Source organism: Opisthocomus hoazin, chromosome 2 (genome assembly GCF_030867145.1).
Source record: "Opisthocomus hoazin isolate bOpiHoa1 chromosome 2, bOpiHoa1.hap1, whole genome shotgun sequence".
In the NCBI taxonomy this organism is placed as follows: Eukaryota; Metazoa; Chordata; class Aves; order Opisthocomiformes; family Opisthocomidae; genus Opisthocomus; species Opisthocomus hoazin.
The window spans coordinates 47,168,766-47,457,123 of record NC_134415.1 but is presented as its reverse complement, the minus strand read 5'-3'; the positions used below and the strand labels follow the sequence as shown (position 1 = coordinate 47,457,123).

Here is a 288,358-nt window from a genome sequence, read left to right as displayed (position 1 = left end):
TGTGTGTGTGTGTTGTGTTAACCGATTGGTGGAGAAGTTGAGAAGTTATTTTATTGTAACATGAGCTTCGGAGGGAGGTGATCCCCTCACAAGGAAACAATTAATTGAATTATGATATGTTGTTAGAATTGATGCGGTTTTGTGGACAATTAAAAAGTATAGGAGATGAAAAGTTTAACGCGGTATTGAAAAAAGAAAAAAAACAAAAAAAAAACCGAAAGGAAAACCCCTCTGGATTTTCCGAAGGGTTGTGTAAAGTGATTAGAACAGAAAGGTATCAAGTTACAAGCTGCTTTGCTAGCTGCTGCTCTAAATGAAGAAAGAAAAGAAAAAAAAGCAAAGTTCTTAGAAGTTAAGCAACAGAAAAACGAAATGAAAAAGGGGGGAAACAAGGTAACTTTTTACAGTATGGACTACTAGTGGAGTGTGAATCAGAATACAATACTCCTGTGTTACCAGTAAAAAAAAAAAAAAGCAAAAACAGGTGGAACTTACTGGGTAGTACAGGATTTAAGAGAAGTGAATAATATTGTTAGGGGCATACACCCTGTGGTAGCAAGTATGGTTTACAGTATTGGATTTAAATGATGCATTTTTCTGTCTGCCTTTAGCCAAAGAAAGTCTGAATTTATTTGCATTTGAGTGGGAAAATCCTACCACGGGTAAAAAAACCCCAGCTTGCCTGGACAGTGTTACCCCAAGGTTTTAAGCATAGCAAAGCGATCTTTGGAAATCAACTAACACGAGAACTTGAAGCATGGAACCCGCCCTCCAGAGATGGAACCCTTTTACAGTATGTAGATGACATTAATAGCAACTGAAACAAAACCTGACTGTATACAGTAGACTATCAGTTTGTTAAAGTTTTTGAGATTAAATGGGTATCAAGTCTCTCAACAGAAAACTCAGATGGTGCGGCAACGGGTAACCTACCTTGGATGCAAGCTGTCTGGACAAAGAGAACTAGGAACAGAACAGAATGAAGCCATCTGCAGGACTCCCCTCCGTCAGACGGTAAAAGAGCTCAGGACCTTTCTGGGACTGACAGCGGGTCAATCTCTGAACTATCGGTACATGATTGCTTAGAAACCATAGAGACTGTGTACTCCAGCAGACCAGATCTGAAAGAGGAACCCCTGGAAGATGCACAGGACTCCTGGTTCACGGATGGAAGCAGCATTGTCGGACAAGGTATTCGAAAGGCCAGGTATGCGGTGACAACAGCAGCCGAAGTAGTTTGTTCTCAATCACTACCTGCTAGAACATCAGCTCAAAAGGCTGAAACTATTGCCCTAACTAGGGCTCTGGAGTTAACAAAAGGAAAAAGATAAATATATGGACAGATTCCAAATATGCCTTTGGAGTTGTCCACACTCATGGGACAATTTGGAAGGAGCGAGGACTACTAACTGCACAAGGGAAGCACATTATATATGCTGAGGAAATCCTTCGACTATTAGAAGCTGTTCAACTACCAGCAAAAGTTGCCATCATGCACTGCCGAGGACACCTGAAGGGTAACACTGACCAGGAAAGAGGTAACAGGTTGGCTGACTCTGAAGCTAAACAGGCAGCAGAGAGAATGTAAGAGATTTTAGCCTTAATTCCAGATTATAGAAATAGAAACCTGAGTGACCAAGAAAATGTTGAGTATTCTAAAGCTGATGAAGAATTAATAGAGGGATTAGGGGGCCAAGTTCCATCCCAGGGTGGGCCTACTTAAGTGATGGCAGAATTATAATCCCTGCTAAACAGATATGGGGGGTGGTTAAAGAAGAACACAATAGGACACACTGGAGAGCGGACTCCCTGTACAAATTTTTAAATCAGAAATTAATAGGGAAAAATTTGTATACTACAGTCCGACAAGTAACCCAACAGTGTGAAACATGTTTAAAAATAACCCCAATACAGGTAACCGGGTACAATTAGGAAGTATTGGGAAGGGAAGTATACCGGGACAACATTGGCAAATTGATTTCTCTGAACTTCCAAGAAAAGGAGGGTACAGGTACTTATTAGTACTCATGGATACTTTTTCAGGTTGGCCAGAAGCATTCCCTTGTAGAACAAATAAAGCAAGGGAAGTAACTAAGGTATTATTAAATGAAATAATACCTCGATTTGGGGTACCGACAATTATCTCCTCAGATAGGGGGACGCATTTTTGTGCAGAAGTAGTGCAACAGGTCAGCAAACTGTTAGGAATCAATTGGCAGTTACATACGCCCTACAGACCACAAGCCAGTGGGCAAGTAGAAAAGATGCAAAAATATGCCAAAAAGCAAATCTATATTGGTACCAAGCATTGCCTATTGCACTACTTCGGATACGTGTAAAACCTAGGGCCAAAGAAAATTTGAGCCCTTTTGAGATACTATATGGGAGACCATATCAGGCTAAATATCAGGGGGAAGATTTGAACCAGTTGGGAAATCAGTATCTACAGAATTATGTTATATCCTTAGGAAAACAATTAGAAAGGATTAGTAAAAATGTTTTGGGTACCAGGGCTAAAGGGGTAGATCACTCGATCCATCCATTTAGCCCTGGAGATTGGGTTTATGTTAAGAATTTTTCAGGTGATCCACTGAGAGAGAAGTGGAATGGACCTTACCAGGTATTGCTGACCACCTTCACTGCAATCAAGATTAGAGAACAACCGGCCTGGATCCATTATTCCCGAGTGAAGAAGGCTCCTAAACCAGGATGGATGGTCGAAAAGGGTGGCGGTTTGAAACTATGATTGCGGCGGTAACTTTGTTAAACCTAGGCTTTTTAAGATACTGCGATCATGACAACTCGAACTACATGACTGGACCAAGATGTGACCTACAGATATTAGATAACAACACCCAGATATTGGTCAGCAATAATAGCTGCCTATGGAAAGCAAGATCCAACACTTGTTCGTGCTGACCCCCTTCCATACACACAAAAATTGTACTTGCAGAGATGGGTGGAATGATTATTTGATCAACAAAACTACAGTAGAAGTAGGAACTTGGGATTTGAAAGGGACATGCGTGATATATATAGATTTTTGTAACAGAACCCAATTAGAAACCTATAGCCCCTCGAACTGGGATTATTTCAGGAATGTACCAATTGGCTGGGTAAACCACGGAACATTTTGCAGAGCTAATCTCATAGCCACTGACGGGGCCCTGTAAATTACACAACACGTATTGGTGGCTATGTGGGGATGGCATTAGCAGAAAGCGACTCCCTGCGGGTTGGAAGGGAATGTGTACCATAGGTCATCTAGTCAGCCAGGACCGAATATATAATCGGTCCCAAATACCTAAAGGCATATTGAGAACATCATGGAGACAAGCCAAACGGGAAGACAACACACTTGTAAGTAGGGGAACAAAATTTAACCTCTTGGCTCCCCAATTTAGAGTGGTTGAAACAATTGTTCATGGGAATGATCACACTGGTCGTTTTAGGAATACTTGTTTGCATGTCTCTCAAATGTCTCCTTTGGTGTTGTCAGGATTCAGCTGAGACACACAGTGATTGGAAAAAGGAATAAGATTAGGCACCAAATAGAATTATTTGAAAATAATACCTACAAAATAGAATAGTGAGGATTCATAGCTTTCTAGCTACAAATCCTCAAAAGAAAAGGAGGGATTGATAACTGTAAATGTAACAAATGTAACATGTAGGGGATGTTATCACTTCAGGTGGTCAGAAACAAGTCTTGGTACTTTGTGAATAATTCGGACGGTTGCAAAACAAGGGAGTCCTGAATAATCCCTTTAGGCGCCTGGGCCTTGGGAGAACAGGTATGCAAACTACAGAGATAAGGAGGCTGCAGGATAATCTGAAGACCCCTGCCGAGAGACGCCAAACAAACATGTGCGATGGACATTACCATATATTAATGAATTCTCGGAAAAGCCATTACTATGATAAACATTTCTTGGAAATGTAATGAATATGTATGTTAACATAGCATAAATACCTAGTAACTGTGTCTCTTCGGTGCACACGTTTGGAGGAGAGATCCCCCGTGTGCCCGGCGCCGCAATAAAGAATACCTGCTTAATAGTCTGCCGACTATTGAGTCTTCAATTCTGGCTTTTCACGGCATCATAATCCACTTTTCCTGTTCTTTAAAAAAAATAAACTTTTCTTTTCTTAAAAGAAAGAAACAAGCAATCTAAACACTCTTCATATTAAAAATTGGGAAGTAGCAATGATTTTTTTTTTCCCCCTCCTTTGACATGGTTTCCTTCTCTGGCCTCACTTCTCCAAAGACTTACGGCATGCTTAGTTTACAGGTAGCTGCCCTGAAGATCTGCTCCCCAGCATAAGACGTAAGCCCTGACAGCTGCAGCTGTATATCTGAGATCAATCCAGGAGTCGGCTGGGACTTTTTCTGCTCTGTAGGAAAACCACAGCTACGTCTCCCTGCAAGCCTAACCCAGATAGCCTGCAAAGACCTGAGCTAGAAGGTAACAGGAAGAAATCCAAGAAAAAAATTGCTATTAACTGTTTATACTAATTTTTGAGTATTACCCTTCCAAAAAAAATTCTTCCTTTCTATGACTAGTCATGAAATGAATTATAGAGAAAACTGATGCTGCAGGTGCATTAATCTGGTAAACCATTCCCGTATGGAAGAGTACATTCAATCCCATTGTTTATAACAACATTTACATAGGTGCCCTCCTCACAGCTGGGGCCTTGGGGCCTGATGGTGATGGCAGCTGCCCCCCCCCCCCCCCCCCGCCCTTATGTTACATTTGGGGAATAAAGTGAAATGCATGTTATTAAATGAATGTTACTGCAGTATAAAATCCTACCAAGTTTTATGTATGTCTGTATGTAAAAACAGGTGTGTGTGAGATAGAGAGATACGTGTTTATAAATTACACACACTATGAAAAATACTTACGGATTATATTACAACTATATACATTCATTAGAAACTGATCAACCCCTGTCAAGGAGACATTGCAGCAGCCAGTATCAGTTCTTCAGCATCCAGGAAATGAATGCTATTTTGTGCCTGAAGAGAAGCAAAATCTTCTCAGTATTCCCTTGCTTCTTGAAATTGCTTGTAGTAGTCTTCGTCTGAAGGGTTTTCTGTACACTTCTGCCCATTGTTTGGAGGCCGTGCTTCATTGTATCGGCTCCAGTCACCTTTGCATATAATCCAAGGCAGAATGTCCACTTTGTAATGGAGTTCTGCTGAGAATTCAATGCTGATCAGGTTTGGTGTACCTGCCCCTTTCCCTCTGGTAATCAGCTGCATATTATCATCATAGCAGCAGTGCTGTGCTGCAAGCGTTGTGCTTTCCAAAGAGAGCATGGAGCGGATGCAGTACCGTGCAGTGGGTTTATAGATCTCCAGTTTTTCCTTTGGACCACTTGCATCTTTCCAGCGAAAGTTTTTCCTCTTAATTCGATCATAGATTTCAGCAGTGCTGTATGCAACTTCTCTGGGGTAGGAGCATGGGCAGCTGGGAAGATCATTGACCACTTTGTGCATATATTTCTTCAAGAACTCACTTTTGCAGCTCATCCATCTTTCACAGCTATCAGTATCTGTTTAAGGGCAGGAAATGGAAACTTAAGATACATTATGCAGCATCCCAGTTCGTATGATCAGTGATAACAAGTGAGTAAAGCATAACTGTTCAGCACCAGTGCTTTGTTTAAGAAAGAATGGGCAGTCAAAGGTTGCCTCCCTGCCTGCAATGTGTTAATGTGCTGTCTTGTCAGATAAAGAAATAACACGTGGGACTGGCTTTAGGGCCTCAGGCAGTGCTAGACTGAATTATAGTGCAGCACCACGCCAGTGAGAATCTGTGACATTTCTTCTACCTGGCAAATTCCAATTAAGTTGCCAGTAACCTCATGCAGCACAGGAGACACAATCACGGGTTTACAAGTGACAGAACTGAAATAGGGAAATCACGGTGATTTGATGCCAGTCTCCAGTTTAAATCCCTAGTCCACACACTCACCTTGTAAGAACAGCAGATTCAGAGGTTGAAGGATGAAGTTTTTCATGGTGCTAGAAATACCAAGATGGCAAGCAAGGCCTGGATTGCCTTTTCTGAAGTTGATTATTAAGCCCTGATTCAGTCTTTCTTTTAACAAATACTTTTTTTTCTATTTGATCTCTATCTTCCCAAAGGGGTAGTTCAAACATGGAGACTGACATCTTAGCTGGTAAATGCAGCCAAAAGTGATTCAGATTCTGAAAGGGCATATGTGACATCATATCAGAGTGTCTGTACATTAGGAAGATTTAACAGCACCAGAACCATGACTTATAGCTGGGATTAAAGAGATTTATAGACTAGTAGCATATTTAATACTGGCACTTCATTATTTTGCAAGAGTCTTGGGAGAATCCAGTTAAACGTCTCCTACCTAAAACATTATTTAAGGTGTCTGTATCATGCTAGGGCTTTCAGAAAAACCCTGCACATCTTGCTCCACACTTACTTAACAGGACTCTGGAGTAAGGCAAAGACTGGGACCTAAAATTCTTACAGCAAACATTCTTGCAAAATATTTACTTAGTGATCTATGTCCTGTTTTTCTATCTCCTTAAAGAGTCCTGGGTGTCATTAACTATTGTGCTTTACCACCATAGGAGGGAGGTGCTGGATTACATTATTTATCCAATTAGTCCAGCATCCAGTGTCTAAGAGTGGCCACACTACAGTTTCACTGAAGGGCACACAGTTGTAAAAGCTATGCATGCTCATAAAAGTCACTGTCATTTTTTTTAACGTGACAACTGTACCTAGAATGCTTTCATAGTATCTTCCATTCGAGGCTATTTCAACAAAATGCTGAACAGTGTTTGATTTTTTTCCCTCCACTAGTATGGAGCCTTACAGATCTTTTCTGAACTAGGACAGAGAACCACCATTTTATAATGAAAGAAGCACAGAACTTTGCTAAGACTTAAGAGAAGAAATATTCTATGACAGAAGCAAGCTAAGGTTCAGATTGTAAACTTAAGCAAGATAATAAATGGCCACCATTACTGACATTTTTAATGGTAAACTCAAAATTTTGGTGCTGCAGCAAGAGTCAAAACAGGAATATCTAAAGAAGTCTCTTATCTATTACTGAAAGATTGACTAGGCTGCTTACCAACTTCAAACAGTTTGGTGGCGTTGAAATCTTCACTTCCTGCAAGTAAGCTCACTTCTGTGGCAGCTGTCCGGAAGGTATCTTCGATCCCTAAGACAAACACATGTCAGTGGTGGTGGTGTTTTCCTATTAAAACAATGCAATCAGCTGCCTCCCTGCCATCCCCCCATTCCCCAGTTCTGCAAGGTACTTTTGTTTGTCAGGGAAGTAATGTGAAGTTGCAGCTGGAGGGAGTGTTCATTTAAAAGTATAATGACCAAGGAGTCTGTGGTGTTAGGAAGGCAAAGCATTAACTTAGCCCAAAGGTCAAAAGTTTTCAAGTTTTAGAGCTCCTCCTGTTCTCAATGCAAGGCTTGCCAGCATCTCCCAGTAATTCAGGTAGGAGCTTTGCACACACTTCACCAACAGCCACCTGGTCAGCTTTATGTGACCGGCATCTTCTCCAGAGTATGTATCACAAGCGACTGACAAGGTAAAAACAAGTGTTCTAATGGAAGCTCTAAAGCCCTGGGTCTAAATGGTGATGTCTAAAGGAGACAGCCTTTGTGTTGCTTTCTAAAACAGAGCGACATGCCTGAAGACAGGTGACTAAATTCATATCCGTGTGTGAGCAACCATTTTTCAGGAAGCACGAGAAAGAATGATGCTATTACAAGAAGACTGGTGCTTGTTGGTCTCTCCCAGTGCTAGGGAGTTGAAAGGTGTGAGTAGGCGAGAGACAAATAGCCTCTCCAACCAGTCCCATCCCCAATCACCTATAGCAATGAAGTAAAATATCAGGATCTTCCAACAAGCTCCAGTTAAGTGTTTGCTATCAGCAGAGCAAAACACGGATTGCCAGAAAACATATTAATCGATCTTGCCAAAGTAAACATCCTTTCATGGCTGCTCTAGTTTGGCCTACCTACTAGCCTAATGTTTCCCTAATATTTCTGTGCCATGTAGCCTTAAAACAAATGTCTCTTCAAAGAAGCTTTTGAACAGGTTTGGGGTTTTATTTAACCCTCTCCATTGAATTAAAGGCCTCCAAAGAGCACAGAAAGCTCTTTAATATGTGATAACTACACAGTTAATAATGAAGTCTGTTCACCATCCAGCCTCTTGCCAATGAACTTTCTCCTGATCTCCTGAACTGGGGCAGGAGTGGCTTGCAAAGCTTCAAAACAGCCTCAGGCCACTTTTCAATAAAATTATCATAGGGTTTTGCCCGAACTCCAACAGTAGATGTTGAATAACCAAGAACCCATTACAAGGCAGTAATTCACTGCTGGAATGATAAAGAGCAGAAGCTGAGCTTTGCCCTTGTGATTTTGAAAATGTCAGCACAGCCTTAAAGAGTGAATATATTTTGCTTACTGATCATTGGGGGTCTGTTACATGACATACTATATTCTTTCAAGTTTGCCACATTTGATGCTAGCTGGTAATAAATACTGGGAGCTACATGCTTTCTTCTGGAATTAACCCCTTAGCATTGAGGTTTTAGGATGTATGAGAACATCCAGAAACATTTTTCTACTGGACTGCCCAGCAGCCATTACTTTGCAATGGATGCACGCATCTGTCTGCGAGTGAGAAACTTCTCTCCAGCTCGCTCACTAGGGCTCCTAAGTCTTGACTCTTGCACTGATGACATTGCACTTCCCATCAAAACCACCTGTCCTCAGGTTTAAGAATTTCTGCCTTTACGAGTCACTAAGGAAACTCAATGAAATGCATGTATTTTTACTTCTCTCCGATCTTGGGAAGTAATGAAATTGCACATATCCCATGCGTTTTAGCAACTACTGCATCACTGCATTACAAACTTGCCTAAAGCCAAACACACAGCAGCATTTAAAGAACATCATGGGAAAGTCTTCCATATCAGCTTTAAATTCTTATGACGTAGGTTTCAGTGCTCAGCCTGCTTTCACCAAAGCGAAAACTGCATGATGGTAAGGACACCTCTGTTACTGGCATTTGAATGTCAATGCCTGTAGACGGGCAGGAGCTGAGGTAAGGCTCCTTGGCCGTATTTTCTAAATACATTCAGGCCAAAACTGTACATTCCTTCATCCCATTGTGCACAGTTGTTGCAGGACCAAACTTGCTATTTTATAATTCTCCAATTATCGAGCAACATGTAATGAAACAGAGATGACGTTTCCACCTTAAAACTGACTTTCTAGGACAGAATATTTTGTAGCTTAATGCCCAATGAAGCCAAAAATCTCTGGAGAGAAACGCAAAGTAGGTATTTAAAGTATTTTTTTCATATTAATACACATGGAGTCTTAAAGCCACTCTGTATACATTAGGCACAGAACTCAAAAGCCATATAACTAGGGGGGAGCTACTTGTTCAGGACATAGGCATGTCCATTCACTGCACAGCAAAATATGAGCTCACTGAGGTAACAGTCAGCACAGCTGTTTTGAAATTCTAAAATTAATACAAATTTGTTTCAAGACAGTGGATTACACCCTTTGGAATGCAAAGCGTACTGTGCACAAAAATGACCGCCGTAACCTAAAAAAAGCCTGTATTTGTCTTTCAAGTCCCAAGGGATAGTAGACTGCATCTAGCAGCATATTATTACTAGCGAAGAACCTGCCATTTCAAAAATGGCCTTGAAAACCAGTGTGTCTCTTCCCACTGAAACGCCTACCTAGCCAGGGAACAAACAGGCCCTGGGCTTTGTGTGCAGGAGGGCTCTCCTCCCTGGCCTCGAGCACCTCTCCCCACTCCCCTCTGGAGCAGACCACGCGAACAGGATCACACCTGGGCAGCTGGGCCTGTCGCAGGTCCGTGACTCAGTGGCGGTGCAGGCATACCCGCAGGACCGCGTCCGCTTCTGATTGCCGCTCCCACAGGTGACACTACAGAGGGACCACGGGCTCCAGTCTCCTTCACCATCAATATAATCTGTGTGACAAAGATGAGGAAGGAAATGAAGAAACAAAACTACTATTACCCAAAACTACTTTGTGGTGTTTTTTATTAAGAAGGCAACCAAGAATGGAATCCAGATGTCTCTACCTGAAGCCTGGGCTAAATGCCAGGCATAAGCCTGCTGTTTAAATGGTTTTCACACTTGATGCTCTTCAGGGAAATGCGTGCAACATTATTTGAAAAAATATTTCCTTTCTCTTTTGACCTTTTGGCAGCTGAGAATCCTCAGCTGCAAAGCTGGGTCATGAACTAACAGTACACATCTATCCACATAATTTACCTGTATATAGGAATACATTTTCCGACCACAGACTAATCAGGCACAGGATGAATGAAGTTTTCTTTTTCTTCTTTTCAAAACACACAGCAAGAGCACAATATTCATTTAATTAATTTTTAGGACATGATGAATGTTGGAATATGGGAGGCTGAGGGTCATGTGTGAAAACTGCAATTTTGTTTTTCAGTCCCTTGGACACAAAACAGGCATTACAGGAACACTGTCGTGAATATAGTGAACCGCATATGCATCTTGGACCCAGAACAACATGCAATTTGTAGTGTTTCATGTGAATTATGAAATAACATCAAATCTGACTGTTTGCTAGCAGGAACCTTCTGAAAATGAAATACGACTTTATTCTCTTCTAGTAGACAGCCAAGGGCAAACGATACCAAGTCTGCACCACCGTGCCTTGGTGCCACTCTAAGTATCTAAACCCCTTAGAACCAGCCTCCTTTGTTTGCCGAGGCACATCTCACCTTTTGGAGGCCACCAAATGGAGTCCATGAAGCAATTCCAATTTTCTTGCCTCCCCAGCTGAGTGTTATCTCTCACTAGGGAAAGTCTGGCTTAATGGATTTCTCTGCAATCTACAGGAGATGTTTAACTGATCCTGTGATCATAACTTGCAGGATTTGCTCCCCTGGGTTAAACCAGCACTGGTCGCAAAGCAAAATTGGGTTTAGGGACTCTGAGTCAGCCCTGCTCTACAGCTATAGGTTGAACATGTGTGTACAGGCAAGACACAGGGACAGATCCCTGCCTGCACTGGCCTCTGTGCTACACATGATTCCCCCTCACTGCCATGATGTCTGTGGGCTTCCTGAGCTGGTTAGTAGAACACGTAACTTGATTTGTACCATATGTAATGACTGATGACAACTCTGTGGGGTGCTGTTAAACATTTATTGCCAGGAGTATGGGAAGGTTATATATCTCACTCGTAGCAAGCTGTCTAGATGCAAGTTCCTTGTGGCAGGGACCTTGTGTGCTTTTCCTCCTTTTCTTACACTGCTGACGATTGGGAAGCCACCACACTTGAATCAGGTGTCCGTGGTGTGATGTGGGTGGGAACACTGCTACCGTCTGCATGCAAAGACCCACGATTTTGGGATTTGCCAGCATGCGGACACTCCAGCAGTCTGAAGAGGCATAAGACATCTTAGACAAATGTGATCTGCCCTCTCTCCCTGGCCCTGCTCTCCTTCCCAGCTCTTTTCCAACTCTGAATTTTTTTCTCCATGTGGCTGGCAAGGAAGCGGGAGGGTGAGCAGGTGCAATGCTTGTCAAAGAGCCCCATGTGGGAGGGCCAGGAAGGGCAGGCACAGCCTGTGGTGCTTTTTGGCAGGGGCAGGATGAGGGAGATAGAGCCATGTAACGTGTGAATAGGTCAATGGGAGGAACTAGCATACAGGCAGGATCTACTGCTACATCCTCCTGGCCAAGGCCAATGGCACACAATGTTTTAGGTTAGTCAGAGGGCCAGGAGTCTTTTCCAATTAGTAGCGTGCTCTGCTGTACAGCAAAGAGCTCTAGGATAATTTTTAGGCCTACCTACCTAGTTTTTATACTGCACTATGAAACTCACAGTATCTACTATTAGATATATCACATTAGATTTTCAGCTGGAGCTCAACGTATTCTTCCTATTTTTTTATCTGTAATTTTAATTATTTTTTTCTACCACAATTATTTGTGAAAGCAATTTTATTTTACCTAAATGAATGACTACCTAATACATGAATTCTTGGCAATAAAGTGTACCCACAAACAAATGCAGGTGTAAAAAGAAGGAACAGACTTTAATCTTCTGGCCACAAAATTTAATACATATGTATGTATTTAAACACACCTTTCCACAAAAAGTGTCTCTCGATTGTTCAGGCTCTAGGACTTAAAGTTAACCAAAACAGGGGAAAAATAAGACTGAATCAGTGCACAAGAACCACTCTGCAGTATCTAGGGAATGCAACACATGTGCCAGGGTAAAAGTACTGTGACTCTGAAACCCCGCTGTAACTAAAAATCTTCTGTATTTACATACAACGTTAATCTGAGAGGCTCTGAGCTACCTGTGAGCACATACTAGTTCACCTCCCTTGAGTCATTCCCGTGTGGATAGTTACAGCCTGCTGGGGCAGTGAATAACTGTAGCTCCTCTCTGTTTCTAGTTTTCGCAACTGTTTCATACAACAAGCTGAAAACAATTGTTTTTGCCATGACACATCTGGAAGACAATTACACACACAAATACACAATGTTCCTGCTGCATATGCCACTCCCCACACATGCACCAACATAATTCATCTTATTTGTGTATCCACCAAATACTACCACGTTTTAGATCTTTCTCATTTATCCAATAATTACATTTTGGTTCCCAAACCACCGCACGATTCTAAATTTGTACTTATCCTTACTCTAAAAATAAATATGAAACCTTGTTTCCTTTGCTTTTAAAAAAAGTACACTTAGGACTAAAAAAAGGTCCTCTTATGGGATAACTGGTATGATTTTCAAGATTACAGACTTACTAGTGGAATGCAGCTACCACAGTACAGCTTGTGCATCTGCACAGATTTGTATTTGAAAGCTGATGAACAAAAGCCACATGTTGAAAAACTCTGTTTCGCTTGGCCTACTTTCAGCGATGCCTCACCATTCTCATTTCCCCCAAACTCGTTTTTACAATCCCAAGATGCCCATAAGAGGCCTGGAACGCAAACTTACCATACTCTGGCTGCTCCTTGGACTTAAATGTCCGGTGACTGGGTGCATGACTATCCCACCCACCAAGAGGGTTTAGGAAGTTGCTGTCCTCCGTAGTGCTGTCATACTTATAGTCCTGGTCACCGCTGCTCATGCGAGTCAAGGTGGAGGACCTCTGCCACCAGTTTCTCCAGTCAGGTGATGAGACTGGCCAGCTAGGCTTGCTGCTTTCTTTCTGCAGATCCTTGTCTGTCTCACTGTCAGGGCCATCCACCACTTCAATGGTAACCTATGGGATTCAAAATACACCAGCCTGTCCGTCAGTATCTCCTAGTCAGTGGGAAACTTTCTGTATAGCAAATACAAACGACCAGTGTTGCCTTGCAAAGGGGCTGTGTAATACTGTAGGGTTCGCATGTTGTACACCATATGCGGATTACTGAGCCCAGAGATATGCAGCAGCTGAGTGATTCCTTCTGCTACCTCTGCTGAATCAGACCTTGGAACAAAGGCTAGGAAAAATCCCACACAAAATAATAACCCATGCTGTGCCTAAAACCTTTGCAAAAGAATTTTCTGCCTTATGGGGAAAAGATGTTTAGACCCGAACATATATGACCAGGAAAAAGAAAACCAAATCCATTACTCTACGCTGAGGCTGAATTTGAGGCAATCATGAAGCATACTAGCATGCAAAGCCTGTTCCAAGGACTTCAGTGGACTCAAGTCAGTCCATGAGTGGGAAGACACAGAACCCAGGGTCCCTTCCAGGCTGGCACCTACCTTGTCCTCTAGCGGCAGCTCAGCCTACCCCCTCGCACGGCCTCCCTGTAGCACCAGTGCTTCCATCACACAACGTTGAGGGCTGTCACCCTTACGTGAAACTACACTATGCAGTGATGAGAGCCAGCAGCTTTCAGCCATCACTAAGTCACTTGCTGCTAAGCCCTCTGAAGCAGATCCGCTTTCTGTGCTGCAGAGTATAGTGATACACAACCCGTTTACGGTTTCTACAGAACCCCAGAGCCAAGATTCAAAGTTTGCTGCCCAATTCCCATTCCCCATGAATGTAAATATAATTCTGGATAGGAACAACCCTTGATTACTCCTTTTCTGTGCTGAACAATGTGTAATTATGAAACACTTGGATAAATACTGTGCGTGCATATAGGTGCCTATTTAGGTAGAAATAGGAACTAGCCTTCAGAAACCTTGGCTCTATCAGTCATGCAAGCATAGCATTGCCACAGATAAATCATAAAATGCTCTGATGCTTCATGCTAACATGGTTCAGTGATTACATTGGATTGGCTAAACAGAAAAAGGAAAGGAGAGGAGAGGAGAGGAGGGGAGGGGAGGGGAGGGGAGGGGAGAGGAGAGGAGAGGAGAGGAGAGGAGAGGAGAGGAGAGGAGAGGAGAGGAGAGGAGAGGAGAGGAGAGGAGAGGAGAGGAGAGGAGAGGAGAGGAGAGGAGAGGAGAGGAGAGGAGAGGAGGAGAGGAGGAGAGGAGGAATATTTTCAGTTGGAAGGGACGTACAACAATCATCTAGTCCAGCTGCCTGACCACTTCAGGGCTGACCACAAGTTAAAGAAATGATACTGAAGTGAGTATCAGATATACCTACAATATTTAATAGGTATGGAGGTATTCTTCATGCTGTATAGATTTACAAAGCAGTCTTTCAACACAGTACTCCATGAAAATAGGGTTGTGTAAAACCAGGAAAAACAGAATAATGTACTATTATGCTAAAAGTAATTTACATGGCTCTATGGATTTGCATTTTGGATAAAAGCTTTAGTTTTATATGATTGTTATTAGTCAAATCACAAGATACACACAAGAAAAAGAAAGAAAAGAGGGTCTGTGTTTCTTCAGTTACCTGTGATCCAGAGTAGTGTGATATAGGAAGCAAAACAGAATCGCTGCCATGGCTTTGTAGCTGCAGACACAGCTGCCCAAAGACAATGCCCACATATCCTTTTTTGGAGAAAGGAGATTTTGCATCTATTTCATGCTTTGCATTTGACCACAGACCAAACCACTGAAATGAAACAACTTTGAGGCTACTAAGAAGCTCCGCTGGGAGAAAGAGCAAGAGCAAGGGAAAGTGCAGTTGTCAGCCTAACAACATCTCTACAGAAGAGATATGTTACTCCCAGACTAAATATGGAATTGGAATGATTACTTCATTAAACCTCAGTTTCTACAGACCAAAAGTTAAAATGGATTTCATAAGTTTGAAAACACCAAGTTAGTGATTCAAAATTGTTGCATCCATCCAAGTAAAACAGAGTTTTCACAGCAAGTGAAAGGAAATAGTGATACTGAGCGGCTAACACTGTGCACTGCTGGCCAGCTGCAGGGCTTTAGTACTGCCCCTGTGATAATTAGTATGACTCTAGTACTTTAGCGGCAAGTATTTTTAAGATCATATTAACTTTGTAAGCAATGACTCAGCAAGGTGGGGAACAAAAACATCTCTCATAAAAAAAGACAGGAAGCACTTGATAATCGTTCCATTTGCTCTGGTGATCTGTAGTTACACGATAGTGAGTCAGAATGAACTGGCATTATTTCCGCCAGGTACAGTCTGAAGAACCATAGGGATTTGATTTAAAATACCTATTCAGGATGCCAAGTCAGTTTAAGCAGAAGAGGGTTTGTAGGGACAGAGAAGCTTCTCTTGGGGTATCTGCTACACTGGGGAAGAGATACAGGTGTAATGTACAAACTTGCAGGTTCATGAGACCTCATCAGACCTGCAACAGCACTGCTACTAACTTACTTTCAAGACGTGCCTGTGCAATCAGATATCCCACTTCAGCCTGTGTTTGCTACCAAGGAGGCTTATTACAAAGCCCTTTAAAATGAGTTTTGCAACACATAAGAACTTACCCTGCAACAAAAACCTACTTAGATCTGTCTTAGAGCTAGCTAACATGGAGCGAACTGGGAAGCCACAACCCATCAGGATGACCCAGTGCCCTGCATAGGCACGCTTGTCAGCAGCAGGCAAAATCACATGGTGTTTCTTTCAGTGATACCTGGGCAGGGGGGAAGGAGTTCTTCCAGTCAGTCTCTCTCCTCTCTAGCACGGCTGTAACTCACTTGGCAGTACTACGGTGCTTTGCCATCCACGAGCCAGATAAGAAGTTGAGGCCTGAGACCTTATTCCAGCTATTAATCCCTTTGTCTTAATGAGAAGAGAGGTCTGGGGAGAGGCAGCACCAAGAGAGATCCACCCCAGTGTAAGCAGGATTTTTTAAATAGCCTATTTAAAAAGAAAACATAGCAAAAGCAAAATCCAATGTGGTAGTTTGACATACGCCTATATCCCTTACTTCCCTGTTTTGATTACCAAGTTGTTTATTTCACATGCGGCATAAAAAAACACAGAGTGAAAGAAATTCTATAAAGAATCCTGGGATTATTTGAACTGCCACTCTTGGATGTTAAAAAAGACGACTTGAGTTCACTCTGTTTCTGTTTGTTTTCAGGAACTCAGCTATGCTCTGCCCAGCCTCTAATGCACCTTCCAGAGGCAGGGAGGAAATCTGTGAGTAATCCTAGTAATTCCTCCATGGTATGACCCAAAAGTTAGGGCAGAGGTGTGAGAAGGGGATGCCGCTTCGGGTGAGCAATTGCTCCCCTATCCCAGTCTAAAATGTTGGAAAATCAGCATTCACTGAATTTTTCCCCATACTTAAAGATAGCCTTAACAACATTAGCCCAGGACCACAAAAATACAAATACATATACATGCCACACAAACATGTGTCTTGTTTGATCGGTTTCTATACTGGGGATTGTTTATAAAAAGGAAAAAAGAAACACGATCTAGAACTACAGTCATTAAAAATGGGCATTTAAAGCAGCTCTGGAAAAGCTTTCATGCTCTGTGACTACTCCAACAAAAAAACATTCTCTCAAAAATTAAAAAATAGACCTAGTTTAGTATTTCTATCTTGGATAATATTTTAAAGACTTAATTTTCTCTGATTTCTTCTTCCAGTGATTATCAAAACTATACAGATTATTTGTTTGTCAGGCTTCCCAAAATGTCTGTGGTAACATGGTTCTTGTATAAATCCACAATCATCTCCAGAAGTATTCAAACCTAAAGCGAAACCACTTCTTCTATGGTTGTATGAGCTACAAATAAGGATGTTCCTCTAAAAATTGTGATAAATAATTGGCACAGGTACATTAAAACATCAGACTTGCAGTCAATTTCTAATGAAACAAATGTATCAAGCACAGATGTCTTCAGACACCGACATCCAATTTTCTCCTGGCCAAAAATATACAGAAGATAAATATTATTCCTGCCTGTTGGAGTGCACAAGAAGTTCTGTGTACTTCGTCCTGTTTACCGAGACAGTGTTTCTGAATTCACTTTAATGGTGTAAACATTGCCCTAAGCAACTGGAAGACTGTGTTTCAGGAAGAACTACGTTTGCAATATTGTGCAAGCAGTGGATTCTATGACATTTCTATCCTCTGTTCCCTTCATGCAACCGATGCAACTTTTCAATGCAAAACTTTCCATTCCATAAAGGTGGGTAAGATCAAGTCAGCAATGAGGTAACTATAATAGCAGAATAGAACTGAGATGTTGAAATGGTAAATTTAGGTTTATACCACATAACAGCTTCAGTTAAAATTATATAAGTAGGGACACCAATTTACTTCTGGTTATGTCATGACAGCTCACTTAGAACTGTTTTCTGGACTTGATGAAAAGGACCCTCAAAATTTTCTGGGAGCAAAGAAGACAATGTGACTCGAAACTTGAAATTCATATTTAATGATGTCAATCCTATTTGCACTCTCTGATGGGCCCAACTGAACACCAGAATTAAAAGTCTGGTCCAAAACCCAGCTCTGAGTTTTGCACTCTGCAGTGAGCTCGTTACACCATAACATTAAGAAATCTGCACAGAGCTGGTAACAGCTCTGGTATTGGAAGTGGGTTAACCATGGCCCTCTGGCACCCTGCTGTGCCTAGATTAGTCTCTCCAGCTTGCTAAAAGGACTAGCTAGTTCCTGGCAAGGCTATATTGTGCTTCCAGTACTGCAGCTTTGCTACTACCTTAAACTATTAAGCCTTGCAGGTATTACAAGACATAAGCGCTACTGGAGCCCTCCAATTCTTACTGTACTAAATTAGAGATGCAATGTACCAGCCAGAGCTCGATATTACAGACATCACTGATTCTTTTGTGATGGTACCAAGAGCGTGTTGTTTTCCAGTGCAGTGAAACCAGCAGCTTCAAATGACAAATATAAATGCCACCTATAAAATGCTATAAAATGTGTTAAAAGTGACATATGATATAGACGGAGATGAGGGAAATGGGTATGGATGAACCCAGAGACGAGTTGGTTTGAACTCTGTGGTTCTTTTTTAAAAGCAGATCATACAGCCCTGTTTCTTCTGTAGTTGCGTATGTTACTAGAGTGGGGGGTTCTGTGTAGATTTTTTTTACGAGAAGATAAAAACTGAATAGATATCAAAGAGCATAAATAAAGCTAACACAGTAGCACTGGAGTGGCACGACTAATAGATATGGTCTGCAGGTCTCATGCAAAATGATAAAGACAACACATCACCAAGCAGGCAGCATTACTTGATGGCTTAAAATCACTCCTATCAATTATTACCAATCCTATGACTCACATGGAACACACTAATTAAAGCAGATTTAATGATACACTATTTTACTTGAGTTTTCCAGGGTACATCAACATGTTTTTTAGGACAGGAATCCCATCCAACTGCACACAGTTTCTGCTTGGAACTTATCTCCTCATCCAAAATGTTTCACATATCCATTGCAACTGGAACTCACCCAGCTGTGTTTCAGGTATACTGGTTGTGAAGCTTGATCAAGATTCAAGTTCTCTGAAGAGCATCGATATCAACAACATGCCCTTGCCTGACCAGCAGTGAGGAGTCTTCCCTTTTCTGCTCATTTGTCATGGTGTCGAGCACTGCTAGGAAAGCAGCAAAGCAGTGGGACAACAGAGAGCAGCACACTACCTGTTACAGTACACAAGCCTTGGAAACCAGGAATAAAAAGAACAGGGCAGGAGCAAGAGCAAAAGTTCAATTGCAGGTTGAAGCATCTGGCTGCAGAGAAGAGCCGAGAGGTTGTAGAAGGCTGGCTGGAACAGATGAGAAAAACCCATCAGAAATGGAAGGTAAGCAGGTTCCTATACACCTCCCATGTGGTGTCATTCTGTTACTCACAAGTAAGAACAATTCTGTCTTGCTCTGAATAATAACTCTGCTCAATTACAAGGTCTGCATAGACATCCCTTGGCTAGTTCATCAAACGAGCACAAACCTACATGAAAGGGATTTTCCACATGTGAGAGGAAATCCAGAGAAAATGTGTGATTGGTTTTTGTAATCACCTTCTCTTCCAGAAGTCTTCCAGGCATTGACAGAATAGTCAAAATGATTAAAAAAAGGAAATAAAGAACCCCCCAATCAAACAGCCAGCCTTTGCTCAACGGCAACTACTGCAGTTACTCTCATGTACCAGTGCGGAAGCAATGCTAAAGCATAAACAGCCACTCGAAATGATGGGAGATTTTACAAGGCTAGAATGCCACAGAAAGACCAGTAAGTATCGTCCTGGTTTGCCATGCAAAGAGTCAAACTGCATTTGGATTGCTGCAGCCCCAACTGTTGTTTCTGAGGTTTCTCTAGAAGACAGTCCACTACACTTATATTTGATTATCACCTGACAAATACAGTAATACCTGGGGACATGTTCATTTTCTGAATTCCTCTGATGGTGTTCTGATATCCACAACTTCCTCCCTGAAAGAGCATACAACCAGAGCATGATACAGCAATTGCCTTCTCACTGGAGACCAGACAAGGAATGGCCATAAAGAGAACTCACTGGATTATCTTTGCAACCTGCTTTTTCAGGCTGAGTTTTATGTCTGTTTATTAGGTTTTTAAAATTTACATGTATAATTTCCCTTAAAAATGTTATTCTTGGTTTATGCAGGTTTGTACCAGCAGCCTTTTTTCTCCTTTCCAACCTCACTGTTCCAGGAGGACTTTTAAATTAACACCCCCCAGGACTGTAACGTAGAGCCTGAAGCCATTGTGCAAATCCAAAAATGAGCATCGATTCTGCTCTCACCTACCGAACAGTTGACGAGAAATTTGCAAGTCCACAAGTGTCGTTATTTCTATTCAGGTCAGTACAGTACTGTTTAACAAGCAAGAATTCACTATAATCCTGTTTTTCCCAAAAGAGTAGGCCACCTTTTACAACTTCTAGGCAAAGAAATAAACTTTCATTGACTCTGTAATGAATTAATGGGAGTTTTATCTGCATGAGGCCTGACCTGCTGCAGGACTGTCAACCAGTAACTTAAAGAAGCTTTGTGTATCTGTATTTATGCACCTAAGTAAGCAGACTAAATATTATGCAGAACTTCTGGAGTCTGTTTCTAAAAGAGATGATCCTTGTGCGCAAGATGCACAAGGCAGAAGGATTGCACAGGCAATCCTCTGGCATTAATGTTGCCCAGTGTTTTCCAGTTTACAGGACCAGGCTCCCCAGTTCCAGAGCTCAGCAAAACTGCTGACATAGTCAGCTGACACATTTCAAAGATCAGGTGGTGAAACAAGAGGTCATAGCAGAAGCAGTTACTATAAAGACAAGCCAGGGAAATGTTTCCATCTCATTTATCTATTCCCTGCGTCTAAACATTAAATGCTGTTACCGATCAGAGAAGGTTTTAATTTCCTTCTGTCCTCCTCTGCAGTTTACCTACTGTTCAAACAATGATGTTACGCCATTTACCTAATGCCACAATCTGAGGCCCCTATAGCTTCGCTGCCTTCCCCTCCTAAGGCTTTCTGGAAGGCTTCTCCTAGGGTGAGGCATGTGTACAGTCACCACATGGAACACGTTTACTACCTTGGCCCGTCAAGTACTGGACCCACACTTGATGCAAATCTGCTAGGCTTCTTAACATTGCAAGCCGTCTATGCCATAATGGAGTGTCCACGTGGAGACAGCTTCTTCTCGCCCAGTCATGTTGGTCTCTCACTATTATACCTTTATGTACGTACTTCTTAGACATATCAAAAGGATGGTAATTACGTGGGCTGGGGGACTGTATAAAGCCAGGAATTCATTTAACCAGAAAACCAGTTCTATTAGTGTTCTGTTTTTATGAGCACATCTTAGGCAGAGCAACATTTCAATTTATTGTTTTGGTTAGAAAAGACTGCTTATTAATGCCAATTTTGCTTCAAGGCTCTGAATTAAAAACAAATCACTCATTTTTTCCTCTTTCTAATCCTTGAAGTTTCAAGATGCAAGTGGCTTATAAGAAGCCATTCCAAACCCAAGAACAGTTTGAGGAATAACATATAACAAAGTTTCTCGCAGACAACTTTTTTTACTCCAGGCAGCTGCTGCAGAAATTAACTTTAAATCTTGGTTTCATACAGAGGATCACATTTTGAGCTGAAACTTAAAAGACTTGTTCTCTTATAATCTTTGGGGATGGCTGCATTTTATAATAGCATACCAAGAGAGAACCGGCTCACAAACAAATGTTGCAACAGAGAATTGAAAACAGAACTTAAAATATCCTTTTAATATCACCGAAGATAACATGTTTCAAAATGGCAATAGCAAAGATGGTTTTAGTATCATAAATAGGTCTACACTGATACCCACACTTCTGGAATTAACACTATTCAAAAAGAAATTCAGAAAAAAAAATGAAATCTGTGCATTCACGTAAGACAAAAAGTATATTATATATTATATATTTTATATATAATGTTACATTACATTACATTACATTATATTACATTACTTTACATTATATTATATTCATTCCTTCTTGGTGCTATTGGTAGAGTGACAGGGTGTTCTGACTGCATGTCATGGAAGCCAGGCTGAAAGTTATCTTGGTTCAGTAAAAAAATTTTGTGCAGCTCATAAAAAAATCATACATTAACATAAATTTGTACCTGAATATTGGGATTCTGCCCATTGATCTCTGCTTTTGACAGGTCAGGGAAGTTTGGGAGATCCAGGAGGAAAGATCTGGGTCCATCTCTTTGCAAGGACGTATGCCCGATTTCTTGCCTGAATCGCTGTTTAGGGAACGGCTGGTGGGCAGCCTGGAGATCAGGGTATTCTCTTCTGTCCTCGGGATTCAGGGTGAAGCTGTTGTCTTCAGGAGCATGGTCATCCGCAGTGACTGTGTTCTGGGGGGAAAAAGCAACGCACTATAACAACAACTGGCAGAGCACGCAGTCCTGCCAGTGCCCCGGTCTCCAGCTCGCTGCCAATGATGGCTGCAGAGTGCACACAGAAACCCTTTCAGCACACAGACCCATGGCTCATTACCGCAACACACATGATTTACAACTAGTATTTTCTAGGGTGCTCACAAGTTTGGCACCTGACTCTCACTGAAATACACTTGGTTCCAGTGGTGCAAGTCTGTAACCATCTGACACAACATAAAGCTTGGGTGCTTAGCTCTATCAAGTTCCCGTGACATTCCAGTCCTGCAGTGAACACCTACTTGCATTGACACAAGCATCTAACTCAAAGCAAATCTGGAAACAAAGCTCTGAAGAAAGGTCTGGCAAATGAAATTATACTACATTAAACATGTCCCTAAAATGGTGAAAGGTATCTTTACTATAAATTGATATAGTTTGCTTTGCTCCAAAGTGGAGTGAAAACAATGACTGCTAAGTTCATATTGAAATTTATGGTATCAAAAGATCCTACTGCTGAACTTGCAACCTCCCCCTCTCTCTCCTCAGCCTGCAAAAACTTCCATCTTGTCATCTGTTTTCCTCACCCAGTTTCTCTGGTCTTGAACATCTGAACCTTCCTTCCTCTGGGATCTCATTTTCATGTTTGCCTAATGGTGGGATTGAATTTCACCAAGTTGTGGGTCAGCGGTTAATGTTTTTGTTATTGTTGAGCGTACTTTCGGGTTTTGTAGTACACTACAGCAGGCTGCCCTCAAACCAGTAGCACTGCTGCCACTGCCTTTGACCCTCACCAAAGAGATACATTTAGTATCAAAACACTGGCTCCCCGGGGCTAGGACTGTTCCGGGGACTCGGGCGGGGTGGGGATAAAAAGGCAGAGAAGTCCAACCTTCTTACGGCTACCAAAAAAAAAAAAATGCATGGAGCAGATTCGGTGCAGGTTTTGCTTTTGACTCAGCTGAAAAATTTTAGGCTTGAGGTCTCAGTATGACTGCCTGGAGAGCTTTTATTTTCTGTTCATAAAGAGACAGCAAGCATGGAGAGGGTAAATGTTAAAGACCTATCTTTTAAAACAAGCACAATTAAAGTGGAATGGCCACATGGGGTTCTGGCTCTACTGAAGCATATTTTTGCCAGCATTTCTGGTTAAACGCAATCTCCGTCCAGCTCTCCTGGCTCAAATTAAGCTAGCATACCTTTTGTTAAGCTCTCAGATAGATAACAGTTCCAATGCCTTTTATTTCGTGTTTATTTGCTTAGAAGGTTCTAAATTGACCTTTTTAGAGATTTTACAATACAATCTGTACACATTACAGGAAATATCCAGTGAGTTAAATAAACCAAGATTTAAGAGTTAATCTGGGACTATGTGAAATTGTCTCAAGCAAAAACTAAGGTGGTTCTCCTCTTCCCTGCTTGCCGCACTGCATTTATAAAGAGCAAAATCAGATTTAGCAGAATTAATGTTGTCTTGCTATTTTCATGATCAGAGTGGTTACACTCTGAAAGCGCTGAAAGGGTACTGTTATACATCTATCTATAGCACAGATGCAAGAAGTTCATTCTGAATGAGTGTACATGTGTAGTGCTAAAATGTACGTGCTCCTGACTGTATTGCTTGAAGCCTAAAACAAGAATGCTTCTCTCTGTTGAAGGCCAGGTAGGACTTTCAGGTGCCTTTGGTGGGCCACCCGTTAACAAACACCTTATTCAATTTAAAGCAGAAAGCAAACAACACAGGAGCAAGCTCTGGGAAACAAAATTTAGGGCCACTTAGCCAACTTTAGGTTCCTTACCCATAGGCTAGTGTTTCAAATTAACACTTCTCAAACAGAAATTAACTGCAAATTTCTTGGTGTATGAGGATTAAATAGCTTTTCAGGCATGTCTGACTAACAAGGTGTAATTGTGCTGTTATTAAATTACTTCAGAGAGGAACCAAAAAAATGTGGGACTTAACTACTTTTTTTCTGGGGTATCATGCCCATAATCTTACCTTTATTAAAAATAAAGTGAGATTTTATTAAAAAGTAATAAAATTCTCACATACAATTTCACACTTTCCCTATCAGCTTGCCACTTCAGGAGCATCCTGATTCTCCACATTAACACACCACACAGCTAGAGCTGGCCAAGGACCTGAGAGACCTACATTTAATTCTCTGATAAAACTCGCTGTGTGATCTTGGCAGGTCATGGTTGGTCTGTGCCTCGGTGGGGATAACTGCACTTCCCTTCCTCACTGTGATGTTTGCGCGGAGCTCAGCAACTACAATAATAGGGGCTATATAAAAACTTTTTAATAGTGTCAGACAGATGGAATATCACATGGAGTTAGTTAGAAAATTGTCATGGTGAAATAATGACATCAGGCTGATCGGGCCCACTACCAAGCTGCTTGGGGCAGGGACTGTCATTAATTACAGACTGAATGAGTTGGGGTTAACGTTAAAAAGAAAAATGGAGGGGGGGCCATGATAACTGCCCTATACCAAAGGCTGTTGCGGCGCAGAGGGAGATGGACCGCTCTGCATGCTCGACATGACCAGAAGACCCCGATTCAGCACTAGGTACACAGTTCTAATGGCAATGACAGCCAAGCTCAAAAGCAGAATTCGGGGGGGTACATGTGGAGTTTGTCTTTGAGAGCAGCGTTGACTAACGCCTGGCAGGAATAACACAGGTTAAACAGTGTGTCCTCTGCCTAAACCGCAGTGCTACCTCTTGCAGTCCCTTTCATGCTAGGACAAGCCCACACTGTGCCTCCTCGGGGCTTCTGTGTCATATTGCAACACAAGCAAACACAAAGGCTCAATATGCATCATCAGTTATCTGCTCATATTACCATGAGCAAAAGACCATTTGTTTCCAGTTACTAAAATGAACAGAAAGCTATTTTTTTAGGGAGATAATTCTTGCTGTAGTGTTTAAGCTGATCTGCAGTATTATTAGAAATGTGTATTTCTCGTAAAAAGACAAAAGAGGCCACCATCAACAAAAAGTGAGATTGAACTGCATGTGAAGAGAAGAATATGGGCTCACTCTGTTCTACTGCATTAACTCAGGCAAAGGGTCTTCCAAGGCCAATCTAGCAGGAAAAAGTGTGTCCTTATTGCAATGCCAGCATTCTTTCTGAGGAAAACAGGGTTGTGTTCCAAAGCTAACAGATGAAATTTAATTTCTTTTGGTGTTTGTGTGGGAATATTCTTCTTTTCTTATTCCTACAGAATTTCACATTTTTGTACACGATTTATTTTTAGGTGTACACAATTTATATTCCTGATTGCTTTTGGGAAAACAGTGCTACTTGCCTTCCTTTAAAAGCTATGTCACTTCATTCTGAGCTACTGACTCAGTTTCTTTGAAGTTATGACATTTCTAATTCAGGCACATTGGTTTCTTACTCAAATGATGCATCTGTTCTAAATATTTTAAGATAAATCACTTTTTTTCTTTCATTTAGCAGGATTAACAACTTTTAAACTTTCCCTTAAGATGATTTTTGAGGGGTTACTCATGCGTGCTGTGAGCTACAGTTTTGCTGCCCCATGGGATCAGATATTTATAGAAGTTCCTAATAGAAAACCAGCTTAGGATTTCTGAGTGTTTTAAGTGTGGTCAGTATATAACCGCAGGAACACTGTGTGACAAGGCGCTGAAATAAACCCGAGAGAATCTGCCATATTGTTTGTATTACAGAATAACACACCTTGCCACACTCACCACTGAAAAAGGGAGGGCAATAGTCCAGTGCATATCAATGTCTTTGTATCTGTCTATAAATGAGGGAAGAAGAGCCATTATTTTGTGAGGATAACTTTAAATGCTGGTGATCCAAGTGCGACTTGCACCATCGCAAGGTTTAAGGCACCAAGAGACAACCCTGCATGCAGGAAAAATTTCCTACCTGATAGTGCAGTTTAACTTTTCAATAATCAAATGGGTATTTTAACTCCCTGAGTTGCCTTCCTATTTTGTTTCTCCCTCTGTCACATTAGACATTAGCTGCAGGGAAGTGTACCATTTTGCTTTCCCACTGAGAAATTAAACAGAAATGGGAACTTGTAAAAATATCAAACTAGGGAAAAAATGAGAATTTCTCTGCATTTTTAGCAGGTGAGGAATCCATCTCCCTCCTCTCTCCCTTATTTTAATACCATTTCCAGTTCTGGGAGAACAACCAAGACAGAAAATAAGTGAGGAATGCCTGGAGCTACAGAAAATATTCTGGAGGAGCTGCTCTTTCTCTGTCCTTCATACTACTTACCTTCCTTCATTCCTTCCCCACTTGCCAAACTAAGGGCACATTTGCAAGCACTGCTAATTAGGGAGCTGGAAGAATTTGGGAAAACTGATGCAACTTATATCCCTAACAGGTCACAGACAGCAAGGGAATCTATTACTAAATGCCTGCTGCACCTACATTGCTTTTTTATTTCTTGTATACTCCTTTGAAATATCTTGTAAAATGATCTTGACAAGAGGTCTTGAATTGAAAACCAACAGTCTGTCAATGCACTTTCATGATGCACCTGTACAGCATCTTCAACCACCAGGAACAAGGAACGTTTATTTGTTAGGAAACTTCACAGACGCTATAAAAGATTATATTGCTATCAGAGACAAAATGAGGCCTGGGGCCTTCACAGAAAACCATTATAGCCATTAGGACTGGTTTCATTTCCCACCTGCCTAAACAGATTGTTTTGATTTTGAAGGCTGTCATGTGTTTCCAGGTTAGCGCTAAATGATTACTTTAAAATTAACCAGTCTGGGGAGGCTGACTAACACACCCGGGATACTACACGAGACTTTCACCTCTGTAGATCCAAGATTTGTAATGAACTTGGGTGATCTAATTCCCAGGTTTTAATATTATTTTTCTATCATGAGTATAAACAGTACAGGACCTAGCAGAAAGAGGTATGAGGACAGTGTTAGATAAGCAGACACTGAAGACAGCAGCTGAAAAGCATTATCAGAGATATACCGAGAAAACTTTCCTTTATGATTAATGACACATACAGTCCAGGCAGTCAGAATACCCTTGTTCTGTTCTTAGCTCTGTCTTGGCTTTCTCATTTAACAGGCAAATCACCTGGGTTCATATTTAATTTCTGTGTGACTATCTGAAAGCATGCGGTGGTACTGAGCCTCACAGCTCCAGTTCGCTCCAAGGAGTCAGTGATGGTCTGCATCTCCAGAAGCAGTCAGACCAGAGGGGTGTCACATCAACCACTCGGCTACTGAGACTCTCATTTTTTCTTAAAATGTGCTTGTCCTTCATGTTCACATATATCAATGAAGTGACAGGCCTTACTTATCTTTAGAAAGCCACACAAATTAATTGTTGCAATAATTAATAGCATGTTTTAGATAATCACTATTCATAAATCACTTAAAATGGACTACACTGGCTTGCATGTACACAATTGTTTTCACTACGGGGCTCCAAAATATAGGATCTGCTTTAAACATTGTGTAAATAGAAGATGAATCACTGATTAGTTGGCAATCAAAAATTTATAACAGTAGAGTTCTGCTTATCAGGGCCTATTTTTCAATAATTCTCTATTTAGTCCAGCAAAATTAGTAAAATGACATTGAATCCAGTTCTTTCTAACTTGCAGTACAACTGCATGCGTGACTGTGACTCCGCAAAGTCATTCCACAGGGCACTGCTATGGGACACATTATCTTCAGGGCTGTACAACTCTTGAAGTGACTGTGTTTCTGTGGGGAACAGGATGGAGTTGTGAATACCATTGCAATTAGGACAGCAGCAATTCAGAGTAGACATGCCGATCTGCAGTCACTGTTGGAGCAAAGGTCTTCTATAGACAGCTTAAATGTCGGGTGCCAGTGGCAGCACCGTTAGGCAGCGAGGTGTTTGGGATGCCCAAGTATATACCCAGCCCACCACAGCTGATTTTTCTGCCGTATGCTGAAATAGCTCTCACGAGCGGCGTACAGCAGAAGCAGAATCGCAAAGCAGCTGGGCACATTTGTATTAGAATCACAGCTTTTGAATTTTCGTTTTTTTACACTAAAAACTTCTAGCCCTCATAGCTCCACAGAAAATCTTGAGAACTGAACACATAGCCAGAACTTATGCTACAACTGCGGAGATCCTAGGGCAGTAGTGTTGAGGCCCCCTTCACATCTAAGGTCTAGTAAGTCTGAGACAACTCTTTCAAGGCACATGGCCAACACTACGACAGAACCCTCTGCAGTGGAGGAACAGGCCTTGTTGAACCATCTGAACAGATACAACCTGAGTGCCAGAGCAGCCCCACCACCATTCCTCCCCTACTGAGTCTGTTTATTCACTTACAGTCACCAAGCTTTGCTCCATCCTTCATTCAGTCTGTAGCTGGGACACTTTCTTTTCTCTCACCAACCTCTCTGTGTCTTCCCCACTGTTGGTAAAGAGTGGGTCCACATCTGAACTGCTCTGGCAGACAGTATTTTTTCCTCAGACCTTAAGGAGAAAACCAACCCTATTATACTCAGATCTGGCAACCTTTTGCTACATGTTGTGGATACACATTTCACAGCACAGGTATTTTTTATTCTCTGTTGTTTGCTTATATTTCGTGTTTTCCTTCAGCTGAAAAATAGAAACACTATGGTTCAGCTTCAAGGTGAAGAACTGCCAGTTTGTATAAACACTTCGATAATAAAAAGGACTTGGCGGTAATTACAGCTCAATGACTGCTAGAAAAAAATAGAGGCCCTTTAGCAAATTTTCTAACGTAGTACACACCGGTGCTTTGTTCTTCAGTAGATACTCAGCCATCCATGGGATGGCCAAACGCACAGAACTAAAATTGTGTAGGGCTTGGACAGATGTTCAGTGCTAAGTTTTGCTTGTAGTTAACGGATATTTTCAGCTACCTAAGCTGGTGATAAACATTTAGTTGTTCTTTATGACTCTGAAGATCTTCCCTGTAATCACTGCCTGGCTGGAGTTCTCCATACAGGACACACTGATTTAGCTGTTGAACAGGCAAATGTACAACTGAAGAATAGCTCAACTATTCCACTCCAATAATCTGTGGTGCCAAAATGCAAATTCTTTGAAAGTTCAGATTCTTTTCAGGCTTTATTAAATACTTGCATAAAGTCAGTAGTATAAAATCCATTTATACCATGACTAAATTTAATCGAATGGGTCCAATCTCACGCATCATTTGACATTTGCATCATAATTTACACATAGGGTTCCAACAGAATGGGAAAATCTGCCTTAAGCTGCAATCAAACCCGCAAAAGTAAACAAAATCCAGAGTATTAATACTTCTTGTACACAACTTTTTGGTCAGGCTTTGCAGGCCAGCACACACAGTGTCAATGAAAGAGAACAAACATACATCTGAAATTATTTTAATGGGGTTTAAACTAGGTCCTTTTGCAAGTTTATTCCACTAAATCACTGTGGATAAGATTTCACTAGGTGAACCAGCTTTAATAAAAGCAGTTTTCATCCCTCCCTAGCCAAAAGAGTAACCTTACTTGAAACTTTTTTAATTTCCAAAGTTGCCTTCAGCTGTTAAGTTTCCAAGAAACAGCTATTCCCAGCCTCTGTGTCTCCCTCTCATATGCCACTGAATATCCACCCTATGCTTTCAAAAGTGTCTATGACTCTGTGTTAGCTGGCAGATGTTTTTAGAGACTAGAAAGTGTTTAGTCCCTGTGGACTAAAAGTTACATGATGACTTCATCACATAAGCAAAAGCTAATAACAGGCAAGCAAGAAAGCAGACAAGTGTTATATTCCAAAAACATGATGTTTCCTGTGCTTCTGGCAATACTACTTCTGTGCCTGAAAAAAGGCAAATCACTTGAGTCTTGATGCTCAAAACATACGCACCATCGAATCACTGCGAGACAATTTACTTGACCCTCCCTTAGCTGCCTTCCCCACCAATACTAGTTTTTCTTTTGATGGAAGTTAGAGGGTGAAGGCAGAGGAAAGGCAGTGTTTGCTCACATTCAATATCTATGCACCAACTATATGCCTCACAACACTCTCTGGAAGGGGCTGTTACTACACCCATGAGTTTACAGCAAAACAGCAGCAGAAATCTGAGCAGCTGCCTCAGGACTGCGCACCTCTGCTCCTGCAGTGAAGTATTCTTTCAAGGCCAAGTGTACCTCATTTAGAAAACTTTGGAGACTGATACATGAGCAACTGGAATTCATTAGCATAAATGGCATCTGTACACACAGTGTAATAATTGTCTTATTGTTGTACCAAGACATCAGCAGTGGACATTATGCCCTCTCTCTACATCTGTGTGAACTGCCTAATGCCAGAACAAGAGAAAGAAACAAGAGGAAACCGATACACAAGAGAAAGGCCTCCCTCCAGTGACATTATGGGGAAGAAGAGCAAGTTAGGAGACACACAGGGCACCATGACAAGACAATGTGAAGACCCTTCTCCTTTTAAGAAGGGAGAGAGAAAGGATTTGCCCTGGAGAGAAGAGTAGGCTTTTTGTATTATGAATTCTATGCATGTATATATAAATTTTCTTAGAACAGTAAGGGAGGGGGGCTATTTCCTAGAGCTGATTAAAGAAGCATGACTCGATTTTCAATTTCAAACGACTCGGGGGGCATTCCAATTGACTGCAGACAGGAAATGAATACCATACATGCACTGAGCAAGGCAGATGCTTTTGAATTTGACACTTACGTGAAAAGAAAACATCTTCATTTCTGTCTCCCCTCCGCCCCATGATCACTAGCTAGTTCTGAGCTATTTTTAGGATAAATGGTTTTATTTTTCAAACTTGTTATAACCTTAGCATGTGCCTGAAGCCACCCAGACGCCACTGACAATAAACTGTATGGAGCAGGCCAAATGCATATTTAGATTAGTCCCAGCAGCAAGGTAGAAGAGGAAAGATAAGAAGTTCAGGTTCGAGATATCCTAAACTCCTCTGTTAAGCAACAGAGATGGGAACCTAGCTGATATGCCATATCCCAGGGAGGAAGAGCTGCCTCTGTACAGAGAGAGATTCCAAAGCATATACAGCAGATGCACTGCAGAGCAGGTTGGAAGAGCATTTCATGGTAGGCTGTGGCACAGAACTCACTTTCAGCTACTTACCTGTGCTGAAGAGATAAATATACATCCTCATATGGCTTTACAAGTAAACCACAATAATTGTCATGGGAGTGTTCTGGGGTTTATAACCTGACTGCAATGTAATTGTGGCTCCTTTTGTCAATGGCAGCAGTACATATTGGAGAACTGGCATATACAGCTCTTCCCCCACCCCCCCCATCCCCACTTAGTCCATCAGAGTGTAAACACATGATTTCGGCTGCAAACTCCTCTTATATTTTGTTGTGGGAAGATTTAAATAGGATAAAGGAAAAAAAAAAAATCAGAGAGGTGGTATTAATCTGGCTTTTACTCTTATGTTATGCAAATAATTAGTTCATTTTATTTTGATGTTAAGAAGATTAAAAAATGATCCTCTTAGGAGAGACACAGGAGAAGAAAGAGGGATGGGTAGGTGAGAAAGGCAGCTCTGATTTACATTATTCAAAAAGTCATGAATGCTAGATCAAAGAAGAGCAAGAATCAAATTCACTGCCACTGAAGGATTTCAGCAGGTTTTTCAGCGCTATTGATCCCTCAAGGGCAAACTCTTTTACACACTAGGTGACGCCTCTAACTAGCCAGAACTCCCACCTAATACTGGCTAAGCCTCACAGAGTTTGCTCGCATCAGCTGACATACTAGGGGAAAGCAGAGACAGCTAAGACGCTGCTGTACCTGGGCCTGATGAAGGAGACATACAGCAGAGCACAGAAACAGCATGTGTGCATTCTCTGCACCAGACATTGCCTTTTTAATAGCCATCATGGTAGATGTTAAATAAAAGAACAGATTCCTGACTGAAGAGCTATGTGTTTGGTGACCAGTGGTATCGTGGAGTGCTTTGTCCAAGGACAGAATGAAGTCACCCTGGTGAGAGCCCTGGGCAGGGTTTGTTTGCTCAGCACTGACTTGCTGACAAATATAAAAATCACCTCGTATTTTGCTGTGCGATGAAGGTGGTATATGACATCTAAGGAGCTACTGCAGCTCCACTGGCAAGCAGTGACTAGTTCACCAGTTTGGACTCACAGGTCTAATCTGAACACCCAGAAGGCACAGGATCCCACCCTAAATCAAGTCCTGAACTGTCAAATGCAATACAGATTGGCATCTTTCTTCCTCTCTTCCCTTCCCTGGGTCAGGTGTCTTTGGAGTCTGGTGGAGAAGCTTCCAGGTGTTCTGCCTTGTTGAGATACTTCAGGATCACGCCTTAAGCAAGAGCCACTGGAACTGGATGCAGTAAAGCAATTTAATTTGGTGCATCCCCAGATGGTCTCCTAATAGCTGCCTCTGGGCTTCTGATACAGCTCCATTTGCACCGGGCTCATTGCTGCTGCTGCCATCAGCACGTCGCTGGGAACACTCCATTCATCCTGCCTTCCACATCGACTGTGTTACGCACATAGCTACAACAGTGCATTACAGATTTTGCAGCTCTTTCCAAGCTCTGCTCACAGTTCACAGTCTATCTACTCCCATCAGCACTTAGTGCAACTTGATACCTTGCACATTTTCATGAAATGGATGATCCTTTTCCTTCTGTATGTTTTGATCAAGAGCAAGAGCTACGGCTGCTACCATTTAAATGCATATCAAAAGCTCCAGGACTCTATCAGGCTAAATAGCTCATTTGAAACCTTTGGCGCTATTGTTCCAGTACGCCTGAAGACACAGCCATAGTGTGGCTGCCCAGGTTCCCTTTTGATATATATTTTCACAAATGTTAGACATATACATATCAACCCCTCTATTCTTTTCTAATAAAAGCTTGGGCTCTAAAGCACTAGATGAGGAATAGATACCTTACTGGCCAGCTGCAGCAAGCCTTTCATAAATAACACAACAATCAACCTCTGTAAAGGAAAATGATACTCCAGAAGCTCTGCCCTGACATGTATCTGTTTTCCTACTGTAGGAAGGAACAAGATAGGACAAGTTAAATGCTGAAAGCCTAAACAAACAGTGAATTAAGAAGAGATGGACAAATTGTAAACCCCTGCAAATGTTAAGATTGCTACACTCTTCTGCAGACCCTTGAGTCTCTACTGCAAATCTCCAATAGACATGGACTTTGCTCTATAAAAATCATGATGAATGCAGACTTGTTTTTATATTACGGAGGTCCTAATCCTCCTCCTCCTCTGCCTGTGCTCTATTGTTACAACATCAAAGACCAACTGCTGGCCGAGATACAGTCAATATGAAAAGGGCGACCAGCAAATTTACTGCTTGACTTCATTCCCTTTAAATGGAATAGGCACCATAGCCCTTTTTCAAAGTCCAATCACAGACATATATCTTTTTTATTAGACATCATGTACAATAAAGTGAAGCTGTAACTTGGAAAAAAAATAGAACACCTTAAAAAAATCCCATGAGGTGAACATTCCTTTATAAAAATATCACTGTGGTTACATGTTTTGAAAAACTCCGGGTACTCTGCAGTGCAAAAAGCATGGACTGGCTAGGTTACAGTTTAGCTAAGATGCATACCCATGCCTAATATCTAGTTGGCTTAAAAAAATCCAACTAATAAAAGTGATATATTTAAGCAGAATGCCAGTGCCATTCAAATAGACTGAAATGTCAGCACTCATGTCACAAGAATCATTAACTGCTTTGTTATAGCCTGTTCTGTGCAGTGAGCCTTTACAGACTTCTGCAGTCCAGAGAATCTTAAAATCAGCGGCACAAAATGCCAATACATACACTGCATCTTAACTCCAGTCTGATTACTGAGGTAATTTCAAGAGACGCTTTCAGATTAGGGCTATATCTGTAGACATTAAAGCAAGGACAGTTTTATAGCTGTTGTGTTGCTAAATAGATGCTGAATAACTTCTTACTATGAAATTAAAAAGTGTCTAAGCAACTCATATGATGTAGGAGGTAAGTATATTGGGGTATTACAGAATCCATGTTGGTTAGCTATGGTTTTTATTTTTTAATGAATTATATGTCAGTATAGTGAGAAGTTTTTGATTTAAACAATTTAAAATATTGATCCTTTTTGTTTCTTTGGGTAATTTGTGCAGACACCAGTAAATATCTGATTACTAATGTTACATCTAGATCAAGTTCATATTGATTTTAAAATCCTGCACCCATCTATGTGGCAGATAAAACCAAGCAAATTTATGTTTGTTACACCTATAGTAATCTTAGGCAGCTGGTTCCAGTGAGGTAATCTTGTTTTCCTCATGGCAAAATCTGCTGCTATTCGGTTACTTCTAAGGCAAGAAAGATACCAAAGCTACATGACCAATTTTTGAAGCACTAGCTTCAAAATATAGCTGCCTTATTATTGATCCTCTTTGCTGCTCTTTCCATTACATTACAGTTTGTTGTCAGTCACCTCCTCCTTCCGTTGCAGACCTAGAGCTCCACTTCCTACTCAGCATTCCCAGGTATGTACAAGAAAAGGTGTTTCAATGACAGTGTTCATACTGAACACCCAACTCAACGGGAATGGAAAGGCAAGACACCTAAAGGAAGCCTTCTGGAAGTTAAAGCTCGCCCATGGATAAAAATGACTCAGTAACTTCCTTAGCAAGTGAGGAATCCACTTTTTTTAGAGCAGTACTGTAAGCAGCAGTGGAAAAAGATGGGGCACATTATTTGGATGGTTTTTATAGATACTTACACTGTACTCACAATGGTATTGTCACACGTACTGATCTCAATGGTCATGCAGGCAAAGAGGAAATTTCGATCTTTCCAAGGAAGAAGAGCTACTGTGGAACAAAGCAGTCAGTGCATATGAAACTAACAGTGAAACATAATGGATGGAAATGAATTCATGCAATCTGAGGAAAGCCACACACCAAAGCGCAGCTTGTCATTGTGGATGGAGGTCCAGATTATGTGTGTTATGAGCATATCAGTTCTGTACAAAAACTGAGCCGTGAAAGATTCAAATCCAAGAGGAACTCTGGCTGGGTCTGCAGCAGACACAAGTCATTGACTCGTTTTCCTTGGTAAAAGTTATGAGAGTGAGGTCAATCTAAACACACTGAAAATGTAGGTCTAGCATGGAGGTGTAAAAGCCAAGGATGTCTGAATTTCTCCTGCCTTTCAACATGACTCCACCAAGAGTGCCGAGAGAACGATTTAATCTCTAATTTTCCTCTCTCATCTTTATGAGCAACTCTGTAAGATTAAAAGCACCCAAACAGCCATTACTCGACAAGAGCTTAGAGGTGAACAGCTTCAGGCCTGCTTTCATTCTGCTGACAGCTAAAAGGGAGGTATAAAAAAAAATATGACCCACTGCTATGAGTTCTCAAAGCACTGAAAAACAAGGGCAAAAGGATAAAGGAACTGCTTACCAGTACCACCCACACCAGTTCATCTGACCAAGTATTATACTGCCACACAACTGACCGCTGTGGCAAGCCATCACTTATTACAATAACAAGTTACATTTTACTTTGTTTTCTTTCTTTTTCTGGTATTTCAAATTGACAGTATATGGAAATACCAACACTGGAAACATTCTGCTCTTACTGATGTATCAGTGAGCTCACTACTGTGTTTCTTGGAAATGTTACTCATCTCTGTGCTTTGGACTATGAATTTAGCCTGGCATTTTCCATCTTCAAAACTTGTAAGATCGGTATCCTGGAGGCACAATAGTATTAAAGTGCAACAGTAATCACTGCATCATTTAATGTTTCCTTTTGCAACTTACTAAAGCACTTTGTATTTTTCTGCTCTAAGTTATCACTTCATTATTCATTTGTGACAGTGCTTACAGCCTCCATTCAGGCCTGGAGACCTATTACACTACACATCACACACAACACCACCACCACAATGGAATCTCAACCTCAAAGAGCTTGGGTTGAGATTAACAAAGTAAAATAAAAAATAAAACGCATCCGTGACCTAGCTCTACTACCACTGAAAAATAATGCTTTAAAAAAAGTCATCTTTTATGGAGACTATCACTCAGCCAATTCAAAGATCTTTTAAGTAGTGTAGTCTTAAAGCAGACAGCAAGATAAGAATTGTAACAAAAACAAGTCTAAACAACACTGTGAACAGAACAAATATGGCACAACTCGGTACCACTGCATTTGTTTGCGGGGAAGACTGGCAGAACACGCAGAAGAGCGGAAAGCAACCAACTCAGACAATTAAACCTGCCAAAGCTGGTAAATCTTGTCTATTGCTATACTTTCAGGATACAAGCACAAAGAAAAACTACATTGTTTCCTTAAAAAACACAAAATGAAAAATTGAAGCATCTAAATTGTCTGCATATGTATTTTAAGTATGAGTGCATTTCAAGATTTTAAAATGATGACTCAGAAGAATGTAAGAACAAAAAAAGTACAGCAAAATAATTTCCTACGATTACTTGCATTCTGTGCACTTTTACATACGGATGACTGGGTTTTCAGAAGTCGTGACTATGTCTGTCACATGTTATTTTATGAAGCTTTTCAAACATGACTAGTACATTTATGTATGAGTTTGGCAGGCAAAGATAGCATAGTCTGCATCATTATCACTACTACTGTCTTCTGCACTTCACTTCCTATAAAGTTTTCAGATGCTGTGACACAACACAGCCGGAGTTCTCACCTAATCAGTAATGCCTTCTTTGTTCCTTGTTTTCTTTGAAGATGTTTTCCATCACTTTGGAACAATAAGGCAGTGATTATTAATATACAGATGTAGCAGATATGAGCAGAGACAAAAGAACAACAGCTGAATTCAAAACATGGTTCCCAATTTACATTTCATGTAACCTGGATTGGTTAAACAGATGTCTCCCCAGCAAAAGAATTCCACAGCAGAGCAAGGTGTCACAAAGCTTAGTATGCTGAAGTCCTAGGGCTGGGTTACCTATTAGCAGGTCATAACACATATGTTAAAATCACCAGGGAGTACACAGTGACTAGGTCCAGATACTAAAACGATTATGAAATTTTTGGGATCATAAAGACCAACAGCAGAGCTTCAACTCTTGGCCTCCTGTTTTTGTGGACAGCTGGCATTCAGAAAGCACAGAGTGGGGAATTGTGACTGAACCTAAGGGCTGATAAGTGAAGCTGGAGGAGTGAAGGAGAGATTTTTGTGCCTATCAGATAACAGGGAGGGCTCAGTAGCAGTGTGATTGTATTGCTGTTATACTGCTGTTACAGCTGTGACAGACTAGCCGTGTCCTTCCTGTGTAGAACGAAACTTCTCTTTACATGATCAATGAAGACTGCAAAATAAAAGCTGCTCCAGAACAAGTGCCGATTGTCCACATTAGATGAACCAACATGAGAAGTACTAATCCATCTTCTTCCAGGATTGTTATGTACCCACGCCTTGTCTCTCTACTCTCATTGTCACCACGGGTGATCATTACTGCCCTAGAGGGTGATCATTACTGCCCTAGATCTTCTCAGGAACCAGACTCAAACCTACCACTGTGTCAGAAACACATTAGCAGGCTTCCCTTTAACCACTCTCCCCCTACACACAGCCCCACAGGTAAGGATGGGCTGTGAGAAGTGAAAGGCAAAAGCAAGAATGTCTATGGGGCCTCTGCCCCAGAATCATAGTGGTCACTGTGATTCGTGTCTGCCTCCAGCCCATGGGAACAGACACAAAGCCACCATGATGGCCCAGAACGAATTTAGAATTACATACACTGTTTTCTTCACACAAATACCCCAATACTATAAAGAGCTGGAAAATGATCCTAAATCTTGCTCAAAACAGAAATAAAGTACTCCAACAGACTCTTCTGTAGAAGGCATCCCGAAAAAACTGCTTCGAGCTGTAGATGCAGAGGCAGAATTGAGAGGTACCCTGTGACTTAATGCCAGGTATTTATCAGTGATGGTCCAAGGTGAGCAGTACAGCGATTGTTCACTGTTGAACCGAAGTCTAGCAAAATATACCTCATCCAAACATCTTGATCAAATCTAATGTAGGAAGTTACATTCGTACCTGCCTAACATTGCTCCTTGCAGCCATAACTAAATATAACTTGGATCCCTGTTCTAAATTATTGCAGTAGTCTTAGATACTAAAAAGCTTGCCACATCCTACCCCGAAGGTGTGGCAGCTCTTTTCCACCACGGAAGCTTTAGTTTGCTTGGAAATGAATCGAAATGACAGGTACGAAGAGAAGCTTAATTAATACATTCTGGCATTTTCCTGGAGCCAGGTTTGGAAGGTGGAAGAATCTCTCCTGGGAGCCACGACAACTGCAAATGCTTGACTCAGAACAGCGGTCTCACTCCTTCACCCTTTTTTCCTGTTTTATCCTTTGCTTCCATGCACGCAGCAGCAGCACACGTAAAGCTAATGACCCTTCCTTCCCCCTAGATCCCAGAACAAGCCATAGCGCACTAGCAAAACCACTAAAGAGCACACATAATCCTCTCCCTTGGGAGATGAGAGAATGAAGTGCACATGGTGTAAGTCATTCGTAAAGCTTAGTGCATAACTGGAAGAACATACGCTAATGGTAAGGGTGACCTTTAGCTAACAACCTATACAGCAAAGCCTGTTGAGAACAGGCAGGTTTTACAATCACTGTCGAAAAGCACGAAACAGCATCCTCTGATGACTAACAACCTCACCAAAAGAGACTTTGGTTTTCAGAGAATAAGCCTGCTTCATTCACAAGCCACCTGCTCTGAAAGTTATTTGTGTAATGTATAAACTGCTCTTAAGGCAGGAAAGGATTTAATGCTCGTATTAAATACATGATGTACATCCACTTATTGCCATCTTACATAGACTAAGGACAGCCTGGAAAACAGTGAATGCAAAACATTGAATCGACAGTTTTTCAAAGATGACTTAGACTATTAGTTCCTATTAGAACTAAGCAAATGTAAAGATCCAGAGCTTGAGTAAGCTTTAAAACCTCAGTCTAAAATTCTCACAAAGTAAACAGCTTGAGTCCTACTTAAACTGAGAAAGCAAGAAAGCTGAAATAGGCTACTGTACCTGACTGGAGATCATTTTGCAACTTGCCTAAATGCAGCACAAGGGGCAGCAAGAACACACAAACCTTAAACAGACTGAAATGCACCTGAGCAAAGGTACCAGACAGCACACCATTTCTGAACTTCTCATCATGTTGAGATGTGGATCTTAGGAGAAAATTAAGAGCTCAGCTCTGTAAAGGACTCCTCACATGGCTTGGAGAGTGACTCTTGTGCAACTGTTTATAAGCAGCAGAACGTGTTTCTTCTGGTAGGGCTCAGAGAACATTTCTGACATGCTGTAATTGCTTGCATGCTTACTGAGGAGGGGGGCTAGCACAGGAGCAAGGAGATTAAAAGTAAAAAGCTGTTTACAGCACTGTGCTTCTTTTCAAATTACATTCTCCTATATGGCTCCAGCTTTATGCACAACTACTGAGTTTCACGCTAACGTAATACTGCTGCAAGTACCGCAGTGGAGAATCTGACTTCATGTGCTATGGCATATATTGTTGGTGGCTCTGTTACTACATTTTACAAGCTCATTTTTCTTGGTGTGGGAATGCTGTTTTTCTTGGTGTGCAAGGCCTGCTATGGAAAAATTAGAAGTGACGAGAATAAACTCCTTGATGAAATATTTTCTCTCAGAATGAAAGCACAGATTTTAGGGCATCGTAAAATACTACAAACATCTTTCAAAATTTATGTTCAAGCCTTGCCTTAATTTTAGAACTACATGAAAAAGATAAAAACATACCCAAGCAGCATTTTCCTATCTCTTAATATAGCTTCACTTACTCTTATTCAGAAGCAAAAGTTTGTACTCATTTATTTCATAAATGTACTCCACAGTAGTTTCTGGATGCTAATTACATTATTCCTAAGAGAGTTCTCATCATAAAAAAAACCCAAAATCTCCCCCCTCCCCACTTCTTTTTTTCTTTGGTAGAGATAGAAGCAGGGAACAAAATCTGACTGAGAAACAAAAGGCTGATTACCTCTCAAAACTCAAAACTGCAAGATATTTTACAAGTCCGAATTTGGATTTCCTATTTCGCGTTAGTTTACCACAAACCAATTCTAACAGCAGCATCAAACGGCAGCAATGCAGAGGTCCAGTGCCTATTTCTGCAGCAGTGAAGCGAGGAAGCCTGTGCCTCTCACCCATCCCGAAGAGGACCAGCAGACTACACCAGGATTTTCTCCTCACTACTGCTCCACTACAGCCAGTCACAGCGGCATGACACCATCCCAGACATCTGGGAACTCTAAGAAACACACATCACACAGGGAAAGGCACCAAAAGTAAACATAAGGGGGAGGAAGAAATAACTTGTTTAATTTTAGGAAAGAAGTTTTTTTCTGGATTTCTTTCATCTATCAGTCTATTAATTGCAGAGGTTAACATAATTGAAAGACCAAAAGAAACCAAAACCTATCCGCCAAAATGCTTCTTTTGAAGGACCAAGGGATTGGAGAGAGAGAAGCTCCTTCCTCCCTTAACAAATCAGACTTCAAATGCATACAAGTCTCTATTTTAGACTATTTACATCTCCAACAATATTTCAAGATCACTAAGGATTCCTCCTGAATTCATTTGATGTAAAAATGCTCACGGATGTGCTAAGTTTTGGGGGGTTGGGTTGTTTGGGGTTTTTTTTTTGAATCAGGACTAACACTTCAGATTTTCTTTCAGACAGGCAGGACCAAGTTCTGACTGCTTCATTTGTGCAAACAGACCGCCTAAGTCCTAAAATACCATACCCAGTATTTGATAACAGCCAGTTTGTTTTCATACAAATGTGTCTTGTCAAAATACATCTATAAACAGTTGCTGCAAAGATTACTCATTCCTGGATTTGCCACAACATGCGCAACAGACTCGTCAAATGAAACTTCATCAAATGAAACACTGACCTAATCACTTCTCACAATCTTTTCTCTCTATAGACCTACCAAGACAGAAAAATCAATAGGGTTTTTTTTTTTTTCAGTATAAGCAATAGCAACCCGAGAGTTTTCTGTTTGCTTATAACAACAAATCTAGGTTTGTGCAGTTTTGCTTTCCACATTGATTTTTAACCTGGGAATGCAATGCACTAGGATTTTGCATTTTGCTTCAGTATGTGCCACAGTAACAGCACAAGAAACCTCAAAATCTGAAGATCCCAGGTGCAAACTTGCCATCGAGATCTACATTGTGATGCTCTGAATGGAAGCACTAGCCTCCCAGAGTACAATTTTCTAGAGCAGTTTACAGTATTTTCCAGCTAGCAACAGAACCCATGAGAGTTCTATAACGAAAAAATTGATAGACTTCCGTCTGTTTAACTGATTGCTCTAATCAATATACTTTCATCCTGTAATGTCTTGTACAGACACCCTCTCTCAAATACGTAACTGCTGAATCAATTCAGCTGGGAAGCACATCAAAATTTCAATTCTATAAATGGCAAAACATGATGAAAATACGAACTGCTAAAGCTATCATGACGCTTAAAGGCACAGAGTTTTATTATTTGTAAAAAAATCACCAGACAGAAAAAATCCTTGAAGTGAACAATCAACAGATTTTCACAAGACAGCCAACTACAATCATCATACTCTAGGACAATTATCTGAAGATGACTTTCCTCTTGTTTCACCCTAACCTTGCAAAAGCGCTCTAAAAAGCTCCTCTGGGAAATGGCATCACCCAGAGTTCCCACTTGCCCAGATGTTTCCCTCATTATGTTACAAGCCTGTCAAGAGAAGGCAAATTCAGGGTTATTCTAATGATAGCCAACACCTCATAAAAAAACTCTCCAAATTTACTTTGCCAGGGAACATCATTTTAAAAGGCATTTCAAGTGTCCATGAGGAAAGAAGGCATCATTTATAAAACATTATTACCAGAAATCTTGAAGATATTAAATAAAACATCCTGGAATGTCAAGCTGGTGATAAAACTGCAGCTCAAAGAGAGACAGCGTCGTGGGGCCTTACCCAAAGCATGTGGCCGAGCACTCCCAAGCAGGACTCCCACCAAGTTCAACAGGAGGTTTTCTGAGTTAAGAGGACCTGATTCCAGTTTGTGACTGGGACGTTGAGTCTGCAGATCTGGGTTCCCTCCCGCAGCTAGTGGTTTCACCTTGTGGACCACCAGCTGGTGATCCCATGCAAACAGAGTGACTGTTACAGCCTCCACTCTCCTTGTTTTCTCTCATGCTTCATCGAAATGTGCTCTGCTGGTACTACGGTTCTTTCCAAGAGGATAAAGGGTTTACACAAATTTATGGTGGTAACAATGATACATTTTCTGTCAGTTCATTGCATGATTTGGCGGTTGATTTAGGGGAAAAAAGCTGGTCAGGGCACACGCAACTGACCAGAGCGACAAGCTCTGCCTGGGGATTTTGATGATTTGGCAGCTTTTATCACTGTCTCCAACCACTTCAAATGAATGGCAACATGCGGCACTGAATAAAAAAGAACCACCTGCAAAAATCAGGAAACGGAACAAAAAAAGTCCTTTACCTCCGCTGAACATAATTCACCGGTGGTTTTACGGGATCAGAAGGTGGGAATAGACTGTGACCTTCACAGTCACAAACATCTGCCGCCCTGCTTCTCGGCTATTTGAGGACTGAAAACGTCTGCCTGCCGCTGGACCCTTTCCGAGGAGAGCCCTGCATTTCGTCCCCATTATGTCCCAACATCACACACCACTTCGGTCCCCTCTCACCCCAGAGAACGCCGCGTCCCCAGACGGAAGGCCCCGGGCGGGACACGCCGCGTCCCACAGGCCCGGCCTGCCTGCACCCCCGGCCGGGCCGCACGGGCGCTCCCCAGGTGAGATGGCCGCCACCCGCCGTGCGCCAGCAACGCGCGCGGGAGCCGCCGCGACGCCCCCGGCACGGCGACAAAACGCGGCGCGGACCGCGGCTCTGCCTCTTCCCGCCTCCGTCCCCTGCAGGAGCGCGAAGCCGAGGCGGGAAGGAGGCGCCCCCGGGCGCCTGGCGAGGAGGGCCCTCGGGCGGGCGCGCACCCGGCGGCAGGTGCACGGCGCCGGCTCCCGTCAGCCCGGCCACTCCCGGCCTCCCGGCCCGGGGCCGCGCCGCAGCCCTCGGCTCGGGAGAGGCAGGTGGAGACCGGAGGGGGGTGGAGGGGGGCATGGGGCGGGGCGACACTCACCTGCCGCTGGCTGTGGTTGCCGGCGCCCGCGGGGGCCTGGGGCTCGCCGCCGCCGCGCAGGACGGTGATGTGCAAGGTGAGCAGGAGGAGCCCCAGCAGCAGCAGCAGCTCGGCCGCCAGCCGCACCATCCTCTTGAGCCGGGCGGCTTTAGGGCCCCGCGGCGGCGGCCGTGGAGGAGGCGGAGGAGAAGGAGGAGCCGCGCCCGCCGCCGCCGGGGCCGCCGCCGCCGCCGGAACGGCCCCGGCCCCGGGGCCGGCCGCAGCAGCAGCGGGGCGGGCGGCGGGCGCGGGGCAGCGGCGGCAGCAGCAGCAGCAGCAGCAGCAGCAGCGGGGGCCGCCACACCACGGCGGAGCCACGTCGGGGCGGGACGCCGCGGCGGCGGCGAGAATTCTGGCGCTGCCCGGCTGCAGCGGGGGGCGGCAGGTAGCCGCGACGGGGCCGCGGGCCGGCGGCGTCTCCGCGGGCAGCCCTGCAACCCAGAGTCACCGCGGGCCGTCGGACCGAGGGAGGGAGGGAGCGGGCGGGCCGAGCCCCCGCCGCCTCGGGGAGCCGCGGGCCGGCGGAGAGCAGCCCGGCTCGGCTGCGGGGAGACGCTGCGAGGACGCGGGGAGGGGGGAGCCAGGAGCGTGTGTGCGAGCGAGACGGAGAAGGGAGGGAGAGGCGGGGGGGTTGGGGACGACTCTCACATGGCGGCGGAGCTGGGACGCTCCGAGGGGAGGAGAGAGCTTGGGGCTATCGCCTCCCTCCTCGCGAGGGGATAGGGGTGGCCCCTGGACCAGCTCCCCCCCCCGCCGTGTCCTCGCCCGCCCCGCGGCTCTCCCCTCCCTTCCCGACGCCCGTCGAGGCGTCGCCGTGGCCTGCCTGAGGGAGCGGGGCCGCACCGCGACCCCCGCCCGCCGCCCCCGCCGGCTCCCAGCCCTCGACGGGACAGCTGCGAGTTCCCCGTGGGGGAAGAGGGGCAGATCGCTGCTAATCCCCCGACCCCCCCTTCCTCCTCCTCTGCCCCCAGGCTCGGCCGTGGGGAAGGGGTGGGGGGGGGGAAGCGGAGGGCGAGGGGCTGCAAAAAGCCTCAGCTGCCTGTCCTCCCTGGGAGCTGGATACCTGGCTCCATCTGTCCTCTCTCTTCCCTCCAGTGGCCCTGGGGCTGGTAGCGGCAGCTCCGCACCCTCTCCTGCCACCGTGCGTGCGTGTCTGCGGGCGGCTGGCTCTCCTCCTGGCCCCTGCTCCCACGCCAGCTTCCTCGCCCCCTCGCTCTGTGTCGGGAGAGGTGCGTGTCGGATGCTTTTATACTGCCCTGCCTCCCTCCCCTGCTGTCCTCCCCCCGCTCTCCCTTCTCCGTCTCTCCAGCTCCTGCTGCAGCCTAGCGACCCCCCCGCCCCCTGCTCCCCTCCTCCTTGTGCCGACCTGCCCCTCTGCACGCCCCGGTTCGCCAGAGCACCCCCCCCCGCCGCGGCCCCCGGCCCCGGCCGCACCTTGCCCGGTGGCTCCCGCCGCTGCTCGCCGGGGACGGAGCTGTGCGGGGGGGTCGCGTCCCCTCGGCTGGTCCGTGCATCCCCGGCAGGGACAGGGGCTTGGGGCGCCTCGCTGCCGTTGGAAAAATCTTGCTGTCTCGGGCGGGAGGCCCCCAGAGTCAAAAATTTGAAAATATGTGAAAATGAGGGTTGGAGTATCACCTGCTGTAAAGTAGTATCTTTGCTTCCAGTCTGATGGAGCCAAACCGCTTTCTGAGTGCTGAAGATGCAGCTCAGTGGGACAACAAGCGCAGCTCAAATAGACTTGAAACATAAAGTCATCTAACAAAACCCAGGAGTTTCGGCATCTTTGTCATCGTTCTTCCACAATTGGGAATGCTATGTGTAAAAATGAGGATACAAGCTATCACGGCCTGTGTGACAGTTGAGAGGCTGAACTGGTATAAAAATGTCTAAGTGTGAAAACTGGGGAAAAAGCGTTCCCCGTCTGAAACATTTTCAGTCTGAGACTAAAGTCCTCAGCAGGGTTCCTGCGATGTAAAGATGAGATGGGCTTCCAGCGTGCGGTGCCATCGTGGGAGCCTCTGCCTGTGGTGTGCCTGACCTGGGAAACTAGCAGATTTGGGGTGCGAGGATAGTTGGAGGTCATGGGAGGTTTCTTGCGGGCCTTGGTGCACCTGAAGGCTGCGGTCACGGAGGAGTCAGAATGATGTCTTGCACCCTTCTAGTCAGATAGGTTTCCCTTCCAATGATAACCGCTGTAAATGATTAGCCATCAGGCAGGAATATGGTTAAAATAATTGCACTGGAGTATTGTTAAAGATGAGACCAAAAGCCAAAACCTTCAGATTTAAGGATTTTAACCTGCAAACGTGTTCTGTGTTAGCACTGCAGGAGGACTGATGGGCGCAGATGATTGTGGAGGGCAGGGACTGCCACGGGGCTGCCCTGAGCGTGGTGCAGCGAGGTGCAACCCCTTCATCTCGTGAAATCACTCATTGATCAATACCCAACATCACACCGATGCTCTTGGTTGTGTGGCAAATTAGACAGAGCCATTCAGTATTACATAAAGCCATTAACAGCCTGTGGGACTGTCACGTGGTTTTTAAAAAATGTGGGTGTTTTTTTTGTTTTTTTTTAACCAAAACATTCCTTGGGCTAATCAAAGTATTGAGAAGATAAAAACACTGATGTATTTCAGCTGTCATCGCTCGGCCTGGGCTCTCCTCCTGCCGCCGTTGCCGTGATCGTGGCAGCCAGCCCCAGGCAGGCACACCAACGGCAGCGAACACAAAGCCGGGCGGCTGAGGAGGCAGGGTCAGGGAGATGGGCAGCAAAGAGGCAGGACAACTGTCCTCTGGGTTGCCAAAGTCTGACCCTACCTAGTGGCTCTCAGAGGATCTTGGCTGTTGAAGAAAAGTGGAAACTTGGCACGTGAGTTCTGTATTTCAGAGCTTAATAGTACAAATGGACAGCCAGAGTGAGACCGAAGGCTCGTAATGCAAAACAGCCCAAGTGACAGCCTGGTGAAAAACACACACATGGATCTGCCGCTGAGCTCTGGGTAGTGTGAGTTCTCCCTTGCCTTATGAAAGAGACTGAACCAGAACACATCTTTAACCCAGATGAGATGGGCCCGTGCTGGTGCGCATTTCCTCGTGGGACATGAAGTTTTATGCATTAAGCTGTTGTGTAAAGACAGTGAGGGACAGAGCGATGCTACTATTAGCGGTGAGCGGATGGCAGCGAGCAACTGAAGCCTCTTCCCACTTTAAAGTCAGCATAAAAGCGGCACTTGGGTATGGTAACACTGCCTGCGTGGCTGCGCTGGAGGCAGCTGGAGAGGAGACTCTGCGCACGCGTGTGCCGTAGATGCCAATTTCAATTCACAAACACTCTTAAATCAGCAGATGACTTCATCGATGGATCCAGATGGCTCAATCGTGACCTACAGGGGAGATGGACTTAAAAGCAAAGGGAAAAGTTCTCTTTTCCCAGCTAGGTGAACGCTTACTCCAGCAGCTACCATCTAGTCCCTGGAAAATAAAGGCAGGGTTCTCCTGGGGTAGGAGATCTGTCGGTGGCCTGAGGGGGATGCTGCTTCTGGGATGTGGTTATGGGCAGCTAGCAGAGAGGTGAATCAGCAAGTGGGTCGGATGCTGGTGCTGGGGTAAGGGAGGTGTGTTCCTTTGATAGCTCCTTCCCTGTGAAGGTTCACAGCTCACACCTCGCCCCTCCACCCCCAGCTTCTACCTTCTGTTTTTCTTCCCTTCAATAATAAAGGCGGACTCAGCTCCTATGCACTCCCAGCCCCTTGCCAGCGGCAGGGGAAACACACTGAGCTCAAGCTCTTCAAAAGAGGCTTAAATTCACACGTTTTATGCAGCGTTTGTGATACGACAAGCACACTGCACGGTCAGGTAGCACAGCTCATATGATGTGTGAGGAGTCAGTAGGCCATGGTAGCTCGTCATCTGATGTCCTGCCTTTCTCGAGCCCCACGCATCCTGCTTTCTTCATTGAACAGCTTCAAAGAGGGGATCATGGCTGTCCATGTCACAGTCTCCATCATGTGGTGAGGTCTGCCTCCTGGGGAGGTGTTTCAGGGATCTGTTGGCTCCAGTCGTGGTGCTGCCACGGTCTCATTTATGCCAGCCTGTCAACAAAAATGCACAACAGTTATCCAAGGCCACCATGCCACCTTCAGTGCTCAAGGCCAAAAAATTATGTTTGGGGCTGAATTTGCAATGTCCTCCCTGGCATGCCCTGCTGTTGGTGTTCCTGTCTCCTGTTGTGGCCATCTTGGTTGACCACACCACGTGCTAACGCTATAATGTCACCATGCAGACACCTACACTTCGTGTTACAAGTCCTGAAAAATGAAGCATTGCCTAATTGAGACACAGCACTTTACAGAGTCTGTGTGGTTCTAGTGACTGAAGTTAGTAGTACGTCAATAGTACCTGCTCAAGTGTGAAAAATCCTCATTTTGGACAAGTGCCGCCAGGTGACATCCTTCAAGGCCAGTGCGAGAACTGCTTGGTGAGGGAGGGGGGAGAAAAAAATACAATATAATATATGATGTACAATATAATATATGATATGATGTAACATAACATAACATAACATAACATAACATAACATAACATAACATAACATAACATAACATAACATAACATAACATAACATAACACAAGTCAGCGAGGAGGATGTAGAGGTGGGAGCAATAAGTTAACTGGTGTGAGTGCCACTGAGTTTTGTGCCAGAGCTCCATGGCTCACTTGGGTCTTACACCCCAGCTGTCCCAACGGTTGAAAGATGTTAGTGCTTACCTGCTTGTCCATGTTACCCCTTTATTGTCAGCAATGGTATTGCTCCAGGACTGTGGAGGCATCCTGTCTGCAAGACTGATAGCTTTTCTGAGGAGTGTGGCTGGTAGAGCCCTGTCTGCCCTCCTCAGCTTACTCGTGCCTGCGCCCACTCCCAGGATGCCGTTGTTTTATCTTTAAGCCTGGGGGTAGCTTTAAAATTATCTGGAATGAAAACCTGGCTCCAACTGAAGTCATTGGCAAAGCTCCCATTGACTTCAGAGGAGCCAGGATTTCACCCTAAGATGCTTTGTAGATTATTGGTGAAAGGAAAGCATACGTCTGGCTTCTCGAGGGTTATTATTGTTGGTGGTGACCTCTGCTCTTGCAAGCATTGAGCAAGGCTGGGTTGAGACAGATGGCTAAAGCTTTCTCTGCCTCTTCCCCTGCTTCCTTGCAGAGGCTTTGCTTTATGGCTCATCATCTTGGATGCTGCTTATCAAGGAATACCTTCCTGTCGCCTGCCGGTGGAATTTAATGCCTGTTTGCCCACATTCCCCTTCCCCCAACGCCAGCAGATCAGCAGATAGGAGACAGAATGGCTGATGAGCTTCTAGCTCCAACCTCTTAGCTATAAGCTGCAAAGGAAACACAAGAGTCTTCTCTAAAAATAAAGAAAACAAGGTAAAGAAAAAAAGAATAACCTTCCTCTGCAGGCCATCTAAGTCTTTCTGTGACGTGTGGTTCCTTTATCTCAATAAATTACAATTTGAATAGTAACCACTGTCTTTTTAAAAGAACTGATTAGCTCAGAGTTCTCCACTGTCCTGCTTCTCCTAGACCGGTGCTTTCCTTCCCGTCTACATATTTTGCCACCAGCTGGACCTAACGACTGGGTCAAGATTTCTGAATTTTGCAGCGCCTTTTGTGACAGACTGGGAATTCAGTGGCCACTTTATTAAAACTTGAAGCGAAGGTGGAAATGTATGATGAGTAGTCTGAATTATGGAATACAGGAATGGAGAAAACAGTCCAGCCCAGTTCCCGCCTGTTATTTATTTATTTTTAATACTGAATTCTGTTTATTTTACACTCCCCTACATTTTCACTTTTCAATATTCTGTACATTTTTGTACTGATGATGTAAAACTGCACTGTAGCATTTGCCAAGATGCGGCAGCACAGGACTGTGGAAATCAGGACACTGGGCAACATGTTTCAAAAGTGCCCAAAAAGCCTAAATTCTGCTTTCATAAGAGCTTACCATGAGGCAATTTTTGGCTCTTTAGAGAAATACACCAAAACTAGCAAACCCCTTTCCTCTGAATACAGTTTTATCGCTGCAGAAGTGCCCGGGTTGTTTTAGACGAGACCAGTGCTGCAAATGGGGTAAAGGCTCAGACACCTGATTGAGTTACCTTGGTTCAGTGAGTCACAACACGTCAGCTGAGACAAGCACTTTCCTGGTGGTTTTCCTGGCTGTGGTGCCAGCCATGAGACAGAGCTGGAGCCCTGGCCCAGAGCAGGGAGGCAGCCAGCAGTGAGTTATTAAATTGGCTCATCCTTTAAATTGGCTCAGCCAAATGTATCATTAAATTTAAATTATTACATATGGTAATAAATAATGTGGTAGCTCACCCTCTGCATACCTACGCAGGCTGGCTGTGGGTACATGGCAGTGGGTAGTGCAGAGAAGGAGCTCTACATGAACACGTCTGGTGGGAGCTAAGAGCAGAGTGAGAAGGTGGCCCTGGCCCAGCTGATCAGTGAAAAAGTTGTAAATCAGCATAATGGGTTGTGTGACTGAGGCTTGAGTTGGCTGATCAGTTCTGACAAGTCTTGTCCTATATTCAGAAGCATAGCAGATGAGCATTCCTTCCAGACTCAAAAAAATAAAGAAATAAACAGAGCGATTCACACCTTCCACACCTAAGGTTTTCAACCCTCCACTTCCCCAGGGAAAATGTCATATTACTGGTTTGCAATTGGCTTTTTTCCAAGACTACTTTTGTGACTCTGGAGATCAGGAACTTGATTTAAAAAAAAAAAAAATTGGAAGCCAGCTGAGTGGCTGAAGGACAGCTCTGCACAAGGGAAGGGAAAGGATGATTTCACAGCAAATGCTGTGATGGTGGGTGAGATGAAGGGCTGACTGTCTCCTAAAAAAAGAGCTTGGCTGTCTCCATTGCACGGAAGCTTTCATTCCCACAGGGAAGGTAAAGAAAATACAGCTCATCTCTTGCTGGCTTCAGGTGATGCGTCACCTGGCTTCACTTAGGTGATTTAGTACTGCTGGAGCACAGCCTGTGCAAGGTGACTCAGACTCCTGCTAGCGTGCTGCTGCACTGGCACAGGTAAGGATCTCCCTAGCCTAGTTATGCCTCTTGGACAGGGGCTTCAGGGGTGTTATTTAATTGTTCTTACTAAACCAGTTCCTCTACTGGATGGCCGATTCTCTGGATTTCCTAGTATCTTTGCACAGTGCTTTGTCGAGTCAAAATTATGCCACATCAATTAAACATTCAGTTTCGAAAACCGTGTATTCTGATGCCTGTAATACTAGTGTGTTGAATTTACACTGAGGTTTCTCAGTTCAGTTTTGAGCCATTGCTTGAGGAGCTAAGTAGTATTAGTGATAAATATCATCTTCTTTTCCATAATGGAACCTCCAGTGAATGTTTCCAGATAAATACTTCACACCAAAATGCCACGGTCCTGTCATTACAGAGAGACTTTGTTCAACAAAGGTGGCAGAAACACAAAGAGTGAGGGCAGGTTTTTTCCATGCCATTCACCTCTTTCTCTGTGGCCTATTACTACCCCAATTCTGAGCCTGATAACAAACGCTGTATTCCCTGCAGTGATGTCTGAATGATCTGCAGCAGTCTTTTAAATCATGTATGTTTTCTGAGATGCAGGAAAAAAGCTCTTACAGGAAGTAAATCTCTCTTCTGTAGGGATTGTGACAGCATGCTCAGTGAAGGCGTATCTGTCACACAGCCATTTGGCATGCTGTAAGGCAACAGTGGGAATAGGCTTATAGTTATTACTGCAGGTGCAGAAATCATTTATGCTAGCGTGTGTCCCTTCTCCTAGAGATTTTTATTGAGTTGCTGAGGTCTCAGATTCATTTGTGCTGAACTAAGGATGGACAGTTGGATTAGATGTTCCTTCCACCTGTGTTGAAGCACAGGCTGGTTTTTGTGTCCTCTCTTAGTGCAGCTTTTAACATAGCGGTGCCCATGTTTGCAATACCCTAGCACCTACAAAGATAATCGTAAGAGCAAACAGTGATAGAGTCCCTGGTGAATGTCCCAGGCAGTAGTGGACAGGAATAATTTGAAATGTACCTTTAAAGGAGGCTGATCTTATGTCAAATAAAGTAATGGAGAATGAAAACAGAGAATCTGGGGCCTCTCATCTAAAGTATTTAATTCTAAGAAAAAAATTCTCTGCTACTCAACTTCAAGCACTCTGTCTGGCAAACAAATGTGCACATCACTGATGCTCTCAAGTGTAGTTTGGATAGCAACAGCTTCACCTGCTGTCCACAGTGGGATGGTAAAAGTCTCAGTGGATCTAGAGGAGATGGTCAGAGCACAGGGCTAAGCTGGAGAAAGGTGCTCAGAGAGCCTCTGCAGCAGACCTGATGCCCGGTGCATGCCAGTGAAGAGAGAGGAGAGAGCACCCATCAATCCCTGGGGAATAGACACGAATGTCTCTCCTGGTTCTGCCAGAGGCAGCAGTTTTGGAGAAATTGCTCCGGTTGGCTGGAGACACGGGGCTGGGCTAGCTGGAGGCTCCCCTTTGCACAGCTACAGCAGGTTTACAGCAGTGCTCAGCGCTTGCGAGAGAGGGAGGGAGAACAGTTTGACTGTGCAACACTGGTACACGCGACCAAGGAAATCACTACAGCTCAAAGTACGTGTTTATTCAAGGCAGCTGACCTGTCTGTAGGATATTTTCGCTCCTCCAGTACCCTGAATACAACGGCAAATATGAAACAAAACGGCATGGAAGAGCAATACCTGGAGCTCCACCTTGCTGCCCGAGACAGTTATTTTCTGCTAATCTACTACTGAGATTTTTCTTCTTTGTTTATCAATAACATGCTGGTGCAGTAAGAGTAGTCTTCAGGAGGTGATGCAACCCTACACAAATCCTCATGGGACACTTTAGAAAGATTGGTACAAAAAAGGGGCAAGTGCCACTGAATAACAACACAGCCCCATGTGATCAAGCTCAGACTTTACCTTTCCATTGCGCTGGCTATAACCATTGTTCATTTTATGCAGTTATATCACATAACAGTTCAGACATTTCCAGTGCATTTTCTTCTGCATAGTGTTGTTCTCTTAAAACATGGGATGTGTGGGCTTATTGCGGCTATTGAAGCTGCTGCTGGTGATTTTTTTTTTCTGGATAGTCTACCAGTCTGATCAAATGGCAGGGCATTTGGGCCAGCCTCTTGCAGTTTTAGTTCCAGACGCACCTCTTCATGGGGTTAAAACTTCTGAGGCTGTTTCTAGCACTAGATCCACAAAGCAGGTGGTTGAGAAGATTATTGGCTCAAGAAAATAGAAAATTTGTGGCTGGGCCCATTATAAAAGGAAATTATTTTCAATGATTTCCAAATAAATGAAGTTCAGTGCAGGCAGGATCAGACCCTTGTGTATGAAGAGGGTTTTTACTGTATATGGAGACACTAGAGAGATCTTTTTTAAACAAGAAAGAACTTCAAACAGAATGAGAAATGGGGAGCGGGAAGCAAATTAACCCTTTTTTTGACTTCTGGCACTTAGCCTCAAGTAGCTTTTTAGTAGAACCCTGGGGGAGTCCCTCGGTAAAATACTACAATTTACAAGTGGGTTTAACTGCAACATGTTGCTTTTCAACCACAGACAGACAGGAAAAGATCCAATTGACACCTACTTCAGACAACAAATGGGACACAAAAGATCAAACTCATTTCAAAGGGTCTATTTGTTTGTCTCTTGTCGTGGATTAAACCAGGGGGCCACTATTTCAGCATGGATTCTGCTTCCATTCCAGTCAATGGAAAAAAAGTCTATTTGTGTGAATAATGCAGAACCAGCCCTTGGCGAGGAAACGCGTTTGTTGCTGCTGAAGTTTCACTGACAGTTCTGTAGTAAGTGAGGATATAGTACTTCTGAAATGCTCGATTTGCAAGCCAGATGTTTGAAATATGAATATTCACACTTGCAGTACTTTAAACAGACCGATGAAAGTTTACTGAAAAACAACTGGGAATACAAGAATTTTTTTAAGAATGCAAAGTACCACAGTGCTTTTTAAAAATAGGTTTTCATTTATTTGATTCAAGTCTAACTCAATTTAGAAAATTCTTCCTGTCTAAAGCAATTTCTGTGTGTGTGTGTAAGAACAGAGAAAAACTGCTGAAATTATGCTTTTTAGAAATTCAAACCAAACAAAAAAAAATTACTACCTCATTGCCAGTAGTTTCGTTAAGGGACATAAGGAGATGCTGAAGCAAACACTCCAAATCACCAATATGCTTAAACAAACCCGCTGCACCCAAACTCTTACAGGGCTCCCCTAAACACACGCATGCCTAATAAACTCTTTGCCCTTTTTGTTTTGGGCCCAGCAGTTGTGGTCCCTGGGTGTGGGTGAGGCCGTGAGCAGCTCAGCTGCAACCCAGCTCTGCTTGCCCAATTGAAAAAAAAAAAGCCTGACACGAACATTTTGGCAGCTCTTTGTTTCAAAGAGAACAGAACTCTGTCTACTGCTTGCTGTCCTTTGATTTTTCATGGAAGCGGTGGTGGATGGGGTTTCCAAATCCCTCTCCCTGCCAAACAGCAAGCCAGATTTTGTCCTCAGATACCTGCCTCTAATCCCCTGGAGCTGCACTGAGTTTGGTCCATGCATAAGCTTTAGCTTGTGCGTTTAATCACTAGGGGGGGTGGGGGAGCTGGTGCTGGAGCGGGTGGGGTGTGCTTTGCAGTAGTTAGAGCCTGGGCTGTTATCCACTGTTCTGCTCTTATGATTAGTTTCACAATCACTTTTTTTTTTTTTTTTTTTAATTTAAAGCCTTCAAACTTCAAGTTAGAGAGTATATTAAATTACTGGGATTTTTTTTTAAACTAGCATTTCTAATGCTGACATATATAGAGGAAATAATGAATTCAAAGAGGCTCCAAAGCAGAAGACAAACCACGGTAGCTGCATATTTTAACTCCTAGCTCCTTAGCTCTGAGCACTTGCAGCCAGCAGTGCTGGCGAGCTTGCCTTGAAGAGGCCTAAAACCTCCATTTCAGTGTCTTGCCCATGGTGGTGTTTCCCACTGCAGAGTACCCACAGTTTGAAGGCCATGACTGTCGGATGAGGCTGCAGAAACTTTACTGCGTAGACAGCCTATGAGCGGCCAAACCCCACAATAAATTGTGTGTAACAGAGCACCAGTTCCAACACACACATGCGAAGAAGGTGGTGGTGCACAGGGGTGTGCTAACTCTGAATTTCCTGCCTTTTGTAACGAGTACTGCGCCCCCTCCAACAACGTTAAAATTGCATTAATAAATAATTTTGTGTTAAATGCTAATTTTTAGCATGCGTTTACTGAAATGCTTTAAATGCCCATGGTTCCTTAAGGCCAAAAGACACAGCGTTTTTACATCAGTTTAGCTCTTCTAATTTGAAACTGGGATACTTAAATACTGTGGTGCAACTGCCCCCTCTCTGCAGGTAGAGACGGTGCAAGCATAAAGTGTGTTCCAATCTGCAGGAATAAGCTGTACCCGTATAAAGCACCTTTTGCTTTTAACCTTACCTTCATTAGGGGCCTTCACTAATTCAACAGTTTAAATTATAAAAAAAAATAAATCATACCTCCTAATTGAAATGTATGGAATAATCTGTGTGTAAAACAAATACAGGGTATAAAAGGACTGGAAGGCGTGGTCATTCCTGGCTAATAATACCATTTGAGATATTAGATCTGAAGAGATTGGTTGGAGGTGTGTGAAACTAAAAGTTGCTGATTGTCGGTGCATTAGATGACAAGAAGGTTAGCAATGGTTTAGGGTGCTGAGTCTGAACCTCACCCCTGGAATCCCAAACAAGCTCACCTATGTTATGTGATTGCCCCACAAACTAATTTAAACATGACAGCATTTAGCATCTTGGGGGAAAATGAATGTGTAAATGTTTAAATTTCTCTGTTTTGTCTCCTTCTTGTGATCATCAAGGGTGTGATATCTTTTCAAATGAATTAGGCATGGCAGCTTTAATTCTGTCTCTAGAAAACACACGGCAATCCTCTTGGAAGCAGTGAGACTACAAACAGTTCTGGTTCATGTAGTGCAGTGGCTATATGTATAACGGCATCTAGCTGTTGTAGACATCAGTACCAGGTAAAATAGTAGCTGTTCTTATTAAAGAAATAGAGAACTTGCAAGCATAACATGAAAAGAGATCTGATACCCTTCCAGTCCTCTAGCATTCTTTGACTGTTTCAGCAGAACAACAGACAAAGCTTACTTGACCTTGCATAAAGACTCTTCCTAGACATTATTAAAAGAACTGAACAATCATGGTAGAAAGGGCAAAATTCTACCACTGACTGAAAATAATTTAAACAGTAAAAATAAAACAAAAGTAGAATAATACGCACATATATATATATATCTATATGTGCATATATCTAAAAACTGAGAATTGATGTGCCAAATTTGGCAGTTAACACAAAACCGATAAAGCTAAACAAAGCTGAAGGAAAATAGGAACAAACTCCACTTCAGACAGACAATGCAACAATGAAGAAAGTCAAAGTAGAAAACAGTAACAGAAATGAAGTTGTAAAAATACTCCCATGCATTGCTTGATGCTGAGGGAACATTAATAGCCTCGGTGCCAGTGTGGATGTCAACAGTTGCTTGAGGAGGAGCTCTCAGAAGAAAAAGCTGTGAAAGATAGGGAGAAAATAATGCTGAGATTATTCTCTTGCTGTCATTTCAGTTAATGTTTTAAGTGATAACTCTGTGTCGAAACTAGAAACCAGTAGATGAAAAGTTCCACGTGACAACCAGGGTCAAGAGTACTTTCCCATGTGAGAAGGGACCTAGCAGGACCAAAAGCAAGGAAGGGAGCAGACATACCAGTGGACAGAATACTGTCTAGTTAAAATAGCAACTGGTTTGCACAAAGGGAAATGACATTTTCTGTATTATTGGACAGAGACAATGCAGAACTATTAAATGACATGACGTCTGAAAGAAAAAGGGAGTATACTTTTAAATAAATAATGCCTAGCACTGTAGAAATCAGTAGTGGGATTCAGACAGAAAACTGTTGAAACCAAAACAATAAAGAATTTCTCCACAAATCTAAACATTTTTATGAGACCAAAATCTCTTCCGCTGATAGCGTAACATTAGCAAAAACAGTGGTCTTCCATCTAGTATTTAGACTGCTGCATGTTTTTCAGTAGACATACGTATCCCTGTGCAGTTCCTAAGCCTTCTGACAACATGCTGCTTTTCTTAGCTGCCTGTTGCTGCCCCACACCTTCATGAGCTACAGTCTGAAAATCTCCTTTCTAAAGGATTTCAACCTTTTTTTGGATCTCAGGACACAGTCATCTCAAGACCAATTAAAAAAAACAACTAGTGATGGGAATGGAAAGATTCTCCATTTGACTTAATTATCTAGGGCAAGAAGAAAACATCTCTTTCATCCAGAGATTGCGTAATTGTCTATTATGGGCTACAGTCTTGGCTTTAAAACAAGTGACAACATTTGTGTTGAAGTAAATGGAAGAAATATTTGACCCATAAGGGTTCAGACATTTTGAAGCATCTGATCTGCTGATCACTGACAAAAACAACCAGGGAAAATAGTTCACTGCTTAGACAATATACTTGCAATGTCTGATAAGCCTCCCTCTCTCAAAAAAACCCCCAACCAAACCAGACACCTGGGCTGATTCTGCCTGTCTCCATAGTGTACATGTGCGTTTATGAGAGGAAGTAAGTTTGCCTGTTGCACAACTGGAAGTCCAGGCCATACAGAGAAAATAAAGTTTGTGTGTAGTTTGAGGGTTTCCTTAGGCTCAGTAATGTGTGTATATACCTATTTATATATAATTAAATAGAAGTAGAGCATAGGAAATCCAGAAATAATCAGCACTCAAAAGACTGGTCAAGGCTATTGCTACAAATAAAGAAACCAGGCTAAGAAGCCAGTTATAGTCTGTGTTAGCCTGGCAAACTGGATTTTAAATTAAGTTTTAGCTGGAATGAATTTCTAAAGTTATTTTTAGCCTCGACCATGTGAGAAGCACATGGCTCCATAAATACTTTCCCCTCAAGAATAAGTTAACGGGGATGGGGTGTGTGGAAGGAGACAACCTAAACTATTCATTTAAAGTTAATAACTGAGTTAAGAATTTTATAGCTTTGTTTTTGAAACATTTGTCCTTAAAGCGTGATTCACTTTTGCAATAACATGCATGCATATACCAACAGTGCATGGGACAGTAGACTGATGGAAGGATTCAAATGGGCCTCTATTAGCCTATAGCATCCCTGGGTCCCCCCTGGAGCTGAGTGAGAGGGAAGGGAATTATTCATGAGAGCATTTTGGTGTAGCTGTGGTAGGCTCTTGCTCTGAAACATCCCACAAAGGAACCTTCCTTTCCCTCTGCTTATTCAGAGAGGGCTTTGGGAGAGTCAGCCTGTGAAAAACCCTCCAGGAATCATTTTGGAAAACTGTGCACAAGAAAAAAAGTAAAGGAAAGAGCAGTCATGCAATAATGCTCATACATTTTCACCAAATAGAAGCAGAGTGACTCACTGAATGCACTAAACATGTTTGGCCTTCCGGTGGAAGAGGGACCTAAGAAAGGACTTGTGTGACAGAAATCTATTTTCCCAGCTACATCAGCAGATCTTATAAAAAGGCGATAGTTCCTCTACAAACCTCCTCTCTCCTCTGGGTAGAGATAAAGATAGCAAAGGGCTTGTGCAATTAAACTGTATCATTATGTCCTGCATAGCATTCTGCAGTCTGCAAGCATTTCAGTTAGGAGATGCTCCTTAGGTTTAGGGGAAAAAAAAAACCGGAGGAAAGAAAAAAAGAGAGTGAGAGATAAGTGGGCTACAGGGCTTGTTTATTCCAGTTCATTCCCTGACCCCAGAGGTCACAGGCCAGTTGCTTGGGTGCTGCAGCTCCCTAGGTCTACAGGTTGATGAGCAAATTCAGTCCTGGTAGGAAAGCAGACACCCAGGACTTGCTGCTTCTGCAAGACAGAGGCATTTTGGCCATTTTGTTAAGCTGACATAGGCATCAACTTGCAGTTGTGATGGCGAATTTGGCTCCCTGTCTGGAGGGGACCCTCTGAGGGCTCTTCAGGACCATCCATGGGCAACAGGGCCATGGAGTGCAGGCAGCTGGACCTCTGTGGTGAAAAAGGGCCTGGAGGACTTAGCTGGCCCTTCCAGTTTGGGAGTGTTATTTATTTTTATCGTGCTGTCTGGGAGGTGTAAAGGTTTTCCCCTCATTTTATATATATGACTGCCTTGTTACATTGGATTTCCTAAAATAGATGATCCATGTAAAAGTTAAAATAAATGCAGTCAGTATGAAATCCAGAAAAGGAACTTCATTAGCTGAAATGGCAATGAATTGTATTTTCTGGCATGCTGGATTCTGGGTTTCACCTCCCCACTGTATATGTCTGTGTGTGTATCTCTGACTATGGACTTGATTTTCTTAAAATATACAGAGAAGTTTATCTTGGTTATTTCTACTGTGGAGTACTGGCTTTGCTTCTTCTCAACCTACAGATCAAAGACATTATGTAAAAACAGTGCAATTATGACTAAAATAAACACTTTAAACTATGTTACTGTGATTTCATCCAGGTTTTTTTCTAGATTTATATTAACACTCATGTGACTCAATCACCATTGGTAGCAATAAAATACACATTATAATCCCCTGCTGATCTATCATGTGTACCCAGAAGACATAAGCAGTACAAATTGTATTTTATTTCCTTTTTCTAGCCTCTGTCAAAAGTATATGCCCTTATGAAATGTACATGTGATACTTAGAAATCAAAAGAACAGCTAATTAATTACATCCCACCTCCTCATATGGAAAATGGATCTAAACTAGCATCTAAAACACAATGTGTTTGCTTTAAATAGCCAAAGACGGAGGGACCAGAGAGATCTGTGGGCAATTTTTGGCACCATATGAAGATTCTTTCAGCCCTCGAAACCCCCACCCTTGAATTCTGTGGTGGGTTAGTAGGGAAAGGATATAAAATTGTGGAATTTTTTTTAAAGGCTTTTCTCTTTGTTTTCTGTTCTCCTTGGCTGCGCTCTTATATTTTAATACTGTATAATAGTAAGGAACAAGGAGGGTCATTCAAAAATATTTTTTAATCTTTATTAAAAACAGAACTGTCTTTTGCTGCTGCTGGACCACATTTACCTACAAAGTCCTAAAATGGCTGAATGGACTGTAACCATAGCTTCTACTTAGGGGTCTTGAGGGGTGCCCACATAAATCTGAATGACTGCTGGCAGTGGAGAATACCAGTCTCTTGCTAAGTTTTTACATGGTGCTGACCACTTCAGTATCAAGGCAATTCCCAGGGGTTCAAAATTAGATACTAGCATTGCACTTTTGCTTCTGAACAAAAACCTGCTTTGCTTAGGCCTTTTTCCACTTAGCCCCCCTTTCATTAAGGCATATTTAACTTTAATGCACCATGATGGGACAGTAGGATGAATGTGAGGGTTTTGGTGAATGAGGAGGGGATTACTCATGTGTTAATAGCTATGATGTGCCACAACAGCAAGAGATGGAGTGAATGCTTGGTCTCAGCTGTGATGTGATTTAGTTCTTTTGCTTCCAAGAGTACATGAACATTTGAGCTTTTTATATGGCCCTATATATACTTGGACTTTCAGACTTAATTTTACAGTTTGCACCAGAAAAAGGACCTCTAAAGGCCTGAAGGAGTTTTCTGGAAGGAATAAGAAGGGCATAGGGAATATGAAGGTTTAGAACAGAAAGTTTAATAACTCAGAAGTATTAAGGCTGGCCCAGTCTATTCTAGTACAGGGGACGAAGTGCTTGTATTTGCTTTTCCTTCCTCCTGTACAATCCCAGCATCTATTGTCATTTGCATAAATCAGCAATAAATTCTCGGATCACTGGAATTAATGGATTTCTTCCACCTGCAAGGACTTCTATTTCTTGCCCAGTTTGTCAAGGATAGTGTGTTCCCCCTGAGCCTCCATGCCATGAGCAAGATCTCAAACTTCTATATAAAAGAAGTCAAACTCACTGCTAATACTTTCAGAGACTAATCAGATAATCCAAGTGCCTTTCTTAGTCACACAGGTACAGCTATCTGTGCTGGTGTGATATCATACACTGTGTGTAATGTAACATGGAACTATTAGGAACACTCATATCAATTAGCAGTCATACTTAAAATCAAGTAAACAAAAATTAAACAAACATAAATGTTAGAAACAGGTAATTTTAAAAGGAGGAGAAATTAAACTTATTTACACACAAATAAGAAGAGCAATATGAAAAGAATGGCAATTTGGCTTGTATAATGCATGAAGATATCAGGGCTTCTCCATTATTATCTTTGATCTTGGGAAAAAAAAATTCTCAGAAGATTAGAGAGAAAATAATTAAAAAGAGTAAAATACCGTGTTAAAAATCACATGAAACATTGTCATTAGACCGTACACATCCTACCTCACATTCTTCGTTATAGTTACAATGAATTTTTTTTTTTGTTGTCATAAAGAATGAGGGAAAGACAACTTCAGTAGATCTCCTGTACCTAACAAAATCAATGGATCAACAGCATGTTATCCTGAATTATCTTGGTAAAAACATCTAGCAGAAATTACAACAACATCACAGATATGCAGACCAAGTATCTTAGACCAGTCAGAGTATCTATTATTGCTCGTTTTTATCTTTCTCTAAAGCGAAGCTATGTTTGACCTCTAATGAAGGTCAACAAGTTAATTATTGTACTCAAGGCAAAGCTACTCTGTGCACAGGAAATGAAAGCTAAAGAGAAGCACTTTGAAAAGAAAGACATTTTACTCTCTTAAGTAAATGAGACTTGCAAATTTCAATATTGTTTTCATCCTGATCAAGTCTTCTGGCTGGATGCTAAGTGATGTTCATCAGGTAAAGACAGGAAATCCAGGAGCCTTCCTGCCTTTGCCACACAAGAGTTGTAGCAGGGCAAAGCAGCTTGGAAGAGAGAAAAAGAAAAAAGTCTGTATGGCAAGGGCTCTCGCAGCCAGACTTTGTTAGGAAGCCAAATCCACTTGCTTGAGAAAACCAGCACCTTGAGACATTTTGATAAAAAAAAACTGAAATAGCTTCTTTTGCTAAGGCATTGATTAGAAGAGGATAGCTCAGAACTTCTAGAAAGTTGCAATTTGAAGAACAAGGAACAGGCAAGAGCAGTTTGGCTCTGTGACATACCACCTTCTGAGGGGACATCTAATATTACAGTTTGTCCAAAAAGTCCAAAACAGAAAAAGGAAAAAACTGCTTTGCCAGCTTGTACCTCCATTTTTACTTTACAGCCATACATAGGAGCTATGAGAGGTTTGATTAATCTTTGAGGTCCTTTCAGTAAAAATGCTGTGCTGTTATTTGGGTTTGAGCTAACTGGTGCTGATTGGGCCAGCAGAAGGGACAGGCTGATGCTCATGGAAAGCAAAGAAGGGTACAGTAGGAGCGTTGAGCATTATGGTTACAGAGGGAATCCAGCTTCACCAAAAATTGCAGAAAAGGGATGCTATTCACCGGTGTTGGAAAGGCATGAAACTTTAACTGGGGTGGTCTGGCAAAGGATGTAAATCACCAGCCACAGGCCTTTTTCATAGAGGAAAAAATGCCACTTCCAGTGAATAACGCAAAGACTGCAGCCCTGCTCTGAGGGAGGGAGTGACCACTTTACTGTCAATCAGATGAATGTCCAGATTACATGTGCTTGGAGTGTCCCTAGTCAGACAAGCATGGGCAAGGATGTGTGTGTGTTCTACCTCCTTCTAGAGCTTAACAATGCATTTTTCCAATATTTGTACCAAAGTTTGTGCCCACAAGCCACAAGTTAGCACCTCCATAGAAATGGCTTGATTGTTACCAGTGCAGAGTGTTGCAGCTTCTCCCTTAGTTAATGAGAACTGCTGGCAAAGGGCACTGTAACAGCCAGGCTGCTTCTGCGAGCTCTCTGCTTATGGACTGAAGACCAAAACTCCCACCACCCATCATCATAGTGTGGCCTGTTCTCACCCTGCAGCACTGCCAAGAAGCTCTGCTCACCATCACTGCTAGTCCTCTCTCTTCCCACCCCATCCTACTCAGGCTTTGAAATACCTCCCTGGTGTTATATAGAGGGTGGGCAGTCCAAGAGGGTAAGGAAATCCTTTCTGGCTCCCTACCTGTGTTATATTCGCACCTGTGGTGCTGGCTGATGCTCATTTTTGGCTGCTACATGCTTAGTGATGACTCAACAGGATGATGTTTTTCCAAGTGCACCCAAGTGATTACAGCTCACGTTGGATTTTTGGAAGTCAGACAAAACTCAGGAGCCTGTATTAACAAAAATGCAAATGGCAAATCAGTAAGGTAGGAGACCTGTGCAAAAATCCATAGCAGTCATGCAATGAGAAGCTATCTTAGTCTCCACTCACAAGAAGAATTACTTCAGTTTGCACAGATAACCTTAAACCTGGCATTTCTTACCATCTGAATACCTGAAAAATTCTTTCTTATGTAAAATGAAGAACAATCTGAACTGCCCAATCTTGAAGTGCTGATGAGCTCCAAGAGCGCAGAGTGATCTTTCCAATCCAACATCACCATTTATCCAACAGATCTAGCGATGTTTTGAACTCTCAAATTTCCACAGGGTCTTGTTTCTTCACTTACAATTAGCAGAGCTGCCCCAAAACTAGACCCTTGTCAGGTAATTGGTGTGACAACTGGCAATGTTCACAATTGCAGAATATTCATTGCAGATGATAAGGCATTTCAGAGGGTGAAGAACCAACTATGTTGTAAGTTCAAAATCAGGTACTTACTGCCTTTTTCCAAATATTTGCAATAAGGGGAAAAATTGTCCCAAGCAGGCAAACTTTCACTGAAGTCTGCACAGTGGCTGAGAGCTGAATGGTCTGGCTAACAAGAATGAACGATTGTATAAATTTAACACAAACAGATTTTAGAATGGCTGGGGTTGAATTTAATCTGTCTGCACGTATGTATTGACAAAGCCCACAGCCTGTATCAGGGCCAAGGCTTTCACAGTCACTGCTTTCAGGATCTGAACTGTCATCTGTAGTCTTTGTTCTCAAATGTGTGACCTTGCAGTCTGCTGTTTTAAAACACATATTCAGAGAAACCTAGTTTACCAAGTGTTGCAGTTTGCCTTGCAGACTTGACCCATCTTGTTGATTTACCACTATGGCATATCTGCAACTTTTCCAGCAGCTAATTTATTTATTTTTTTCTTTCAAATCCTTGATAACAATAATGAATAGCCCAGAGGCAAGAATAAATAACTGTAGAACCTTGACAAAAATACCCTCCTGATACCCTTCTGTCATATCAGTTTACTCGTGTAATACGTGCTACTTTTTTGGTAGTGACATTTTAAAACTATTCTGTACTGTCATTTTTGTTATCAAACCTATAGCGACTGGTGTCATTTATGTCACCATCTCTTTAACCAGATGTTGACTTTTTTGCACATCTGATTTTCCTTCAGTTGTCTCAGAACTGGCATCAGCTTAACTGGCCTGTATTTACTTGGGGACACTGGGAGAAGGGGGTCACCTCCTTCATCCTTCTGAAATAAGGAAACATTTGTTCACTTCTAGTTCTCTGGAATTTCCCTAGTGCCTTTTGAAGTAAGGGGGTCTACAAGAGTTGTTGGTATAAAGTACAGGTTGATATAAGAAAGAGGAAAAAAATATCAGTCTTCAGGCTTGGAAACAGCATTGCAACACTTGGTTTCAACCAGATGAGTATGGAAATGGATAATATTTGTTTCTGTGGATTAGTAACCTGTTCTGGTTTTGACTGATGTATTCAGTTCCCTTAGTACTAGATTCAATTTCTGCAATTTACATCCACCTAAAATCTCCAATGTCAAATTACCGAGTAGTGATGACTCCAGAAGCAGCATGATGTGGCATTAGCAAGCACTGCCTGGTTTCCACCTCTTACAGTAAATTACCTGCATTTGCGCTAAGCTTGTGCCCCAGCTTGCAAATAGCAGCACAACCGGCCTGAATTGCAGGATTTTATAAGAGCTCCTAGCAGGCAGTTTTACCTGGTTTTGAGTTTCATTAGGAAAGCTTTCCTCCAGCTTAAACTATTTTTAAGGGTAACAGGGCATCACCATACCTGTTAAAAACTGAGACAACTATTCATCCTCCAGGAGATCATCACTGCATGGAGACGTCACTAGGAGACAGCCTTTGACAGCAGACATGTTTTTCTAATTTTTTTCTCAGCCTAATTTTAAAGGCTCAGAGAGAGATGGTCTTTGGCTTTTCCCTACCACAGTAAATGAATTGTTTTCTCCTTCACATTTCTGTATTTTAAAGCTGTGCGTACATGGAGGAATTTAATGAGACAGTAGAGTTACACTGAAGTCACAGAGTGTTCTCTGAAGGCCTGACAGATAAACAGATGGCAAAGACAGTGAGTTCCTAGACACCAAGGAGCAGTAGTCAGTAGATACAGCTCTGAGGAACAGCATGAAGTATGCCCTGAAGTACATGCAGCTATGTCCAGTTGACATTTCTCCTATATATACTGGAGAGAAATCTATTCTATTGAAAATTCTGCCTTTGATGCTAAAACCATTTGAAATTAGATCCTTAACTGTGGAGAAAAAAGGGTACACTGATAAAAAGGTAACACTGATACTGAATTAGGAGAAATCCAGCAAGAGAACGCTCTTCGGTTAATGATCAGTCTTTAAGAGACTTCCCATTGATTTCCAGCAAACCTACAGTAGATTCAGCTGCTTTCCCTCATTCTTGTGAAAAACCAGACATAGCTAGAGATCCTGCTTGTCTTTTTAGTTAGGGTACATCATATCTGTTTACTTAGGACATTATTTTCCTTTCATCAAGAAATGTGGTTTTCACAGATACACTGTTTACATGGGCACAGGGTCACTCTCTGTGCATTTTCTACCACCGCTACTCACAACAGAAAGAAAAGAAAATCGCATAATAGCAGAACAGCTTTCACTGCTACTTTTAGGGCTTATCCAATATCAGCATTTCGCTTTCAGGAATAACTCCCACTCTCAACACCACAGAGGTAGAGCTGGTCTTTATTCTTCATTAAACACCCAGAGGGCTGGATACCCTGCTGGAGTGCATTAGGGTAGAGGCCACTGAGCTCAGATAGAACTCATTCTGCACCATGCTTTCTTTCAGTTCTTGTCGACTCTGAAGGTTGTTTTCCCCAGATGAAGCCTCAAATGCACCTGCAGAGAAAGATTCCTAAGATTGAGAGGCGGTACCAGCTTCACATCCTTCATTTTCATGTCTATTTCTTTACACATTTATTCAGGAATTCAAATTCTTAAACTATTTGATGCCTTTTTGTAAATCAAGAGCACTCCTGTTTGGTGACTATTCCATGGCAATATAAAATCGAACAAAAGTTTTGGTCAACAAGAGTACGTGAGAAGTCCCAATAGTTTAGAGAGGGATGGAGAGCTCCAGCTGTAGACTTGGCATCTTAAGGTTTGCTATAAATAAATTTACGCCCTGTAAAGTTCCTTCTACTTCTTGTATGGTGTTTCAGGACATGTCCTCTATCCACTTAAGCTTTTTCACTGACGTTGCTCAAATTTGTAATGGAAAGATTGCACTGAACGGTGACACAATAGTTCAACTAGACCCCTCTGGTTCTTGACATTTCTGCAAAGACTTAACACAAATTTGAGAGCACTAGCTGTGAGTGCAATCCACCAGTGGCCAGGCAGAGATAGCTAGCCTCTCTCTCCAAAATGATAGCAGTGGAGTCCCAACTGCGCTTTGCCTCATGTGTGTTATTCAGATCAGGAGTAGGAACTACCTGTAATAACTGCTCAGTTCAGCTAATTTTACTGTAATCACATCCCACATCTTCTCTGACCTTACTGTGTGCAAGCTGTCAGCAAAAACACACTGGCTCCCTCTTGCAGTGTTAATTCTGCAAGCCTTACAGATGTTATTTAAAAAAAATAGAAATTTCTTAAAAAGAACCTGTCTTTTGCCTCCATTAATAAAAAGGGTGTGATTCACAGTAGTCTTGATGCATTTGTTGCCAGAAGAGTTTCCTTCTACAGTATATAAAGCATCTGAAAATCAGTTTCATTGATATAGCACTGATACTAGAGAACTTTAAAAACCTTTGCTGTGCTGCTTCTCATGTGGAGAAAGTGGCTAACTCTAGCTGTACACACATGCGCAAATGCTTCAATTTCTGTCTGTAGCTTGTGTCTTGGGCTGCAGGAAACAAACACTGCAATTTATACCAGACGCTGGAGAACATGAATATTTTCTTTACTATTCAGCTCCAGGAAAGGATAATTACTATAAACAAAACCAGATGAAAATCTGAGAATATTTTATGATCCACTTTCATTAAAAAAAAAAATCTCTATTAGCCTTAGAACAAGGGGGTCAAATTCACACTTCAGGTAACATCACTGACATTAGTAGTATACTACAATTAATTTGGTCCATGGGATCTATTTGAAAATATAACGTACTGTCGCAAGGATGACAGCCAAATTCTGTTGAGAATATCTTTCTATACCGACTAATTTGGCTTTAAAAAGATAGCACAGCTGTACAAGCAGTAATCCAGTGGGCTTGATCTTCAAGTGCAGCTCTGCTTACATCTGTACAATGAAGCTCAGTTGTAACTACCTGAAAATCTGGCCAGGTGCCTTTTCCAGACCAAATGGGAGATCAGAGTATAAATATTATTTGGCACCAGAATGATGCTTATGTGACATTTAGAAAAACAAAGAGAAAGATACTGGGAGGAAGAATTTAATAGCAACCAGGTAGTCAAAGATCTAAATGAAATGCTGATATCCCTTGCTAATCCGTTCTTATCCGGTCTCCTCTCTCTCCCACCAAGCAGTCTCCTAAACCATACTAAGCTGCGGGGAGAATCAACAAGAAAAGCAGAAGGCTCTTTTACTGTTTCTGTCATCATTTATTTATTTTTAAACAGTAAATTCTTGTCAGTTTCAGTGATGACGTTTTAATGAATCCATCAATCACTGCGAACTCCAAACTAGAATCCTACATAAAAGAGACCTATTTGTAATACGTGACCTAAGCCCATACTGAAATAAATTAGTTCTCAGGGAGACAATGCAGGTCTTTCATTGCTGTCTCCATGGAATCGTAGATGATTAAGCTGGAGAGGACCTTGTGGGTCCTCAAATCCTATCCCCTACACCTAGCATCACTTTATCCCTGTGTTGTTCTCTGGAGTATGTTATCTAATCCTTTGCTGACTGATTGGAACCCACCTTACAACTTATCTTCCACAGGCAAGTTTTAATTGTGTGTTGCCGAAGCAAGCTCTTGATCACCGTTTATAGGTATTCAGTTCCCCTGTATCAATAATTTTTAGGGTGTTTGGATCCATGCTACCTCCTCTTCCCTTAATTATTTTAAGCCTTTCCAACATTGCCTGTTGCTTTTCTTGATTCTTCGCTCATTTGCTCTGTACATCGCAGTGCTGCATGTTCGATTTCAAGGGCAGCCCAGTCAGTGCTGCATCATACCTCTGCTACCATGTTGGGCTCCTCAGGGCACATTCATAGCCAAATCTTTGACTTTTTTGCTGCTGCCATGTACAGTAAATTCCTCAACTTCACTACATCATGACTCAATTCTTTGCTTCCCTTTTTATGGCTAACAGACTCATTATGATTTGCTTTCATTGCCTTTGCACCTTTTCTCTCAGGTTGATGTGTCAGTGTTCTCACTTTACGTTTCTGCTTTCTTACCACAGCATTGCTTTTCTTTGCCACTTGTACTATACCTACAGGATCTGAGCTTACTTCTTATAGCCAGATTGAGAAGATTACTTAATCAGTTGCACCAAGAGCATTCTTCCTACCAAGTCCTCTTCCCCAGGACTCCTCCCCATGATGCCACCGAGATCCAAATCCCTGAAATAATTTCTAAAATAAAATTTGACTTGGAGAAGATCCTGACTCCACATTCAAAAATTCTGCGCTCTTCACTCTTCACGGACTGCTATCTTGGCTGCTGGTGATTTAAACTTATGTATATGACCTAAATGCATTCAATGTGCTGCATCCATGGACAAATATCCCTACTGGTTACAGAAATATCAAAGCAAGCAGGTGCTGCTCCCTCGTGGTCATCAGCATCATCCCCACTCTGAAAGTCACTATTGCCTAAACTTTGCTTCTATTTATGATCATCTATCTACTGTCTTTCTACAGAGATGCTTTTATCTATGGTCTTGGTTAAGTCCAAGTGAACCAAGGTTGTGAAGGCTTACAACTGAAACAGCTTAAATCAAGGCATGTCTGCAGTCTCTTGTGATGACAAGACTCAGATCAGGAGATTGCTCCAAACAGCAGTTTCTAAAGCAACTGGGCAATCCTGTACTCAAAGATTTATCTCCATCCTTTTCCATTTTCTTTTTTACCACTTGGTAAAGTGTTTTCACTGACTACATCTCCTGTCAGTACTGTCTGGCATGACTACAAGGCTGTTTTAAAACTTAGGTGGCCCCTTGATTTTCAAAGGACAGAAAGAGACCAGAACACTTATCTTGCATACAATACAGAAATCAAAGCTTAGATGTTATCACACAGCTGACCTCCTTCTGCACTCACCATGGATGGCATCACACAGTACATCTGCAATTATAAAGTGAATGGCAATTTCAAAACATTTAGAAAAAAATACTTCATATATTTGGACCAGCGCAGAATGAATATTTTGCTGTCAGTGTGCCTTTATTCTTTTGAGGTCCATTGTCCCTTACTATGTTTGCTACCAAGATATTTCTTTTCCCATCTGTTAAAACTCGGTATGAAAATCATACTGGGCTCTTGTGCCTGTTTCTCCCTGTCTCTAAAACTGGCTTTACTCACTGTTCCCAATTTTAGTCCTGGAAGGCTAGTATCACAAGTGGCCAAATGGAGACCACCCTCAGAGAAGAATCTGCTTTAGCTGTTTGCCTCTCAGTGACCAAACATGTCCATATTTCCTTCACAGAGTTAATTCTGAGGAAATATATCACTTTTCATTGCCTTATCATTTTCCATTGGAACTGGAAGAGTTCTGTGGAAAAACTACTGGAGCATCTGTATCTTAAAACATTGTTTTCACTCTGTTGGAGTTGTTCTTGACCTGTTTACACACTATCAGTTGTCCTGAATAGAAGACAATCCTTGTTTCCATCAGCTTTCCTTATTTTCTTTTCTATTGGTTCACATGTAACATTCCTAGTTATGGAAGAAGGCGGCATCTCTCTGCTTTTTGGCTCCGTATTGTTCCTCCCTTGTTCTAAACAATCAAGGGACCTGTCTGCTGTCATGGACACCCATGTCATACTGGTGTGGTGGGATCTCCTCTTCTCTTCTGCTTGTCTTAAAATCAGTCTGTCTTTTCTTTCCCCCTGCATTCTCCCCTGTGGAGTCTCAATCCTGGCTGTCTCCACTGTCTTGTCATTTTGTCTTTGGGGGGTAGTTTCCCTTTCTTTCTTCTTTGCTTCTGAAATGTTTTCCTTCTCCAATTGAACAAATTTATTGCTCAGCTTCATCTCTCCTGCACTACCTAGTTTCATCCTCTCTCTTGCACTTGGGCAGTGCAAGGAGTATCCCATGGATAACCGTTCCCACCTTTCTATTCTCCAGGTCTTCTTCAGAAGGTGTTGTGCTCTAGTGTTTCTTCTGCTGTCTCCTCAGGATATACCTCAATCACATCTTTGAGTTCCTGTCTGAATTTCAAGTTACCTCCACTTGCCTCTTTAGTGCTTGTGTCATTTCCTCCTCTGATTCCACTGATACTAGATGCTAGGTGCATTGGTTTATAATACATGTTAGAGAAACAGGAGACTACCACAAACTGTTAAGCAATAAAAATTCCTGCAACATGATCTGTTGTGGTTGGACATTTTATTGAAATCCTGGATAGTCATTTGCGAAAAAGCTGACATGCAGAGTTTGGATTTAATCTTCACATTTCCACTCAAACTGTGGCATTGTTTGAACACCACAGCGTTGGGATCCTGGCAAAAAAGTAGGACTGTCCAAGCTGTTCCACTCTGGTTTGAATTATCTCTCTTTTTATTTATTTATTTTTAGCTTTGAAGTCTGTGTACTTTAAAAATCAATGAACATCATATTAACAAGCCGACACTAATTACATTTTAACAAACTGGAAAGGCTTGGCTACAAATCTTTCAAAAGATAAATTCACATTTTAAAAAGCTTCCTAATCCAACTGGCATCATTGTAGTAAGACACTGACAAAGTCTGCACAGAATGGAAACGTTAAAAGAATCTGTTTTCTAGATTTTTTTTCTGTGATTTATAATTAATCTTCATCATTGTACTGCCTCATACACTAGGTCTGGTAAGCAGAGTACTCGTGACTTTTACAGGATTAATGGAGAAGTTCTGAGATGTAGAAATTAAAAGATCACTCAGATAATAACAACACTTAGCTCTTTTGTAGCTCTTCTCATCAGTTCAACTTAGTGTTTTACAATTAAATCAGGATCACTATCACAGTTTTAGGGAGAGATAAAAATGAGGCAAGGAAAGCTAATGCATCTCATCTGCAATTACTTAGCACAGCAGATACAGATCAGAACTGGGTCTCTTGTATTCAGTTTAGAGCTCTTGTCTGTAGGTTACAATGTTTTGCTGAGAAATTTTAAAATATGGGTGTTGGAGTGTGCAGCGGGAGTCAGAGAGTTTGTATTAGGATATTCTGCACACTAGGAAATGCCAGAAGTGTAAATAGATGGTCCAGCAAATATGAAAAATATCATGCCTCTTCTGACTACTCTGGCTGAGAGTAGCTGCATCCTTGGTGTTAGGGTTTTTTGAAAAGCAGCTGCCACATGAAAGTAGGATCCCCAGCAACATGCAAAACGGTTTCTGTACAGTGCAGAGAGCCAAGTCATCACAAGGTTTGTGTGGTAACAAGGGGAGAATCGGATGCACACAGGATACTCATGTCAGAGCAAGCTCCAGGAAACACACAGGGCAAGCTATGCTTTTGAAATGTCCTCACTGATTTCATCACTTCTGTGATATTCCAGAACAGCTGCTGGAGAGCTCAACAGATGAGGAACCCACTTCAGACAAAAGGCTATCTGCAGCACAGTAAAAGCCAGCCTGTGCCAAGAAACATTTACTCACTGGACCATATCAGGTCATACTGGAGCCCAATAGGCTTTGCTGTCCACTTTATGCTGTGCTCTGAACTGGCAAGACAGGCCTGCTGCTTGCTGTGCTGGAAGTGGAAATGCAGCTACTAAAGATAAGGGCAACAAACATGATGCTACTTCATACTTCATGGTATGCGAGATCAGTTCTGTGCTCCAGGAACTGGAGGATACACATACCTTGGTCCATTCACAGGATGCGAGAGTCAGCTCATGTACATAGCAAATTCTTTGAGATGATTTCAATGGGGGTGATAGAAAATCAAGGTTCACCCATCACATCTGGCACCATTGCTCCATGTCACACATATCAAAATTTCTCTGTCTTTTACTGCAAGTACTTGACTTACTTGTGAGAACTGAGTTTCTAGGCTTCCTACAGTGACCTGCTTTCATGGCTACATGTTCTGGTTGAGCCAATTTGCCATAAAGAAACTCACCTGCTGGAGTGACTTACAGGCCATGTCCTACTGTATCTGTAAAGAAAAGGACAGACTGTCTGCCTGTCCTGGACTCACACCAGTTACACCTGGCAGAGCAGCATAGGCAGTTGTCACCATACCACAGCCACTCCCAGCAGTGGCATCTCAGCAATTTAATGATTCTATGATTCTATCAGTGATGTTGTGCATGGTTGTCACTAGAATGATGTCTGAACAATTTTCAGCATCAGCACTGCTCTCCATAGATGGTAGCTCAAGCATTACTGCAAACCTGGTTATCCCTGCAGCACAAGCTGTTGAACTCAGGTATGTTGATAGCAATGAATACTTATTGGCCTTGGCACAGCATCTGGCAGGAGTGACTTTCCAAAAAGGATCTATGAAATGTAATAGGGTACCAAGTATCAGGGGCATCTGCTATGGCACACTATCTACCCTGCCTTCTGTTCATAAACAAACTGGAGTAACACACGAGGTACAGCACCCCTTTGCCTGCTTTGCGGTAACTATTTTGATATTAAAGACCAAGTTTTTCACGTAGCTGGTTAAAAAGCTTAAACAACTCCTGTCACACTTGCACAAAAAAATTCTTTGCACACAACTAGATCTAGTCTAAGTCTCCAGGTCCATCATATCTCTCCAGATTCTGTGCCTCTACATTGCCCTATTCATTTGATTAGCATATGATACAGATGGATTTATCATTGCTCCCTGATGTCACTTGTCAGTGACATACTGCGTATGTGGAAAGAAACACACTCACCTCTCAGGCAACTGCTGAGCAACCAGTCTGATTCAGACCCCAGACTCCTGTTCTGATGGTGCCGAATTACTATTTTGTGGTCACTTTGGTGGCAGTTCTGGGACCATCCTGACAGGTCCGAAGCTCTGTCCCACTAATGGGTAGAGTGAGATTCTCATTGTTTTGTGACTGGTCTGGAGCGAGTACAGACAACACTGGATGTGTGAGTGAATGAGGGAAATACCTAGTTAATTTTTTTGGAAGGCATCTGGAGGCTCAAATGTTCAGCTGCCAATATTGGAGTGACATCTGTCATTTCCCAGCTGGTGGTGTGGTTTCTTTAAAATTTGGTCCCAATTTGTGTTTTAATTTGAAGAACAATTAAACTTTACACACAAATAAAACGCAGATCATATATTAGAGAACCTCTATTGGATTTCTAAGCAGGCTGGAAAGTACATAAACACCTTTAGTGTAGATTGCTTTTCTTACATCATTATTTTGTTCCCTGTCTCAGCAGGACGGGGAAATATGCGATGCACCTTCAACCAAACACATTTTGGGAAAAAAATAGAAAAACAAAGAAAATTGAAATCCTACCTTAAATAAATCCACTCTCATATCTTGGTCCCCTGTAAAGAGCGGCGGCTGCGAAATAGTCCAGAGACATCAGCGTTCAAATTCCTCTGAAATAAATGCAGGCAGCTCACCTCACACTGACAGGTTACTCTCATGATTGCACTAGTTTTAAACCAAGAGTATTGACTTCAAAGCAAAATTGAACCTGATATGCATTTTCATGAGCAATAGATCAAGCCCATTCTTGGTTCAACTGCTTGGGCAGTTCAGATTCGGTTCAGCTTAGAAACTTAGCACCACGAGTAGGAAGCTTTTATTTGAAAAGGAAAGATTAAAGTCTGCAGAAGCTGATGGGGATACCACGAAAAGCAGGCAGAGTGAGGCAATGCCTAAAAAGCCAACTGTTACACTTAGTCCTCTGCAGCTGCCAGTATGCTTTCCCCTAGACCCAGAGGACAGAAACTAGCAGAACAGAGAGAACAATATAAAGAAGCAGGAGAAGTGGATGGGGCAACCGCTTTGACAATTTTGATAAGCTCAGGAAATAAAGGCTTTCTAAAAGATGAGGTGGGACAAAGGTACAGGAAAGGGCAAACAATTCAGATACTCTGCCAAACAGACAGCTCTTGAGTATTACAATACCATGAAGGTCTATCAAGTTTTTATGTAAAATAACAAGATGTTGGACTTGCAGCTTGCCAACAAAAACTTAGTGTATTCATACTTACATTTCCACTGGATTAAAATATGACAACTTGAGCAATTTTAATTTATTGAAGGCAGTTCTTCTTCAAAACCTTCTAAAACAATTAGAGACAACTATATCTCCCAAGAACATGCATGCCTGAAGATGGAGTATATTCTAGGAAATATGTGATCCTTATGCTAGATGTGCTAATTTCCAAATAAGCACTCCATCAGTTTTTTTTCTTAAGCTAGCTAAAATAGTCTCCAAGTGCTGATCAACTCTAAATCTGTTAAAATTGATATAGATCTGGAAAAATTCCACTGAAATTATGCTGATGGAAAAGCCAGTTCCAGACCATAACTAAGCCTTATGGGGAAAATCTAAAAGTCTGAAGTTCCTGGGAGTTTTATTGTTGCACCAGTGAAACAGGGATTTCTCCCTAACTGTTCCCCAAACCGAGGGACAGTCAGCCTGTACTTTCTCTAATGTGTAAGGGGTGGAAGAAATCAGAAGAGAGCACACAATAAATCAAATGACAGTCTCTGAAAAATAGCTGTCTTGTCTCCTTAATATGAGAGAGAGTAATGTTCTGAGGGCAGGAGGAATTCGGCTTTAGACAGAAAACATTCCCCTATAGGGGGACAAAAAGTGATCATTCTGCAGCTTAATCAATCTCAGGCCTCTCTTTAAGAGAAATAGCGTGATGCCTGCAACAGTACATGTAATGATGTTTGCTGAAATATAAACTATGGCCGTATACCCCAAGATGGAAGGTCAGAAGCCAGCTGAGGATCTGGCTGCAGATGTTCGGCAATAGAGATCAAAACACAATATATAAAATTCTGTACTTTTTCTCAAGGAACAGATTGCAGAAGTTTTTCAACCTGTCTCCTTCACAGTCAGTGCATTCATCCTGCATGTAACAAAGGTGTACATCACAAATTGCCAGGTTACTCAAAGTTCTTGTTTCCTAATTTTTCGTTGTCCTGTGCTTGAATATTTTCATATGTATACAGTGAGCTTGCTCTTATCCACAAACAGCTCCCTTGAACCTCTGCAATGTTTTTCAACCCTGTCCACCAAAGTGAAGAATCATATGACACCATTTAGTCCTCCCCGGCCCTTGATAAATGTTTCCTAAAGCCAACATTTGATATTATGGAATGCGTTGTAATCAATTCTTAAAGTTATAGCACCACTGGATTTTTACTAACTTGCACAACAATAACAACAAAAACGCAACAAAAAATGGGTGCTCATAACCAGTCAGGCTTGTTATGTCCTGAAAGCTACTTTAACAAGCAGGGAGTAATATAGTGTAATTGGTACTCTGCAATTTAGTTGTTCTGTTCTTAAATCTAATATTGCAGCTGTGGGTTAAGTTTACACCACAGCTTTCAAGAGAACATGAAAGTGTGGTACATCTGTGCAACAGAAAGCTAAATATCTCTCATCTGATGTGTTTACAATGACATTTGATAGCATGGAATGGTTTGGAGTTCTTTCTTAAAGCTGCAGAACTGCTTTTCAATGCTGCAAAAAAGGGAAAAAGCCTTCAATCTCTGTGAAACAGCAGCCCACATAAGCCTGACAACAATACTGCTGCAAGCATTGCAGGGAAGCTGTAACGGTTTCTTCAAGTATGTTTGAGCATTTGTCACTCAGGCAGTGGAAAAGGGGACAATGACATCTTCCCCCTCAGATGACATAATAAATTATTTGAAAAATAAACCACTCAAAGTCTGCAACTAGACAAGTAAAACAATCCCTGACATGCATAAAACAGACAAGAACATTTCAAGAAATGTTATTAAATGGATGACCTTAGCATATTTAGAAACGGTGGAGTTTTCAATTTAACAAGTTGACAGAACTGCTTATGGTATCTTGAACTTCACGTTCTGTATAACTAACAGCTTCAGCACTATGTACTTGTTAGTGAATTTATTAAGCCCGTAAGTAGTTCAAGAAACTTAGGCATGAGTCCATAAATGTCATCTGCAGTTTGTAAACTGCGAGTATCTGACTGTTTTGATCAAGGTTTTTATGGGAAAGTTAAATAGTTATTCAGATTATTTACTACTGCTACATGCAGAGGGAGCAAGCCTGCTGAAGAACTTACGTTGTGATAAGATGTGAAAGGCTGTAGGCCAAATGCGTTAGCAGAAAAGCATTTCAGTTGATGTCTAAGCCCAATTTTTTGTACATTACGAAGCTTATAATGTATTTAAGTGGCTGGGAAAGGGTCTGTGGAGGGAAGGAGACATTTTCCCTTTCCCTTAATTTGCTGTCAGAAATATATGATCTCATCAGGCTACTTTTCTTGTTCTCAGCATTAGCGGCCTTCTACCATTTTCTGTCCTTGAAGAAATCATGGTAGGGCAACTTAGTTAAAGAAGTTACTTGCTGCTCATTTCTCTGTAGCAGTCCGATGTCTAGATTTATGCTCTTTGACAGATAAAAGTCAAACTCACTGGTGAAGCTCAGCTATATTACCATGCTACACTGGAATCCATTCAGTTTTTAAACTTTATTATTTCACTCACAATTAAGTCTGAAGCCTCTTCATAAAAAGGCACTATTACAAAAGCTGGACGTTAGCAACTTGATCAATGGATGCATTCATTCTGCATCAAAAACACCGTAAGAAGGACAGATCTCCTGGAGAGGCAAATCTGTATCAATATTTCAGTCTCTTGAATACAGAAATTTGATACAATAATATGCAACACTTGAGCTTTCCCTCCTTTCAATTAACTGAGAAACAAAAATTGTCCTTAGAAGGGAAGAAATGCATTCATATTTTTTAGTTTTTGGGTTTTCCCCCTTTCATAGCATCATAATGTTCTCTTCATGGGTGGAAAACTTAATCTTCAAGTTCAAGCCTTGTTTCTTCATACAGTTCAGGATGGGCTGACTTGGAATACCGGGAATATTTCAGATGTAGCAAATCACCCAATTCATCCAGAGCATTCAAAACCTGCAAGACCATTATATTGTGTCAGTTGTCTTGGAGAAGAAATAAAGTTCTGGTAATCTCTACAGCAGAACAAGAAGATTATAAAAGCATCAATGAAAGAAAGTTTAAAGAGCAAATGGGCAAATTTTATTTTCATTTTACTGTGGTGAATGTCAATGCAGTTGTAGAGGTACAATAGCATCTACGAGAACAGAATTTACCCCTTCAGTAGGTATGGTTTAATAGTAAGTACATTAACTGAGCACAGATGAAAAAAAAAATAAAAGCACGGAAGATAATAATCCAGATAAAAAGTTATCTTTGCTTGTGCAAAAAGGATATGTAAGGCAATACATTAATATTTCCCTATAGATCCCAAAGACTGGAGTTGCCACTGCATTTTCTTAGACAGGATGCAGCCCACAGTGCTGATCAGAGTTATCATAAACAGTCTGAATAGTTTAAGGTATTTTTAGCCGATTTCATTATCTTCTTGTATTAATATCACAGGCATAATTAATAATGCATTAGTATTGAAATGCAATTTGCTGAGCTGAGTCCCCAGCTCTCAGTAGAGTCAAAAGGCAGTCAGGGAGCTCTATATCATAAAGAAGCAGCTCAGTGTTTTTCAGCATCTGATCCACATTCAAGAGCAGCCAACCTTTTGGCATCAAGGAAGAAAGCAGCAATTTTGATTCTGAGCCTGTTTCTGTTAAGCCATTAAAATGAGCTCAAAAACAGAAAGGAGTAATTTAGTAACGGTTTACGCAGAAAGATAGCTTCGAGGTCATTAAGGAAGTTATTCTTGGGAGCTTGCCGTTTCATGGATCTTTCCTCTTTCTAGTTCCAGGCTGAGATTCAAAACAAATTTTGCTAAAGGGAAAAGTTTTCATTGTGCTTGTTACCTGTTGTTACCCTGGTTTTAGGCATATTCACAAAGTGTTTGTCCTAAAAACTTTTCATCTGCAGGTAATTATACTCAGGGCATTTCCATTCCCCCGTACTGTAAGAACATTTAAAGAACGCCACAAGTACTATGCCAACAATCCTGCTTTCAACGGCAAAAATACAGCATGTTCAAGAACGATGGCTGGGAGTGTTTCAGACATTCCCTGGCACCAGGAAGCAGCAATGTGCAGGTAGCAGGAAGTGAACATACAGTGATGGCCCAAAAATATAATGGGCTTGACATTTGGGGGTGGGGAGAGAAGAGAAAAATCAAAGCAGCAACCTCAAGAGATTAAGCTTCAGATCAACTTCATCGCCTACTGCTAGTTACATAAGCAGAAATCTACACAGTCAAACAACAAAAGCTGACCAACACAAGTATGTAGCTATGCCCTGTTCTATGCAGTATTCTCTTTATGGTATTATACCTTGCTAATAACTGCTGCACGTTTAAGTGCAGCAGGAATTTTACACTGCACACATACAAGGCAGATTTTTTGATGTTGTTTGACTTGGGTCTACACAGGTGTGGGAGTTGGTCACCCGGGCAGGGCTCTGGCCTCAAGCTCCACATGAATCTCTGGATGCAAATGGAGAGCCGGGGACTCTTTGCAGGCACAGGTTCTTGTCTGCATGAAGGAGTGGCTTTAACTCAAATGCTTTCTGTGTTCAGGGAATTTTTGCTTTGACCATCATACTTGTGCATAGAGAGGAAAAAGAAAGCCTGGAATTTACTGAAATGTCTCTGTGTTTCGTGTCTCTAAATTGGCTTATTCTGAGAATGAAAGAACATATATCAAGCCAGGCCAAAAACACCTTCGGCAAGAAAAGGAGATGGAAAATTTCAAAGAGTTTATTTTAAACACATTTCTGACTGCGTTGAAATGGAGGTTTATGATGGAAGTCTCAACATAGTCTTAACAGTATTTCTGATATCAGAGAAAGATACAGAACCAAGACAAGCCAGACAGCACCAATTAAACGTCGTTAGGCTCAAACGGTTCCAAATACTGTTTGCAATTTCCACCTGTACCCCCAAGGCTGTCCCATATAGTTCTGCAATTCAGGAAACACGTGGAAATTGGAATGAAAATAAGGGTATGGAAAACTTGATTTTCAGTTATTTCCATATCGTTTCAGGTTTCCTACTCTGATGGTTTTGACCTAATATTTAACTTTTGTCTTGCTGTGCTCTTGCTGTAGGTCTTTATTAGTGATGACAGATTTGGTCACCATTAGAAATGGAAGAACATAAGAAGTCCACTGTCCCATAATTTATTTTAAAAAATAAAATACATAAGGCTAAAATGCCTTTAGAGATCAGGTGACAAGGCCAGAAAAACAAATGTGAAAGTGAATTATTGAGATTCAAAGTAACAGACACACAGTTGCTCCCAACCTCCTTTGCATCTGAAGTTAATTTCAGCAGGACATCTGCTGTGCTTACTTTCAGCAGGACATCTGCTGTGCTTACTTTCAGCAGGACATCTGCTGTGCTTACCGTGTCTAACATCTCCCGTGTATGTGCAGCTGACACACAAAAACGAGCCCTGGATTCTGTGATAGGAGTAGCTGGAAATCCAACCACAACCACCCCGATATTTTTTTCTAACATGCGTCTTGCAAAAGCCCTGAGAAGAACAAAAAAACCCCAAGTAAATTATCTCCAATAAACTGACCACAGAGAGAAAACATTCAAGTATAATAAAACAATGGGTAAAATCCTGTCTTCAGTTGAAGTGGATAGTAATATTCCCACTGAACTCAATAGGAGCCAGAATTTTACCAGGAGGACTGACATCCTTTGCTGTTTAACAGCTCAGGAAGCCAAGTGGGTGTCAAATACTAGAACTGTGACGGCAAAGAGAGCATTGTAGAGCAGACATGATTCAGTTAGGTCAATGAAAGGCTTTGAGTGCAAATCAAAATGTGTGAGCATTCATAGTCCCTAAACACGGAAGAAGTCCGGCTGCTGGAAGGTTCCTGCACATCAACAGGATTAAAACAAGCTGTGTGACAGTTTCTTTGCTCTCACAATTTCTCTGCCAGTTTAGAAACCTTTTGTGTGGTGTGTACTAGACCTAGAGCACATAGCCACTCTAAGCTACTTGCAAATACTCCCTACAGCTCAACCTTTACATTATGCTACTACTAACTTCTGGTCTGCATGTCCAAGTCAGTGCACAAGTGCTGCCTGACAGGTACTGAATGGTAAAACATGCAAAAACCATTCAAAGATGAGATGGGTAAAAAGAACTTCCATACAAACCAATTAATAAATCAAAGGCAATGTATCTCTTAATGATTACAATTTTTACAAATTAAAAAGGAATCCAAATTCAAAATGCTATCAAAAGCATTATTCCAGAGCAAGTTAAAAAAGGATAAGACACATTAAAAAAATTCTGAATACTGGAACAGCATAAAATTAAGTCTAGGTCCAAATTTAAAATAGAACATAACTAAATGAGTAATTTACCTAACTGTGTGTGTTTCTCTTGTGAAGCGTCTACCATACATAACTACATTTTTCACAGTGTATAATCTATGAACTTGAATAGTGTTCATTTTGTCAATGGGTTTTTTCCCAGTACTTACCCTATCTTACCAGGCATATAAAGAAGTAAGGGGACAACAGGAGAATCATCATTGCCATAAATGATGAAGCCCATTTCATGCAGTCTTCGTCTGAAGTATCTTGTGTTTTTTCCCAGCTGGCGCACTCTTTGGAGCCCTGAAACGAGTCAGTCAGGATAACAGTCAGTGCAAAGATCATAACCGTAGCCTAGTAACAGGCAAGAAACAGGGCTGTGGGTAACAGTTCAGAAAATTTTGGCTGAAATGTATATGTTGCTATTTGATCGAGAAGAAAAACATGGAACGAGCTAAATGCAGTTACATTGATTATTATGGCATTGTAGGACAGACAACTGATATTCCTGTACTTCTGAGGTGCCTTCCCACTGGCAGAAACAGTGTATCTTCTGGGAATAGATGGGTGGACAATTCCCTTTACCATATTGCACCGAATAAAACATACTGAATGGCATGCACACACCTACAGAGAATTAGTTATGTGTCTCTCTGGGTATAGGACATGTAAATAGAATATGTTCTCTCTTAACATAATTCACTATAAAGGGAAACAACCAGTATCTACAGAAGTTGATACAGATGTTGGTATATGCATATTTATTCTCATTAATAATATTCCAAAGGGGTCCTCATATCTTAGCTAGTCCTGTGCATACATGTTTGGTTTTTGTTTTTATTTTGTGACTGTAATAAAGCTTCAAGCAGAAAATACTGCATTTTGGGTGAGCCCAAACTAATGCTTTTGTTGCAATTTTTTTAGACAGAGGAAAAGCATGTGATAAACTTCACTATTACACAAGGTCTGATCTTCTGCAGTTTGTTGCCAACATTCAGCATAACTCCAGTTACTCTAATGTGCATTACATGTGTAATCCCTTGCTGAGTTCTGCTCAATTTCTTTGTCCTCTTATCTTGCTATTACTACCTCAATATCGTTGTCTGACAACAGACTTTAGTCATGCAAGACTTTCAGACACAAGTTTTGTTTTCTGCATTCTCCCTGGCCTCATTCAGTCATGAATCCACTGATGTGTGCCCCCGCAAAATTGACAGGAAGTTTGAAAAAAATTACTTTTAATGAAGGAAAAAGACAAAAAGCAGCAGAGAAAAAACATGCTTGAAAAGTCATCTCAGCCTTTTCTTTTGCAATGTCACTAAGGAGGTGGTTTCTGACAAGTGCAGTTGCTTCCCCACCCCTTGCATACAAAAGGGAAGAGCGACGCTCAACGTTACTGCAGGTAGGAGATGTAGGATGTCCTTTCCCACCTGCATTACATTTTGTCAGTGAGCTGATATGTGCGCTGCTCTTCCAGTGTTGTAAGTTGCCAAGAGGGATAGTGCCACCTACCCCATACCCACATGCTGCTCTTTGCCACTGCCTCCCCAGTACCGGTCCTATGTTCACACAGCCATGCGATGAATCAAGCCAGGTCTGTCACCTGCCTGACCTCACCAGAAAGAAAACTGCCAAGCCAGTGTCAAACAGATTGATTCTCTAAACCTAATCACTGTGCAGCTGATTTGTCCTCAGACCACATTCTGCCCCACTGCCTGTTTCTTCCTATTCCCTGTTGGCTAAGGTTGGGATCACCACACCTACACAAACCTCTTTTCCATTAATCATTTCTGAGCATGCATAGGTTTGAACAAGAGCTACTGCTTCATCTGTTCTGTATCTTCCCTAGTCAAGGTTCTGTCAATGTTCTGGCTGGGAAATTTATAGGGAAACTGTGATTTGCTTCACAGTGATCAGTGTTTTGCTGAACAAATTAAAAGTTCTCATAAAATCAGTGCATTTGTAACTTTATGCACAAAACTGCCCACGCAGACAACCTGTTAGTTACAGTTTCAGACGTTCAGTTTAAAGCATTCAGTAGAAGAGATCTACTGGGTTAGAAAAGGCCACAAATAGTTTAACCATCTCTCTAATGCTGCTAAAGTAAAACCAGCTGTGCCAGAACAAGGAAAACAAATGAAACACAAAAGCATCCTACTACAAAGCTTTCCAGTCACTAATAAAAACAATAGTCTGCGGTATTTCCAAAAATATTTTTGGTGTAGTAGATCTCAAAGAACCAGGAGGAAACACTGAGAAGGAGGATGAGAAATGGGGGCAGGGGATATGTCAAGGAAAGGGAGTTAGAGAAGAACCACACCGTAATGTGTCTAAAGTCTAAAGAGAGACTTTTTCCCTTGCTAGAATTCGTAAGGATGTTATTAGCACCTCCTGAATGCCCAAAATACAAGGAGAAGGGTGGGGGAGTAACCTGAACTGGGGGCTCAAAGCCACTGCTGCTTCTTGCTATCTTAGCAGCCCCTGAACTAGTTTCCAAATGCTCAGTCTACAGCATTTGAAACTACTAGATTTTCAATTAGGAAAAGTTTTCATAAATGCAGAGGTTCTTGGTGAGTGCAGTTTAAGACTTGCTGCCTTCTCCTTTCTATTTAAATATTTACCACAACGCTGGAAAGTGTCAGCCATGCAAGATTCCAGGCCATTCAGTATTTATCAAACCATATGTGCATGGCCCAGAGTTGATCAGTTTGTGTCTACTTATTTTAGGTACCAGAAATTTAGACTCCAAAGCAAGAGGGAGAATCCAGCAAAGGAAACATTGGAGCTGAAAGAGGAATTTCAGGCAACCTCCCGAAAGTCGAAGACCTCTTCCAGTCTTCCCTTGCTGAATCTATATCCTCAGCTGGTTTGTGAGGGGACAGATCCCCTTTTGAGACTCCCTATGGAACTCATTTCAAGCCAGCCAGTGCTGATGCAAAAGAGCCACTTTAATGTTTTAGCAACATCCTGGGATAGTAATTTCGTTCACAGGGATGCATTAAAAAGCCAAATAAAAGATCAGAGCACTCACATATATCTGGAGGGAAAAAAAGCACATTAGGAGACAATTGCTACACAAACTGTATTTGTGGGTGGGTGGCTGGGAGGAACCTAGTTTTTTACCAAGTGTCAACACTTTCCTTTCTCATGCTAAGTTTTGTGGTCAAAGACCACATACACACATCATATACACAGCCCTCTTATATGCCGTCCTGATAAGAGCAATAAAAACCTTAAAGTTTGTAACTATATTTCAATGCTCTTTTTCATTCCTTTATGGGACCCTTCAATGTCAGATAAGGAGGCAGATCCGAGCAAAATGTTTATTTTGGTCTCAATGGCCCAAATTTCCCCCCACACTACAGACTGAATCAGTGTAAGAGTGATGAATTCAGTTTAGAATCAGATCTTAGTCCAGATTCACTGTGGTATGTTTAACCAAAGACATTGCATTCAAAAAGTATTTTCTTTGATTCTTGAGGCTGTGATCTTGCATCCTTTACTATATATTGAGTGAAAATCTGCAGAGTCAGACCCTTAAGCTAAAACAGTATAGCTGCATCTATTTGAGTGGGAGAATTTACCTGCATGGCACTAATTAGAGTATCAGGTCCTTAGTAAATATATTTGTTCAAAAATTCTTTGCAAAATGCTTGAGGATTTACAGTATATGCAAATAGCTTATAGCACAGCATGCAGGATATCTTGATAGTTATAACCAATAAAACATGTGAACCACACCACGGCCTATGTTTAGAGACAACAGCCTAGACAGGGAAAACTGACCCTTAGCTAATTAAAACTAAGCCCACTAATGCTCCAGAGTTTTCAGCTAAGGTTGAACATGACCTTATTAAGAGCTCTACCTCTTTTTATTAGCTGAATTAAAAAGGGACAGAAAGTGAGAAAACTGAATGACAAAGGATTCTTAAATTTCACAGGTTATCTTCATGCTGCTTGGAGCATACAAGTGATACACAGCCAGTTTACTGGGATTTTGCTGAAATATGGGATTAATTACCTGGATGCTACATCAAAAATGTATTTACTGCATCTGCAATCCACCTACTGCTGGCAAATTTAGAGTTTTCATTTGTTGCACTGATTAAAAAATATTTGGTTTACTGCAAATTTCTAAGGTGTTGGCAATTCTTGGAAAAAAGCTGATTAGATTTTTATTTGACATGCATTATTACGTATTGCCAGTTTTAGCTCTGTGGGCTTTTAGAAGGCTTTATAGCTCAGAAATAATATGGTTTAGCTTGAGGAAAAATACAAAGAGAAGGCAAGAGAGAGAGAAATGATGAAAGGTAGTGGCTTGCTCATAATTTCTTTGAAGCAACAAGCTTTTTACGAGAGCCACTTGGAGTAACAGGCTTGGTAGATGCTTTGTCACATGCCAGGCTGTGGCTTCAGACCTGCTTTCAGTGAGGAGTTGCTCTGGAGTATGACAGCAGGAAGGCATCCTGACTACATGTCTGAGGGCCTGATCTCAGGCAGATGTTACCTGGCACAGCTCCACGCACTTCAACAGAGCTTTGCTATTTATGCCAGGACCTTATCCTGGCAGCAAAAGAGGTAGTAAAACTATCATGTCTCTGAAAGAAAAGGTTGCTTTCCTCTTCCAGAGATGTCTGCTTTTCACTCCTGCAAGATTTTAATAAGCAGAGAAGCTGGCTGCGTTCAGTTCCTGCACAAACATCCTACGTTTGAACTCTTCCCATAGGCTTCTATCCTTGGAAATTCTGATGCAGTATATTGAAAACAGGAATAAGCAACCTGTAGCCTTTCATAACAAGATCTCAGGTGTATTTTAATTGAAGGAGAGCTATTTTTCTTGAACCCTTTCCAGGAAAGATAATCCCACGCCATACTTTTTTCTGGCATGCGATGGACCCTTCAAGACACAAATCCACCTGCTTTAATCTTCTCCAACTGTTGTTTCATAGGGTTTTTCTAGACAATTAGTTACACAATCAAAAACTTTTACGTACCAATGTCAGTGTGTCTCTTCAATCTGTGTTCCTTGGATGGAGAACTCCACTCCCTGCCCTCCTCTACTAACAACTAGATAGTAAAAAGCAAACTTTCACAGACTGAAAAAAAATTTGGAAAACAATAGCTCTTCCCCACTAAACTGTTGCAGATGGACAGATTTTCTTTTTTATCTCTGGTTCCATTATAACAGTAACACACATGTACCTCCATGTGCACTAAATTACAAATAGAATGCTATAAAACTAGGGTGCCTAAAGGAAATAGGTTCTCAGATAAATAATCATTATAAAAAAATAACTTTGCTATGAAATGGGGAGAAGTGAAGACACTTTCTTCTACAATCTAATGCCAAATAGAAACACAGTAATTTCAGCTTAATTCAGCTGCTAAATAGGCCCTTAAGGTCTTATTTAGTCAGTCCAATTTTAACTGTGAACTGCTGCAAAACACTTTCCAGAGCAGATTAAGGAAAGAAAAAGTGGCAATTTCAGCTGAAGCAGAAAGGATAAAAATTGTACAAATTCTGTCATTTTTACCTGATTTTACCTGAATGAGTCAGCTATGCCTAGCCAGCACCTTATCTATATTCAGATATATAATGTCCATATTCAGTGTCCCACACAAAAGTGGCGACAGAGCAGCCAGCCCTGGCTGAGCCCTATTTAACTCCCAGCACAGGTGATTAATTACAAAGCACATCAGTTCCCCTGCTGAAAGCCAGCCAGTGCACAGTAAGACCCATCTGTACCACATTAGGTGTTCCTGAAACACCAGTGATCTAAACACCATTAGAAAAGCCTTTTCTCTCCTTTGTGCTCCTCAGGATGATAATGGCACTGGATTCCTTGGGCAGCAGCAAGCAGCATCTGGAATGGAGGAGGAATCCTCATGCTCTATCCCAGCAGCGAAGACAGCTTTAAAAGGTGACTGTGTCAGAAAGCTGTGTTGCTGCCCCCGGGAAAGTGTAGCTGGGGGACAGGCCACGAGTCACATCCAAGTCTGATGACATCCCTTCTCTGCCTGCAGTTAATGCTTATTTGTGAATATAAGTGACACCTATCCGTGGGTAGGGTCTGCTAGAGGGTTACAGCACTGGTTTAACTTTGAATATGGAAAAAGTGACTTCAAATGAGGTAGAATTTGGTTAATTCTCAGAGCTCTTGCAAATCACTGCGAATGCTATTACTCCAAAGCCCCTGCTTGTTCAGATCAACTGACCCTCCATGGATATGTTTGGCTTCCTTTAGGAGGTGGACCGCATGGCAGATGGCTCCACTGGAACAGCGTCTCACTCGTTTTGAGTAAAGATGGCAGAATTTAGCTCTGTTTCATCATCCACTGCTGGGAGAACATCTGTGATGTTCAGCTCAGGCAAATAATAATCACGACAGGATATTACCATCGTTAGCATCTTCACCATCATAGTGACTGGGAGCCCTAGCCATGGAGCCAATGCTGTGTAAAGGGAATAAATTTGCTCAAGCACTTTAAATGTAAGCACATCCTTATTGGGAATATTAACTTAAAATTAAGCCAAGGTTCAAGCATTATGCTTGATGAGGACCCGAGAGAAGCAATCATCTCAGAATGAAGCAGCAAAATGAGAATTTGAGAAGGAACAGTAAAAAGCCACGCTTTAGTATGACTGATGCTGTAAGCTGTTTCGAGCAGTTCAAGGCATCCATTGCTAGGTAGCTTGCAGTATTAAAGCTTTCTAGCTATAGTTTCATGATCAGTTCAGTCTGGCACAGATTTATTTTGCTGCAAAAGGGATCGTTCCTCTTGGCTCCAGCTGCTGAAGTCCTGGCACTGAGATTCATGTAGCCACATGATAGATTGGCTCAGAGAACCAGTTTGGCTGTAGGATAACCATTTGTGGGAGGGTCGGTTATTTTTCAGCTAGATCAGTTCTCTGATTCAGTTCATTGCATGGCTGCACGAACACTAAAGCTGGCATGAGGAAAAGGGCTGTGAATAAGGGGATAGACAGGGGGTGAACGGAGGGCAAGACGGCCCTTCCTGGCACCAGTGCTGGTTTATGCGAGGCTGTAGTGACATGAAACTAAGGTTTTTTAATTTACAGAGGACCTTGACAGGCAAAGCTAACATTTTCAAAAGACAGCTGAGTGCAGATAGCAGTGGAAAATGTTGGAAACTGAGCATTTTAAGAAGATTGTCTTCCAGTTGTACAAAGATCTAAGGCAGACGGAAGTGTTTTAAGAAGGAACCTTTTAAAAACAGATCTTTTTAATGCCAAGCCAAAACAGAAAGCAGCGTTCCGCAGCTTCTTGCAATCTGAATGAGCTCAAATGCAAGAACTTGAAGTCTGCTAAAAACAAAATTGAAAATCAGTAGTTGCAAAAAGATAAACCAATCAGCACAAATGGCAGAGTAAATTAACATTTTAAAGTAACACTTTCTATCTAAACAACCTCAGGAATTATCTTTTAACATAATGAGTACAGTAGATTCCCTAGGCTAGGTTTTTAAATTTTTCAGCATCTCATAAAAACATATGAAAAATGCCTATTGGTGTTGGTGAATTATTGTTTGCTGTGCATTAAACAGAAAAATGATGCCTTTGCAAATGCTGCAATTTGCTTTTTACACCACTGAAATCTAATATTAGTCATCAAGAAAATTGCTTTAGCTTTTCTACCTGTCTTAACTCTGGCTGCCTAGTGGTTCTACTTTTTTACTTTTCAAATTTAAGTGTAAAAATATGGTTTTGGTATTCTCAGGCAGAAATCGAAAAAAGAAAAAGGTCTGAGGTCACAGCTGGAGGGGCCGTGTTGCATGCAAGTAAGTGTACTTGAAAATTTGTGCAGGGTCCAAATACTCTGAGTCAACTACAGTCTCATCATGGGAATAAAACCACTAAGGCAGCTGCTGAGTTTCCTGAGGTGTCTCCAGTGGTGTAATAGGAAGCCATGAGGAGAACATATAAAGAATATCTATATTATGAATTATAAAGAGTAAATGCCATGGGAACTTCTGCTTCCTGTATCTCCTAATAAATGAGGAGAGACACATTTGAGATGAAAAGGCCACAAAGGCTTAAGAGGGATAAAATTATTTTTTTTTTTATAGAGTATATGAAGTGAACTGTAGAACTTGCTGCCTTATGACATTGCTAAAGGAAATACAGCTGCCAGAAGTTTATAAGCTTTTGAATAACTCTATTATAGGAACTATGACAGTATCTATGACATTATGATAACAAGAATAAATATGTCTAGTTCTACAAGCTGTCGATTTTCAGAGAGTCCTGTAAAACATGGCATTGAAAAATGCCAGGACTTGTACTCTATTAAAAATATGATTTTACATGAACAGGGAAATACACGTGCAATTTTTGTTGTCATTCTCTGCCTCTTCTGGTACAAGTCACTCAAGAAACAAAGGACTTGGTCATAGTGACCCCAGCTCAGCCCTCTCTTCCAGGCAGGAACAACTGTGCATATCAGTTTTGAGGGAACTACTATCTTCTCCTAATTAAGCATTTCTTGTGCTTCATTTTCTCAAGCCACAGCACAAAACATGGCAAAAGTAGGAAACTGTAGTAGCTGGCTGTTGGCTCTGTAGTATCCTCCCACTCACATTATCATGACATTAATGTCTCACAACTATCATGAATATTGATATGGGACATACCCATACATTTATAGATGGTTTCTGTGGTAAATACCATGTCTTCTCTATCTTTTTACTTATGCTAGTGCAAGGTGTTTAAAATGAGAACTTCTCCATCCAAATTTGGGTCTCCTGCTGCAAAGCAAGGTAAGCACATATCTTGCTCGTATGCTTCACAGCAGTTTGCTGACCGGAGGAGAACAAGGAATGTTTGAGGCACCAGCACTGGTTTGGAGGGTCATGTGTTTGCTGTAGTTTTTTGCAGACACATTTTGTCCCTCTTCCTCTGCTTCCCCACACCAGGCTCTTTTTATTTACAGCCTCTCCAGCCCATCTTCTCAGCATCTCATTTTGGTACTAGTTTCAGTCCTTCTCACCCACATGTTGTCTAATCCCTGATGTGTCTCCTTTGCTTGTCGGAGTCTCTTCTCTCTTAATCTTCCTGGCTCATTTCCCTAAGTGCCTGAGAGTGCAAAATAAATGCAGGTGCTCAGGGCTCCACTCCTCTGCCCAGGCTCCATGTAGCAGATGCTCTCTGTTCAGGCCCCTCACACTGAGCTGGAAGTTGTTCCTTCACTCAGTGGATCTTGAGATTTGTCACTGTTCGTTTGAAGTAGAGATTTTTTTAAAGACTTGTAACATTACAAGAGTCGGATAGTATTTCATAGAGATTGCAAAAATTATAAGCTTGGCTATCACAATTCAAATCTTCATCCTAAAGACTGGAGAAACTGGAGCTCTTCAGGGAAAAAGGGATTTTTGAAAATTGTTCTTCCCCCTCCCTTTTTTCCCCCCTAAATTATCAAATCCCGTATGTATATCTAGCTTTCTTCTGAAGAAGGACTGAACCTTTTTTGTGGATAAGAAAATATTGAATCCTGAGACAGACACCTGTTGTGGATAATTTCTAGCTGAACTGTTTAGGTTTCAGATAATTATTTTTGAAGTGCAAACCTGTTCCTTCCTTGCAATTAAGCCATACCCCCTGTGTCCATACACATTTATTCATATCCTGCAGTCATGCACCCAGTGTACTGATCCTGTCCTGGAAAAGCACAGCCTGATTCCTTTTCCAAACAAACATATTCTTACTAATTGAAAATAAAGGAAGAAAATATGGGAGATTAATCATTTGGATACACACCAGGATAAACACAAGTAGTATTCACTGCATTTCTCGCCTCTGGCATTACCCACTATATAATTTCACCTATGCTACTCTTTTCTGGATCAGCTGCTTAACAAATTAGTGGAAAATAACTAGAAGGAAATTGAAGGGAATGTAAAAGCATAGTATCTGGGAAAATATAAAAAGCGACTGTGTGAAGTGCTAAAAAACAGAACAAAGAGTTTTCAGAGCAGCAATTTCAATGACCAAATCAGTCTTTCTTCCTTTAATTTCCTGTTAATCTACTGAGGAGTCAGTCATGAAGTTCAGATGTGAGAACATACTGGGTGTTATGGTTTGGCTGCGGCCAGCAACAAAAGCACCACACGGCCGCCCCTGCCCCCGCCGCGGTGCGGAGGAGAATGGAAAGAAACAGGCAGAAGACTGGTGGGTCGGGATAAGGGCAGTTTAACAGAACAGCAAACAAAGGGAATAGGAACAACAACGATACAGATAAGGGGAATACACAAAACAAAACAGACCGCACAACAGAGCCGCTCTCCACGACCGCCGCCGCCCCACGCTCCCGAGCCGTGAGTGAGTTCCCCCCGCCCAGCTCCCCCCCACCGGAACCCAGCATGATGGCACATGGTATGGAATACCGGGCTCTGTTTGGCCAGGTGGGGTCAGCCCGCCCGGCTGTGCCCCTTCCTGGATTCCGGTGAAAATTAACCCTGTCCTGGCTGAACCCAGGACACTGGGTTAACACATTTGTCATCCCATTATTTCATACTCTTTTCAAGAAGCACCCTCTAGTTAACATGGAACTTTTTAGCAACTTCTAATTTCATTCGTTTCCAAAACTTTCCAGTATTTTTTTGCAAAGCTCCCTCCCCTATAGAAATGTCCTCTGGAGGACAAGACATCAGTGGAGATCTACTTATAAAGGACTCCCCGAATCATCCTGCGGGAAAAGAATGCTATTTGAAATAAATTGCAAAATAAACTCGTTTTAAAAATTAAACAGGCATCCAGAGAACAAAGGGTCTATACAACCCTGTAGCAACTCTGATTCACTTGAAACTTCTCTGCCAGGTGCCTCTGCTACACGGCTGATGCTCTCACAAGTACAGCTCACATCCAGGACTCACCATTTTCTATGACAGCAGACCAAAAGAACTCAGCCAAGGCTGCTGTTGTCCTTGGAAAGAAAAATATCTAAGAAGAGACAGTGCTTTCCCCCTTCTCTTCCCCCCTCATTTCTAAGCCACCACCTCCCTTCTCTCTGATGCCAAAACAGCATTGTAGAGTGGTCCAGTGTAACATTTTTTCCTGTGTTTGGGTTGTGTTTTTTCATTTTGTAGTCCACAAGACAGCCTAATGAAGGGAGGCCCACATGAAAGAAAAACCAATAGACTAAAATAATGTCTCTGGCTCAGAAAGACAAGAAACATTTTTACACATCATAGCCAGTTTGCTAGCCTTTGTGCAATACTCTAAGTTGTGATATATGATTTATTCTTTCGTTCTTCTATTCATTTGCATTTCATATTTCAAAACAAATTTTTTTAAAATGACAGAACACTGATTTATTTCATAAAGGATTTGCAGAAGACTTAGTGAGCACTTGTTTTGTGCAGAAACACAAACATTGTGTCATTAAACAACACTGCTTCTGGAAGAGAAAATGCTACAAATTCTTAGCCCTAGGACAGTCAGACTCGCACATCTTAAAAGACTCCATCTTGCACCAAGTTTTCCTGTTTGCCTGCACTGAACTGTGTGCAGAATCACTCTAGCTGAAAATCATTTTTAAGAGGCTTTGAAGGTCTGGAAGTGCTTTGCATGTTTAATATTTTACATGCGGCATCTATGAGAGCCTCAGGCATGTAACTCTGGGGGATGCTCAGGGTAAGACCGCCCTCCTCTGACGGCGAGCATTTGCTGCAGCTGGCGCACAGCCCCCAAGGCAGGGAAAGGAAAGATGTCAGAGCCGGTCTCTCTGACACGGAGCAGGGTGTAGCCATCAGCATACGCAACCTTGACCTTTCAAATTTCAAGCTGGAAACAGTTGTTACGCTCCGACATCTCTGCCAAAGTGACAAAAGCGTCCTTTCCTCATTGTCTACATGTTGCGCTGGAGTGTTGCTGCGCTTCGTCGTTGCACTCAGCAGAATTTGGCCCTGGGACTGGATCCTCCACACCTCGTTTTGTACGCTGGGGTCTTGTAAATTCTGACCACACTGAAGGGCTGTGATAAACGTCATAAGAGCCTCGTGTCTATCATGGTTTGAACCCGCCCTCTAGGGCACTGCAACAGAGCAGCATCTCACCTGTTCTCATATATCCCTTTTCCTTTCTGTTCCCCCCTTACCCCAGTCACAGCTATCAGGGAGGACTAACTCGGAACTAGTCTGTTAGTCCTACACCAGGTAAGAGAAAATAGCACAGCACAGTGCTGCTGGACCGGCATGAAAGAGATTGCACTTCAGAGCAGAATCTGTGCCTTTAACTGCATGTTACACAATAACACGATTCTTGGGCATTCCTGACAAAAAAACTATACAAATTCAAAACCCACCAGCTTTTCTCCAAGTTGGGATTTAAGTCCTAGAACATTGAACACATATCAGTATTACTTTGAAAAAGTAGCAGAGATATGTCACACAGTTGTTTTGTTGCTTGCTGCATAGAAAGCATGATACACAGAGGATTAGATGGTAGCTGCATCGGCAGCTTCAGGAGAGGAATATAAATTAACCTAATTTTTCATAAAGACATCAACCAGCCATTTTTTTTTTCTGGAGAACATGTACTTCAAAACTAGTTTCAGGACACCCTAATTAATGCCTGAGTGAGGTAGGAATTATTATAATAATCTTCTCATACTATTTATTACATAACATACAATACCTGTTTTGAAATTCTGCACTGTGCTTGTGTTGCTTGCCACTTTGAAGGTTACTCCTAAAAAGAAACTAAACTGACAGCATCTAACCCATAAATGAAGGCATGTCCTTACGAACACTACCTACAAAGTCAGGCAATCTACTCAAAGCGCAATTCATGTACTTCTATTTGTTGCTGCAAAGCAGAGTGAGCTGGCAACTCTACAGCCCGATTTCCAAAATATTTCCATCCCTACTGCATGTGAAAAAACATGGAAAAAGAAACAGAATCAATAGTACTTAGAAATATGATGATTTGGATATTAATTTTACAGTAAGAATTATTTCCTTTGCACTGTATTACCACACTCCTTTGCTGCTGGATGACATTTTGTATGCACCCGTACACAGTAGATGCTTTGGTAGTAACTGAAGAAAGTGAAGTTAAAGAAGGTGGCTTACCTTGTGCTGTCCCGTCTAGTCCCATAAGACATTTCATTGCCCTGATGATTTGCTCTGCTACAGGTGGACACATAGATGTGGCATACACAGCACTGTGAGAATGAGTTCGTAAGAAGTCCACAAGGTCCTTAACACAAGCAAAACAAAGCACCAGTGAGCTCTGAGCTGGCCAAACAGCAGATCTCCTTCTTAACTACTGCAGGAGTGAGAACATGGAAAAGGAAGAGGACATTTCCCTGTTATTGGTTTGCTTTCTTGGCTCCTGCTGTGAATGCATGGCCTGAAGAAACATCAGGCAGGTGCAAATACTTTAGCATATAAGTAGAGCAATTACAGCTGCAAGCAAAGTCTGGAATAGAATAATGTTTACTTCTGTTCTAAGACTTACTGTAAAGGAACAAAAATAATTTCAAGACCAAGAAACAGTTGCACTTGAAATAGTGCTCAGTTCCTCTGTGGGAAAGAAGCAATGCCTACGTGACATCAGTACAGTTTCTCTGCCACCAGACATAACCCAGGAAAAGCAACCTTACTCTGATCTATCTTTGGCTACTAGTATATAAATTTCTTTCAGCTGACACTTCCCCCTCAGTGTGGCAGGGACAGTCACGTTAGAGTGGATACGCTTGCTTTAACATTTCCTTGTGTAACTAAAAGCACAATGTGTGCTCCTGGAGAAAGCATTGCTGTACTGTAGACATGTCTAAAGCACCTGTAAATCTCCTGAATCCAGCGATACTGTAGGAATTCAGCACTTTATTAAGATCATCATTGTTATGACAGCTTATACCTCCCAGTGAAAAATATCAGAGTAACAGTTACCACACTAAAAGCTGAATGCATGTTAGTGAGAAAGGGATGAGGCTTGCTTGAAAGCTGTCTTTGGCAATAAATATCACCAGAAAAAACCCAAAAGATAGTAACACAAATTATTGCCAAAACATCTGTATAAGCCTATGCCGTAATTGCAATTCTACGGTTAAATATTTACCTAACTTTATACAGGTTATGCTTTGCTATACTACAATTGTAATACTAAGGGTTTGATCAAATAGCTGAGAAGGCTTCTGTGCTCTAGCTGATACAGAATAAACAGTGCCACTGAATTTTTGGCTGCAGAAATGAATGTAAGTGTGCTAAGTGTGTTGGGTGAGCAGCTGCTACCAAGGCCCAGAAGCCTCAGGCAAAGCTTAGTGATATGCACAGGCGTGAATAGAGTGACCCACTTTCGTTTAAGAAAACTTACAAGGATTAGATGATGAATCACTTTGGACTGCTTTTCACAGGTCTAGGCTTCCTATAATTTCTAACTACATTAGCCACATTGTCTTTGGTAAGAGTTAAACCTTCAGCTACAAATTCAGGAAGCAAAGGAAACAAAGAAAATTGATTCTTGATGTACTACAATAGCCTGTTTTAAGATCTCCTGATGCAAAACCAACAAAGACAGTTAGAAATATACACTCCATACTTTCCTATAACCCTTTTATTCTACTCAAGTGCTACCCTTACTAAAGTTATCCTGACAACCACCATGTGGGCTGTCTAAACAGGCTTCTCTACTCATTCAGCAAACTACTTAATAAATACATTCAGCAGGGTATGAAAAAGATAAATAATCAGCAACCACTTGATATGCCCGTCAAGCAGCAAAACCGATAACATTTCATAATGGTGCTGATTATGCTTTCTGTTCTTCTACATCTCCAGTTAAAACAAGCTCAGCTCTACTTCTTGTTGACATCTGTTGGAGACAAGAGGTTGTTTTCTTAATGTATGCAGAGCAACTGAGGACACAGATTTTTCTATTGCAAAAGGCCCTCAGTAACCCTCTTTCTCCATCCTCCTAAAAAAAATGCAACTATGACAATCCACAATTGTTTAGGAATATTATTATCAGTGGATGAAACTGTGGCTTGAATGTCTCGATATTGCTCCACACACTGTTTACAAATGTGAAACAAAGTAACGAGAAATCTGCATGCAAATTAATGTAGTGAAGTATATTTAGACAACCACAACATGTCTAAACATTTCCAAGACAAGCAACAATCATCAGGGTGGCACAGAAATACCCAGCACAAGCAAATTACAGAATATGAACATGAGACAAAAATAAAAATGTCTGACTATTTGATGTACATTTGGGATCCAGACGAAAATGCTGCTAACTTTAGAATAGTGTTCAGGCAAAACAGTCTATGTGAAAAGAAAGTGAAATACATCACACCTAATAAGAAGGTACCTCCCTCTCCTTGATGTTAAAATATTTGTTTTCCTTTTACCTTTTTGCCAGCTATGTATCCTCCAGCTGCGCCAAAGCTCTTTGTGAACGTTCCCATTAATACGTCAACGTCATCAGGACTCATACTGAAGTACTCCACAATTCCTCGGCCTGTTGCACCCACCGCACCAATGCTGTGAGCTTCGTCCAAGTAGAGGTAGGCTTTGTATTTCTTCTTCAAGGAGACTATCTCTGGCAGGCGCACGATGGACCCTTCCATGCTGCAGGTGGAAAGAATCATGGATGAACAACAAATCCAAAACTCTCTTTCTCTTTAGGATACTGCCAGAAAATATAGGCAATTAACGGCCTTACTCCATGAAAGATCTTCTGGAATCTCAATTTGTATTTACAGTTCAAAGAAAAATTGCAACCCTTTCCCATCAGCAGGTGAATATAAAATGGTCAAACAGTTTTAGAATGCTTACAATCAAAATCAGTCAAAAAATCTTTGAATACTTGCAGATTTTCAATATGCCAGAAAAGAGAAGGAAAGGTATAAAATGAGGGAAGATACTCACCCAAAGCAGCACATTACAATTCACTACGAAACAAATATTGTAATGAATTGTAAGGAACCGCTGTAATTCAGTCTGGTGCTTGCTTAGTTTGTCATCAGCTACTGTGGCAATATATGGGGGTAACAGCTCTATAGCAAACGACTCTAGTGCAAAGTAGTTGGGTCTAACATACACAGGAGATGCCCACCTGAAATGCACAGATGGTGCCATAACTCAAAGCAGCCCCAGTCTTCAGAGTGGACAGAATCAGGCATTAGAAAAGGGAGCTCAAATCCTCTCTTGCCAATCTTTTCTCCCAGTATGTATTATTCAAGAAACGCAGCCTGCTACCTAGCACTCAAAAGGAAAAATGTTTCCATTCTTTCTCTTTTTACTTTCTTACAGCCACGCAGGAAAAGGAAATCTTCTGAACTTACACTAGTGGCATATTGAAATTTGTAGAAAGAAGAACAGGTGGTAATTCTTTTGTATTATTGGTAATCATTTATTAAGTTAGAAGGCACAGAGGAGATGTGCAGCAAAGTGAAAGCCCAGGAAGACAAATACAAAATGCACTCTTATCCTACAAAGATGAAGTAGCAATAGTATTGCTGTGAAGATTATTACATCTTGAAAACCTCTGTGAGTTGACTATAGCTATGCTTGGATATGCTCTGATACACTCAGTATTCATTTCATAATGAATTATACATGTTCCCTTACACAAGCTCTAGTAAGCAGGCCTTTAAATGCTAAATACTTCCTATCAAAAACAAGGTGAGTGCGCTGTGTGCCAGGAATGGCCGTGCTCCATGGTTAAGGCCTATGGCTAAGGTCTATCCAATTGCAAGTGCTACAAGAGTTTCAGGTAAGCAGAAACATGGAGTTTGTTCCCAAATAGCATGTACAAAAGAGCAGTGCAATCAACACAACTTTTTAGATCCTGGACCAGTGTCTTTCACAGATTGTTTGATTGTTTTATTGACACTCTAGCTGCACTACACAGCTGGAAGTTTGGTGCTACAAAAGGCTTAGGATGTGCTTTTAGCACTTGGGAAAAATCTGACAATTTTAGTCCTTCTTCATCCTTTGGTCTCCTGAGTAAGCTTGGAAACATCTTGGTCTCCCAGTTTTGACGGAGACCTGCCCATAGGGAAGTCTCCATTAGTTTAAAAGAACTGCATGGGACAGCAGCCATGGGCAAGGGTTGCCTGTGTTGTTTGTACTGGGAGGTTTGGAGACCCTGGCTGTGTGAACCTGGAGGCATATTTTTGGCAGTCAGGTGACTGCTGGCAAATCTATTGCCCAGCAATAGAAGAGGCAGCTGTGGGGCTGTGTATCGGCACCATAGTCTCTTGCAGCGGAGGGTGGGCTTGTACTACAAACGCCAGAAGGCTGGGCTTTCTCAATTTCTCAAATGGCACTTGGCAGTTGAGGGAGAAGCAACTTGAACCACCACAGCTATTTTCCTAATGAATACAAGAGCACAGCCCACAGTCACAGAATCACAGAATGGTAGGGGTTGGAAGGGACCTCTGTGGGTCATCTAGTCCAACCCTCCTGCCAAAGCAGGGTCACCTACAGCAGGCTGCACAGGACTGCGTCCAGGCGGGTCTGGAATATCTCCAGAGAAGGAGACTCCACAACCTCCCTGAGCAGTCTGGGCCAGTGCTCCGTCACCCTCAGAGGGAAGAAGTTCTTCCTCATGTTCAGACGGAACTTCCTGTGCTTCAGTTTGTGCCCATTGCCCCTTGCCCTGTCACTGGGCACCACTGAAAAGAGTTTGGCCCCATCCTCCTGACACCCGCCCTTGAGATATTTGTAAGCATATATTAGGTCCCCTCGCAGCCTTCTCTTCTTCAGGCTGAACAAGTCCAGCTCCCTCAGCCTCTCCTCGTAGGAGAGATGCTCCAGTCCCCTCACCATCCTCGCAGCCCGCCGCTGGACACTCTCCAGCAGCTCCTCATCTTTCTTGAAGTGGGGAGCCCAGAACTGAACACAGTACTCCAGATGAGGCCTCACTAGGGCAGTGTAGAGGGGAAGGAGAACCTCCCTCGACCTGCTGGCCACACTCTTCCTAATGCACCCCAGAATGCCATTGGCCTTCTTGGCAGCCAGGGCACACTGCTGGCTCATGGTCAACCTGTCGTCCACCAGGACACCCAGGTCCCTCTCCACAGAGATGCTCTCCAGCAGGTCCGCCCCAAGCCTGTACAGATGCATGGGGTTGTTCCTCCCCAGGTGCAGGACCCTGCACTTGGCCTTGTTGAACCTCATCAGGTTCCTCTCTGCCCAACTTTCCAGCCTGTCCAGGTCATGCTGAATGGCAGCACAGTCTTCTGGTGTATCTACCACTCCTCCCAGTGTGGTGTCATCAGCAAACTTGCTGAGGGTACATTCTAACTCTTCATCCAGGTCGTTGATGAAGAAGTTAAACAAGACTGGGCCCAGTACCAACTCCTGAGGGACACCACTAGTTAGCGGCCTCCAACTAGACTCAGTGCTGCTGATGACAACCCTCTGAGTTCTGCCATTCAGCCAGTTCTCAATCCACCTCACTGACCACTCATCCAACCCACACTTCCTGAGCTTCCTGATCTGCAAACCTGTGTCAACATTCAAACTGCAAAAGTAACTTCATCCCCTGCACTTCCTTCCAGCCCATACTTCTTGAGCTTCCCTAGGAGGATATTATGGGAGACAGTGTCGAAAGCCTTGCTGAAGTCTAGGTAGACAACATCCACGGCTCTCCCTTCATCTACCCAGCCAGTCATGTCATCGTAGAAAGCTATCAGATTGGTCAGGCATGATTTGCCCTTGGTGAATCCATGCTGACTACTCCTGATAACCTTCTTTTCCTCCACTTGCTTGTTGATGACCTCCAGGATAAGCTGCCTCATCACCTTTCCCAGGATGGAGGTGAGGCTGACCGGCCTGTAGTTTCCTGGGTCCTCTTTCTTGTTCTTTTTGAAGATTGGAGTGACATTGGCCTTTCTCCAGTCCTCGGGCACCTCTCCTGTCCTCCAGGACCTCTCAAAGGTGATGGGAGTGGCTCAGCAATGACATCCACCAGCTCCCTCAGCACTCGTGGGTGCATTCCATTGGGGCCCATGGATATGTGGACATCCAGATCGCTTAAGCGATCCCTCACACAGTCCTCCTTGACCAAGGGAAAGTCATCCTCTTTGTAGGCTTCCTCTCTTACCTCCGGGGCCTGGGATTCCTGAGGGCCTGCCTGGACATTGAAGACTGAAGCAAAGAAGGCATTCGGTAGCTCTGCCTTCTCTGCGTCCTTCGTCAGCAGGACACCCACCTCATTCAGCAGCGGCCCCACTTTGTCCCTAGCCTTCCTTTTGCTGCTGATGTAGTTGAAGAAGTCCTTCTTGTTGTTTTTGACATCCCTTGCCAGTTTCAATTCCAGGTGGGCTTTGGCCTTCCTTGTCACATCCCTGACGTAGCAGTCGTCACATAGCCCAGAGTCAAAGCATCAGCCAAAAATTATACGAAGCCACTGGGTGTGCTTGGGCATGCAGCATCATCTGTGCTGAGTATAGCAGCTTTCAGCTGTGTTTGGTCGTCCTGCAGGTTGGCCAGAGTGTGAGAGTGGTGTCAAGGAGCACCTCTGCAGCGGGAGTTGAACAGGCATCCCCCTCTCCACCTTCCAGCAATATAGGGGCAGATAAGCTAGGCAGAGGACAACAACAGCTTTTCCACATTTACATGAACATCATTAACTTAATGTCTCATGGAGATTCAGATGGGCGAGATAGCATTTTTCTTCAAAAAGACAAGAGTGGAAATGGTAAATTAAAAGTACAGAGCTTGATTTGCTGCATTTTTGTGGAATGAAAGCATAGTTGTTGCTGAATCCCAGAATACATAGACCTGGTACATGGCTGTTGCAAGATTTAATCATTAAGAGATTTAATGAAAAATTTTCTTACTAGTATGAGTAGGACATTTCTCTCTGAACTCTAAGCTGTTTAGCAAAACTAAACACTTGTATTCAGCTTTACTGCTCTTGAAAGATGCTGGCTGACATAAACGCTACAACAGCTGACAGAGATCCTAACATGACCTTGAAGTGTCCATGGAGAAGATAAAGCGCTGCTGATTTCGTGTGCAGTTTCTGCGCTGCCATTCAAACAGGCCTCAGCCCTCCTGACGGCAGAGATGAGAGCTGTTTTGCTGCCTATTCTGTTTTGGTCTCTCTTTTGAATTTGGGAGATGCTTTGTGATATGAACACTGCTCTGTTCAGAACTGCTCCAAGATAAAGCTTATTTCACACAACCCCTTGGGTAGCCCAGATGGAAAGTTTACTGAATCCTTCAGTAAATACTGATGTCGACTGAATTTAAATCAGAGAGCCAGAAGTGAACTGTAATCGTTCTGTCTCAGTCTGGTCATGTCACTTTTACAAAGCTACTGATTTCTCTCCAGATCTGCTCAGGCACACAGGGCACATCAAAAAAGCTGGATGCAGACAAACATAAGCTGGCTCTGCCCAGGCTAGATTTTCTCATTACATGATATTACATCCTGTCTTGCAGCAAAAATTATTAGCTTAGTAGCAGAGATATAAAGCTTCTAGATTGCAGCTGACCCTCGTCTCCCTTGTTCAGTGAGTGGACATAAATGCTTGCTTCAGTACACACTCAGTTTGAATCTACTTCCAGATGTGAGGAGATAATCCAAAATTTTGGGATCACTGAATTTTGAAGCTTGATTCAATCCCTGCCAGACCGCTGAGATTCTTCCTGATGCAGCTGATAAATTGTGGAGCCAGGTGCTTTGAGAGACGGGAGGTGGTGCACTTGTGCTGGTCACTTTGCTTGGAACACAGGCTTGCTCTTGACAGGATACTGACAGTTTTTGTCCAGTTTATTTTGAAACTTCTCGGGGAAAAACGTTTTCTACATCCTACTATGGTACCACGGTTTTAATTTTTTTGTCCTGTCAGGAAAATTAATTTGCTCATATTCAACCTATTGTCTTTTTCATAATTGTATCACTCAACTTCTCTAAACAAGCCGTATAGTACCACTACCCTTTCAAAATTTGAAAACTTTATCGGTTCCCCTTTCAGGCTAGATTGTCATTGGCAAAATGCCTCCTTTGCTGACCTGTTACTCCCAGGGTGTATGTGTTCCATTTTAGTGTTTACTTTCAGTATTGTTTTCTTACATAAGCCTTGCACATTCATGCAACAATCTCTGTTTTGTAGTTTAGAGTGATAGTTTTAAGGGAACCCTCCAATCCTGCCCTCAAATACAACTTGACATGCTGAAACAATAGAAATGTTAACTTTTAATGCTGGTCCCTGGCCAAAGACATTCTTTTCTGGAAGTCCAGTCACTTAATCCCAGGAAATAAAAAATAACCCTGATAAATTTCCTACAGTACTGGCATTGAATCCCATGGAACTTCTAATGCACATGAAAAGGCACTGGACAACATCTAACTGATCAGGGAGCTATTTTCTGAGCTGGAAGGGAAAATGACCAAATTAAATTAAAAGCAGGGAAAAAAACAAATGAAAACCAATCTGTTTTGAACAGTTTCTGGTGCCTTATAACTCCCGCCCTGGGCCTTGGTCTATCTGACTCCTAGGTAATTATGTATGCAACAGAGCAGAAGCCTACACAAATGATGTAAGAACACAGTAACTGATTAGTCCTGATGTGGAAATGGTAGAAGCCAAGGAAAACATTATCTGGAATTTAAATAACAGAAATATGATTTAGCAAGTCAGTTTGACTTGTGCCCTGGACACTGCCAAAACTTGTTCATGCTTTTTGTATGGAAGATTGATGGCTAGATTGTCTCTCTCAGTTTGGAACACAAGTGGAATATATTTGCTCCTAGGCTAGTCCCAAGTTACGAACCAGCTTTCACTAGTAGTTACGTTTACTTTGGATGAATTTTTTTTCACAGAATCACGGAATCACAGAATGTTCGGGGTTGGAAGGGACCTCTGTGGATCACCTAGTCCAACCCCCCTGCCCAAGCAGGGTCGCCTACAGCAGGCTGCACAGGACCATGTCCAGGCGGGTCTTGAATATCTCCAGAGAAGGAGACTCCACAACCTCCCTGGGCAGCCTGTTCCAGTGCTCTGTCACCCTCAGAGGGAAGAAGTTCTTCCCCATGTTCAGACGGAACTTCTTATGCTTCAGTTTGTGCCTGTTGCACCTTGTCCTGTCGCTGGGCACCACTGTAGTTTGGCCCCATCCTCCTAACACCCACCCTTGAGATATTAATAGGCATTTATAAGGTCCCCTCGCAGCCTTCTCTTCTTCAGGCTAAACAAGCCCAGCTCCCTCAGTTTTTCCTCACAGGAGAGATGCTCCAGTCCTGTCATCATCCTCATAGCCCTCTGCTGGACTCTCTCCAGTAGCTCCTCATCTTTCTTGAACTGGGGAGCCCAGAACTGGATAACAGAGACATTAAAAAGCAAACAAACATCTACTTCTTGCTATTCTTGTAACACATAGCTTGAGTGCTTCCCAAGTTGAAGGGCCAATTCTGCCTCCAGTTGTAAACAAGTAATATCTGCAGCTTATAATTTCAAAAATGGTTTAATTTCCAGAACTGATCATGTTGGTTAACAACGACCCTTTTCGAATTTTGTCAGCTGGCAAGTCCGGACATATGCACAGTGTAAACACTTAATCACAGTCCTAATGGAAACAGAAGGCATTTTTTTTTTCCCACACTATCACTTCACTGTACTAAGACTACGGTGTCCCCTATAATGATTTTTTTTTTTAAATAAGGAAAGCTTAGTGTTTCTTTTGCATCTCTGGAAAAAGCATTTCTGTAAAAATTTGCCAAGCCAAACTTGCAAGTCAAGATGTTTAACTTGAAGCATGTCTCTGACCAAGTTATTTAAAATCTGCATTAGCTGTGTCTGAAGACCTTTAAGGGGTGTGGGGGGGAGAGCAGTATTAACGGTTGTAAGAAGAATACGTTAACAACAGTCTACCTCCTCTTAAACCCTCTAGATGAACGTTAATTTAGCGTCTGGCAAATCTTCAAGAAAACTAACATTAGCCAGTATGGAGCTGGAAAATCTTTGCCTCCTTCAAAATTCATGGGCCAAGAAAGGATAGAACACACACACAAAAAAAGTAAGAGTTTGTTTTTCTCTAGCTTTTCTTTTGCACATGAAATGTGCTCTGCTGGGCCTTGTATTAACAAACAAGGAGGGACTGGTGGAGGATGTGAAAGTTGGAGGTAGACTCGGCTGCAGTGACCATGAAATGGTCGAGTTCAGGATCCTGCGTGGAGGAAGCAGGGCGAGAAGGAGGATCAAAACCTTGGACCTCAGGAGGGCTAACTTTGGCCTCTGCAAGGAGCTACAGGGAGGAATCCCGTGGGCCACGGCTCTCGAAGGCAGGGGGGTCCAAGAGTGCTGGTCGCTGTTTAAACGTCACTTCCTCCATGCTCAGGAGCGGTGCATCCCCCTCAGAAAGAAATCAAGCAAAGGAGGCAGGAGACCTGCATGGTTGAACAAGGAGCTTCCAGTGGAGATCAGGTGGAAGAGAAAGGTCCATGGAACGTGGAAAGAGGGGCAGGGCACTTGGGAAGAGTACAGGAATGTGGTGAGAGCATGCAGGGATGCGACGAGGAAGGCCAAAGCCCACCTGAAATTGAAACTGGCAAGGGATGTCAAAAACAACAAGAAGGGCTTCTTCAACTACATCAGCAGCAAAAGGAAGGCTAGGGACAAAGTGGGGCCGCTGCTGAATGAGGTGGGTGTCCTGCTGACGAAGGACGCAGAGAAGGCAGAGCTACCGAATGCCTTCTTTGCTTCAGTCTTCAGTGTCCAGGCAGGCCCTCAGGAATCCCAGGCCCCGGAGGTAAGAGAGGAAGCCTACAAAGAGGATGACTTTCCCTTGGTCAAGGAGGACTGTGTGAGGGATCGCTTAAGCGATCTGGATGTCCACATATCCATGGGCCCCAATGGAATGCACCCACGAGTGCTGAGGGAGCTGGTGGATGTCATTGCTGAGCCACTCCCATCACCTTTGAGAGGTCCTGGAGGACAGGAGAGGTGCCCGAGGACTGGAGAAAGGCCAATGTCACTCCAATCTTCAAAAAGAACAAGAAAGAGGACCCAGGAAACTACAGGCCGGTCAGCCTCACCTCCATCCTGGGAAAGGTGATGAGGCAGCTTATCCTGGAGGTCATCAACAAGCAAGTGGAGGAAAAGAAGGTTATCAGGAGTAGTCAGCATGGATTCACCAAGGGCAAATCATGCCTGACCAATCTGATAGCTTTCTACGATGACATGACTGGCTGGGTAGATGAAGGGAGAGCCGTGGATGTTGTCTACCTAGACTTCAGCAAGGCTTTCGACACTGTCTCCCATAATATCCTCCTAGGGAAGCTCAAGAAGTATGGGCTGGAAGGAAGTGCAGGGGATGAAGTTACTTTTGCAGTTTGAATGTTGACACAGGTTTGCAGATCAGGAAGCTCAGGAAGTGTGGGTTGGATGAGTGGTCAGTGAGGTGGATTGAGAACTGGCTGAATGGCAGAACTCAGAGGGTTGTCATCAGCAGCACTGAGTCTAGTTGGAGGCCGCTAACTAGTGGTGTCCCTCAGGAGTTGGTACTGGGCCCAGTCTTGTTTAACTTCTTCATCAACGACCTGGATGAAGAGTTAGAATGTACCCTCAGCAAGTTTGCTGATGACACCACACTGGGAGGAGTGGTAGATACACCAGAAGACTGTGCTGCCATTCAGCATGACCTGGACAGGCTGGAAAGTTGGGCAGAGAGGAACCTGATGAGGTTCAACAAGGCCAAGTGCAGGGTCCTGCACCTGGGGAGGAACAACCCCATGCATCTGTACAGGCTTGGGGCGGACCTGCTGGAGAGCATCTCTGTGGAGAGGGACCTGGGTGTCCTGGTGGACGACAGGTTGACCATGAGCCAGCAGTGTGCCCTGGCTGCCAAGAAGGCCAATGGCATTCTGGGGTGCATTAGGAAGAGTGTGGCCAGCAGGTCGAGGGAGGTTCTCCTTCCCCTCTACACTGCCCTAGTGAGGCCTCATCTGGAGTACTGTGTCCAGTTCTGGGCTCCCCACTTCAAGAAAGATGAGGAGCTGCTGGAGAGTGTCCAGCGGCGGGCTGCGAGGATGGTGAGGGGACTGGAGCATCTCTCCTACGAGGAGAGGCTGAGGGAGCTGGGCTTGTTCAGCCTGAAGAAGAGAAGGCTGCGAGGGGACCTAATATATGCTTACAAATATCTCAAGGGCGGGTGTCAGGAGGATGGGGCCAAACTCTTTTCAGTGGTGCCCAGCGACAGGGCAAGGGGCAATGGGCACAAACTGAAGCACAGGAAGTTCCGTCTGAACATGTCTGAGGGTGACGGAGCCCTGGAACAGGCTGCCCAGGGAGGTTGTGGAGTCTCCTTCTCTGGAGATATTCCAGACCCGCCTGGACGCAGTCCTGTGCAGCCCGCTGTAGGTGACCCTGCTTCGGCAGGAGGGTTGGACTAGATGACCCACAGAAGTCCCTTCCATCCCCTACCATTCTGTGATTCTGTGATTCTGTTATTAGCTACTTACTGGATTAGTCTACATGGCCTGTGAGTCTGTACCTAGCATAGCTGTGAGGACAGATCAGCTGCGTGCATCTCGGGTTGGCAGTGATGGCAGGGGTACAATGTGGTGGGGTGTGGTGGTATTCTCCCTCAAGTCAGAGCAGGCTTGTGTTGCAACCAAACCACAATCTTCAATTTCTGATCTGCTTTGACTATGAAAACAACTAAACAACCTACCTAGCTACTGCTAGGGCTAGCTTCCAATGAGAGACTATTAGAGAGCTAAGCTTTTTTTATTTTTGCTTATCCGTTTCACAAACAGGGACACTCAGGCCATGAGTGATCTTAACATTATTCAGCTGTTATGGGGCTGAAGGAACTTTATGGTTCCTTTTTAGTGAAGTTCTCTGAGGTTTAACATGTTTTTATTTTTCATTCTGACAGAAGGTCCTTTGAAATTTTGAGAATGAAATTTCCTTTGAAAATGAACTGCAAAACTAGAGGAAAAGAAAACTCTATATCAAATATACATCTGAAAATATAATTATAGTTATTACAGTTGCTAATATCTGACAATGGGTTTGTCCCACTGCTCGCACTGATCTATCATTGTCTGTCACCAGCCTACCTTTTTGCTCCCTAGTGGCCAATATCCAGGGTAAAGGATTTAAAAGTGAACAAAGCTTAGCAACTGGAGCATTTTCTGCAGGCTGTGTGGCTGGTGGAAATATTTGTCAGTAAAATTTTGGTGGTCCACTTAATTTCTGCATGATCAAAGTCCTTAAATCTGAGCTTTCTTTTAGTAGTGCCAAACTATGTTTATTTGCAGTTTTGCTCTGTTTATTCTGGTTGAAAGGAGATATTCAGTCTGCTTTGGATCAGTTGATGTGCTGCCAACTTGTTTCATCTCTGAGTGACAGGTGTTTAGATAAGGACTGATTTTTTCTCTTTGCACATGGAAAATGTTAGGTGAAAAGAAAGCACTGACAACTATGAAGTTGTGATGACATGAGATCATAAAAGATGCCTTATGAAAAAAGCTGATCAGCCCAACTGTGCTAGAATTTCTCGATAAAATGGCATAAACAACTGCCCATCCAGACTGGCTGTATTTCAGCAACACATGATATGATCCCTACATATAAAGTTTAATGTTGCTTTCATAAACCATGTCATATCCTGCGAATGAGTGGTTCTGGTTCCCTTCTCTCTGATGCAGGTGTTGCTACTCTCAAAACTATCCTCCTACTCCACCCCCCCACCTCCCCCGCATTGCAACAGTAGCCTTGCCTAGATCCCTACAAACACTCTTACTGTCCAGATCTATGCTTCTTCAGCCTTTCCCTCCTCTTCATGATCTCTACCTCTCTGTGCTCCAGCTCCTTGCCCACCAGTGGCTTCTCCTCCATGCCATGCACCAGGCCCATGGCTGCCTCCCCAGTAACCTTTTCCTGGCTGGAGTGGTTGCTAGGACGAAGCCCAGGATAGTGAGCCTGACTGGTGCCTCTGCTTTGCTGCTCAACTCTAGTGATGGTTTGTATTTCTGGTTGGGTGTAAGATGTGCCCCACTAGTGAACCAGAGCTATCTGACTAGGATGTTCTATAGTTACATGGTATTATTGATGCTGACATTATCTGTTGGATTCTCAAAGGCATTCCTCTCATTCACATTCCTCCAGGGACTGGGGCTACAAGAATATAATTCTTCAAAAGCCATTCTTTTAATTTTTTTTCCTGTTAAAGTGTGAGATTCAGCACTAAATACTAGAAAGGTGCTGGTATCACTTGGACTATGTCTAGCCTGAGCTTTTAGATTCCAACAGCTGGGTAAGAACTGGGCATGCAGAAGTTAATTAGTTCTGCATAGTTGTCTTTTGATCTGCCTGTGCTTAACAAAGAACTCTAGAAAACTCAGCTTACTCACTTCGACAAACTCCTCACCTACTCGACAAACTTCTCCATGAATTTTATCACATTTGTGACAACATACACCAGCTGAATATATATCTTGCTCTCAGAGTACATCTTCCATTCCACAGTGATTTGCTAAATCAAGGTTCAGAATAACGCACAGGATCTAACTGGAGTAAGTTAAATGAGGGCTCAGACAGATGTAATGGAAATCAACATATTTATGAGATCACAAAATGTTATTGTAACCTCCACTCTCATTAAGATTTCTCTCAGATACCTAGAGTCAGTGTTTGCTTCACTCAATATATCATTCTGTTCTCAGAAATGATAAAGATTACTCACGTTTCTAAAACACAAACATACCTGTAAATGCCCTCCACTAGGATGATAATTTTCCTCCATGCTCTGCGGCTTCGAGGCTGCCCATATATTATTGCATCCCTCAGCAACTTTTCAAGGCTCTGCATATCTTTATGTAAAAATAAGAAAAAAGAGGAAGGAAAAACATTAACAAAGGTGTCTCTAAAGAACTTTTGATTTTCTACTAGGCACTATTTTTTCCTATAATGAAGAAGAATAAAAAAAATGTGTCTTGAGGATAAACTTCCTTTTTTAGTGGGCAAGACCCAACGTTTGATTTAATTTGCCTGAATGCAACCTGGTGACAAGGAGAGTTACACAAATCTTCGAAGTTTTGCACCTTATCTGAGAAACTTCTAGAAATTCTTGGCACACATCTTTATTTAAAGGCAAAAGGGAATCACTTTGCTTAAGTACTGATGCTAATTGCCAGCTGTTCTCTGTATGGGTTGCTGATACTCATATTGTCCCAAGGCTTCCAAATAGTGAGTTTTCGGTTGATTTCCAACATCAGCATGAGCTCATGAATAACATGCACTGCTTCAGCAAATGTTTGGATCAGCCTGCATGAAGCACGTCAGGATGGCAGCCACATAAGGAAAGTGAATGAAAAATTGCTGATGAGAGAGCACGAGGCAAGGGGATACAAGCACACAGCATGGATATACTAATTTGGTGCCAAAATGCTTGGCACTGGCAGGACTTTAATATAAGGAAGCCTGGAACAATGTTGGAAACTTAGCTGCTTTCTCAAGGGCTTACCCACCCCTTTGAGTGTAGGTAATCCAATAAAATTCCTGAAGGAAAGCCACTGAAGTTTTTAAAAACATGGAAGAAGTAAGAAAAAGCTACACAGGAATAAGGGTCAGACAAATGTGACTCTCAATGCAGACCTGAAATCTAACCAGCATTCTGGTGTCTCCACATGAATCAACACTCTCCAAAATGAATTATTCTGACACTTTTCAGGAATCTGGATCAACATCTCAAAATGTTTCCAAAGAACATCTTACAGAGACTCACAATACCCCAAGGAACAGTGCAGATCAGCTGAAATTGTGGGTTGAGAAAATTAATGGCACAGTACAACCCCACTATTTCAGCAACACATCTTAATGCAGTTGTTATAACCTTCTAAAATAGTACAAGGCTAATCTATGAAATACAATTGTCCCAAGTGAAGAAAATACACCTTAGATGTATTAGTATTGACCTATAGTTTGGTTTCTGCCTGACTGGAGCCAGGCCATTTGCACAGTAACTGTCCATCATGAATAATCTATGACCTGAGAGATGGCCAGATTATGGCCTGAACCCTTCCATCCTGATACCTCACCTCTTGCTAGTACCATTTACTGATGCAGGTGAAAGATAAATTTATCAGAAACACCTGTGCCACTCTGCACCTTACCATGTAATCTCTTGACCTATCAAGACCTTGCTATAATTTACAAAGCACGAAACATGCACTGTAAGTTGCCCCTTATTTCAACGGCTCAATCGTCTGCACGGTTCAATCATCTGCACAGCTCAATGAGATCTGAGATGGAAATGTTATTATGAATAACACAATGCAGACAGCAGTTTCCACTAGATGGCAACCAAGGAAATAAACTCCTTGTTGCTTTAAAAAGGGAATTCATAACCCAGCAGAGCATTTGCAGAACATGCATATTTCATAGAAGAGAGCTGCTGACCTTCTCTTTTGTTTTAAGCAGGTAATATTCAGAAATATTTTTGAGTTCTGAGCATTAAAGGACTCCCCAGGATGACAGAAAGCTCACTCAAAACAAAATATGGACACCCCCTTTTCCACACTGAATTATTTCTTTATGGATGTCATTGTCATCTAAATCCTTTTGCGACCTTTGAAACCCTCCTCTGAATCACACAGCAACTTTCAATTCAGTATTCTGTCCACCTTTCAGTCCAGGCTGGTTCTAGACTTCAGGAAAGTCAGTTCGCCCAGCCCTCAGAGCTAAAATCATGGCTTGAAGATTCAGTTTTTTTAACATACATGCACATGAGAAGAAAGAAAGGAAACAGGAGAGGATAGAAAGAAGTGAAATGTATATAACTCTGATTAATAGAGCTGTTTAAAAAATACATGAATGTGAATAGCTCCTCTGTCCAAACTAGTGTGGAACAGGACACCACACATAGGGAAGAACCTCTGAGGGATGAGCTTGCCTGACATTACACATGACATAGTCATGCTGGCATAAAGGCTAAGGACAGGTCTTCTTGCAGGGTCAGGGCTATCTCATTTTGGTTTTGATGTCTCATTCTGAAAATCATGTATGTGTGATCCTTTCTTAGGCTTGCAACAGTCAACATATAATTTGTTTAAGTGCAAATGAATTTTGCTGATCTTTTTACTCTGTGCTTGTAGTGCCTCATTTGGAAAGGGGAAGTCAGGAGGAAGAGAAAATCTATCACCTTTAATTTTCCCCCCAAAAGGCTGCTTCTGTTATTCAAAGTGAAGATGCAGTGGTCTCTATGAGCTCGTGCTCAAACTTTCCAGAAAGAGGGATATGCTGAACACCAGGAAAATCAACAGTGCAACCCCAAGTGACTTTTGGACATGAATTTATTTGCCCATTAAATATAGTTAGACTGTGAAACACTGGGACATTGAGATGATGAGTTGCACAAGTCCATTTTGAATAACAAGTTATGGGGAAAATAATTGTCCTTCCTCATTTGACCATCACTAGCCCAGGATTTTATGCGGTAATGGCTAACAACCAATCACCAGCCTAGGAGATGGTGTTCAGAATTTCACTTTAATTAGTCAAAGCACAATCAAATCCATCCCTGTTTCCCTTTCCACCTTCTCCCTATAGCATATTGTCTATATATGAAGGATAAAGTTCCTTAAGTGGGGACAGTGGATCTCTTAGGCTTTTTAGAATTTGATATAGACTTGCATTATCCTTGTTTGGGATCCTTCAGAGTTACTTCAACAGAAATGCCAACAACATAAACTGCCAGTGGGTCGAAACAAGCCCGGACCTGGGCGGGCAGCTGTGTGTCACGCTGCCTCCAGTACAGGTGGGACTCCAGGCTCCTGGAGGGGCCCCTGCCCTCTCCCAGGCATGCTCAGTGCCTCCTCACAGGGAGACACGGCGTCTCCACCCCTCAGACTTCCATTGCAATGCTGGGGATGTCATCACCTTTCCTCCGTGTGGGCCGGAAATCTCCTGTGTAATGTCAGCTGAATCCTTTTTAATTAAAATAAACAGACTACTGCTACCCTTATCACATTCTTCTTTCTTTCACCTTGTGTTTGCCACTCTCATTTTATTGGTTTCTCTCGTGCAAGTTCATGCAGGCTCTGTCGCCACCTGTCCCTTCTCAGCCTCCCATACAACCACCTCTCCCCTGCCTGCAGTGCATCTGCTGCAACACCTGCCTCTTCTCTTGCTCTCCCCTCGCTGCTACCTTTCCTGGCCACAGTCCTCTTGGGGGGTGACTCGAGTGGCTAGTTCAAATGCAGTCCCTCCTTTCATCTCCCTAAAGCAACAAAGTGAAACCGCTGCAAGGGTTCTGTTGATCTTATCAGTAACTGTAGGACTGTAGAAGGTGGTTTTCATTCTAGTGAAAACTAGTCTTCGAAAAGTCCGTGACTACTGGCACAGATCTGAACAACAAAAGCATCTCTGGAGTAATTTCCCTGAAATCACAGCTTTGAATAACTTCATTTGTAATGCAGTGGTGGGAATGGTGATTACTGCAGCCATGCTAACAGTCTGAGACTCCCCTCCCTGCCCTTCAATAGATATATATCCCCCTGAAAGTAAAGATCACTTGCTCAGGAAAGATTCCTAGTCACACTTGGCAGGTCAGACATGGCTTTCTCAAATCGGAGAGGGCAAATGCAAACACAGCATGCTAGGAGCAGGATATACTAGTCTCCTCTCTGTGGCAGCGTCTGTATGTGTCACAGGGAAATACACGCTAAACTGGATTAGGCTGTGGTCCACCTATCTGGTGCAATAATCTTGTCTCTGATAGTGGCCAGAGGCTTCAAGGAGGAAAAATCTTCATGGGTAATGTGCCTTTCATCCTGCTTTATAATAGCTATAGCACTGCCCTCCCTTGTTAAATTCAATGGACACTTACACCTCTATGAAAAAAAAAAAAAAAAAGGAGCCATTTTGTACTAAGCCACTGCAAACTCTTTGGGTTTTGCAACCAAGGAGATTTTTTGTTAATTTTTACCTGTTCATTTATCTCTTTCGTTTCCCCCCTGTTTTAATTGCTTGCTTGCTTAAAGGCATGCACTTACAGTTTTCCACTTCTTTTTTTCCCTTCTTTCCTTCTTTTTTGTTAGAGAATGTATTTGCACTGAAAGATGAGGGCCTTCTTGCTGCCTGAAATTTTTTTTAGTGTTAACTACAACTCCTCCAGGTAGCTGTGTTTTCTCTTCAATGTGTCCTTCTAGCACGCATATGTGAACTCCAAAGCATTAATTTGACTGAGTAGACTGAGAAGTGCCGGAGTTGGATTAACATAAATTCTCAAATGTTGTCCAAGCAGGAAACTGTATTTTATATGGAAATCTGAACAGCTCACATCCACCTGATACACTTCCGTCCTCAACCATCTGATTTGTTAGATCCCCAAAAAAACACTTACCACTTTCACAACAGTCTGAAAAGGTGCGCAAGGAGGAGCTAGGGATGTGCTACTGTGATCCCCATTTCAGATGCAGGTTCAAGCACCAGATTAGAGGTCACATTTTAATATAACCAAGGTGCTTCTTTCTGCCTTGCAATTGCCTGCCCTCCTTGTAGTATCACTTGTTCTGATTGCATGTTGAAGTGCCCTTGCAATGAAGAGAACGGGAAATTTTTCTTCCATGTGGCCTGCTTTCTGTGTGAAGTCACGACATGCCCACAGACTGCTCATCCAATTGCAAATCTAAACCCAAAAATGTAACTGCAGTTGAGTTGCTTGATGCTATATAGGAAAAATGTAGTAGAACTAGAAAGGATAAATAAATCCTAAGCCTTGTACAGCACCTTCTCAACAGGCTGATACAAACAGAATTCACTGGGATGTAGTTAGTAACACACTCATCTGTCCACTGAATGAGCAAAGATAGGCTCTCACCTGCAACCAGTATAAGACCCAAAACTGCTGCACCTGATACCAACATAAGACCTAGAATTGCTGGAACAGAAAACCCTTGATAAAATCACAAGCTGATTAATTGATTGATACTGTTCCTAGTATTAACAGACGATGAGAAGGCTGAGCTTTTGCCTCAGTCTTCACTGGCAACCTCTCTCCTCATCCCTCCTGAGTTGATGGACTGCAAGATGGGGACCAGGGGAATAAAGTCCCCCTCACTGTAAGGGAAGACCAGGTTTGTGACCACCTGAGGAGCCTGAGCATACATAAATCTCTGTGACCTGATGAGATGCATCCCAGGGTCCTGAGGGAATTGGCTGATGTAGTTGCCAAGACACTCTCCATAATATTTCAAAGGTCGTGGCAGTCAGGTGAAGTCCACGGTGACTGGAAGAAGGGAAACATTATGCCCATTTTCAAAAAGGGTAGAAAGGAGGACCCTGGGAACCACTGACCTGTCAGCCTCACCTCTGTGCCTGGGAAGATCATGGAGCAGAACCTCCTAGAAGCTATGCTAAGGCACATGGAGGACAGGGAGGTGATTTGAGACAGCCAGCATAGCTTCACCCAGGGCAAGGCCTGCCTGACCAACCTGGTGGCTTTCTATGATGGAGTGACTACATCAGTGGACAAGGGAAGAGCTATGGATGTGATCTGTCTGAACTTCTGTAAAGCCTTCGACACAGTCCCCCACAACATCCTTCTGTCTAAATTGGGGAGATATGGATTTGATGGGTGGACTGTTCGGTGGATAAGGAATTGGTTGGAAGGTCACAGCCAGAGGGTAGCGGTCAACGGCTCAATGTCCAGATGGATGCCGGTGAAAAGTGTTGTCCCTCAGGGGTCCGCACTAGGACCAGTGCTATTTAACATTTTCCTCAATGACTTAGACAGTGAGATGTGCAGTCTCAGCAATTTGCAGATGACACCAAGCTGAGTGGGGCAGCTGACACACCAGAAGGATGGGATGCCATCCAGAGGGACCTGGACAAGCTGGAGAAGTGGGCCTGCATGAACCTCATGAGGTTCAACACAGCCAAGTGCAAGGTCCCACACATGGGTTGGGGCAACCGCTGCTATCAATACAGGCTGGGAGATGAAGGGATTGAGAGCAGCCCTGCTGAGAAGGACTTGGGGGTACTGCTGGATGAAAAGCTGGACATGATCCAACAATGTGCACTTATAGCTCAGAAGGCCAACCATATCCTGGGCTGCATCAAAAGAAGTGTGGCCAGGAGGTCAAGGGAGATGATTTTGCCGCTCTGCTGTGGTGAGACCCCAGCTGCAGTCCTGCGTCCAGCTCTGGAGCCCTCAGCACAAGAATGACATGGACCTGTTGGAGCGGGTCCAGAGGAGGGCCACAAAGATCACCTGAGGACTGGAGCACCTCTCTTGCGAGGAAAGGCTGTGAGAGTTGTGGTTGTTCAGCCTGGAGAAGAGAAGGCTCCTGGGAGACCTTACAGCAGCCTTCCAGTACCTGAAGGGGGCCTACAGGAAAGATGGGGAAAATCTTTTTAGCAAGGCCTGTTGTGACAGGACAAGGAGTAATGGCTTTAAACTAAGCGAGGGCAGATTCAGACTGGATATAAGGAAGTAATTTTTTACAATGAGGGTGGTGAAACACTGGAACAGATTGCCCAGAGAGGTAGTAGAGGCCCCATCCCTGGAAACATTCATGGCCAGGTTGGACGGGGCTCTGAGCAACCTGGTCCAGTTGAAGATGTCCCTGCTCAGTGCAGAGAGGTTGGGCTAGATGGCCTCTAAAGGTCCCTTCCAACCCAAAGCATTCTATGATTCTAATGGTTAGCTGTTTGGTTTTGCTTTTCAACTTTTATTGGAAGAGTCAAGGGATTTTGGCTAATATTTAACCATGGTAAAGGTCAGAGACTCTGAAAAAGCGCTTTAACGTATATGCTATTAATAAAAGATTGTCTTAGAAATAAAAAAGAGCAGGTGATAAGTCAGTCTCTCCCTGGGTCAGGAGATAAAACCACCCTAGAGTGTAGCCCCCATACAGCTGAAGAACCCCCATATGGGTCACTTAGGGAGGGTGGAAGAGGGTCGCTGGAGACCAGGCCTGGTAAGGATAACATCAGACACTTTCTGGCACAAAACTAACCAAGGCCAGGCCACTACTGCCACAGAGATGGGGAGATGTTCTAGCCTCCCACCTTCCTCCCACTGCATACTAGTTGTTGGACTGTGCTGCTGGCTGCATTTCAAGTGTAGGAAAGTAGTTCTTTTCTCCCTTCCTAAACAAATCACTGCCTGGGAAATGGTAACCACACCACAGCAGGGGAGACAAAAGGCAGTTGCTTTATGGGCAGGTCAGAATGATTTAAGCCTACTAACTATTGGATAAATTTAGGACTGCTCAGGTCCTAAAATATATAAAAAAAATTTAAAAATCCCCCTACACCCATTCCTCAGAGTAGGGGCTCCATGGAGCTGAGCTTTTCTGCTAGCATCCACAAAAAACTCACAAGTCCCTGGAAGAGAATATGTCCCTCAAAGGCTAAATACCCTGTGGTATACTGCCGTGACCTCGTCAGGGTGAGGACTAGCAATAGTGCTAAAGAGAGCCTGCGGGAGGGGAATGCCCTGTTCAGTAGTTATTAGTCATAGGGCTGAAATGGAGTATTTTCTTAAATTTCTCTCACATAAATGATCTGTAGGTGCGTGCCTGTGCATTTTTCTCAGCCCAGGCCTGTAAATTCCTGTCTGTTTACAAGGAAGGGATTGTTCACTGGGAGTCAGGATGCAAGGCACATACCTATGTCCAAATAAAAATGGACTTACAGGTCCACAGCACATATTTGTTCCATTATTCACCTTATGGCTTGAAAATCTTTCCATACAGCTATGCAATGTTTTTGTCAAAAAGCAGAAATATCCAGATGCCTTTTATTTTACTTAGGAGAAGCACTGAGGTCTAACAATTTCATCTGTTCTAGAAAAACTATTCAGGATTTTTGTGAAAATGTAATGCCTAGGACAGCTACCCACTGCTTAAAACAGAATTTCATTAACTTTTGTAAGAATACAAATTATATTATACATGATTAAGGTAATAGGTAGAGATTACTTCTTGGCTTACTAATGAAAAAAACACAAGTATTTACTTTTGTGTAATGACAAATAGATGCAGTATTACAGATTATACGCTTTGAAATCAAATAACATAGTTTCACAGAATTAGCTACAGCATAGCCTTTGAAAGATGAATGTGCTTCAGTAGCAAGTTTAAAATGGCAGGTTCTACTCTCTTTTCTGTGAAATATTTTTATCATAGAACAGAGCTTCCTATAATTTTTCCTTTAAAAATAGTTTTTCCATAACAGGGGCAAAAGAGGGAGGGGAGAGAGATTTACAGTGCCAAGCTTGTTAGAAAGGGAGGTTAGCAGCACACATTTGTGCATGATTTTTGTACAATATTCAGGAAGGAGCTGGTTCAGAAAATATACCATTACTTCACTAAATTGCTACATAATTATTCCTCCTCGTTTTGATAACCATTTATAACAACTGCAAACAAACATTCACAACTCACCCTTCTCCCAATGTCTATTCCACACGTGCAACCAAGAAAGCTGAAGCCAAAGTAAATATGTTCTAGGCAGTTTTATCAAGGGTGTTACACAGCATTTCAAAAGAGGCTGATGTAAGTAACAAGGAGCATGGAAAAAACTCTGCTGTCTCAAGCTGCATTCTAATAGCAAAAAGGTAACTTAAAATCTGCTGCCTGATTTGAATTTTTGATTCTCCTGCACAGAAATCATGTTTTAGATACTAGTGGTGGTACAGCTTGGCATCTTTTTTCTTGTCTTTAGTGTAGGGTAATTCTAGGTCAAACAGTATGTGTGTGTAACTTGGCACAGCTCCAAAGGAGATGAGCCAACTCATGCCAGCACACAACTTGGCTCCATGGACACAAGTAAGAACGAAATGCACATTAAGCCCTAATCCTCTTTGGAACAGAACTCAGATTTATTCTTTGTTGCTGCACCTTGCTGGAGAATTGTTCCAACTGCTCAAAGGGCCCTAGCCAAGCCTTTGACACAGCAACAATACAGAGAAGGATTTTAAAAAGTATGACACAAAGAATTATTACCTGATGCTGAAATTAATCCTTATTAAAGATCTGTAAGTGGTAACTCAAGGTGAAAAGTTTTCTATTCATCCACAGGGCCGATATAGCATAAGAAACCTTTCTTCCGCATCAAGCAGTATGACATGCATAATGGCTTAATTCACATGTTCATAAGCATGACAATGGCAGCACTAACATACTCTGTCAATTCGTTCATGTGTGTGCATGCTCGTGTGTATGCTACATATCCACACATTATCAAGAAGGCTAATCTAGGAGCATAAGCAACAGAGCTCTGATCTAACAAAATACAAAAGCACCTGCCCAACTGAAAAGAACTCTCCCAAAGCAAGCTAGATGTTTTGGTTAATTAATTTACTGTACTGACTTCTATTATACTACTGTCTGACAGATCCACAGAGAACAAGGCTGTCTGCTTCATTTTGGTTGAAACTGGGCATCCTACAAAGGCAGTCCTGCTGGATTGCCCTTTCTGCTGACATCCTCCTCCTATACACATCCTATTTTCTCCAAAGCAAAAGGCACATACATATATTTCTGCACACCTGATTTTAAAAGCTGTTGGTGATGTGTAACTCATTAAAAAACATTCAAAAGAAAGAACTTTCTAACCATGGAACTAACATACTGAGAGACTCACAGCGGGCCAAGGGCAAGAGCATAAATGTCAGAATCTTCTTCACGTGAAGTGCTCTCTAAGTGCAACTTTGGTTAAGACTCAAGGCCTACAAAATTGTCATGACAAAAGCTGACACTCAAATTCCAAACAGTATTTGCATAAGTTTCCCCAGGTTCATTTTGAAATAAGTTAAGGTGATATCTCAGAGATGGCATACAAGACTGATTTTAGCAAATCAGATCTCTTATCTAGAAAGCAATGAGTTTTTCCAAAGCAACCTGGGTGGGCTTCCACTGAGAACCTTAAATGCACTATGTTTTCCAGTGCTTGTTTAGTGCTTTTTGGATAGGTCACTATTATTTTAAGGTGCACACATTATTCAAAAGCTATAATTTATCATTAGCGCAAGCAGAGGCTGGTTAGGTATCAGGTTCTTGAGAGTGAAATGAAGTATTGGGGGATGGTTAGAGACAGAATTCCTTGAAGCAAGAATGACAGCTCCAAGTGATGTCTTCACAGCTTTGCTAGCAGTTGAGAGTAATACACTCCTCAAACTGGAATGTTCTTTGAAATGCTGTGGGAAGGAACACAAGCCAGCTAGGCTGCACGAAGCATAGATGGGGGGGAGAGGCTGAGAACATTTGGATTTGGGTAGCGAGAGGGCATCCTACAAGATGTGATGCAAACCTAAGTTTGAATGGGACAAGACACAGAGCAAATTAAGCAAGAGTTGAGGAAAGACTGGTATAGCAACCATGCCTAGCATATCCAGATTTGTGGAAGTGAACCAAGTTGGGGTATGTTACAGGCTAATGTATGAATAATTACTTTGGTAAAAACATGTGGGTTCAGATGATCTATAATTCTTGAACAATCTTCAGAAATTGCTTCTTGCCCAAATTATGAATAGATATTAATTATAACAACACCTTATATTATAATTATAGTGTGCTTTTCATTCCACCAGATCCCTAGGTCTTTTACAGCATATGCATAATTCATTTTTGCTCACCTCAGGGCTGAACACAACACTTAATAAAGAGAAGGGACTGTATTAGCTATTAACAAAGGTGATCAGACCTCTTTTCTCATTCCTCACCACCTCTCTAGCTTCTGAACCTCTATTGCAATCACTGCCTGGTGACAGCAATGGGGATGGAAAGTGAAATTGCAGTGGGGAATAAAGGAAAAGAACAAGCTCTTGTCATCAACGTCAGTCACAATGTCTCTGAGAGTAACCACAGCAGCATTAACTAAATAAAAGTTAAAAAGTATGAGTCTTTTAGAAGATAATTATATGATTGCAAAGTTAATGTGTGATTCCTATACTAAAATTATACTTCAAAGACTATTTTGGATGATGTGCTTGATATAACCATCTGAATCTTTGGTATAGCCCCCTGGGAATTCAGGGTAATCGTTTCGAAGTAACACCGCACTAACGTAACTCTGGTTGCACTGAACCTGCTAGAAACAGAGGCAGAAAATAAGGTGCATGGTTTTGTAAGTATGTTAGTATTATTTTGGTTATAGTGACAATAACAATACAACCTTTATGACAGCACACAGTAATTCAGCATGTGAAAAACACAGCAATGAGATTAAGAATCTGGATATTGAAATTAAGGTCCAACCTGATGACCTTATCATGCACAATATCAATTATAGTGTTACACAATTAATTTTTCCGCATCAGAAATCACGCATAGTATATAACAGTTAATCCTTCTGCCTGGACAAAGGTGTCATCTGGGAACCGACAGCAAATCAAGCATTGAAAGGAAGCATTCTTGCCTTTGAGGTGTGAACAACTCTGTCTCTAAATATTTCCAACTTCAATACTCACTATTATGCTTGAAGATTCTAACAGTAGCACCTGAAAGCCTCGCACCAAGAATGAGAGAAGTGTGGTTCAACTCATCACTTAGAATGAGGCAGTCCTGTGGAGAAGGAGTACAATAAGCATCTGCATGAATTGGGAGGCGTTGACGTGCATGCATGTGTGTGTCAGCATGCACGTGTGTCTATGATATAGCATTGTATCAATTAATCTGTAAGTATTAAACATGAACTGGATTTTCTGCCACTTTTCTGAAGGTGCCAGGACACACTGAAAAGGCAGGCAGAAACTGTGGGATCAGATTCTCAGGCATTCCGAGGAGGTGCAAAGGGGCCAAATATTTTCTGTAATTGGAAAGTAGTGAAAAACCCTAGTAGAGATTGACTGCTTTCTAGTAAAATCAAGTGATGTTGCTTCCTCTATCACCTGTCTATGGTCTGTTTTGTGTTGCAAGGAAAATGCAACACTACCCCATATATAAAGACTTCATGAGAGTAGTGCAAAGAGGAGTAATACTAGGGCTGGATCGACATCAACACTTTGTGCAGCAGAAATGAGACCAGGACAGATCGATACCTCATAAATCCCACTTCCATTAAGATGCGAGTGGAGCCTAGGCACCAGGCAGAGTCTTTCTCTGGTAAATGTATATACAGACAACCAGTAGTATATCTCAAATTAATTACCTCAGCTGAAAACTAATTTTCTTTTTAGAAACTACAATAGAAATGCAGGAGAAATAACTTTGTATATTTTATTAACAGCATCCAGGATTTACAGTTCAAATTCAAGCTGGAACCCTAACTTAGCTCTGCTTTCTCTTACACATCTTGCGCTGTGCTTTCATTACCCGAAGGGCAATACAACATCAAGTAAATACTTATTTTGGAAACACAAATTATGCTTAGGTTGAGAGATACTCACACAAATCTGCCTAAAGACAGGTATGCAGGACTAATTGTAAGAGCATATACATCTTGAAAAAGAAAATTAAATACTAGGTTTAGTTACAGAGGAAAGTTTAGGAATAAATCTCCCCAGTACAGGGCAATTACATAATATCTGTCATCTATATTATATATGATAATACTATACAATATTAACATATACTAAATGGTTATAGTTATATTCTACATAATACCTATAGTATTAGCTTTATTTTTGCCACTTATATCTAAATAACCCACCTCTGACAAAGGCCTGAGTGTCCACATGAGGCCAGCTAAGGGAGGGAAAATAATTTTATAGCTAAGCAAGTGACAAGTATCTTCTGCTGTTGTGTATGTCTGCAATTTCATAAATTTACCTTTATTAATTCTCTGTTCCCTTTGGCATTGCTGGACAACTTCTCCAGCACTGCTGCAGACTGAAGTTCATGTTCTGGGCAGCAGAAGCAATTCTCCCTGTCCAGCCTTTGTACACATGTATTTTAGAAATATGTTGGAAAAGCTGGATTCATCTTCAATAGTGAGTGAAGAAGTGACTTCATGTCTGTGCCGGTGCTTCAGAAGAAATCTTGATCATACACCACACAGTTCATTCTGTCTCCACCAAGAGGCGAATACTTTCTCACGCTTGCATGACACACATCATACTGTTTCAGACTTTCATGAACTAAAGAGTAGCTTCCCACTTTCCCAGCTAACAACAGTGTATCTGCTTGTTATGTCAGTAGTTGTGATTGACAGGATGATGGATTTTCATGCCTTCCTGTTAGGTACCCTAAACTGGAGATGAAGTCCCTTCAACAACAAATAAAAACTCAAGTTTTGTCACAGAGTCACAAATTCAAACTGGCATTTGCTGCCAGCTTTCTTTGCAGGGCTGGTTGGAGATCTGTTCATCAAGAATGCTAAACAGTGTGCTTTCTCTTTTCTGAAAGTGCTGTAAAAAATATCCTAATCATAATTCATTAAGAGAACGTAAACAACCATATCACTCATCCTTCAATAGATGTTAAGTATGTGTGAAAGCAACACCTGGAGCTAGAAAAAATGATTAAGGAGCATATTTAAGGTCACAAGGTCATCAGCCTTATGACTCATGCATTCCTGGTATCAAGCTTTGTTGCTTGATCAAGCCTTTCCACTTAATGCATACCCAGAACACTGCAACAGTTGTTGAAAAAATTAATAAACAATTGTTCTATGTGTTCCTTAAGGAAGTACTCACCTTCCCAACAAGGGCTGGAATATTCATCGAGTTAGTTGCAAAGCCCATGCCAAACACCATAGCATCTTCCACACCAAGGAACTTGGCCACAAGTTTCTCTAGTTCTACATGTTTATCTAGGGTGCCTGCAGAAATAAGCACAGGGAATCTTAAATCTCAGTGAACTGTGAAAGTTATTGTTCTAAGGACATAAAACATACAACAGAACAGGCTAGAAGTGTGTCATGAAACTATATGACATTAAGTTCTAATGAGGATTTTCCCTTTGTATCTTGTGCATATGAGGTAGCAAAGTGGTTGCTTTTGGAAAAAGTTTCCTTTTTCCATAACAACAACTTTTTCTCCCCCTGCAATGAGGACAAAAATACGTCCTTTTCATAGGAAATGTGGTGATTTTAGGCATTCTTGAGTTCTCTCTGGATGTGAAAGTAAAAACAGATAACAACAAAACTATTGCATTTTTTTCGTGGGTGCCTATGTGTGTGTACAAAATCCCTAATTATGATTTTATATGGATAGACAAACAAAAGTGTTCTCCATCTTTTTCTACTTTGGAAACTAAAAACTATGCCACTCTCCATAATTAATAACTCTCCTCTTTCCTCCCTCTCAATAGTGAAACATAAACAATGAGGCAACACCAGAGAGCCTTCTTTATCGCATGTTACTTATCTAATATTAGGGCCTGGAGCCTCCAAACAAATAAGGTTCTGCAACTATCAAGCAAAAGCAATATCTTTCCCACCCAGCTCACAATGGAGGATGACAAAACACAAAGGGCAACAAACAAAAGAGTGGTGTTAAGAGATTGAGATAACAAATAACTTTGAACAGTAATGAATCATCTCAACTTGCCAGCTCTCTAGTCTTTGGTTGCCTGGCTGTGCATTGCAGGTACCAAGGCAGAAGGAATTCTTACAGGGTGATCTGTGGGGGAGAAAAGAGAGTGGCCTGTGGATTCTGACAGGGCATTTCCCCTTTGAACAAGGCAGTAAACAGGGAACAGAAGAAAAAAATTAGGGAAATGAATATCGCACCTCACTTGCGCTGCATAAATTGATGTCACGATAATATAGACAAAGTAAATTTCAGTTGATGGGAATAAAAAAACTGTGCTCACTGTGACAGACAAAGAGCAGATGAATGGAGGAATGCAGAAGCTAGGCTAAAGTGTCTTAACAAGAATGGTGAGTCAGGAAGATGATCTTACCTTCATTATGGAGGAAAGCCCATTAAAAAAAAAAATCAAATAAAAATGGCAGCAGTACAGTTTCAGCAACAGCACTAACTCAGTTGATTTTAGTGAGGTAGTGTTTTCATTATTTTTCATTGTTAAATATCCAAAGCAAGAATGGCATTCGCTTGGAAACAGAATGTGAAATATATCATGCAGGCAGGAAACTCTCCAAGTAGATAAGGAGCAAGGATCATGTGGCTTCTGGAAAAACCTGGATTATAAGACAGTAAAGAATAGTGGTGCCGTGATTTTGCACAGAGCCTGCCTGGGTTCTGCTAGACCTGAGCCAACTCCAGCAGAGCTTCAAGGGTGTCTCTGCACTCATTGTATCACATTGGATGTACACTGAGCTGGGTTATCTCTGTCTCCATGCTCTGATAAGCTAGGTAACATGATGCAGAAAATTCAGATCTGCAGAACCTCCAGTAGACGCGAGCCGACTCTGCATTAAGCTCTTTGACGATTGCTACTTTTTGCATTCGTAGATCCCAAGATACACAAGGATATGTGCTGGCTCTGCACACAGCCATGGCTTAGTAGCCAAGATCCGTGAAATACAAAACCACATAATGTTTCAGAGTTGTGCTGCTCACTGGACATGCATGTGAGAATCTATGTCTTAGCTTGTAAGCCCAGTAGGCCTCAGGGTGTATTTCTATGGTTGGTTCTACATATTTTTGCATTTTTGGCCCATTTAGTCTTCAACCTGGTTACAGTACTCATTGACAACTGAGGATTCCAGCATGGTCAGCTGCCCTAGTGTTCCCTGAAGATGTTATTTTGTAACTTGAGGGCTGAAATGTAAGCTTGAAGCCAACCACACTTGGTCACAGCTTGAATTACAAGGAGGTTTGTGAAAGCATGAGAAACAAGCAGTGTGTGCTTTGCAAGGCAGGCATTTTAAAGCATGAGAAAATTGTACCTGACTCTTCCAGGGGTAAATCTGACACTTCTGGGGTGGAGTTGAATTGCTTTTAGGGGTTGCATCATATGTTTTCTGTTTTTACAAACAAGAATAGCCTGACTCACTATAGATCATTGTGTTCAAGCATCTATTAGATGATCCAGAAAGGAATAGCACGTCTTTGATCTATTTTTATTGATTTCATAATGGTGAAGAATTAGACATTCTAAAAGAGAACAATTTCTACTTATTTACTAACCTTAACAGTGAATGCAGATGATATTGTGTATCGTTAGTGCCTACAAATCCTGGAATACAAGCTGGAATCAATGGGGTCTTGGTTTGCAAAACCAAAACCTGAATGACAAGGATTTGCAAAATAAGCCCTAGTTTTGAACTACTTTAATTATAATAGCCATATTGTAAGGTGGTAGGTGAGGTATTGCAAAAGCAATGCAATAGACAGCAGTACTGACAGTGGGAGGTTCTTGACAGTGATATACATTGAGTAGAGCTGATAAAGCATATCAGCTTGCATTTTCCAAGGTTTAAAGTAAAAGGGGTATTTATTTAATAAATTATCCAATTATTTAATTGGATCAGAAGATTTCTCCAGTATGGGTCAGTCCTCGGACAACATATAAACTGCACCAATTGCATCAATTCGCTCCACTAGAGGAAACAAGGGATCAGATATGCTCTGCTGGAATTAGGCGTTTTCACTAGCGTTCCCAGCTAGACACAGCAACCACCCCAACAAGCACAAACAGCACTACCAGATGGACATGAATTTGATCCAAAGAAACTTCCACTGGCACAAGCTGCTACATCTCAAGCTACATAAGAAAGGTGGTAATTACACTGGCCTTCACTAAATACAACTTTAGCAGTGTCAAGTCAGGTTAGCATGGCACTTAAAATGTCTTGTATTGTGCTGGATTCAGACTAGCATCATGATCTGATGAATAAAAAGTTATATACTAGATACATTTTTATTCATTCACTGTGTGCACAGGTAACTTCTGTACTTGTCCTACATATAGACATTAGAATTTTTCCCCATACTCTACCTGATCTTATTTTTATGCTGACTACAGCTTGGTTTGACCTGAGTAATGAGGATACAACTAAATAAGGTATACTGTCTTACCAGAAAATATTTAAGACAAAAAGGAAGAGAGAAAACTTTAACAGACAAAATCGACTACTTTCTTTTGCTGGATGGTTGCATGCAATTGAGCACAGCAGGCATTATTGTGCTTCAAGATTGTATAGGTGTTATGGAAAGTAAAATGGAAGATCTCATAAAAAGTGGACTTTCACAATGTTAGCCACCTCCACACTTTCCCAAGCAAATCCCCTCCTCTTCAAAATCGGATGACCCAGTTTCCTTCATTAACTCTGGGGACAGGGAACCTGAATTATGCTGTGCTTTGGCAGGCTTTCATAAGCTCACCTATGCTCTTGGGTTGAAAGTCACTGTCAGTCTACTAGACAGATAAAGCTTGAAAATGCACTTCCCATGATTACACAGTTCATTATTTAGCTTTGACACTTTCAGCTTGGACAAGAGAGTTTATGCCAATGCTTAGTCTGCCCAATACAGTCTTTCAGGTTCTTATGTGCTAATGACATGTACTGGTTAAACTGGCAACGCCGACAACAGTATCCTTAATAGAATTTTTCATTTGGAATTCTGAGACCCAAAGGTAAGAAGATAGGAAAATACCTGGTTACTTCAAGTTAAACAAAAGCTGGAGGATTAAAATGTTAAAAGCAACAAGTAATTGAAAGAAAAAGTACAGATTTTCATAAAAGTCACTTCTGCATATGAACAGCAACTGGGAATCCTATGCTCATCCAGATCACTGATGTGACTCATCAAGATGAGTAAGAGCCATTACTCTCAGAAAAATGACAGTTTGTCAGAGGTTAGCCTTAGGAGGGTGGGAACAGAACAAAACACCTTAACTTCCCTGCCACATTTGAAACTTAAGGTCCTAAACTCACTCTGGTAAGGTATTTGTCAGAGGTGAAAAAATAATATTACTGAAACACAAAAGCAAGATGAGATGAGTTATTACTAGAAGGATGAAGAAACAGAAGACATAGAATGTATATAATTTATTCATGCTTTTCTGAAAGAGTGGATGATGCACATGGTATACCTGTCCTACAGAGCCAGCTACAAAAGCAAAGCCTAAACTTGTAGAATGAAATGAATGTAAACTGGCAAGAGAGGGGGAGAGAAGCACACAGTAATGTTATGTAACTGTGTCATTTCACAGTGCATGTGCATAAAAAAGCCCTAAAAGAAGTGAGTTTTGAGGAAACATTTGAAAAAAAGGAAATGCTCAAGTTTTCTTAATGTTGCTACCAGCTGATAGGGCTTGCATACCACCAAGATGCTGTGGAGTCATAGATACAATAATGAACCTGTGTAATTTACTGATTTTCAGAAAAGAGTAGATTCATTTTAAACAAACTTCCAATTCAACTTAGATCTTTAAGTTTTGTTTGTTTTTTTCCTTTATAAAAACACAAGGCTAAAATTTATGTTTTAAGTCCAGTCTCTTCGTGCCAAAGTCTGGATAGCAGTATCTTAAGTGTCTAAATATACATGTACATAAATAGCATTATATATTGGAGATATTTTAGGTTTTAAACATGTCACACAACCCTTAGTTACTCCCCATGCCTTCAGTTCCTCCTGCCAGAAGATGGACTGTCCAGAGCTTAATCATGCTTTGTAAAGTATACTTTTGTGATGGTGAAATACCAGGAACAAACTTCACCCTTTGATCATAAGTTGGATCAGTTATGAGAGGGTAGGCACAAAAAGGAAAATAATGTTAGTAGGAAATGACAAAGAAGCAAAATTCCTCCTGTGAGCTGTTTCTTAATTTATACCATATCCTATCAGAAAGTAGCCAAGATTATGAAATATATATATACACACACACTAAATCTTACTTATGGGGCAGTATTTCTCCTTAAGACCCTGCTTACAAAAGGTAAGTTATGGGAATTTTAATTCTTTATCACTTTCTCCTAACTGAAAAATGGACCATTTATTTCTGTATTTGTACAGTACTGAGTTTAAAATAAGTCCTGGCCCTAATTAAAGCTTTGAAGTGATATAAGAGAAAGAACGGCCAAATAACACTTTTTACCTTATTGAAATGCTTCTAGAAATTCATATTAGGCCTTAAAACCTAATGGAAAGAAGTGCAGGGGATGAAGTTACTTTTGCAGTTTGAATGTTGACACAGGTTTGCAGATCAGGAAGCTCAGGAAGTGTGGGTTGGATGAGTGGACAGTGAGGTAGATCGAGAACTGGTTGAATGGCAGAACTCAGAGGGTTGTCATCAGCAGCACTGAGTCTAGTTGGAGGCTGGTAACTAGTGGTGTCCCCCAGGGGTCAGTACTGGGCCCAGTCTTGTTTAACTTCTTCATCAACGACCTGGATGAAGAGTTAGAATGTACCCTCAGCAAGTTTGCTGATGACACCACACTGGGAGGAGTGGTAGATACACCAGAAGGCTGTGCTGCCATTCAGCATGACCTGGACAGGCTGGAAAGTTGGGCAGAGAGGAACCTGATGAGGTTCAACAAGGCCAAGTGCAGGGTCCTGCACCTGGGGAGGAACAACCCCATGCATCTGTACAGGCTTGGGGCGGACCTGCTGGAGAGCATCTCTGTGGAGAGGGACCTGGGTGTCCTGGTGGACGACAGGTTGACCATGAGCCAGCAGTGTGCCCTGGCTGCCAAGAAGGCCAATGGCATTCTGGGGTGCATTAGGAAGAATGTGGCCAGCAGGTCGAGGGAGGTTCTCCTTCCCCTCTACACTGCCCTAGTGAGGCCCCATCTGGAGTACTGTGTCCAGTTCTGGGCTCCCCACTTCAAGAAAGATGAGGAGCTGCTGGAGAGTGTCCAGCAGAGGGCTACAAGGATGATGAGGGGACTGGAGCATCTCTCCTACGAGGAGAGGCTGAGGGAGCTGGGCTTGTTCAGCCTGAAGAAGAGAAGGCTGCGAGGGGACCTAATATATGCTTACAAATATCTCAAGGGCGGGTGTCAGGAGGATGGGGCCAAACTCTTTTCAGTGGTGCCCAGCGACAGGGCAAGGGGCAATGGGCACAAACTGAAGCATAAGAAGTTCCGTCTGAACATGAGGAAGAACTTCTTCCCTCTGAGGGTGACGGAGCCCTGGAACAGGCTGCCCAGGGAGGTTGTGGAGTCTACTTCTCTGGAGATATTCAAGACCCGCCTGGACGCGGTCCTGTGCAGCCTGCTGTAGGTGACCCTGCTTCGGCAGGAGGGTTGGACTAGATGACCCACAGAGGTCCGTTCCAACCCCTACCATTCTGTGATTCTATGATCTGCTTTATAGAAATCAGATCACAATCAAATACAAAAATCCTCAAAAAAACAAAAAAACCTTACAACTGAGTGCAAACTAGGCATTAAAAGATAATCTCCTAACCATGCCTTCCAGAATGAATCACCCTGCAAGTGTTCTGTGCAGGCCCCATCTTGTCTTTTGGTCTGAGGCATCATCATAGAAGAAGGATTTCAAAAGGCAGAAATCCTGCTTGGCTGCTTAAGTAGCACTAATAACACATTTGTTCCTGTTACTCACATATACCATCTCCATATGGAACAATGGCAAATTAGATAAATAAGAGCATTGGAACTACTAGCTGTGCGTGTGACAGCCCCATCACCGCACTGGTGCTAGTTCTGGGAGCATTCAGGGCATGATAATATGTCTTCTCTTAAAAAAAAGTGTAACATTGTGGATTTTATTATCATCTGCAACTAGCAAGCACAACACAGTAACAAAAAAACCCCATGAAAATAAGAACCAACCAAACAAAAAGCCAAAATAACCATTTGCATACTTCTCCCTTAATAATTTTGTTACATTGCTTAGAAAAGGCTGACTATGAATATAAGAATGACAGGATGGGCTCAGACAAAACGTTTGTGAGCCTGCCTCCAACAATAGCCAACTCCCACTTTAGGCATTAAAATACATTGATTTGCATGGGGAAAAAAGGACTTCACATTCAAATTGTCATTCTTTTCACTATATAGAGGGAACACATGCTATTTCAAATTTATATAGATTCCTATTTGTTAGCTTTTTTATTAGGCTAAAAAAATAACACTTTTGAGAGGAAGATTAAAATAAATAAAACATAAATACAACAAAGAACAGAGATCCTTGGGTGTAGTTCACATGAAATACCCTAACGTTCCAAATACTCCAGTTACTTGCATACCTGGTTTCCAGTTACTTAAATCCTTCAACATTTAAGAATTATTGTCTCGGACCGAATGTTTATTCCTGGAAAAAAAAAATTCCCGCTTTTTCATTTCCTGATTGGTTTCTTGACTTACAATGAACTAGCCAAAGAAATAATAATAAAAAAAGACTTTTTATGCACCTGCAGGAGAGACTGCTGCTGACAAAAGCTGTTTTAGTTTAAATTACACCCATGGTCAGTTTTATCAGATACAGTAGTTGCAGATCTCTTTGTATCTTCCCTTGACACCTCACACAGATTATGCAGCGTCTTTTCCTCTGGCTTCGGTAAGTTTAACCTTGTCATTCTCAGATGCGCTGAGAATGATGCACTGAGAATGCTCTTAACATTCTAGGTGAATGGTCCTATTATTCCTCCCAGCCTGTTCCTCTGTCCAAGAAGGTCCCCATTCTACATCTCCAGCTGCTCTGAAATGCTCAAATTTTTGCTGTCATGATCCCTCAGGGACTACTTCAATCCCATGTACCACACAGAACTGAAAAGTCTTTTGCCTCTAAGCAGACCGTGGTATCAGCATTTTTTGCTTTCTCCTACTGCCTGCAAATAACCACTTTCACACGTCCACCCAAGGTACTGCTGTTAGAAGACATGCCCCAAGCATATGTGCAATTCTTAAGTGTTGATCTCTTTTAAGTGTCTTCCCTCAATGTCTTTTTAACCTTACTGTCCTCAGAAACACTGAAAACAGCCAGGTTACTGCTTCATTATTCCTTTATATGCTACCTCTATTGAAAGTACTGCCCAGTTATACAGAACCATAAGTATGTGCGTGTTCCTGATTCAAGCCACATTTGTATCATGATTTGCTAGTCCACTGGTCCAGTATTAATGATTGTACAGCAATGGCTGTAGGTATGTAAGTAATAATATAAAATAATACTCAACAACTTATTACATCAAATATTGCTAAACAACTAGTATTAGATGCACCATGCCACACAAAAGGTGCCTTTTGCTCATAATCCTTCATCTCACTGTGGTCTTGTATCGATGTCGGGGGAAGAATCAAAGCAGGGCAAACATATACATAGTAGTATCCCAGCTTCTAACCTATTTCAGCATAAGGACATCCTGAATCAGATAATAGTTTCGGTATGTCTATCCATGATCTCTCCTCTGTATGTTGCCAGTGTCCCCTAGAATGCAAGGGAGTGTAAATTTTTAGCATCTGCAGCCTTCTTTGCAATCAGTTCCTCAGGTCTGGAAGCCTCCAGTGTGAAGAGCTGCCTCGTATTTAGATGGAAACCTTCTACCAACTTCATACAATGCCCCTTAGATATCGTAGTGGAAGAGACAATGAATCGCCAACCCTGACCACCCTTCCATGCCACACATAATTTTGCAGATTTCTATAATTTCCCCCTTTAGGCTCTTTTCAAGCCATAAGACAGGCATTTTTGACAGCTTAAGACAGCCAGCTCAACAGTTCTTCACCCAGAAGCTGTCTGAGGCCTTTGATGATCCTTGTTGCCCTTTTCTGACACTTTCCAGTTCTGCTAAATATTTTTGACCAGAACTGCACAGACTACTCAAGATGACAGCAAACCACAGCTCTATGCAGTAGCATACTGAGGTTCTGTGGTTGGCTTTCTGTTCACTTCCTAATAATTTCTAGTATTTTATTTGCTTTCTGACCACTGAACAATAAGTTAATGTTTTCACAGAGCTACTACATATAACCCCAAGATCTTTCTCCCAAGGAATAATAGTTAGCTTGGTCTTAAAGAAGGAAAATATTTTTCTTTCAGATTGAAAGTCCCACAAAAGCCTTAGGAATGTCTCTTAAATGACACTGTTATGCTAAGAAAGTGATTTATTATTATTATAATTCAAAAAGAGCAAAAAAATTAAAAATGGAGTGAAAAGTCTTTAATCTTTTTATGGAGGACTTTTTATCTAGGAAGACCAGCTACTGTTTTGATCAGTTTCCTATGCTTTTGTGCTTAAACAGGAATGTCTATTCAAGTGGCACGTGCATTATTATCTTAGAGAAAACATGAGCAGGGCTTCACGGTTCTCACTGAAGTTAATTTCTGAAATATGTTTACACACAGTCTTAAATTACTTTTCTGGGAACGTAGAGCTGTTTTACATTTAGCAAGGTTTAGCTTCACTAAGTGTCCTTAATAAAAGACAGTTTTGTAAAGATATAAACAACCATGTTAAAACATCCATATTAACTCGTTCTGAGAGCAAACGATTTGCAGCAACATTCTGATATGACAGCATTCTATACCCACTAGAAAGTCTGCATATTTATCAGAGCAGAAGTTTAGGCAGAAGACCACAAAGGACAGTTTGAAAGAATACGTGATGATACAACACCACTCACATTATTTTTATTTGTTTCTTCTTTGTTTCCCCCTCTCTCTGAAACATTCTCAAAGTAGTGGAATAACCATTCTCAAAAAGAAAGACCTATCACTGTTTTGAGAGAGATCTTGGTAAAACCCTGAACATGCCAGACGCTTAAATGCATGTAAGCAGAACGATACTTTCAAAGTCAATTGGCTTGAAATTATAGATATGTTCAAGTGCTCTCTTGGATTAGGACCTCATAGGCAATTTATAACCTTGGCTCCTACAGCTTACTGCATTTTTACTTCAAACCACTTTAGCTCAGCAGCCACACAATAACAACAAATGTTTTGAATTGTTATCTGCCCAGGAACAAAACCATTCTGCTCTATTTTTTCTAAGATAAAGATGGCAAATTGTAATTAAGAAAGGTAAGATCTTTCATACAGACCCTTCCCTACCTCTCTCTTGGAAGTGTACTTGTTTATACATTAAACTCAGATAGAATTTTTCACTTCTGCTCAACTGTGAGCCAGAATAGAGCTCAAGCAGCACAAGAGGGTAAAGGAAAAATAAAAGAGGGTATCCATACTACTAACAAAAAGCTATTTTCCTTAGATTGTTTATACAGCTCTTGGCAGTAGAAAGGCTCCAACAGAGCCAGGGCCAACGAAGTAACCACTGCTCAGAATTGCTCTGTGGAGCAACCTCTCTCTCCACTAACTACACAAGAACAAGCTCTCCATTAGCTGCCTAGGACAAAATGCTATGACTGCTCATCTATGCCATCTAAACCAGGTCTTAACACCCTGCTTTCCTATTTTAGTAAGTTTTGACGTCCAAGCTGCTCTCTGAAATTCAGTCCCTGAAAGACTGATACTGACAAGACTTGTACAATGTTCTTTACTTGTAGCCCATTCTTGTGTTGTGAATAGTCTGAATGAAGTTCATGGGATTATTTGTTGTGAAAGAAGTTAGAATGAATCTAAAACTTTGTTCAATCTGTCAAGATAACTTTGAGTACTGCACAGGAGTTCAGATGAAGAGAAGGTCCTAGAAACCTGTATATATTTGCTCTCAAAGCAGACTAGATGAAGTTAATAAGATTTTTAACATTTGAAGTCAGAATCAATATTTTCGTAAGATTTATTTAACAAGTCAGTTATATAAGTCTTCCGCATAAAAAATTCTGCAAAAGATGAATAATGAGGAACACCAGGCATATTCTTTGACATACTGAAAACAACTTAAAATGTTCTCAGAAAAAACAGAATCCAAGAGAAAAAGACACATAGAAATGTTCCTTCAATACCTTCAATGACTAGTAACAGTGACCACTTTCAAGCACGCAATTGAGGTTAAAGAATATATTGCAATCATCAGATGGGTCACCTACAGAAGGAAAGTAGGGTCAATCTGTAAACCCCCTCTGAGTAGTGTCACGGACATTTATTGGCAAGTCAAACCATGATGACAAGGTAAGAACCGGATGACAAGGTTTGCATTATTTTTTGTTTGAAAAGGAGACTTTAAATAAAAAACTCAAATGAAATACAGTATTTTTTCCACAACATTTCTGGAGGAAAAGAATTTGCTTTGAGAGATACAAAATGAAAATTTTTCAGGTTGCTAGATCAGAGGAAAAAAAAAAAAGTCTTTTATAGACTTCTCCATGCTGGGAAGCCTACCTTTTCTTTTGTTTCGATAGCTCTCAAGAAAGATAAAGCCTGACGAGAAACCTCCCCTTGCATTTCTATGGCTTGAAATTGTTTTCTCTGAAATGTAGGCTGATTGCACCATTAGGAATGTAAGCCTTTGTGTAAAAATATATATTTGAAGATAACACTATGTGCACCCTGCAAACCTAAAAAGCAGACAAATCACAAAAGACATATAAACAAAAAAATCAGAAAGAGCCATACTGAATTTATTCCTTTGAGGCACACTAGAAATTTCTATGTTGTGCCAATTAATGTCTCATAAATCATTACAATATATTCTTAGAACATGATATTAAAAAAACCCCAAACAAAACAGTAAAAGCTCATTTTACTAATCAGAACCCTCTGTATATGGCAACTGATAATAAAACTGTGATGCAATTAAATTTGCCCTAGAACAATTCTTGAACTCTCAATGTTTATTTTGCTTCTTTTAAAAAACAAGCCTGTTACTTCCATCATTAAAAATCTCAGGCCATTATATGACACATTTTTTTTGCTTTTCCAAAAATAAATAATATTTTTCCTTTTAAAAAAAATCTTATGTGATAATAAAACACAGCATCACTTTTAATAATGAAACAATAATTGTTGATGTGACTAAAATTCTCGAAGTGTTCAATTCCTTGAAGAAATCTGTAAGTAAAAGTGTATAGTTACAGAAATTTTGGTGGCCATCTAGCTGTTTACTCACCCATTTCCTGTCTGGTACTGCAGATTCCTGTCCCATATTTTTGTAACTCTATGGTCACAGTTTTCAAAGCATTAACATCCGTTTCTGCAAAGCCGAGGTAGTTATAAGAACCCATATTGATTACATTCTTGATAGTCCTTCCTGTAAACCTACAATTAAAGTAAATTTTAAAGTACAGCACAACTTTCCCTCCAACCCCAAACAAAAAGCAAAGAAAAAACCCCAAAAATTTCCCACCAAATTTTGTTCCACTGTCAAATTCCTATTTGGGAATTTACAATCCTCATACTCTAACGTCCCAAAAGTTTTTCCAGTCTTTCTCTTCCCGTGACTAAATACTGTTTCTTGTTCAGAATGTTTTCCAAATGCCAAGCTGTGGATGGCAATAGACTGGTATTAGGTGAAAGGATGCTTTTATGGATTTAAATAAACAAACAAACCTAGGACTTTATTTAAGGAACAACTTACAGACACTACTTTTTCCAGCAAATTGTCAACAGTTTCCACAAAGTCATCAGTGTTCACACACGTGGAGATATTAAACATGAGGAAAAATTTTGTGGGAACCACGGTGATACATTCTTAATAAGCTGAAGTATAGTGAATGTACATGTTGTCTATGTGGTGAATTTCCATATCTGTTTAATTCAGTAACAGCTGTGATACACTGAAATCTACAAGCTGTGAACTGCTTATAATCCACCGCCAAAGATTCTCTTACACAAGTAAGAAGCCACATTTATGCAATGCAAGAAATTATGATTTAAATCCTGACCAAGGGATACAATTTTTGTTGTAATCTTCTCACTAAAGGTCTGTTGTTATAAATGAAGCGTAAGCAGTCTTATTTATGCTGACACAGCCAAACAAAACCCTTCTGCAGTAGAGTTCAGTCCCTTCCATACTGCATTTCCAAACAATATTCAGAAGAAAAGGGACAGATTGTCAGCACAGTACTGATTTCAGAAAAAAATACTCTAATGTATATTAGTCGAGGATCTAGGTATGAGGGGCTAAATGCAACATTCTGTGCTTTGCAGTTGTATCAGGAGCAGTCTTATTTATGCTGACACAGCCAAACAAAACCCTTCTGCAGTAGAGTTCAGTCCCTTCCATACTGCATTTCCAAACAATATTCAGAAGAAAAGGGACAGATTGTCAGCACAGTACTGATTTCAGAAAAAAATACTCTAATGTATATTAGTCGAGGATCTAGGTATGAGGGGCTAAATGCAACATTCTGTGCTTTGCAGTTGTATCAGGAGTATTCTTATGAAGCTGATAGCTGCAGAGTGTAAGCTGACTCACCTAAACGTCCAGTTGTAATCATCTGTGACGCGTTCCATGAGGTCAAACTGTGGCCCTGGGACACTGCAAATTGGACGATTCCAGTTATCCCGTATTCTCATATAGAGGTTTCTGGTGTAAAAGTTCTCAAAATCTTGATAAAGTGGCACAAAATCCTGGTTTGAAAATATGCACAGGGTTATATTGCTAGGAAAATGTCTGCTTCTACACCCAAGTGATTCCCATTAAAAAGGAAAAACTAATTCATTAGTAAACAGAGACCTATAACAGCCACATGTTCCTACGTCACAAACAACTCCAATCAGCAAATATCATACTTTCATTCCCATGAAATACAGTGGTGGCTTTTTTAGGGTGTGGGTTTTTCTTTTTTTTCAACAGTCAACAAGTTGGCCTAATTCTCCAGTTCAATATTTGGGAAGCTGGAAATGGAGGAGCTCATGATTCTTTCACTTGGAGAAACCAAATGCTTCAAATTGAGCATTTTGCAGTGTATGGAGCAGATTGCAAAACTAGGATAAACAACTCACTACATTTCACGAAACGCTACATACATTAGATTAAAGCTAGTTCAACGCAATTTATCTGGGCATCATTGGCCTAGACTGGACACGCAAACAGCCAGTGCAGACAACTAGTTTGGCTGACAATTAATTTGTATCTATAGATTTTTCTTGGAAATGAAATGAAAAGAAAGGTATGAAATCTAAACAAAATTTTATATGAAACAGCAATATAGCCATATTAGACACTGGATACAATAAACTGATAAAATAACATGGCATGTAGTTACCTATGTGGGAGACTGGAAAATGAAATGAACACATAATCCATGGTGGATGGCAAAAAGGTTTAACTGGCATGTCTGGAGCCAAAACAGCTCAACAAATGGCCAAATAATTAATTGAATTGAAAAGAATATTGCATGAGAATGCTGATAAAAAATTGCACCATGATATTTCATTAAGCAGCGCATGCATCTTTGAAAAGCCAAAACAGGAAGCAAATTCGGAAATTTTATTTGTAAGATGAACAGTAACACTATTTGCACTTTTGCTCCCTTATGTCAGGCATTATTGTAAATGATGGCTCAAACTGCACAGAGAAGGAAGAGTGACAAAAAAAAATATAAACAAAATTAAAAGGCAATTGGGCTTGCTGAGATGCAAGTTTCACTTGGAACTATGTGTGATGAAAAAATCTCTAAGTCGGGACTCATAAGAATTTGGGCTATGTTCACCTTGAGCTGGAAAATGATTCCTGAGTGCTTTGTGACCAGCAGTTCAGCAAACCTAAGTCAGCAATTACACAGAAGTTAGTACTCCCTATCACTATGAAGGACAAAGTAATACAGCGAGATGGGACAAACTAAAATTGGGGCTTTAGAGATTTGGAGAGAAGATACAACAAGTAGCTTCAATAAGTAATTTCTGAGATTTATTTTTCTGTGGATTGGCCAAATACACTGAGATTGTATTTTGCTGACAGTATTCTGACAGTCTTAGAACAAGCTGAACATCTCTCTGGGTGAAAGTCACGATTTTACCTATATATATATGTACATATTCATACATGTGCTTAACTATACTGCAATGTGTGTCATTCCTCTCATCCTTATGCAATGTTCTCTCTAAGATGAAAGTTATATGTCTTGTTACTTCAGTAGGTTGTTGTACATAACTTGCAAGCACGGGAGAACTCAGCTCTGGATACACAGCATCTTTTTTATACATACTTTTTGTTGTTTTCTCTCTGCAGCAATGTTACGTTTTTCTAGTCCCCAGGCTCTCATAAAATCTCGCAGGTAGCCAAATACTGTTCCCACTCCAAAACCCAGGAAAGTAAGAACAGCAACATACATTGGTGCCTGTTCAAAGTGCTCAATAAACGTTTTTTTGTAGAGAGTTCCATTTGATATGCCATTCTTCTGAAAATATAGAACAGAAAATTATGATTAGTGCATTTCATCTCATCAAAGCTTAGACTTCAGACCTCAAGGCAAATCTTTTTCTCTAATATGCCACAAATTAGGAGATACATTTAGACTTTACACAGTATCAGCTGATGCAACCTATACCTGAAGAGGAGGACCTTTAACACTGCATTTACTACTGACCACTACAAATATCTTCCATTTTCTCTCCTCTCCACCAATGCCCTCAATTGCAGGTGTCTTCGACACCACTCCCTTCTCTATTTTGAAACCTGTGAAACTTATGAAAGATTGGCCATGTATTATTGTGTAATTGGACAATTATTTCAGAGGTGATTAAATGGAAACCACAATACTCTGTTCTGGCAAGACAGAGCTATAAAAAGGGAAGGGCAGCATTAAAAACTCACCTACACTGCATCTGACTCTGCTTCTGGAAGTCTTGTGTAACACATTGCAGCAAGTAACTGATATAAAACAAATCCTGTCTAAAATAGGGCACCTTTACCATGATGTTCTTCTGATCTGAGGAAGTATCCATACCAGCTATGATCTTAGCCTTCTATTTCTGTTCTGATTTCACAAATGCTTTTTATTCTATTTTCAGTGACCTTTTCTACACTTCTAAGGGTAATTAAAAAAAAAAGAAGAAAAAAAGGAGAGACACACAGACACCCTGCTTGTTAGAACTGGTGACTCTATTGTGAGCAACTTTTAGAAATTTACAATCATATGTGGACAAAATATTTCTCACATAGTGAAAGATAAAGTAAGTATTTCATCAAGGATCAAGCTCAGTTATATTACCTTCCATTTGCCATGGGCTAAAAGCATACTTATGGTTATCTATGGCAATTCAATTGATGTTGTAGCTTGTCAAGCTGTAATGAGGTGATAATGCCCTCTGAACCCAGAGAAGAGAATTAACATGATGATTCTGTTTGTCGTTTTTGTTAAGAAACACTTTGTTGTTATAAATCCTATTGGCAAAGGAACAAGGAGGCTCATCTTAGGCTCCTGCATTGCAAAACTCTTCTTCCACAATAAAACTCTTCTGTTGCAGAACTCTTATTTCAGCTGCTGTTATTGTATGCAGTCAGTATGACACACATATTTCAAGACACAACCACTGTCACCCACAATCCTTAATACGTCCAGCTAGTAGTAAAAGGCATCAATAGTAGTAAAGTACTAAGAACGTGGAGTCAGACTGTGACTCCAGTCTATGAATGATGAAAACCAAATGTCTTCAAGTAGCCCAAGGTTAGTAGAAAGCTGGGACAACAAATTTAAAAAAATATGGTTACATCTTGTCTAAAAACTGAAGTGAGGAAAACAAAGAGCATTTCATCCATCCTTAGAGGCCCACAAAAAAGTAGAGAAAAAGTCTCAGGACTGGAACATTCAAAACAAGTGGATTTGCTGCTTCTGGAGAGCAGTAATGTGGATGTTTTTGTTCAGCACTTCAAACCCAAGCACTGGGGTATGGGTGACTTACTGAACATCATGAGGAAGTTCAACAATTTCAGCCAGTCTAAACAGTCAGTGGATGAATGGTTAATTGCCATTTTGTGGTATACTACTTTTGACTTTTTACATGTTATCATAAAGTTTTATTTGAGAAGAAAGAGGTGGAGTTGGGACTGTGCATTTAAAGCACCTAGATAGTGAAGACAGGTGTAATTAAGCTGCCACTGGCACCAAAATCAAATACAGCAGATCCTCTACAAATGTCAGAAATGATTCAGAGATTGCTAGTGGCACTAGTTATACACTGGGTGCTCTGCTGAATTGTACACTCACATGTATATGGTTATCAGTAATAACATCTTCTAGGTCCATACCTCAACTGTAGCAATCCAAAGTAGCACATGATTAGGCAAAGATTCTAAAAACAAAAATAAAGAATCACACTTTCCTCAGTATATTCTCCCAGCTTCCAGCAACTGCTGGCTTTGAGGTTTAATGAGCCTGAGATTATGTTATCACATTTAATAGTCATCAGGGGATACAGATGAATTTGTTCATCATGTTTTGAACCCAAAAATACTGTGGAAATGAATTGTGAATTTTGATAATTGATTTAATCTGTTTAAAAATATTTTATTTTCTTATTATAAATTTGCCTGATTACTTCATTTGACAATTTACTTTGACCATTGTTGTCTGTTCAGCTTTCCTACTCAGCCAATTAAACAACTCCTAATTTTCTGTACTTAAATAACTTCTACCTCTCCACTTGTCTCTTCCCAAGCCGAAGAACCTTTATCTATTTAATTCTAGTCTAGTCTAGTGTCCTTACACAGATTTAAAAAATAATAATAATTTAAAAATCTGTATTTTAATGCTCAAATTTCTCTTCTCTCTGCAAAGTTCAGTAATACCTTTCTGAGATGCAGAGGAAGGGGATTAAAATTGCATACAGCACTTTAAGGCATAGTATGGATTTATACATCTGCAAATGATGCTTTGTCTTGTTTTCTGTTGATTTTTAAAGTTTATTAATATTCTATTTGCCTTCTTGCCACAGTGGAGTTTCAGAAATATTTCTTAGGATTACAATATATCCTTCCTCAGTTGCAATAAATACCTAATTTGGAGCACACTGGTATTTGTGCATTCTTAGGATCACTTCCCCCTCCAAATCATTCATTGCTTTTTATTTAGTGACCTGCAATTTTGTCTACTGTTTTATCAGCATTGCACACTACCAGCAAGAATTTTCTGCAGTGTTTGTTGTCCAGAGCTAATTTTTCACTACCCTGAAGAATTTGGTATTGTCAACACACACCTATTTTTCCTCACTCCTTTTTCCAGACCATTGCTGACAAAAGTGAGAGAGCACAGGTCCAGTAAGAGATCCCTGGTGGACTCGATTCCCTGCATCTCCCTGGTCTCCTTTCAAAAATCGTATCTTATTTGTAGCCCCCCATTTTTCTGGCAAAAAGGCCTACTTAAGCAGCAGCCCAGATTTTCTTAGCAATTTTATGTTCGGCTTCCTTTAAAAATCTTAAGTAAATACCCTTTGTGATATGCTAATCCTTATTTTATTGGCATGTTTTAAAAATTCTGCTGGAATTCCAAATCAAAATAGTTTCTCAGTAGTCTGCCGCAGAGTAAGTATACTTTCCAGGTGCAAATATGAGGAATCTATGAATGGAATGTAAAGGCACCCAACGCAGAAAGGCCACAGTTGAAATTCAGAATGAATGGATGGTTGCTTTGCCATGGACTTTGACAAATTTAGGATTTCATCGACTTCTTGGAAACCAAAAGCACAATCAGTATATGCAACTTCTGTATCTTGAGTCTCTGCTTAGCTTATTAGACCTGTTTTTACCTTCTTGATACCAAAGGCCACATTGGTAGCTCAGCCTTACAACTCTGTAGCACATAGTTATAGAGAACCCATATCAACAGATTTGGCAGCACAGAATCACAGAATCACAGAATAATAGGGGTTGGAAGGGACCTCTGTGGGTCATCTAGTCCAACCCCCCTGCCGAAGCAGGGTCACCTACAGTAGGCTGCACAGGATCTTGTCCAGGCGGGTCTTGAATATCTCCAGAGAAGGAGACTCCACAACCTCCCTGGGCAGCCTGTTCCAGTGCTCCGTCACCCTCAGAGGGAAGAAGTTCTTCCTCATGTTCAGACGGAACTTCCTGTGCCTCAGTTTGTGCCCAGCCTTAAACCACAGCGGCAAATTGGTTTCCAGTAAGACACTCACAGCAAGAGAATTCCTGGGCAAAATTTTGATGCAAAGGAAGTCAACAGGAGTGATGCCAATGCAGTGAAGTCAGCTTTAAGTGCAATAGCTCTTAGATCTCCATATGCTGTAGTTACCCAAAGTATTTTGAAACTCTTCCCTAATGAAGAACCCCCCTCCTAAATGCTTTGAGTTTTACAATGGAGAAATTACCACTAACAACAAATCTAAGAGTGTTATTAGAATGGACATCAGTATAAAATACGGAATATAATGGACACACACTCGTAATCAAAATACCTTGCTCTAATAATAATGTAAACTAATCTTGAAGTCTATTAAGCACACTCTTGGCAACACCTTTACAAGGAATAGTTACAATACATGATATTTGCATGAACAAAGAAAAATAAAAGAGCAAGAGCATGAATAACACTTAAATATTTGTTCATACTACCCTTAAAGTGAGGACAGAATTTTTTATTGCATTTAAGTCCTGCAGCCTCTGGAATAGCACTAATCTGGCATAAGACAGATTTGAATCAAGGGAAGAGCTAAGAAATGAACACCATAGAGGTAGTGTCACAGTACTAAACCTTTGTGCTGGACCTGATTAAGTTAACAGCAGAGGTAACCACTTACGTTGGTGTAAGTTAGGAGTAAACCTGCGTGAGTGGAGCTGTGTCAAGGAAACTGAGACTGAAGAACTAGTGCTTTCATGCAAGTCTGTTCTGTAGAGACAGCATAAAATCTAAAGTAATCCAGAAATTGCAGTCTGCTTTTTGAAACCTCTCCTTAATTAAATATTTTTAGAGCTATTATGGCCGCTCTCAATACAGCAACGGTAAATGCAGAGAGCTGTATCCTTGAAATAAAACTACTGGGAGAATAATAAAATCTTTGTCTTTAAATATAAGTACACCATTAGGAATAAAATCTGATCCAGAAGTGGATGAAACTTTATTTTACTCACCCTCAGTTTAAGAACATTTAATCTGTTTCTGGATCAGGTTATATCATGTTGTTGCATACAACCTATTAAAAATGCAACGCAAGTTGACTGATCTACATAAAGCTTCCAAGAGAGATATGTATATGAAGCGATAGGTGTTGAAAACTGTGAACCAAGTGATAGCCACGTTTGCTCAATATCTGCCGGATTTCAAGATGACATTGAAATCTTGAGCAAATTAGGACAGTGCATTGCTACAGCTAAAAACTGGTGGGAGAACAGACTGATAATCACTGATGCAACATCTGATTGCTTGCAGACCGTTTGGTTCTAAACAGACATTTCCTCCCTAACATTAGAAGAAAAGCATTTGGGATGAGACCTAAATGTAAGTGATTTTAGATGTCCTAGGATGTGTGAGACAGCCTCATGGAGACGACAGGATCTGTAGAGGCCCATACCCTTGCTGGAGCAGAAGCTGAAGATGGAGTACTACAAGGTTCCATTTGAGCAGTGAGAAGTGTATGGTCCAGCTGAATCCCACTCAGAGCTTGCCACTGGATAGTCACAGTTTGAAGTGGCTGGTGTGCAGTTCTGTCCCCTATGGATTATTGTCACCAGAAGGCTGGGTCTCAAAGAATAAAACTGTCAGGTTCTATGCAAACCTGCCGGGTTGACTGCCATAATTATTATGTTTTCCTCAAAACATCATACCTAGGCATCCATTAGACACCTGGGGATTCTTAATGATTTTATACAGTCCTCAGGAAAAGAAAAAAGGCAACCGAAATGAAGAAAATCAGATGTTTCCTACAATGAACACTACTGACATAAATTGAGATTACTTCTCAAATCTCTTCAGTTACTGGTGCAAAATGAAGGTTGCAGCCTTTTGCAATGTGACAAAGCCACAAGAAAGTATAATCTTCACACAACACAAACTATAAATAACACTCAAGCCAAAAAAACATTACTTCTTATTCTTATGTGACTGCAGAATCATTGTTTAGACTGATTATTAATTTCTGCTGAAGTTTCAAGAAAAAATCTACACCTGGTAGTAAGGCAATCGAAAGGACAGAGTAAAATTTCCAAGACTGTCCAGAAGGTTTAGGAAATACAAGACACCTTCAGAATAAGTTAGGAAACCATGTACTACTGAACTTGCCAGCAGTTTAGAATTTAACAACTCAGGAACTCTGAGAAATTTCTTCCCTGTAAACGGTATTAACTGCTGCTTGCTCTGTTCTGCTACTTGAAATTTGTACAAAAGTTGGGTCCTTTCACCATACTTTTCAGAAGCACCAGGAAATGGCTTTTGATTTGTTAATCAACTGTAATCTAATGACTGACTAAAAACTTGCAGCCTTTCTGTACAAATTCATGACAGCATACTACATGTAAATACCAGCAAAGGTATGAAAAGACAGGATCCTCAACTTCCAGACTTGCATCATTTTTTCAGTCGAGCACAAGTGAAACTCCAACATATTCATCTTGTAATAAATTCTTTCAGAACCAAATTAAGTCCTGCAATGCTGACTATGACACTAATACTATGCATATACAGATGTGAATGACAAGCACATTAGAAATACACTGTTAAACAAAAGCTGTTGTTATATAATTAGGAAAACAATACCCTACTAATTTTCAGACTGACATTATACTCTGATGCTAAAGTGATACTTTTGGCTGCAACATAGGAGGCTGGAAGGATGCAGAAGACTTAGTCATAAATAATGTTTAGGAAGAAAAGAAGTTGGTAAAAGTCTAAAGTCAGCAGAGGCAAAAGGTCCAAATTAGAACAAAGATGAACTTGGAAGGTGCACTTTTCATTGTCTTAGGTTTGTAAGGTTTTATGCAGGTATTTATATTCATTCAAGAAGTCTCCTTAGCCTGGTATGTCAGGATATGAATTTCTAGCTCTGCACACACTACAAGCAATGTGCATTCTGGCATCAGTGAATGTTTATTTGCAGCTCTGTCTACTGTGTGAAATTTTCACAAAACCTGTAGACCAATACATTTTTTAATCTGGCATGAATTTAGTCCAACAAGTAGAATTGCACATTGCAGAATGGTCATACTACAGTGTTTGTCAAAAGAGAATCCACATACATCTCTCTACAGCACAGAAGCTTAGAGTCATGCATACAGACTCAGGACAAATGCTAGTAGCAAACCATGAAAATTCAATGTGATGATGGGGACAGAAACCTAAGAAGACACTTCTTTGGACTGTAGGTTTCAGAAATTGCTATATAAACCCTAACAGAGACTATCCAATACCAACTAAGTAAAGCACTTTACGTTAAACAGTACACAGAAGTACAAAAAGTTGTATAGTAAACCCTTCTCCCAATGGCTTTACATCTGTACATTAAAAGGAATAGCAAGAAACACTGAAAGGAAAAGGAATAGGTATGCCTGATACATTACTCTGTTTGCCATTAATCTCAGAAAATTCACAGTGGACTCAACTCAACATAACTAGGAAGGCTTGAGGACAAAGATGGAACTTAATAATTTCAAAATATTAGAGACATAACAATGAAATTCACTACCCAGAGAGATACTTACAAACACCAGAAGGTATTTCCTAACCTTACAGCAATTACAGAGTAGAAAGCCAGGTACATTGAATCAGACAAACTGATTCAACTGGATGAAATGCCTAGGTTACAGCAATCCTGACATAGTTCATGGCGTCAAGTAGCAGCAAGTGTTTGCTATTATTTCCAAAGCTTATAGTAAGCTTATAGTAAGCCACATCAGAGTATCTCCTGATCATTCAAATCCTATGGCTTTGGCCTTAAGAATAAACAAATAAACAAAAAATATGATGAAGTGGTATCACTTTAAAGGCTGGCTGCTTCTGCACATCACTGACAATGATCTACTAACACAGGAAATTTCTTCCAGAAGTGATTTAGCATTTAGAAATTCATTCCATGGATCTCATATGCATGTTTGATAAGAAACTAATATTAGTTGGGATCAAGACTGAAACTGCATGGAAAGATACTTGAAATGATCTAATCATACTGTTAGCAATTTTGTCCAGTGTGGTTTCTGAGCCAAAATCTACATGAAGCAATCCACCAACTCAATTTCCCACACAGTGACTTTGCAAAGAACACCATAAAATGTTTTAACTAGCATCATATTGCTCTCCCTGTAAAATTCCCTTGTGAAGAATACCCTGTAGGTGAACAGACAGATTTTTTGCACTAACTTGCATAACTGAATCATCGTTGGACCCCAAAGCTTTTCCCATTATCTAGTACCACAGCTTTAAACAGGTCCTGAAATTTGCACAGGTGACAAATGGAAACAGTTTAATAATGAGACACGTATTCCCTGTCAGCATGGATGTGTCCCTGCACTTTCCTGGATTACACCAAATACATCACAAGCTTCAATCCTAATGTGTTAAAACTTCAGAAACAGTCTCAGGCCATCACTGATTCCCAAGATGACACCACCATTTTTGATTAAGACTTCTGGAAGGCATGAGGTCCCTTGTTAAAGGATCACAAATGTAGTTTACAACACTCATATTTCTTACCTGAAAGTTGTATATCATTAGAATAATTTACACATTATTCTAATTATTCTGAGAGTTAAGGTTAAGTTGAACAGGTTAAGTTGAAACAGTGTGCCCTCCATGACTTTCCTATTGTGAGGAGTAACGTATCATATTTCAGAAAGGTGACAAAAGACAAAAGACAAAATCATTGCCAGTTTTGGTAATGCAATCAGAGTCTTAGCTGAATTTATGCTATCTCTTCCAAGGTAATTAACTACTTTTAAATGATATTTAAATGCAGATCTCTTGGCATACCATGGATGGAGAGGAAAGAGAGAGATGTGAAATTCCATAATCAGAAAATTACAAATCTAATGATGGGGAAAGCAGAATTTCTCAAGAACAGCTGGCAAAGAGCCAATCAGGATTTCTGTTTCTAGTTTTACAACTAGGGGAATTAAAAACTCCATAGGAAAACGACCATCTGGGTAGACAAGGTCCTTCTCTGAGCTAGGATAAGACTAGCATCAAAAGACAACCCTAGGGAAGAAAAAACCCATTCAGAATAAACTCACTTACTGCATAGCACATAGGTTTTTAGGACCAAAGAACTGAGGAAGATGAGGGAGACAGCCATCCTTTAAACGTGCCAATAGTGTCACAGCACATCACAGTGGGAATAAAGTCTAGAAAATTAATAGCTTGACACCTTCAAACACAAGACAACTTGTCTTAAGCAAGAAGACAAGAATTCATTTGAACAATAGTTAGGCAACTTGGGAGCCATGCCCATGGCATAACTAAAGTCAGATTGACTATACCAAATCCAGCATCAGAACACATATGTGATCAAATCAGAGCATCATTTGACTTAACAACATGACAAGGGCTGCAACCCACCTATCCTCAAATGGTCTTGTGAGAACCCCAGAAAGTTTACAGAGTAACCTAGATTCACCAGCTTGTGCCCTAATGCAGAAAAGCTATATATTTTAACAGATGACAACCAATCACTTCAGATATTTTTCTTCCACCTAAAATTCTACAGAAACACTAACATCCTTCTCTAGCTATTTTTTGTTTGGAAAATAGCAAGAAAAGGCGATCTCAACCTATTATGATTAAGTAATGCCCACCTCTATACCTACAAGGAACTCACAGACAGACTCCTCCAGGATCCCAGAGGTGGTACAACAGTTCTGCAAGAGGCTGTCTCTTCCCACCGATTTCAATTTCTGCCTTGTACAATTGGAAAAGATGATCTGGGACTTGATGACTTCTTAATGTCTATTTAATTGTAATAATACTCATTAACCATTATTAAATTGTCTAATTCCATCTTAGAGCTCAAAACGAAATAATTGTATTTTACTTCAATTGCTTGAAGATTAATAGAAAAGAATCTGGAAATAAATTGTTACATGATTTTTTTTAGTATATCATACATTAAAACACTTTTTATAAGTTGTCCCAATAATTATGTAAGTCATAACATTGAAGATAAGAATGGCTGGCTTTCTCTCATCTGAACCTCTGCAACTATCACGTTTGCAGAAATCACCCTTAAATAAATGCTTTCCTCAGGTTTTACAGCAGTCTAGATATAGACAAAAAGAAAAGTCCTCACCTCATAATGTACTAATTTTCATCAGCAGATCCACATCTACCTAGAGGCAAACACCTGTGGTTCTTGGCTGAAAAGAGAAGGATTAGGAAAAGGAAGCACACCAGAAATTCAAGAGACAGAAATTGGGTGCAAGAATACAAAGGCAAAGGGGTGACTGAAGTATGTTTTGCTGGTTCAGGAAAGGAAGACATCTTTTCAAATGCATAGCAAGAAGAAAAAAGTCAGTTGAATTAGCCTTTGGGTTTGAACAATTTTAACCTGTTGTCATGGTTTAACCTGGCACCCAGAAACTAACCACTAGACAGCCACTTGCTCACCCTCCCTTTCCCCAGCAGTAGGATGAGGGGGAAAAGAGACAAAAAGTAAAACTCGTTGGTTGAGGTAAAGACAGTTAAATAAGACAACAAAAGAAATACTAACACTAGTACTACTACTACTGATAGTAATGAATATACAAACCAAACTGTATGTGATACAATTTTCTCACTGCCTGATGACCGATTCACAGCCAGTCCCCAAACAGCAGTTTCAGAACCCCGAAATCGAGGATTTCATGAATTTTGTGAAACTCACAAAAAAGAATGAATTCCTGGACAAGAGAGGATACAAACTCATAGAAAATAAAAATTAAAATTAAAAAAGAATTAAAATAAAAATTTAAAAATGGATTCCAGCCCAACTCCCATTCATGTACCAAGCATGATGTCCATGGTATAGAAAATTTCCACTGGCCAGCATGGGCTAGCTGCCTGGCTATGGTCCCTCCCAGCTCCTGCACACCTGCTCATTAGCTGAATATGGGAGACTGGAAAGAGTCCTTGATTTTTTACCAACAACTTACATCAGTGTTATCTAGATTCTTCTCGTACTATATCCAAAACACAGCAGCTTCTGTGAAGAAAAATAATGCTATCCCAGCCAAAATCAGGACACCTGTTTTCTAAGAAAACAATGGCTTATGCCCTCATGTTACGCCTCTGTCTGCAAGTACTCCTCTAGTAGCTTTTGAGCTCATAGACTAATTTCAATCAAATCTGATGAAAGAATAGAAGTCTTCAGCATATGAACTTCCCCGAAAGCTTCAGGAAAATCTGACCTTGATAGTGCAAAGAGATCCAAAAACATGTGCTGAAGGAAAGACAGCAATAACTTGGGTCTTTAGCCATTCTTTGAGTGAATTACACAAACACAAGTATAATGATCCATGAGCCAGCATCTACATAGCTCTGAACAAGCTTAAGCACAATCTGTCACTTGCCCGTTTGGAAAGCAAGGATGTGGCAGGCAAGCTGGGATGTTCTGGGGTAGTAGCTGATGCTGGACATAAACCAAGAAGAAATCAGCCTTCATTAGACCCATTGCTCATGGAAAACACAGTTGTGGATATTTTGCAAGCCCTTGTCTTATGTCCAATATTATTTCTTCCCATCTGGCTGTGGGCCAAATTAAAAAGTAATACTCAAAAAATTGCTGCACCTTGGAAGTAGTTTAAGTAGACATTAGGGTATCTTAACTCCAACTTTTCATTTATACAGGTCATAAAATGGTAGAAATCAATGGACTTAGGAAAAGCAGGAAATGGAACAACAGAATAACATATTTCAGGATAGCATAACAGGACTCAGAAATAGCAGCCAATTCTATAGGAAGCAATATTCAAGCTAAAAGGACCTAGAAAAATACCAGCCATCTCTTAAGTAAATGATGTTAAGGGCAAAGGGACAAACCACTTAAGCACTACTAAGCAGTATGCAAGTCTTGGCTGCAGTACTCCATGAGATATTTGGGCAATACTTTTTGAGAAAGAAGAGGTGAACCAAATGGAGAGAGCTGGGAAGAGAAGCATAAAGTCTGGTCAAGTTAAGTTATGAGGAAAGAATGAAACAATTCGAACTCTCTAGTCTAAAGAGAAGAGAAAACCCTAATAAGTGTCAGCCTAAGAGTCTTCAGACATGTGAAAGTTAACTGCAAGAGGAAGAGAATAATCTATGCTCTGGAAAGCATCAACATGCTTAAATAGCAGCCAAGTTGATCTAAAAAGCAGTTAAACATGAAGTTGGAGAGGTGGACGTGTTCAAGATGGGTATAAATAAACCTGTTAGGAACATTTTATGTATAGTCAAAGCTAACACTGTATAGCAAAAGATATCAGAAAGCAGTGCTGTCAGTCTCTTAACAAAATCCTGAAACAGTGTGGTACATCTTATGCACCAACAGGCTCCAGAAGAGCCTTCAAGATATTCTAGCATAAAACTAGCCCTGGATAAAACTGAGTGCCTTGTTGTACAGAAATGGACTAGATGACATCTCAAAATACTTATTACCTATTTCTTCCATTTACCTTACATTCAGAAACCTCACTATGACATGAGAAGTGGAACAGACTGAACACTCCGAAAATAGCTGATACACATTTTTCACAGAGTGAAATGCAAGCAGATAGAGAGAACCTCTAAATCATGGAAGCTGGAAGAAGGAAGTAGATATATCGTGTTTCTGTTTAAAATAAAATTAACATGACTGGCTTTTAGCAACTGTCCATATTTGGAGAACTTAAATCTTCAGCACACTGCAAATCAGTGAAAAAATTTCTGGCTAACAAAGACTTAAAAAAAGACATTTATTTTTTTTCTTTTGTGGCCACACAACCCCCCTGTTACCCCTATCTCATTAACATCTTTATGTAGCACCATTCTAGTGTGCCAGTCCTCTGAGAGATATGGTAATATCTCTCTGGCTTTTCCATTAGGATAACCCTTCTGTTCACACATCTGTGCTTGTGCCCCTGAATTTGGGAAGTATCAAGAGAGACCAACAGCAGCTGGCAAAGACTAGGCAGGACCATCCAGAAGGGATGTGTTGAATCTTTGATCAACTATACACTCTCCTGAGCTACTCGACACATTTCAAGTGTGACAGAAGATGCCTATACGCTGATCTTATTTCTCGAATCTGACCATTGCCAACAAAACTCAAAAGGAAGGTGCTCGCCCAGAAAGGAATGTAGTTTTAAAGCCCATTAAAATGCAAAGATTTTAAAGTACTAGTAAAACAAATAGTCTCATATTTCTGAAAAAAAGAGTTATTGTTTAAAGTTATACATCATAAGCAAGTCACAATAAAACTTCACGTAGAAGATAAATAAACTTCCTTCAGAATACCTCTTGTTTCACCTATACCCTTCCTCATCTGCAAAAAAAGAGAAAGAATTACAGACCGGAACAGAAGATTAACATTGTACCCTTCTATAATGGCTGATACAAATAGGCAAATAATGAGCAATGACAGAAGGTGCAGGTGTCTCTCTCAGCTGCAGTAGACAGAGTTCTCAGATTTGTTCTGACGACTTGAGTTCATCCAGTAACTACTCTGAGAGGGTGAACTACATACTTACATCCTACCATCTAGCAGAGAAAATTACCATTTACTTCTGAGGAATGTCCATGTGTATGAAGTAATATGGTCTCACTAGCATGTCCCATGGCACAAGTCAGTTGATAAAGAATTAATAAAGCTCTGTTGCAAAGGTGGAAAAAACAACACCCTACCTGAGGTCTCATGCATATAAACTCCTTACAAAATCTGTCTAAGGAGACATTCATGTAGGTAAATATTTAGATGTTTCAGACATAGTGCTTCACAATACTAGTATATTCTGACAACTCCTTGTTTTACGTTCTTTCCCATTCCACAGGGAAGGTAGTTCCGCACTCCTCTCATTCTCATACAGGAAATTAATAATCTTAAATGGAATTAAGACACTTCATGTGCCCGTCCTGACAGCTCCCTTATGGACTAATGGAATTACTTTAGCCTGTGTAAAAAATCATTTGATACAAAATCAACAATGACAAGAGGGACATGTAGAATAACCATCATACTTCAAGAATATTTCCCTTTGAGGACCAAATTCACATCAGATAGTATGGTTGCCTCTTCTCCCGCCCCCCTTTTTTTTTTTACTTCATTTTCATGAATCAAAGCTAATCTCTTAGAGCATTGCAGCTGCTGGAATTGCAGTTCTTACATCTTAATTTTTTTTCTGCATTCTGCTCAGGGTGAAGAAAGTAAAAGCTCTTAGAACAAAACTCCAGCAGAGCTGCCCAACAGCAGGGACTCATGAGGCAGAATCCAGGGTCGATCAGCGGGGGAATATGGCTAAGGCACTGTGAGCTCCAAACAAAGCACAAGTCAGTACTCAGGAAATGCAGCTATGGGCACCAGAAAAAGGCGATAAAGAAACTTTTAAAAAAGGTGAGTCTTTCTTCTAGAAAAACAGAACTGTCAGCTGCAAAGGTTAAACTATTTAATTAGCTTGAGTTACCTGTTTAAATGATTGCTTGAATTATGGGACGACCTGATGTTTCCAACAACGCCTCTTACTCTTGTCTTTAACCAGCAGTGCTTCCACTCCAGGCTGGCAGGAGATCGCACATAATGCCCTCTGCTGCCAGGCTACACTCCATATTTTACAGTAAGTCGGTCTATGTGGCAGGTGATTTCTGCAGTGCCTGAGGGCAAGGTCTTGCCTCAGTGACATGCAGGGGCTTCTGGCTCACAGGAGCTGGCAGGCTTGCCAACTGCTTCCTGATGCTGAGTCTTACAAAAGCAAGAGACCTTGGCAGTACCTTCCCTCTGCAAGAGGTAGCAGCTCTGGAATCGGACTGAGCTCAGTCAGAGCAGTGGTCCGGCTTGAGTCTTGCCTACATCCACACAGAAAAAGATGGTAGATCATATCCCTATCCAGTCCTAGAGTCTAATACCGGAAGTGTACTGTGAACTCCAGCTTAAAGTCCAGTTAAAAGATAAATAAATGAGAGGTTTCTGCTTTTGGATGAAAGCAGGGTTAAGGCAGTTCAGACTAAGCTAAGTGCTCAGTATAGCCACGTCCCTTGGTGCTATTGTGTGGAAATGATATAGAAATATAAAGGCATTGGCTTCCATGAGGGACCTTGAAAGGTACCAACAAAAAGTTATACCCATTTCAGAAGAGTCAGAGAAAAGCATCCAGAGAGATTATACAACTCCTTGTCAAATACTGTAAAACCGAAATCCTGTGTTCAGGTAGTTTACTTACAGGTTTGCCTTACCAAATGCATTGCTGCCTTCATTCTCACAGAATCACTATAAGCCAAAGCATGTGCGTAAAATCCAGTATCCTCTGTTATTTGTTAATGAACAAAACAGATTAGAAGTTTTTTTGGAAAGAAAAAACCCTGAACAATGGAAGAGTATCCAAACTGGGATTCTACCACAGATACATTGCCCAGAAAGGTAGGCTTGGCAGGACCTGTCCACTGTGGGCTAAAATTGTTTGAGGACAGCCAAGTAGTAAGATTGGGTCCTACACCATGCTGACAGAACTGAAAATGCAACTCTCACACAGTGCAGTAGTGAGTGAAGATACACAGGAAGGTACAGAAAATAAAAATATAATTATGCTTAAGGTTCAGATTGCCACTTGTGTCTTGACTGGAATGTAATGTCAATTCTTTAAAGTAACCTCACTCAGGTGCATCACACCATGTAGATTATTTGCATTAAAACAGGACATAACCTCTGGGGGAGTAAATTCACGCCAAGAGTGGAAAATACCTGACAAGGTATTCCTGCACTGCCAGGAGAAAGGATCACAGACCACAGATTTTTGAAAGATTTTTATTTTTGGTGGGAGCCATTCCAGAAATCTGACTGCTTAGTTTGCAAAGCAGAGCTGTATTACTTTGAAATTCCATATATGTCCCTGTGTCTCTGTACTGGATGAGAGCTAAGCATTACCAACATTTTCCTGTGTTATAAACCTCAGCAGAATAATGTGAAAGGCTTGCCTTCCTACTCAAAAAAATGCAATTCTGTTCTCATTTCCTAAGATCCATCTCAGTCCCACACAACCCTCAAATCTGCTTCTGGTATCTTAAGAGGCATACTACAGAGGACACCACATTTCCCCAGAAATACTACAGCTTAATTTTGGAATTGGAAAGAAAATTGAAGTATATTGTTGAAGACTGTATGACAAAATGGATTAAAGCACTTTTACTAGCCCAGACGAAGAGAGCAAGGGTGTTGCAAACAGTTACAAAAAAGGTTATGCTAGAATGGGATTATGGTAAAAAGCTGGCAGTAGCAGCCACAGCAAGCAGTTTTTTTTTTGTTTTAACTCAATGTTCAGTCAACACGAAAGTATTTCATTTTGGAGTACTACCTGTTAGACAATACAAATGCTGAAATAATTCATGTTTTTCATTAAATAATTCATGTTACTTATGGCTGTCCACTCGCCAGTCCTGTTTGCAAAAAAAGGAAGGAAAAAAAAAATTAACTCCCTCCCTTTGAGATTGCAGCTGTTTACAGATATAAATCTCCCCCTCCTTGTGCCATTCCTTCCCCTTGGTTACTTGCCTTCATCCTGGCTGAGATCACCTGCCACAGACTCAACCCATCCACCTTTCACCTCCTCTTGGCTTTCCCTCTCTAGCCTCCGGCTATGCCGGCACCCCAAGCGAGCTCGGCACTCCCCTGACCTAGTTCTCATGGTGCATTCTGCTCCCTCCGGCAGCTCCACCTCACTCCACCCAAGCACTACCACACTGCTGAGCACAGCTTGATCCTTGGGACAACCAAGCAAGCCAGACTCTCCAGTTCAACCACTGCTTTATATCACTCCCCTGTTTCCACTCTGACTGGCCAATTGTGAGAGAGCTCTTTGGCCCTTCTGTTGACTAATACAGATTTTACTGACCTTGATGTGAAAGTGAGGAGGAGCTACAGAAGTTCAACTATGATTCCTTCTCCCTGATATTGCCCCTTGAATAATTAGAAATTGTGCCAGGTAGGTATGTCTTATTCACAAGTACACTTTCCTCATAGCAAATGTGAAAGTGGGACCTGAACCAAACTGTTTGTTTATAATTTTAACCTGCTTGCCTTATGACATACATGGCTTTGTATCTAGCTGATGAGTAATCTGAATACACAAACCTAACCAATATAGATAAATTAAATATTATGCAGCTCGACAATTAATTTTCCTATTCCAAAAGTAACCAGTATCCATACATAAAGATCTATTTCTGGCAGCTTTAGTGACACCCTTCCCTTCAAAAGTCTTGCATTTTTTTTTGATTTTTAAGTTTTTTAAGTTTTGATTTTTTTAAGTTTTGATTTTTTTTTCCCCAATTTAATTCTCTTTTCATAACACAGAATGTTTAAAAGTCCTGGCAATGTTTTTACCTACTCATTTGTTAAAATAGCGTTGTTTATCAGCTCTGCTAAATCTTACATGTTCAACAATACGGGCTGAAAAACAGCCCCAAAATCACAAACTCCTGTTCAGTTTTGCAATGATCTGCCAGAACATGTGAATAGATACAGTGCAGGTGTGTCTGCTTGTTTTAACCATGGCTAAATGAGGCTAATAAAAAACAAGACTTCAGCAGTTGTTTCAAGTTAAAAAAAGAAGTGCTTTGTCCAATAGCATAGAAAGTAATACTGGTTCATTTGCCTCTATCACGAGCTTCAAGAAATAGTGCCAGAAGGTTTACTATCAGACTTGGTAACTCTGCCATCATGATATCATAGGTAAAGCTGTTTCCTATTCCAAGAACGTATAGTTGACGAATGCAATTGCCTACACACGATCGATGCCCATCTCTCATACCTCTGCTGAAATATTGCATTGCAAATCCTGTGTGAATCCTGCACAAAATGGCTGGGGTTTTTTTGCCGCACGGCTAAGTGGGCATGTAGCACTGCCAAGAATGCAACACCCTGTCCAATAGTGACTAAATGTAGCCTTGAAATGCTAGCCATAAACCAGGAAGATGTATGGGGCTGGGAAAAAGAAACATAGGAATAAACAGCGAACAGTGAAGTCTGCAAAAAAATTACTGTCATTCAACCATGATGGTTACCTACTGAGAAGTGTCAGGGTGCTGAGATATTTTGATCAGCTTCCCCAACAAAACATCACTCAGAATAACAAGAAAATTAAAGAAGCCTCAAACAGTCTGCTGCTGGTCTTTTACACTGTATTTTTAAGGCAGAAGCCTTTCTTGGATATCTGGTTAAAAGCTCTTTAACAGGCTTTCCATACTATTCAAGTTATTCTGTGGGTAGCCCTGAAAGCCAAAATCTTCTAATTATGATCACCTGAATCTCAAGGAAGCAGTCAAAGCTCTCTAAAACGCTTAACCATCAACCTTCAGCCCAAGCATATAAAAACTACCTGTCACAGGGTGAGAGGTTTGCATCCGTTCCATTTCGTTCTTTATGCTGATGTCTCTAAATACAGCTCCCACTAGAATGCCATTGCTGAGTAGGTGAGACACTTAATCAACAGGAGGTGAAATGAAATCATGCAGCCTTTGTGAAATGGGTAAACACCAGTTTTGACAATGATGAGTTTGAATTTGCTCACCTTTGCACCAGTCTCCTCTAAAGATGAATAACTGATGCATGACCGAACTGGAATTGAATTACTGCAAAACAGTAAGTATAACATTTAACTTGAAATCAAGTTTCATCTTTAGATAGACTCGTAGAGGACAAATGTCTCATGAGAAATGAGGCTAAGATATACTTTTCTACCCTAACTTACTAGCAGTAACTAGAGCAGGAGGATAGGTCAAGTGCTTTACGCAATACTGAAAACAAATCACTGGTAGTTGAAAAAGTGGGAAGACTTTGATGAAAACCCCTGTGAATGAAGGTAAACTTAATAGATATTCCTCCTGTGCGTATGAAGTATTTTACAGGAAGAGTACAGAAAATAGTCTTTATCTCAGAAAGTTTACAGACTAAATAAATTCCAGAGAAATGCAATGATAAGATATGCACCATGCAGAAATGACTTAGAGCAGAAGTAAATAGAGCACTGTGAACTCTGAGAATAATAAATTCCGGGTTTCTACGTGTGTCTCATGTTGACTGACTTTTGTGTCAAATAAAGCAACACACTGACAGAAATTTCCTGCTTATTTGGGACAAAGATCAAATCTCCTTTCCACTGCAGATTGTCCAGGGTACTGGAGGAATGAGTTCACACTGTAGCTTCTGTTTCAGCATGGAGTTTGCAGGGCCTTTCTCCTGTGTCCAGCTGCCTACTTTCAAGGAAAGGGTGGATGCTATGCGTTCACCAAATCTCACTGAAAATGGCTGACTAGTTCACAAGTTGTTAAGGAGTTGACAGATAGAGAAGTATCACTAAATAAGTCTTCTTTATTATGGAAAATGAGGGCAAAATCAACTGAGATTGTATAATGATACCAGGTGTTTTTTTTCTTCCCCCTCCCCCCCATTGTACAACACTCCCTCAGCCATATAGATTTTTGACACCTACAAAGTGCTCAGCAGGAAATAAAAATAAGCGTGCCTGCCTGATATTTCAAGAATCTACATAACTTGTTCTTGAATGGAATTTTGTTTCCTGTAAATGTTAAGATCTTTATAACAAAATCACAGGATTACAACGCTTTGTTTCTCATCAGGTACATACCGAAACAGTCAAAAAGCCAAAGTCTTTGATAATAATACCGACAAAATCAAATAAAAACATGCTTCACTTCACTTACATAGTAAGTGTAATTACCCATGTAATTCTCAGCCCACATGCGAGAGAAGTTTTCAAAAGGTCTCCAGTTATACTGAGTCACAGACATAAAAAACTACGTATAGTATCTTATCTCTGAAAATTTTAAAATATATTCCACCTACTAATGGGTAAAACTGATTTTTATCTTATGATTTCCTTGAAATAATTATGCTGTGCTGAAAGCATAAAGTTCATGCCAGCATTTTCAAAAGCATCAGCTAATTGATACTTTGGGTTAGGGGTGAGATGGAAGCTGACAGAGCTCCATTTTTCATCAGTCATGCTTGATAATGCCATCTTGTTTATTACAAGCAGAGATTCTGTTGACTTTCACTCTTGTGTGACCTCCAGAGATGGATCTTTAACACAAAAGTCACAGTGATTATTTTACCAAATCACAGAGGCGATGACAGGACATCCTTTATATACTGAGACAATAAATAGGTGAGATTTCTCTTGTTGCAACAGAAACTTAAGAAGAGTCAAGATGCTAATGAAGTACAGAGAAAAGCTTCTTGGAAAGAAGAGACACTGTTAATAAATGTCCTGAGAGCCAAAAATTACTAATAGACAAGTTTCACCCATGTGAGAATCTTCCTAGATTATTTGAAAAAATAATTTTGTATTTCTTAACCTGAGATGAAACTGGACTGTACACACACAGCAAGCAGAATCTACTTTGTAACACTGCTTACATATTCACCACAGAAACATCAATCCAATACTTAAAGGCTTATAAAAATCTCACTATTGGTTCTTTCATAAGATAAAGCAAGTGAAAAGAAACTGAGGATGATGGCCCATAGGTGAAGGATGATTGTGATCAGAGAGGAAAAGGGGTGGAGATTGCATCAAAACAGTTTGAACAGGGTTTGTTTCCTTTGTGATCAAAACAAAATAACAAAAAAAACAAGATGTCCCCCTTCAGGATTAATACATGCTGGTACCTGCTAGAATCTCCCAAACAATCTTGCTACCTACATAAGCAAACAGAAAAGCTATTTATATAACAATAATGCAAGGAAAAAATTACACAGGAGAGCAATGCCTTAAAGAAAGAAGATACAACATCAACAGACAGGCAGACACACATTTTTGTGCCAAAGTAAAATGTTCCCTTTGAGCATGCCTGATGTCAAGCGATTGCTGGAAGTTCAAAAGCTCAAGCTCATGAACTTACATGAATATGATCTTAACAAGCTGGAAAAATACACTGATTTTTCAAATGCTTTCTTGGGCCATGAAAAGCCTTCAATAAAAGTTCATTTGTTTTGAATTGTTTCATTGATGGTGGTATCTGTGTAGCACCTGAAACTTTGAGGCTGATCAGCAGGTGGCCTGAGTAGGAAACATAGTTGATCAGATCAGGGGGCTGGCATTCTTTCAGGGAAGAGCTGACAATGAGGCACAATGTGACAAGAATGGGTGGTCTTAAGTTTATTCCTCAAGTTATATTCCCCAGCCTCCAAGGTTCCCATCTAAATCACTACAGTTATCGACACATGGCTGCTAGAATTGGGGGCAAACATCTGTACCCTGCCCTCTCCAGGCAGTGGTTTGGGTGATCTTTACAGATGTTCCAGACAACAGTGTGCACAAACACCTGATCACAGCTACCTTTATCTTCAGGAATTGCAACCTGGGGACCACGGAGGGAGAAATGGTCCTTTCAGAAGACAAACACAAAGTTTTGTGAAGATAAAAGGAACAGACAGGAAACTGAAATACAGGAACAGACTGAGGCACTCTTTTGCCGAACAGCCCCAAGAAGCTCAAGAAAGTACAAATGACCATCATGATTCCATGTGTAGGCTGACAGCTTTGCGACTGTGAGAAGATTAGCCGGGCTGAAATCTCAGATAGCTCTCTGTGAGTCACAGAGAGGGGTGTATGGCAGCTTTTCAGGCCACACGAATCATCATCATCAACAGGGAAGCAGAAACTCAAATGGAAGTTCCTGGAGAAAGCAAAGTAAAGCACGATATCAGCTGAAATAGCTACGAGTCTCAGCTCCTCACCACAGATTAGTCTTTCCATATTCCTATTGCTAAGTGAATAAATCCTCATTTCTTGGTAGACTGAGGGGGAAAACCAGATTTTTTGGAAAAGGGGGAAATGACAGAGCACACACCAAAGTCCATGCTTAGACGAATGAAGGAAAGGATACAGATAAATAATTTCCAAAAAGACTGATCTACACTGGATGTTCTCCCAGAAATAAAAAATATTTCGGGAGGGAGAAAGTCACCTGGCCAGAACAGGTTAAATGGTACTTTGTGCTGGAGACATGGCTGCACATAATTGGTATCTGCCCTGGAAATTCAGCTCTTCTGCTCACAGTTTTACACTAAAGGTATCTCACTGAATGATCTAGCTACATCACTGAATTAATATATCCTAAAGTGCGAAATGGTCCAGCTCCTTTTCAGTCTGACACACAATACTGCTGGTTCCTACTACCTGCTCTTCTTTTAAATGATGTTTTTCCTTCCAGTTCAACATGCATCCCACAATGACAACTCTCTCAGACAACAGTCTCACAAAACTTCTGGCTTGGTTGCTTTCCAAAAGTGTTTTCTGTGGAAAAATTAGCTGCCAGGAATGGCAGGAATTCTCTGGCTGAGCTACTGGTCACTGTAGGGAGACTTAATTTCCTATTTGCTGGTTAATGCCACAGCCCTAGCCACAAGAAAAGTTAGTTTTCTTTAAATAAAACACTAAAAAATAATAATCCATGAGACAGTTCATACACCTGTTGTCAGCAGAAACAGACCTGCACATCAAGATAAATTAAGGGCTATTTATGGTTGTCTAGTGCCCTATAACACAGGACTTGGATCACCACTGCACACTTGCAAACAGCAAGCTGGGGAGTGGGGAGGCCACAATGGTGACTCCCCATATTCCAGGATGGCCCAGTAAGGAGCATTGGACCACTGTGGTCTCTTTCCTGGCTACATGGGCTCCACTGGAAGCATGGCGGGATCATAAATGGTGGGGCGGTTGTTACTCCCTAGACAGCTGAAACAGCTGTGTGCAGATTGCTATGGAAAGCTGCATTAGATTCTTCTCACAAGTAAGCAGGGAAATTGGGATCGTTATTAGTTACTAGTCTTAGAGTTCTTGACTGTGAAGATGTTGCATTATGGAGTAAAATGAGAAAATTGGAAGTCAGGACTTTACAAGATGCAAAGGCGATTGTGCAAGAAGTAACTACTACTCAAGCAGAGCAGTGACATGGGCTGCTCGAGAGCAGCCCTGAAGAGAAGGACTTGGGGGTACTGGTGGATGAGAAGCTCAACATGAGCCAACAGTGTGCGCTTGCAGCACAGAAAGCCAACCATATCCTGGGCTGCATCAAGAGAAGCGTGGCCAGCAGGTCGAGGGAGGTGATTCTGTCCCTTTACTCCACTCTCGTGAGACCCCACCTGGAGTACTGCGTCCAGCTCTGGAGCCCCCAACAGAAGGACATGGATGTGTTGGAGCGGGTCCAGAGGAGGGCCACAAAGATGAGCAGAGGGCTGGAGTACCTCTCCTATGAGAACAGGCTGAGGGAGTTGGGGCTGTTCAGCCTGGAGAAGAGAAGGCTGTGGGGAGACCTTATAGCAGCCTTCCAGTACCTGAAGGGGGCCTAGAGGAAAGATGGAGAGGGACTTTTCACAAGGGTGTGTGGTGATAGGACAAGGGGGAGTGGCTGTAAACTAAAAGAGGGCAGACTTAGATTAGATATTAGGAAGAAATTCTTCACCATCAGGGTGGTGAAACACTGGTACAGGTTGCCCAGAGAAGCTGTGGCTGCCTCCTCCCTGGAAGTGTTCAAGGCTAGGTTGGATGGAGCTCTGAGCAACCTGGTCTAGTGGAAGATGTTCCTGCTCATGGCAGGGGGGTTGGAACTAGATGATCTTTAAGGTCCCTTCCAACCCTTACCATTCTATGATTCTATGATACTCTAGAACAGTTGATAGCGTGTATTGCTAATAAATGGTGGGGGGAAGTGAGAGAGTGGCTGTGTGGTTCTTAGTTGCCGGCCAGGGTTAAACCATGACAGTCTTTCTTGGTGCCCGTCATGGGGAATGTAGGGTTCAAGACAACGACAGATTTGATTGGAGTGTGCTAGATCAAATTTTTAGTTGTTATTGCTGTTTAGCTGTTAATTGGCAGGCTTCTGTGTTTGCTTACCTTACTGTACGTTACAGTCTAGTGGTTGTTAGTAGCTGTTTTTTGTTTTCGCTGCTTGCTGTAGTGCTGTACTGCTTATCATCTTACTCTGCTGTGCCTGGGAACATTTTGATAACAGCAATGGCTGATGCGCAGATTACAGGATTCAATCCAGACAGGGTAGCAGCAGTGAGATGTATCAAAATACAGCTTTTAAGAGGAGCATCTGCCGCAGTATAACCCCTCAGTATAATCCCTTGATTATAACAGCAGTCACAAATGCCATGGGTAAAGTAGGTGCTCCAGCAAATACCTTGAGGGAAATTGGGGCTATAACTTAGGGGCTATCTATGTGGGTGGTGAATAAAGGAAAGCTGGCAAAACCAAAAGGAGTTACATCACGGGTGATGAGGAAACAAATGTAGAATGATCTTGTACAAGCCTGTGTCCCATGATCAGAAATAAATGGGATTACATTATCAGAAATGTTTCGCTGATGGCAAAAGTTAGTGCTTACACAAAAAAGCCAAGTGCCCATGGCCCCAGCACCAACTCTGTGTCCACCTTCCACCTCTGCCTGTCACCTCAAGGTAGGGCAAATGCCAAAACAGCAGAAATGAAGGTTTGGCAGGTCCCCCAAAATTGCCACCACTGTAGCCTCTTACTGTCAGGGGAACCAGTGCTCCTATGTTCCTTTAACTATAAAGTGGCAGTCTGGACAGGTTTTGTATGTCTTAGCTCTGGTGGATACTGGAGCTGAGGTTACTGTATCACATAGAAATATTAATAATAAAGACGCCACATCACAAATCTGTGGGCTGGGGGGAAATCCTACTCCTGTCCTCCCTAGGAAATGCTACTCCCTTTATGACGACAGTGATAATTGCCTCTATAAAAGAATGTATCTTGGGTATTGACGTGTTGGCAGGACGAACAGTTGAAACTTTAAATGGTCACTTCTGCTTCAGAACTTAACAAGCAGGAATTGCTATTCGATCTATAATGTTTTGCATGGATTCCTGAAGTGGGATCCTGTTGTGCTGTCCATGTCTGTCAAGGTGGTAACCGTAAAATACTATTGTACTCCGACTGAGGGGGAAGGAAATTACTCAAACCATTCAGGCACTTCAACAAGGGGGAATTGTTAGGGATACAATAATTGCTTTTAATAATCCTATTTGGCCTGTTTGAAAACCAGACAGCACTTGGAGAATGACTGTACGATATAAAGAATGGAATAAAGTCACCCTCCCATTTGCAGTCATGGTACCAGACACGGTTACTCTTACAGAATAAATCAGCAAAAATTTACAACCCTGGAAGGCAGTGATAGATCTTGCTAATGCTTTCTTTTTGATAGTCATTACATATCTATAAAGTATGTGCACATAACTGTACTATTTGTACACAGCTACATTTAAAAGCATTACACAGGCTATGGGGAAAGATAAAAGAGTGCCAGTGGGCCCCCCACCCCTGTCGAGGGGGTGATGACATGTATTCACTGCTGTGGATATGGTGTCAGAAATGTTTTTTGCTAAACCCACTAAATACGCTAATTGACATAACACAACTGATGCATTAGAACAACTCGTTCACCAATACGGACCTCCTCACTAAAAGCGAAGTGACCAAGGAGCACACTTTGTTGGACGTAATATCCAAGATTGGGCTCAAGGGCTAGGGATAGCTTGGATATTCCACGTTGCCTACCATCCCCAAGATAATGGCTTGATTGAAAGAATGAATAGGATGTTGAAGGAACAATTAAAAGAGCTAACCAGTACTGAAACTTCACAACACTGGAGCTCACATCTTACTAAAGCAGTTTTTTTGTTAAAAAGGTGGAATAGTCATAATCGAACACCCTATGATTGCATTACAACACCTCTGCTACAAAACATGGCGAGGACTGGAATTCTGCCATACGGTGTCTCTTCCCAAAATGTTAACTAAAGAGCGCTGTGGACAGCTGCTCACTCACCCCTTTCCCTTACCCCCCAGTGGGATGGGGAAGAGAACAAACAGAAGGTAAAACTCGTGGGTTGAGATAAAGACCAGTTTAATAGGACAACAAAAGAAATAATAATAATGATGATGATGACTATGCAAAACACGCTATATACAATGCAATTTTTCTTACCACCCAATGACCATTTGCGTAGACAGTCCCCAAGCAGTGACTGCACAACCTGCAGGTTTCCTGCAGGTTCATGAAATTTGCTGAACTCACATATTTCGCAAAACTAGCCAAACTCATGCAGAAGTTCGAACCCCGGAAAAAGAGAGGATTCCTGTCCCCTGGCCAGCCCCTATTTTAAACTGAGCCTGAAGTCTCTGGTGTGGAATACTTCCATTGGTCAGCTTGGGCTAGCTGTCTGGCTATGCTCCCTCCCCAGCTCCTGCATGCCTGCTCATTAGGTGAATATGGGAGACTGGAGAGTCCTTGATTTCCTAGCAACAACTGAAAACATTCTTCTCGTACTAAATCCAAAACATAGCAGCTACTAGGAGGAAAATTCATGCTATCACAGTGAAAACCAGGGCAAAGGGAAACGGAACTATTTACACTGACTGATTGCGTGGTGGGACCATGACCTATCAGTAGTCACCCCTGAGAATGCCATATGGTTCTGTACCTCAGCTTCTCCTCTTATTTTACATCCTCTGTTGATACCAGATTCACAAGCTCTTGTATTTGAGGTATCCTCAACAAATACCTGTGCCTTGCCTATAGGAGATAGCATTGGAACGGTGTTATTGGTGTCACAGACTCAACATCGAATTCAAGTTCAATCTGAAAAAGTGCAAGCTGTAGCTCTTCAATCTGTGTGGGCAATTACTCCCCACCAGGTTATCAAACCCACAGTAATATTAGCTAAATGAGCTGCAGCAGCAGTGCATGTATTACTGGAAGGAGAGGACACCTCTGTTTTCCTCCCTTATCACAGGTTGACTAGCTGTGCTTTGTAGTCTTGTACTACAATGCACATGCCCTGGATACATTTATGCGAGAACAAAGTGTAAATACTTGGATTTTGTTGGCCTCTACTGTAGCTAACTCATCTGCCTTTTGTATTGAGAAAGGATTAACAGCTACAGATCTTTTGACAATGCATTTCATTGGTGTGCCAGTCCCAGTAGCTGTATTACAGAATTATGCTATACTAAGTGCTTTCGATATTCATGTTCATCATTGTTTTATCCAAGCAGGTAATGGCTGCACACTAAGTAACATCACAAATTTTATTGGCAGTGGACTATCTCCTTCTTTGACACCACAAATACTGCTCTGATTTTGAAGTCATGTGTTGCTTCAACATAACTGATGAATCAGCCAGCGTAGAGGATAACATTCAACATCTCCAGGACTTTATGCATCAAATGAAACAATCTACTGGTGGTGCCTGGCTGGCTGAGTGGTTTAATTCCCTGACAAGATGAGTGGAACACCTAGTTCAAAGCATTATTGTAGAGATATGTGTATTCCTTTTTCTATATGTGTTGTTTATTACGTGCGTCTGTAAACTACTCTGCCTTACACCCTGCAAGCCCAGATGGACACCTCCAGTTTGCTAGCCCCAGAAGAAGCGGTCCCTTGAGTAAGGAGGTGAAATATGGGAAAATAAAGGAAGATTATAAACATGTTCAAGTGACCTGCAGCTGAGGTGTAGAAAAACACACATATCATACTAATTGTGGTTTAGCCTTGCATGTTGGACAAGTAGAATATCTGTGCTTCTATAACATAGACCTGTGACAGACTTAGAGGCACCCTATCAAACATGCTTGAGATTCCTGCCCTGCTGTGGGAAAGATCAAAGCACAGGGGTAAACTACACCTGTGCAAATTCTGACATACAGGAAAAAAACCCAGCAGGTTTGGTGATCCTCTAGCATGGACCGAGCTCCGCAGTGCCTGCGTCCCTGCTTGTGTGCCTCTGCCTGGGTCCTGCTTCAGGGATCCTCTGTTCATGAGGTAATGAAAATAAATTTACTCTTTGCATTTCATCTGTGGTTTTGTGGTTGTTTCCGAGTCCTGCCTGTGCTGGCTCACATCGAGACCCAGACAATCCCTAAGCAGCCATTTTCTTCTCATTCTGCCCTTTATATTAATGCACTTGCTTCTGCAATGGAGCACAGTCAACTACGTCCCTTGCCGACACAGGAGGTAGAAAATGCATATTACCTTACCTGTTGCTGAAAGCCAGACTGCCAGTTACAGCTTGCAAAGGTAATTAATTCTCATGCTGAAGGGACGTAAATAGACAAGCAATGAGACTAGCCACTTCACAGCTTTCTTTTACTAATTACCTCTACTGAGCAAGAATGAACTGCTTGCCAGGTAACAACTCACAGCAGCCCCACTGGGGTTCTGCATCAATTCTGTTCATTTTTAGATGACTGCAGATGACTCTTACCAGAGAAATTACACTAAAGGGTCACTGAGTCACTTAGACTGGATAGGCCCTCAGCTGGTCTCTGGTTCATCCTCCTGTTCAAAAGCAGGTCAACACCAAGTTCTCAGCAGGGTGCTCAGGGTTTTGCACAGCTGGGTCCTGAAAGCCTTCATAATGGAAGCTCCAGAGCAGCATGTCCCAGTGCTGTTATCTGCATCCTGATTTTTTTTTCTTTCCATATACGAAACCCTCCAGGGAAAGTATGAACCATTAACCACTACCCTTTGAGCCCAATGATCTAGCCAGTTATTAACCCGTATAGTAGTCTACCCATCCAGACCGTAATGTCCCACGAAGCACATGAGGACAGTATTGCTAAAGTCAAGGTAGATGACATCCATCACTCTCTCTTCATTCACAAATCCAGTTACTTCATCATAGAATACAATCAGTCAGGCAGGCATCATTTATTTTTGGTACACCCATACTTGCTATTCCCAGTCATCTTCCTCTCTATGCTCTCAGAAGCAGTCTTTGCTAGAAATGATCTACCTTTTGAAGACAGGTGGAACATTTGCCTTTCTTAAGTCATCAGGGTTCTTTGATATCCATGACCTTTCAGAGATGACAGTGTGTGATATCACTATGACATCAGCCAGCATACCTGGATGCTTTCCTCCTGGTCCCATGCACTTGTATAGGTTGAGATTTCTCAAGAGATTCATGACTCAGTCTTCTTCCACTGCTGGTAGTTTGATGACACAGAGGTTTGGCAGACTTTGTTGGTAAAAACTGAGGCAACGAAAGCATGCAGTACCTCAGCCTTACCTGCATCTGCAGTCATTAAGTCTCCCCCCACATTCAGCAATGGGCCACATTTTCCCTGTTTATTCATTTCCTACTAACATAGCAGCTCTTCTTGCTTCCCATGAGGTCCCTTGCAAATGTTGAGTCCAGGTGAGCTTTGGCTTTCCTAACACCATCCCTTCGTGCTCCTGCAATGTTTCAAAATCCCTCTTTTGTAGCTCATTCTTGCTTCTACCTCGTGTATACTGGAGCTCAATCATGGGTTATCTGGTTAGCTGAGCCAGTTTCCTGATACATTTACTTGTTTTCATGAGTACGAGCGTGAAGTTCCTGTGCAAAGAGTAGGTTGTCTTTAAACATCTAACATGCTAGTTCTTTAAAGCCAAAGCAAATCAACAAATGCTACTTTTTTCAGGGCTTAAACTTTCAAAATTTCATTACCTGAATTTAGAGATTTCCAGGTGTTAACAGGGTAGTGACTCCAGCCCTATTGGAAACTTACTTCTTGTGCTATGTGAAAAATTTCTAGCCTTGCATATAAAGTCTCATGCCACACACTTAAAGCATTACTACAAGAGTCATTGACTGCTACATATGCCTACACACTGGTCACATCTCAGTGTGCAGAAAGAAGTCTTCAACATTTCCTGCTTCCAATGCATTGAGCTCATCACATAGCAGGGTATATGACAGAAACAAGGGTGTGGATCTGAGACCTGTGATTATTAGCCGAGTGTGCTGGTGCAAAGCAATGAATTTCTGGGGCTCGAAACCAAGGAGAAGAGAAGACAGAAACTGAGGATAAGGAGATCAAGCCTGTGGTGCAGCTGAAGCAACAGTTGCGGTAATTGGTAGAGAACACTTACTGGAAACCTGTTTCGAATATCTTTCTGTTGTCACTACAGCTATGAAACCCAGAGGGCTTATGGGGATTGCACTTTCCACTGATACATGCACAATGGAACAGGCCCAAAAGGCTTAGCTGCTGCAGGTAAAACAGGCTGGGGCCAATGCAGTCCGCTTTCAGTTTGTTTTTATTCAAATCAACACCAAAAACTGAAGGTATTTTAGAAAAAAAGAGTTCTGTTGGTAGAGCATTATGGTTGCACAGCTGAAGCTGCAAATGTTTTGAAAGGCTATAGCATGATCAGTCTTAACCCTCTCTCCTTTCTCTTTTCTTACTAATAGTCTTATCACATGACTCAAATTGTGGGAATTAGCTTATTTTTTTCCCCACAGGACTTATTAACGTCTATGTTGAGTTGGCATCCAAATGCCCCAGTTACACTAACTACTGCAAAAGCACATGAAGTAAGTGCTGCCTAGATATGTGAGAGGACAGAGCACAAGGAAATTACGAAGAGCATTTACAACATACAAGAAAATCATTCGTATGAGAACAGTTGCATGGCATATTCCTTTCATGACTCTGTTTTTAAACAATCAAAGTTTTCTTTAAGATATTCCTTGTGGAGTATGTGACCTTGCAGTGCAGAAAGGAGAGGAAGAAAAGCAGGGGAGTCAAAAGTTTGGAAGGGACTGAGACCAGCTGCTGGAGTATTGAATGAATAATGGAGTACAACAGTTAAGAGGAGGTCCAGATGTCACTTGAAAGAGGGTAAATATAATCAGCTTCTGAATTTTAGAGCCCCAAATGCCAGAGGTCATCACATTTTCAGGCTATCAGATAAGCGGGGCAGATGTTATTGGGTTTAATCTCATGCCAGGTTCTTCTTTGCTTTGAGAAATGAGCTTGGAAAAACCTGGAAAAGGCTGTAGTCTCGTTCACTGCAAGTTTCTTTCAAGCTACTGCCATGGTCAGTACAGAACAGAAACAAAAAGAATTTGCAGATAGCTTTATACTGTCTTGGAGGCTCTTTAAGGCATCTAGGGAAACTATCTGTCAAAGAAATAAAATCGTTGCATGTGTACTGCAGGAAAAAGATCTTTCCACTGGACAAACTTATTTATTGTTCTAAAAATCCAATGCCCCCTACAACTGACACCCAATCAACAGCAATACAACAGTGAAAGAAACCATCGCTAGTAAAGTACCTTCTTTTGGCTACTACAGTTGCATAAATAATAGGTTAGCTATTGAGTTGTGCTTTGGATAAAGGCAAGTCCAGGCTACAAGTTCTGGAAGAAAACAAAGCATCTGCCTGTGCCTGTGTTGTAAGCACTAATGAAGTGGAAGACATGGCCCACGACCCACCTCCCAAACCTTTGGTCTGACTGTGGCCCAACTTTCAATGAATGCAAGGATGCAGCATGGTTGTGGGGACATGGTTAGGCTTGGTCTCCATTACTACATGGGAGTCTGTGCTATCAGCTAGAACTGAGCGAGTCAGACTTAAAATAATCACACAAGCTATTCAAACAAACAGTCCCACCCCTAAGTGGTACATCACTTCCCCAAAAGCAACAGCTTCTCTTCTGGTAGGTTGTTTCACTACTTCTGTATCACTCAGTTACCTCCTTTCCTGTTATTGGCATGCCACAGATTGCTAGAAGTAAAGAGAGCCTCCCTACTCCCCCACATTTGATCATCCCTAATTACCTTCCCCAACCCATTAAACAAAGGCCTTTCTTCAGAAACCTGGGAGTTTTTTCTGTATCAGGATTGCTTCTCTATTTCTGTCACGCACATGCAGACACACAAAATGTTCTTACGTCATTAAGACGCAAAACATATTGTTCCTGAGCCAGAGTTTTCAAAAGCAGTGTTTCCAAAGCCAGCATTTCCTGAAGCAAGTGATTCCTGTGGGCTCCCTAGAAAAAAAAGGTTTATGGAGCTGATTTCTGCAAAGCCTCACGTGCCAGTCAATTGTGCACAACTATTGATACATATTCCTGGCTTAGAAGCCATCACTGTGCCACGCCCTCGCTGCAGCCTCTGCACCACCAGTTGTGTCTCAAACCAGAACAAGTCTCCCTCCCCCCTCCTTGCAAAGTAACACAGCTGTAGCTAACCCCAAGAGTTTCAGAACTGCCACAAGTCTCAAGTGCTAGAACCAGCAGCATCAGGCACATTCACTAAATATCCTAGCACTATATTTCCTCTCCTATGTAAGATGCTTAATGGTGAATTAATTTACTGAATAAGCAGTCAAGTACATATATGTGTGTGTGTGTGTGGCAGAGTGTTAGGGGAAATTGGGGCAGGTGGAGAAAGAGCAAAAGAGAAGGAAGGGAGCAGGATGACTGGAATAATGACAAACCTGGGTCTGGTTCCCTGCTCCTTAGATCCCAGCAGTAAAGTGGGAAGCACACCGCAGCGAGGTGTTGCAAATATAAACACGCTGGAAGATTGTGTGAAGTTGCACACCTACAGCGGTAAGCCATGTAAACAGATCAGGTAGGAAGGAACAGTATCTGTTCCTGTAAAAGAGGATAAAGCTTAAGTACCCAGCAGGGTGAGGCAGCTGGGGCGGGGAAACAGACCAGACAGGAATGGGGAGATTCCTACCAGGAATGAGATTCCTGGTTCATACAGAACTCCTGTCTGTTATTGTTTCCTGCTTTCCCGATCTGCGTTTGAAGCAGGAAGAGAGGGGAAATTCGGAATGCAGTGCTAGACCCAGACTTACCAAATCTGCCTTTGACAAGCCTCATGAACTTTCTAAGGCTTCACTTCCTCACTACTTCCTCAGCCATGGATCTACCAGTGGTTCAGTGCTTCATTCGCACATGGCAGGGTAAAACCCCTTCTCCTCCAACCATACAGTGCTTGTAAAACTTCACTAATCTAGCAGGTACATCTACGAAGATTTCCTTCATTTTTTTTTGCCACTCCTATCAAGTCAATCTTTATTTCCTTTTTGCTCACTCTCAGTAATATTCAACCTTAGATCTCCAGCCACATCTTTCCTGTTAAGGAGGAAATTCTTATTAATCCGCTCCTGGGATTCTACTACTTTCAAAACTGCTCATTTGCAGCAGTTTAACAATAACCCAACGGCAAGGCTTAGTCCTTGAAATTTGCCACTCAAACTGAAAGCAAAGATTTGAGACATCATTGTGGCAAATAGCTATTACGTAAAACGATGAGGAGATACATGTCATATATAAAAAGTATGCTAGATTAGCTTTCTGGAAGCAAATCCCAAGAAAGACCTTTTCAATCATTGCACAAATTTTTTGCTTTCCTCATCCTACACAAGCCAATGATTGGGAAACACTCATACCATGGGAGACACCTAAAGCCAGACAATCATTAAGCAAGACACTGGGTGTGCCTTCATTAGAGTGCTAGGTGTGTGAGCGCCCCATTTAGAGAAAGATATAAGATAGCAGTTTATTTGTAAAACAGCCGAGCCCTCACCACAGCCATTGTCTAAAGCTTTCAGCGGGGATGGTCAGGTGAGTGCTCAGGGTCCAAAAACAACCTTATCCATCCCTCTCTCACCATCACACCGCACTGTAAAGCCAGCCTTTTTCTAGTCACTACAAGCCTTTCTAGTAGGGATCACATCGAGGTGCAGAATTGGGACACTTCAAGACAGTCCATTCCCAGCCAGAACAGGTACTGCAGACAGAAAACATTCAAGACTTGGACTCTTTTGGCAAAAGCATATCTTTGGTTTTGTGGTTCATTCTTTAGGATGCTACGTGACAACTGTTCTACGAAACGCTCACATAAATGAAAGTGCTGGTTTCAAAGAGAACAGCTTGAGAAAGTCATAAGTAACCTGACTTGGATTTTAACTGGTACAAGGCTGGAATCCAGTCATCAGTAAAGTGCAGGCATCAGTTAAACCAAGCTTTCAGTAATGTCAACATCAGGAAAAGACAGCTTGCCCTGTCTACATTTTTCTGATTATACTTGTATGGCAATAAATCACACTTAAAAAAACACTCCACACACACTTTAAGTTGATAAAACAGCTCTCCACTAGTAATTAATACATCACAAAGTCAACTCAACCATCAGTTAAGCTTTAGAAGGAAACTAATACATTTCAACATGCATGTGTTTGTTGTGCTTGATATGAACTAGAGGCTAGTTAGTCCATGGGACCAACAGGGTGTTGCACGAGTATTCACAACTCTTACTGCAGTTTAGGATGATAGAAAAAAAGCAGCATCAGATCCCAAGATTATAAACAATAACACACAAACCTAATACATACAATCTGTTCAATGGAGACTAAGACCACCATAAAACTAGCTTAAACAATGTTGCAGCTACCTATTTGTTTTCAATATTGAGGCAATTAGGATAAACAATTAAACCTTACCTTAATTCCTTTAGTAATTCCATTTTTCTTACAGATTCCACTTTTTAAGAGGTTATTCTGTTTCTGATGATGATGATGTAGATGTCCATTGCAGACAGCACTGGGATTAGCCATCTGTTTAACTTAGTCGGATTCACAGTTCTTAAGAGTTTCTCAGGTATTTCTACTGTAAAAAAGACAGTGGGACGAGCAGATAAAGTTCTTCGTTAGGGACTGAAAGGTATCCAACTGGTCTGTCAGGATTTTCCAGGATGAGAGGAGGAACTATCTTTTGCAATATCTTAGAAATTAAAAACTGTTTCTTTCATACACCTTCAGCCCCAGCAATCTAGAATGCGAAATACATAGCAGGAGGTGTGCTCTTAAAATCTCTGAAAAATACTGCTCATTGTTCGCTATTGCATGAACACAGCTTCTATGAGTCAACAAGACTGCTGCATCTATCAAGAAGTGGGTGGATTCAGAGGTGGAGACACTTAAAGATATATTACCTCTTAAATATCTCCCAGTGAGGAACATGACATTTTTTTCTCCTGCTTACACTCCATGTAGAGCTACATTAGTCCATTTAGAGTAATAAAATGTTTTAAAAATTTGAACAGAGTAAACTTTAAAATTACATGGTTCATCTTGCTAAGAGTATACTGGCTGAAAAAAGCAGTATTTTAATAGGTAAAACAGAACAAGTTTTTTTTTTTTTTTTTTTAATCTCTTCATACAGAGGTAGCATGATAGACACAACATTAACCCCACAAGGAAACAGAAAGCATTTTAGTATTAAAATGAATTTTTTTCTGGAGCTAGAAACAATGTATTTGGCCCTATCCTACAGATGCATGCACAGATGTTTACTAGACTGAACCGTCCCTTTAAAGTCAATTTGGCCAGTAATGGGATAAATAGCATGCTAGTATAATCAATAAGAAATGGACTTTTATAGAGTTGATTAATTTAGTTTTAAAACAAGTCAGTCTTTTATCACATGTGAAACTACTAAGGAGGACTAACATACAACCTTGCTTTTAAGATGAGTTTATTGATTGCGGAAATACTCACATATCTTGCCTTTGCTGAACTAAATTCTCATGTTTCAGGTTTTAGTGGCAAAACATAAAAGTATAAGCATCTCTGGCAGCATTTGATAGAATCCCTTCCTCCAAAAATAAATAAAAATAATCTGGAGACAGATTAAAGGAAAGCCGCATTATATTATTAATTTTGGAAAACAGTAAGGATGAAAGGCTGGGAGAACAAAAATACTCGGAGTATTTTAATTAGAAAAAAATACCATGTCATCTCAGCAATGAAATATGAGTGGTATACAGAAAAAGCAGCCTACAACCTGAGTATGTGGAATGCAAGAGATAAAATGTTAAATGAACCACTGTGAAAATCTATAAGGAAACACATTGCATTGGTTTTAAAAACTTATCTTAGACATGTATTGAATCACTAAAATGTATTTTCTCCTTTGAAGTGATTTGTAAAGTGGGATACCTTCAGTGTGTTAGAAAACTTTTGGTCCCTACCTAAAAGAGACCTGAACTGAACTGTGTTTAAAAGAAATATCTGTGCATCTTTCCTCTGCATTTCACCTCATTTTATACCACCCAGTGGTCTGCAGAGACTTACATTAAGATCTGTAGAAGATCTCCACGATACACTATAGAGTAGCACAGCTGGAAAAGCAGTCCATCTCTAATTACATTTGATTTTTGTATCCTTGGAAAGAAGCCTTTTACTTACATATTCCAATTAATAAGACAGTAATAGTTTTGGTCAAGAAAATATCCCCTCGACTAAAATGACATAGAAACAGCAAAACACCGAAACGGCTTGCCCCACAATTACACCAAATTCACTGTCAGAACTCAGATTTCCCAGGTTTTGTCATTTTGGTGTTTTTTCTAGACAAGAGTGCCGCATTTCTATATGAATCAGTCTTCTTTAGGCTTCATTGAGGCACCTGTAAGGATAACTCAATTACAGATTACTTGTGAATCTATATTGATAAGATAAATTGTTGGTCATCATAAGTGGCTAGGAGTTTATATTTGCAAGGAAAATACTGGGATGAGGATAAGCCAGAAATAGGTGGAAAGAATGGTCAGTAATACTTCCCTACATATCTATCACCCATAGCACCAAGACAAATAGAACAAGATAATGTAGAGCATGCTCTCTGCACCTGGCAACCCTCTCCCACCAAGAAGCATTCTTCATTTGGGAATTGCTTCCTTAATTGTTACAGCAAATCAAACATCTATAAACCATGCCATCTGCTCAGTCAGTTGCTGATCATCTTGACCTTGTTGTGATAAAGATAAGACAAGAAAACTTACCAGAGTAGCATTCTTCCCCTCAACAGCTTCCAGTGTCTCAGCTAGCACCTCAGCCAGATATGCTTCCCAACAGACTCAGCACCTTCCAGGGCACAAATGATGTAATTAACATCTCATGTGTGTCTTGATTTTTTTTTTCAATTAGGTTTATGGGGGAGTGGAATCTCTGATTAGATAACAATTCAGATGTTGCAAATTCTGTCTCTAGTCCCAGGCTGTAAGTCTACACTTGTTATATAATTCAAGGCCAATGACATAGCAGTGCCCTCACAGGAATAAAATAGTGAACTAAATATGCTATATTAGTTTTAGATTTCAATGCCTCTAACATTTAAGATTAAAAAGAAGTAGCAGGTAAAAAAAATAAGACTACACTTAAATATGAATTTAAATGAGCAATTTAAAAAAACTCAGAGAACAGCTGTCCTTTCAGATTTCTTTTAACCATGCTTTAAAACCCGGAGCTCACAAAATAAACACCACTAGGGGCTGAGTAATAATCTTAACATCGAGAGCAAATGATTTGTAGAAGGGAAGAGTCTGGCCAGATACACACAGATGATCTGTAAACAGGATGTGGTATTTCTCCTGCAGAAAAGAAAATTTGAATTGTGTCTTTCAGAACTCCATCTTACTCAAACCCATCTGTTACTGAAGCTTCTATATCCATATCTATCATGCAACTGGTTAGTGTTATCTAAACCTATTACTCTAAAATATGAGAGTCAGTGCTGCCTGGACACTGGAGGAAAGAGTCAATAATTGTGTACTTTGCAATACCAAAATGCCAACAGCAATAGCTTTTCTCTTTTTACCATTCTTGGAAATGGGAGGAAAAAATTTACTACGCTGACTGTACAAGAACCATGCGTACTCAGCTGCTGAGGACCCCAACCCTAACATTATTTGCGCACTTCACTCCAGTGACCTGGGTACTGGTCAGAAGTAACAAACTTACCCTTCATACATTGGCAAGAAGATGGTGAATTTCTAAGGTTACTGGCAGATCACACACCATGTTCTCCACAGAAGCTAGTAAAGTTTGCAAAACATTGCTACAATTACTATAAACTTGTAGGAAAACCACCAGTGAATTCCCAGGATCTAGGTTTTATTCCTTACTTTATCATTATCATGTAACATCGTTGGGTATTTGCTGACTCACCTCTTGAAATCGGGATAAAACTGTTTAAATTAGCTGAGGCTTAACAAAAGAGCAGAGAGAAAAGGGAGGAGGAGGGCTCTGTATAAGCAGTCTCTCAGTATTCAAAGAAAATCACTTCTCTGCTATGCACTACCATCATTACACAGGATAAGTTAAAAGATTTACCTTTCAGCGAGTCCAGAGGAGGGCTACAAAAATGATCAGAGGGGTGGAGCACCCCTCCTAGAAGGAAAGGCTGAGAGAGTTGGAGCTGTTCAGCCTGGAGAAGGGAAGTCTCCAGGGAGACCTTATTGCAGCCTTCCGGTACCTGAAGGGGCCTACAAGAAAGCTAGAGGTGGACTGTTTACAAGGGCCTGTAGTGACAGGACAAGGGGTAGCGGCTTCAAGCTGAAAGCAGGTAGATTTAGATCAGATATAAGGAAAAAATTCTTTACTATGAGGGTGGAGAGGCACTGGAACAGATTGCCCAGAGAAGTTGTGTCTGCCCCCTCCATGGAAGTGTTTGAGGCCAGGTTGGATGGGGCTTTGAGCAACCTGGTCTAGTGGAAGGTGTGATTTTATGATGACCTCTGCTGATGCACTCAAGAAATGGGGACAAAACCATCTAACCTTCCACTGGACTTCTGGCCCAATCAGACCATTTACTGTCATTAGAGTAGCCACAGGGACCCCACTTACTATAGCACTACTGGATTTCCTACGAATAAAAGAAGTACGTGATGCAAGAAAGCGTGAGAGCTGATTCCCAGAAAACTGTAATGTCATAAGCCAGAAGGATTTCCACAGGATTCTTGCTCATCCCAGAGAACAGTTAGTTACAGCACAGTTGTGAAATCCTCTTGCAAGCTAGTTTCAAGATCTTGATAATTTCAGTTCATGACAGATGCAAATGTATATGCCACATGAAACAATGAGGATCTACATAAAGACATCTACTAGCTTTATGCTTATTTTCACTGAACAGGCACCAATGCCAAACAGGAGCTGAAAAAAATGAAACTCCAACTCTATTCCTTTGTTAAAAGTCATGGTTCTAGCAATATTTAAACTAGCTGCAGCATGCCCCAGTAGTGGAGTGCACAATTAAAAAGGCTTCTTGGTCTCCTGAACACTTCTCTTACAACAGAAGTCCACCTTATAAATTCTGTGTACTGCTGGTGATTTATTCTCTGACTAGGATCTCAGTATATTTGGTACCTGTGGACACATGGACATTGGAGACAACTCCTGCCTTGGATACGTAAATGACTTATGATATAGCAACACCAGTAAGGCTGAAATAAATGAACAAATAGGGAGCCACCATAACAACAAAACAACATAAGCAACAGCAAGTACCAGGTATCAGCTGGCCATTCATCTCCCTGGATATCTTTCCAGATTCATCTAGACTTCACTTGTACTGGCTGTAGGCTAAACTTGCTAAATGTTTACATGGAAGAATCCTTAATCCATATTTGCTGCTGTAAGCCCTATATAGCCAACACATATGTGAGAATGATTTTACACCCGGGTGTAAAACTGCACACCAATGCTGATGGATCCCTTCAAGTGCCCTTGCATAACTGCCCCTTGAAGGATATACAAACTGGTTTGAAGTTGGTCAGGAAATAATCCTAGCACATCTCAGAACCAGGACCCATGGCATAGGCAGATGCATGCAACCAGCATTGCAACAGAGAGGACATGGTACAACAGGCAAGGCTCCTCCAACTCTGACAGGTCCATGCATCATCTGCAGAGCCCCAGGGCTGGCATGGCTGCCTTTTTTCACCTCTGCAGTCAAGGAGCCAGAGGGGAGAGAAGGGCACAAATAGGCTTCCCAGGGGTGAGGTAGAGGGGGCTATACACTCTGAGTTACATCAGATATCTGTGCCTAAGAAGATCAACCACAGGGAAAATTTGCATGTTTTGCAGCTTTGCTGGGTTGTATGAAATTCTGGAAAAGAAGCTGTGAGATCTCCAGAACAGAAACGTCCTGCCGATAAGGTAGTCTTGCACCACTTAAAAATCAAATTTCCTTGAATTCACTGCAAAAGGCTCACACTCTAGCAGGAAAAGCACAACCAGAGGGGCGGACACAGGTGCAAGAAGCCATGTCCAACCGTGAAAGCTGAGCTAGCCCTAGAAACCAAGGGCCAGGACAGCAGGCAAGGAATTGGAGGGTGCAGTCTGAAGTGCTTACAACTGCTGCACTGCAGCCTGTTGCTAGACCCAGCTGTTGAGCAGACAGATTAGACTTATCCAGTCATCTGATTGCTCATGATAAAGATCTTTCTGGGTGAAGCAAGAATACCAGTTTAGCAATTTTATCCTGTCAGAATGTACAAATGGCTACTGTGCGCTAGGAAACAACTTTTTTTTTTTTTCCTATGTCTGTAAACTTCTTTACTTTTGCTCTACAAGTGTGTAACAAGTCTTGATGAGTTTTCTTCAACATTGCTTCTGTTCTAAGGGACATTGAGGTTGCCATTCTGCTAGCAAACATCCCTCCTCCACACCTCAGTCTGCAACTAAATCTTAAAAGGGATGGAGGCCTCTTTAAGGGCTAGTGGATAGAGAAGTGTTGCTTCATAGCTCAAAATGTGACTCCAGGGTTCTGAACTGCATTGGTTTTCCTTAAGAGACATTTTTAGAAAATTCACTTGGGCTTGTGAACTACCAGGGTGCAAGAACTTCTTATGGATCGTGGATACAAGTGCCTTAGGAAAGAAAGACTATTGTGAAAATTTGCAGTCTTCGAACATGGATTCACACATTTGAAGGGTCTACAAAAGATTTAAAATTTCATTTGCTACAGTATGAAGCTACAACACTCCATGCAACTATCTTGCATTGAAAAAAAACTTTAACTCATTTTTCTTTTTTTTTCCTAAATAGGCCTTGAAAATTTGTTGTTATTTAGTAGACCAATAGCCAAGAAGGATTTGTTGATTTTTAATCACAGAGATGGTACTTTACTATCCTACTTTCAGGCTCATACCTCAAAGAATGGCACAACAGTATGATTCTGTGAGACGTCACATTCACAGAAGTGCATGAAGAGAGCACTTCCACAAAGAAAATACGAAATTATACATTTTTTCAAGCAGTTGTCATTTTCTGCCCCCTGCACCCCATCTGATCTCCTGTGTCTAAAATGAAAAAAAATCCCAGTCTGTAAGTTCCCAAAAATCCAGTTCTGGGCAGTCCAGAACAGGTGTCAGCTTTGGAACTTAACACGCCTCACTAATCCTCTCCAGTTCTTTCTTTAATGGGTGGCCCAAGGGAAGCTCTTGGGAAAGAGTATGAAGCAGGCAGAGACTTGATCTTTTAAATTTTCCATCTGAATTTTGTCTGCGTTGCTTTATCATCGCAATCTATTGTTTCTTCCCTTCATTTCAACAGATTTTTGTGGATAGGCTCTCAGTAATGCACAAAGAGCTTTTGGCCTTCATCCATGTTGCTTGCCCACCAGTGGACTCAGAAAGAAAAAAAACCTACAAGCAAACACAGAGTAGCCACTGAAAATTTTGAATATTCATATTGGATGGCACTATTAAAAAATGTTTGCATGGGTATAAGGAAAGGAAGAGACTTCCAGTTATGATCATAGGCTAGCAGCAAAGCAGCGATATATTATTATGAGTATTTTTTGGAAATCAAAGGTTTACTCTGATGTGACTAAAGTCACTGAACGGGTCCCAGCATGAAATTTACAGTACACAGGCATAAATCGATACCCTCACTGAAAAGATATGGAGAACTAGGCGCCCTGTATGAACACCTGTTAGAGCACTCAGGCTGGCAGTTCCATATGCCTTCAAAAACTGAACTTCAGGCTTATAACTCCTATGAAGACAGGGGTGACATCAGTTTAACAACTTGATTACACTAACCATGTTCATGAAGGGATCAGAAAAGTTTTTAAAAACCAATGACACTTCTTATATAAGAAACTGTTGGCTTAAGGAACTGAACTACCAGTGAAAAAGAATTTTTGACAAAACCGCTGCTGAGAGATGGATGAAGTGCTAGTAATTTAAATGAAGATACATTTCTACTAATTAGGAGAATTTCTACTAGGAGAAAGGAGAGAAAGTTTCCTCACATCTACATGAAAGTACGTATATTCAAAGGGAAGCTCAAGCATTGCTGACTAGGGCAGGTGTTGTATTTATGCTGCTTGCACACCCCTGGCACAGAACAAGTTCTGAATTTGGCTTCCCACCAACTCTGTGTCTTTAGTTTCAAATTTGTTGTAGGCTCTTCAGAACAAGGTTCTCATTTTACACATCAAACATAATGGAGATCCAATCAGACCTCCAAGTGCTTATTTAACACTGGAAATAAATTATCTTTTCTTGAAAAGCAGAATAAACTACAGCAGAGAATTTTTCTGTTTGTTATGAGTGCAACCAGGACTAATTGGGTGTACCAGTGAAGTTAATTCACAGCGGACAGCACCACATGAACACTGATGATCACTGATAACCCAAGTATTGTCAGTCGCAGTGGACACAGCTAAAAACCCCAGACTAAATGGGGTATGCATAATATTTCTCATTTTATTGTTGCATTCTGTTAAACCCTCCCTGGATGCACTTAGTATTAATGTTCCAGTGTTACAGGGAGATGTATTGAAACCTTAATGTACATTTTTCTGAGCAAAAACAGTGGCTAAAAGGAGATGCATGAACTAAGCACAGCAGTTTTACTAATTCGAGTTATGCAGGACACTATTGTATGTCTGAATGCCAGATCATCTGACGGACAGCAAGATCTTTGCTTCTGTGTCTTGTTTCTGTAGTTTTTCCTTTTACCAGTTTAATATGTAGCTGTTAAAAAGACAAATACATTTTCTTTGCTACACACAGATGTCATTCCCTCCTTGATTCAGGCTGAAGCTTCATTCTACTCTTACACTACAGTAATATGTTATTGAAGCCAATATATGTCAGTGGAGTGACAACAGCGAGAAGAAGTTATCAGTTGTGGCAGACATCTTCAATTTCTAACAGTTTTTTAATCCTAACTTCTGTGAAGAGTGTGCCAGCCACTATCATATCTAAGGGTTTAGATAAAATTAATAAACCGTTCTCTGTTTTTTTCCTGTTTACAATCAGAAGAACACATCTTCAACGTCCTAAGTCTACATTAGCTCAGTTATCTAAATAGAGGAGACTGTAAGTTTTGACTAGAGAAGAAAAACACCACCAGGCTTGCAGGTAACCAAGTTTCTACTAGTTAATCAGATGTATTATGTTGCAAAGGAAAAGCATCATGGTTCAGGATAACTTGGTTACCATAACTAGCAGTTTCATGTGCTTTCTTTGCATGTGATGCTTACAGATACATATGGAAGTCAATTAATATTGATGGGATGAACTTGTCTGGACCATAAAGATCTTAGAGAAAGATCCTCCACTGCTTTGCTGTCACTATCATTAATTTCGTATTCCTTTTTAATTTTTTAGTGTCCGTAAGCTGAAAATCAAAATATAATATGCTTTGTATGGTCTAAAAAGTTTGCATGTACCCACTGATTTTGGATATTTCTCTTGAGAAATGAAGCTTCTAAATCCTTCTTTCTTTCCCTTTTGTTTTTTTACCATAAAACTTAAATCCTCAAACCTCATGTACTCTGTATTAATAGTCTGCCATTATCATAACCTGACCTACTGGAAATTCAGTCACAGTTGTGCTTTCCTCCAAAAAATACCTACTTACTCCTTTTTGGTCATTTTGTAGATTACAAAATTATTTTATAATTGTTTTCATGATTTGCTGGATACAGCCAATATCAGGTACTGAAATAACAAAAACCAGATTTAAAATAATAACAATTTGAGACCTTTTCATTTCCAAAAGTTTTGGGTGCATTTAAGTCATGTTTTCAAGTACTAATGTAAAATCTTTTGTTGTTACTAAAAGCTGGGAATCTCTCCTAATAAAAAGTTAAAATTTAATAGCCTCAAATCACCATAGTTAGAAACACAGGCTTTGCAGCAACATTCTCAAAGTGTTACTGTAGGTTTTGCAGGGGAGAGGGAATTTTTCTGACTTTTTAATTTCAAATAGTTCTTTGCAGATGAATGTACCGAACTCACATCAGCTAATAATAGGAAACACAGAACAAACTACTCTGCTTGTAAGGAAAATGTATTAGAAAATACCTTGGGTTCAAATACCCATACTTTTGTATTTGGGGAGCTATTCATACACTTAGCACAAGAATTACAAATCTATCTTTTTTCCCACTCACTGTACAAATTAGTCTTCTGGTAGATAACCTCAACACTATTAGAACAGTCAAGACTGAAACAGGCAAACAATTTATCACTTTTAAAGGGGGAATCGGAGTTTATCCACATCTCACTTTCCAATCTGGATAAAAAAAATAATTTTCTTCACTTTTTATTTACCAAACAAGCAATTTTATTAATTTTTAATTATTTTTTTAAGTACACCATTATGAATACTTGTGTTCTTTCCAAACTAGAAGTATGCCCCTGTCTAAAACAATGTGCTCACCAAAGCACAAAACAAACTTCATAAACAACTCATATCAATAAATACCTTAAACCAAAAACTTGTATTTGGTGTTCTATAACAACTTGTACAACAGGCCTGAGTAGAAAAAGCCCAACAATTTTCCTTTTCTGTGGAACAACAAAACCTGCTTTTCCTTAGTTACAAATCCTGCATCTCCTTATTTTTTCATGATGTACAATAAGACAATAGGAAAATGGTTGTAAGCCATAAGCATGTAAATATACTGTACTCCTGGTTTCTTAAGCAATATTACCAGGCCTTGTTCTCTGAGTGTATCCAGATGTCATGTGCTGTGAGTATTCATAACGTTAGGAATTTGTTGTGATTTTTTATACACGGTACACATATCTGGTTAGGAATCTGTATCCAACCCCAGGACATTTGTGGCACCTGATACTTTAATCTCTTTGCAAGGATTAAGACTTTATAAATTATACAGCTACTACAGTTCTGTCCCTATCTTATGATACAAAAATACAAAATAGCTGACCAGAATGTCATGGTCAGACAAAACTGACAGTAATACAGAAAACTGGACCTAGACAAAAAGAATAACAGTTATAGTAACTAAGAGCCTTCTGCGAGAATACAATAGTAAGAACAAGTAAGCCTAGTATACCCTTTTGCTCTAACTTCTTTCACTTACAAGTATCATGCCACTGCTACATTCTTACCTACTATTTGATCATAAAGTCAAATCTGCAATTCTCACTCCTTAAATGAAGAACTTCATGTAGCTAGACCCAGTGAAGTCAACAGAACTACTCACCCAAGTCAAAGGCTGAAAGAACTTCACAAGCACCAGACAGAGGCAAAACTTCTTTCTTGGAACGTTTTTCTATTGACCTCTTTCACCAGTGATATGATCCATAGCCATGTAACCTCTATGGCTTTCCAAGGCAGATTTCAGTCTACTTTTCCGAGACCTCCTGCCAGTCAAGCTAATTTGTTTGCTGGGCATCATGATTTGGAATGAGCTGGTGTGGTATTGTCATTGCTTCCAGTTGTTGATGTGGTGAATGGAGCAGGGACAACTCTGTGCCATCTGTTCATTCTCTGTGTCATCACCACTTCAATTCAGACAAGTTGTTCTCTCCATCTGGAACATTAAGACAACTGGTACTTAACCAGGAAGACAAATCTCCTTACTATTACTAATAAAGCTGAACCAAGAGACATAGCTTTAACTTATGTTTAATTGTGAAATTTCAGCCTCTGAATATGAAATTAGGAAGTGACTTCACACAGAGCTTAAAGGTTATTGCTCATTGTTTCTGTACTGTAATTGTTGCGTGCTTCTGGAAGTATGAGATTTATACAGGCCCAGATGAGGACTTCGTAATACTACTCAGTTAAAAAAAAAGTAGCATTGCAAAATACCCAAAATACATTTTTTAATCTAACAACAGGTGGCTCAGTTTTGCAATTCTTACTCATTCAATGAAGCACTTCATGTGATTAGACCCAGAGAGATCAATAGCTCTACTCCTCCATGTAGTAGTTGTTCTTCAACACGTTTTTATTAGCGTTACTAACCTTAGTGACATGATACAGTAGATTATTTGCCTTCCCCACTGCCAGTGAACCAATCATTTCAAGATGTGACACAGAATTAGATTATTGTGTTAAATGTGTCTCCATACTTGGGCTATCTATTGTCTCATTTCCTGTTGTCATTGCCTGCAGTTTTATTATTCATCATTTCAGTTCTGTCCATCCTATTTCTCAGGGAAACAGAGGTTCAAAGAAAAAAAAAATCTGTGTTTATTACCAGTTATAATGGTAAAGAGCGCTAGTACCTAGGTTGCCTTATAAAAACTAAAAATTCTTCATTTTGTTGCCTCATGCCGTCATGGTTGACATTATTTTTACCCTACACTGTGAAACAGATGGAAGAAACCAGATTATTGTTCACTTTACCTACTTACTGTAAATTTTCAAAAGGTTTTCCAGATTAATTTTTTACTATTTTCACTTGTGAAGAAATTCTTTTGGCTTTTGAAAGTTTTGCTCCATCTATGGCTTTGCAGACTTAGTTGCAATTCTGTTTTCAGCACACTTAGCTGCAATTCTTTCTCAATTTCATGCCTCACTGAAGTCAATGGAGCTCTGAAGAGGTACCAAGGGTGAGACGGGAGGATGAAAGGGTGAGTGAGAATTTAGAAATTCATCCTAGAAATTGGTCCCAAACGCAGGAAAGGCAACATTACAAAATCATTCCAAGAATTTTTAAAATCCACAAAGTTCTAAAACAGACGTTTTTTGAAGTTGGTTGAAGTCTTATATTTAATCACACTGTATAATTTTGTCAAAAAAACAAAAGGTTGTTCTTGGGATTATTTATATTTAAGATTTAGTGTACAATTCTGAAACACCCTGCATTTGTTAACAGAAGCCTTAGGAACACACTCTGGTATTCCACAAACACTGCCATGTTTCAGGAGATGGGACTTCAAGAGTTCAGCTCAAAGCTAGTACGTATACCAGAGAATAAAATCATCTGAAGGTTTCCCACAGCAGGTGGTTCTATTTCACTACATTAGTTTTAGTCACAAGATTTTCATTAAATACATTGATATGCTTACAGGAAGCCAGTTTATGATTGGACTCTTAACTGTCATGCCAAGACACCAGAAAACTGAAGCTTCTTTCCTATGGTGTCAATTTGTTTTTATACTCCACGTAATCTCTAATTTTAATATTATGCAAGGTAAGTTTGACAGACCTCAGTAAAGAACTGGAATCAAGGTTACTTTTTTCCAGTCTCTCTAATTATTTTCTGAAACAAATCTCTATGTCAGACAAAGCAGCGTATTTTATATCAATGGAGAAAGCTAGGCAAGTCAGGCCTTAGAGTACTTTTAGGCAGGCCTCATTCCACTCTCCAGCTACGTGCGTTCATCCCTTAGCCCGGGAGGTGACTATTCCAGCTATATTTATCAGCCTACTGCTTGCAGTGGATTTCAAAGCAACCTGTCCTCTCCGTGATACTGTAACCCAGGATAGAGGTCTTGTGTTGCGTTTTCAATGCTGCTAAAATTCAAGCTATGAAGTGATCAGTTACAACTTGTTCTGAGCCTAGTCCATGTACTTGAGTTCCAGTGCTTTCACTGTAGCTAAAAGACATCTAAAACAGTCTTTTACCTTGAGCCGTTCTTATCCTCACCTGCTATGCATTATCCTGGCAAACAGCATCTAATGTCATAGACTTACTGCAGCATTACTGCAGTTTCTTTGCATAAGATATCCTTCTCTTGCTTTTCTTTGCTGAAGGAAAGCATGCTAAAAATAAAACAGAGGTGACTTGAAACTTCTGGCTGGGATAGGCAAAAACATGAATACTCTTCAGAGAAGGAGAGAACTGTGGGGGGAAGCTTAACAAACTGTTTTCATTGAAAACAGCTGTATAGAGGGAAGACGTGGAGTAGGGATTGAGAACTGTTGGGAAAAATTCTGGAGATTGAGGTTTACTATCATACTTCTGTGAAAGAAATATGAGGAAAAAGGCTCTACTCCTTCCTCCCTTCCCACAGCAACTGCCTTTACTTCAAACTCCAACCTTTCCCTTGTCAGGTCTAGCAGCCAATTTAGCACCTAAGATTTCTGGTCCTGGTAATAGAGACAGCTGAGCCAGCTTCCCTGGATGACTGTCTTTTTAAAATTACACTTAAGGCAGTCAACAAACAGATCTGGCAGAAGCACTTGTTTCTGGAGGCTAGTTTTTATAGCCCTATGAACCAGCTCACATCAACAGCATTAGTAGAGCATGTGCTATTCCTTTTCACCTAAGAATTTCAGAATTATGATACTGTTTTTAACCCTTGTAAAACAGCATGAAGATTACATCTTTATCACTAGATTTCTGAGGCCAGGAGACATCGGTAAGCTTTAATCATTAGATTTGAGATTAGTACAATTTTGCTTAGACAGTTTGGTGTTCTTCTAGTCCATAGCCTGGTGCTCTATTAGTGGTCTCAGTTTGGCTAAAGGATGTCTCAAGAATATTCACTGATTTAATCAGAATTCCTCAACAACAGAAAATGTAATACTTTAGCAATATATTCAGGATTAGCCAGGTTCAGATTTAGATGTTTGAGACAAAGACACAAACCCACACACAAAGTCAGTAATTCCATGTGAAAACAAAATCTAGAGGGAAAAAAAATATCCTGTGATAACTCTGCAGTGAGTCAGGGTCCTCTCCCTAAGAAGACTCATGTGCCTCTGCAGAACTCTGTTGACCCTAGGCACTGACCAAATTCAGATTTACACTCAGAAAGACTCAGACCAGAGTCTACCTAGGCCTAGTTTAAGATTGCTTGTATTCTTACTAGCCTGATTTACTGTGTCCTACTGAAACTTGACAAGAAAGTTCGATATCCACCCTGACATCAAGCACGAAATATTTCAGACCAAACCCACCTTCCACACGATGATTAGGCCAGTACTTTAATTAACTTCAGGAAGCAGTATAAAGATAAATCCCAGGTTTCATGTCGTATAGAACAGCAAGCAAATTATCCACATATTTCCTCTTTTCTATATATGCTTAATTAGAATTGTTAGTGACTTCACGAGAACTCAAACCACTGTTCACTATCATGACCTTTTGGTAACACAGAACACCTTTGAATTAAGTCTTTTTATCTAACTGGTCACTCCCAGAATACCAAAGCTGTTCTTGCAAATATGCCTGCCTTCCTACAGTTACATATATACTTTGAATATTTCTGATCAAATCAACACAGAGGCTCATAGTGTAAAGGTAAAGCTGAGAATAACTGTTTATAAGATACAGCAAAATTCCTGACCATTCTTACAATGTTTCTCAAATCATGATTATTAAAAATTGTTAGAGTTTGGATTCTAATGAGTCTTCTTTCCAGGGTTGTCATGGCCTTCTTACGACCTCACAGCATACCTCTGTCCCTTAGCATCGCCTTCAACACAACCCAAGTTATTTTGTTATCTTGTAGCTGTATGATATAGCCAATTATTACTGAGTTAACACCAGTAAAAAACAAAGACTTATGGGTTAACACTAGTGGATGTGGCAGCAGAAGTCAGGATACTGCCTTGTTTACTCTTTGTTCAGACCTCAGGGCATATGTGATGATGTTTGATCCTGATGGACGGTGTATTTTATCAGACACTGGGATTTCCTAAATTGTTCACCAGCACTGTGAAGGTTTGCTAGTCAGTTCAAAGCTGGTGCTCTCAATATGTGTTTACTGGACTAACATTTGAGCTAGATACTGTGAAAGGATTCTCTTCCCACACTCAGCATTGCCAGCTGTCACAGTTTTATCAATAGTGTAATCGCCCTAGCTCCTGGAGCAACAGCACTCTGTGACATTAGCTTTATACTTTTTTTTTTTTAAATGACAGTAGAGGAGCACTGGAGTCGTGCTTTTATGTATTTTCATGTGTTCCTCTACAGGCACAAAGGCAACAACAAGATGTCTTAACGAAAGCTGAGATTCTCAGATGATAAATGACTGTGGGAACTAGGCTTCAAGATAAACTACCAATATAGTGAGATCCATGTTGAACCCGAAGCCTTGGCAATTCTGGTTATGCAGCAATTTGTAAAATCTATTGTCCTCCGAGATGGAGCTTCAGTGTTTCTTCCAACAAAACCAAGTTAAGAAATTGCATTTTTGATTTTCAACTGATCATTTACACTGGGATTTTATTTTTATAGCTTAGTTACAGATAAGAAGCAGTTCACATGACTATTTCTGCTGTCTGGGGAATTAAAATTATATTTCATCGAATTTTTCTGTTTCAATATTTCTTTTGGGTCATAACCAAAATCGATTAGAAAGATTTTTCCTACACAAACTTAAACCCTTTCTGTCTACCTTTTGAATTTGTCTCCAGAGGGAGAAGATCTCATAACTGATAGACCATTTTTATAGTGGGAGACAGAAGTTCAAATTAATTCTGTGCCAGATTCATAACAGAGATTCTCAGCCCTTTTCTGCAGCAGGGACTTAAACCACTAGATTCACTGCCTGTCTTTCACTCTCCCACACTATAGCCAAATAAAATTTTATTCCTGTTCCTCTAAGGAAAATTTTTCAGTGAAACAGATGCAGAAGGATACAGAAGTATGTATCAGTTTGGGAAAATAAGTTCAGAACTTTCTGAAACTTCTGTTCCTCAGTCTTGTTATACTTTTAATTTTTAACAGTTTATAGCATGCTTTTTAAAAAAAATATAGCATATCATAAAATCAGTTATAAATCCACAGAATGTAGCCTTCAAAACTTCATTCTCTTTAGCTGAAGACTATTTAGGTATTTTTTTAGAGGGCACTTAACTGTGGCCCATTAATTCTGGGCTCAAATGAGTCACTGAAGTAATACATTGCAAGGTGTAGGCTCTTCGCTGTAGCTGTCCTGCTGCTCTCTCTTAGCAACTTCAGCTTCATAACCAGTAGTATGAATGTCAAACAGATGTCAACAAGGCACAAACATTAACCAAAATCTGGAAGAACATTTGGTATAGCTATTCCACTCATCCCAGTCCTTTGCAATTGCTGAGCAACGCTCCCAAAACTAGAACAAACGTGAAGCTGAACTTTTTCTGACACAGTATATAGCATCAAGGTATTAGCACATACATGTATTTTGTGTTCATTAACTTTTTAAGGTTCCCAAGAATCTTCTTATCTAATAAGATGTCACAGAAATGAAGGCTCATTTTCATCTTTATCAAAAACCTGTTATGTAAAACTGGAGGAATAAAGGACTTTAAAACTGCTCAGATGAATGAGCTTGTGCTGACCTCTGATGGCTGTGAATGTGTGATACACAGTCTTGCAATTATTTGTGTTTCCTTAGAAGCTGCAGTGCTCTAATTAAAATAATGTTGACATGACAATAAAAAAGCTCTTTTGAAATGGAAACAAAATGATTTATAAGGGAGTCCTGTGATTATTTTTGCTTTGCATTGTCATTTTCTTTTGAAAGCATACTGAAAATATGTACAAGTGAAGTGCTTGCAAAATAAGTGACTTCCAATGGAAAGTCTGTTCTTCTATCTTTCAGCTGTTTGGAAATTTCAAGAAAAGGTGTTATTAAATCGACTGTCCACCTTATTCTTTCTTTATAAATGAGATTATCTTTCTGATCAGAGGTCAGAAAACACACGAAACATGAAAAAACTACTACTAAAACTAAACTACTACTACTACTACTACTAAAATTTTCATAGCTGCTGAATTCGTAGTACACCACATAACAGATCTGATTCCTAGCACTTCTCATCTGGGAGGTGCACATGAACTTAAATCACTGTCAGTATGGCAGAAACTGTCTCATGGGCCACCAGAAAAGTAGGTGAGGATCAGGGAGAAAGGTGGAGAAAAGCCATTTTCATTCTGGCAAGATTTTCTCCCAAGGGTTTGTCCCTGGGGCAAACTCTAAAAATTTCTAGAGCATTATGCAGGAGCCTTATTAGCAGCAACTTTCAGCCTCATAAGTGGACATATCACCATTTATTAAAAAAACCAAACCAAACCCAACACATGGGTCTTGCAAAGATAGCATAAACAAGCCCCAGAAGCCTGGTAAAAGAGCTTCGGGAATGAAAAAAACAAGTGCCTAGGTTCCCTATCTGCAGGAAGCAGCTGTAAACCAAACATCTACTTGAGTATCTACCAAAGACTGTAGAAAAGAAACCCCCTACGTTTTAAGTCAGTCCAAAAGAATCACTTCTCATAAAAGTGTAAGAAGTAGAACACAGTGTATATCATCAACATGTCTTACGCCTTTTTCAACAATGTGCCACTAAGTTTTCAGGAAAATTGGCTGGTCACTATGACACAGTTCCTTTCCAAAAACCTGCTCTGTAAAAGTGCCATCTGCTCCCTCTGTAAGTCACATTTGCTGACTTGGGGGACATGAGATACAAGTTAAAAAATGAGGCTTGATGCTCTGTACTTAGCTTGAATGGCTGAGGAGTGACAGGCTTTGCTTCCTCTTCGTTCACTGTGTTGCATAAAGTAAGGCAGAGCTGAGGAAACACCAGACTCCCATTACAGCACAGGATAGGGCAGAATGATGGTCACGAGAGAAGTACTTTGTATATAATAATTTCTTGTAACTTCTACCTGTGTTAGCTTGAATAGACAGAGAAGTTCATGCAGGTGTGATAAAGGAGGTGATCTGGCCCCTTCTCCTGAAATATTTCTGGTGGAATCAAGAGCTTGTTAGAGTGCTCAGAACCAACACTGAACCACTTGAAGCAGCATACTTGAATACTGATAGGTGACCAGTGTCACTTCTGTGCTCCATCTCCTGCATATTCAATATGCTAATACATACTGGCTGCCCCAGGAAATCTGTTCAATCCCTAAGAAAAAAAAAAAAAGCAGCAATCTATATCAAAGTCCTCAGTATTTATAAAAAATTGTTCTTGAACATTCAACATCATGGTGTTTGCAGAGATCCAGTAATATGGCATTGCAGCTATGTAAGGGTTCACAGCTGATTCCACTAAACTAATCCTCTGGCATAGCTGGGATTCAGTGTAGAAACTAGGAGCCCTCTCACTTCCTCATGTTGAGTTCAATGTGGATCCTCTCCTCACATTTCCTCCTGCCAGTTGGGTTTTCATAGGAGATAGAACCAGGAATATTTAAAATTAAAAAAGAAAGAAAAAAACCTCTTGGCCTCTATAATCAGTTTAAAAATTCTTTGGTCTTAAAGTTGAGTCCAAAGTCCTTGAATTCAAGAGAAAGATTCCCATTTGTTTTGGTGGGCACTGAATCAGGTCCCTGGAGCTCAAAAGCATAGATGGGAACATTAAACCAATTACAGAATTTCCATCTTGTTAGACAGTCTGACTTTTCAAAATTTTATTTTGTACTAACTTTGAAGAAAAATTCATAATCTGGAAATACTAAACAGACTGGCAATTCTGAAATGCCTTTCATAATTTGACATTAAACTTGAAAATATAGCATAACATTCTGTCAAAAGAAAAGGAAATGAGAAAGTCAAAAATAAATCAGAAAATGCAAATAAATGAATTCACTGATTTTTTGGAAACATTTACAAATGTATGTCAACCGTACAGACTGGACGGAAATAGCTCGTATAAAAAAAATTATTATTCTGATGAAACTACATTTTCCCAAAGGAAATATAAAGGCAGCAGTCTTGGCACAGCAATTCTGTAACCCTAAACATTGCCAAAAGCCTTTCCTGAAGGTTTCCTGAGGTTTGGTTCATCTGCAGGGAAGGGGCAAGGATGGTTTTATGCCAGCTTCTTCTTGTTGATAAAGCAAGACCGTTAAGACACTGCTTCAGTGTTTGGTTTAAATTCAAGGAGCCTCATTACTGCACAGGATGGCTGCATATGAACACAGAGTCTTTAAGGGTTGAACTTGTCAGACAGGATCTGACTCCTTCTGAAAAGCTCTTGCCAATCACAGCTAGCTGGAACCTGCACTTTTACTCAACAACACCTTAAGCCTAAAGTGGCCACCGAGAAAAAAAATGAGCTTTGGAGCAAAAACTCCCAAAGTCACAGCAAACTCTCTGGACCTATTTCCATCTTCTTCAGGGTTTTTACACTGCCAGAGAAGCAGGCTTTGGCAAAATCAAGAACCTTGCTTGTCTGATGTATCAGAGACTTTCATAGCATGCTGAAATATCACTACTTGTGAGCTTTAAATACAAGGTGTGAATCTATGTAAGAAAGGCAAGAGTAAAGTGCTCATGACAGAACATGCTGTTAGCTTACACAACTTGGATTTTTGAGAGGCCGGTCGTATAATGAGCTATAAATTGAGTGAGAAAACACAGCTGTCTTAGTACAGCATAGCACCTGGGTGAAGTCTAAAATCAACAGGAAAAGTACTCATTTGCAGGTAAAGAAACAGAATATTGTGACTCAAGTCACAAAACCTTTTGCCAGAAAACTGTTGAAAAGTGGTGCCTGGGTGGCACCTACAGATCTACTGTTGCACAGACAGCAAGCATCGGTGGCTAGCAAAGCCTTTGAACTACAGTGTGCCCTCACACAGATACATTTCAACATCCAAAAATACACCCATTTCTTTTCTTACTTTAGTAATAATGCTACGTTAGAGTGTCCTGAGAATACAGTGGGTAACATGTATATATCTCTACTTACTATGAAATTAAAACGTAGCATGTATACACATGCATACATATACATCATCTGTGTTGGTTTTAATTTCTGCCTTGGCTTGGGTTGTGCCAGGCAAACAGTGGGTTAACATGGAACATCGTGATTTAAGATTAGAAATTCAGTGCCCTTAATACTGAAAATTATTTGTACAATCTAAAAAATTAATAAACATATTCGGTCAAATAATTCCCCTTTCAAATAACTTTTACAGCGAAATGTCACAAATGTACTACAGAACCTACAATTCACGGTTCCTTTTCTGAGATTATCACACTATTAGCAGGATAATTCACCAACGTCTAAAAAAAATTGATTACGTTTGTGAGCATTATGCTAAATCCAGCTTCTGCTTACTTGAACTTTGGTTTCTGAACAGCCACAGTTAGCACAGATTAATGCCATTGCAAGAGTGGCTCTGATACAATCTATACCTGAAAACTTTTTGAAAGATGATAAATTCTGTTTTACCTTTAAGTGGAGAAAACAAAACCAAATTCACACTTCACAGAAGATTTTTCAGATCGGTGAGGCAGTAGGCTTTTCTAATCCATACTGGAAAGGACTGGACACTCACCAACTTCTTCACCCTCTTTAGCAGACAGAAAAATCTTGATAGTAATATATTTTCTAGAAATACATTAGAGTATTTGAGCTGAAACACCTCAGGCACTTGGTTGACCTCAAAATTATAGTCAACTTTTGTGCTACTATAAAGTGAGAGTATGTGCTAGAAAGTTCTTCATAATACTATGGCTCTCTTCAGGGCACTTTATGCAACTTAACTGGAATATGGGTTGTTGGGAGATATTTCAAGAGAGGAAAGGATAGACAGATTAACTTTTAGGAAATCAGGTGAGACCTGTTTCCAAGTTAGGAAAACACAATATACTAAGAAATAGTGGTCAGGCATTGAAACAGGCTGCCCAGGGAGGTGGTTGAGTCCCCATCCGTGGAGGTATTTCAAAAATATGTAGATGTGGCACTTTCAGGATATGCTTTAGTAGTCAGGGTGGTGTAGCGTAGATAGTTGGGTTTGATGATATTAGAGGTCTTTTCCAACCTATGCTTCTGTGACATCAGTCAGAGTCCTTAGTACCTAAGGTAAATCAGTGTAACTTCTTTAATAGCACAGTCAGGAAATTCTGGGTGCAGTGGGAATGGAATAAAAAGTAATTTTTTTTTTCATTTACAATGTTATGCAGACTTTTTGCCATTACACGGTGAAATGAGGAAGCTGAGTGGCACAGAAATAGGGTCTTATTCACATTTAACAGAGAACAGAAACAATTAAATAAGAATCATGGGAGACTGAATTTGTCTAAGAAAGTCAGAAAATCTTAGGCTGCCGCTCTGCAGTGGAAGGATAAATTGTGTAGAGACATCAAATGTGGTTCCTATGTTAATTATACCTGCTTCAGTGGAGAGCGGATGACAGTGTCATGGGAAGCCCACAGCTGGATAAGCACTTTAGAAGTAGCTAAATCTGAGCAGGTACATCTGGTAAGAACAGCAGAAAACCACACACCAGTAGATCAAATTGAAATATACAGCTGAGTAATGAACCAGGAGAAGTAGGGAGATTGATTGCCTATGGATAAAGATAAATTACTTGCAAGGTAAGTATTGTACCATCAGCATTGTGATCTCCATACTAGCATAACCTAGAAATGCTGCAGTTAATATAATTCATTCATTGCTCAACATGTTCTGTGTTTTAGCTAGGGTAATTGGCCCATACAAGGTTGTGTGAGGTTTAAAAAAAAAAAACGACGAAAAAAGACAGCAATGTCAGAGTACTTCAGTTTCACTGCGAGATAAATTTAGCTAAATTGACCTTAGGCAGATGTAAACTGATCTTGTAAACTGAAGTGTCTTGCATTCACTATCTTTTACCTCATGAAAGCTAAGGTGTATTAGTTACTCTGAGGTTAAAAGGAAAAAAAAAAAAAGCTGCTTCAGCCATAGCGAAGACAAGTAGTCAGTTTAATTTATTGTAAGGTAAGCAGAAAGGTTGTGCCTAGATAGGAATATAGCACTGGCCTTACATACTTTGCCAGAGGCAAACACCCAAAGTGTCACCTTCCCTATCAGTATTTGTAGTGACGTAATCCACATTTGTTATCTTGCTCAAATTCATCTGTCTTAAGCAACGAAGGCAAAACTTCTATTTTGGTTTTGAGGTCAAACAGAGCCTGGAAAAGGTTATTAACAGAATCAAACATATTTGGAATTGCTGGGAAACCTTTCTGTTCTATTAAAAAAATTGGTTTATTTTTGCTTCCAAATTTCTGAATGTTTTTCTTTTGCTTTCTGTAAATAAGTAGTTATTATCTTCTTCTGTTGAAGCTGTTGCACCCTTCCTTTGCCTTCAACACAAACCGATACATCAATTCCTGTTTGCATATCCCACGCCAGATTGCTTCTGAGAATGAAGTTATTTATGCAGGACACAACTTGTACCTTCCTCTGAGGTTAGGGATCAGTCCTTCTTCCCCAGGAGCTTTTGGAATTGAATACCCCCAAACAGTAGCAGTCAGCAATTTGAAAACTGGGTTATTAAAATTAAAGGGAAAAAACCCAGGCTTTATAGATTAAAATGGAGACAAAGTCACGAAATTCATATTAAATGTAACATAAAATCAGACGTTTTCTGTTACAATTTGCTGACTAAGCAAGAATAAAACCTTACATAGCAGAAAGGCCAGCTTCTCTTAAAAAGAGCGCACAATCTGTCAGGCATGAAAACTGTATAACCTTTTTCTTTCATGCTTTTAGGGGCCTTGTGTTCTGGTAAGAAGACTTTTTATTAGCAAATTGCACATGAGGATTACTCCTATTCTAAGAGTTGCATATATGGAGACTGGAATGCCTTTCCAACCAAATTGTTCATTGAGTTTGGACTGGGACCACAAGATTTACCTCCTACACATGTTGCGAACGTTTTTGTGTATCAAGGATACATAGTCATATCAAAGAGTAATTCTGATCATCTGCTAGGGACTATAGAATCTATAATTAATAAACTCTGCTTATGTAATTTGAAAACTCTCAGAAAGCTAGAAGCTGAGTGACAGGCATTCAGCTCACAGTAAGATCTGTAGGGATGTTAACAGTATGGCCTGCCCCAGCTGGGACCCTTGTCCTTCCAGCTGTATCAGTTCGGTGTCAGCTGAACCTTATTTAGAACCTAATATTAATCTGCTGATGATAACATATGGGATAAACTCATCACAATCAGATGCTGTCACAGTCTAAGCCAAATTACAGAGGAAAAAAAGCCCAGCACAGGAATTCAGAATATAAGACTTATGATTATCACATGGAATACAGTGGTCAAATGCTCGGTGTTTGCAAACTAAATGAAGATCTCCACCAAAAGTCACGTGTCAAACATTCACAAGGGATGTCTGCCACAAATCGCAACAAACAAATCATTAGTGCAGATCAACCAGTATAGCCTTCTGCTCCATTATTTAGCCTAACCATTTCTTTGGATACTTTTCTTATGGTTCAGACATGCTTGCCCCTCTCCCCTTTACCTTTTACAACCACTGGCTGTTATCCAGTCTTGTAATTTCACTAACATACAAAAGAACATGTGACAAAGACGGAGAAAGAAACAAAGTTAATTTACATCCATTTAAACTTACATTAGAATTAACAAGTGACCTTTTACTTCACTCCAGTTTTTAATTGAAATTCAATCTACTTGTACTCAGAGGAACATACAGGCTGTGATTTTCAACGCTGGTTCAGTTTTTTTCTAGCTTTAAGCAAAATTGGCCTCATCAGGGACAGAAAAAAAAGTCAAGTTAGGGAGCTCTCAAAAATTGCACCATTTGTTCCAGATAAAACCACTTATAATATTTCCATTGAATTCACTGTGGTTTGGGTCTTAGTCTTGAGTACCAGCATGCAGCTGTAATGACTAGTGACAGCAGCAATATGCAAAAGGCTTACAAAATCCCTCCCCAAACACCCAGCACCATGGTACCATATCAAGAATTTTCCTTTGTGGTGTCACCTGAAAGAGAGGTAACATGTGCTTAAACATTACGCTGAAGACTGTGGTAAGAGGGGCAGCCAGTGTATCCACTATCTTGACTCTACCAAAAAGATCTGGAGACAGACAGCAGAGTGAAGTTGCCTCCTTTGTATTGGGAACTAAGCCTAGCTAAACGGCCCCAGATCTAAGAAAGGTACAAAATCAGTTCAAAATAGAAGTCTGGCACAGTATCTCAGGTGGGAAAGAAGATATGCTGGCTCAGATCCTCAGCATGAGTGGCAATGACAGGCAACATGGCTCATTTATCAAATTGTAAATCTGGATCGGTAGATCTGGGACACAAACACCCAATTATTGACTATATAACTTAATGATCAATATGATGGAAAGGGTTTTTAATAAAAGCCAATAACATACAAAATATAAGCATCCAAGATATCTAATCCAAACCTTAAACTAAACTTAATTTTTTAAAGAGAAATAGACTGTGATCTTCACTAGTATGTTCTTTACAGTACGTACCTGAAAGTGTCACACAAGTCCAGGAACAAGCTCATCTTCTGTTATACACTGACACACATGTTGAGATCAGCTGTGCATTTGCTCTCTCTAGACAGTTGACCAGCCCTGAATCCACCATGTTTGATTGCTGCTGGCCACATAGTCCTGCAGTGTAGAATTATTACTTGTGAAAAGACGCAGAAAACCTCTGTACCATCAGTAACATGCTGATAACAAAGCCTTGTCTTCATCACAGATGTCTGCGGCACTCCTAGGACCCATTTTTACATGCATACTATTTCCTTTTCAGTGGACTTCTGCTCAGCCTGAATTTAAACTATCCACAAACACGTCTGCCCTTGCAATTAGGACTGTACTTATTCCTTTCTGGACTACCGGCAGCCCACACTTGGACCTGAAAACCAAGCATGTTGCTGCGCAATCCAACAGATGGCTGTCTTGCATTTCTTTCCATTAACAATCAGATTTGTTATAGAGAAACAACTGTCACTGTTCTCTAAGATTTATTTCCCCACCGTGATTCTACACAATTTTGCAAAAGGAAGGAATAAGAAATACCCTAAACCTTCCCACCTTGTACATGGAGGATATTTGAACTACAACATGACTTTTGCACTGTTTAAATTAGACTCCTATACTAAATGTTCATATTTTTTCTCCTCATTAGGCCTTATCAATTACTATACCAGATTTTTTCTACTTTCCTTTAAACCTTTTCAGTCTGTCTACACTTAGCAGAATTAAAACAATAAATGCACACAGATATAATCACCATTCAGCATAACTAGATAACAGAACCTGGTCTACACTACCTAGGAAATCAGAAAAAAGATCCAACAGTCCTACCCGGCCTTCAGAACTTGTAAGTCAGCAGTTATTTATAGATCCTAAGCAGAATTGACTAGATACCGCAAAAAATAGTGAATAATTTTGTCACATTTGCTGTTGGCTCATTCAGTTATTATTTGTGGCTTATTGTTAATAACTGCATATGCATATCTTCATGACAACTGTTTTTAGCCCTGATAATATTCATGAATCCTAAATACTTCACAAATAGTGAATAATTATCCAGGCTGAAAAGTAATATTGCAAGTCTTTATGGGTTAGATGATTTTGGTTATTTTCTTATTTTAACAAACTAAATTAGCTAACCATAGTGTAGAAACAGAAGACTTGCCTCAGCAGAAAAATCAAATGCCTGAAAAAATATCCGAGTCTTAAAGAAACAGTAGTAGGGGGTAGTTCATAAAAACCATTCATAATATGTTTTTATATTTTATTGGCAAGAGTTAGAAGAATTTTTGAGAAATTAACACACAAAAAATCTGATCAGTTCAGGAGCAGAACAAAAGGAAAAAATGATTAATCCATTCAATAGTTCATCAAGAATAATTTTGAAAACTTCTAGCGCATCAAGGACAAAGATTTACAATTAATCAGCATTGTCAGAATAAAATACCTGCTATTCTTTAGGATTTTAAATAAATTAAACTGCATTCTGGACAACTCCATTGCTCAACAGAGATAACAAACACAACTTCCAAGAGTATTTAGCTCAGATTAGTGGATAGAAGAGCTAAAGATGAAACAAGCTGAAACATACTGCTCACAGGCATTTGCACGGATACCAGTTTTAATTCAATTTTGCTTGTATTCACTTTTGCGGCTGGCGTTCCATAGACAACATGCATATCAGACATACGTCAGCAAATATTTCTGTAGTGGTCACTTCAAAACATCAACATTTCTTTTTCATCACCTTCTGCCCACAGAAAACTTTGTGGAAGAATCCTCCCTGCCCCATTCTAAATGCTTTAGCCAAAAAGCAATAATATTTTGGATTTAAAGTACATTCTTGGAGCTTCATGGAATTTGCACTCCTTTATATGCTGGGGTCAAGAAATATCATGCTTTCTCCTCTTAGAAAATCCACGTAGTGCAATATGAAATGTAGACTTTAGGAAGAGAACCCAGGGACAAAAACTAGGACATAGGACAACATGATAGCATTTTGCCACTAAAATGCTTGTAGTTTTGGTCAGATTATTTGACCAAAGCTGAAAAACTGTTACAGGTTGTGATTTCATTTTCAATTATTCATGATTTTTTACACAAACTTACTCTTTCTCAGAAAGTAAACTGTCTGGATTAAAATTATTTTTAAAATAAGTATTTCTGGTAGAAAACAACACAACCAATCCACATAGCATAATAGTTTCAAATTCACTATTCCAGGATAAAAACTAGAATCCTGATTAAAATTTTTATGGCCGAGCCATTAAGAGAATAGAAACACTATCACGTGACTAACATGTTGAATCAAATAAACTATCACCTCCTCTGAACAGATGTCAAAAGGAATTTATAACTCAAAGTTACTCAGGTAATCATTCTAAACATTTGGAAAAAAACCCACTGCTAATTTCAAAAGAGAAACGAAAAATAAAATTAATCAAACACAATTTCTGCTGTTACTTACTCACCATAACGCACCACTCTACACTACGCAATTGCTGAGCTTACAAAACTGTGCTATCAGATGAAAGAGAATGATGATAAAGCATAATACAAAAGGCTGTCTTTGTTTCTGTCACAACAGAACAAAATATCTGCAATTACTTACTCTGGGGGGAGTTCATATGGTATCAATTCCTCATGTTGTCTTTTCTCTTTCTTTTGGCAGGGGATCTCTTCTGACATTGTACAGGCCAGACATGAATATGAGACCAGGGGATGAGGCCCAAATCATAGAGGAAGAAGCAGGTGATAATATTGTGGAACCGCTTTCCTGGAGTGTTTCACCGGAATCCAGTCTCCTGAAGTTGCCAAAGATTGTGAGGAAGACGATGAAGAGCTTGGACCTCAACAGCCCACCAGGCTGGTCAGTCACTCAGAGGAAGCCTGCTGTTTACAGTACATTCACATGCTGGTGAACAAGAACAGACAGAAGACCAGGGATATGCCGCTGATTGTAGTCATGATATCCCTAAGATCCCTTTGTTCCATGCACTCTGACACTTCATCCCGCAACAACATTTTGAAACAGGAGAGTGAATAATGAGCCCCTACACTGAACCAACACAGTTATTTTTATACTCTTATGCTCTCCCAAATGGAACTCACATTGCAGCCCAGAAAGCCAACCGTATCCTGGGCTGCATCAAGAGAAGCGTGGCCAGCAGGTCGAGGGAGGTGATTCTGTCCCTCTACTCCACTCTTGTGAGACCCCACCTGAAGTACTGCGTCCAGCTCTGGAGCCCCCAACAGAAGGACATGGATGTGTTGGAGCGGGTCCAGAGGAGGGCCACAAAGATGAGCAGAGGGCTGGAGTACCTCTCCTATGAGAACAGGCTGAGGGAGTTGGGGCTGTTCAGCCTGGAGAAGAGAAGGCTGTGGGGAGACCTTATAGCAGCCTTCCAGTACCTGAAGGGGGCCTAGAGGAAAGATGGAGAGGGACTTTTCACAAGGGTGTGTGGTGATAGGACAAGGGGGAGTGGCTGTAAACTAAAAGAGGGCAGACTTAGATTAGATATTAGGAAGAAATTCTTCACCATCAGGGTGGTGAAACACTGGTACAGGTTGCCCAGAGAAGCTGTGGCTGCCTCCTCCCTGGAAGTGTTCAAGGCTAGGTTGGATGGAGCTCTGAGCAACCTGGTCTAGTGGAAGATGTTCCTGCTCATGGCAGGGGGGTTGGAACTAGATGATCTTTAAGGTCCCTTCCAACCCTTACCATTCTATGATTCTGTAAGACAGTCTTGCCTCTGTGTATTTTTCACAAGCTTGTAACACGCAGCTGTTTTTTCATCTGTAGTAATCAATGGCCAAATACTTTTTTTAAGCACTAAAAAGAAATCAATGGCCAAATTTCTATTGGAAAAATATCTAGCCCACATTTATGTGACAGCAGAATATATTAAAAGACAGTATATTTGTGAAGTGAAACCACCACAGGCAAATTGTTCCTGGTCCAGCAGTTGACACAGCTTGCAGTCTAAGGGAAAGTTTTATGGTTTACATAAGTCCTTGCACAGTGGGGACTCACAAAGCAAATACCAACACAATTTTTTCTGAGAACCAATCTCTTTTCAGACCCTCAGCAACTCTTAAAAGCCATGGTCTCATTATCTTGTATACAGCAGGCTGCTTTCTTGCATGGCTTTATTTATTGATTTATTTATTTACTAAACAAAAGACTGTTTTGTGGTGCCAAGATGCTGGGAATTGTCCGGACTGCTGGGTTCTGCTGAAGCTGCATGACCTGTTCACAGACATTCATCTCCATTTCTGGCTGTTACAGCCAGTGATTGATAGTCAGTCCCTCCTCTCAAGCAGGCTATCACCCACAGATGAATGATCACAGCCAGGTCTACTTAACATACTCCAAGGTTACCTTGGCATCGAGACGAAACTTAAAGTCCCCAGAAGTCCAAAATAATCTCTGGCATCGGCTGTAGAGAAGAGTGACATTCTGCAAGTCTTCCCTGTAAGTGCATTGAAGAGGGCACTATGGGATATTGCTAGGACCCCTTTCTTTTGCAGCCAACAAAAAGAATCAATGTATGTATTCATTCCAGTCTTAGTGACATAATCTATAGCTCCTTCTAAGCAGGCTGCATTTCATATTTACAGCTAATGCATTCATAATGGAGCTATCAAACCTTTTATTGTTACTTTAATTTACTTTCACATCAGTTTGGCTAAAACCTGGGATTTTAACTCGCAGTGTCCATCCCTTCTTTTACCAAATTCCTTCCTGCTTCAGAATATTTTAACTTCCTATGCCTCTGAGTTGAAGCTAGTTAGACCTGCTGATCTGGCAAGTGAACATACTAGCACACTGCATTTCTACATACAGACAGAACATCTCATGCTATGTCAAATTCTTCAAGAGAGTGATCCTCACTCCCAGAGCTCTTGAGTTTCTGCAGTCACTCACAGCCCTTCCCAGGAATTAGCTTTCCTATCAGGAAACTTTTCACACTTTTTTTATGCTGGGGATGATATGCAGACTGCATTCCTTGATCTTCTCATCAGGATGCAACAGCTTCAAGCAGACCATTATCACAGGTGCTGATTTAAAACTTACAAGAGAGGCAATTATGATTTGCCTACACATCTGCACACTTATCTCTACGCTCATTTTAAGACTACTGGTAATATTAGGCTGCTATGAATAGATTTTTCTCTACTTTATATGTACTTATGTTCAGCTATTTCAGATTAACTGGCAAACCACAAGAATCCCATTCATAGGTACAATATGGTCTTAGAAGATTCTCTTGGTGTTCACAACCCAGTATGCCTTCAGCAATATCTAAACAGATGAAGATTGCAAGGGTTACTTCAGAAACTGGGTAGCAAAGAGGGTCAGTGTGAAAAAACTGCTTCTTTCTGTTGACAACAGTCACTAGCAGACATCTAGCTTTCTGTACAGGTGCAGGAAGATCATACAGATCTGCACCCTGTTAGGTTAGATTGGTAAAACCCTTATCCTTCCTTAAACAGGGGACTCATTCTGGATCTCTCCCTCCATACTCTTCTGGAGAGGGAAAGATTTACCCTAGAGGAACCACTAGGCAACAGAAGTAACAACAGTAAATACTTTAACTGGAGTATGTTCATAAAAATATTTTTAGGCAAGTCATACCTTACAGAATGGTGTTGATATAAAATGTTAACTTTCACACACTGGGAAAAAATAAGGTGGGAAGGTGGGAAGAAAAATAGGATGGAACAACAACAACATCACACATACAAACCAGACCGATAAAATCCTGCTATTAAGTCGAGGTAGGTAGCAAGAATCATCGTTTTCATAATTTTCTGCCTGCTTTGCATTAATATTTGTATTTCTTGACTACCATGCACTTACTAACCACCCATATCTGAACAGCACATGCAAAGAACATGCAGGCCATTGCCTTCTCCAAGGATTGTCTCATAAATGAGTAGGTGAAGTGAGCATTCAAGGCTCACTAGAGGTTCTCTCATGTAAGGCTGTGAACAATAAGAAATTGACTGTAGTTTTAAGAGGTACACGCTTCATTGCTATGACAGATTCATTGTGAATGTTAATTATTCCCAACCTTCTAATAGAGCGTGTGTGTATGCAGCTGATCAGATGGGAGCTTGCTCTTCCACCATTCAGTTCACTTCCATGTATGCTAATTTCTAAAAATATTCTCTCATGTAAGCCATGTTCTTGCATGGATTTTGTTCTTGCAAATGTAGCATCCCATTTTTCCCAGGCCTGCTCTGATTTTTATCAAACTTGATAAAACAATCTTCAGACTAGTTTCAGACTAAGAATCAGGATAGTTTTACTTTTATTGACACTGTTGTTACTAAGCTAGACAATAAAAGGATAATGAGGGATAGTAGCACTGTGTTATTAAAATGATTTGATCTTCTCTACTTTTAAGCTTGGATTTTCCTGCAGAGGTCAAGATATGGACAAAAGACAAAATCATAGAAATAATATATTTTTAAAGACACTTGCTAATCTTTAATATCTTTCTCCATTCAGCCACCTACTAGAAAAATTTACAAATGAATATTCTCAGTTTCCTGAGTCAGGAGGCTGACAAGGAAATACAGGTCCTTGAATCTATGAGGTGCTGGTTCATATCCAGCCCAGAATTGCAAGAGTCAAAATTATCCCCATAGAAGCACTGTTCATACTAAATGAACTTTCTGAGGTAAAAAAATGCTTCCAGTAGGTAGAAATGCCATGCTCCTCATCACAACTGGCACCCTTTAATCCCTATTAGATGAGACCTGATTAAAATTAAATCTGGAGATGTCCCCAGCTAGAAGATGAGACACGCTTCTGGAGATGCTTATTCTCTAGATCAATATAAAATTAGCAGTTTCTTGGCTTCTCATGGCTGAGTGTGTACTCTGCTTCTTCTAAAGTCAGTGATAAAGTATGTATTGACTACAACAGTGCAGAGCTAACTGGACTACTGCACTGTTCTTTAACAAATATCACTCATAGGTAATAAAATAACAAAGGGTAGTTTTACAGCTCAGACCTGGACTGGGAAATAGAAAGTCTAGATTAATCTCACAGCTCTACCTTAAAGTTCATGTGTGAGTGGAAACAGAGTTATGCCATGCCTCTGTATCAGAGTTGCCAGATCAAAAATAGAGCAAAGAAGCCTTCCATTCCTTGACTTCTTGTCTTGGTCTAAATAGGATAAACAAGGTCTACCTCCATCTCATACCTTACTGAATACTGTATTAGCAGCAACATAGCATAATCATGAAGTGCTCTTGTATGCACTGAACGCCATGGGCCCCATGAGACCAATACCAAGTAAAGTGCTGTTTGAGCTTATGCTAAGAGGGTAGGTATCACACATATTGCTCTAAGAGCCATCTCATGCTGTACAGTTACACAGAAACTCCCAATTTAAACACCTATGAAGCAGAAGCAGCTGAACTGTGACAGCAGAAAACTTTGAACACACTGATGTAGTTTTCCAAGAAAACAACTCTAATATCTCCCCTCTACGCTGCGGCACTGATGTACTCTTTGTTAAAGATAAGACATCGTTCATCTATCTCTCCAAGTACAAATGTCTTACAAGTCAATTCTGTGGTTGATGCAAGCTGACAACAGGAGTTTATATATTGTGCAACAATAGTCACTGCCACTCACTCGAAGAGAAGATACTTCAAGGGTAGCCTGCTCCTATGCTACACAACTATTGCTTTGCCAAACAGAACAGACAACTTGCAGCAGTAACTTGCTTTAAGTCCCCCAGAGCATTAACTTCTATCTTGTGGCACATTTGAAGATTATTTGGTATCTTAGCCTGCAGTGGTCCAGCTAATTTAAACACAAACACACTCTGTGGAGAGCAGAGAGCCTGAAGGAGGTGGGAGGGGAAAGCAGGTGAGCTTTGAAGGAAGCACAGCCTGCTAATATCTACAAAAACTGAACAAGAAGTAGATAAAACTAAATTAGAGACCTATTTAAAAGAAATTCATGGATCTGCAAATGAAAATAAATTTAAGATAATCATTCTAATAGCAGAGTCTCTGATGAGCATTAATGCTTAAATTTTTCTTACATTTGATGAAGACATCTATTAATTATAAATATTTATACAAGGTAGAAGCTTGACAGGAATACTCTGCAGCTCTTCTTAAGGAAGTTGCTTCTGTTAATCAGCTATTTTAGTAGAAAATGCCCCTCCTCTTTACAACAAAGGCAAGACTGTACTTCAATAAATCTTATTTAGGGCCTGTGCTTTCTAAATATCCTCTGTGACTAGAATTGGATGAAGTAGGCTGTTTTCTACAGATGATATAATACACTTTCCTTCCCATTGTTTAGTCAGCTTGTACTGAAAATAAACCTTCATCTTATCCTCCCCCTCCCTTTTACCACCCTTTTGTTGTTAACCTTTTATCGAATTGTTGAACATCCAAGTACTAAAGCAGATGATCTGATATGTATGAATGTATTGTACAAATGAGGAGGACAAAGCTAAACACACATTCAATAGTAGGTATGAAAATATTACCAGAATTTGAGGCAGGGACAAACCAAGACCATGTGTCATTAATGAGACTATTCAAAGTAATTTTGAAGTTATGATTCTATTGTCCTGAGAAGGAAATGCTTAGCATTTGAAAAAAGAATTGCTAATCGTTATGCAGCTCTCTGGGGCACTAACTCTTTCAGGATTTTCCTCTTTGTTTCTTTCTTTCTTTTTTTAAATTCTTTTTCTGCCCTTGTCTTTTCTACACAAGCAATGATATGAAAACAGAGAGGATTAGAATTTGTCCCTGACATATTTCATTGTAATGTTGTTGGTTTTGTCTTTCTGCATTTATTAATTTCAATCTTATATGAGGTATCTGTTGGCTGTTGAGAATAAACCGACAGCAAGGTCACAAGTAGCTTTGTATTGTATGCTTTTCTTTTTAAGCCTGTTGGGAACTCACTGCCTTTCTATACAGGAATAAATGTCAGAAAGAAGGCCAACTACACTGTTTAACACGACTTATTGTGTGAATTGTGTATGAATCATGTAGAGTCCTCAAACAAAAGCTAAAGTCCTGTTGCTAATATTGTCATAATTAACTCAGGCTAGTGACAGCAGAAGTCTCAATTCATGATACCAGTAAAGTAGGCTATAGTTAAACTGATCTACCATAGCCATTGTTATGTTGCATGGAGAGAAACGAGCATTGCAAAAGGGCACTTTACAGAAATAAACAGGGAAGGTGATGTATGGATGTGACTTTCTGAAAGCTCTGATTAAAAGGCCTGGCTGTGGAGTCCATCATGCTTGGTAAGTCAAGGATGGGTGGCATAAAAGCAACAGTGATGAATGTGATAAATTGCTAAAAAAATGCAACAGGACAACAGCCTGGGAAAAGTGGCTTTAACTTCATGATTTCTTTTGATTATGCTTCTGCTATGATATAACACTGTGGCCGGCCATGTGGGAAGAACTAAATAAATTCTGTGAGCCCCCTCCCTTTTTTATCCAGCTGCAATGCAGGCAAAGGAGGGGACAAAGCTGAAAGGAACTCTGGAGTCAGGAACACTTTTTTTAAGAAAAGGGAATAAAACAAAATGCGTTTTAACACGACTTAATATAGATTATGTCTCATGAGAATGTCTAGTTCCCCACGCACTGGAAAAACTACAGCTGGGCTTTAATATGAGATTTGTTTCTGAACATTATTTCTCATTTCTTTGACACCGCAGCATATACATAAGACTACTGCACTTGCCTGGGAAATGGAACACAAACTTGCTGACCTCTTTGGGATGGGGAGGAAGAGGGATGCAAACAACCAAAATCCGAAAGCCTTTCTCACCTGGCACTAGGCCCTGCAGGCACTGACTGCCCCTTCCCAAAAAGCCATACCATTCCTATGAAAGAAGGGGTATTGCCCTCCAGATCCTGTCCTAAGTCTTGCTTATGCATTTTCATTGACTGTAGTCAAGTACGCAGGACCTTCCTCACCTTCTGAATTGTCCAGACAAAAATACTCTTTCTTACTTTCTTCTCTATAGCCCCCAGAATATTGAATTATTTTAATTTTAATTTTTTTAAAGATACATGCCATGCATATGTTCACAACATTTTGTCTGTGGCCAGCTCTATCTCTTTTTTTTTTCTCATTAGTAAATGTTACCTGTACAGTTAGCTCTGTATTGTTTTTGTAAAATTGAGTATTTGATTAAATATTTCTTTTCCTCATACTGTTTTTTCACCCATCTCTGCAACTTGGAACCAGAGCCAACACCAAAGTCAAAGCACAGCCAGCAGATTCTTTCTTGCACAAAGTGAAATCATTAAGAGTTTTGAGTGAAATCCATTCCGTACTGAAGCTCATGGCAAAGCTTCCACTGGGTTTAGTAAAGGTCAGACTTTTCTTAGTTATTTCAATGTATGCAGAGGCAAAGGTTACAATTTAATCTACCCTAATTTTACGTAACTTTAGGGAACATTCCAATTCTAAGTTTATATAAACAGCAGCCAAAACCCCCTTAGTTTCTCACTGATAAGGATGATTTCAAATGTTGGTCAATCAGGTTCTTTTTTCCATAAAGAGAGTGACTTTCTCATTCCTATTTTACAGATGCTGTACGTAATGGTACGGTAGGATATGTATTTTGTAGTTTGAAGAGATTATTACAATAATAATGAAGAACTCCTAAAGGTTAGCATTTGCCCATCATTAACATATAGCATATATTGGCCTATTCCCCAGACACTTCATTCAGCAATAAATTCTGATGATAGTGACATATTAAGCAGCAAAACAGAACAGACAATAGAAAAAAAAGAGAACTCCAATCTGTCTCTAAGTGTTAGTGGACTGGCATTATTAATGTTTTTTTTTCAGTTCTGTTGATGGGTACCATGCTGCAAGTAACATGCAATGCCAACTCACCAGCTCATCTAATTTGTCATCTTTCTGACAAAGTTGATGGATCTATGCAAGTTTTCTCCCCAGGTGAAAATCTGACCCAATATTTGGACACGACATTGCGTTAATAAACTTGGAATATAAAGAAGATGGTGGCGTAACAGGCAAAAGCCTCGTTGAGAAGGCAGAAACAGACAACTGTAACCTGTCAGCACAGGTGAAGGAAGAGGGACTGAAGAACAGAATAATAGTGATAAGTACCAGAATCTGATTTCATTAGTCTGAGAAGATTGAGGCTTTTTGCTGGCCATTTTACAATTCTCTCACTTGACTTGTTTACTGATGGAAATGTTTGCCAAGGAACTTCAGAAAAATAGTGACATACGAACGATCTGTTGCGGCATATTGTAGTGGTGTTGTTTATGCTGCTATAGTTACCAAGCTTTTAGCATTTTCATAATTTGTCTTGAAAAAGCTGGAACTCGGCATGAAGTTTTTGGGTGCCTCTATCTTCAAGTCAGATGGTTTTCATATTTTTTTGTTACATTTCTGTAGATTGTTTTTTCTCTGTGAAGAAAAGCCTGAATATATGGTGTGTTGAGAAAATAAAAAAGTGTGCTAAGCTAAAGAAAGAAGCAGAAGGTGGGAAAAAACCCAAATACACTGCTAGATGAGGAGAAACAGGTGCAAACTTCTTTTCAAGGTGAGAAAAGTGTTTACAGGATACTCACAGGTCATATAACTGCAAAATTCTTCCAGCTATGAAAAGAAGGTCTTGGGATTTTTACCATCCTTTGGTTTCAGATCTTACGAGGATTTATTTCAATGCTAGTCTTTCATACAGGACATTAGCTTGACTCGGATCCCTGGGTTTCAGTGTGCTCATTAAATGGACTACATAAAGGTCAAATCATCACACTGAGGGAAGTATGAGCTTCATGTTTTTTAATTGTGGACAGAAAATGGGTGCAAGAAACTGCAAGGACAAAGGGCTGTACAAGCAAGTTAAGAGAGAATGAAGTATGCCATCAGCAACATCACCAAAACAGACTGAACAAAGAAAAACACGAAGTCTCCTGCTTCTGTCTGAGCAGGACGCCTTAGCTCTGCTGGCCTAACTCTGACTTGTAAGACACATTTCCATTGAATGATAAGCTTAGATCAGAACCTCCTGTTCAAGTACTTGAATTGCCATGTGGCTCTGATGTGGTGGGGCAGAAAAATACCTGCAAGAAATGTGGACTGTGCAAGCACCACAGACATCTGGTGGAAAGAAGTTTAGAGAGGAACTGAGGAACCAGGGAGAGAGAAACATGGAACAAAAGCCAAATGAAATTAGCAGCGAGTAATCCAACAGTAAGAGGAAAATACTATATAAAAATTTGCTGTGGGGGAAGCTGGAAAGTGAAAAGTGTGGTCAAAATACTGGTGTGTGTTATTCCATTTGGGAATCTTTCCCATCACTTCCTAGGGCTCCACATATGGGTAGTTGCCATTACTGCTAAATGCGTATGAAATATTCAGTTTCAGTCAGAAGAATAACAGTCTGTCCTCCCCCTTCCTGAACCACAGCCTCCACATAACATCCTATGCTCCTGCCAGGCATCATCCTGAACATGGAAAATCTTATCTGACACATGGAAGATTAATAAAGCATTTAGTGAGTGTTATGGAAGTCTTTGCTGCTCGAAAATCATGTCTTATCACAATTCTGCAACAATTTTCTTGATACCCTGAACTTTCCATACGTCTTTTTGAGGGAGAAGAAGGCTTAAAAAGGAGTATTACAGTGCTGTTGATGAAGATATTAACAACAACACTTGTTTTGTGCAACTTGGGGAAGAAAATACATAGATAATTGTGCTTGCTTTTGACGTTTTGCCTTTCATTGTAGTTTAACAGGGGGATACATAGAGAAACTCATTACAGCAGCTTTAAAATCAGTCAAAAATAACTGAAAAATTATCCAGTGTGTGCTTAATCAACAGAATTGTTTAACTCAAGACACTGTAGCTAGAGGCTTAGTGTGATTAAGTGGGATTAGACATGTATATGTATCCTGAGATATAACCTATCAAGGTTTGTATGGAAAGAGCAATATCCTTTATTGTATTAGCTGAAATATATATACATATCTATATATGGATTATAATGAGATATTGGTGCGTGTATTAGAAACTATTATGAACCAAAAGAAAAATGGCTAGCCCAGACCTCACTGATGGCTATAAAAAATAAAATTCCCCCTCTGGAAAGTTTATTCCACAGTATATCTTCTAATTTACTCTTCAAGAGCTCACTTCAGCCACTGTTGCATGCCTGATACCTACTTATGGATCTCTAGTACTATCCTGCAACGTGACTTCTATGCTCTGATGTTCACCCCATCAGTTGCTGTCCTGCTGTCTCATACCATGAAACACAAATTAACCATAAAAATGATAATTCTTTTATTGGTTTTAAAGGTCAAATCAAATTATGTGAAAAATATGCAGTGGTGTGATATATAATTTACATAATTGCCACAAAAACACTGCACTACAGTTGTGTGGGGAAAAAGATAAAAGAAAAATCGGAGAACTCGCAGAAAGCTGAAGCAGCAGATGATATGCTTGTATAGGGAGGAATGAAACTTCGCTTGTAGCTTAATAGTGAATTCCTAAAAGCCCTTGCTTACAGAAAATATGGATAAACATAGATTGAATCCATTAAAGAAAAAATAAACCCAAAATCCCCACACATAAAATAAAATCTGAGATTTTTAAAAGCAAAATTAGGATTTCTTCTAATGCTCTGATGTTGCCTGCTTAAACTGATTAACATTATGGCTGGGTTTGGCTGATAGTTTTAGAGGCATTTTTTACAGGAATTAGATAACTCACAAAATTGGTAACAAGCTTGGCATCTGCTCATTTTTCTTAAAGTTTTGAGCACATCCCTCTACTCTGTCTGCCTACCACACCAGTCTTTATACTAGGCTTTCTGCTCAGTTCATCTGACAGCTGACAAAATGATGTTTATTTCTAAGAAGACAGAAAATTGTCCCTATCTGTGTTAATGAAGTATTAATTCTGACTTTATCATTGGTTACTATGACTCAGTTTATTAGTATATCCTCTTGTGTTCTTATATGTTAATTTACATGTACTGTATTAATCATGCATATGTCTAGTTTGCTTTTTTAAAAAAAAAAGTATTACTGATCTTGTCGTACTTTTTTTGATTAATTAAGGTTGATCTTATCTTAAAATAATTAAGCTGACAATAGCTGTCTACACATTAGAAATATGGAGTAGGATATTGAGGAAAAGGCGTTTTATTACATTATGTCTCCATTTTGGATTTATAACCCAGTTCATTTCATATCATATACATTTATCATCTAGGTTCTTAATAGAACTTTTTAATCAGTAGAAGTGAGAGAGATCACTTATTCATTTGATATACCACAAATTAATAAAAATGCAATGAATGAACAAATCCAAATGGTCTTTTAGACCAGAAACTTCACTGCTTCTGAAATCAAAGCTCTGTTATGAAATTGAAGAGGTACAATTCTTTTAGCTATCAACAGGATTTCATATAATTCACTGCATATATTAAAGGAATCCTCATAAGGTATCTGTTCAAGGTCAAGTTATTTTACATTTTGATAATATTAAAAAAAGGAAAAAAGTAATACAATGACACACTGAAAGAGGGCATTAGGTAATTAGATAAGGAACATTCAAGATCCAGGCATTCAGAAAGCTTAAAACTAATTTTAGAAGTGAGCAGTACTGCTCACCATTTTTTTAGGATCAGATTAACAGCAGCCTCAAAAATACACCTGAACTGAAATAGACTAATGTCATGATAAGAGCACAAGGCTATCAGAGACACCACAGGTGGAAAAAATTCAGGCAATACTGATCAATCACTAGAAAATCCTTACAGTTCTTCAATATTGCCAGAAATGCATACATATAATTCATAATTGTGTGAATTACCTTTTCTCTAAGCCTTCATACACATCAAAATATATGCAATGTTATTAAAGCTCTTAAAGAACTGTAGGAAATAAATAGCCAAGTCATGCATATTCAAACACCTGATTTTTACTACCCCATCTCTTCTCAGCCCCTGCCTTCTGTTTTTCCTGCCTACTTGCTATACCTTGTCCCTGACAGCAGATTTGAAGGGTAAGAGCTGTCACTTCTGATGTTTGTACTATACTGAGCACAACCAGGCCTGTAGATGTTAGAATAATAATAATAAATCACAGTCTGAAGGTACAGCTCAAGCAAGGGAAATATTCTTTGTCATGAAACAGTTGAATCTCTAGTGTTATCTGGGCAAACATTCCTGCACTGACCACAAGCATACCCTGATGCAGTTCTGAAGGGCCCATGCTGGGAATGAGGAGCTTGGTGCTTCTCCCAGCGTGTGCGTTTCCCCACTTTCCTTGGCTAACATCACTCACATTGATAGAGTGCTTGTGTTGTGCTGAAACTGTCCTATTAAGATGTGAATTGAGACCAGATATTATTTTGCACAGCACTGTCTGGATTTAAATACGATCATTTTCTTGAATTTTAGAAAAATAATATTTGTAAGATTTTTAACTTTTCATTAACTGTAGGCTTCTCACAGACACAGAGGCCAACTTACAGACCTCTACCCACATACAACGGGTGTAAATTGGTCATGCTCTTGAAAATACCTATTATAATGCTGAAGTGGCATAAAGCAGCTTTAGTATGAGTCTTGATCATAGTATACTTACTTAATTGTGAGAACTATTGCATTTGATGCTGTTCCAGCCCAGCCAAAGAATGGGAGGTGTGGGGAAGACGTTTCCTCATGATTGGGTCCTGGAGTACAGAGCTGTGTCCCAGAACTGGCAAAACTCTGATCCTGTCACCTTACTGCCAGTCTTGGTGAGCATCACCCTATTAAGGAACTGTTCCTTGCTTCCGTAGTCTGACTTCTCCCGCTATTGTGGGGGTGACAAAGATGAGCAGAAGGCAAATTATGAGGCTGAACATTTGCCTTTGGTTTCTACTGTGATTATGAAGGAAGAGACACCTATCTCTTTTTATTCCCATTGACTGTTTTTCTTCTCCGGTATATGCTGTTTATTGTCCTAGACTGTAGATTTTCAAGGGCAGATGTTGTCTTTGTGTGCTGTACCAAACAACACGGCTGTAATCCTTGTTGGAGACTGTTAAACGCTACCGCAAAAATAAAAATAACAGACACTTCTGGACAACAGAAGAAAAGGTCGAGAACTATGAGGTCCAAATTTAGATTTATGCATGTAACGTGACACAGGTCCAGAGCATCACAACAATAACAAATTGTTGAGGGGTCCAGCTAGGAGTTTTTGTTCACAGCCCTGCACTGCAGGTAACTGTGCAAGCCCAGCTGAAAGCCTTACAGATTTTGTGCTTATTGATACTTCCTTCTTTACGTATTGGAGACAAATAGTGTAGAAAGTTAAAAATGGGATAGAGAAGACACACTCAAAACAAGTAGAAGTTGTTGCTTAAGACAGTTGGAAATAGTTACATTTCTACCACATCTCAAAATCAGGCAAGGTTTGTTTTTCATTTGTACCTTGGTTCAGTATGGGAGCACATGAATGCTATAATTTCTCTATCATATAGTAGCTCCAGACTGGATTTAAATGAGGGAAAAAGACATTTCTGAGGAACGTCAGATGAGAAAACACACTCAAAGAAGATGACAGACCTATGCTGCAAAATGGTAATATTATATATGCACCACCTTATACATCATTACTGGTTACTGCCATTAGATCAGAACAAGATTTTATGTGAAAGGCTAGTATTGAGCAAAGAAAAAAGAAAAAAAAGTTGCACACTTCTTTTACAACAATTTGCTCAGAGGCTAAGGATATGGATTCCACATTCAAATAACCACTATTGGCTGATCACAATTAGTATCAGTGTTTTCTCAGTAACAGACAAAAGCACCGGGAGCAGCTGCCTGCCTCGTGTCTCAGTTTTGTCTTCAGTTTTGCACAGCTCACTAGAGCTATAAGCCTCCAATTTTGTACTAAATAAAAATATTAGAAGTGTAATATGGATGCACAATCTGTCTTTTTTAAGACAGTATTTTAAAATTTTGTCCACTGCAGTACATCTTGCTTTATGCAGTGTTACTCTGCATTTTAGAGGCTATCAAGAGGGGAACTTGTTTATTTCCCTCCAAGGCTGATGGCCCAGCTGAACCACAGTTCTCCTTGCCCCTCTTGAAGTGGGCCACATCAAACTAAATTATGGTCTCTTCCCCCTGAACTCCACTTTCCTGCACGACTGCAGGCAACCAAGTAATTTCCAACATGACAAGAGCTCTTGGGTTCAGCAGCCATAAGCTCAAATATTGGGAATGATTGGGATATCTGAAACAACAGTTGGCTGTATCTGTAGGATAACTCTTCCCACTATGAGACAGTGGGAGCGAGAAGCCTACACTGGGATTTGAGGTTATGACAGGTGGGGATTTCCTTTAAGTCAAGACTTGATTTGGATGAGTGATAAGATTTTTCTGAGAAATATCAGATGAGAAAACACACTGGAAATGTAGAAGAGAAACCCAGCTGTTGTTATCCAGCCATCAAAACATTGCTAAATGAACATTTCAATGTCGACCTGTTGAATTTTGACCTGAGGAAGAGCCTGGATCTGTATAGCCATGGACCCTCCTTAAAAGCAGCAACAAAACGCTCCTGAATGAGAATTCACTACTCAGCCACACAAGTGTATCATCATCTGGAGGCTGTGGGTGTGATACTGGTATTATTTGAAATGGTTTCAGTGGCGCAACAGCAGTGATTTGTCTACCTAAGGCTGGTCTTGACAGTAGCTGCTGAGACACCAGAGTCAGGCCAAGAAAAACATAATTATGTATTATTTTGACAGCCAGTCTGTCAGCAAATTATTACCTAACCTATAACTAAATATGGCCCATTCCCAGAAAATGAGTAAGACTCAAAACAGATCATAATCAAATGTATTCCAGTGCAAGAAGCGCCAATTCACTTACCCTCCACCCACCTGCAGAAGACACCTGATGGCACCTTTACTTCTGCCTGAACAGAGTGACAGCAGGTAGGACAAGGAGTTTCAGATCTGGCATAAACAGTAGCTCCTCTCCTAGGTTTCAGCTACTTGTCTACAAGATGTTAAGGTACCGAATCCCAAAGTGAGCTCTGTGAGATGTTTATCTTCTGAGGGAAATGTTGTATTTATCTTTTTTTGTGACTAAACCTCTCAGTGGTTTGGAAATGTTACAATCTTTTTTCTTTTTACTCAAAAGGAAACCAAACAAAAAGATCGTGTAATAATCCAATGAATGGAATGGAGCCCTATGAAGAACATTCACAGCTGTATTTCAAGAGCTGCTGTCTGGGTTTTTGTAAGAGGTTTGGAAGCATTTTACTCAAATAAGCTCTGCTTGAACCAGGGTACAAACGAATAGCGAATGCAGATCAAATGACACCACGCTGATTTGGTAGGGTTTAATCATGTACTCACTAAGGTTAACATGGAAGACTGTTCTGAGCCTTCTGTCACTATGTTTTGCAAGCAAGCTGCAGCAGGACTTCTGTCAGCAGAAGTTAAATGTACCAATTGAGGGCAGTACATCATCTGCACAAGAACTGGCTTAGAAATGGAGTGTGTGTTTGTTCTGTAAAATTTTTTCAGCCAACTAACTTTTCTTTCTCATCAGAATTTTTTTCCAGCAGATTTTACCAACCTGTTACAGAAGGTACATTATGACACACAAAAAAATCCAGTCTGTCTTGTCTGTATAGAACAGAATATGGCTCGCTGGCTTAATCTTTCAGTGATCACCAGAGTAGCAAATTATTGCTGTAGGAGATCTGAAACAATTTATGCAATATTTTGCTCTTGAAGACTTACTGTTATTTCTCAGCAGTCATAATAGAAAAATAGATGCTGAATACCTTATTGCTTTTTAACATTCATAGAGTTTGCAACAAACATGTTAGGAGATGCCAAATGCAGTAGTCAGATAGAGGTAAGGCTGCTGCGGCTCCAATTTCCCAGGTCCAGTGAGTAGCGAGGCTGAGCATCTATTCCTAATAGGTGCCTACACAAACACAGGTATACAACAAGTATGTATACAGACACATGCCCAATTACATGGCTCATTGCAGACAGAAACACTAAGCACTCACAAAAACAGCACCAGCAGCCTCCTCTTGTTATCCTCCCTGGCTGAGCAGAATCAAAGCCTTTTAGTAGAAAATATACATACACACACACACTTACAGAAACACAGATATCTTCACACACTATGCAGATGCCCTAAGTAACTAGCCTTCGACACTCGGTCTATCCAATAGCTCACCCTCAATCTTAGCTTTCCTCAGCTGCAGGCACCTCAAGACCAGCATCCTCCCTGCAGCTGCTGGCCCACAAACCCTCTTGCACACACACTAGATATCCCTCCAGTAACTTGGTCTTAAACTCAGCCTATTCAGTAACTGGCCCTGGAACCAGGGAGATGAACCCCCCCCTCATCTCTATTTACCTCACACAGAGATACACACATGCAAACAGATCCCAGTCAGTCAACCCCCATAGACTTACAGACCTTGTGGTCTCCCTATTGGTGGTCTTGGACTTCTGGGTCGCTTTCAGAGCCAAACTGCAGACCCTCTGGTCTCTCTGATATCTGGTCCAGACTCACAGTTGCCTTGATACCTGGCTGCCAGGCCTCTTAGTCTACCCACAGTTAGTCTGATTTGTTACATTCTAGCAATTGCACACTGACGTACACACAGTTGCCCACTCCTTTTGCTAGCAACACCGGCACATGGGCCCCTGCGACTCATGGTCCAAATCCAGTTGCTGGAAACGATACTCCTCCCCAACAAATGCACTCAAAATAGAGTCCCTCACCCAGAAAGAGAGTTAGAAATTCCGATTCTTAGGGACAAACTGTGGTGGATCCAGGAAACCAGTGCGTTTTACCCTTTTTCTTTTTTCCATACTTGTTCCTTCCCAAACCACCTTGATCCCTCTTCTTTCCTTGCCTTTGGCACTTCCACTAAGCTATTAAATCTAAGTATCCCAAGATGTTCCTCCCCACACCCCATAATGAGACCCACGCCTTAGGTGGTAACTCACCCTTATCTGTAAGGTGCTCCGGAGATCATCTCCCATTGACCCACAGCGCTGGTGACCCTCCAGCCCCTGGGGCTGAGGCTCCCCTGCGACAACCTCAGTAGAGTCTGGGTCTCCAGTCTCTGACTGGGATACTGGGGTCCTCCAAATGCTATGGTGCCTCTGTGCTTCTTCATGTTTGGGGGAATGAGCCTTTATCACATAACCTAACAAAATACACAATATCAATGACCTGAGCCACTGCAATGGAGAGCAGAAATCTTACTGGAAAGATACAGAACTGTGCTTAGTAACACCTGGGCATAACAACAGGTTCACAACAACCCAGTACTTTGTTTTTCCTGTAGAATGAGGCATCCCACAGTTACTCAGAGGCATGGTGAATTAAGAAGTTCTACTGTACTTCAGAAACACAAATACATGTAGTGCTCAGCAACATATTTGCTATGCAACCAATTTAATCTACAAGTGAATACAAAATGTTTCTGTTCTGCATTCTGATTTCGCTGTTACATGCTAGTGCTTTCAGGTTGCAAGTTTATACAGAGCTACATAGGTATCTGAAATCAGTATATTTTTCATAATTCATATATGATATTATTAGAAAAGAAGAAATTATTTTTCCACATTCTAACTTACGTATAAGGTATAGAACATTTATATACATGAAAACAAAAATACACACAAATAAAACTGAAATTCAAAGGTCTTTGGATCATTTGAAGCTACCTGACAGTTTATGAAGCGGCAAGGCTGAGGTAGTACCAGTATACTGCTTTTGTGTCTGACTGTACAGAAAAGGTTAATTTCAAACTCGGGTCATATAGTTTCCATGCAGATCTGTTATTTTCTGACCACTTTCTGATGATTTCCTGTAAATGAATAACCTCATATAAAAATGGCTCACTCAAGATGTGAGGCTCCAGCTCAACAGCTGAAAAATATAAAAGCAGTAACTTGGCAGTCTAAATGCCATAAGAGCTTGGTATCAATGTGATAACAAAACCAACAGGGCAGTTTGGTAAGGAGCCTATCTCTGACTAAAGGGGAACACAGACTCTCTTTGATTATCCCTGAAAGGGGGGATCCTGCTGTCTGAAACACTGAAATGGAAGAAGTCTTCAGCATCTGAAAAGCTCAAAAGGAAGGAAGAAAAAAAGGAAAAAGAAAAAAGCTAGAAATCCATGTACTTCCGGGCCCTGGGGCAGATGGGGACTGTCTTATTTAGACGGACCAAATGTCCTGCACAAACCATACAGTCCCACTATGGGCCATCACAGGACAGGAATTCACAGAGTATCAGGTGTCCTTCTTTCTTATTTCTGCAGTTTTTAAAAGATACACAGCAGCCTGCACAAACCCTTATGGAAGTGCCTCATTTCTGGGAATTCCTGAGTCAGTCCTTATTTAACTTTTTCAGTTGCAATCTGGTGTACTGTTCTGAAACATATCTCCCAATAGCTCTCATCTCCTTTACCTTCCTTCATGACACAGGGTTGTCTCAAACTGCATGAACTGGATCCCTTTTGGATGTACCAGAATGGAAGGTGATGTCCAAGAACCCTCCCAATACACTCCAGCTATTGACAATGGACAGTTCACAGAGCCACGCTAATGGTGGTAAAAAATAACCCAGCTCCAATGCAACATACATATTGAGGGACCATCCTCAGTACCATTTTTTTCACTCTGCACATCCCAGTCGTGCTTCCTGCCTTACTAGTTAGTGTGGACTTAGCATAGCCAATGGTCGCGTGGCTGCACCATTAATGGAAATGAACAGAATACAGAGCAGCACAGTGTGGGCAATGTTGAACTATTCCTTCACAATTCCATGCATAGACAAAATCATAAAGTGAATAAAGCACAGAAATCCCAGCATTGCTGAGCAACAAATTCTTGTAAGTCTAGAGCAGCAGTTCTTAAGCACCTTGTCCTGGTTTTGGCTGGGATAATTTTCTTCTTAGTAGCTGCTGTGTTCTGAATTTAGTATGAGAAGACTGTTGATAACACACTGCTGATTTTCATTGTTGCTAAGAAATCAAGGATGTATTTCAGTTTCCCATGTTCATTTATTGAGCAGGTGTACAAGAGCTGGAAGGGACCACAGCCAGGCAGCTAGCCCAAACTGGCCAATGGAAATATATCATACCACAGATGTCATGCTCAGTATATAAATGGGGGTTGGCCAAGTGGCAGGAATCCTCACTTTTTCCGGAGTTTGAACTTCTTCGTGAGTTTGGTGATTTCCGCCTTTGCTGCTTGGGAACTGGCTGTGCAATATTCAGTGGCGAGAAAAAATTGTGTTGAGTATTGCTTGTTTTGCATATTCTATTATTATTATTTCCTTTGTGGTCTTGTTAAACTGCTTTGATTTCAACCCATGAATTCATTTTTTGTCCAATCTCCTCCCCATGCCACTGCAGGGGGAGGAGCAAGCGAGCAGCTCCATGGTCCTAGTTGCCGTCTGCCAGGTTAAACCACAACACACACGCATCAAAGAACTGTTTTGTCCACACCAACATGTGCTATATCGTGCCCTGAATTTAACACCCATCACAGCAAGCACTGTGCTGGGACTGAAGATTTTTTTTTTTAGTACTTTGGCATAAAGTTTTTTCTGACCTTACGGTTTTTATTTAAGTATTAAAAAAATACTCCTGCCTTTTTTTCTTTTCATAGTAGCTACTGTGTTATGCTCCAAAACACAGGCACAATCAACGTAGGTGAGTGAAGCTCTGCAACATAGGCAGAAAGTAAAAGCAAATGTCAAGAAAATAAATAGTGTCTACTGTATTTTAGTCAAAGGTGACTAAACCAGAATGACATGTAGGGTAGAGATCCACAGCATTTGCTAAAAAGAACAGTGTGTAAAATTAAGATCAAATAGAATGAAACTGAGAACCTTCAGCTCCTGTAAGGCTAACATGCAGAGTCAAAGCAATCCTGCAACAGAAACTAAACACCTCTGAGAGCTTCTCAACAGAGTCATACGAAAATTGATCCACCATCAACTTCTCTTTACCAGAATCAGAAAGAGATGCCTGATGCACTAGGCCATGCCCTGGTAGAGGTCAGGGTGGTGACCCAAGTGAACCCATTTCCCAAGAAGCAGTCCACAACAGAACTTAGTGGAGAGGACAGAGTTTGTGGGAAAGAGCAGCAGCCCCAAAGCAGAGAAAAGTAGCTGCAGTAAGTGGCAACGAAAGGAAAATGTAAGAGTTCAGACTTTCTCTGGTGTTATTTATTAATATTTAGGGAACAAGCAAGAGATACAAATGAAGACTGAAAACCAAAATGACATTTTTAAAGGTCTGACCAGGTACTTTTGACATTGAAGTAAAGCAGTGGAGATATACCCTGCTTAAGAGTGCAGACATGGACCCCAAACTTGACATTAAAAGTGCATTAGCATTATCCTGGTATTCTCACCTAGTCCATATCTGAGAGCACATGCCTGAAAGGGGCAGAGTTTACACTAAATACCAGAGGTGAAACTGTAAAGGTGGTAGAAGGCAGGGTTAGGAAAGGCAGTGTACCACAGGCCAGACTGCAAACACCTTTTTCCTCCTCATAGCAAAGGAATTTTCTCTGGGCCCAGTCAAGCAGCCAGCTCTTCCCCTACGCAAGATAACTATTTATCTTCTAGCCCACAGAGAGTAGGATCAGCATTACTCAGCCAGACTGAGCTGCAGTCCTTGCTGTGATTTGGGCATCTGTTGAAATGCTCTTTTGCATTGTAAGATGCAAGTCAATCGTGGGACTCATGACACTTTGCATTTCATTCTGTGTTGGCAAATCCCGTAACCTTTGACAAATTGTGACTGTGATTGACTTGGTACTCAGTATAGACACCTGAAGCTGAGGATAAGCACAGAAATGACTGGCCTGATTTTCACAACTATAGAGCACCCTATGCTCTAAAAACTCTGGGGATTAAGTGTTAAAGTTCTAATTCAGTCTGCTGTAAAGAAAGCAGATGCATATTTGCATTCAGTTGAACATCTCAAGTTTGATAAGGCTTAGTATGATTATAATTTGCACTCCTATCTTCTCCAAAGACAAGAGATGAATCATCTGCAAAACTAGTGGCAGATGGAGGCTCAGGTCTTGGAAGGCTTGAAAGATTCCAGGCTGTTTGGAAGGGTTTCAATTTGCATCTGCAGCCAGTTCAAAATGAAAGATGAACAAAACCAACTAATACACGTTGTGATAGACTGTAAGGACCACCTTTGTCTATTCCCTGGAGAAACCTTCTGGCATGATAAAAGGCTGCTAAAAAGAAAAATAATATTTCTTTTCACATATTTTACCTACATTGTAAAAATCCCTTTTCTGTTATCCTGTATTGCTGTGCATGCCTGCCGTAATTGAATAGCCCAATGCAAAAAGAAATATTACACAATCTGAGCACAAACATTAAGGCTATTGAAAAAAATTCCTGGCAACAGCCAGAAGTTAAACAAACAAACACAAAAATTATCTTGTCTAGGCACAGTATTTCTATTTAAGACGGCAAATAGATCAAATGCCTTTGTGTTGGAAAGCAGCACATTTCTATAAATATTCGTATATATTCAGTTCCAGCTAGTTGTACATTTTTTGTTACAAAATCGTCTGTGATTTTAGAGCACAGACATCAACCTCTGCATTAAGCCGTGTCCTGGACAGAAAAACTTTGCTACTCAAAACTATCACAAAGGTGGGGAGAAGAAGAAAAGGAATCAAACAAAATGGGAGGCAGGATTTCTGGTGACCAGCATGATTGTAAACATAATTTTACAAGAAAGATTTAAATATTTTTCAGGTTAATGCTGCAGATTGCACATGGAAATTAAGTCTACATGGTAAAGTGCTTAGAACAGCAACTAAGGGGTTGAGATGCAGAGCCATTGAAAGCGATGATACAGTATTAATAGTATTTGTAGATTTGGTAGAATTGTTTTGTTTTAAAATCTGTTCATAACAAACAATATTAAGGAAGCTGTATGTATTTTTGTCTTCCCTTTTACTTATTTAGACAGAACAACAAATTAACTGTTTTTTATGCCAGTTCTGAGAAGAAGCTGATGAGGAACAAGCTAGAAATCATGCAGGGATTTTAATTAAGAAAACATATGTTGAAAACCAGAATTAGAGAAAAGCGATCTCTGTTTGGAAGTTCCAAACTAACAAGGAAGTACAAAATTAAAAATCTTCTTAGCTCACAAACCTGCATCTTCCAATAATTTTGACAGGAATGCATAGCATTGAACCTGGAATTTTCTAACTGCTGCTAAAATACCCGCGCCCATTATTGTAACTCCAACCTCTGGCAAACAAGTATTAGTATCTTTTAATTTCACCACATCAGAGTGACTGTCAGTTTCCTATTGTTCCTGCTAAATCTTTTATGTATTTATTTCCTATACATATATAATCATATAACATAAAAATATATACATATATATATATATGTGAAATCTATAAATTTTTTTCTTCCCGTCCCAGGCCACGGCAGGCATATACTTTGCTGGCTTTAGAAGCATGACATCCATTAACGATAACTTGGAATGCAAGAGAGAAAGTTTCATGTGAATTCTGAACATGTAAGGGCTCTAGGCACTTAGCTATATGAATCTTTTGGAATATTCAGATACACCCTTGTCAAAACATACTGGAGAAAAATGTTAATTAAAACCATTTTTCTTCGGGCAGTAAAACATTCCAGTATTTCTTAATTGGCACATACATTTCTCACAACAGTCCACTTGACACAGCACAAGTTTTAAAAGCAAAAGATTTTCTCTTTTCCACTACTTTTCAGTGTCAGTTTGGAGTATTTTAGCTTATATTGTCAAAATTATTTCTGGAAGGAGAGATAAGAGAATGGTATGGAAACTAATTAATCAAGCCCCATAGCTGTCCATCAACAAGTGCATATCTTAACCTACTTTACATAAATAGGACTCATGGCCGGGCTGTCATGTCCAACACAGGCCACGAGGAACCAAGCTTCCTCACTGGATCAGCTAATGAGAACTGAAAAGCCAAACTAACAAGGCTTCTGCTAAATTGTTAAGTTCATTCATACCTGTCAGATTTGCTTAAATTCCTCAATGCATACAAGTCTCTGTAATAGTGTCACTATCACAAGAAAGCTGTAAAAGAGCAGAATCATATCCAAGAGAAGTATTCAAGCTATAGTAGATAGAGCTAATAAACAGTAAACACAAGGAGAGTTGTGCTAGAATACTGATGTAGGTTTGGAGGGAATCACCTTTTTAATAGTACCAGTATGAGTATCTATGTTGACGCATTTTTCACCAGTTTAATGAGAGCTGGAGTAATCCTGAATCCTGCTGTGACACCACTGGGTAGAAGTTCTCGTGCCTTTTTGCAGAGCATCTGAACTAGTGAGTATCCTTCCCCTTGCTGAAAGGAACAGTTTTCATTCACATCAGAAGCATCACTGATTTCTACTACACTAAGATGCTCACTACCTGAGAAAACTATTAACATAAAAGAACACTTGATAAAGCTCTACGACAAACACCTGAGTACTTTGGTCCATGTAGCAGTCCTTCTAGTGGGAAAATTTGGTGGCCCAAGGTAGGAAAGAAATCAAGACAAAGACACTTCTTGCTGATGGCTTTTACAAGAAAATGGCTCTAGTTTCAGATGATTTATTCTGACCAACACTTCAATAATTGCAGCTGCCGTGAAATCACCTCAGAACAGCCGGTCCCTTAAGTAAGAAAGGCCCAAGCCACATGTCTATTTTCTGTTTTCAGGCTTTTATTTGGCATTGAATTTCTGTAAGTCTGTGCATCTTTAATATATCAAAACGAAAGCCTTATCCTTCTTGACTTATGAAGGTCAGTACAGTAAGTGTATTTTATTGTCCATTGGACAATAATAGGTGCCACCTTCTGGAAGCACAGTGTTGACTATTATGAAAAGCAATAGTGTATAACTCTAGCTCAACATGTCAGCTGTGGTGGATTTTGCTTAATACTGCTTGATTAATGCCCAAGAATCTAATATTTAGGGAACAAACGTAGTAAAGATTGTGATCATCCCTTAGTTTTTCAGATTTCCTGAAGCTTAGTTTATATTCCAAATCCACAGCTAAGCTGATTGTAGATCTCACAAAGGCTAGGTATACAATGTTAGGAAATGCTGGCCAGGTGACTGGAACAGCAAAGACTTCTTAGCTGTAGCTTTCATTCCTGTTGCGCTGTTACTGAGTATTAGAAAGCAAATCTGACCAGCACTACTTAGGGTAAAAATCATACTCAAGACCAATCTAGTGTAATGGCATAAACAAACCAGTATCATTACAGCATCACAGGATGGATAGAGGTGATTGTGTTTATCTTAATCTAGGTAAGATGAAAGCAATGCTAGAAGACAGCAGAGCGAACAGCAACTGATGGTGATAAGGTGCCAAGTTCTGTGCTCCTTTTAGAAGGCCAAAAAAATGGAAACCAAAATGGGAAAGTGTAATGAAATAGGTGTTTCTATTCAGGCTTTCATAATGCATTTGTTATCACGGTATCTGAGGGTTTACCTTGCTTTTTCTTTGATTCTGCTTGGTTTACTTTTGCTGTCGACAACTTTGTCATGTAATCCAAAAACTGTTGCTAAGTTTATTTAGGGCTGTGTTGGCACAGGACAGCAAGGAACATTTGAAATCTAGTTATAAAGAAAAAGGTATGAGTTTTGTTGAGAAAATATCCAAACTTCCCTTTGACATGGACGTCTTCAGAGGCCTTTAGCAAATATCCAAGCATGCATCAAGACTTGGATCAGTTGGGATCAGGTTACCTTCAAAACTGCTTCTTCTAAGTCCAAGCAATCATGAAGAAGCAGCTAGAAGAGTATTCCAGTCAGAAATCCACTACTCTTTGTGGTCAACTTAGACAGGGACTTATCACCTTTATTGACATTAGTCAGAACCAGACAAATGCATACTTGAGAATATCAGTGATGGGTCCACTGGCAGAAGGAACAAAGGTTGATTGATCCATGCAGGATGTGTGGAGGAAAGATTGTTCATGAAAATTGTCTATTCAGAAAATTCTACTGGAAACACCTACACAGTGGTATTTGCGTCACTGGAGATTTGAATCCATACTGGTATCTATCTAACTTTGTGCATGGATTATTTGAACATTCTGAGTGTTCCCTGTGCTTCATGAGAAGAACTAGGAACAAACCGAAGGAAAAGTAACAAAGAGTCACTCCCGGGGTTCACAGCATTTTAACGCACAGGAGTCATTTGTATTACTATGTCATCCTTCTTGCTCAAGTAATAACACTTCACGAGTGTAATCTATTCAGAGACTCTAGAAAAGCAGCCTTGTGACATCTCTGACCCAAGAAACCTTGCTAGGGATCCCAAAGATGCAGGGGAACTGGGCAAAGGCAGGGCTGAATGAGAGGACCAGAACGAATGTGTGTTTCCCCTCTTCCTGCCCACTCATGGCTTGCTCACTGCTCTCCACAAAACAAACTGTTTTCTCCTCTCCTCTACAGAAGTAAATGATACGGTGGAGGAAGTGTCAGGAATAACAAGCAATACTGCAGCATAAGCAGTAAGCCCTTACAGAATATATAATCCTTTCTGAAGAACTCTTTAGGAAGTACTTTAAAAACACCTGTTTATTGGGGGGTGGGGGTGGGAGAGGGGCACAAATCATAAGCTTTCTATCAGTGAGAAACAGTCAGTATGGACAAGCTTTAATTTGCTCTGAAACTTGCAGGAAAAAACCCCTACCTTTCATTCAAGGCACTAACATATCATATATGCACAGAACATGTTTTTGCTTATGAAGTATTAATGTTAATATGATTTCACCTCTGAGTAAACAGGATAGTACATATATTTCTATACATGTGCTTTTAAGAACCTGTTTGAAAGAGCTAGTTTTAGTCCATCCACTGAATAATGAAGTAAACCCTAAATGAGGAGAACAGAAAAAAGAAAAAAAAAAAAAAAGAGTACCATGAGCTTGAATTCAGAGTTAATCCTTTCAAGCTCCATAAATCTTCAGTGACAGTGAAGGCTTAGCCAAGACATACCTGTATCTGAGCAGCAAAGATTAAGGTACAAGATCAATACATGTAATCAAAATGTGTTTCACTTTCTTCTCTTTCAAATAATAGCTAATAAGACCTGGAAAGATTTGAGAGTATGTCTGCAAAAAACAAATAAACTCCAGAGATACAATCTGTTCAAGTAAGAGGTTGGTTAAATGTGTTACCATTTGGTGGAAGGCACTGGAACATTTCCAGTTCTCTGTATCTTGTGGAAAAAATTAAGAATAATCAAGAAATTGACACTAGTACTGATACTAGTATTATCCATGTGCATATACACAAAGAAAACAATACAGGGTCTGATCCAGAACTCACTGGAGCCGCACCATTGTAGTGATTTAGGCCCTTCAGCAAGCAAAGAGCTGCTTTTACAATTTTGCTCCTATATTTAACCTCAACTGTGTCCAAAGCATCATCTGCCAAAAAGGCATCCAATTATTGTATTTTTCATAGATAATTCCACCCAAGGTGGATGAAACAAGAGAGATGCAACATATCACACAGAAGGTGGCAAGTTTGCCCATCCAGGTCCATGGGAGCAACACAACAGCACACCCTACCTCCGCTGCCAGCCTTTGGAGTCCAACACGCACCTATAGAGAGCACTATGGCTGTGCCAAGCTGTAAGAAGCTTGGTATGCTCAGTTTAAGCAAAGCCTTCTAAGAGTACAGTATAAATACGTGATCAGATGTTGGGTTCTGATGCATGACAAAGACCCAGAGTCTGTTAAAGCTAAGAACTTGCAAAAGAACACCACAAAGAGCTCAATGGAAGCACAGAGTCTGGGCTGTGACAGCAATAAAACAGAGATAAAATTACTTCATGCCAGAAGGATAAGCATTAGCAGATTAATGGCCACATGATAGTCTAAGTATGTAGCAACATCTATAAACTTCAATGACATTTTCTGTCAAATAACACCACCAGAACTAGTATCCAACAGAGGGGAAGAAGAGTGAATTAAACATGAGCTTGAAAAGGGACAGGTTGCCCATGCCACGTCTTGGAACTTTCCAGTTTTCTCTTCAGCATTAAAACCAGGGGAGCTGCAGAGTGCAATTAGACAGATGTTTAAACCAAAAGAGCCTGTAAAGCAGTTGCAATCTAACATTAAAAGATATGCATGTTTTTGATTTAACAATAATTTTTTCCACATTTATAAAATTATGTTTTTAAGGTAAAATTATTAATTTATCCTTAATCTTGTCTAGCAAAAAATCTGACATTAAGTAACCTGGCATGCATGAGGCAGTCTGTACTATTGTGGGTGGCAAATCTGTTCACTGACAAACTTCTAGAAAATCTGTCACCCAGCAGGTTCTAGAGGTCCCAAGAAGCAGCAGGACAATCTGCTACAGACCTGATTGGGCCTTAGCTCTAGGTGGATTATCCACATGGCCATATTGTTGGGGGTTGTTCTCTCTTGGCAAGCAGCGGCTAAGCACCTTCAGCTAATGGCAAGAAAGCAGGGAAAAAAATTAGAGGTCAAAAGGAGGACCATCAAAATGGTCTTCTTGGCAAAAGCCTGTTGCAAGACAAGTAACTATAGGGGCAGGAGCTTCCGAAACACCTGTGTTCTCCAACTGTCTTCCCAAGCATTATAAACTGTCCATTTCCATGCCTGCAATTCTGCATCAGAACATGCAAAGTTTATTCTTTGATATATTGAACGTTTGTTTGCAAAATTCCTTCAAACTTGATGCAAGGAGCCAAAATGAAAATGAGGAAAGCAAACAATGGGACATTAATACTTTTGTTCCTTGAGGTCAAGCTGCTAGTTCTATGTTCAGTATTTTTTTCTGTGATTCTGGACCCAAGAAACACACAGATAAACAGTCAAGAATTACTAGCCAAGACCGAATTTTCATCTGATTTTGTCTCAGTGACACTACTGTACAGGTTTTTAGGCGATACTTTCATCCTTCACCTTTCAAAGTGCAGAGCACTTCATGAAGTGAAGAAAAGGAGACAGAAAAATGGTGAGAAAAGCCATTTGTGCAATGACCAGACTCTAACTTTATCCCTCAAAACTACAACTGATTCTGCAGCTTTACTATGTTGGGAAAATGAATCTCAATTCACCAATGTGCATTCAATACCTAAAACTGAGAGAGGCCAAACTGGGGAAAAAGGAAAATCCCAAAATACAGAGAAAAAATATCTCACTCTTGCTACTCAGTGAGAGCACGTGGAAGACAATCTAAAAATCTGACACCTCAACTAATCACTCAGATATTGTTCCTGTGTACACAAGATTGTACACATCAGATAATGCACAGACAAATCTGAACTCCTATACCACACTCCGACACACCCAAACACTGAAGTAAGTACTTCTTTACTTTTCTAGAGCTGTTGAAGAACTGAGGCAGTAAATAATTCGGATATGATTGGCTATTGAGACTCTGTGGAATAATGAGAGTTATATTCCCTAAAATCTAATTTGGTTAGATGCTATTTTTAAAAGAAAAACAGACAAAGAACAAAACCAATTCCTCTATTTCTTTTGAAGTGAAAAACCCAACAAACCACAAAGCTCTGTATCACTGAAGAAATGAAGTCTGCATCTCATAGACAAGCGAAATTATGCAATCATTAACCTGTATTCGAAACCTCAGAAATGTCTCAGTTGCCCCTGTGTTATTACTAATATGATCTAGAGAAAAAAAAAAGAGGCCAAACTGTACAACTTAATTATGTAAAATTAGCCTGATTTAGTTAAAAAAAAAAATCAATTTTGAATATAAACAGGCTTAGTTTTCCTATGAAAACTCACTTTTTTTCCTACGCCAATCACTTCTCGGCAGAAAATACTTAAAGTCTATGTCTGGGATACAAGCCATTGACCAAACCTAAAAAAACAAGGCTATCAATAATAAATATGACAGCACTAAGATTATGCTAAATGATAGAAAACATGCATTTATAAGATACATGAAAACTAGGCAATACATAGAAGTCCTCGTAGTCTAAGGAGCAATGAAAAAGCATCACCACAAGAAAAAGAAACAGAAAAACTCCTGTGTATCCTAAGGTGTCTGCACAATTTTGATTTAGTACTGGAGGTTAATCCGTCCTCGACTACTATCAGACAGCAGTGACACCATCAATAATTCTTATGACTGAAAGTAAGAACAAGATCTCTGGTGCTGTGTGGGAAAAGGGAATTTTTGTTCCTTAAAAGATACAGAGATTTGGAATGTGGTTTCAGTCCAAATTGGAGAGATAAACATAAAAATTATATCAAAAGTATCTAAAGAGGACATTTTATAAAGTTATTTTAGTTCTTTAGACATTAAGGTTGTTTCGACATTTTTTTCTTTCGGTATATAAAAAAGTCACAGCTTAAACGAAGCTAGGGCACAAAAATTTCACATCAGAACAAATGGCAACATCAACAATAAAATTATAAGCATTAAACAGATCAAAATATTTAATTTGGAAAAATACATATATGTGATAAATCAGGGTTTTCAAAAATGTCTCCTCCTCTTCTTTCTTCCACAAACAAATCTTGCAAAAATTTTGAAGTGCATTTTGCTTTGGACAGAATTTCAGTAAAGACTGCCTCAGTATTTCCCCGATCAGTTGTATTTTTGAGGACTGTCAGCAAATTATAGGCCAAGTACCCCAGGTTTCATAGGGGATGGGAACACCTACTGCTTATGAAACTGCAAATCCCTTCTGCCTCGAGAGCCTTGCAGAAATCATGTTTCTTTGTCACATGAAGACAAAGCCATAGTCCCTGCCCATTATAATTTCTACCACTTCCAGTCTGCAACAGAGCCTGTAAAGTAGGAGAAAATAGATTGAGTTAATGGCAGATTTCCCTGTGACCTGTACTGTTGAGGCTGGTTTTTCATTTACACGGTGGCAGTGTTACAGCTACAGCAGCACAGAAGGCAAGTGCAGAGACCTTGCTCGTGCACAGGGCTCCTACCTGCATGAAGCACTGTTTGACTTCATTTGCTCTTTCATTCTTTCAAGTTTATACAGAATAAAGTTTATCTCCTCATCTCCTCCCCCAGGAGGCTTATTTGTTCATCACATCAGGCTTTCATTTAAAAAACGCTCTGCTAGTTTCCATGTACATTACTGCTTGGTGCAATGAAAATAAATTATTTTTATAGATTAATTTAATTCACAGATGCTATTTTAATTGGTCTCCCATGCAATTGTGTCTCACTGGGAATATGGATGGCTCTAGGGAATTGGCAGCAACTTCAGAGCTTTTCCAGGTCAGCAATTCAGATGTAACCAGAGTCACTGGTGACTGAGAACTAACGTGGAAAAAACTATTTGACAGCCTGTGAAATAGAGTAATGATTTCAGACCAGTTGCAGTTTGACAGATCACCAGCAAAACCAACTGGTTCTTTTATGGGCCTTTTTGGAAAAGGAGCCAGAGAATCAGCTTCTGCAAATTATCTTTCACATTAGGGCTGAAGGCAAGTTTGCAAGCATGAAGCCTTTATTATGAGTACACCTTTTTTCATAACCTATTATGGACATTTAACATTTTTTCCTATTTCTGTAGATGTGATATACTAGGGACTGTTTGCCATGTTCTGCTTTAGACTAAGAAGGCTAATCTCTTTAAGCTTCATCTATTGTCTGGGGGAGCGAGGAATGGGGAAAGAAGAGGGAGATAGATGCCATATCTAAGGGAGAGATATCTGTCTATAGTAAAATATTGTTCTTGTAGACCACAAGATGCTGCAGTCTTCAAGGAATGGATGCACTGATTCAGCTAAAATTAATGTATAAAACTAGGTTGAATAGAAGATTCATATGTCCTCCACTTCCCTATACAACCTTTTCCAATCTCTCATTTATGCCTATGAAGAAAAAAAATAACCTACATGGAACTTAGTTTCTTCACAGATACTTTGCCTGGCTCTCAGTGGTGTACCAACACAGAGACATTTGGGTGTTTTTTTTTCTGTGAGATTTGTAATGAACTGCTGCTGGTAACAAACTAATGAGGTTGTCAAATGCTACAACAAAACAGTTCTGCAATTTATATCAGCAGGATAGGGTCTATTCAAAATGTATAAAAAGGCACAAAAAATTTGCTTTCCTCAGCGTTATATGAAGAAGAAAAGGTACGAACATCTTTGTTTAGTGTCATGTAAGGAAAAAAGTAGAATAAGAAACGAAAAATTTCCCAGGAGAAAGAAGAAAAGATGCAGAAAGAAACCTAATGACCCATTTTGTCCATGGCAATGGAACTGGGAAGCAATACACAGCTAAACTCCAGTTAGCAAGTTCTCTAGTTTTAAGAAAAAAAGTTTTTTCTCCTTCCTTGCTGTAACGTATTCAATAGTGCTTTGTGCCAGGAAAGAAAAGCATTCTATGCCTAAAAGATTTCTTCTCTGCTTTGCATACTTTGGAGATCTGGAGTTAAGAAGTCCAAATTCAATTTACTGTTTATGGTACCCATGGGAAGTTTAGAAATTCGGACCCACTGAAAAGAGAAAAAACGCCAAACTTCTGTTACTTCACACTTAAGGGCAGGGGATGCAGGGCTACCTTCATAGAGTCACAGAACAATAGGGGTTGGAAGAGACCTCTGTGGGTAATCTATTCCAAGCACCCTGCCGAAGCAGGGTCACCTACAGCAGGCTGCACAGGACTTTGTCCAGGCGGGTCTTGAATATCTCCAGAGAAGGAGACTCCACAACCTCCCTGGGCAGCCTGTTCCAGTGCTCTGTCACCCTCAGAGGGAAGAAGTTCTTCCTCACGTTCAGCTGGAACTTCTGTGTAACAGTGGCAGTTGATTTTCTGTCTTTTTTTCCTCCTGCTATTCAATGGTCAACTTGCAGTTAACTTTATTATCTTCTGAAAGAGTCAGTGGTTGGAAACAGCTCTTTGAAATCCCTGGCAGTCCCCAGTGCCATAGAAGAATTTAAATAGGTAAACTGCTGTGCAGTAATCCAGAAATTAGTCGTAAAACATCATCTTCTTTTATAGCTGGGTCCTGGTTCAGTGCCAAGAGGCAGTCAGGAGGTATGGGAGACTGCATACCACAAAGCTTTCTGATGGCACAGCTCCGAAAAAGTGGGCGACTGTCCCTGCGATGCCTAGGCTTTGAGTTCTGCCTGAGCACAGAAAAACGAAGCAGAAAAAGAGCAACTGCTCTATCAAGTGGTTGTTCTAATTACCAAGAACTAAGTAGGATAGGTAGATGATTCCCAGTCACAGGAACTGGTATTATATTGATAACCAGGATGCAATCAGTTTCTGAACTGGTGAAAATTATCATGGACCAGATAATGGTGCAGTTATTTAAGCAAACAGAGAACCTGGCTTTCTTCTGTTAACCTTGTGAGCAATCTATATGCCTTGTCACTCTGCCATGGAAGCGTATCTGGTAGCAAAATAATTTCGTGCCAAGGTACACATACACACAGTTCTCAATGTTCACACATTCTGAAGTGCGGAAGAATGTCTGGTCAAGTGTGTGTGTCAGTTCTAGCTTACTGAAGCTGTCTCCTTGCTCCTCGGGAGACTAGATGTAAATCATACAGGTGAGAGAGGGTAAAGAGTTTTCCACAGCACATCTAGGGATCCTTATAGTAGCTTATGGCAAAATAAGACCAAAGGGATCATGTGAATAGAAAGCCAGTTCCGAAAGCAGGTTGGAAGCAGCCTTAGGAAGAGAAGGCAGGACTGCAGCAACACTTGGCCTAGACACCTCAGCAGTGTGATGTGCAAGTTGAGACAGCTTGTCTTGTGACTGAGGTACTCATTACCACCCTCTCCCTTCTCTCCAAGCTCCCTTCTGCTGCTGAGCTCTGTTGCTGCAGCTTATAGCTTTCTTACCAAGGTAAAGAGCACTGCCTTACTCTCTCTGAGTACAGCAGATGACAATGCAAAGCAGCTCAACAGTTGCCATGCAAGTAACTGAGTCATCCCAGCAAGGCAGACAGCTACGGGGTAGAATTCCTAACAGTGAACAAAATGTTAGCAGTCCCTGCTTGCAAATAGCATACCCTAGGGACACTGCAACTGGTGGGAGGCCAGAAGAACACACTGATTATACGGATTACACGGATCTATAAACTGAGAACATAGGGGAATGAGTAGTTCCTACTCCATGACTGAGCTGTCCCTTAAAGCCAAGTCATGAGCTGAGAATTCAGCTGAGGCCACAAAAGGCTTGGGGTTTCACCAGCACAAGACCACAGCCAGAGCCAGCTTTGAGGAAAAGCAGCCAAGATAGCTGCTGGTCCTGCTTAACTGGGTGACCCAGCGAAGCAGCTCACTTCATCCAGTATGCAGCTGGGAAGAGGCATTGGACCTGGGGATCTGTTGCTACCTCTTACACAGCAATGGTCTTCATAGGTATTAATTTCCACTTATATAAAAACAGCAGCATCATAATTAACTGGCACAGAGAAACAGGTAGTGGAAAGGATAACTAGTCTCCAGCTCTGCAAGTTTTCAGTGCGCTGTAGCCAAAAAAACTTTGTCGAATGAATGCTGCTCTAAAGAAGAGACAGAGCTAGCAAAGAAGGAATAGGTTCATGTTCCCACTCATTGAAAGAAAAAGCCCATAGTAATGACAGGAGTTGGGGTTATTGGATAATACAAGTAATCAAGCAATTGTCTGACTGTTTCTCTGTGATCTCTGTAAAGTATCTACTTTCTGGCTGGAAGAAGCTCTAGACTGAAGTTCATAGGGACTGGAGAGCACAGGGAAGACAGAATAAAAGACAAAGAAATTAAGAGTTTGTTTAACAGCCCATGAGGCTAAAGGAATGAGATACTTATCTGTTGCTTTTCACAGTGTACATGTGCACAGGGTCAAACTCTGATTGATCTCTCATGGAAGCAAAGTACGTGCTAATGCATGCATCAGCCTATACATACATATGCAAAACTTATGTAGTCAACTTATGTAGTTAACAGTCAAGTCTACCTCACATAGATGTGCTTCATTACCTCTTTCAGAGCACTAAGATATACAGTGTATGCGTCACCATGACCTACCTGTTGCATGAAATCTGCTTTACTATGCATGACTTCAAGGACTTAACCAAATGCTCTTGTCAAGCAGCGGCATCAAAACAGTGGAGAGCAATGTATACTCAGAGTCAGAAGAAATTTCACGGCTACAATGCTATTCGGGTACTTGATTTTTGTTTTTTAATGTTGTAGAATATTAACCTATGTTTTAAAGCACCTACCTGTGCTGTATCCTACTGCTACCAATTCTATGCTCCTTCCAAGAACTGGGAAACAGGCTGTTGCTTAACTTTCTTGGCCTTCACTGCAGACAATATCATGTTCACAGATAAAACTTGCAAGTGGTAGCTAGAACAGTTCAATGCCCAACAGTGTTATGTCCCAGAAGCAGTAATAATATGAGAGAGATGAGTACTTTCAGAGGGGATTTTATCCTACACTAGGGTGGAATGCATCATTCAAACTCTGGGATTGTTTACCTTTCCACATAAACCAGTTTAAATTAGCTCCTGGACTCTAGGGTTGCTAAAACTAGGTAAAATATCACACACTTTTTTCACACTCCTCATATACACCATACTTTGCTGGAAGATTAACAGCCACAATCACTTGAAGCTGTGAGACGGCCTCATATCTTGGTCAAAACTGCTGGACATGTCTGTCCTACTGTGTGTTAAGGGAAGTTTCTCATGGGTCAGCAGATTAAGAGAATTTTAAATAAATACCCAGAAAGTTACAGAATCTAGTGTATATAAATAAAAAAATCTTGTACATCAAGCTAGTAAAATGCTTGGGTTTTGATGTTTTTTTGTGTGTGCTTTTTTTTTTTAAAGGTTCATCCAATCCTCTGTAAGCCATTTAAAATTTCTTCTAATTTAAAGTGTGTGCAAGCTCCACTTGATTATGCTTATTGCTCTTCATTCAGATGAAATATTACTCAAAGTGTGAACATTTTCAGTATAGCTGTAAAAAATTTGGGGTAGCAACACTACCCAGCACAGAGTTTACAGTTAATTCCTTAGGAAAATATTAATCTAACACAACTAAAGGCATTGCACAGTGTCGTGGGTTTGGCCAGGACAGGGTTAATTTTCACCAGAATCCAGGAAGGGGCACAGCCGGGTGGGCTGACCCAACCCCAACCTGGCCAAACAGAACAGGGTATTCCATACCATGTGCCGTCATGCTGGGTTCCGGTGGAGGGGCGGGGACGGCGTGGCGGGATCTCGTGCGCGGCGCCGGTCCTGTTCGGGAGAGCGGGTCTGTTGTGCGAGTTTGTGTCGTATTTTCTCCTTATCTGTATCGTTATTGTTCCTGTTCTCTTTTGTTTGCTGTTCTGTTAAACTGCCCTTATCCCGACCCACCAGTTTCTGCCTCTTTCTTTTCATTCTCCTCCGCACTCCGGCGGGGGGAGGGGCGGCCGCGTGGCGCTTTTGTTGCCGGCGGCAGCCGAAACCAAAACATTAAATTGGTGCCCAGGCGTGGGGCGGGGATAACAGCAGGGCTAAGCAGTGTGTGTTAAAACAGCTTTCTTAAATTTTGTTATAATTTGTTGTAGGTATTTACTATGTTAGTTAAACAGTCGCTGGTAAAAATGTTTCTGTCTTTGATCAGATGGTTGTGGTTTTTGAATCTGTACTTGTTGTACTTGTTCCCTGTGGTGCTGTTCATCATCACGGGGAAAAGGATCAGGATGATGATTTTACTGTACTGTACGATGTTGACTTATGACATGATAACATCACTGTGCATGAAATTAGGCTTGTATTTGCATGCAGCACTGCGGTCATTTCCATACCTCGGATCCTATGTCTTAGAATTTGTGAATAATCGAACCCAATCTGTGGGGAAAACCAGAGGGGATACCTTCTCCCACTCTTTCAACCCCCCTCTCTCCCTCAGCCTGGTCCTAACGGCTCTTGAGAATTTCGAGTACCCGTGGGATGCTCAGGCCAGCACTCTCCTTTTGTTATGCCTCCTGCATGGGCTGCAGGTTTTGTTTAGGGCTAAACAAGTAGTTAAGAACATCGTGCAGAGACCTGCCCGGGGACCAGATAGCTGTGAGTGACTGGGTGTGTGGGACAGCATGGGCAGGTGTCTAGAGCAGTGGGCACCTCCGGTGTCTTTGAAACTCACCCCTGAACAGGTGCAGAATCTGGACAAACTAGTAAAATATCTGCAAAAAGTGTGCTGCCACCCTGGGAACTCCAGAGAGACACAAAACACCACAATGTGCTGGGGTCTGGCCCACGCCTACCGAGCCCTGTTCAACGTGATTCAGTGCCCTAAAGGGGAAAGGGGGGGAAACGAAGCAGCAGGCACTGCGACTGGCGCTGCCCCCCCAGCCGGCCCTGCAGCCCCTCCAGCCCAGCAGGCAGTCACAGCCCCCCCGACCGGCACTGCCACTGCCACAGCTGCAGGTTCTGCCTCGGTTTCCCTGGCAGGCACGGCAGCTGCTCCAGCCCCAGCTCTGGCTGCAGGCACAGTGACTGAGCCCAGTGACCAACCTGTGCCAGGAGCAGTCACCCCTGTAAAACTAAAGAAAGACGCAAAGAGAGCAGATCGCTCTGGGAGGGATGACAATGAGCCAGGGTCATCACGGGAAACAGAGATCATCACCCGGTCACTGTCCCTGGGCAAGCTGCGAGACATGCGGAAAGATTTCAGCCGCCACCGAGGCGAGCACATTGTCACCCGGCTGCTGCGGTGCTGGGATAACGGGGCCAGCAGCTTGGAATTAGAGGGCAAGGAAGCCAAGCAGCTGGGATCCCTGGCCAGGGATGAAGGCATTGACAAGGCCATTGGGAAGAAGGAACAAGTCCTCGGACTCTGGAGGAGACTTCTCTCATGGGTGAGGGAGAGGTACCCCTTCAGTGACGATTTAGTGTGCTACCCTGGCAAGTGGACCAATATGGAGATGGGTATTCAGTACTTGAAAGAATTAGCTGTGCGGGAGCTGGTTCATAATGAACCAGAATCACAGAATGGTAGGGGTTGGAAGGGACCTCTGTGGGTCATCTAGTCCAACCCTCCTGCCGAAGCAGGGTCACCTACAGCAGGCTGCACAGGACTGCGTCCAGGCAGGTCTTGAATATCTCCAGAGAAGGAGACTCCACAACCTCCCTGGGCAGCCTGTTCCAGTGCTCCGTCACCCTCAGAGGGAAGAAGTTCTTCCTCATGTTCAGACGGAACTTCCTGTGCCTCAGTTTGTGCCCATTGCCCCTTGTCCTGTCACTGGGCACCACTGAAAAGAGTTTGGCCCCATCCTCCTGACACCCACCCTTCAGATATTTATAAGCATTTATTAGGTCCCCTCTCAGCCTTCTCTTCTTCAGGCTGAACAAGCCCAGCTCCCTCAGCCTCTCCTTGTAGGGAAGATGTTCCAGTCCCCTCATCAATCCTTGTAGCCCTCCGCTGGACTCTCTCCCGTAGCTCCTCATCTTTCTTGAAGTGGGGAGCCCAGAACTGGACACAGTAATCCAGATGAGGCCTCACTAGGGCAGTGTAGAGGGGAAGGAGAACCTCCCTCGTCCTTGCTGGCCACACTCTTCCTAATGCACCCCAGGATCCCATTGGCCTTCTTGGCAGCCAGGGCACACTGCTGGCTCATGGTTAACCTGTCGTCCACCAGGACACCCAGGTCCCTCTCCGCAGAGATGCTCTCCAGCAGGTCCACCCCAAGCCTCTACTGGTGCATGAGGTTGTTCCTCCCCAGGTGCAGGACCCTGCATTTGGCTTTGTTGAACCTCATCAGGTTCCTCTCTGCCCAACTTTCCAGCCTATCCAGGTCACGCTGAATGGCAGCACAGTATTCCGGTGTGTCTGCCACACCTCCCAGTTTGGTGTCATCAGCAAACTTGCTGAGGGTACATTCTAACTCTTCATCCAGGTCGTTGATGAAGAAGTTAAACAAGGCTGGGCCCAGTACTGACCCCTGAGGGACACCACTAGTTACCAGCCTCCAACTAGACTCAGCGCCGCTGATGACAACCCTCTGAGTTCTGCCATTCAGCCAGTTCTCAATCCACTTCACTGTCCACTCATCCAGCCCACACTTCCTGAGCTTCCCTAGGAGGATATCATGGGAGACAGTGTCGAAAGCCTTGCTGAAGTCTAGCTGGACAACATCCACGGCTCTCCCTTCATCTACCCAGCCAGTCATGTCATCGTAGAAAGCTATTAGATTGGTCAGGCAGGACTTCCCCTTGGTGAATCCATGCTGACTACTCCTGATAACCTTCTTTTCCTCCACTTGCTTGATGATGGCCTCCAGGATAAGCTGCTCCATCACCTTTCCCGGGATGGAGGTGAGGCTGACCGGCCTGTAGTTCCCTGGGTCCTCCTTCTTGTCCTTTTTGAAGATGGGAGTGACATTGGCCTTTCTCCAGTCCTCGGGCACCTCTCCTGTCCTCCAGGACCTCTCAAAGATGATGGAGAGTGGCTCAGCAATGACATCCGCCAGCTCCCTCAGCACTCGTGGGTGCATTCCATCGGGGCCCATGGATTTGCAGGTGTCCAGATCACTTAAGCGATCCCTCACGCAGTCCTCCTCGACCAAGGGAATGTCATCCTCTCTGTAGGCTTCTTCTCTTACCTCCGGGGTCTGGGATTCCTGAGGGCCAGTCTTAGCACTGAAGACTGAAGCAAAGAAGGCATTCAGTAGCTCTGCCTTCTCCGCATCCTCCGTCACTAGGACACCCGCCTCATTCAGCAGCTGCCCCACATTGTCCCTAGCCTTCCTCTTGCTGCTGATGTAGTTGAAGAAGCCCTTCTTGTTGTTTTTGACATTCCTTGCCAGCTTCAATTCCAGGTGTGCCTTGGCCTTCCTCGTCGCATCCCTGCATGCTCTCACCACGTCCCTGTACTCCTCCCAAGTGGCCTGCCCCTCTTTCCACATGACCAGACGATGACCAGTTACGCACACACCCAGATGAAGTCCAGTGCACAGCATCTATGTGGAGGAAGTTTGTGCGGAGCGCACCATCCTCATATGCCAACTCACTGGCAGTTGTAAACTGGAAAGGTAAGGAGGCACCAACAGTGGATGAAGTGGCTATCCAACTCTGGCAATATGAGAAAAGTCTCTCTTCCTCCGTTGTCTCAGCTGTGGAGAAACTGGCCCGGGAGGTGCGGCAAATCAAAGAGAACATGTCCTATTACCCACCTGTACGGACCAGTGTCTCAGCTATTAGGGGCAAGCGTTTCTCTACTCAGGAGAGGGAATACAGAGGCTATACACCTCGGGGCACCCTGTGGTTTTACCTGTGTGACCACGGAGAGGACATGAGAAAGTGGGATGGAAAACCCACCTCAAGTCTAGAGGCATGAGTATGTGAGTTGCGAGGTAAAACAAGCACCAAAGGGGATTCTGTTAGGAAAAATGCCACTCCAGTTTCCAGCGGCCAGCTCTCCAGACCAGGTAGACAGTTTGATCTTGATTCCAATCCTCTGGAGGGGACCTCCAAGTCATTTTTACAGCAGGTGAGCAGCAAATTCTCTGACCAAGATTAGAGGGGCCCTGCCTCCAGCCAGGTGGAGGAAAGGGACAACCACGTTTATTGGACGGTGTGGATTCGGTGGCCTGGCACGTCAGATCCACAAGAGTACAAAGCTCTAGTGGACACTGGTGCACAGTGTACTTTAATGCCATCAGAGTTCAAAGGGTCAGAGTCCATTTGCATTTCGGGAGTGACAGGGGGGTCCCAAGAGCTGAGTGTACTGGAGGCTGAAGTGAGCCTCACTGGGCAGGAGTGGCAGAAGCACCCCATTGTAACTGGCCCCGAGGCTCCGTGCATCCTTGGGATAGACTATCTTAGGAGAGGGTATTTCAAGGACCCAAAGGGGTATCGGTGGGCTTTTGGCATAGCTGCTGTGGAGACGGAAGTAATTAAACAGCTGTCCATTTTGCCTGGTCTCTCGGAGGATCCTTCCGTTGTGGGGTTGCTGAGGGTTGAAGAACAACAGGTGCCCATGGCAACCACAACGGTGCACCGGCGACAGTATCGTACCAACCAAGACTCCCTTCTCCCCATTCATCAGCTGATCCGCCAGCTGGAGAGTCAAGGAATGATCAGCAAAACTCACTCACCCTTTAGTAGTCCCATATGGCCAGTGAGAAAATCTACTGGAGAGTGGAGACTGACAATAGACTACCGTGGCCTGAATGAAGTCACACCACCACTGAGTGCTGCCGTGCCAGACATGTTAGAACTTCAGTATCAGCTGGAGTCAAAGGCAGCCAAGTGGTATGCTACAATTGACATCGCTAATGCATTCTTCTCCATCCCTTTGGCAGCAGAGTGCAGGCCACAGTTTGCTTTCACCTGGAGGGACGTCCAGTACACCTGGAATCGACTGCCCCAGGGGTGGAAACACAATCCCACCATTTGCCATGGACTAATCCAGACTGCACTGGAAAAGGGTGAAGCTCTAGAACATCTGCAGTACATCGATGACATCATTGTATGGGGCGACACAGCGGAGGAGGTTTTTGAGAAAGGGGAGAAAATAGTTCAGATCCTTCTGAAAGACGGTTTCGCCATTAAGCGAAGTAAAGTCAAGGGACCTGCACAAGACATCCAGTTTTTGGGAATAAAATGGCAGGATGGGCGCCGTCAAATCCCAATGGATGTCATCAACAAAATAGCAGCTATGTCTCCACCAACCAGCAAAAAGGAAGCATAGGCCTTCCTGCGTGTTGTAGGTTTTTGGAGGATGCACATCCCAAATTACAGCCAGATTGTGAGTCCTCTGTACCACGTGACCCGGAAGAAGAATGATTTTGAATGGGGCCCTGAGCAACGACAGGCATTTGAACAGATTAAACGGGAGATAGTTCATGCCGTAGCCCTTGGTCCAGTCTGGTCAGGGCAAGATGTTAAAAACGTGCTCTACACCGCAGCCGGGGAGAATGGCCCAACCTGGAGTCTGTGGCAGAAAGCACCAGGGGAGACTCGAGGTCGACCCCTGGGGTTCTGGAGCTGGGGATACAAAGGATCGGAGGCCCGCTATATTCCCAATGAAAAAGAGATTCTGGCAGCATATGAAGGTGTTTGAACTGCTTCAGAAGTGGTCGGCACTTAAGCACAGCTCCTCCTAGCTCCACGATTGCCGGTCCTGGGCTGGATGTTCAAAGAGAGGGTCCCCTCTACGCATCATGCCACCGATGCTACGTGGAGTAAGTGGGTCGCGCTGATCACCCAGCGCGCCCGAATGGGAAACCCCAGTCGCCCAGGAATTCTGGAGGTCATCATGGACTGGCCAGAAGGCAAAGATTTTGGAGCATTGCCAGAGGAGGAGGTGACACGTGCTGAAGAGGCCCCACTGTATAACCAGCTGCCACAAGATAAGAAACAGTGTGCCCTGTTCACGGATGGGTCCTGTCGCATTGTGGGGAAGCAGCGGAGGTGGAAGGCTGCTGTATGGAGCCCTACATGACAAGTTGCAGAAACTGCCAATGGAGAAGGTGAGTCCAGCCAGTTTGCAGAGGTGAAAGCCATCCAGCTGGCTTTAGGCATTGCCAGTCGAGAGAAGTGGCCAGTACTCTATCTTTAAACCAACTCTTGGATGGTGGCCAATGTCTTGTGGGGGTGGCTGCAGCAATGGAAGAAGAACAACTGGCAGTGCAGAGGCAAACCTATCTGGGCTGCCCCACTGTGGCAACATATTGCTGCCCGTCTGGAGCAGTTGGCTGTAAAAGTCCGTCACGTGGACGCCCACATCCCTAAGAGTCGGGCCACTGAGGAACATCAGCACAACCACCAGGTAGATCAGGCTGCTAAGATTGAAGTGGCTCAGGTGGATCTGGACTGGCAACATAAGGGTGAACTGTTTATAGCTCGGTGGGCCCATAACACCTCGGGCCACCAAGGAAGAGACGCGACATACCGATGGGTGGACTTGATCATGGACACCATCTCACAGGTTATCCATGAATGTGAGACATGCGCTGCAATCAAGCAAGCCAAGCGGGTAAAGCCTCAGCGGTATGGAGGACGATGGCTAAAATATAAATATGGTGAGGGTTGGCAGATTGACTACATCACACTGCCACAAACCCGCCAAGGCAAGCGCTATATACTCACAATGGTGGAGGCCACCACCGGATGGCTGGAAACCTACCCTGTGCCCCATGCCACTGCCTGGAATACCATCCTGGGCCTTGAAAAACAAGTCCTGTGGCGACATGGCACCCCCGAAAGAATTGAGTCGGACAACGGGACTCACTTTTGTAACAGCCTCATAGACACCTGGGCCAAAGAACACGGTATTGAGTGGGTGTATCGCATCCCCTACCATGCACCAGCCTCTGGAAAGATCGAGCGGTACAATGGACTGCAAAAAACCACTTTGAGGGAAATGGGGGGTGGGACTTTCAAAAATTGGGATACCCATTTAGCAAAGGCCACCTGGTTGGTTAACACCAGAGGGTCCACCAACCGGGCTGGTCCTGCCCGGTCAAAACCTCAGCGCCCCGTAGAAGGGGATAAAGTCCCTGTAGTGCACATGCGGAACATGTTAGGGAAGACGGTTTGGGTTAATCCTGCCTCGGGCAAAGGCAAGCCCGTCCGCGGGATTGCTTTTGCTCAAGGACCTGGGTGTACCTGGTGGGTAATGCGGAAGGATGGGGAAGTCCGATGTGTACCTCATGGGGATTTGATTTTGGGGGAGAATAGTCCATAAATAAATTGTACGAAGTTAATTGTTAAATAACCCTGTCACTCTTTGTTATCACTGTTATAACTGTTATATGTTATACCAGTAGTAGCATAGTAAGAATCGTCCAGATTAAAGAAGGATGGAGTTTTTTTTTTATGAACCCTAGCAGAGCACAGCAATGATGGAACTGGACCTGGTTTTCAACAACTGGCACCCAGCAACTTCATCGAGATAGACATCTCCAGCCTGCAGACTGTGGACACGGGCCGCACCAGATACATCAGCTGTGAGCTCCGGATACAGCAAGTGACCTCCCATCACCACGCATCACCTCTCCTGCTCGGAAGACCATTACGACAGATTGAGCCCTAAGTCATGGATTAAATGAACTCAATGGATACTTTAGAGTGATGATCCATAGACTAAGGGAATGATATCTGGAGACAGGAGAAGTGGTGATCAACTGGACAATGGGGGACCTGGGCATGACGTAGATGGCATGGAATAAGGGGTGGATAATGTCCTGGGTTTGGCCAGGACAGGGTTAATTTTCACCGGAATCCAGGAAGGGGCACAGCCGGGTGGGCTGACCCAACCCCAACCTGGCCAAACAGAGCAGGGTATTCCATACCATGTGCCATCCCGTGCGGGGGGCGGAGCGAACTCACTCACCGCTCGGGAGCCCGCGGCGCCGGTCCTGTTTGGGAGAGAGGGTCTGTTGTGCGAGTTTTTGTCGTGTTTTCTCCTGATCTGTATCGTTGTTGTTGCTGTTCTCTTTTGTTTGCTGTTCTGTTAAACTGCCCTTATCCCGACCCACCAGTTTCTGCCTGTTTCTTTCCATTCTCCTCCACACCCCAGCGGGAGGAGGGGCTGCCGCGTGGCGCTTTTGTTGCCGGCAGCATCTTAAACCAAAACACACAGATGAAGCATGCACGCATTCTAGGGACAGATGTTCCCTGTACTACAGAGTATCTTATGACATTGTTGTTAGCGTCATAACAGGCGTAACTTTTGCTATTTCAGGAGAAAGCAATGAATACTTCACGTATAGATGCTTTGGAAATGTGCTTGAGTGACACGCAAGAAGACCAACTGAAGTCCCCGCAGACAGGAAAAATTAAATGCGAACAGATGGACTAATTCAGCATTTTCAAGTAGTGAAATCCAAACATGAAAGGAACCTGGCCAGCTACAGATGACAAGGCCTGTTTCAGTTCAGTCTTCAAGCTATAATAGCAGGCTTTTCTTTTTTTCCTCCATTAAATTGGTCTTCCTGGGAAAGCTGGCATTTTAATGTGTTTAAAGCAGTCAAATAACATTCCCTTTCCTGTGGCTTCAGTTTCAAATCAAAATTCAATGTACCACTCACTAGACTTGTTGCTCTCAGTCTTTTCAAGAAAAAACAAGCCATACTGCAGTTTGTTATTTATGTGTGCCAATTTCACTTCTGTTTGGAAAAGGTCAGGGCAGAAGAAAAAGTTTTCATAGGTCAGCCTTGAATTGCCTACCAGAGGTACATGCAGATACTTAAAGTCTTTTCAACATTGCCAGGTTCAGGCATAAGATGACAATCCACTCCTTTTCTGAGCACTACATTTGGATAAACCTTTAAAAATGCTTAACTGAAAACAGAGAAAATAAGCAAGAATATGCACCAAGCTCGCTCTCACTTGCCAAAGTCCCCCACTATACAAATGTCAATTACTTGTAATCTACCAGTAGCACCATGGACCATGTAAAGTGGGTTATGGCACTGGGCAACAGTAAGAACGTAGACAAGATACGTGATTTCTTGGCTTTTTTTTGAATGGGTATGTTGCCAGGGGATTTTTAGCTGGGAAGAAACAGCTGTGGAGAGTCTGAAGCACTTGCTATCTCTAAATGAGATGAGTAAGTGTCAAAAAAAGTAAAAGAAAAACTTTTCCAGTGTTTTGACTTGTAATATTTTGAAACTTATCATTTAAAAACCCAGTAGCTTTTTTTTTTAGAGAACAAATGGTCTCAGTCACCCTCAAATAGATAGCAATCCCTCTGTTAAATTTTTAGTTCTCTTAAAAATGCAAAGCACTGTGAATTTTGAGACAGAATAATTTTATTTTTTCCAGCTTTTAACACTGTTACTAAACTAAACGCTACCTTTATTCCCACAAAAGTTTTTTTGAGAAAAGTCAGGTGAGCAATGTAGGAAAGCAGTAGAGGTAGTAACACTTTAAGGTTGTGACAGAACTCATAATTAAACTTAGATTATCTGAATTCAGTGAAGCATCTTGGAGCTTACTGTCTTTTCAGCAGGATAAATTAATTCTAATGTCATACCATTATATTTCATCTGAAGTCTATAATCTATTCATACGGGCTCTGTTGCCATTATGGAGATTAACACAAGGCTAAAAAGGGAAAGGATCCATATTCGTTTACCCATAATGTAGTTGTTCATTAATTATAGCTCTTTCCAATGATACATGTGGTTCTGTAGTTTTTCCTTTGATTTGGATTGTTTACATAACCCAAACTGTCTCCACACAGATTCTTTCCCTCACAACTACTGAACTGCTAACTCCCAGCTACTGGAATAATACAGAGATGAGCAAACTATCAGTGGGCAGGCAGAGGGCAGCTCACAGTCTCTATACAGAAAATTGTTAAAGAACCCTTTTCTATATACTGTGATCTGCAATGACTGGTGTCAAAGACAAATAGGGATCCCATTTGCTTTCCTCACTCTAGCTCTATTTTTATCTAAAGACTAACAGAAGAAATCTGTAGTTGACCTAGAACAGAAACCTATGATAAATGACCTACACAGGAGACTGATCTGCGTTCTAGGTTCCCTCATTCATCAACAAGTATATGCAAGTTCATCACCTTTAAGAAAAAGAAAGTGAACTGGTTTTGAAGTTAAAGGGAGCTAAGTATATAGTGAGTGGCTGTGCTGAGCTTCTTGTTATCCCACTTGGTATGTAGGCCAGATAAATTTCACCAATATGACATATTCTTTCATAGTAATTTTCCCTGATACACTAAGAAAGGAAGCTGAACTCCTTCGAAGAAAATAAGTACATTGTTATATCAAGGGATAAAAAAAATCTGCGAACTATCGGCAACACTACAGGCATATAACTTAACTGTTGAGTATAAAACAAATACAGAAAATAAAAAAATGTGAGGCAGAACAGCAATGAAATAGAAGATGCCGATAGTAACTGAGATTTACCTATACTAGGCAATGCAAAATATTTAACGGAAATAGAACTATACTGTAACAGTAAGGTGATTTTAACCTTTATTGTGAAGTGCACCCCAACCTAGCAATTGCATTGTAATTGTTGCCAATGAAGTTTAGGTTGAATTACTAATGATGAGACCCATTAGCTAAAGACTAAATTAAAGTATTATCAATGGGAAAAAAATGCCGCAGGAATATCGCATAAAGGGTCTCTGACCAAAGAGCTCTGTAGGATCATGCTGCAGCTCTACCCAGCTGAAGTTATAGATTTCAGAGTAGTAGAATTAGTCCTAGAGAGTTGTCCTTTTAGTCACGTAAATAAAACCACAATCTACTATCCTCCACAAGTTTCCAGCACCTCGAAAATCTGGAAGTAGAGGAAAAACTAAAAAGCACCAAAATTAATAAAATAAATAATGGTCAGGTGTATAATGTAAGATATTTTACATTTATGTATGTTTTCAGGCAACTGATAGAAAGGAAATTGAAACACAGGCGTATGCTCTTTAGATGAGTAATCTTCAAAGTCCTCTCATTCTGATCTTCCCACTGTAAGCTGTCATAAGTTACTGGGGTCTACAATACAGCACTTTGCCAATAGGGGCAAGCTCCTCCCTTAGATATCCTTTATAGCACAGAAGGTTTCACTTGAGCAGGGAGGGAATTTTTCTCCAGAGAAGCTTCAAACTGGCTCTAGGGTACCTTCGGTCAGGTTATTACAAGATAGCAATAACAGACTTTTAGAGTTCTAGTTCAGTGTAAGCCAGGGAGGGGACAAGCCCTTCAGCAATGTTTCCTGGCTTTGCTTCTTTTCCTTCCACAATCCTGTTTCCTCAGCCCTCGATCAATGCACCACAACTGGATCTTTCTCCCCTACATCTGCCCTTGGCTGTTCTGCTGTTCATGGTTACTTAAACATGCCTGAGCAGTAATACAAGAACAGAGGAAAATGAACTGACTCTCTTCTAGTGTTAAATTAATTTCTAAAGAAAGGACACACCAAGTGAGATAGATTGGCTAAAACAGGTTTTGACTTAGCTTTCAAAAACTTCAAAAAAGCATGTGTGCTTTCAGTAACGTTTCAGTCCTATTGATTCAGGTCTGCTTATCTTAGACCTCTCTTTTTTACTACTCACATAAAAACTCACTTCTGCTGACAAAAGTTCCGTTTACCTTTAACGAAATATTATTTATATAAAAAGTGGAAAACGTGCTGTAACTCTGGATCAGGCTGTGAAGTGTCATGAATATGTTTGTCACCTCCACGCTACAGTGACTACAGTTAATCACAGTTATTATTAATTTTGAGCAGTTTTGCAGTATTGATGTGATAAGCTTACCTGACAAAATGTTTGGGGTTTGATGAGCAGGTGGGTAGATTTTTGTAATGAGGAATTTTATTTGTCCAAAAAGCATTTAGTTTACTGTGCACTGGGAAAGGAGAAGAAGTTTGGTCTACCTAATACAAAGGAAAAACCCTTACCAGTGATAAGCAAAACTAAAATTTGAAGAATTAGATTTAAATAAATATTAGTTCTAAATGGACCACTCCATTACAATTCAATACTCTACACCATATTAAAGAACATCTTCAAAAAAGCTAGTTCAGCCCAAAGAAACCCAAGCATTAGTTTGAGATCAAAAAATAAAGCAGAAATTATTTAGACTTTTCCCATATATTTGGTTTGTTGGGGCTTTTTTCTTGCTTTCTTCCTAAAATGAAGAGGCCAGTAGAATAAACATTACATTTATCAAAAGCACTACTGTCACCAGACAGTCACTTCAAGAAGTTGTGATCAAAAAAACCCCTGATCATTAATTTCCTTTGTTCTAGTCACTGATGCCTTTCACTGGGCTGTACAGAAACTCCTGCTACCTGGAACATATCAGCTACATTCACTCAGATATTTAGGCTTTCATTAAGAACATATTATACCTGCATTACTACAGACAGATTTTCAATCATACTGCTAGCAATGTAGTTAAAGATAAATCAGCAGAGCTATAAAACCCAAGGAAGTTAAAATTGGAAAGCTCACAAATAGTAGATTACATTCAGTAAAATCACAATCAAACATCACTATGCTCCTGATTTCAAACAGTCCTGTTCCAGCTGTGCTCATTACTCACTATTCATTTCTATTTCCCTTCTTTGAAATTTTTAGGAACTGAAATTCTTACACTGGTCTTTACAACATCAATAAGGAATACTAAGGAGAACAATTCTCTAACACTGGGTCCTGAGCACTGTTAGGCCAAAATCCACGTAGATGAAGCATATCTTCCTACAAATTATCCCATTAATACATAATTGAAGATAACAACACAAAAAGATTTCAAAGCTCCAGTGCTTCTTATCATTGAATGTCACTTACTAATATCTTAGATCATGATCAATAATTTTCTTTATTTTTTCCAAAGTACACTTCACCACACTTACCCTTCAGTGAAACATAAGAACTACTGCATGAGTGTTTTGGGTCAGATTCATCACAGCCAGCCAGGAAAACTCACAGTTCAAGCTAGGTGTCTAATAACCCTGTACAAAGCACAGGGAGACTTTAGCATCTAAAAATGGATTAATGAGTCAGCACACTGGAGGAGGAAGAGGTGCAGGTGGCTGCCTAAGCCACGTAATAAGCCAAAACAGAAATGGACGTTTAAAATTGAACAATACCATCCTCTCCACACCCCAGCGCCAATACACTTACACATAGCCTGCAGCAGATGCATGTGTTGGACTGGGTCCTACAGGCCCTTTTTGAACTTCACCACTTCAGACCAACATATTCCTCTTTTAAGCAGCACTTACTGAGCTGCACTCAGGTTTTGAGAAACCACTGCTGTGTTTACTCCTACTTCTTCCATCTCCTCATCTGCAGGTGACTCTAATCACCTGGTTATCAGCTGAAATGGGGCATTCCCTTGGGAACCAAGAAGTGCAAATTTGAATCTCTTTCAGCTGAAGAGGTTATTGATCCTGGCCTCCTACTTCATCATCACCAAGTGGACTGATCCGATATTACACACCAGGTGGGTGACCTGTTCTTTACCTGCCCCCAGCCCTTCCACCCCCTCCCCCCTTTTTTTTTCTTTTTTTTAAAAAAGAAACACCAACAGCCTTTGCCCCCTGTATGAAAATCAGTGCTATCAGCACCCTGCAATTCCAGCCAATTCCACCTTTACCTTACTGGGGGCGAGGGACAACTAAATTTGTGACTATCAAACTAGTTTAAATGTAAGATGTTTCACCTTGCCATGCTGCTTGTAGATTTTTATAGGCCTAAAGTTTACTTAGAAACCAGAGCAGGAAATCATATTTCTACCTAAATTGCACTATCATGACCAATGCACTTTTTTGAATCACTTTAATCCTTTAAAAAGAAACAAAGAAGAAACAAATTGCAGACCTACAAAATCTTGTTTCTGACTCTCAGCTGGATTTGAAATTACCTTATAGAAAATTAGACTGATGGATACTAGCCATTAATCCTTCTCAGCACAGAAACTACTTTTCTCATATTGTAGTGAAAAATGAACCAGATGCTACGAAACCAGGAAGGACTTGAATAACAACTTGCTGTCAATCAGTCATGGGCATTAAGGAACAGCAGCAGCTACTCTTCCCCGTGCTGGAATTCTGTTCATTGGACATTCTTCCCCGGTGTGTGCACTGACAGATCTTCATTGGGTAATTTATTACTGGAAACTAATGGCTGTATGCCAGCCCTTCACTTCTATCTTTCGATTGTCTGATCCAAGACAGTGTCAATTATCACAAAACAACCAGGTATATAAAAAGCTCAAGACAATATGTGGATACGTGATAGATTGAACAAGAGAGGTATAATGATTAACGTAACTGGTCAGACAACACAGCTCTCAAAGCATCTTCATGTGCTACCATAACGTGTGGAAAAGAGAAGAGGGACTAACCTAAAGGCAAACAAGAGCTCCTCAAAGTTTCACCTTGTTCTGAAAATGAAGTATGTTTTGAATGCTTTCAGATGGATCTTATAACTAGTCAGTTTAGAAGATGAAAGGCTGTGTGACAGCAGAACCTTGACAAAAAATGGGGACCACCATCTAATTAGGATTGTGTAGTTGCATCTCAGATTTCTGTGAATATAATTCAGAAATAATCCAGTAACTCACTCACCAGGACTCCTCTGAGCCCACATGTTGCTGATGTATCATGCAATTTTAATGAAGAACTTATGATTGACCAGAAAACAGACCTGTAAGCAATCTTTGCCCTTTGAGCAAATAAAAAAATAAAAAGGAAGGTAACATCTACGAGATAGAGTGAACAACCATCACACAACATACAGTTTCTAACTTCAGCTTCTGCCAGGGAAGGTTACGTGATCCTTCTCAGAAGGATTTAAGAACAGGATGAACAAGCTTCTGCCAGGAATAAGAGACTTGTTTAATCCTGTCTTTGGGCAGAGGATGGATCAAATGACCTTGAGGCCCAAAGAATCAGGTTTCTTATGGCAAAAGTGACCATTTTCTGACCTGGCCAGTAGACAGAGGAAGAATATACATGCTATCCTTTCTCATTTCTCTTTCAGGCAGAGCAGGCTGCTGCTTTAGACAAATACAGTTGGAGAAACTGTCCCTTTATACAGTTTGCTATCTAGAGAGGGCTGAGGGTGGGAGGAAGGAAGTATTACCTTCCCCATTTTGTAGATTGGTTGTTAGATGGAAAGCACAGAAGCCTTAGGGAGGAAAAATTTTAAGCTCTTATTTACAACTGAAGCCTCAATATCTCTTGACCCTACCTGCCTAAAGGTAGGCACTGGCTTAAATGCATTCTTGAATCCTGAAATGACTCATTTAACTCAAAGGAATCTATGGTACAGTCAGAATTGGAAACTATGTACACGAGTTGTAGGACTGTGAATCAGTGACAAATTTATTCTTTACCTCTGTAGTAGTGCAGCGGGGAAACACTTGACGTTTATCTGATTTAATACAAGCCATGAAAACTACTGTATCTAAAGTGGAACATTTAAATGGTGGATGGGGAAGAGGAGGCAGGGAGGGAGGGAGAAGAATTAGGGATGACATTTTATATCTTTTAAAAGTGTGACCTTTTGCAAATATCACTGTGTACATTTTAAATATTAATAAAGTCACTAGCTGTTAGAAGGCACAGCGCTGTTGTTGGGGGGTGACCTTTTACTGAAGTAAAAGAAAATTGACGGTTTTATTAGCCATAGAGTACTGCAAACAGAAGCTACACGAAAAAAGCAAGCACAAGGCTGTCATTGTAATTAGCTACATTCTGTAAATTAATCTGAGGATGTGGCTGTGTCTAAATATTACTGCAGGTCTCTGTATCTTAGCCCAAACTTACCTAACAGCTTCAGAGTGAAAAAGAATAGCATTTACCATTTTAGTTCTTCAAAGAGATGTTGTTCCCAGAGAAAACAACTATGACAGAGGGACAAAAATCAATGGGATCTTCATGACTCCATGATCATCACTTCTGTGTGCCACTACAGACATCCCCCTTAGCAGCTCTGAGCAAGGCTGGGCTAGAAGCCCTTTTCAAGCCTCACCCACAGAAAGACTAGAACAAGGATCAGACAGCTATTACCTCAGACCCGATTTTGCTTCTCTAATTAACCTAATTAAAAGATCCTTGCTGAAATTACCTAGACATTCAAACTAGAACTCTGGTGCTACATGACTAGGAAAGAAGCAATCGCTCTACAGCTTCATCCCAAACCATTTGTCTTTTATTTGAAATAAGACAGTTGAACTAACTTCTTGTCTTCATTTTGCTGGTCATAATCTCAAGGGTTCAGCTGCCTGTGATCCAAGGCCAGCTGATACAGCACAGCTGTGTAACCTTGGCTCAAACTTCTGAGAAAACTGCGAAGTTGTGAGAATGAGCTGAAAAAAACAAATAGAGCAGAGCTATTCAAAATAAGAAAAGGTAAAATTGTAGGCAAAGGAAAGGTTGTTGAGATATGAGAGTTAGGAGCTCAAGGACTCCAGAGAAAAAAGCCACCAATGTGAAAATGTAAAGAGGTCTGCAGGAAAAAACAAACAAACAAAAAACCAAAAAACCCACAAGCAACAAACCCACACCAAAAAGAGTCTTGGAAGTTGACAGCACATCATCAAGGATCTCTGTTCCAAAGAGGAACAGAGGTTTTTCCTTCCCCACCTGACTGATGACTGCCTAGCCACTTTTTATCTAGGTAAGGGTAACAAGTTTATGAAGAGTTAATTCAGACTCTACAACTCGTAGTATGAATGAGGGACCAGAGAAAGAAGGAAAAAGAAAAAAAAGGACAGCCCTTGCCTGTCATTCAGATATCCTTTACTGACAAACAAGGTGCTACATAACATTTTTGCACTTCACTACCTTTTACTTAATGTGATAAGGTCTTTCATGCATTTCAACTCCATTCCTTAGTTGTGTTATAGTTCACACCAGAGAAAAAGCTAGTTTTATAAACTATATCTAGTATTGTAGTCATGAAGGGCAAAATCTGCCCTTCCTTATGTCACATACTGCATAAGGCATTTTAATGCATAGGATTTAGAATTGACATACACCCACAAAGCCAGCTGAGCCTGTTCTTGAACATGGTCCCACCACTAAGGTTAGTGAGAATGATGAGGATTTAGAAATGATGAACAGCACAGGATTCACTCTAGAGGCAAACAAGTCAGTCTTCATGTCTTTGTTACTCCCAGACAGCTAAGGACCAGTGCACTCACCACAAAGCAGCTTTGCTGGTGGAAGCAATGGGTGGTGGTTAATCTACAGATCCTGGGTTTTCCTACTACTCAGAAACACTGCATATACGCATACAAAGGGATAACTAGTACTTCAGAAAATAACTTTTTTTTTTTTTTTTTTTTTTAAATTGAGTTCTAATTTATTTTTCATTTTTTCTTTTGGAATTACATTCTTTGGCTAGTAGAACACAGGCTACATTTGTGTAGAGAAACAGGCAGGAAAGGAAAAGTTCAGACTAAACCAAATATTTGTTCTGAATGCCAGAATTTAATCAGTTAATTCACATAAACAAATCAATGTAAGATCAAGTACAAGGTAAAAATATGGTCAGGAAGTCACAGGTAAATCAAATGGGACAGAAAAGACAGTGAAGTAAATGTAAGAAGATTTATAAGTCTGTTAGCTGGGAAAATAATCCAGGTAAACTACTATTTTTTGTTTTAAAGTACAGCAAGGTACTTTAGACACAAAGAATGTTAACGGTAACATAGAAACACTGTGAAAGAGCATACATCTACCCTCTTACTGTTTAGTTATATTTAGAGGTGCCCAATTTCTGCTTCCTCTTTTCTCTTTATATTGACAAAGTTTAGGATACCTGGAGGGCGTCACTGTATTACCACAGTATGCAAAACCCATGAAAGACAGACGTCACTCCATCAGAACTGAGGGCGTAACTAGTCCATCTCAAGGAAAGACCTGGCACACATCACTGAAATGCAGGTCTTTAACAGTGCACAGAAGGTCATGCAGCCTTCTGGGACAAAAGCTTTCACTGAAAATGGAATCGATTGTGATGCCTGCTGATGTCAATGAAAACCATCCTCTTTGACTGAAGACTCTAGACATACATCCCCTTCCTCCCCACACACCCACTAGTATCCACACCTGAATTATCTAGAACTTGGAGGTCATCACAGCTTTGACATATCTTATATAAAAGAAAAAAAATATTTTTGTATTATTAAAAAGACAAATTTCCAGCTAGAAGTTAATATGTCATTCTGTGGTGGTATTACTAAACATCTACTGAATGAAATCTTTGTCCTCTCTCAATGCAGAATAGTAAATGTTCAAAAAATTACTAATTCGCAAAGTTCCAATGTGAATGACAGTTATTTAGGGATGTGAGGGAAAAAAAGGCTAAAGAAGAAACTGTTTCAGTACATTTTGTTATAATGGGAATGAAAACCTTCACAAAACCAAGCTGCTATAACAAGTTTCGTTGACTAACTCACGTGACCTCAGAAAGAAAAATTCCTCATCCTCAGAGGTCTTGAAGACACTGAGTAGGCTGGGATTGCAAAAGGTATTAAACTTCTCTGATTCAGAACAGCTACAATTCAATCCTTTTAACAAAATCCACATAGCCTGTCAGTAACTAAGAGTGATTACCTTGAGTTATGGACAGGGAATCTTCTCTTCTGAGTGCCTTCCATCCCTTTCTATATCTTTATACTTAAGTAACAATAGCAAAACACAAATTAATGCTCTTTGATACTGCATTTTCCCTCAGTATCATGAAAATCATTCAGTTTCATGGTTTCCTGGCAGGGAGATGCGAGGAATGACCAGAGGACAGAAGTCTAAAGGACAAATCAATTTCTCTCCTCTGCTTTCAAGAAATATTTCAATTCTTCCCCATCCCTGGTGTTTGTAGCTGTCTTGAATTTGAAAAGTGGGTTCCTGTTGAACTACAGCCTAAGGAAACTCCTCAGTATACATGAAAAGTAAAGCTACTTCCTAGGGAAATAGCTAAAGATTTTAGCTTTTTGCCCAGAGATCTGAAGATATCAAACATCAAAGAGATACAAAACATTCAACAAATACTCCAGCAGAGAGTAGGAAAGCATTCTATCCAACCTATGATACAGTACATTTTTAAGGAACTCTTGTCCACAAAATCACTTCCTGTGGATCTAATCATGCTTGTGCAGAGACCCTGTGCTAGTCTTATACACCACTAAACCCTCAGGATTACTTGAACTATCAAAAGTCAGAAAATTTGACTTCCGTGCTGCTCAGCAGCCAGTAAAAATCAGAATTATAATTTCAAGGAAAGTGAAACTTTTGGACCAAAATACATCATCCACCAAAACTATACCCAGGATACTCAAGTATGATAGGAAAATACGCACATGCCTAATGCTACACAACAGAAGACCACAATTATCTGCTAAAGCAAGATTTCCTTTTGGAAAAAGTGATAACTGGCACATATTCACACATGTATTTGTGCCAGCAGCTCAGCACACTGAAGGGCAAAGGAAGGCCAAGTTCTGGGGAAAATATGTTTTTTTTTTTCCCCTGGTTCTGCGGTATTATTCACAGTAGACAAAGAAAGCTTATTTTCTTTAAAAATGCAGTATTAAAATATGTCTTCACAACTGTCCTGGTTTTGTCTGGGAGAGAGTTAATTTTCCTCTCAGTAGGTTCTGTGTTTTGGATTTAGTATGAGAAAAATGTTGATAACACTGATGTTTTCAGTTGTTGCTATGAAATCAAGCACTCTTTCCACTTTCTCATATTCAGCTAACGAGCAGGTGTGCAGGAGCTGGGAAACAGCATAACTAGCCCAAGCTGGCCGATGAAAATATTCCATGCCATAGATGTCATGCTCAGTTTATAAATGGGTGTTGGCCAGGGGGCAGGAATCTTCTCTTTTCCCAGAGTTCGAACTTTTCTGTGAGTTTGGCGAGTTCTGCAAAATTTGTTAGTTTGGCAAAATCTGTAAGTTCCGGGAAATGTGCAGGTTCTGCAATCGCTACTCAGGGACTGTCTATGCAATTGGTTGCTGGGCAGTGAGAAAAATTGCATTGCATAGCCAGACAGACAGCCAAGATGGCCAAAGGAAATATTCCATACCATAAACATCATGCTCAGTTTATGAATGGGGGTTGGTCAGGTTGGGGAGGGGCTGTCTCTGCTCTTCTTGTTTCCATGAGTTCAAATCCACTCTTGTCTGGGAGTTCAAATTTCTTGGAGAAATTTGGGATTTCAGGTTTCTGTGATGGCTGCTCAGAGACTGGGTACCAATCAGTCATCAGGTAGTGAGAAAAACAGTATTGTATATAGTTTGTTTTGCATATTCATTATTATCAATAATATTAATAGTAGTATTTACTTTGTTTTCTTATTAAACTGTCTTTATTTCAACTGACAAGTTTTACCTTTTGTTCATTTATCCTCCCTATGATGCTGGGGAGGGGAAGAGGAGGGGTGAGTGAGTGGCTGTCTGGTGCTTAGCTGCCAGCTGCTGGGTTAAAGTACAACAATAAAGATAATGTCTTCATATCGCTACGCTACCTAAAATATTTTCTGTTTTAGCAGAAGTCTTAATATTTGAATTAGCCATCTTCTTCCTTTTCAACTGCAAGGAAGTTGTATGACACCAAACAACTGTCTCAGGGGACAGAAGAAAGTAATCCAGATAAATAGGAAGACAATAGACAGCCTGAAAATGAAAGAAAGGGAAGGATAAGTCTTTTTCTTAGTTTTTAAGAAATTACACAGTTAATATTTACAGAGCATGTCTGGGGCCCTCGTTTATCTTCAGTTTTCTTTAAGATAACAACAGGCATACTTCAGCTAGGTCTATAATTCTTCAAGACTCCTTTTATATGCAAGAGACAATACTGGGAACTGACTTCGGTATCTTTAAAGTTAAATGGGAAGTTGAAGCTTCACCTCCAAGGGTGTAATAGTACTTTCCTGCCTTTGAGGATATTACTTCAGAGATCACAATATATTCAGACACTGTGGTCTTACAGGAATGATGATGGTGGTGAAACAAGCCTTATAAACCATTCAGTATTATCTAAATCTACATGAAACACACCTAGCTTTGTGCTTAGTTGCAGGCGTGCTAGTTGAGTCGTTTGGAAAAAAATTCAGTAGGGCTGTCCTGGAAAAACATAGCTCCTTTTGACTGAAAGCTGTTAAACAAATGCACCAGTTTCACCTGTGTAGTGATGTAAATCTCTGTATAGACAGAATTGCCATTTAAAGATTTATACAAGCAGTTTCTTAAGGTGTCTTTGCAGCTTCAATTTCAAATATCACAGGTCTGGGTTTGTTTATTTGGAGATGTATATAGCTCAGCTGGGGAGAGTGCAGAGGACAGTTACGAAAATAAGAGACCTAGAAAACATGAGCTATGGAACTAGATTTGATGAACTTCAAGAAGAGAAAAAAAATTGAGAGACAACATGGTAGTACTCTTCAAGTATTTAAAGGACACCTCCCAAAAGAAGGAGTCCAGACTGGTGGATCAGAAGAAGGAAGAGGCTGGAAATACAGCAGAGAAGATTCAAAGCAGATTTTGGAAAGACTTCTAGAGTTAAGGTTAGTAAAGCAACACTAGCTCCTTGGACGTCACCTTCTTTTCCAAAGTTCAGGGTGCACATTCCTCCTTCTCAGCTCATTCAGAATCTCATTCTTCCACTATTCAAACACCATAAAAGTACATAAAACCTTTAATGTATTAGTTTTTATATTTTACTGAAAGCATTTTTATTAATGTAACACAGATATAGTTACAGAGAGTGTTACAAACGCAAACCTACATGTCCAGTAAGTGTACAGAGAAATCAATTTCTCATTAGTAGCAATTTCAGACCAAGTTTCAGTAGGCAGCATGCTATACTGGGAAGCTTTTTCAAACGTAGTTTGGAGGTTCTTTTCCGTAATTCAAGAAAAGATTAAATAAGCTTGAAAAAAAAAAAATGACCTCTCTCAAGTCTATTTCGATTATTTTAAGGATAGTTGTCAGTGTTTCCTGCATATACTTTCCTTTTTGGGAGCCTAAGACGTGGTTTGCAGTTCAAACATTTTCTATACATCTGCTTTCTTCCACCATGTTCAACAAGTGCTTGCAGAGAGTAATGCATGCACAAAACACACGTATCTATGTAACCACATGCAATCCGTGATGGCCAGCTGAGCACACTGAAGTACTACGCTGAAGTGCAGAAGTAAGTGCCCTAGACTGTGGATGCAAGATGACATGGAAATGGACTTCAGCTTTTGAAAGGTGTTACTTCTGGCATATCAGTGCACAACTTGCACAACAAATTCTGCCTTACATCATGTTGCCAGATTTTTCTTTTCCATCCCAGCCATACAGAGTACCTACAAACGGAAGAAGAGATGTCACCAAGTGCTTACATTGATTGCAAGTTTGACTGTGAGCTACCAGCAAGCAGCTGGTCTGCAAGGAAGACACCCCTTCTCTGAGGCCACTCCCAAGCCATTGCTCAATGACCTATATTCAGACCTTGCCCAATGCTGCTAATTCCAGTGGTGATTCAAATATGCAATTAATCTGCTTGCTGAATAGGCAAAGAAACATGGAGTAGCAAAAAGCAGACACCAACACAGCGTCAAGGCTTTTTACTTCAAGACCAGCTTTCTCTCCAGAGCTAGTTGAAGGTTTTTTTCAAAGGAATATTGCTAGGAACTGATTAAAAACAAGCTGCAAGTTTAGAGTCATTTGTATAAAAATGCAACAAGAGGAAAAAAAAAGAATTAAGCAAGTTCCTTTTTCCCTGCTAGATCAGGAGGCCGGAGGGCAGGACTCTGAAATCCTATGCAATCACAAGGGCACAAAACTTCAAACCAGCCAGCTCCTGTGTATGATGGTCACCTATTGCAGAAAGAACTGTCTAGAGGCTTCATGTATAAACCTTATATCAGCTGATATAAGAAACAGTATTTCACTTTAGAATAAATAAAACATGCATCTGGATTTCTGTTGAGTTCTTTGCTCACACTCCTATGCTATTATTGTTCCCAAGCAGTTTTCTCTTTCCCTTTGAGGTGTCAGAAAGTAGCTTAGCTAAGCCTAATAATACAGTGGGTTTTTTCTCTCTCTGCTCAAATACTTTCTTTGGTCTACTAGAGAGGGAGCAGAACACACTTTAGAAAAATCCTGAGTTCACGACTGCTGCTATGGAAGGCTGATATACTGACTAAAGCCCATGCATAGGGGAAGAATACTTGGCTCCTAGCTCAATAACAGACTTGACAATTTATTAATCTATGGCCCGATTGTATATTCCAGACAGCTGCAAATGAGTGGGTGTGGAACAGACTGAAACCTGAGCTAATGCAGAGCTGATCTCGTGTAAGAAACACCTACTGAGAGGTATGCGGAAATTCATTCAGATTTGGGTTTTGTGGCTAAAAGGGCCACAAAAATAGCCCATGTGGGTCATTAGATGAAGCATACATCTGCCACTATACAACACATAGGTATTTGCTCCCCTCCCAGAGCCCTATGTCACCACTTACAAAACAATGAAAATACCTTTGCAAAACTTTTAGCCTCTTTGAGCAGTAAATACTATACATATGTTCTGCCGTTAGCCGTAGTCTAATTGCATCTATCCATGAGGCTGGAGTTTTAGTTGCACCATCATAAACATGTAATATAATAATTATTAACATTTTTGCAAAACCAGATTTCTTGAGCCTGTATTCACAAGGGTGCTGTAGTTCCCAAAATTCTCTATGTCTGCTCTCTGACAGAGTGCTGCATTTGGAAATCCTGAGTGGGAGTTTAAAATAGGTTCAGCATACAGCTCACACTGTTCCCATCTCTGACATCCATATGTGGTTTGGACAATCTGGAGCTTTCTTTGAAAGGCCTTGCTCTGTCTATTTTGCAAAATAAAGTTCTACATTTGCTGCTATTAGGCTCTGCAAGTTGCAGCACTGTAAGATGTCACTAATTTGATAAACAATGAGGTTTATAAAACAGTCCGACAGCTAGACAGACACATGCAGGATCAAATGTTTGCCACACAAGCAATCAAACAAATTGATGAACATGAAGAAAGTGATTATAGAAGTATAACTGTTCTATTATTAACCAGCAATCTGCATATCTTCCTCCAATTAATGCCTAGAAAGGAGACGCGAGTCCGTTAAAACCCAATTACTGGCATAACACTTCGTTGATTAGAAAAGCAGTAACAGTCATTGCTTCTACTTCATTTACACAATGCCCCATAATCATAAGCCAAAGGATGTCAGTCAGTCCCTGCTTTCCTGCCAGAAGTTTCTGCTGCAGCAATAGCTTCTAGTGTAAATGTACTCCTCTACCCATGTCACTCAGCTCGGTAATTGCCTTGCCACTCACATAAAGAAAACAATTTCCGGCTTTGATGGGATTTTGTTGGTGATGTGAAACTGCTACTGCAACCTCTGCAGCTAGGTGTTAGGTGGGTTACTTTGGTGGATCAGAATATGAAACTAAGCTTTAAGAAAGCAGGTGGAAAGAGAGAGAGACTTGCAGATTGGTAGGTGCTGGGAAAACAGTGCTGTAAGGGTAATTAACAAAAGGAAAGTGTTAGATGACGTGGAACCGAGACAAGAAGAAAGCAGAAGCAAAGAGAAGAAAGTTGCTTTGCCATTTTTCTACCATTAAGACCATGTGTCAGTTCACCACATCTTTCAGAAACTCTTATAAAGCTATATACACTTATTTTATATGCCATACGTAGCTGTCCAATTTCAGTTTACAGGCTTTGTATTTGGACCTCCCCATGAGCTGTACAGTTATCGCCATCATTTCATCATTCCCATGCTGAAACTGCAGATGCAAAGAGTTTTCCTTTCGGTATGTGACATGCAGCATTTTTCTCACGTCACAACTTCAATCCCAGAAAGAGGTCACCCAGTGCTAGACATTTTATTCTGCTTCTCTGAGGCAAACCCAAAGTCCAGCTTCACGTTTCTGCGCAATACCTGAGGGCGTCTTCCAAGCTTCCCATGCACTCATGTGTCTCTGCGTGACCCCAGCTTGACTTAGTAGAGGGACATTTGCAAGGAAATGGCTCTAGGATGGCAAGCAACCGCTAACCTTGGCTCCTCCCTGTCACAGGCAGCACTTGCAGCATGGGAGACAAGACTCCTCTCCTCCTTGCTCCCTTACCTCCCAGGTGAATTTATAACAAGGTTTTCATAGACAAGCATACGAAAGGTATAATTTATCTTTCTCTTTTATGATGATTCAAAATTTGATCAGAAATACAATTTCTGGGTAGCAAGATAAGGACAGAGCAAATGGAAATGTTCCTTTTTCATGGTCTACAGGAAAGCATGTCTAGAACGTGAACTCATTTCAGGGCTCCTTCTGGATAGAAAGCCATGGCAGGAAGAGTGTAAAGAGACTTTAAATTAAAGGAAAGTAATAATCATCCTGCAGTATCAGTCAGAGAAAATCTCTAGTCTTATAGCTCAGATTTTCTCTTGCAGGCATAAGGGACAGTTTGAAACAGCCTAGCTGTCCAGGAATACAACTCCTGTATGTCTACATTTGCAAAGAGTCCAGGGCAAAAGCAGAGTATTACAAACCTTTCATGCAAGTTATTATAATTTATACATTTTTTTCCACTAGAAGAATAAAACCCCAACTTATTTGAGTCCCCAAACCTGAGCATACCAGAGATACCAAGGATCTCCTTCAGAGTTAGACAGGGCTCCGACCCACAGACACATATGTTCCAACATCCGATAGGAAAAACACACTGAACAAAAAATGTATGTTTCAGTTGCTTCCATTCAAGTTTTGGGTTTATTTCATGCTTAATGCTTTAATATTCAATATTGTTACCCCAAGATCTCATGACAGGATTGAAATTAACTCTTTTCAGTATGCTTTCTATTTCTGAGTGTACTCCAGAGAGAGATGAATTATGAAGGTCTTAAATGCACCAGGCTCCTCACCTCTTCATAACATTGTCTGTATCTTAACCATGACACATACTTTTAGGAAGTAAAAGTGTATAAAGTTGTTGGGGAAAAAACCCTTTCATACCTACTGCAAGTGGTTCCACTTCACTTGCAGATATACTGTATCACAGCAATATTACGATACTTTCAAAACTGTTCTTGCAGTTTAAAGGCCTATTTTATCCAAGGTGAGACCAAATCTGATCTTTTGAGTGATTACAGCCCTTTTTCATACAGAAATACTTTGAAGCACACAGACCATGGACTCAGGGAAACCTCAGTGTCAGCTAAAGCTCACTGGTTTTCTCCCTAACCCAAAGAAAGCATGATAACTATTCTCACCTTCAGAAAAGGCACAACAACTCGTAGTGTATGTCTTCACAAGTTCCAAAACCACCCAAAGCAGTTAGGCTTTAAGTCCTTGCTAATTCTAAAATAGTAAGCAGCAGCAACATTTAGGGATTCTTTTTTTTTTTTTTTTTCCAAACAGCACAGAATAAAGTTTTGAAAGATAAAAACATGAAGGAATAATATTATTATGTTTTTGATCTCTGGAGAAAAAAAATAAACAAACAAATAAAACTCCAAAAGCCCCTCCTTGGCAGGTAGGCTTCTTTGTATTTATTTTTTCTTCACATATGGTGAAAGGTTATTTTTAATGCTGACTACACACTAAACAAAGAGGGAGATAGATACACAAGAGATATATCCAAAATAGTTCATTGCTTGGCTTTACTGTAAATGAGATCACCAGCAGTGCCCCAGAGTTGATTTGTGCCCTGTTTTGGGTAGTTCATATTTGTTTCTAGCATAACACTTTTCAAAAGCAAAAAATAAGGACAAATTCTATAAGCTTAAAATACAACCTAGGCAAAAACATTTAACAAAATACAAAGAACTGCTGAGGTAGAGTTTAACTTGTAATCCCCAATTTTGGACAGTTTCCCACATGCTCCTTTCTTCAGAGTTTTCAGTAACTCTCTTACACCCTATTCCCATTCTCCCCTGGTTTTCCCAGCTTTGTATTCTTTTCCTCATACTTATTTTTTGCTTCCCAAAAAAAGCCACTTTCTGTTTGCTTCTTTGAAAATTAAAAAAAAAAATTCTGTAGAATCACTACTCGGGCAGATAAGAAACCATTGCATATTTTCAAGAGGAAATTGCATATTCAGCACATTGAAAAACAGAATCAAGTGTACGCATCACTTCTAGTAAAAGCAGAAGAGGTTTCCAGGAATATTTTTCAAATTGTAGGGATTTGTCCAGTACTTGTTTGCTCTGAATGAGCTTGTAAAGAACAACAATACAACAGCCATAGTTGATAGGTAACATCAGCAGGACGTTCTGCAAGACCTACCTCATACCACTTTTTATTTCACTCTGCACACTCTATATTGTGCTTGTACCTTTGAAGTACACAAATTAGGGCAAGCTCTACTGAAGAAAATAACACATTTGGAAGAAAACTATAAAACCCATATGCAAACCCTTCATGCTTCTATGAAGAAAAGCAAACCACAAGGTCAGCCTGAGGAGAAAACAAGGGCATTTAAAAAAAGGAAGGAAAGAAACTGTATCTGCACCACAGCAAAAAAAAGACAGCAACAAATAAAACCAACAAAAGTTACCTGAAGGACTTCGGTCCGTACCTCACTAACTATTTCACCTTTACCTCCTTTTCTGAACCCATGTAATCTCCCCTTCATGCATTTTCCTGTTTCTGAGGTCCTTATTTGCTAATCACCTGTGTCTCCAGAGCAGCTTGGCTGATTTGGCTCTGACAGCTATTAGTCGCCAGGCAACACCCAGCGCTAGATTTCACACAAATGTCTGTATTTTCTCATTTATCCTTTCTCTTTTTTTCGGGGGGGGGGGGTGGGAAGAATCATAGATTCAGCATGCTGCAGACATGAACAGAAGGAAGCACGTCAAATAAGAGAAGAGAGCACATCTATCACACTTAATTTTTATCACATTTATGAATATTCGTAAGAGGAACATCTAAGCCAGAAACAGAGATGGTATTTTGGAGAGAAGAAACAAATGCAGCTGCTGATTAGCTTCATAAAGACACAGATGAAAACTGTCACAGCTTTGACTGATTGCAAGAAATGGTGTTTAACGTGTCCCAGCAGCCATTCTTCAAGCAACGTAATACAAATCCTGGAATATCTGTTTGGCAGAACAAACCCTAAAATGACTTGCATCGTCACTGTGAAAATGTTGCACAAGCAGATTTATGGGATTAACAAAACATCACATAAACACTACTAAATGCAATTGAGCTGACCTTCTAAAGAGAACAGCGAAGGCTCAGCACTCCAGTGACCCTCTCCACAAAGCAGGGCTGTCATGCTTCCTGTTAAAGATACCTCATTAATGCTTATGTGAACATATAACAGCCACGCCAAGACTGCAGGAGCGCAAAAGACCCTAAGTGAGTAAAGAAAGAGAAAGGTCCTTGAAGCTGTATTTGTGTTCAACAGCAACAAGAAAACCCTTGAGTATTAAACTTCATGGAAATCCCAGCATGACAGCCTACTCAGAAAGCCAGCCCTATGGAGGGGGAATTCTGCTGAATTGGCCCCTTGACTTTGATAGCTGAGAGAAAAAAATCTAAGTGACAGAAAGAACAAGAGCTAATTGTTAGAGCCACTGTAGGTTTCTTCTATGTTTCTTAAATTTTTTTTGCTCTGTCTGTAACTGCTTCCAAGGTTGTAATCAAGGGTTCGATCCTTTTTTACTATACAATCAATTTGCTTTCTAAAGTTTACTTTCTTATTTGAACTTGCCTGGTCTTTTGTGACCCAGTTGTGGCTCTGGCAAGCTGGGATACATAGTTTCTCCAGAGGACAACAATATCCAGTGAAAGGAGATCCCACAAAGAATCTGCAGAATGACCCATCAGGAAGACTGGGTGCTCTGAAGACTGGTATTATCAAGATATAGCACACAGAAAAAAAATATCTGCTGACATATTATTCAGTGACCTGCAATAGGGGAAGAGATGGTTTAAGACATGAGGGAATCCCACATTGTCACATCTTGACATAAGTAGAACCCAGGATTAGTGATCTGTAACGTTTTAAGAAAATGTGACTTTCATCCAGCAATCTGAATTTCAATATTTGCATATTCTCTAATATCTAGTTCCTGAGACTATATTGGCAGTGCTGTGTGTGTTGGTTTAAAGAGCTGTATGATTATTAGCAGCTATACCTGATTACATGCCAATTAATACAGGAGCTCCCACAGAGTTAACATGAAGGTTTTCCTTTCCTCGGCTGTTCATTTTTATCTATGACTTTGAGAAAAATCTATTAATCATCCCATGAATGTTCTCTCTGTGCTAATAAAGTCATTTATTATGGTTATTAGGCTGCTATAAATCCCAGAGAACTTTGACAGATCTTACTATTTTAGATAGGAGCTTTATAAGAAACATTTGGCCAATTGTTTGTAGGGATTATATGCTCTGTCTCTAAAGCACACGTCCCCAGAAGCACCAGGCTCACCACCTGTATTCATTCTCTAGTATGCTACTCAAAATATCCTTCTGTCTCCCTGGTTTCCTATATCAGTACGCAGCCTGGTGGACATTAATAACCGTAGAGGAACATAAGCGTACTGACTGGGAACCGAATCCAGAGACCAGAAGCAGGTGGATTAGCTATGAGGGGAAGGTCTGCGGGTGTTCCCAGGTCACACAAGGCAACCAGAAGCTTCATGCTTCAGCAGGGAAGGGCACCCTGGCACCAGAACCAGGCAGCCACCAAGGCCACCTCTGAGATTCATTCCAGTAATGTGCTCAGCAGACACCTCCTATGCATCCCAGCAGGTCCATGCTCCTTCCTGTGCTTAGAGCAAAACAAAACAAAACCCTTTGGCTGTGATTTTTCAAAGGTCCTAAACAGGCTTGTGATCATGAGTTGTCTTAGCTTAAGCCAGTCTGCTGCTTTTGAAAACTCTCCTTCTTGTCCTTAGTACACTTCGTGTAAAATATTAGTGCATAAATATTCTGGGAAGTAATGCTGTCTTATAGTGAATGCATGAAACAAAGAGAAATACCACCTAGAAATAACACTGATTTAAAATTGTAAACTACTTGTCCTCAGACAGATGGCTTGTGGTATGAGCTACTCTATACTTAAAAACATAGCTTTCTCCTTTGCTACTCTCAGTTTGGGTGACTTTTCTGGTCTCTCCTTGCAAAGCTCTTTTACCAGGGCAGTGATTTGCGGTTCATATAAGCCATCAGGCTCCTGCAATATGACCTTATAGTATAGATAATCTCATTTAACATACTTACTAATTACAGCACAATTCTATGAAATAGGGTGGAAAGTTTTACTGGTCTATGAGGCCATATTACTACTCTCGAACCATAAATGTATTTGTCATCTCCTAAAGATCAGCCATATCATCTGTAGCACACATGGACAATGTATTTGCTGTTAATCCCCTGGTTATTAATCTGTCTTGTGGTAGTAGCCATGGTTCAGAACCCAAGCAGAGAAAATCAAGGCTTGAACTTCATACAGCCAGAGATGTTTGTTTTTACAGGTGACACACCCATGGCCAGCTGTTTCCAAATATGGCATTATTCAATGAAGTGTAGAAAACAGCCAGACTACACAATTCAAAAATAATAACCTTTTTGTAAGATGCACTGTCTCTATGAGTGAATATATTAGTGTTATTAATAATAGACTGATACTAGTGCAAAGCTGTGCTGTCACATGCCACACAACAGCTGTATGCATAACTCCATTGGTTATTACATTACAAGGATGTTGCAGCCTTGTGCTGACAGTGAGTGAAGCAGGTATGGGATTTAATGCACTTAAATGAGTAAAAAATATTTTTAAATCATCCCTTAATTTAATATATGCACTTTCTTCACTGTGGCAATTACCCACAGGTCCACAAAGAACACTCTGGGCTTCAGGCTATCAGACAGTTTGTTCAGAATTATTCTTATGGGTGACAGCTCTTCATGGTTTCCAAAACAGGCTTGTTCACTACATTGCTTTCTGCTAACAGGATTTCTGTGAGACACCCCTTTCACGTATTTCTTGGGGGAAGTCTTTGAACCATGAAAAATGCCAGAAAACTGATACAAGAGTGATTTCACCATCATAGGTAAAGCAAATATGCAGAAAGTGCATTTTGTTCTGACACTGTCTGCAGTTCTTTAATCAAGGAAAACATTTGCTCAGCCAGGAACGAATGAACGGGAGCTGAAGGGGAAAAAAGACCCATTCAGAATTACTAACCCAATTTTTCAGCTTAATTTCTAACAAAAAGTGAAAATAAATAATCATCACCTCATATAAATCTGTGGACTCAGTGATTCTCACTTAAGTAGGGTTACAGAAGTTTATGCTAGCTGAAAATTACGCCTGTTATGTTTATCTGAATGTGCAGCCTTCCAGAAACTTGTTTCAGATTTCCGAATAGGCTGTGTAACCTGCTGTGCTAAGGGCATCCAAATGTTCCAGTTGGATTATCCTCAGAATTAGCAAACAGACCCTTTGTCAGAGTAGGCCAAATATCAGTCTCAGGTCACTGTGTTGCTAACACATGAGATGTCTGAAATGTTGAGCTGGAGTGTGAAGTTTACAAATTTAAGATTCCAACGGCCCCATTTTTTGCTGTTTTAAGTCTCAAAACCTTAAGCAGTGAGGGATTTGGCCCCTTATTCTGTCATTCTCATGTAAGTTCTGTGTTTCTTCAGGTAGCCTGTCAAGCCAGCTGGTTTCCAGGGGCTGTGTCAGCAATTTATCTTACTTTACTGTGCAGTATGCTGAGAAGATAAGGCAATGGGTAACAGCAGCATCAGAAACACCACAAATGTTAAGCATATTTTCACTGCAATCTCATTGCCATTGGCTTTTTCCTGTGCCGTTCTACAGAACTCATAAAACTGTTCTTAAATATTGACCCATTTTATGTACTTAGTTATCCTCTTGGCTCATTTTATTCCAAAATGATCAATAATGTATTTACCTGGCAAAATGTTTCCTCAAACATTTTCTAACTGACCAGAAAAAGATCAATGTTGAAAGGTTTGCTCTCCATATTACATCTCTAACTAATTTTTTTTTTATTCAGAAAAACACGCAGAAAGGTTTGGTCTTATCTAGCAACCAAGCTTGTAAAAGATTGTGCTTCTTGAAATTGTGGCTGAAAGCTGAAATGGGTCAGGAGTGTTCCACTGAAATACATTTACACTGGAAAAGGGATTCTTGGAATGAAAAGCTATGCTCTTTCAAAAATGTTTGGGTTTCTTTTAGGAAGCGAGATCAAAATATTTTGCCTCAGGTTAAATAAACCTTAATTGCAATATTTGGTTTTTGAGACAGAGTCAAAATATTAGTATCATTCTGGTACTAACATGCAACTGTCTGGCAAAACACCTCAGGCTGCAGAGAGGAACTACACTTCCCACAGGTCACTACAACAATTCAGTAACATAAGCCAGGATAAAAAGTTTTGGTGTGGTTCTACAAACAGAAATTATGTTTTATTTGAAAAACATTAAAACACTTCAGGGTAAAGTCCTGAAAGGCAGTATTTGGACATTCCCATCTGAAGATTTTTTGAACTTTGGTTCTGGATCTAAGTTTAAAGTTTGTCATGTTTTAGAGTAGATTTATTTTCAAATGCAATAATCTTCTACAGTTAAATAAATTCTAATTTTTTAGGATTTCTCGTAACTATATCGGTTTATCATAATCCCACAAACTAAACTAGTTTAAACACTAGGTAAACTGGTGTGACGGTCTGTAAAACCTATTTACACTGTTTTAAAAAACCTGATGGGATTAAGTGCAATGTTTTGTTGCTAGAGAAAAAAAAGAAATCTATCCATTGTTTTACCTGGCAAGAGTCTTTCAGTTTCTAAATAACATCATCTTCTGCAAAACCACAAGCTTCATACCCTAGTATTTATTTACATTTCATGAAGGATATGAGACCAGAAACGAAAATGTGTTGTTCTTACCGCAGTGTCCTTACTGAGGTGAGAGGGGTTGTTCAGTCAGCGCTTTGAACTTCCTTTTCTGCAGATAAAGGACCCTGATAATAAAAATAACATATTCAAAGACACGGTTAAGGTCTGTGCTTAGGCTGTCCAAGAAGTTTTTATTGAGCAACTCAACTCTATAAACACAGAGGGAAAGCAGGAGAGAGGGAATAACACTGGTCACTCCCAAGTCTGCCACACCAAGCGCCTCAATAAAAGCAGGTACCATCACCTGGGATTTCTTAGTTATTAACTACTAGGAAAAGCTATATCACTCAAAAATAGCAAACCCCACTGCTTCAGTGTGGGAGGATATGACCCAAGTGGCGATGGCTTTGGAGACGGTGAGACAACATGAAGTGACGTGAAGGGAGGAGGAGGCAGCCATTTTCTGTCAGGCTGGCAGCCCTCCATGGCAAGGCCTGCCCAACCCCCCTGCATGGCAGCTACCCCTTTCACTCTCTCTGCTGTCCCTATTTCCACTTCCCTCTCAGCTCTGTTAACACCGGGTGTGACGGCAGGCAGCAAAACACCTCAGAGAACTGGCGAAAACCACCTCCCAGGCTGAGGACATGTCCCTGACGAAGGCCAACTGTCCTGAGGAAAGGCAGTCAGGTCACTGCTCAGTGCTGAGGGGAGCTGGGCTTGGTTAGATGGACTCCTTCACCTCAGAGGTTGCAAGGTGAAGGCCCAGGCTTTAAAAGAGGGCAAGGACATTGCAAGCTCTCAGTTTTAGCTGACAAACCTGGGGCACCCTGGAAAGGGCAGAGCAGCTATGCTCTGAAGAAATGGCTTTATAAACATGGTCTTGAATCAGAGGCTTTGAAATTTAAGCAATCACAAGAAAAAAATTTTGTGGAAATACAGTATATATCTGCATCCCTCCTCCTCACCTCTGTGACTTGCTAATGCTGTTGAGCATTCACCTCTCGGTCCCCATGCGCTGTAATTGCTCTTCAAAGGCCATCTCTCATGGATTAAGTACTGGATTGCCGTGCTGCATTTCTGCTGAGAAATAAATCCTTTTTCTACTCGTTTGGGCTGGACCGCCATCTGTAGATAGTGTATGGTGGAAATTATCTGGGGTTACAGCTCATGGTGAAACAGAAATGATTGGTCAGGCCCAGCATCCCTCTTATAATGGGAAACATCTCACTTCCCTCTATAAACTGTAGCGTGGCTTATCCAGTGCAAGGATACCTGCAAGTCCTGCACAGTGTCCCCACAAAGCCACACTTACGGGATGTAATCCAAAAGAGCCAAAGGTCTGATTTTAAGAGAGATCAGTTTGACTGCATTTCAATCCTTTTGTAGATGTTCTGATCCAGAATGAAAGCTGGTATTATTTATTTTACATCTTTTCGCTCTGCTTCACTTCCCAAGCTACAGCCATTTAAATTCAGAATAAAAGTCTATATGGAAAATTGTAATTGACAGCATCAAACAATAGGGCAGGGGCAGATACATCACACAGATTTCTTCTATAACTTCAGGGTTTTTGATTTTGAAATTTTATTTAAATACCATCTCAACATTTTGTTTCCATCCTTCCTGATGCATCTTTGCTTATTATCCTTTTATTAGCTTTCTCACTTTGATTTTGAGTCCCTCACTCCAGCATACTAAGCACTCCAAAATGATTTCTACCTTTTTCTCACTGTAGTATTGCTGTTACCAGCAACTGCCTCCTCATTTTACTCTGCACTAAAAGACAGGTTAAGGTTTAGCCCCTGGGTAAGCTTTCTGGCTCCTCACTCAAATAACTAGTGCCACTAACACAATAAAATTTTATATCATTTTTATTGGATCCCTCCTAGAGAATTATAGGAGAAGTGCTGGCTTGCAGAGCAGATATGTGAAGCTGCAGACAGAACTGCATCTGTTTCCTTTTGCCACAAATAGTTCTGTATTGTCCCCTGTTGACTAGGAAATTTAACATACTGTCACTGTAGATCACATTTGTAATAAAATAGTTGTTAAACATAAACACATTATCCCATTCTACCTCCCCCCCCTTTTTTAACAACATACTGACTTTATTTCCTGTACATCTCTCTCCTCACCCTCAAAATAGACTTTTCTTCTGGCCCTGGTATTCCCTGGAGCTGGGCCAACTCCAGAAGTTTGAAGCTGCCTTTTACAGAAGTCCTGAGAGTGAAACAGAATACAGAGGAGGTGGGGAAATGTCAGTAAGAACCTGCTGCTTCTCACTACATCAAAAAATATTTGCCACTATATTTCTTGATGTGTTTTTTAATCCAATAACTGTTTCCTAGGAGCAGAAGTAAGTCACTGTCCAGATCCAGATAAGGAATTGAAGAGAAAAGCTCTGTCTCATAGTCACAGAAAGGTGCCAGCAGCTTTTAATCTCCAGGCTGGGGTGATGCCCAGCTTTTGCCACAGCTACAAGTGCTTTGCAGCCTTGTACTTCCCTGGGTCACTGCAGCCACTCTGGGTTTCAGGCTGTTGAGTAAAGCAGCTCCCAGTTGCTGATTAACACAGAAAACAAAGTCGTCCGAGACCGCGTTGCCATTTGCAGGCAAAGACAAGCTTACGTTGCTCATTTGCTTAGCTGAGGGAAGATGATATGTTAATATAACACATATCTTCCGAGGTAACACACTTATCTTTGAGAAATACATGTTTTCTGAGGGATGAGGCACACCAGCTGCAGCTACTCTACTTCTTCATGTATGGCTGCACAGTGTGGTCTGCATCTTGCAGAAAAGCAAGACTCCTCTGCCTGCACCATCTTGCATAGACATGGTGCAAAATCCTACAGGACTGCCTGGGGCCATGGCTGTACATCTTTCCCAACAACAGTGTCACCTTCTGCCATCCTGGCAGAGAGGCACTGCTGTACCACTCAAATACTTGAGTAGGGTGCCAAGCTGGGAATGCAGTTGACACACAAAATAATGAGGTGAAGCTGATGGGATTATGACTGAAAATCACATCAGTAATAAAAATGACAGGGGTAGTCACAAGCCCTTTAAGGGGCTCTGTCTTATTTGCATTTTCTTATGCTGTTCAGAAAACTTAATGAAGTTTAGCTTCTGTCATTAAGATAAACTATCTCTGTGGTGGTGCTGTTACTTGTTCTAATTAAAAGTCAGCCTCCAAGTGTTTCAAGCTTGTCTACACTTGAAAATTAATTCGGTTTGAGGTAGCATAAAAATTTAAATTGCAGCAGCTATTCCACCTAAATTAAGATACTTATTTTGGAATATGAGTGCCTTTGAACTTGGCTCAAACCGAAACAGATAGAGCAGTTGCTTCTTTGCCCTGTACTGAGCTAAGAGATCTCTGCATAGGAAGTGATTTAGGGATACCTCTTGCTAAGTATCCCCATGCACAGATAAGCCTTCAGATGGCTGAACAACAGCAGCCTTCCTTTCTGTATGCTTCTCTCTGTGTTGTGCCTCACCAGCTGAGCTAAAGCTGCAAGCAACAGATGATACGTTTCTGCAAACAATGTGCTGAGCTAAATTGATATAGGTTATAGTTATTAAATTTTTAAGGATCTGTAGTGTTTCTGCAAGGCTGTTGTTACAGTATAAAGCCTAAATAAGAAAATTTAAACCTGGACTAAAACCTTTCTAAGAAAAATAAAGTATTTAAAAAATATTTTATAAACAATGAAGTTCGGAATAGATAAAAAAGACTGAACATTTGAGATCATATTTCTTTATGTGCATTAGGTAGATAATTATCAACCAGTTTAAGAAACAGCTAGAAAATGAACACTAAGGAATATAACAAACTCCTGTTACAGTTAAGGGTGGTTTGGCAATTACACTCAAAGAGCCCACAATATCGAAGACATTTGGAAAGTACCTGAACAGCACAAAACAAAGTTCTCAGTCTTCCTTCCTTTCACATCCTGCTCTCCCAGCCATGTGTTTAAGACTGAGTGCTTTCCTAATTCTTGCTAGCAGAATAGAAGCAGCAGTTTAACAACATCAGGGCTGCAGAAACACATCCAAGACAAGGGCTAGAGAGGACATGGAACAGAGCAACATAACAAGACCAGTTTGACCCCATTTTCTAATGTGGATGACATGCGCAGGGTATAAAGATGCCACGTAAAAGGGAAGGCTGTGCCCACTTATAGGAAAGTAAGTGGGGAAAAATAAATGTTATTTCAGGTGATGTTCTCCAGATTGCTTTGTACAGGGCTCACAGAGCATAGTTCCAGGTTAGCCCTTAGGTTTTTGGCATCTCCAGTTGCGAAAGCCAGTGAGATTGGAAGTTTTATTCAGGGTCTTAAATGAAGAATCATTTACTACCTGTGTGAGGGAAAGCATCATAGCAGTTCCCTCACTCATTTTAAGCACAGATTTTGGAGAATGTTGAGGGAAAATGGTAAATGGAGACCCATGCCTAGCAAAAACTGTTCTTCATGTGAAAAGAAATAATTTGGCAGTCCTTGCAAGGATGTCCGGTCATTCTGCTTCACCTGTCTGATCAGGTGAAAATAAAAGCATTTTTCCTCTGCGACCCGGAAAAGAAAATTATGATTGCAGTGTGAATGGAAATAGACTTTCCTTGCTGTTAAATACAAAACACTTTAATGATCATCTACTCTCTGCAAAATTACAGCCCAATTTCCTACTTGGCTGCCTTCTATTTTTGGAGGGAGTACTCCAGCATTTTTTGTTAGAGGTCTGCAATGGATTCCCCCCAAGCAATTGGTTGGTGGTTCAAATGATGCCACCTTCCTACGACACAGATGGAAACCTCTGCTCTGGAGGGTACACTGGTAAAACGAGAGCTGCCCTCCACTCACTCATTACAGAGCGGTATTCCCAAAGTAGTAAAGAGAGTTATCAAATATTAATAAACAAAGCCCTAGAAATACAACAATAAGACAACCTCCCCTGTATATCCCATTCTTTACTTCTGTTCTGTCCTTTCCTTAATTTTCTTACACTTTTCTCAAACAAGATATTTATTACTCTGGATGGTCTTGTATGTCCTCACTCAAAATGCAGCCACAAAAGATTCCCTTGTCGTGAAATTAATTGGGTTGAGGAACACCACATATTATTGCCCAAAGGAAAATATCTAAGAGGACTCTGACACATGCAAGTACATAGGTGTGTACATGAATGTACAAGTACATGTCCAAACACATACACAGAGCAGGACCACACAGTCGCTTTCCAACCTGACCTGAAGGAAAATATGATGTGTAATTGGCAGTGGCCATCCAGCTGGGATGAGGTGTTCCTGCTGCTAGTATCCAACCACTCGCTTGAAAATGGAACTACTTGGCAGTGGAAACGCTCCACAGCTGGAAAACACAAACAAGTCAAAGCACATAAACAATCCCAAAATTAGGTTTAAATCGGAGAATAAATATCAAACGTCATTTGAAAAGCATACTAAAATTGGCTGGTGTCTAAGAGAGCATTTGGTAGCTCAGCATTTCTATGCTACTCTTCAGAAATTAAGGAGAGAACCAGAGAAACAGTCTTAGATGAAGCAATAAATAATGGACACTTTCAATACATAATTTGCATTTGAATTAACTAGGCTGGCTAAATTAATTCATCTATTATGAAAGGAGAATTTTACTGTCTATATTTTCAGGCTCCCTACTGTGCTAAGTTAAATGGGCATTGAGCTAGGGACTATTGGCTTCATAGAAATTGCTACCAAATTAGTTTCTTCCCAGTTATTATCTAGTTCACAGTCACAGTTTGGAAGCCTAATGCTGATAGAAAAAATCATCCCAGGGCCTTGTGTTCTCTCCACTGTTCATGTTGTTGAGGGTGTACAGCTATGATGGCACTTCTGGGTAATATGGGACTCACTCAAATGTTTTTGTCTGAAACATTTTTCCAGGCCTCTCTCCTCGCAAGTGTTAAATCACATAGCCAAGGTTATTTTGCATTAAATATAAATTTAAAAGACCTGGAAGGCTGAGGGATGATTTCTTTCCAACATTATTTGAATTGCTCCTTTAAAATTAGTTGAAATTTTCTCAAAATAGCTGGTTGATGCAGTATATGACAGTAGGTTATTAATTACATAGCTTATAGCACCAAGAGCTATCTGGAAGCAGACATAAGCTTGGACATTTATGGAGTAGTCAATATATTACATTGTTCTTAATAATGCATTAACATTATGTTTTCAGCTACACACGTTATATTTTCATGAACTGCACCATCACAATTCTCTCTTTCCTGAAACTTGTACAAACTCTCAGTCACATTTAACAGAGATTTTACAGCTTAAGTCTGGATACTTTAGCCAGATAATTTGTTTGGTTTGCAATAGTGGTGCACATATTTATCATGTACCAGATATAACTAAGGTGTCCTGTGGGATAGGTCATCCCTATGCTTTTATTAAGTACCAATCCCTTGTGGTCTACATAGACAAACAGGAAGCACCCCACTGCGCTTCTACAGGTCATGCATGAATGGCAGTTTTTCTTCCATGAGATACAAATTCAGCTCATGCAATAAAACTATAGCACTTTCTCCCCCCAGCCCTCCCCGCAAGTGCTTCCAGCACTGTAACTTCACGGCAGCTCAAAAATGCTGAAAGCATTTGAAGAAAGAGAAAAGAGAAGTATTGTCATCTCCCTGTTGCAAACAAACACTGGCAGAGGAGGGAACCCATCTCGTAATTCAAACCACATTCAGGGTCACATTACTCTGTCCACACTGCTTCAGGAAAGACATCACAGCAAACGCAAAGTCTGCCTCAGGCTTCCCAAGGGACATGTTGCGGGCTAAGGGACAGGATCTGAGCAGCAATGCTTTGACGGGAGCTTGGTTCACCGGCACAACCTATTTAAATTACTGACACTCTCTTCTGATGTCTGGAGAAAACTTGTTCTGGTTAGGGAACAGGAACAAGAAAATGATGGACAGCTACCTGGCAGCACTACCCTTTGCTAGCAAGGCTTTTAAAACCTTGTCTGGAGCCACAGAGAGGAGAGAGAGGCTTGTACCAGGTACCTCAATTCATGCAGCCGGGTTGGGACAGGATGGATTTTGGCAGAATAGTCATACTCTCCCAGATGAGCTACCTTGTAAAGCAGACGGTGTGCCTGTAGTTCACACTTCTCTGAGCTTTGTGCCCCACACCCAGGTCAAGCTCTCCCCAGGGAAAAATTATGCTTTCCAGCATCACCTTTTTTTTTCACCTTTAATTTTTTCATAATAGATAAAAAAAAATGATGGCAGTCCTTGTGGTGCCAGAATATTATTCTGTCAGCTGATTAATTTTCCTCACTCCACCTGGACCATAACAGTGGTGCAGGGAGGCGGAGGGCAGTAACTCAGTGCTACACTCCTTGCAACAGGACTATGATCCACTGTCAGGAGAGGTCTGGCACCAAGAGCAGTCAGAAACAATTAAGCTCTTTCTTTAGACTGCCATGACAAAGCAAGCTGCACGAATCCACGCCTACTAGTGCCGCCCAGATAGTTTCCACTGTCCTTCCTCACTGTCTATTGATTTCTTCCATGCAGAAAGCAAACCATGTTGCAGCAGAAAATCACAGTTACAGAAAGTCCAAAGAGACTGTCTCTTCCCCTGTCTGCTTATGACATTGAGAAGATAGGACCAGGCTTTGTGACAGTCCGTCCTTGCCACCTGTGTCACTTCAATATCAAACTGGATATTGTGTACATGTATTTTCAGCGTTAAACATAAGAGGCAAGATGTGTTGTCCTGTAAGTCACATCCTTCAAGATCTAAAGCTATTTACAGAATTGCAAAGGTTTCTTCCGTTGCTTTTAGTTCCAGAGGAGATTAAAAAATTTACATCAAAACAGAGTGAATTTGAACACCGTAACAGAATGGGACTTAAAATATTGATTTTCTTATTAGTGGAAAGTTACAGCACAAAGCATCCACAGCATGCAGAGCAAGGATAGATTGACATCCTTTAGAGCAGTTAACACACTGGAGCCTTACAGGATAACTTTAAAAATTATTCGCTAAATGAGGAGCATAAAAATGACCTGGGTGAATACAATCAAGCTACCTGAAATGATTGTCAAATTATTGACTCTTGCAATAGCCATCTTTAAACTGAGAGTGAACTCTGACAGCACTTGAGTGGAAAACGAGTGGAGCAGATTGCCAGTAAAGGGAGCGTTGCCTTCCCAGCTGGAGGCTGATGGCGATAAAAGGGATATTTAGACACATCATTGCTACAAGTCTGCATTTTTAAACTTTTGCAAGCTGATACAAATCAGAGAGTCCCTTCAGGAAGCATTCTCGAGTACCGGGCAATCCAATATCAAAGATAAGGAAGAATAAAAGTATCTCCCAAATCACAATTATGAGGACAGGCTTTCTTTAAGATTCATGAAACTATTGAAATTTTCAAAGATTCAATATATAATGTATATTAAATATTATTTATGCATTCCTTGAGCCTTCTAATTGAGGTAAAAAGATTCTGCATTTCCTAAGCTAATGTGAATAAGGTAGTTTCCTTCCATATTAGAAGCATTTCAGAAAATTAACTTTGTATCTCTGAAAAGGTCATTTATTTGGGATGAGTGACAGGTGCCACAAACTTACAAGATGTCATTTGTATGTCAGTTCAGCTCAACTGAACACAAAGCAAATCAGTTCAGCCTGGTCATTTACAATTACCTGCTGGAGCAGGATATATCACTTATGCATTTATTATTATTAACAATGCCACAGAAGCACTAAATTCAACAACAATTTTCATTAGTGTGAGGTCGTACAGAGCTCTTCCTTCCTACATGTTTCCTTCTCCAGGAACTTACGACATGATCATTAAAGTATAATAATTTTATTATTATTTGTACTGTGATAACAATTAACCTGCGATTATGAATGAAGAATAAATAACAAGGTCCGGTGCTAGATTAACAGGAACAAATTTTAGTTGTAGAGAAAAAAAAGGCTCAAGGGGATACGTTTCTAGGAACTGGAAGCCTTGCACATGCACACAGGACTTGAATCTGGGGGCCTAGCTCCTTTCTTTCTTTCTATTTCCTTGAAAGTGGTTTGAGTTTTTTAATACAGAATACACATATTCTGAATGAATTGTTTCACCAGCTGTAATCACCCATGGTTATAAAAACCTTCAGCACTGACTGCTACACTGTGTCACTTAAAGGGCTTAAAAGCTATATCACATCAATCTATGGCTGAAATATACATCTTGGCTTCTAAATTAAGTTTTTGTTCATTTGTCATTCTTTCACTAAACCGTTTAATAGAAAATTACATATACTTCTTGATAAACTGATGTGCTATTCTCGGAGCTGATTAACATTATTCCGGATTTGGTTTTTCTCCCCACTTTCTGGTATCATATATTTGGGGGAATACTGGCTATTTTAACCCAGATGTTTTTTAATCTGTTTGATAAAATGTGAACAACAGACGCTTGTAAATGGGATACACACTCAATATAAACTTCAATACATATTTAAGTACTTACATTATGTTTATAAAACATTAAGAGAAACGGGAGAAATGCTAGAGAGTACGAAAAGACTGATGGCAAACAAGTGAAAACTTCAGACAAATTAGGCTAGTATTTTCAATATGTATAAAATAATCAATCACAAAGTCAGGAAGACGTGAAGTAACCGATCATTGCAAGAGAATTTAGAGCCTCCCTGTACGGGTAAAGTGTCTACCAACCTGCAGCATAATTGTGTAGTTACATAGTAATAGTGTTGCCAGCTGTATTTTTGTATGTGATGGCAGAAGTGTTCTGGCTTAATAAAATGAAAATTAAATTATGATTTAATAAGACAAACAATTAAAAATAAAGATCAATCACAAAGACAGAAACATTACATGACATATTCAATAAATTAAAAGGCTGACCTCAATGGACTTGTTGCTAGCAGGCAAATTCGACAGTGTGTGTCAGACTATGATTTCCCTGACGCCCTTCCGGAGCGTCAGAAACTACCAGAATTCCCAAGTAGTTCTCTAACCATATAACTTGCCTGGATGTTATTCAGCAAAAGACATGTTTAAAGAACAAAGAATGTAATTCTATACAATGCAGAATGCACTTTGTCTTATTTTGTAAGGTCCCTGCTGAAGTCCTGGCTCTTGAAGTAGCGTAGTCAAAATCAATTCACACCTCCATTCATCGTGCCTCGGGTGAACAGATGCAGCCTTTGCGTCACATCCATAAGAGCTGCTTCCATTATTCTCCAATCCCCTCAAAACAAGCATAATTCAATTGACTTTCTCTACGCCTCTGAGAAGGTTACAAGGGACAAAGCTGCTCAAAATGAAAGAAAGCAGCACCCTCCCTATAGAGCTCTGAAAGTGCTAGGAATGGGGAGAAGCTGGAGTTAATAGAGGATGCTCATACGCAGGGGTCTCTGGAGGCTGCAAAGATTTGTCTTCCTAAAACTCTGGCAACAGTAATGACAAAGGAACTTGCGTTTAGTTTTGCAGTCTTTCCCAGTTACGACTGTTGGGGTTGATGTAGCTTGAGAGTTAGCACGACTAGGCCGCTTAAGCAAAACAGCTAGCATAACTGAACAGGACGCTGGAAAGGACAGCTAAGAATAACAATTGAGAAAGTTCTGATAGTGCACATGATGTGGGTTAGCAAAAACAAGATGTGTTCAAGGACATGGAGGCGGCCTGTTGCTATTAGTGTTAGTGCATAGTTACCAATCATAAGGGAATGTGGGGTGCGTGAACAGCACGTGATTTATGTCTGTAGCCTATCCGAATAAGCGTGATCACGTGTGCAGATATGAAAAATGTATATAACCACGCAAGCAGAGCAATAAATCGAATCGACTATGCATTGTATCAATGTGTGAGAGTCGTTCCTGTCCCTGCATGGATGCTGAAACTCGGCATACGACAATGGTGACTCCCTGTACTTATTCATTTTTATAATTTAATTGACACAACGCAGAGTGGACTTCTTCAGGAGCCAGTTTCTTATTTTACTCACTGTTAGATGCTCCTAAATGACAAAGAGCTCTTGAGTGACCCCAGGATCCTTCTATTTTTACTTTCTTTACTGGAAACAATGAACATTTTCTTTAATATAATTTTACCATTAAAAATAATGGGTTCACCAGAAAATTTCAAGCTACGGGGAAAACTCCACTTGTGATTATTTTTATTTTCCTATCAAGAAAATCTAAATGAAATATAGCATTTTCAAGTCCAGGCTTTGAAATGAAGCATTTTGAATTTAATACTACTGTTCTTTGGGAGAATAAAGCCCCAAACCAAACACATCTCTTTTCTGAATCATGTTGTTTCACTGTTTAGATTTCAGCATTTACTTTGCATGGGACAAAACACTATTATCATTCTTATTTATATGACAGCCTGTCATCAAACTATGAATATATCCAGATGGACCTAATCGACTGTATGTACAAGGACTACGTGTTCCCAAATATCCTGTTTATTCTGTCACAATATAAGAAGAGAAAAGAAAGAGTCCTCACCTTTCTTTCTTAAAATTTTATGTAGGCTGTCATAAAATTTCTGAAGCATTTTAGATACAGTATTTCATACATATAGTGAGCGATGGGAGGCAGAAATATTGACCCAGGAATGTATAGACTAAGTAATTTCATCAAAAACCAGTATGAACCTCATGAATGGTTTCTGCAATCGATCCTTTTAGCTGTTCAGTGCCATGATCTATCAGGCTTAAGGGATTTTACCTGCAACACCTGTAGGTAGACTTTTTCCAATATATACTTTCAGGCCCGAACGCAGTTAAAAAAGCTCAAAAAATTAAGATCACAACATCTTAGGTTTTAGTACATCACCTGAAGACAACAGTGGCCTCCAATCTAGCTTCTTCCGTAATTCAAAGAAGCTTTACCCTGTGGCCATGGTTTTGGCCTGGTAAAAACCTGCGGGCTTAGTCTAGTCTTTACAAGCTTTGTGACCAAGGCCTGAAACTACGATATTCCTCAGGATGCAATGTCGGGTTTCCTTCTTCTCTTCTGAAAATGTGAATTCAAGCAGGAGCGAAACTCCGTAGAAGTTGATTGCTAAGGAAAAAACCACCACCATAGATCATCAGGCACATTGGCTGATATCCTCCTGACATTTCATTCGTATCTTCCTTATTGTCCCTTAGTGAAATCAGCGTCCTTCACATTCAGATTAGGCTAGACCTGATGATCTCCTAGTCTGACATTGAAGAGAGCACAAACGCTCCAGGCTCAGGATAGCCCTCTCCTGCTGAGGAGAAGACCCTAAAAAGCATATGGAGGGTGCGCTGGGTGTTGGAAGCCAAAACTCAGCCTCCTCATTTTCCATATTGGTTGTTAAACTTATCCTAATCTACATCTCTTCAAATATTTTTTCCCAAAAGAAACTCCAGCTTGGGTGTGTGTCTGAAAAGATGATATAATGTTTCACAGGTGTTAGTAAAATAATTTTGCAGATGACATTGGAAAAAACCCAAATGTTTCTTAGATGTTTTCAAGAGTTCCTATCTCCACGTTTTTCCAACAGTGGTAGGGCACTTACTATTTTTATATCACCCACTGGATTTTAAGAAGAATGAGTTAAACATTTTATAGTCTTTTAAAGAAAAAAAGTAAATGATAGCCTCAGCTCTCCTATGAAAGAGCACTAGTAACGAGTCAGAGGCACTGTCACCCAGACTGTGGAGAGTGGAGAAGAGAGATGTTAGCACAGGGACTCTACCTACAGATCTCCCCAAACACCTTGCACTCTTCAGACAAATAACATGCAATGAGACAAGGGCTAAATTCACAATTACATATATATTTTATTGTTATAGTTTAGCTGCAGCCGGCAACAAAAGTGCCACGCGGCAGCTCCTCCCCCCACTGGGGTGCGAAGGAGAATGGAAAGAAACAGGCAGAAACTGGTGGGTCAGGATAAGGGCAGTTTAACAGAACAGCAAACAAAGAGAACAGTAACAACGATACAGATAAGGAGAAAACACAACACGAAACAGCAGAACGCACAGAGCCGCCCTCTCCACTGCGCGCTCCTGAGCTGCGACTCCTTTGCACCGCCCCGCTCCCCCCAGCCAGCACCCAGCATAATAGCACATGGTATGGAATACCCTGCTCTGTTTGGCCAGGTTGGGTCAGCCCGCCCAGCTGTGTCCCCTCCTGGTTCCTGGTGAAAATTAACCCTGTCCTGGACAAACCCAGGACATTATATTGTCATAATTAGCTGCAATAGTTATACTTCACTCTAAAACAGCTATGAATAGATAGAGTAAATGCCTGGGACTGCCACCTGCTCCCTAAGCCATAATTAACTGTCTGATTATGAAATGTATATATATTTATCTAATTAGTTTTAATAGTGCTGCTTTTGCTGGCACTGCACCAAAAGTAAGGTAAAGAAACACATCCTACCGCTTGATGGATAGAGGCTGGAGATGTGAACAGCTCTCACAGGGACCTGCTCTGGAGGCCAGTACGGTCACGGTGGGGGTGTGAGAAGGGTGCACAGGTGCACCCAAAACAGGTAGCTGCTGCCCACCAGAAGGTTTTGCAAGACAATGCCCAGGGCATCACTAAGCCAGCCCCTCTGTCTGTCACAGTGCAGGGCACAAAGCTCAGCTTGTCTTGGATCTCAGTCTACACATGGAAAGTCTCTGCTGAAGGAACAGATGGCTCAGAATTTCCCCATCCCTCTTTATACACTTAGTGATTTTGCAGGGTGATATCCTATCTGCCAGCTTCTCTCCTGTGAACCAATAATATACACTATTTACATTTCTGAATGTTTGATATTTCTGACTTTTAAAGCCTGTACGTCCTCCCTGGAAGCAGTGAGGTCCATCCATGAATTAGAACATTAATGTGAACTTTCTAAAACATACTGCTGGGGCTCTGGGCATCTCTGTGCTTGTCTTGAACCAGACCTTTGGTAACTGGAGTTTATTCCCACAGGAGAATATCCACGCATTGTGCTGAGGTGCTGTGGCAGCTTGCAGAGTTTTGATAGTCCTCCCTAACCATGTCCAGAAGCCCTGCCCGTCTCTGCGTCTCACCCAGGGATTACAGCTTCCCCCTTTGCACTGCCACGTTGATGCCATTGCGACCCATTGCCTGTTGCCAGGTCATTTATACAAGAGAAGAGTCCTTCATCCCAGGCAATGATTTCACCAAATCCATCCTCAAAGCCTGGTAAATGAAGTGTGACAGACTCGTTCTCACTTAATGCCTGTGGTGGTGCTAGATGACAGCAGTGACACTGATGTGACTCTCCCACAGCAGAGCAGGTACATATGCCTATGTCTATTTTTCAGCCTTCTTCCTCTCCACCACTTCCCAAGGATAACTACCTGTGAATGCTACTTCTTCCAGCCTGTGGGGGTTAAAAAAAAAAATAAAAAATCTTCAGAAGTCCCTTTATTTCAGCAGATGGACTGAAATCCCCCGAGCCCCAGAGAGCCCACATAGCTGTGTCTTCGTGTGTTGCTGAGGGTGGAAAAACTCTGACTGCAGTTCCCTTGCTTCTCTGGGGAGCCGAAGACTCCTTGCAAGTCTGAATGAAATATTATTGCTCTGATATTATGGTTATATGCTGTACAAAGCTATCTATATTGCAAATGACAAGTGGGAGGAGATGGAGATCACAGCTTTTTTGGAGGAGATGAGGGAATGTAATTTTTCAAATGAGACCAGTAAAATTAGACAGCCCTCTTTAGAGCCTGTTTCTTGAATGTTGCTCACAGCCTCTCTCAGCCTCTTAACAAGACAACAACTGCTGGAATAACAGAATACAAATTTCTGTTGTTCCAGTAAATAACCTTGGACAGGCTTAATTCTCATCCATCCCAGAGAACCCACCAGCAGTGAGCCAAACAAGACTGTTTTATCCCATAAGATTAAGACATGTAGCAAGCTAAAAAAAATTTAGTTACGGAAAAACCATGCCATCACCCTGGGCCTGTGTTTCTGCTGAGGAACACACAAAGCCCCGTTGCTTCAGCCACAAGCATCCTGCTCCCCATTCTTACCTTTATTTGTGAAATCAGGATGTCATTCTGTAAGACTTGTCATTCTGTTGCCATAATGATGGTAACAGATCAGATGTCATTCTGTAAGACGCAACTTTACTGGTCTAGTAGCTTTGCTTCTCTGAGTCGTTACATCTGACTCCTGATGGCCTCTCTCCAGAAAAGCACTTAAATATATGTCTGTAGTCAAGGGAACATGCTCTTTGTGGCTTCACAGGAACTTTGCACACATTGGGATTCACAGAGCTGTGTATTCCTGTGATCCCAACAGCCAACCTTTTGCAGACCCATGCAAAATGCTTGGGCTTCCTTTGCATGCGCTGGCATTGAGTCGCTTTTCTTTCTCTGCCAGATAGTAGGACGGAGTCCTCTCCTCTGCCTACTCATTTTGCCACATGACCTGTGAGCAACCATCTGCCTTATAAAGCCACATTATGTTTAGTGAGGACAGAAAGTACTCAGAGTGCCAACCAATGCTAAGACATTTCCGTTTGCCTCTTTTGCAGCGGATCTGAGTGCACGTTTCTGTAGAGAGAACAACCAACCCTCCATCACTGCACACACCTCAAATAAACACCCAGCTTACTCACAGACTAGAGATTTTTACTGTAATCCATCTCCAAGTTTCATTTTCACATTCTGTAGTCTTCTCTAAATGGAAAAGTTCAGAAACAGTAGAAGCACCGACATTTATATGACCAGAGTAGCAACAAGCTAACGATACATTAATTACGACAGATGATGAGCTTTGCCATGCTCAGAAAGAGCCCACCTTGAAGGCAAGGGCAAATGTCGTTGAGTGGGTAGGTAAAGCAGCCTTGGTGCTATTAAAGCTCAGCACCACACGAGTTTCTTTTATACACTTGTAAAGTGGCTCAAAGCTCGGCAGGAGGAAGGGGAAAGTGTATTTGATGGCTGGAGCAGAAAGATTGGTGGGAAGGCATGCGCTCTACTGATGAGCAATTCCATCAGTACTGCTGCTGCAATAAAATCGGTAGCACAGCAGCAAAAATTAGCCGAGATTGGCGTCCATAGCGAATGAAAAGCTTTGCCAGAAGAAGAAGATTGGGTCCAGTGTAAATGGAGAACCTATTTTGCAGAACTGCAGCTCTCAGCTTTTCTTTCTGTCCTGGGTTTGGCCAGGACAGGGTTAATTTTCACTGGACTCCAGGAAGCGGCACAGCCTGGGGGTCGGGGCTGACCCCACCTGGCCAAACAGAGCCCGGTATTCCATACCATGTGCCGTCACGCTGGGTTCCAGTGGGGGGGGAGGGCGGTGCGGCGGGGAACTCACTCGCGGTTTGGGGGGTGCGGCGCCGGTCCTGTTCGGGAGAGCAGCTGTCTGGGTCGTGCGGTTCGTTGTTGTGTTTTCTCCTTATTTGTACCGTTGTTGTTCCTGTTTTCCCTCTGTTTGCTGTTCTGTTAAACTGCCCTTATCCGGACCCACCGGTTTCTGCCTGATTCTTTTCATTCTCCTCCGCACGCCGGCGGGGGGAGGGGTGGCAGCGTGGCGCTTTTGTTGCCGGCGGCAGCCGAAACCAAAACATTTAAATTGGCGCCCAGACGTGGGGCGGGGATAACGGCGGGGCTGAGCAGCGGGTGTTAAAACTGCTTTCATAGATTTTGTTAAAATTTATTATACGCATTTACTGTGTTAGCTAAAGTCGCCGGTAAAAATGTTTCTGACTTTGATCAAATATCTCTGCTACGTAAATCCTTACTTGCTGTATCTGTTTGCTGCTGTGCTGTTTGTTCCCTCGGGAAAAAAGATCAGGATGATGAATTTGCTGTACTGTATGATATCGACTTATGATATGATAACATCACTGTGCATGAAATTAGGCTTGTATTTGCATGCGGCACTGCGATCATTTCCATACCTCGGATCTTATGTCTTAGAATTTGTGAATAATCGAACCCAATCTGTGGGGAAAACCGGAGGGGATACCTTCTCCCACTCTTTCAACCCCCCTCTCTCCCTCAGCCTGGTCCTAACGGCTCTTGAGAATTTCGAGTACCCGTGGGATGCTCAGGCCAGCACTCTCCTTTTGTTATGCCTCCTGAATGGGTTGCAGGTTTTGTTTAGGGCTAAACAAGTAGTTAAGAACATCGTGCAGAGACCTGCCACGGGGCCGGATAGCTGTGAGTGGCTGGGTGTGTGGGACAGCATGGGCAGGTGTCTAGAGCAGTGGGCACCACCGGTGTTTTTTAAACTCACTCCTGAACAAATACAGAATCCGGACAATCTGGTAAAATATCTGAAAAAAGTGTGCTGCCACCCTGGGAACTCCAGAGAGACACAAATCACCACAATGTGCTGGGGTCTGGCCCATGCCTACCGAGCCCTGTTCAACCTGATTCAGTGCCCTAAAGGGAAAGGGGGGGAAACGAAGCGGCAGGGACTGCGGCTGGCGCTGCCCCCCCAGCCGGCCCTGCAGCCCCTCCAGCCCAGCAGGCAGTCACAGCCCCCCGACCGGCACCACGGCTGCTGCAGCCACTGGCGTTGTCCCGGCTCCCCGAGCAGGCAGGGCAGCTGCTGCAGCTCCAGCCACAGGCACAGTGACTGAGCCCAGTGACCAACCTGTGCCAGCAGCAGTCACCCCCGTAAAACTAAAGAAAGACGCAAAGAGAGCAGATCGCTCCGGGAGGGATGACGATGAACCAGGGTCATCACGGGAAACAGAGATCATCACCCGGTCACTGTCCCTGGGCGAGCTGTGAGACATGCGGAAAGATTTCAGCCGCCACCCAGGCGAGCACATTGTCACCTGGCTGCTGCGGTGCTGGGATAACGGGGCCAGCAGCTTGGAATTAGAGGGCAAGGAAGCCAAGCAGCTGGGATCCCTGGCCAGGGATGAAGGCATTGACAAGGCCATTGGGAAGAAGGAACATATCCTCAGCCTCTGGAGGAGACTTCTCTCATGGGTGAGGGAGAGGTACCCCTTCAGTGACGATTTTGTATGCTATCCTGGCAAGTGGACCAATATGGAAAGGGGTATTCAGTACTTGAGGGAATTAGCTGTGCGGGAGCTGGTTTACTGTGACACAGACGATGAGCAGGTGCCCACAGACCCAGATGAACTCCAGTGCTCACAATCCATGTAGAGGAAGTTTGTGCGGAGCGCACCCTCCTCATATGCCAACTCACTGGCAATAATAGACTGGAAAGGTAAGGAGGCACCAACAGTGGATGAGGTGGCTGTCAGACTCCGGCAATATGAGGAAAGTCTCTCTTCCTCCCTTGTCTCAGCCGTGGAAAAACTGGTCAAGTGACTAGAAAGGAATATGTCCTACTCCCCACCTGTACGGGCCAGTGTCTCAGCTATTAGGGGCAAGCGTTTCTCTGCTCAGGAGAGGGAATACAGAGGCTATACACCTCGGGGCACCCTGTGGTTTTACCTGCGTGACCACGGAGAGGACATGAGAAAGTGGGATGGAAAACCCACCTCAAGTCTAGAGGCACGAGTACGTGAGTAGCGAGGTAAAACAAGCACCAAAGGGGATTCTGTTAGGAAAAATGCCACTCCAGTTTCTAGCAGCCAGCTCTCCAGACCAGGTAGACAGTTTGACCTTGATTCCAATCCTCTGGAGGGGACCTCCAAGTCATTTTTACAGCAGGTGAGCAGCAAATTCTCTGACCAAGATTAGAGGGGCCCTGCCTCCAGCCAGGTGGAGGAAAGGGACAACCACGTTTATTGGACGGTGTGGATTCGGTGGCCTGGCACGTCAGATCCACAAGAGTACAAAGCTCTAGTGGACACTGGTGCACAGTGTACTTTAATGCCATCAGAGTTCAAAGGGTCAGAGTCCATTTGCATTTCTGGAGTGACAGGGGGGTCCCAAGAGCTGAGTGTACTGGAGGCTGAAGTGAGCCTCACTGGGCAGGAGTGGCAGAAGCACCCCATTGTAACTGGCCCCGAGGCTCCGTGCATCCTTGGGATAGACTATCTTAGGAGAGGGTATTTCAAGGACCCAAAGGGGTATCGGTGGGCTTTTGGCATAGTTGCTATGGAGAAGGAAGTAATTAAACAGCTGTCCATTTTGCCTGGTCTCTCGGAGGATCCTTCCGTTGTGGGGTTGCTGAGGGTTGAAGAACAACAGATACCAATCGCAACCACAATGGTGCACTGGCGACAATATCGTACTAACTGAGACTCCCTTCTCCCCATTCATCAGCTGATCCGCCAGCTGGAGAGTCAAGGAATGATCAGCAAAACTCACTCACCCTTTAATAGTCCCATATGGCCAGTGAGAAAATCTGCTGGAGAGTGGAGACTGACAATAGACTACCGTGGCCTGAATGAAGTCACACCACCACTGAGTGCTGCCGTGCCAGACATGTTAGAACTTCAGTATCAGCTGGAGTCAAAGACAGCCAAGTGGTATGCTACAATTGACATCGCTAATGCATTCTTCTCCATCCCTTTGGCAGCAGAGTGCAGGCCACAGTTTGCTTTCACCCGGAGGGGCATCCAGTACACCTGGAATCAACTGCCCCAGGGGTGGAAACACAGTCCCACCATTTGCCATGGACTAATCCAGACTGCACTGGAAAAGGGTGAAGCCCCAGAACATCTGCAGTACATCGATGACATCATTGTATGGGGCGACACAGCGGAGGAGGTTTTTGAGAAAGGGGAGAAAATAGTTCAGATCCTTCTGAAAGACGGTTTCGCCATTAAGCGAAGTAAAGTCAAGGGACCTGCACAAGACATCCAGTTTTTGGGAATAAAATGGCAGGATGGGCGCCGTCAAATCCCAATGGATGTCATCAACAAAATAGCAGCTATGTCTCCACCAACCAGCAAAAAGGAAGCGCAGGCCTTCCTGCGTGTTGTAGGTTTTTGGATGATGCACATCCCAAATTACAGCCAGATTGTGAGTCCTCTGTACCACGTGACCCGGAAGAAGAATGATTTTGAATTGGGCCCTGAGCAACGACAGGCATTTGAACAGATTAAACGGGAGATAGTTCATGCCGTAGCCCTTGGTCCAGTCCGGTCAGGGCAAGATGTTAAAAACATGCTCTACACCACAGCCGGGGAGAATGGCCCAACCTGGAGTCTGTGGCAGAAAGCACCAGGGGAGACTTGAGGGGGACCCCTGGGGTTCTGGAGCCGGGGATACAAAGGATCCGAGGCTCGCTATACTCCCACTGAAAAAGAGATTCTGGCAGCATATGAAGGCGTTCGAGCTGCTTCAGAAGTGGTCGGCACTGAAGCACAGCTCCTCCTAGCACCATGATTGCCGGTCCTGGGCTGGATGTTCAAAGAGAGGGTCCCCTCTACGCATCATGCCACCGATGCTACGTGAAGTAAGTGGGTCGCGCTGATCACCCAGCGCGCCCGAATGGGAAACCCCAGTCGCCCAGGAATTCTGGAGGTCATCATGGACTGGCCAGAAGGCAAAGATTTTGGAGCA

The 288,358-nt window shown here is 41.2% G+C and overlaps 2 protein-coding genes across 4 annotated transcripts; both read right to left on the bottom strand.

Moving 5' to 3' along the window:
* Positions 1–4,804: 4,804 nt before the first annotated feature.
* On the bottom strand, positions 4,805–43,765 carry ISM1 (isthmin 1). Its single transcript, XM_075446286.1, has 6 exons — positions 43,578–43,765; positions 22,083–22,322; positions 13,079–13,346; positions 9,895–10,038; positions 7,132–7,221; positions 4,805–5,562 (listed from the first exon to the last, which is right to left on the bottom strand). Exons 1-6 carry the CDS (start codon positions 43,704–43,706, stop codon positions 5,045–5,047), a joined length of 1,389 nt encoding a protein of 462 aa, XP_075302401.1. The 5' UTR covers positions 43,707–43,765; the 3' UTR covers positions 4,805–5,044.
* Positions 43,766–76,522: 32,757 nt separating this feature from the next.
* SPTLC3 (serine palmitoyltransferase long chain base subunit 3) lies at positions 76,523–199,313 on the bottom strand. Of its 3 annotated transcripts, XM_075446257.1 has the most exons (16): positions 199,050–199,313; positions 196,424–196,567; positions 182,498–182,827; positions 174,030–174,111; positions 171,688–171,853; positions 137,476–137,667; positions 135,741–135,895; positions 134,433–134,581; positions 122,246–122,370; positions 120,080–120,173; positions 108,368–108,473; positions 96,046–96,265; positions 93,761–93,887; positions 80,839–80,974; positions 79,742–79,871; positions 76,523–77,313 (listed from the first exon to the last, which is right to left on the bottom strand). In XM_075446257.1, exons 5-16 carry the CDS (start codon positions 171,799–171,801, stop codon positions 77,200–77,202), a joined length of 1,662 nt encoding a protein of 553 aa, XP_075302372.1. In that variant the 5' UTR covers positions 171,802–171,853; positions 174,030–174,111; positions 182,498–182,827; positions 196,424–196,567; positions 199,050–199,313; the 3' UTR covers positions 76,523–77,199. The 3 variants fall into 3 exon arrangements, with proteins under 3 accessions (XP_075302372.1, XP_075302389.1, XP_075302379.1); XM_075446274.1 differs by lacking the exons at positions 182,498–182,827; positions 196,424–196,567; positions 199,050–199,313 and having other exon boundaries at positions 171,688–171,850; positions 174,030–174,051; XM_075446264.1 differs by lacking the exons at positions 174,030–174,111; positions 182,498–182,827; positions 196,424–196,567; positions 199,050–199,313 and adding an exon at positions 172,744–172,801.
* Between the last annotated feature and the right edge of the window lie 89,045 nt (positions 199,314–288,358).

Coding starts and splice junctions, on each gene's coding strand:
- ISM1 (XM_075446286.1), bottom strand. CDS start 43,706: ATGGTGCGGCTGGCGGCCGAGCTGCTGCTGCTGCTGGGGCTCCTCCTG. Junction 22,323..43,577: donor GCAACCACAGCCAGCGGCAG/GTGAGTGTCGCC, acceptor TTTTCCCCCCAG/AACACAGTCACTGCGGATGA. Junction 7,222..9,894: donor CGACAGGCCCAGCTGCCCAG/GTGTGATCCTGT, acceptor TGTTTGTCTTAG/GGATCGAAGATACCTTCCGG.
- SPTLC3 (XM_075446257.1), bottom strand. CDS start 171,801: ATGGCTAATCCCAGTGCTGTCTGCAATGGACATCTACATCATCATCAT. Junction 137,668..171,687: donor GAATTACTAAAGGAATTAAG/GTAAGGTTTAAT, acceptor CTATATTTTCAG/AAGAATGGCATATCAAATGG. Junction 80,975..93,760: donor ACTAGACGGGACAGCACAAG/GTAAGCCACCTT, acceptor GACTCGTTTCAG/GGCTCCAAAGAGTGCGCCAG.